We start from the raw sequence: 203,328 nt of genomic DNA, 5'->3' as shown, positions 1-203,328 counted from the left end.
TGGTTCTGACAAACCCGTAAAAGTGCCCACGAGAGAAAGTGTCAGCTGGAAACATCTGCCATGGCCAGGGGAAGCAATGGCAGCTGGAGCCCCCCAGGCCTTTCTGCCTGCGCTTCCCCACTGTCGTCCTGGAGGCGCTGGGCAGCCTAGTGAGTGTGGAAGATGGGAGAGGCTCCGGGCTGGGAGAAACACAGAGGAAGCGAGCCATCATTCCCCCTTGACACTGAAGTTTGGAGTTTTGCATTATGACACTGCTCCAGACATATTAACTACTTATATAACACTGTACTTTTTAAACTAAAAGTAGCCAGAGGCTTTTTATTATTTAAGAGTGACCTAAAAAAGTTATAGGGCCTATGAATTAATCCATCCAAGGGCCAGGAAGACAACTGGCCCCTTGGAGCAGGCTTGAACAGGCATGATAGCAGAGAGTAAAGCTGTGTTCTGATTATGCCATGAGTCCCACTGGGTCAATATATCAGCTCTACATTCACATATCATGCATTCCATATGATATCTTAAAACTTCTGAAGTGTCTCATTCTGTCATCATACCTGATTTACAAGTAAGTGATATGTATCAAGAAACCCCCTTCATGTGTATATAGACTATAACTTAAGCTTTCCAATAAGAAAGTTGGAAGTAAGCGTTCTCAATTAAAAGATCCAAATGGACCCTGCAATGAAGGTGATATGATCCCTGTATTACAGGTGATGTAACTGGAGAACAGAAAACAACTTTATAGAGTGTTTGAGTTCATTAACTCTGATAATATTTGGAATGCTTGGCACAGAGCCTGATACATATAAATGCTAAAGATTACTATTAATATAAAAAAAATAAAAATAAAAAGATCCGAATGGATCTAAGTGTTGGTTTAACCTTCTATTAAATAGTTAGCCATCACAGTTCCCTCCCCTCTAAAGGTCTGGAGTTGGATAAAAGGTCTCTTTCAGTCAGAAAATTCTGTTTTGAAAAGACTACAGCTGGCCCCGGTGAGGTCGGGAAGGCCCCGGTGAGGTCGGGAAGGCCCCGGTGAGGTTGAAACGGCCCCGGTGATGCTGAGAGGGCCCCAGTGAGGTCGGGACGGCCCCGGTGAGGTTGAAACAGCCCTGGTGAGGCCGAGACGGCCCCGGTGAGGTCGGGAAGGCCCCGGTGAGGTTGAAACAGCCCCAGTGATGCTGAGAGGGCCCCAGTGAGGTCGGGAAGGCCCCGGTGAGGTCGGGAAGGCCCCGGTGAGGTTGAAACAGCCCTGGTGAGGCCGAGACGGCCCCGGTGAGGTCGGGAAGGCCCCGGTGAGGTTGAAACAGCCCTGGTGAGGCCGAGAGGGCCCCGGTGAGGTCGGGACAACCTCGGTGAGGTTGAAACGGCCCCAGTGAGGTAGGGATAGCCCCGGTGAGGTCAGGACGGCCCCACTGAGGTCAAGACGGCCCTGGTGAGGGCGAAATGGCCCTGGTGAGTTGGGACGGCTCCAGTGAGGTTGGGACAGATAATGGGGACCAGTATAGACTGATGAACAGGGGTAGATGCAGAGGCAGAGCAGCATTGAACAGACTGTCAAACTACAGTGGGAAGCCTGGGGAGGGTTTGGGGCGGGGGAGGTGGTTAAGAGATCAACTGAAGGACTTATATGCATGCATATAAGAATAACCAATGGACACAAGACACTAGGGGGTAGGGGCCGGGGGAATGTCAAGGGGGGGGAAAGGAGACATATGTAATACTCTTTGTAATACTTCAAGAAATAAAAATTATTAAAAAAGAAAAAAAGAAAAGAAAAGACTACAGCCACATAGCACATGTTCTAGACCAGCCGTTCTCAACCTGTGGGTCGCAACCCCTTTGGGGGTCGAACAACCCTTTCACAGGGGTCACCTATGACCATCAGAAAAACACATATATAATTACATATTGTTTTTGTGATTAATCACTATGCTTTAATTATGTTCAATTTGTAACAATGAAAATACATCCTGCATATCAGATATTTACTTGACGATTCATAACAGTAGCAAAATTACAGTTATGAAGTAGCAACGAAAATAATTGTGTGGTTGGGGGTCACCACAACATGAGGAACTGTATTAAAGGGTCATGGCATTAGGAAGGTTGAGAACCACTGTTCTAGGCCAAGGGCCTATGAATCCTTCAGAGTCTGCTCTGCCGGCCTGCAGCCCTCAGACCAGCACACCTGGTGCTAGAGTACTGTGCTTTGGAGTGATGAGGGAGACATGCATATTTCAAACCTGAAGAGTGACAGGTACAGGGGTGCCTTCCTTTGGAGGCCGACATGTGGCTGAAGTTGCTACAATCACCTTGGTGACGGTTTCCATATTATGCACTTGGTAGTTGTGATCTGGGCATCCCCAAGCACTTGCCCATATTCTCTGGAGTGCTAGGTGTGATCAGCACTCTCTTTTCCCCCAGTGGGAGAGCAGAGTTGCAAGGAGGTCTGTGACTGGTGCTCAGATGGAGAGCCTCAAATGAACGCCAGATTCTGTGTTCTGAAATTCCCTGGAACCCCATTTCCCCTATTTGAACCACGAGATTGTTGTTTGCTGCAAGGGAGTCAGCCAAGGGAGTGTGAACAGTTTTGATTTCAATCAATTCCCTCTCTTTGGACCTTTTGCCAACATGCATTAAGTTTATGGAAGGCATCCATTATTTACTTGATAAAAAAAATACCTCTAAATCAGAGAGCTATAGATGAATAATTTTATAGTATCGTATTCTTTTTTGTCACAAATGACTGTTTTTGAGGAATTTAGATCATTCTCATTCAGTCTTTTAAAGTTCTAGCTAGGAGGTGTTGCTGCAGCCCTATAATCTTGTTGCCCCACTCTGCTGGCTGCCTCCTCAGCTGCCCAGTCCTCAGCTGCCACAGGTTGAGAACGGCTGGTCTAGAACATGCGCTATGTGGCTGTAGTCTTTTCAAAACAGAATTTTCTGACTGAAAGAGACGTTTTATCCAACCCCAGTCTCTGAAGCCTTCCCTGTGCTGGTTGTTACGTATCTATAATAATAAAAGCATAATATGCTAATTAGACTGGACAGCCAAACGACCTTCTGGATGTCCTTCCAGACGACCTTTCAGGCGACCTCGCTATGACACCCACTGGTGCCAGGCCAGCCAAGGTGGGTGTGATGCGCTTGGTCGGGGGCCCAGCCATCGCCCCATGATCACCCTGCAGAGGGAGGCCCAGGCCACCAGCCAGCGGGGTGATCAATCAATTGGGGGCTCCACTATCACCCCAAAGAGGGAGGCCCAGGCACCGACCGGAGGGCTGCAGCGGGTGGGCAGGGCCTCCCTCTGTGGGGGCAATCCATTGCAGAGCCCCGGCCGGGTGGGCAGGACCTATCTCTTTGGGGTGATCAGACACGGGACTCCCGGACTGTGAGAGGGCACAGGCCAGGCTGAAGGACCGCCCCCCCCCCCCCCAGTGCACAAATTTTGTGCATCGGGCCTCTAGTTTTAAATATCACCTCTGGATAGAGCTCAACTTCTCTCCGCCAAAATATCTTTTTTTATCTCTTGTAATTCAGATCCTCTCTATCTCTATCACTATCCCTATCTCTATCTCTACTGCTATCACTATTGCTATCTCTCCCTCTTCTCCAACCCCACTCTTACAAGATGAAGGTCCTCATTTTATTTCAGTGGTTCTCAACCTTCTGGCCCATTAAATACAGTTCCTCATGTTGTTACCCAACCATAAAATTATTTTCGTTGCTACTTCATAACTGTAATGTTGCTACTGTTATGAATCGTCATGTAAATATCTGATATGTAGGGTGGTCTTAGGCAAAAGGGTCGTTCGACCGCCAAAGGGGTCGCGACCCACAGGTTGAGAACCGCTGTTTTATTTCTAAGCCTCCTAACTCTACCAGTTGTTATTCTTCCCTCTGTCCTCTCCCAAGACTCTTCCTCTTAAGAGTATCTAATCTCCCCTGTCATGTGTCTCTTCCCCTTAGCCTATAAACATGGGCATATTTCCTCCACCCTAAAAACACCTTTCAGAGCTCCTGCTTTCTCAGGCAAGTTCCTATGTCATTACTTTCCTTCCCTTTGATGAGAAATTTATCAAAACCATAGTTTTCACTTGCTACCTCCTCTTCTTTCTGGTCTTTGATTTACTTTCAGCCCCAGCAATCTGGATTCCACACCTACTCTGTCCAAAATGCTCCCTTGGAGATCGACAAGGAATGACCTTCCAGCACCAAGTTCCACTGACTGCTCTATGGATTCCTAGTCCATCTTTCTGTCCTCCTGGAAACTCGATGACCCTTCCCTTTGTGGGATGTCATCATAACCTCCTGGATTTCCTTCTTTTATTTATTTATTCATTTATTTATTTTTTGATGATGAAAAATACATTTATTTATTTATTTTTTATGGAGATGACAGAAGCACAAGAAAGAGCAAGGCCTCTCGAGTTGTAGACTTAGAAGCACCATACTTGCACTTCTGTTTCATTCTATTACCCAAAGCCAGGCTGCCTCTCTTCTTTCCTCCCTCCTCCCTAGAGGCGAGGGAGGCAGGGGGAGTGCTGCTGGGGGAGGAGGGAGGAAAGGAGGCTCTTTAAAAAAAAATTTCCTTCTTTAAAAAAAATATATATATTTTTATTGATTTCAGACAGGAAGGGAGAGAAAGAGAGAGATAGAAACATCATTGATGAAAAAGCATCATTGATCGGCTGCCTCCTGCATGCTCCTTCCGGGGGATCAGACCCACAACCCAGGCATGTGCCCTGACCGGGAATGAAACCATGACCTCCTGGTTCATAGGTTGACGCTCAAGCACTGAGTCACACCGCCAGGCTGGATTTCCTTCTTCCTCTCTGACTACTTCCTCATGTACACTGAGTGGCCAGATTATTATGACCACCTGACGGTTGTAGGCAAATTAGCTATAATTTCACTCTGAAGTTGCTAGAGGGCCAGACCATTATAAATAGGGAAGCAGGTTGTTTACCACAAAAAGTAGAAGTGATTTTTTTTCTGAAGATATGAGTAAACAATGCGATTTAACAGCCTTTGAACGTGGGATATATTTGAACGTGAGTGGCCAGATTATTATGACCACGTGACATTTGTAGGCAAATTAGCCGTACACTGCATCATATGGGATATGGAAGCCGAAGGCCTGTTCGAATACCTTTGCTGTCTGCAGTTACCAAGATAAAATATCTCCAGTTTGCACAGGAACACAGGATTGGACAGTCAAGCATTGGAAAAAAGTCATGTGGTCCGATGAATCACGTTTCCAGTTGCATCATGCAGATGGCAGAGTGAGAATTTGGCGGAAACAGCATGAAAGCATGCACCCCACATGCATGAGTACAACCCTTCAAGCTGGTGGGGGCAGTGTTATGGTTTGGGGCATGTTTTCCTGGCATGATCTGGGCCCTTTAATTCGTGTGGAACAACATCTGAATGGCACAATATACCTAAGTATTGTTGCTGTTCAAGTTCATCCTATCATGTTGATGGCGTATCCAATGGAGATGGCTTCTTCCAACAAGACAATGCGCCATGCCACGGTGCTCGTATTGTGCAGGAGTGGTTTCAAGAACATGAGGGAGACTTTACCTTGCTTAGGTGGCCCCCACAATCACCAGATCTCAATCCAATTGAGCATGTGTGGGATGAAGTTAAAAGAGCCATCAGGCAGCTGGTTCCACAACCATCAAATCTCACAGAACTGGACAGTGCTATTCATCAGGCATGGTGTCAGATTCCTCACATCACCTTTCAACATCTCGTCGAGTCAATGCCAAGAAGAATCGCCACAGTATTGAGGCAAAAGGTGGCCCAACGAAGTACTGATGGGGTGGTCATAATAATCTGGCCTCTCAGTGTGTTCCTTCACAGGAATACCCTGAACGGGGATGTGATCCTCAGTTTCTTGCTCTTGGTCCTCTCTCTTCAAAAACACTGGTCTTTTGCCCGGCTGCTTTGTTTACCTTAGTAACCCCAGTCACCTTAGATACCACAGTATCTTAGCACAGTTCCTGACACACGAGGCAGGCACCCAATTTTTGCTTACGGAGTTGCAAAAGCACTCAAAAAGCTGGGGCTGCCTTCTTGCTAACAAAAGCCTATTTTACTTCCAGGCTATTTGTTTCCTTTTCCAACATCTTAGTCTGCCCTTTCTCCTTACAGACTGCCTCCACCTTCATTTGAACCACATTGCCCTTGGACAGAAGGTAAGCACAGGGTCTGACCCGTCATGGATTCCAAACCCATCTGGAGCCCATTTCCTAGGACAAAGTTACTAACAAACCTTGGGTTGTTCATTTCTAAAGAACAGGTCCCTGTCCTGGACGGTTGCTCAGTGGTTAGAGCATCAGCCCATGGACTGAAGGGTTGTGGGTTCAATTCCCTGTCAAGGGCACATACCTTGGTTGCAGGTTCCCTAGCACAGTAGGGGCATGTGGGAAGCAACCAATCAATGTATCTCTCTCACATCGATGTTTCTCTCCCTCTCTCTCCCCCACTCCTCCCTCCCTCCCTTCTACACTTCCTAGAAATCAATGGAAAAATATCCTCCGGTGAGGATTTAAAAAAAATTAAAGAGTAGGTCCCTGAGAGCCAGGCCCTGCAGCCTCAGGTCACAGCTGCCACTGCATGAGTTTATCAAATTTTTATATATAGCTCAGCACTACATATGCACACTTAATTATCTCTCTCACCTTTTGCTTCTTCAAATGCACTAATTGAAAGGTAAGCACCCAGCACTACCGCCTGGCGATCTCTGCCCCTGGCCTCCACAGATCCTCTCGCCACAGTGCCAGCCTCCAATCTCCCCTCAGGCAGCCCTTTCCAACTCACAGAGCTCTGAGCCTTGAAGAGGCAGGCTGGCCCCATCCTCTCTCTGGGGGTGCTGACCGGACCTCTCCTTGGCTGTTCTTTGTTAACAGCTTTTGTCACTATAGATACAGCATTTGAAAGTAACAGAGCCATCCTTGTTTTAAAGCATTCTACATTGCTTTCACTGGCTCAGTTTGCTCTCCCAACAATTGTGAGTTAGTGAGGCCAAGTTTTAGGTCAGGACTCCACAGCACAACTTTACAAGAGGCCATTTCACATCATAAATAGGCATGCCAGTCCCCCACATATTGGGCAGGAGGAGGTCCCCGCGGTAGTCAAGCCAAGCCAATTCAATTCAATTCCACCCAACAGCCTGCTGTCAGGCAACTGAGTTAGTCCAAGGTGGTTTTTGGACCACCAACTAGTTGTGTCACCTTGAGCCAGCCAAATTCTCTGGGCCTCAGCCATAAAAGTAAAGTCTGGGACATAAGGTGATCTAGGTCTTATGGGCTATGGTTTTAGATGCAGAGTCACCCATGCAGAATGGACTTGAGGCAAGTCACCATGGGATCCCTTGTCCTTCCCCATGAGCAGGTTTACACAGATGAAACCTGATTAGAAATAATAGTAAGATCAGCTTTGGCTGATTAATTCAGGCTCCTAACACTAAAAGGGGAGGAAGCATCATGGTTGCAGACCACTCGTCACCGTCATTTTGACAGAGGGGTGGGACTGGTTTGGCTCTTTTTTAAGCTGCAGTTGGTGGGTATTGCATCCTGTGGAACTCCACCCGAATCATCCACACAGGAGTGTAGGAACAATCCTACCCCCTGCCCATTCCCAAAGTTTGAAGACTAGAGCAATGAAACCAATGTCTTGTTCTATAACAGCAGCTCTACCCATATTCCTAATATATCTCTATATCTCTATATCTATCTCTATGTCTATATCTATATCTACATATATCTACATATATACGTATATGTACATATATATGCTTAATATTAGAAAATATTAATTAATGTAACCTCCCCCATCTTATGGAATTCTCTCTCATTTGCCCCTGAGTTCTTGTCATCACCCTAGACAGATAGACAAGAGCCACCCATTTCAGAAACAAACAGAAAGAACACCAAGATTTCAAATCCTCAGTTATTAAGTCTACCTGTAAAACAGAGAGATTCAGGTGAATATTTATAGAGCAAGTCTCCCCTCACTACTGTGGGGCTGGAAAAGAGGAGGAAGGGGCAAGACAATGAGGATAGAAGATTTTAAAAAAATATATTTTATTGATTTTTTACAGAGAGGAAGGGAGAGGGATAGAGAGTTAGAAACATTGATGAGAGAGAAACATTGATCAGCTGCCTCCTACACATCTCCTACTGGGGATGTGCCCACAACCAAGGTACATGCCCTTGACCGGAATCGAACCTGGGACCTTTCAGTCTGCAGGCCGACGCTCTATCTACCGAGCCAAACCAGTTAAGGCAAGGATAGAAGATTTTAAGTCTGAGAAATGTCAAGCTTCTTCCAGAGGAAGCCTCATTTCTCATCAACACCAGGTGGCCTCCAAGTCTGTGCCCAGTACCTGAAGTCCATCACTGACAGTGATCGGCACATGCCTGTCCATCCTTCAGCCAGTGATGCTTGCCTTTCCGATGACCTCCTCACGTGGACAACAGCTCTGGACCGAGGTGGGCCTCCAGATACTCTGAGGAGTAATGGTGGAATGAAAGGGCAGCTGGTGCCCCTGACCAACGTGAGAAGACTCAGAGCAGTTTGAAATCCCCCACTGAGCCTCATGGTGGGACGAATGGTTCTTATTAAACACACACACACACACACACACACACACACACACACACACACACGTTCCCTGGACTCCTCTCCATTCCCCTTGTACTACTGTCATTCAACCTATCATTATTTACAACTGGTCTCCCTATACCTACTCCTGCCTCCCTCAATCCACACGGCAGCCAGAGTGGTTACAATAAATACTCTTTACAGACCATTTCTTTCTTCAGTGGCTTCTCGTTAAACTAAGAATAAAACCCTATCACCTCCCCACTGCCTACAAGCCGCTCTGTGGCCTGGGGCTTGGACACCACCTCAGGCTCACCCAGGTCCCACCCCCGGCTCACCTTGTCTCAGCGATCCTGGCCTTCTGCACCCACCAGTCTAGAAGAGGCCAAAGTCTTTCTTCCGCCAGGGCTTTTGCACAAACTGTCCTTACTCCTTGGAAAGTTCTTTCCTTGGCTATTCATATGATTACTCTGTTTCATTGGTCAAGTCTCAGCTTAATTGTTTCCTGCCTGTTCTAAAACAGTTGCTGCTTTTTTTCTCTATCTCATCCCCCTGTTCATTTCCTTCACCGTACTTATGATCTGTAATTATTTTGTTTATATATCTGTTGACTTATTTATTGTTGCTTTCTCCCAACAGAATTCAAGCTCAGCAGGATCAGGAGGCAGTCTAGCTTGTTCATAGTTTTATCCAAATGTCCAGCCCACTGCCTTGTACATATTAAATATTTATTGATTAAAAGAATGATAATGAATAAAGGAGGTACCAATATAACACATTTACATGTAATCACACCCCTGCATCATAACATCATTCAGACAGTGCTTACTATATGCCAGGCATCAACCTAAACACTTTACTTGTGTTAACACATTTAGTTCTCACCTAACTCCATGAAGTAGGTGTTACTATTATCCCCAGTTTACAGTGAAGGAAACAGAGGCATAGAGTGGTTAATTAACTCCCTTAAGGTTACATGGTGAGCTGGCTGGGGCTGGGGTTGAATCCCAGCATTCTCTCCCCACAGCCTGTGCTCTTAACCATTATGCTATAAAATCTCTGAGCAAATAATAACACATTTAGTACATTTTGAATTTCCTGGTGTGGGAGGCACCTTTAGCTGCCTAGTCAATATCCATCTCTGCGCCCCCTCCCTTTTGTCTTGCCAACAGAACCTCACTTTGTTTCGGGAAAGCAATGCAGCCAGCCCTAGCACTAACTCCATCCACTCGCATTTGCTATTTGCTCACATTCTCACCTTTTTGCATATAGGGTGGCATGTGACCTGGTTCTGTCCAATGAGAGACTAGAAAAAGTCAGCAGGTGGACTTCCTCTTATAAGGGAGACTGGCAGGAGCTAAGGTCTCACTGACACCATTTTCCTTCTTGTTGTGTATGTGGACCTGACCCTGGAGCTGCAACAGCCATGTCGGGACCGTGAGAAGATGAGCATGAGGACCGAAGGCCACCGTGCTCAGAATGACAGACTGAAAACACAGTAAGAACATGAGTCTGATGATATTGTGGAGCTGCTGGAGCAAATTTTGTATCACCAACTTCAGATGTCTTGTTATGAGATAATTAAATATCTGTATGCAATCATCTTTTAAAACAATTTTATTGAGATATAATTTAATTCAGGCATCACAAAACTCACCCATTTAAGCGTACAGTTTTAGTAAATTTATAGAGCTGTGCAATCAACCACTACAACTTAATTTTAGAACACTCCCATCACCTCAAAAAGATTCCTGGGGCCAATCTGCAGTCAATCCCCATTCTAATTTTTTTGTCTGTATAGAATATACTATAGATTGTTTTGGGTTTTTTTTTGACATTTCATATAACAGGGTTTTATGTTTAGGGGAGAGCTGAAACTATTCCTAACTGCTTTTCACAGCATATAGGTACTCAACTGGAAGTGGACCCCACACTTGGGTAACAGCAAAATGAAGGGGAAAGGATAGCCAACAATATGGGGTAGTGGAAAGAGCCTGCAAGACTAGGAGACCCTGTCCTGACCGGCATTGCTCAGTGGTTAGACTGTCAGCCCATGCACCAGAGGGTCTCAGATTCAATTCCAAGTCCAGGGCACATACCTGGGTTGCATGTTTGATCGCTGGCCCCAATTGGCATGCGTGCAGGAGGCAACCAATCGATGTGTCTCTTTCACATTGATGTTACTCTCTCTCTCTCTCTCTCTCTCTCTCTCTCTCTCTCTCTCTCCCCCTTCCCTTCCCCCCTTTCTAAAAAGCAATGGAAAAAAATATCCTCCAGTGAGGATTAAAAATAATAATAAAAAATAAAATAAATAATAATCAGCCTAAAATAATCTAAAAAAAAAAAAAGATTAGGAGACCCAATTCTGCTCTCAGCTGTTCTCCTGACCAGCTGTGTGCCTTTGGTAAGTTTTTAAACTTCTCTGAATTGATTTTTCTCATCCATGAGATGAGAGGATCCAAATGAATAGCTTTTTTTAAAACTTTATTTTTATTGTTGACACTATTACAGATGTCCCCATTCATTCCCCTTTGCCTACTTCCACCCAAGTGAATAACGTTTAAGCTGCTTTCTAAATCTAAAATTCTAGACCACTTTCTTAAGAAATAAAGGCAGCATTTGAATTATTTCAGCCGAAACTCTCCATCGTTCAACTAAAAGGGTTTATGACTACTCCACCCTTCTATAAATCTAAACAGTCATGGTAAGGTGGGTAATTCTACTAATTGGGAGAATTGAGGGTGCTTTGGTATACATTCTCCAGGGGTTCATTATGCTCTCTTCTCTATTTCTTTATATGTTTAAAGATTTTCCTTACAAAAAGTTACACATAAAAAGCACTGGTGAGCAAGACATTTATTCCCGCTTGTGTGCTTAAAAGAAGCTTATTTCTGATTTCCAGACTGATGGCTCTCTGAGGGAAGAGTTGTCTACACAGGTGAAGTGATTGATAGGAAAATACATCATCCTACCTAATAATAGACAAACATGGTAATTAACCGTACCTCTGACACACTTCCCATTGGCTAATCAGGGTGATATGCAAATTAACTGCCAACCAAGATGGCGACTGGCAGCCAGGCAGCTGAAGTGAACAGGAGGCTTGCTTGCTCCAGTGATGGAGAAAGCCAAGGTTCCCCACCTGCCGCTGCCCAGCTCTGAGCTGCACTCTAAGCAACTATGTTGCAATTATAGAAGCTAAACAAACCCCAGAAACCTGCTTTCAGCAGCTGAGGTCTCAGAGCTGGAGCCGAGCCTCAGAGCTAAAGCCGGCTCAGCCATAGGAGGTAAATTAATCCCAGAATAATAATAAAAAAAAAAAGAGCCGAAACCGGTTTGGCTCAGTGGATAGAACGTCCGCCTGCGGACTGAAGGGTCCCAGGTTCGATTCCGGTCAAGGGCATGTACCTGGGTTGCAGGCACATCCCCCATGGGGGGCGTGCAGGAGGCAGCTGATCGATGTTTCTCTCTCATCGATGTTTCTAACTATCTCTCTCCTTTCCTCTCTGTAAAAAATCAATAAAATATATTTAAAAAGAAAAAAGAAAAAAAGGAGAGGTTGGGAGCTTCAGTCACCTGCCAGCCTGAAAACGGCCCTCAGCCCCTCACCCAGACTGGCCAGGCACCCTAGTGGGGACCCCCACCCTGAAGGGGGTGTGACCAGCTACAAACAGCCATCACCCCCTCATCCAGGCTGGCCAGGCACCCAAGTGGGACCCCCACCCTGTTCCGGGACACCCTTCAGGGAAAACCAGCCGGCCCCGACCCGTGCACCAGGCCTCTATCCTATATAGTAAAAGGGTAATATGCAAACTGACCTTAACAGCAGAAAGACTGGGAATGACTGGTCACTATGACACACACTGACCACCAAGGGGCAGACGCTCAATGCAGGAGCTGCCCTCTGGTGGTCAGGGAGCTCTCACATGGGAGGAGCTCTGCTCAGCCACAAGCCAGGCTGATGGCTGCCAGTACAGCGGTGGTGGTGGGAGCCTCTCCTGCCTCCTCAGCAGCACTAAGGATGTCCGACTGCAGCTTAGGCCTGCTCCCCGCTGGCAAGTGGACATCCCCCGAGGGCTGCTGGGCTGGCAGAGGGATGTCTGATTGCCAGCTTAGGCTCAATCCCCTGGGGAATGGGCCTAAGCCAGCAGGTGGTCATTCCCTGAGGGGTCTCAGATTGCGAGAGGGCACAGGCAGGGTTGAGGGACCCCCCTCCCCCCCGAGTGCACAAATTTTTGTGCACTGGGCCTCTAGTCCTATCTAATAAAAAGGTAATATGTTAATTGAACCTCATGCTGTTGAAAAGATGGTGGTGCCCACAGCCAATAAGGAGGGAATATGCTAATTGACTGCCCCGTCCTCAAATATAGTGGCACCCACAGCCAATAAGGAGGGAATATGCTAATTGACTGCCCCATCCTCAAATATAGTGGCGCCCACAGCCAATAAGGAGGGAATATGCTAATTGACTGCCACGCTTCAAAGATGGTGGTGCCCACAGCCACAAGATGGCGATGCCCAGTTGCCAAAGAGGTGGGCCCAGACTTGCCATGCACCTGCCTTCAGAGTACCCCAGTCCCCTCAGCCCCCCAGCTGCTCAGGGCTGGCCCAAGGCATAGGCCAACCTCAGATGGTGGCTGCCCAGTGATGCCTGAGGCACAGGCAAGCCTTGGATGGTGGCTGCCCAGCTGCCCAGGGCCACCCGAGGCTCAGGTAACCAGGACTGGCCAAGGCTTGCGCTGCTGGCAGTGGCGGCAGCAGAGGTGTGATGGGGGCATCACCATCCCCTGATCGCCGTGTCGCCTCCCACCCCTGATGGCTCCCGGACTGTGAGAGGCGGCAGGCTGGGCTGAGGGACACCCCCCTCCAGTGCATGAATTTTCATGCACTGGGCCTCTAGTCTTTCTATACAACTGATGCATATTTTGTGATATGAGAAAGGACTTTCTATGTATATGATACAGCTGGGCTCAGTACATTTAAAACATTATCTTTACCTCAAATTAGAACCAATAGCTACCATTTATTGAGCACCTGCTTATTATAGTCATCAAAAAAACCCTTAAAATGAAACATCTTAAGTCTTTACATCTTCCCCAGAAGAGACTGTTCCCATTATAAAATGAAGGGAGACCAAGGCTGGTGAGGGCAGGCTACATATGTAGCACAGTGAAGTCGGGCTCAAAGCCAGATTCCGGAGACGCTGCTCTGCCCGCTGGCAGGAGGACTTTTGGAGCAGACACCGTTCTAAGCAGCAGGCCTTTTACTTGTGCTGTGTGTCCATTCCCCACTTCTTCCAGCGTCTCACAATTGTGACCTCTTCCGAGGACTGCCTTGCCCGAGGCGGGAGAGCCAAAGTGCACGTTTACATCCCAGTCAAGTGGCCCAAGGCCAGCGATTGACTGCGCAGGGGTACCGAAGTTCAACTCCCCGGCTTTCACCCAGACAAACCGTGGAGTAATTAACACCCTAGAGCCCCCCTGGGGACAGGCCGAGGCACACACTCCGCCTGAAATGCACCCTTGAGCAGCGTGCTTCCCACTCCCTGTCCCACTTCCTTCACTCCCTCCCCAGCTTTCTAACACTTGCTCTTGAACCGCTGTCTTTAGGGCTGTTTCTTGGGAGCCCGACCAAAGGCAACCTTTTTTCCGATGTAGATGCAAATTCTTTTCTGATAATTCCTTACCTGGGAGACATTTATGAGAACGTTTACTTGTATGTAGGTAAGTTGATATAGACATATATTTATGTATGCAATTGCTGCAGTGACTGGAAATAGAAATGTTAAAGACGGAGGCACAGTGTTACCTTCCGTGAAGATCATATTGATTTAAAATAAGAAGCCAAAGAACATGCTCTTCTCTGCCACAGCACAGGCACTCTATAGCAGCGTGCATCAGAATGGCTTCCAAATGATTATCCGAATGCGCATACGCTCAACCAGCACCTTTAAGCCATGAACGAATGAGGGCTGGGAAGTGGGCCTGATAGTGTGGGTTGAAGACAAGAAAGAGAATACTTCGAACAGACTTAAAACCAGGTCCTCAAGCCTTCAAAAACAACACAAGGCTTTCCAGTAAGCTCCTTGCTGGAAAGCAGGCATTGCAGTGACAGGGAATAGAGCCCAACGGTGCCGCGTCCCTGGTGAAAAGCAGATTTTCGTTTAGTGCCACAGTGTTGTGTTATCCACAGGAGAGTGTGATTCCGTATCTAACCTGGGTGAATTCATAGTCTGGCTCCTTGACTTTCTAGCTGTATGACTCTGGCAAGTCACTTCACATCTTTGCGTCTCTATTTCCTATTCTGTAAAGTGGAACAATAATAATGATTATGTGGTTGTTGAAGGTATTACATTAGATCCAAGTATTGTATTAGATACCAAGCACTGGAACATGATAAGAATTTAATAAATTATTATTATTATTAAGGGAGCTGCAAATTTCTTTTTCTAAATGTCTTTAGGAATGACATTGGTGCTAGAAGATTCAAGGTATTCTCATGCACTGCTGGGAGCAGGGAACATATGCAACTTTTAGAAAGAAATATGGCAAGTTAAGCACCTTCACCCCACCCCAAACAGTCTGGGCTTCCCCAGCAATTTGTTCTTATTTAAGTTACCAGAGTCCCTAGGCCTGGCAGGCAATCAGGACTGATCAGGGCCTTCTGACTGCTGGCCGAGGCCTTTGTTCATTCTGTGCCACCCCCTGGTGGTTAGCACACATCATAGCAAGCGATCGAACTCCTGGTCTCCCAGTGGAACTCCCAAGGGGACACTTCGTATATTAGCCTTATAGATTATAGATAGATAGATAGATAGATAGATAGATAGATAGATAGATAGATAGATAGCATTTTACGGCGGAATGTTCTGATGTTTCTGTTAATGTCTCTCTCCATCACCAGGAAGAGAACTCTTTGAGGGTCAGGACATCACTGTCATCATTGTGTTTCCAGCATTTAGCAGCTGAAGCAGTAGATGCTCAGTAAATGTTTGCTATTGAACAAAAGCAGAGCCTTATACCAGTAACTGGGCTTTGGACAGAATTATCCTAAAAGAGTCAAACTAAAAGAAGAAAAGAGTTTACATAAATATGTCTAATGCAACTATACTTACAATAGCAAAAAGGAAGGAAGGAAGGAAGGAAGGAAGGAAGGAAGGAAGGAAGGAAGGGAGGAAGGAAGGAAGGAAGGAAGGAAGAAAGGAAGGAAGGAAGGAGAAACAATGTGAATGTCCACAGCAGCAGAATTAAAGTAATTTAATGCATATCTAATCAATTAAGATACTATGGAACCATTAAAGCTTAGAAAGTCTCTGTAGCAACTTGGAAAAATAATTATGATGCATTGTTAAGTGAAAAAGAAACATTTTATCTGAATGATGACTACAATGTTATGTAATGCATACCAACGGGGACTAGCAGTGGAGATGGACTTATGAAAACAGGTTATTTTATTGTGACAACGACATACTAGATGATTTTTTAAAATTTTTAGCTTTTCATTAGTATTGCCACAATATTTGTGTGTGTGTGTGTGTGTGTGTGTATGTGTGTGAAGTTAAATAATGTTTTTAAATAAAAGAGAGCGGCCCATCTTTCACTGCAGAACTGTCTAGGTTTTCATAGAGCAGTTCTATTAAAGGTTGCTTCCAGCCCAGGAGCCTAATATTTCCCAGCTCCTGGTCCACATCCTGAGACTCCCCGCGCAGCCCAGAAGCAGTTGCTTGTGTGGAACAGCTATGCTGTCAAAACCTAGTGGAAAAATTGAGTTACAATAAAGGTAGAATCAATACAATTTGTGAAAGGGTTGACCCCTAACTCGTAAAGTACTTTCTAAAAATTTACTGCCTATCTGCTTTATGCCAGTCACTCTCCCAAGTGCTGAGAATACAAAGGAGGAACAGGACAAAGTTCTTGTCCTCAAGGGAGTTCAAAGCCCAACAAGGAAGGGAAGCAGCAAACTAACAGCTACAGTATAATATGGTAAGTGCTAAGTCAGAGCACAGAGTAGGTGCTGTGGAATGGTTAATTAAGGCATGCTTGCAGCACAGAATGGGAATGGCTTCAAACTGGCTGAAATTAAGGGGGGCTCATTGTAAAGATGTAGGGAAATGTTGAGGAACCCAAGGAGGAAGTGCATCTTGGCCCCTCAAGATCCAGGAATCCTAGTTCTTAGATCTGAAATACATTAGAAACCGGAGTAGCTAGTAATCTATTCTCTCTCTCTCTCTCTCTCTCTCTCTCTCTCTCTCTCTCTCTCTCTCTGTCTGTCTCTCATTCCTCCTGGAGTAATGGGGTCTGCAGTCTTCCTCTTCCCTTGGCACACCTAGTCCTCTTTCTCTCCAGACTAAGTTCATTGCTCTGTCTCTCATGGTTCACTGTGGCTTCCCTCAAACGGTGCCAAGAGTATACACAATCTTCAGATCCAACACTTACAGCTAATTAGAATCACGGTCCCAATTCCAAATTCCTGAGAAGGAGATTATGATAGGTGAGTCCCGAGTCAGATCCAAATGTGGTTGCGGGCAGGGTCACAAAGTTTGCTCTCTATTTACTCAGGCAGGGCCATGGGGACACACTTGCTGGCAAGGAGCATCTTAAAGACAGACAAATTGACTGACATATCCCCTTTGTGGGAAAGCAAGAGACCTAACTCTGACTAAGGATACCATGGTCAGGAAGTGGTGGTTTTTTAAAAATATGTTTTTATTTATTTTAGAGAGAGGAAGGGAGAGAGAAAAACATCGGTGAGAGAGAAACATCAACATTGATTGGTTGCTACCTGCATGTCCCCTACTGAGAATCAAGCCTGAAAACCGAGCAAGGGCCCAGGCCAGGAATTGAACTGGTGACTTCTTGGTGCATGGATTGACACTCAACCACTGAGCCACACCAGCCAGGCAGGAAGTGGCTTTGAGTTGAATTTTGGGGTGGCAGTGAGGCCTTAGACTAGAATAGGGTGCAGATTTCAAATATAATTAAGAGATTGACTTAATAGACTCGATTGGATGATAAAAGGAGGGTTGTAAGTAGAATCTCCGCCTATTACATAATTGCCTTAGCTCATCCTATTTGTTAAGGAAAATTTTAAACTTCACTGCCCTTGGAACGATCGAGGTTTTTTCCCATAGACACACCCTGTAAACTCCCACCTGCTTCAGCAACAATCCCTTGTATTCATCATCAGTTCCCATTGCAGTAAGGGCAGAGTTGAGGGAAAGAGTCTGACTCCTGAGTGCAATTTCAGAGGCCCATCGACAGCCTAGGGTTTTGGCTGCACACTGCATTCCCAGTTCACGCATGAATATGTGTGCATGCACACACACACACACACATGCTTTCAAGGAGTGATGCAGAGCCTTTTTGCCTGGCTGTATTATATTATTTGTTTTTCATAATGTGTGTAATAAATTCACCACTGTATTAGTTGGAGAACATTGCAGCCAGCATATGTGATGTGTTATACTCTGTATGTATGTAAATACAGCCCATTTATAAGCGCAGTGATTGTGTGCATATGCGTGTTTACTTTTTTTTTAAACAGAATTGCTGTCAGTTTACAAACCCTTATTTATGTTTTGCACAGTGGTCCTTTCCATTCCCTCTGGCATCAGTGTAATTCAGGACATTAGCAACTCATCCTGAATTATTGCAGCAGCCTCCTAACTGACCATTCTGTCCACAGCCACCAGCGTCAGTATCTTAGAGCATCACTTGCATGATGAAACTCCCTGCTCACAAACCTGTTTCCCTATTACCTACTGAATAAAGTCCAAAGTCTATGTCCTATCATGAAACACCAGTAGAATCTAGTACCAGCCTCCCAAGCTCCTTCGCGCCTCCTCCACACTTTAGCTATTGTGAACTGCTTTACCACTAGACTCCTAAGCACACGTGGATCTTCTCAATCAGTATATATTTTCCCTTCTCCCTGGAATAAGTACCTTTTTCTTTCCTCTTCTCCAATGATTAAACTGATTCCATTTCTTACACTGCCTCTTTGCTAACCCAGCCGGAAGTGATTGTGCCTTCCTCTGCAACCCCAAAATATTTAGCATGTACTCCTCCCCCACTATACATATGCCTGAGTATGCCCTGTCTCTTTTTCTAGATGATGCAACGCGCACTGTTCCAGGGCTCTCTGTCTGCATGTGCTGTGATTCTTTCACTAGCCCCTCCCCTGCCCAGCCAACTCCATCGTCAGTGGCTTCAAACAACATAACATCAGTGAAGGGCAAAAGCGAAGCATAATAGAGCAAGGTGTGTCTGTACCAAGTTTACCAAGGAAATCCTCCCCAGGAGTGGCCTGAAGTGTGGGCCTGTGCTCTCCACAGGCGATCAGCACTCTTAAAATATTCTTCAAGCACCTACCACCCGCAGCTCAGCCAAAAGTTCGGGCGGGGCGGGGGGTGGGGGGGTGGGGGGAGAAGAGCATAAGAAAGAGGGACAATGCGTGGGATATTGTTGGAGAAATACTATTTATGATGTGTAGGGAGGGAAGGGAGAAAATACTGGTATGTGATAGACTCACCTTTCCCTGGAATGTGATTACTAAACTCACCCGTCCGGGAATGGTGATGACTTACAGTAAATGTGATATGGCCCTAATCCAGAAGGAACACCTTGAATGGATATATACATTGACTAACCAACCAGCTCTCGCCAAGTGCCCCAAGCCCTGGTGCCTTCCTCATTCTCCTTAAAAAGAGTTCTAACCGCTGCACGGGCTGCTGCTCTCCCTTCGCGAGACGGCCCGGCAGGTCTTTCCTCCAATAACGCCTGTGTCACCTGGTTTTCGGCCTCCGACTGCTTTCAGTATGACCAGAGAGGGAAGAAACGCTTCAATGGCATGAAGTAAACACCAGAAGGAGACCCAGAGGATACGTGCTGATGTCAAAGGAACTCCTGGCAGGAGCAGGACAAGTTCGGGAAGCAGGTCTCTCTTGCTTAATTTAATGTCTGTCAGGCTTACACAGCGTTCATTGCACGTGGTGTCACATGATGATTTTCTTCCTGATTCCTAGAAGCTGATCTGTCAAAACTCAGATGTTGCACTGGGCTGCTTTGCCATTTGCAGGGCAGCTTGGCACCTTATGTTTCAAACTTCAACAACTTGGGGAGTCTTCACAGAGGAGAGGATGGGAAGCGAGATGCGCATGAAGCAGAGGTTCCTTTCTCTTGAATCATTTTGGAAATGATGAACTTAGTTCTTTGAAAATGCGTGTGTTGCTCGTCTTCCCCCCACTCCATCCTTTCTTAAAAATCTTTGCTCCAGTCTAAGTTGTTTCTTCGTGTTCTTGGTGTGGGCGTAATGATGTTTGAGAATTCTGAAATCCAGACCGTGAAACAAACTATTCTGTGGTTACACCACAGTGCCAGTAGGATAGTGTCACGGGGGGTACTGCTAACCATACAAGCACATGGCATACCAGTGTTCACTTTCTAATTATACCTTGTTCTGCCATCTCTGGATTCCAGTTTACAGTGGGAATGGCAAACCTGGACAAACAATACAGAGGCGAGATCCAGAGTTAAGCAACTGATACATTCTTGGCAAACACGTACAAATAAACAAGGCTACTCTTGGGTAAAATTACAAAGAGGACCATGTCCCCTTTGACGCCCACCCAGTTCCCTTGTGCATGTCTCTATCCCCTGCTTCCTTTCTTCTATTGATGAGATGGTGACAGTTCTCCACTTGTGGCATCCGGAGTCCTCTCCCCGGCTGCAGCTTTCCCACTCCTTTCTTCCCAGCCCCTGTCCCAAAATTAGCACGAACATTCCCTCCTCCCCACCCCCAACCCACGGCATATTCTATTTCAGCGTGGCTGATCCATGCTGGGTGTTAGGATAAGGTAATTGACTAAATCCATTTACTTTAAGGCATGATGACTGAAGATACTTACTTTTAAGTAAGACACTTCTAGCACAAATGAATCAGTAATTGATGGAATTTTAGGCAGCAACTAAGAGAAGTAAAAGTGAAGATTTGCAGGCAGTGACAAAGAGCACAGAGATACAGAAATCTGGGACGCCTTTGATAAATTACCCACTTAGGCCACAACAAGCGTAATCTCCTTAAGGTCAGCTCTGGAATCACTTCCTCATTTGGGAGAGAAATAGAGAAGAAAACAAGGAGAATTTTTCATCTGAAGTCATGAGGTGCCTTCCTTTTTGCCTTGGATTTTGCCTCCTACCTCCTCTTTTTAGTCAGGGGTCATGGATATCTCTAGTCTGTGTGGATTTATAATTTTACAAACTGTAATAAAGGAAACAGATATCCCAGGGTATCTTTTCCTAAAAGCACTTCTAAGAGGTCAGACTTTAGATGTATCTGTTCTCGAGGTGGTAGTTGTACAGGCAGAGTTTTAAAATAGGCAAACCCAGACAAGACTGGTAAAAAGTGACAATGATACATTCATTCGTGGGCTCTAATTTTCAGGTCCCTGGGGTTTCCCTAATAAAAGAGTCCAAAAGAAGGTATAGGTTCATTAAATTAAGCCCGATGAACCTCTTCTTGTAACAGATACCAAAAGTGGGTAAGGGATTGACAGCGCTGAACAAAACAGGGCTTTAAGAGGTCCTTCTGCTATCTATTCCTCTCATAATAACGTACAAAACTAAAAATCTGTGCTTGACGGCCTGTAATAGCTAAAGATTGGGGGAAATGGAATGTCCATCAATAGGAAACTTGCTAAATAAATGATGGTGCGTCTCTACAATGAAGTACTACTAACAAAACGGCCTGGGTAGCTACTTACTCGCGGGCACCGGAATATCTTCCATAGTGATTGGACATATAAAGGTGCTTTTTTGTGTAAGAAGGGGGAACAGAGAAATGCACTTATTCACATTGACTGTATCTGCATAAATAAATAATAATGAGATGGTTACTTGCACAGAGAAAGTGGATAGGGGAGTGAGATACGCGGGAACAGGATTGGGAGCCAGACTCTTCGCTTTCTATTGCTTGGTTTTTCGAAGCATAACAATGGAGTACCCATTTAAAAGCCTTTATGACGAGTATTAGAAATAATTCCAAAGTGGTTTGTTGAGCCTTTAATTCACTATTCCATAGTGAGCTAGGTTGAACTGGGACGAGGGACTCCATGGGACAGAGGCGGAAACAGAGCCTCGAAGTGACTTGGGTAAGATCCCACCTCTGCCATTCTTTGGTCCTGGGCAAGTGGCTTAACTTTTCTAACCCCACCTGTAAAATGGAAATAGTAATAGCATTGAAATGATGAATGCGGAGCAGCAAGTGAGGACTCTGTAAAAACCATTACCATTCTTCTTATTCTGTAGCTTGTCAGGAGCTGGGGTACTAGCACCCAGGTCTCCTGACTTCTGGCCCAGTTGGCATTTCCCTGGAAGCTGTATAGGGAAGTGATTGTTCTGCTTTTCAAACGCTTAAAGATTTTTTGGAAAGAAGGCATCGCTAAGAGGAAGGAGCAGCTTGGTGTAAATAAAAGCCCCTAAAGTGAACAGATTTTCCCTCTAAAAGTGGTTCTGTCCTCTGTTCATCGTAGCACTTTAAAACTTAGCATTAATGGATGAATTAATATGATGCCTGAGGTTTGATTTAACATAATATAGGGCTAGAGGAAGTGGATGGGGAGTAGAGATGAAACAAATTGGCCATGAATGGAAAACTGTTGAAGTTGGATGATGGGTACATGGAAGTTTATATAGTATTTTGTCTATTTTTATATGTGTTTAACATTTTCCATAATAAAAGTAAAATATATATATACTAGAGGCCCGATGCATGAAGATTCATGCAAGAATCTCCTGGCTGCCAGCACTGCCTTTGCTCCGGCCCAGAGCCGCCTTTCCACCTTCCCAAGCTGCCCAGAGGCCAGGAGTGGCTGGGGTGGTGCGGGACACCTGTGTCATCGCCATGGTGATGATGCAAGTGTCCCACCCCGCTCCCGGCTGCTTGGAGCCTGTGTATGCAAATGAACCTGCCATCTTTGTTGGGTTAATTTGCATACTCACTCCTGATCGGCTGGTGGGTGTCATGAAGGTACAGTCAATTTGAATCTTTCTCTTCTATTAGTGTGGATTATAGTAGATTAAAGATGGCTACAAATTCTCCTATTTGAGAGGTGGGAATCTATGTCACCTTCCCTTAATCTGGTGAGCTCTGTGACTATTTCGATCCATAGTGGAGGTGACCCTGTGCTATTTGGTAGCCTTGGCCTTATGAGATTGGCAGTTTCTAGCCCCTGTCTCCTGGTACATGTGCCTGGAGCCCTGAGCTGCCATGTAGGAAGTCTGGCTGTGCTGCTGGAGAGACCACGAGGAGGGGCCTTGCAACTACCTGGAGAAAGAAGGGGTCCAGCTTTCCAGTCATCCCCACCAAGGAGCCAAGCTTGTGAATAATGCCATCTTGGACCCACCAGCCCAGCCCAGCCATCAGCTGGATATCACTTACTGATTTGTTTGTTATGCCTTAGGCCACAAGCATTGCCCAGTGAAAACTTGTCCAAATTCCTGCCCCACAGGGAGGAAGCATAGTAAAATGCTTTCAGTTTTAAGCCACCAAGTTTTGGGGTTGTTTGTTACACAGCACTAGACTGATAACCAGAATACACACACACACACTTTACAAGTTAAGTGCAGGACATCTGGCTGTCTAAAATGTAGTAGCATGATAAAACTAAGGTATAAAATAGTCAAGAGCTTGGTTCTTGGTGTGACAAAAATATCTAAGTATTTGAAATTCAGGACAGTATTTTAAAGGCAGACTGGGTCTTTTAGTAAGTAAATTGTAATGATAGGCTGTGAAACACTTTCAGAGCCTGAGTAGTTCATCTAGTCTTCATTTGGTTCCAATATCATTGACAAAACTATTGAGGGGCAAAAACTGTCAAATCTCTAAAGACAAATGGACGTGTTACAAGTGGGTCCAGCCATATCTCAACTGAAAGTGACTTGGTGGCCACTTTTTATAGTTTTCAAAGTCATCCTTTCAGTTTGGTAACACACGTATGTCATGGAGTCGATATACTACTAACTGTGTGTTTTCTGAGCAGGTATTCATTTTTCAATCCAGTTTATTTGTGATTTGCTTGTGCAAATTGCACTTATGTTGATGTAAGTGGTAATTTCACTTCATGGCACCATCTCCATTTTATTTGTATTTGCATGCGATATAGTTAGCAAACAGCCAACCAGAAGAAAGATGGCGGCACTTCCTGTGAGTGCTGCTGTGCTTTATAACCAACCTTCTCCAGTTTACCAGCTTGGGCGGGTTGTATCAAACCCCAGCCTCTCCTTCCCGCCCTCCCTCCCACTCATCCACGCGCAACAGCAACCCTGTTACTCTATCATTTCACTCCGCTCTCCTTTTCTTCCTTGTAGCTATGAGGCATTCACTTTTACATTTGCGTTTCCTGTCGTCCTTCTCTGTCACCAAAATGTAAGCTCTTAGCGGGCAAGATTTTGGACACGTGGGCCTAAAGCCTTGACTGGCACCTGGTAGATCCGTAATAAACACTTGTTAAGTGAATGAGGATTGTTCTCCCAGTTAATTCATGATGGGAAACCACCTGAATGTATCCAAATACGGGAACAATGAAATAAGTTATAGTGTAGACCTGTGATGGGATAGTATGCCTATATTGACACGATGCTAAGTTTCGAAGGCAGCGCAGGCTGGGGTGGGGTGGGGGGCTTTTAAATGGTGCAGAGAATACAAGCAAACAAACAAGTAATGCCAGAGACCTCTAGGCCTGTGAGAGACCACCAGCCTCCTGTCGCACACTTTCTGTTTTGTGGGAAGAATTACCTAACAGTCGTTAACTTGTTCTGAAATGTACAAGGCACTCAGGCACCTGCTGCCTGAGGGAAGGACAGTGTATTTCCTGTGGCCGAGCCAAGGCAGCTCTCCCAGTGCTTCTCCGTGTGCCTCTGCTGGGGACTAAGTGCTCTGTTTGCATGAGGAGCCCAGAGGCCTTCCCAGGGGAAAGTGACCGAGGCTCCACTAACTTATCCCTGAAAGGCAAAGTTAGACGACTCTTTGGGGGTGGATTTGGAGGGCCCTAAGTAAGGCTGATGGTCAGGATAAGGCAAAGGGTCTTTTGGAATAAAATTACTTGAGGGTGGAAAGAGATAGAACTGGGAGTCTGCTGCATCCTGAGGCCACAACTGCCAGTGATGGTAGCCCATGAACACGCAAAGGCGTCTATGCTAGGGCAGCGGGTTAGGGGGCAGGCGTGTCCCCTGGGAGGTGGCTGTGTAAACGCTGACCGTACAGAATAGTTCATCCGGTGGCTAACGCTCAGGTCAAGCTTAACATTGTGAAGTGGCTAAAGCCCGCCATAATTCCCATGATCCTAGGGAGATTGGATTTTCTTCCCTGTGTCCTTGGTGATGTCAGAAACACCCCCCTCCCATGGCAGTAAGTAAGCAGACATTCCTGGTGTGTGTGTGTGAAAGCTAGACTGGACTTGCTGTGGTCCTTGGTAAGAGGAAATCCAAATATTTCACTTTGGATAGCGTGGGATAGAGAAATAACATTGTGTCTTACACTGTAAGTGATATTTTCATTACGTGCTGTACTGGGCTAAATGGTGCCCCCCATCACTCAGGTTCACCTAGAGCCTCAGAATGTGGCTTTATTTGGAAATACGGTATTTGCAGATGTAATTTGTTAAAATAATGTCATACTGGACTAAATTGGGTCCTAAATCCAGTGACTGATTCTAATTAGAAGGCATGTGAACATACAGAGATGCACACACGCGGGAAGAGCCCACGTGAAAAAGACAGGCAGAGATCGCAGTGATGCTACCACAAGCCGAGGCATGCCAGGACTGCTGACAACACCCAGAAGCCAGGAGAGGAAAGGAAGGCTCCCCCTCCAGAATCTCCAGAGAGGGCATGCCCTGCCAATATCTCGAGTTCAGGCTTCTAAGCCCAGAACTGTGAGAGAATAAAGTTCTGTTGTTTTAGGACACCCAGTAGTGGTACTTTGCTATGGCAGCCATGGGAAATTAATACACATGCATTTATACACTAATCTTAATTTTGAAAAGATGATAGACAGACACACATATATGTGTGTCCACAGGAGAAAGCATACAGGAAAGTGGCATATTGCATACAACAGCATGTAACAGAATCATAGTGGTGGCTGTTTTTAGTGGCATGAATAGGAATGACTTTAATTTCCTTCTTTATCATCTTCAATTTTCTATAACCAGCAGTTATTACTTTAATAATCAGAACTAAATTGCTTTCATCTGATTGATGCTTTTGAGAGATTTACACACAAATCTGTAAATCAGATTGTTTTAAATTTCATTTTTAAAAGTACTTATAATGCACCCTTACGTTCACTGCAGCATTATTTATGATAGCCAACCTATGGAAGCAGACCAATGCCCATCAATAGATGAGTGGATAAAAAAAGCTCTGGTTCATATATACAATGGAATATTTTATCCTATCTAATAAAAGAGAAAAATGGTAATTGGCGTATGACGATACCCTTTTTATTGGCTAATAAGGGCTATATGCAAATTAACTGCCAACTAAGATTGGCAGTTAACTGCCAACAAGATGGCGGCTAATTTGCATATGTAGGCACAATGCAGGGAGGCGAAAGGGAAAGCAGGAAGAAGCCCGCTGCCACTGGCAGTGATCAGAAACCCAGGGGGGAGCTAAGAGCTGGGGGGCAGGACAAAGGCGGCCTTTGCCCTGCCCCCCAGCCATGATCGGAGAATCAGGCGCCTTTTCCGCCCTGGCCAGTGATAGCAGGAAGTAGGGGTGGAGCCAGTGATGGGAGCTGGGCACGGTCAAAGCTGGCAGTCCCGGGAGCTAGGGGTCCCTTGCCTGGGCCTAAAGCGAAGCCCACGATCGTGGGGCCGCTGCAGCTGCGGGTCCCCGCTGCCCAAGCCGGACGCCTCAGCCAGAGGCATTAGGCCTGGGCAGGGGCGGAGCCTGCAACCGCGGGGAGCTAGGGGTCCCCTGCCCAGGCCTGACACCTTTGCCGGAGGCCTCAGGCCTGGTCAAGGGGCCGATCCGGTGATTGGTGATTGGAGGGTGATGAGGGTCAACTCCTCTGGCCGAGGCACCAGGCCTGGGTGGGGGGCGGAGCCGGGGATTGGGGGGATATGATGGTCCCCTTGCCCAGGCCTGAAGCCTGGGTCAGAGGCGTCAGGCTTGGGCGGGGGGTGGAGCAAGCGATCAGAGGGAGCTGGGGGTCCCCTGCCCAGGCATGATTCCTGGGCCAGAGGCCTCAGGCCTGGGCGGGGGCCAGAGCCAGTGATTGGGGGGAAATGGGGGTCCCCTGTCCAAGCCTGACACCTCTGGCGGAGGCGTCAGGCCTGGGCAAGGGGCCGATCCTGCGATTGGAGGGTGATGGGGGTCAACGCCTGAGGGCTCCCAGTATGTGAGAGGGGGCAGACTGGGTTGAGGGACACCCCGCCCCCCCACACCCAGTGCACGAATTTCGTGCACTGGGCCCCTAGTATATATATATATATATATATATATATATATATATGCCTAAGCAACCGTCTGACCGTTTGACTGTCTGACTGGTAGTTATGATGTGCACTGACCACCAGGGGGCAGACGCTGCTGAGCTGTGATGACTTGGCAGCTGCGGTTCTTGGGTGACGTACCTGGAACCATAGAGGAGAGAGCCCAATTCCAGGTGCATCACCCAAGAACTGCCCTCTCGCAATCCTGGACCCCTCGGGGGATGTTGGAGAGCTGGTTTCGGCCCAATCCCCACAGGCCAGGCCGAGGGACCCCACCGGTTTCACGAATATGTGCACTAGGCCTCTAGTTTGGCCATAAAAAAGAATAAAATACTATCATTTGTGACAGCATGGATGGACCTAGAGGGTATTATGCTAAGTGAAATAAGTCCGTCAGAGAAGGACAAATACCATATGATTTCATTTATATATGAAATCTAAAAAACAGTTTAAAAGAACAAACAAAATTGAAACAGATTCATTGATACACAGAACAGACTGATGGTTTCCAGAGTGGGTAGGGAGGGAGTTGAGGGACTGGATGAAAAAGGTGAAGGGATTGAGACGTCATGGGAGTGTAAAGTACAGCATAGGAAATGTAGTTAATAATATTCTAATAACTATGCATGGTGCCAAGTGGGTACTGGAAATATTGGGGGGAACACTTTAGAAAAGTATATGATTAGCTAACTACTAAGCTGACACGTCAAACTAATACACAATACTACTGAATGTAGAATACAAAAATTTAAAGAAGTACTTACGTTGTATTTAACCAATATTTCCCACCAAAAATATTTGTCTTTCTAAGCATAGCTATGGTTTGCTTTTATTTAGTTTTTAAAAAATACTTCTTGGCTTAGTTTTCTGTCAAAAGATAATCTGCTTCAAGTTACAATACTTTCAAGTCTTCCACACAGGAACCATGGGGTTTTAAATACTTTTCCAATTCTCCCATTTAACCATGTTGACATTTAAAATCAGTTGGTGGTTCTAGTCTTAGGAAGAAATGAAAGCACTTCAATAATGTTAATAACCAGCCTTACTATGTACCAATCACTATTCTAAGTGCTTTACATACATTGACTTTGACTAGCACCCCCTCTTTCCAAAATATCCAGTTTGGATGGTTACCCTGCCTATATGATTCTATTATTATCCCCATTTACAAATGAGGAAACCAAGGTGCAAAGAAATTAGATAACCTGTCCAAGTTCCAGAATCATACTCTTCTACATCCTATACAATTCTTCTGGCATTGAATCTGGTAGGAGAATATGGAAGAGTGTAGATACTGCAAGTGACATAACCTTTTTTCACCCTAGGTAATTGCTGATTAGAATTGTTAAGTGTTATTTAACATCTACTTTATATCCTACAAATAAGTATGATAGAGAGTAAAATGAATTTAATGAGTTTCCTTACAGTCCTGGAAAGCAAGCCTGGCATGGTTCTTACATAACAGCACAACAATTAGGCAAGGATATGGTCCGAAAATCAAAAGGCTACAGAGATCAACTGACTACGGGGCACAGATCAAAGTGATCCCTGACTTAAGACCGTCCCCTGCCTTCCTCTGCCCTTAGGGTCAGGTCTAACTGTCCTCACCTGGACTCCAAGACCGTGGCCACCTTTCCAGTCTTATGGGTTTTCTTTCTGTTTCTGGAATAATTCATCCTATTGAAACTTGGGGGCTTTCACTGCAGACGCTGTTCCCTCTGCCAGAAGCGTCCTCCCTTCTCCACGGCCTTTGCCAAGAGCATTCAGAGTTAAGCCCCATTTCTCACAAAGCTATTTCTTGGCCCCTCCACCCCCGCCCCCACCGCAGGGACCGTCTGCAAGGTTAAGTCGCACGCCACAGACTCTCTCTGCTCTCTTTCGAAATTCGCATGGCTCCAGTCCAACCTCTGTCTTCTCCTTTCTGCTGGAGGTCCTTATCCAGCTTGCCCAATGCATGGCTCCAGCATCAACACACAGGGAGGCATCTGGAAGTGATTGTGGGCTGAATTCCTGACTGCCACACAGACCAAGGGAAATAGAAGACTCAGTCCCCTTCATACACACGCACACAACCTTTGGACTTGAGAAGTTTACAATTAATGAAAGAGATACACAAGAATACGTAAGTCATAATGCTGCAAAAGGAACAGAATGGGGTTAACGCCATGGCTGAAGCTGCTTATCCAGGAAAGACAATGGTAACATTTATTAAACAGGATTTTGAGAAGATGTCTTGCCTGTCTTAATTAATTATAGTATGTTTTAATTTGCACATAAGAATTACATTTCTTGACTAAAAACTGTTTCTATTGATTGCATGTTAAATAATACTATTTTGATAGACTGATTTAAATCAAATGTATTATAAAATAAATTTCGAGAGAACCAAGATGGCGGCATAGGTTAACGCCGGAGTTTGCTGCTTTGAACAACTACTTCAAAAGTGAAACTAAAACACAGAACGGACATCGCCCAGAACCACAGGAACGCTGGCTGAGTGGAAGTCCTACAACTAGGAGGAAAGAGAAACGCATACGGACACTCAGAGGAGGCGCAGTGCTGAAGTCAAATTCTGAGGTGCGGAGTGTGCGGAGCGGGCTGGCGGCGGAGGGCGCGGTTGTTGTTTTCAATCGGGAGGGAGTCGCAGACTCTGAGCTCCAGATACAGGCGAGTCTTTAGGGACCCAGGCTCAAACGGGAGAAGCGGACTGTCTGGCTTCGGTCAGAGCGAGTGCAGCTTTCTCTCCGAGCCTTGCAGCGGGTGCTGGGACTCAGAGAGGCAGAGCCCCTGGGGACAGGACTGAGAGCCGCCATAACTGCTCTCTCCGGCCCACCCTGTTGATCCTGTGCGACCCGCCCTGCCCAAGCCCTGCACAGAGGCATTTACCGGATAGCCTCAGGCAAAGGCTAGATTAGCACCTCCCTAGAGGACAGAAGTTCTCTCACTGCTGACACAGCTGATTCTCATAGCCACTTGGCCTGGAGGTCAAACCCTCCCTGGAATTAGCTACAACAATCAAGATTTATCTATAAGACTGCGAACAAAGACCACTAGGGGGTGCACCAAAGAAGCATAACAAAATGCGGAGACAAAGAAACAGGACAAAATTGTCAATGGAAGAAATAGAGTTCAGAACCACACTTTTAAGGTCTCTCAAGAACTGTTTAGAAGCTGCCGATAGACTTAATGAGATCTACACGAAAACTAATAAGACCCTCGATCTTATATTGGGGAACCAACTAGAAATTAAGCACACACGGTCTGAAATAACGAATATTAAACAGACGCCCGACAGCAGACCAGAGGAGCGCAAGAATCAAGTCAATGATTTGAATTGCGAGGAAGCAAAAAACATCCAACCGGAAAAGCAAAATGAAAAAAGAATCCAAAAATGCGAGGATAGTGTAAGGAGCCTCTGGGACAGCTTCAAGCGTACCAACATCAGAATTATAGGGGTGCCAGAAGATGAGAGAGAACAAGATATTGAAAACCTATTTGAAGAAATAATGACAGAAAACTTCCCCCACCTGGTGAAAGAAATGGACTTACAGGTCCAAGAAGCGCGGAGAACCCCAAACAAAAGGAATCCAGAGAGGACCACACCAAGACACATCATAATTAAAATGCCAAGAGCAAAAGATAAAGAGAGAACCTTAAAAACAGCAAGAGAAAGTAACTCAGTTACCTACAAGGGAATACCCATACGACTGTCAGCTGATTTCTCAACAGAAACTTTGCAGGCCAGAAGGGAGTGGCAAGAAATATTCAAAGTGATGAATACCAAGAAACTACAACCAAGATTACTTTATCCAGCAAAGCTATCATTCAGAATTGAAGGTCAGATAAAGAGCTTCACAGATAAGGAAAAGCTAAAGGAGTTCATCACCACCAAACCAGGATTATATGAAATGCTGAAAGGTATCCTTTAAGAAGAGGAAGAGGAAGAAAAAGGTAAAGATACAAACTATGAACAACAAATATGCATCTATCAACAAGTGAATCTAAGAATCAAGTGAATAAATAATCTGATGAACAGAATGAACTGTTGATTATAATAGAATCAGGGACATAGAAAGGGAATGGACTGACTCTTCTTGGGGGGGAAAGGGGTGTGGAAGATGTGGGAAGAGACTGGACAAAAATCGTGCACCTATGGATGAGGACAGTGGGTGGGGAGTGAGGGCGGAGGGTGGGGCGGGAACTGGGAGGAGGGGAGTTATGGGGGGGGAAAAAAAGGAACAAATGTAATAATCTGAACAATAAAGATTTAATTAAAAAAAAAAAAAGAATTACATTTCTTATATCTCATGTTGTATAGAAAGATCCAGTGTCTGTCTCACACTAAGATATGGTCCCCATCAGTAAGACATAAGAAGACCTTGAACTAAAAAAGGACTATCTTGCCCCACCAGTGTGGCTCAGTGGTTGAGTGTCGACCTATGAACCAGGAGGTCACAGTTCAATTCTAAGTTAGGGCACATGCCTGGGTTGTGGGCAAGATCCCCAGTAGGGGTTATGCAGGAGCAGCTGATCAGTGATTCTCTCTCTCATCATTGATGTTTCTCTCTCTCTCTCCCTCTCTGAAATCAATTTTTTAAAATATATTTTTTAAAAAAGATTATCTTTCATAGTGGCTAATTGTTTTTTTCCTTCTGGAGATATTAGTCATGACATATGTAAATATCAATTATAGCTATTTATAGAGGGGAGTGGAAACTAAAAGAAAGAACATTGACTTTAATGACATTTGTGAATTATTTTATTCATTTATGTAACTCAGAGATCAGCTGCTTGCATACTCCCCAGATATTCCAGACTTATGAGGATATAAATTTAAATATCATTATACACTAGTATATAGGGTATCAGAAAGTGATAAGTCTAGAAATGCTACGGAGAAAAGTTCAACTGCAAAGAGGAATGGGAAACTACAGAACATCGCAATGTTAAATAGAGGGACAAAGAAAGCCTCACGGAGAAGGTGCCTTTTGAGAAAAACTTGAATTTGGTGAAGGAAGAGTGAAGGCAGGACAGAGAGGGTACAAGCTTTCCAGGATAAGGGAACAGCAAGCACAGAGGCCCACAGGCAGAAGCATGCCTGGCAAGTTCAGAAACAGCCCTGGGGGGAATCTGGCTGGAGTGGAACCAGCAAAGAGGAGAGAAGCTAAAGGTGAAGTGTGATGAACTTGGGATAGGATATGGGAGGACAGGCCATTTGGAGCTGTTGTAAGGCTTTTTCCTGATGGGATGGGAAGTCATTGGAGGGTGGGACAGGAGGTGTGGTAGGATCTTAACTGCTTTTTGAGTATAGACTGAAGGATCAGGATGAAGCATAGTGGTCCATCTGGAAGCTTCTGCAGAAAAGCAGACCAGAGATGATGGTGGCCTAGACCAGGGAGGTGGCCATGGGTGATGAGAAATAGTCAGATTCTAGATACATTTTGTCTGATTACTTCCTTTTGAACAACCAGATTTTCTTGCAGAAAGCTTGTATTAATTAACACTTCCCACTGACAACTCAGGCAGAGCATTTCTCCATACCTTCGCAAACAGTGAATTAATGTGTTGCTTAAAAATTTTAAAGCAAAAGTCAATTCAAATCATTTCTCTTTGGAACTCGATCATTTCATGAAATGACCAAACTACAAGAAATACCTTAGAGTTGAGACTCCCTCTCTTGGAAGGCCAGGGTTGTGAGCTGTAACTCTGTGACTAGACATCGTCCTCACATTCAGAAGGAGTAAGAGCTTCTGGCTGAGATGGTGATGACATGATGGATAAACAGCCAGGCTGACCCTGGGCATTTCCTGCAGACACATCTCTGGCCTCTCAAAACACTTTGGAGAAGTGACAGGGTCAAATAACACAACTCAAGTGGCTCACCACCAGGACATTTCCACTCGGCCTTCCCACGAGACAGGACTATGACTTCTTGTTGAGGAAGAAAAGTTACTTGTTCTACTTAAAATGACACAATTCCAAGTGCTTTTTTAAGGCTCCGTGTTTGAAGGGCCTGTTGGATTTTCTGCACTACAGGCCACACAGGTGGCTGGCAACGCCTGCACCTACCACCTGTCCTTCAACCCTCAATTTCTGTGTCTGCCCTCATCCATTGTAATGTGTGTACACTGCAATTTCATTTCTTACTTCACTTTGCTGAGATAATTGCACACTTGGGGAAAGATATCTAAAATATCACCAAGAAAACAAGAGAAGAAAAAGTCGATTTCTTAGGGTACTTCTGTTAATTTACTAGTAAGTCTTTACTGTGGTTTGCTTTCCCTCTGGCTTCTTATTTTATGTATTTCCTCCTCAGGGTTGGAGTAATTGCATTTCTGGCCTCTTACTTGAATGATCACAATTGGCTTAGTAATGCCATTATACCCCCTCAAAGGTTTCTTTTGTTCCAACGTATTGGGTTTCTTTGTATTGTTTATCCTGATTGTCATTCATTGAGTCTCTGTCCCGTTCCTTTCCGAGATTTCTGCTGTTTGCACACAGGGCTTTCTGCACCTGGAACTGCTTGCTGAGATGTCTGCTCGGCAAGCAAATGAGAAAGAGGCTGACACACTAGAACTGTCGCCTTGCCTTGCTTGGAGTGTGCTTGCCTTTTTGTGACAATTTGGGTTATGAAATAATTTCCTGGAGTCTGGAGGTACCCCGGGATTTTTGAAGCTTCCACCACAACCGCACACACACGGAGATATTGGGAGTAGTGGTGAAATTCCTCAGCACCACCTCCCATTTGACTTGCCACTCACTTTTGCCTGACTTCCTGCTGCCCCTTGAGGGAGGGGGAGGGCGATGTTGTTTTTAAATGAGAAATAATTATTTTCTAGGTTAGATTTCACAAGGTAGTAATTTAACTGTGGTTGTTGTCCTTATTTTGGAACTGAGAAAGAAGGGGGAATTCCATGATAAAATAATGGTGAAAGGACAGAAGTGAGATTTAAAACACACACCCACCCACATTTCCATTTAAATTTGGAAATGGTTCACACAATGTCATCAAATCGCAGTGCCGTCTTAGATAGGGGAGTCTGGTCGTCAATTAGTCTTCCTCGGTGCTTTGCTAGAGCCTATCTTTGAACACTGGATCTGTGGGAGCGGTTGTCAAGGAAACCTGGACGGCCAGGCTCTGCTCCAAGTTCATTCCACCATCCCAACTTGGGAGCACGGAGTGTGGTGGTGGTGTTTGTCTGCAGCTTCTTATAGTTTTATCTCAATTAATATTAATGATCACTTGGTGACTCAGGGAAATGTTTTTACATCTTGTGATGAGGCATGGAAAAAATCATGCTGTCATTTTGTTCACCAGCTGGATTTTAATTGATTTGTCACCTAACAATTCACTAATATTGTGTACCAGTCACTACTCTCAAAGACTTTTATATTTCGATTTAAAAATGAAGTCCGAATAAAACTATGAATCATGAAAACTACCCAGATTTTCAATTCTGCAAAGGTGAAAATTGTGGTCTAAATATTATTCATAGTCTTTATTTCCCTATTGATATCAACATAAGACTCATGGATTAAGAGAATCCTCACTTTCTTAGTATGAATCATTAAATGTTTCTTTTAGCACAGCTTTTAGATTTTTCTTTGCTTAGGCCATTGTCTTCTAAGATAAGGGTTTTTAAACAAATAATTTCTCTTTGTTTTGTTTAGGGAAAATCCATAATACTCTATAATTTGGCTCTATTCTGAATTTAGCTATTCCCTAAAGTCATCTTCTAAATGAAAGGAGGAACTTAGAAAAATAATTTTGTTTCCAATACAGTAAGAAATCAGCAGATCATATTTCCTAGCTGTTTTAGTCCATTCTGACTGTTATTACAAAACACCACAGACTGGGAAGCTTATGAACAACAGACATTTATTTCCCACCGTTCTGGAGGCTGGAAGTTCAAGATCAGGGGACCAGCATGGTGGGTGATGGGCCATCTTCCTTGGTTCATAGCGGGTGCCGACTCTCTGTGACCTAACCTGGTGGAAGGGGCAGGGGATCCCATTCATGAGGGCTCCACCCTGGTGACGTAAGCAGCTCCCAAAGGTCCACCTCCTAAAGCCATCATCTTTGGGGGAGGACTCAGGATTTCAAATATGTATTTGTGGGGAACACAAATATTCAGATCATAGCACTACCTCAGTAACTGTGTACGAATACCTGTGAGCTGCTAAGTTTCAAGTCAAAATTAGAGAGCTAATGTTTGTTTATTCATTCACTAGTTCATTCATTCATGTGCTATCCAGGCAACACTGACTTTGAGGAGGCCTCTGTAACAGAAGTGTAACTTTAATGAACGACGGTGTGGTTTAGCAGATTGATGACCCAGCATCCCAAAGTTACATTTCTTTGGATACCTATGCACGCATGTACACACACACACACACACACACACACACACACACACAATTTTCTCCCCTTTGCTAGTAGATATTTACTCAACCATCCACATAAACAGTGTTGTGGGGACAGCTTGAAAAGACCTTTATCAAGTCAGCAGGGTGTCACAAGGAAAGGCTGATTGAGCACCTGTCCACTAAGAGGCCATGATTGTTGGTATTTTGACATCATCATTCAGAGGTCTTGTCCTCAGCTCTTTAGACTCAGAAAGATGACTCTGTCAGTAATCCTTGATGAAAGACTCACTGTAACCTAACTCATAAGAAACTAAGGAGCAAATCAAAAGGCCAGGGTATTCATTACAACGAGAAAGACAATTGACACATGGACTATACTACTCAGTGGGTTCTCATCCTATAGGAGAAATCCGATTATAGTAGGAACAGCATGTACTGAGCATAATCAGAGCAAGGGGAACTTGAGGCCACGTGGCTCAGGCTCGGACAGACCGATCGCCCCTGTCTGTCATGAAGATGTCCTGTCCCCTGGGACTGCACAGTTTAATTATGGTGCCCGCAGACAGTACAGGATCCATGACAGACCCTGTGGTTTATGTTGTCCCCCATCCCTTTGGTGAACTTGTCCCCTTTTCTGTCTTCACGTACTATACGCCTTACGGAATCTATAGCAGCTTTACACACAAATACAGCTTGATTTCACCTGAGGTGATACCATGATACCTTAACAAAGTTCCAGTTCCAGTTGACAGGATGCATTTCTATAGTTTTCTTCTTAAAAGTGTTCCTTATCTCTAAGTTCAGGGGGGAGGACACCTGACTGTGGCCCCTGTTTACTGTTCACCACTGAAGTCTTGATTGTTTTCTAGACAACGCGTTGCGTTTTTCTCTTCAGCGAAGATGTAAGTCTTTGTCTGCCTGGATCTGTACCAATTCCTGCAGCTTCTTTTCGTTGGCACCCAAAGCCCTTGTCTCTGAAAATCAGCAACTGAAGAAAGAGACATTACGATCTGATAGATGCACCTGAGTGGTGTCCAGTTGGTTACAATTAGCCCTGAGAGCAGCACAATGAGTTCACAGGACAGATAACATCGGTTTAAGCCCATGGAGTGTGCACAGGCAGACCTATCAGAGGCACGGAAGTGGTTTAGGCAGATGAATCATCACTTCCTCCTTTCCATGTCCCTTTGTCCAGTGCCTTAGTACACATGTGTTCCCTAGAGAGCAAAAGGTTCATTTCCAATTAATTAAACAGACATTTATTAAACATGTACTGTATGACAGGTTTTATGTTTAGGCATTAAAGAAATGAGGAACTTGGAAAAATAATTTGTTCCCAGACAGGAAGAAATTAGCAGATCAAGTTTCCCAGCTCAGCAACTTTGTACTCCTCCCTGAGAGTTATTAGGGCGAATACAGAGATAAATATGATACAGTCCTTGCCCTCAAAAAGCCCACAAAGGAAGTATTTATTCTCAATGAATATTTATTGAGCATTTATTATGTACCAGAAATTAGGCTAAGTCCTGGTGGTATCATGTTTGAAACAAAATATTCATGATCCCTGCCTTCATGGCATACACACAGTTGGGAAGAATTATAAATACAAGGCACAATAGGCAGAAGTACTAGAAAGACTTTGGAGAGAATCTGACAATGACAGGTTTTTCAGAACGAATAAGAGTGTGCTAGGTTTGCAAGGAAGTGAGGGATGCTAGAGATGGACAGCTGAGTATATGAGGGGAAGGGAGGTATGAAATGGCACTGTGTGTTGGAGAAACTGCACGGTTTTCTATTACTAGAGCACAGCATTGCAGACAAAGAGGGGTGGGACAGAAACTGGAGAGGTATGCTGTAGCCAGATGGTGGGAGGTCTCATATGCAATAATAAAAGGCACATGAAGGTTTTTCTTGTGGCAAATGAAAGCCCCTGGAAGGTTGTAACCAGAGGAAAGACATACAACACACCTTGTTTTACTGCACTTCACTTTATTTTGCTTCACAGATACTGCATTCAAAAAATTTTATTGAAGTTAGCAGGGTGACTTCGGCTAATAAAATTATATAGGTTTCAAGTGTATAAGCAGATACTGCATTTTCATCAACACGACTCACTGAAGGCTCAGAAGACGGTTAGCATTTTTTAGCAATAAGGTATTTTTTTAATTAAGGTATGTACATTGTTCTTTTTTTTGACATAATGCTATTGCAGCCTCAGTAGACCACAGTATCGCATAAACCTAACTTTTATATGTACTGGGAAACCAAAAAAAATAAAATGGTGTGATGTGCTTTACTGGGATATTCGCTTTATTGTGGGGGTCTAGAACCCAAACCGCAGTATCTGAGGTGTGCCTGTAAGTCACCAACAACAACATGAGGGTGAATTGGAGGTGGAAGAGCGGAGGCAGGGAGACCAGTGGGCAGTTGGCTGCAGTGGTCCAGGCAGGCCTGATCTAAGGACATTGCAGGGTGGGGGCTGCGGAACGCGCTGCAGAGATGCTCATCCGGTAGAATTGTAGACCCCAGTGGATTATCCTAGAGGCATGTGGCGGGGTGGAGTTGACTTTGATGCCCAAGCAGCAGAGAACATTAGAAGGGAAATAAAACTATCCATTTGGGAGATGTTGGGTGTGAGCTGCGTAGGGGAAGCAGGGAGAGCTCTGCAAAAGCTGAGCCTGGAGTTCAGGATGTTTATTACACATCCTATTGCCAACTACATAAACACACATCCTATCTAATAAAAGAGAAACATGGTAATTAGTGTACGACCGCTACCCTTCCCATTGGCTAATCAGGGTGATATGCAAATTAACTGCCAGCCAAGATGGCGGCCGGCAGCCAGGCAGCTTAAACTGAACATGAGGTTTGCTTGCTTCAGTGATGGAGGACTGCAACGTTCCCCGCCTGCCTTGCCGGCCTCTGAGCCTGCAGTTTAAGAAACATTGTAACAAATATACAAGCTAAACAAAACCCCAGAAACCAGCTTTCAGCCAGCCGGGATCTCAGAGCTGGAGTCATACATTGTTTCAATTATAGAACCCAAACAAACCAGATACCTGCTTTCAGCAGCTGAAGCTTCAGAGCTGGAGTCAGAGCTAAAGCTGGCCCAGAATGAAAAAAGAAAAAGAAAAAAAGGAGCAGTTGAGAGCTTCAGTCCCAGCCTGAAAACAGCCCTCAGCCCCTCACCCAGCCTGGCCAGGCACCACAGTGGGGACCCCCACCCTGAAGGGTGTGTGACCAGCTGCAAACAGCCATCATCCCCTCATCCAGGCTGGCCAGGCACCCCAGTGGGGACCCCCACCCTGATCCAGGACACCCTTCAGGGCAAACCAGCCAGCCCCCACCCATGCACCAGGCCTCTATTCTATATAGTAAAAGGGTAATATGCCTCCCAGCACTGGGATCAGCGGAGCCGCGAGGCCTCCCGGCACCGGGATCAGCGTGACAGGGGGCAGCGCCCAAACCCCCTGTGGCTCTGTGTGTGACAGGGGGCGGGGCCACAACCTCCCTATCGGCCCTGCTCTGTTCCTGACAGGGGAAGGCGCCCCAACCCCCTGATTGGCCCTGCTCTGTGCCTGATGGGGGGAGCTCCCCAACCCCCTGATCGCCCTGCAGCTCTGTGTGTGACAGGGTGCAGCGCCCCAACCCCCCCACCCCATGGGCCCTGCTCTGTGTGTGACGGGGTAGAGCCATAACCTCCCCATTGGCCCTGCCCTGAGTGTGACAGTGGTGGCGCCCCAACCCCCTGATCGGCCCTGCTCTGTGGGTGATAGAGGGCGGTGCCCCAACCCCCTGATCCGCCCTGCTCTGTGTGTGACAGGGGGCAGTGCCCCAACTCCCCTATCGGCCCTACTCTGTGAGTGACAGAGGGGTGCTCCTCAACCCCCTGATGGGCCCTGCTCTATGCGTGACAGGGGGGAGCTCCCCAACCCCCTGATGGGCCCTGCTCTGTGCATGACAGGGGGCAGCTCCCCAACCCCCTGATTGGCCTTGCTCTGTGTGTGACAGGGGGTGGTGCCACAACCTCCCCATCGACCCTGCCTTGAGTGTGACAGGGGGCGGTGCCCCAACCCCCCAATCGGCCCTACCCTGAGCGTGACTGAGGGTGGCATCACAACCTCCCAATCCGCCCTGCTCTGTGCATGACAGGGGGCGGCGCCCCAACTCCCCAATTGGCCCTGCTCTGAGCCGGACCAGGGGCTGCACCTAGGGATTAGGCCTGCCCTCTGCCACCCGGGAGCAGGCCTAAGCCAGCAGGTCGTTATCTGCCGAGGGGTCCCAGACTGCGAGAGGGCACAGGCCGGGCTGAGGGACCCCCCCTTCCCCCCGAGTGCACAAATTTTTGTGCACCGGGCCTCTAGTATATATATATATCTCTCAGAGAGGAAGAGGGAGGGAGAGAGAGATAGAAACATTAATGATGGGAGAGAATCATTGATCAGCTGCCTCCTGCACGCCCCCTACTGGGGATCCCTGCAACCTGGGCATGTGCCTGACCAGGAATTGAACCGTGACCTCTGGGCTCAATAGGTCGAAGTTCAACCACACCAGCTGGGTGCCAACTTCACATTTTAACTTGCGTTTCCAGGACTCTTTACAGTCTTTCTTCTCATTTTCCCAGAACTGCCACGATCTGTTAACAGGCCTGCTCCAGGCCTTGGCTCCTGTCTTTGTTCTCTGACATTTTCTCCTCATGCTGCCCCCAGTGTGACCCAAATGTCAGTCATTTCCTGGTTAATTCCTTCTTGTGGCCCATACCTCCCTGTCACAGGATAAGGGCCAAGCTATTTGGCATGCCTACACCATGAAGCTTTCCCTTCGTTCCCGCGTTGACCCGGCCCCCACTGTGCTGCTTTACAATCCTGCTGTTACCTCTTGCTGGCAGGGTTGAAGAAGCGGAAGAACATGGACTAATGAATGAGGCCAGGACCTGGAGGAAATCGAAAGCAAGCAATGAAGGACACAGGAAGGAAGCGGAGAGAGCCCCTGCTGGGATTTTAGGAGAGGCGTGGGAATTGTAGGGGTGAAGATAAATGTGTGGGTGCTCAAAGGGGCAGGAAGTGGAACCCAGAGGGAACACTGGATCTGGACTGTTCCTGCCAAACACCGGAGTCCTCTAAGGGACCATTTTGGCTCAGGGACTTTCCGATGACCTGGCCGAGATTCTCTCTGAACGATGCTGCGGTCAGAGGCTCTTCCTCCTCAAGCCTCTTCCCTCCCCCCTTTCACCGGTGTCAGGCCTGCGTCATGCTTCCCAGGCTCTCCCTGATTACTCCGGATCCACCCCCCTTGTCCTCACAGGCCTCTCCCTCTGTAACCTCTTGTACATATAATTATTCCATCTTGGTGTTGGGCTCTTTGAGGACCTAAACTGATGCAACGTTTTGTAAGTGTGGGGAGTAGAAGAAGGATCTAGGGACTAGATTTGATATCCCCATGTGGTGGGAGGACAGATGTGAGAACACAGGAATGACAAGGTAGGTGGTGAGGGTCAGAGAGTAGGATGCTAGAACTTAGTAGATCAGGAAGTGAAGGGGTTGGGGTAGCAAAGTTCAGAGAATGGCCGAAGGAATAGGTCGGTGAAGTTGAGTAGAAATGAAGGGGTCATGATATTGGACAGAAACTACAAGCCAAGAATGTTAGTTGCCTGTCCAATACTAATAGAACCTTGAGTCTCCTCAGAACAGCAATGGAACCAGCTTAAAGACCACAATTCTCAGCTTCCTTTGCAGTTGGGGTGGCCAAGAATATGTGTAAGTTGAAGTCACTGGGTGGGGTGGAAGTATCAAGGGAAATTTTGAACCGAGCCATCACCTGGGAGGTGCACCGTTTGCCATTTCTTTCCTTCACTTCTTCTTTCAGCCTTTCAGCCAGTTGGGACTATGAGGCCATTTTAAGGGTGAACACCTAGGTTAGGAAGGTGGAACAGAAAGACAGAACATATCCCCAATAACAGGGACTCGCCATGCTCGCCCTGGTTTGCATGGCTTCTACACTTATTTTGTGTGAGAGGACAGTATTGTTTCAGCCACTTACCTGGGTATTTTATGTACAGCCAAACTGATTCTAACTAATTCATCTAAGTTGTTCACACAGACATAACAACTTCTGGAAGTTGGCATAGAAAGTACGCAATGAGCAAGAAGGCAAAGTGCTTCATGTTTAGGGGGGAACAACTTGGAGGCTATGAAAGAGAGGGAGGTGGTGCTTATGTGAATGTGTGCACGTCGCCGGAGGAGGATCAGAGTAGAGGCTTTCGCATGAGAGTGGAGAAGGGACGGATTTGAAATATCAGTAGGAGGTGACCCCAATGACTGTTTGGTAACGGAGAGGAGCAGCTTGTACATGAGAAGGCTGAAATGGGAGAGTTTGTTTCCAAAGGGAGTTTTGGAAAATAATCCAAATGCACAGGGGAGCTCTACCAAATGAAGGGAAGAGTCTGAGGCAATAAATCACAAAAGAATATTGAGGGGAGAGCAGGGGTGAGGATGAGGGGAAAGGTGGAGGGTTGCTCTTGGGGAGGTGTCCCAGATTACAGAGAACAGCTTGGAGAGAATGGCTTGCACCAGTGTTTCCACCACTGAGAGTCTCCTGTGGGGTCGGTCCCAGGACCCATGGGAGGGGAATGGGGTGGGAGGGCAGCAGGGCCATTTGGGTTGCACATGGAGCCTGAAAAGATCCTAAATTTTTGCTGTTGTTCAGGGGCAAATTTGTGCAAGGAAGCAAAAATGACTCCTGGTCACAAATGTTTTTCCTGCCCCAGTACAGTGCATGTGGCAGCCTAATCTAGGGGGGAAGCAAGCTCCCAGGCAAAGGGCCTCAGCATCGCTAAGCTGCCTGAGACTGGGATTTGCACCCTGCCATCTGGGGACTAGCAGTTTTTCTCTCTCATGTGGCATTTCCCTAGCCCTCAACCCCCACCCCCCCGGAAGAAAATCAAGAAATAATCACACATCTAAAGATCTAGGAGTGGGGAACACTAGTGGAGAATAATTGGGCTTTGTTATTACATGAAAGAAACAGTCATTGATACGCTAGGACTGGATCTTACCATTTTTGAAGTTCATACTTCCCCTTTCTCCATCTCTTCCCCTCTCCTAAAAATGCTGCGTGAACAATAGGACCAAATTTTATGAACCTCAAAGAAGATATATGGTCTGATCATAAGTGTATTTTTAACCGGACAGAATCCTTGAAATTAGAACTGCCCTAGAAAATGTAGGCTGAATGTTTACTCTCTCTCTGACATACCCACTTTTTACAACTAAGTTAATTTCTGTTTAGGATTTAGTGGCACTCATCCCATCTTGAGAGAATGAAAAAAAATATGTGGAGTGTTGCAAAAATAGGACTAGGGTTTACTAACTAGATGTGTCCCCAAAGCGCATTGGATGCCCCACAGCCCAACCTAAGCGATTCAGAATCATCCTGCTTGCAGAGAACCCCACCTCCTTTTGTTATTGTTAACTTTTTCTTTTTTAAAATTTAATTTTTCAATTACAGTTTATGTTCAATCTTACTTTGTCCTAACTTCAGCATAGTGGTTAGACAATCATAGACTTTACAAAGTGGTCCTGCCGATATTTCTAGTACCCACCTGGTGCCATAGGTAGTTACTACAACATTACTGACTCTGTTCCCTATGCTGCACTTTACATTCCCATGACTATTTTGTAACTATCAACTTGTACTTCTTAAGACCTTCACCTTTTCAACCACCCCCCTCCAAAAAAAAACACACAAAAAACACCCTATTTTTAAACCTTCTCTTCTTTACAACGAAGACCAGGCCTGGAAAGGCTAGCTAGCTCAGCTCCCAGTTAGTAACCAGTTTGGGTTCCAGCGGTAACCAATAGACTGTGGACCTTTCTGAGGCTATTTTGCCTCACTGCTTCAATGACTTGGTACGTTTTCTTCCAGTTGATTAAGATTCAATGCATTTTTCAAAAATTCTATTGAGAAAAGCCAGAGACCTGAGTTCCTTCTTACTGTCACTGCTGGTGCCCATGGCCCAGCAGGTTCTCCCGGTCTCCCCAGCTTTCCCTGGCATCCCCGGACCCCCTGCACAAGCCTGGATGAGCCAGGTTTGGAGTGCGGATGTGGATGGTGAAGGAACCCTGGTGGGGAGGCTGGGAGGACAGGAATTGGGGTCTCGGGGTTTGGCTCTCTTTGTCCACAGTCATGGGCAAGGCAGCCAGGCTCAGGGTTCTGTTCCCAAGTCAGTGTGTGAACCCAAAGCCCCTCAGTCACATCAAGGAATCATGACGGGGCCCAGTAGAATCCCTTGGGGGAGTTATAAAAAGGCAGATGCTAGTTGGGTTCTCCAGGACCAGATGCTGGGGCTGAGTTAGGGATGTAATTGATCTATTGGGGGTCATGCCTGTGGAAGATAAAAGGGGGAGGAAGCAGGAATCAACAGGGAAAGCCTTCACTCTTTATTTTTATAATTATTTTAAAATGTATTTTTATTGGTTTCAGACAGAAAGGGAGAGAGAAAGAGAGAGAGAGAGAGAGAGAGAGAGAGAGAGAGAGAGAGAGAGAGAGAGAGAAACATTAGTGATCAGAGAGAATCATTGATCGGTTGCCTCCTGCACACTCCCTACTGGGATCGAGCCTGCAACCTGGGCAAGTGCCCTGACTGGGAATCGAACCGTGACCTCCTGGTTCATAGGTTGACACTCAACCAGTTAGCCACGCCAGCTGGGCATATTTTATTTTGTTAAGCCTCACCCGAAGACATCCTCTCCATTGATTTTTAGATAGAGTGGAAGGGAGGGAGGGAAAAGAGGAGAGAGAGGGAGATATGGCTAAGATGATGATAGGAGGAGAGGGGAGAGGAGAGAGAAGAGAGGACCACACACCACACATGCATATACACCCTGTTCTGCTTTCCTAGATTTACAGCTGAGTGTGAGAGGCAATGAGGGTACCAGAATCTAAAGTACTGACACTCTCTACAATACTTATAAGCCTTTCTATGCAGTCCAAATTCCCCAGATCTGACCATCTTTCGAAGCTGGGGAGACCGGGAGAACCTGCTGGGCTGTGGGCACCAGCAGTGACAGTAAGAAGGAACTCAGGTCTCTGGCTTTTCTCAATAGAATCTTTGAAAAATGCATTGAATCTTAACCAACTGGAAGAAAACGTACCAAGTCATTGAAGCAGTGAGGCAAAATAGCCTCAGAAAGGTCCACAGTCTATGGGTTACCGCTGGAACCCAAACTTGGTGCTTGTAGAGTGGCCGGCACTTGGCCCCATAGGTCTCTCTTATCACTTCCCACAGAGGGCTCCTCTCAGTTATCAGCCCACTGTCTCCAGCTGCCTGCAGGCATTTATCTTGTGATGTTATTTCACAGACATTCACAGCAGCAGGAAACATTAGTTCTACTTCCGAGGAGTGGACAATGCAAGGCAAATTACTGTTGGCAGTGAGCAGTTAAGATAATTTTTTAATGATACCAACAGGCCTCAGCCAATTGTATTCAAAACAGGTCCTCTGGAGCTGAACCGGGCGCTGACAGATGGGTTCTCTCCTAACTTACCGTAGTTTGATTGGAGTGAGACATTTGATTTGAGCTTCTATTAAAGGGAACTAATGTATTTAATTGTTTCATGATGCTTGGCTTATTTTAAGTGGAAGAATGTAACTTTTTGTCTATATCACTGACCACCTCCCTCTCCCACCCCTTACTTAATATAGAGTGTCCCGCCAAAATGTATGCACATGCTTTGAATAATTATAAAGGCAGTGTTTATTAAAATGCATTGCATTTTCAAAATTGAGCTATCAGCTATTAAAGTGTATATACATTTTTGGGGGGACACCCTGCATTTCCTGGGCCAAAATCTTAAGTGAAGACTCAGGGCTTACTTAAGTCACTTACATTTCTACCACATTTAGAAAAGCAATTGTGAAAAATGTCCCAATGATGTGATCATATTTGGACAATGGGATGGGGGAATGGGGAAGGTTTGATTCCTTTCCTTCCAGGTGAATTCATGTCCTTCTTAAGATTCAGGAACAACACCCACCTATCTATCTAACTGCTATGCTTAGTCCTGTGTCTTCCCCATAGCAGGAGCTAAGTAAATTCCTGTTGATTGTTAAAAATAAAAGCAAAGCATTATCTAGTGCTCTTTCTGTTGGGAAGTTGATGTGAATTAGGCGGCCTTCTTGGTGGAATCACTGCATCACATCTGGAAAGAGTAAAAACAGTGAAAAATGCAGAGAAAGACCCATTTGAAATGATGCTTCGCTAAATTACCCCTTTAAAGACTGTGTCTCCAAATACAGTCACATTCCCATGCCCTGGAGGTTAGGACTTCAATGGCTTTGAAGGGACAAAATTCAACCCAGAAAGAAAGCAGTCTGTGCCAGTCTTACTTCTCAGCACAATCTTATTCTGGTGGTTGGGTGGTGGCCGCTCCGAGGGGGCCTAACACTGGCCATCTCAACGTAGCTCTGTGATCGGACCATCCTCATAGGTTTAGGTGTAGCTTGTGTCTCCCACCACATGGTGCTTCTTACACGTGAGTGAAGATTTTTGTAAGTCGAGGCATGTTTGCAAGGCTTACGTATGAAAGCAAACCTGTAATAAACACTTCTGTAAACTTAAGAATTGTCTCTTAATTTATTTACTTCTGTTAAGTTTGGATTTCTGGGTCAACTGTTCCTGAAAGTGGGGCCTACTCATATTCAAAAGCAGTGACAGCTCAACAGAAGTTATAGAGGCCCTGCTCCACGGACAGCTCTCTGCTGGGATCTAGGATACAACTGTGCACAAGGCAGCCCTGGGTCTGCCTGCCTAGGGTGTCACATGTAACAGGACAAGTAAAGAAAAGAGTTACAAAGATGAGACACAGAAATACTAAATAGCGTTTCTTGCTGCATTGCAGTACCTCGCATCCATCTGTCTCATCCATCCATCCATCCATCCATCCATCCATCCATCCATCCAGTAGCATTCATTGAGCACCTCTAACCTCGCAGGCCCTGTTCTGTGGGGCTGGGAAAACACGTGATGAAGACCAGTGTGGTCTGCTTGGCTATTAAATGGCAGTTGTGAATTCTTTGCCTATGATTTTATAGATGTAGTTATAGATGTAGGTTCAGAAAATTGAGCCAAATGTGGTCAAAGCTTATGGAGTTTGGGAATATAGCTTTCTAATGAAGATTTTTTTCTCTTTTTTTCCCCTTTTTTAGTTATTATTTTTTTCTAAAGGTGGTGTGCTGAGCAAACTCCATGATCTGAGCTGTCATTTGCAGATGGGCTTGCTAAGGTTCTGTGATACCACCAGTGGCCTTTCAAGCCTGATGTGCTTTCATTTGATTTCCTTTTTGATGCAAAGGAAATTTTTAAAAATGCACTACAATCAGTGGCCTAGAAATTGTAAAAAGTATGTTCTCACTTAGAAGTAACACATAAGTGCTATATATTACCAGCAAGGAGCATTCGTTTCTTTAGAGCTAGAAAAAGAAGTGAAATGGGAGTAGCAAAAAAAAAAAAAAAAAAAAGATAAATATGCATACTTTCAAAAGAGTAATTATATTTGTATGCCACCCCAAGCTGTTCTACTTTCTCTTTCGTATGTGGTGGTGATGAATTGAAAGCAAGTGGAAAAACAACAGATTGAATATTACAACAAAAGATCATGTATCAGATTCTTTAAGACAAGTTTGTGGAAGGTTTAAGTGATCTCTCTGAGCTTCATGCACACACAACCTAGTTCTAATGGTGTGTGGAACTTCGATGGCATTTGATGGTTAGTGACCTTATTTTGAAGCATATTATTGCTTCCAAGTATCACAATGCTGTAATTTCCTGCACACAGCAGTGCTCATTTTAAGGACATCTCTTAGCTGGAAACTTAAAAAGCAAAATAATATAAAGCAAAACTAAAACAAAAAATGAGATAGTTTAGAAATATCTAGTCTTCGCAATGAGAGTCCATGAATATCAGTCAACCAGCCTCATGATTCTATCTTCACCTGCAGCTGCTTACATGGATGTCAAAAGAGGTCCGTTTTCTGGCTTGAGCCTCTTTCCTTTTTTCTTTTAGAGGGATGCACAAGCAGCATGGCTTCCAGTCACATCTTTGGGTAAAGCGGAATCTAACCTTTTCTAAGCTTGCTTGCTAGCGATTCCTATAGTTTGTTTATTTTTGTTTTTGTTGTTTTGTTTTGTTTTGAATCTAAGAAGGGACCTAAGCAATCATTTGTTTAAACAAAACCACAATCGAAATGGCGCATCCACTTCAGGGACTTTAAACTGACCTGGATCCCTGGCTTCAGATGGAATAAAAAGGTGTTTAAAATGGGTCCAGTATATCATTGCTTAAAAATGCCCCACACAGAGGCAAAATCGCGTTTAAAATCGTGTTTTGAAACCATCCAGGCCACAGCATCCACTTTGAGATCAGTGTTCATTTTTTGTGCCTCGGATGTGCCTATGTTGCCACTGTGTGCACATCCGACCAGCTGACCGGAAGCATTTGGACGCTGCGTGTTACAAACAACTCAGTCCAGCAGGTGGAGAGAACAGTGCACATAGATGTGCTCCAGGTGGGTACATCTGGGACAAGCACTTTGTGGTTCCCAGAGCCTAAGTGCCTTTTTGTTCACTGAAGGGAGGAGAGGGAGCCCAGTCGGCTCTAGCAGAGCCCTTCCTGTATTCATGGGCGGGAATTTCAGGACCAGGAAGCACCTGGAGTGGGTCTTCCCTACCCATCCTCCTCAGCCATGAGGTGGTTGGGTAGGGAAGACCCACTCCAGTTTGCTGGAGCTGGAAAATCATCTCCTACACTGATCACTTGGTCTTTAAGACACTGGATCTTCCTGTTGGCAGCCCAAGTCATCCATCCTCCACCAATGATCACAGCAATCACCACGCATACCTGATAGAGGGTCCCTGGCTTCCTCCCTGACCCTCGCACAAGTGTTATCGGACAGCCCAGGATAAGGAGCAGTCTCTACATGCAGCTCCTGTGTTGGGGATCCATACACTGTGAGCTCAGGCTTATGTGGAATAAAAATATAACCACACCATGCTCTAGTGCAGCAGTTCTCAACCTATGGGTCGCGACCCCTTTGGGGGTCGAACGACCCTTTCACAGGGGTCGCCGAAGACCATCGGAAAACACATATATAATTACATATTGTTTTTGTGATTAATCACTATGCTTTAATTATGTTCAATTTGTAACAATGAAATTGGGGGTAACCACAACATGAGGAACTGTATTAAAGGGTTGCGGCATTAGGAAGGCTGAGAACCACTGCTCTAGTTCTATAAGTTATAGGGTTAGATAAGTTACCAGTTTTTCTTTTTTCTTTTCTCTTCTCTCCTCTCCTCTCTTTTCTTTTCTTTCCATCCTTCCTTCCTTCCTTCCTTCCTTCCTTCCTTTCTTATCTTTTTAGCTAGGGGTGTAGTGTTATGAACTTCCCTCTCAGGACTGGTTTCACTGTGTCCCATGGATTTTGGATTGCTGTGTTTTCATTTTCATTTGTTTATGGAGAAAGTACTCTTCCTTAGTGTACTAAGCTTGGGTGCTGGCAGCGGTTTTCCTTTTGGATTCTGGGAGAGGTCAGGCAGAACGGTGCTGGCTGGTCTCAGGCATAAGGGAGGGGGAAAGGCAGAGGAAAAGAAAAAGCTGTCAGAGCTGCAGCAGCTGCTAGGACACGGGCGTGCTGCCTTAGAGGTGTGTCGCGCCACACTTTCCTTCCTCTTGCTTCTGATGGTGCAAATTTAGAAGTCAGGAACATTCCCAGGGTGGGGGCAGGAGGTTATGGCCCCTGCGGTCCATAGAGAGAGCAGCAGCGCAGTCTTTTATAGCACTTCCTTGACGTCGAGGAAGGGCAAGGAGGGAACTTAGACTAAAACCCGAACTAAAAATGGGGAAATGTTTAAAAGGACCATGAAGGTTAGGTCATTTCTTTCCTTCCTTGTTTTTCACACGAGGAGCCATTGAGCACAGACTGGCTTTCAGTTTCCTCTGTAACCAGGGATAGGGCTGAAATGATGAAGGAGCCTCACAGGCAACCCCCACAGCTCATTCCTAGCCGTTAGCTTCAACCTCTTCCCTTCACAAGCCTTCCCGCCCCGCTCCTGATGAGGAGAAATATGAGCTGCCGGAAGCCTAAACGACCTTGAGAGCAGACGTGTCGTCCTCTGTTGGCGGGAGGCACGGAAAGAAGCCAGAGGTTCAGAGGGACAGGAAGAGACTACCCGGAGTTGCACGGGGCAAAGGCGCTGCCTGCCTGCGGGGGCTTCTTCACACAGAGAGGAATGACTCCTAACAGGGCAGAGCAGACGGGATAACCCAGTCCTTCAGGTCCCTTTACAGAAGGGGCGCTGAAGCTCTGAGAGGTTAGGGCCATTGAAGGGGCGCAAGACGTTCCTTCTCCCTCCTACAGTCGCTGGCTGGGCCCGAGCATTAAGTTGACCTAAGACATATGAGCAGGAGAGAAGCATGCGCATTTTGTTATTACACATTTGGGAGCCAGAAACTAAAACATATGGGGGAGGAGGGAGGTGCTAAAGGAAGGTAAGGATTTCTCAGCCTTTTCTCGGGTGATGAGAATGCGTCTTCTCTCTCCTGGAAAGAACACGGTTTTCACCTGGGAGCTCCATCGCCTGCTTCCAGGAAGCGGGAGTCAGAGCCCCCTTCCTGCATGTGCTGCTTTTCAAGCGCCTTTCACTCAAAACAATCCTATGTCCAAGTGGCATCTTTTGGGCAAAGTCTGCTACCCTTTACCATCCGGCTAATTAAGTAGCAAAATAAGAACTAGGAGCTGGTCCTCCTCACTCGTCTGCGGTTACGTGACTACATCCATTTCTGTCTTGTGTCCGGCACGTTCTTCACACTCAGCTACCACCTCCTGCATAGCTACGAGGCCCAGGCCCTGTGCCCGGGGCCTCCAGGTTTATCAGCGTTATGTGTATCAGCGTTAGGTGCATCAGCGTTACTGCTCCTATTTCATGGATGAGGATATTGAGGTTCAGAGAGGCTCAGATTAACATGGTACTTTCATGTGGTTCGGCCTAGAAACACAGCTTAGGTCCGTGGTTGGCCAACTGCGGCTCGTGAGACACATGCGGCTTTTTGGCCCCTTGAGTGTGGCTCTTCCTAAACCTTAGGAGCACCCTAATTAAGTTAATAACAATGTACCTACCTATATAGTTTAAATTTAAAAAATTTGGCTCTCAAAAGAAATTTCAATCGTTGTACTATTGATATTTGGCTCTGTTGACTAATGAATTTGCCGACCACTGGCCTATGTTAACAGCAATTTTTTAAAAAAATTCTTTTTAAAAATATATATTTTATTGATTTTTTACAGAGAGGAAGGGAAAGGAATAGAGAGTTAGGAACATCGATGAGAGAGAAACATCGATCAGCTGCCTCCTGCACACCCCCTACTGGGGATGTGCCCGCAACCAAGGTACATGCCCTTGACCGGAACAAACCTGGGACCCTTCAGTCTGCAGGCCGACGCTCTATCCACTGAGCCAAACCGGTCAGGGCGGTAACAGCAATTTTGATCAGGAGTCAGAGAAGTGGATCCAGAAAGACTGATTTTCTCAAGGCCACGCAGCTGGCCAGAAGCGCGGTAGAGTTGCTCCGCCAGCCCAGGCTCGCTCGTGTGGCTGCCATGACTCGCGTGGGATGAGCTACATGAACGGCTTTCCCTCGGCTCTGCTCTCCTAGATGCAGGGATGGGTACTCTTGAAATAAGCCTTGTAGGGCCCCAGAGGCTAAAAACAGGACATTCCCACACTTTAAACTGATGCCTCCTGGGCTACTTTCTTCTCTTCGATGCTGCTGAGACTGACAGGTAAGGTTAATATGGAGAACTTTTTCATCAAAATCACCTCCATCCTTATCTTATTCATGCTACTGCGACAGATGGAGACCTGGCACCCAGGTCAGAGAGTGAGGTTCTGGATTTATTTGCACTAACTGGGGCATGTCCTTTAGTGAGAAGATTCTAAATAACGATTCCAAGCGTAACCTGCTGACTTTCCCTCTGGTTGTGCCTAAGGCCAATGGGACAGGAGAGGCCCTGTCTCAGGGGCTGCTGTTAGCCCAGAGCCCAAATCAAATGTGAACCATGCGGTCAGCATCGGGCACCCTTGAGAGAACATTCCCTAAACAACATTTAAGTATCTGGTCAAGAACACCAATAAATTCACACTCATTTATTGTAAACCACTCATAGTTTATACATTTTTTAATGGCAAAGTAACACTGTTAAACACCTGCTGGATGAAGAACTTCATTATGACAATCTCCTATTGGCATCGCTTCTTTTTCAAAACTTTAAAATTTTAATTTTAAATCCTACATCATCCCTAAAACGAGCTGTCTTTGAAGGGCTCCAACGCCAACACTCTAAGCCTTTCTTTTGCTCTAACACCTAACACAAAGGGCACACTGTCCCATTAATTCAACATGCTCTTTACAAGGCAACTTAACACACGAAAATGTTTAAATCCAGAAGATACATAATGATCACTTTATATTTTGCTGCAAAACCAATGAAGGCCGCATGCAGGTGAAACATTAGTAGACACTGAGTTCTAGATAACTGTCAGTTAGTAAAATCTGATGGCCTGGTGTGGAAAATTAATATGCTTCTTTAGCATATTACTGAAGCAGCCAAAGTACATGCATCAGTGGCTGGGAACAATTGGATATAAATGAGGCATCTAAACACTGAAATGAGAGCTTCATTTGAGCTTCATTTGGTGTCTGGCACGTCGAGTTATATACTTTTAAGATGACGATAGCACAGAGAGCGAAATCAAACATCCAACCAGCCACTGATTTATAGGGTCGGCTGTCCGTACAGCTCGGGACACAAAACTAGCTGGGCCACGAGCAGACCTCGGGGAGCAGAGACAGTAGAGCATTAACAAGCCGTAAATAGGGCAAAAATAAGAGGAGAGCCACTTCATGTAGCCTCCTTTTTTAAAAATGTTCAATTCTCGAAGTTAAACAACAAAAACACACAATAATTACAAAACAGAAACGTTCTTTAGTTACTACTTAGACCCCCTCCTTTGTCTGCCACCTTGCTTCTCTGTTCCTTCAGATAGTGTGTTTAAAAATAATGCTGGGGTAATTGGCAGAAAAGAAAATGCTCTCCTGAATCACACGGAAAGAATATTAACTTCCTTCATCCTGTCAGGGTTAACATTAGGTACTAGCACAAGACCATGTATGTTTGATATGTAGCTACAGCGATTAAATCACATGTCCAAGATCTAAGGTTAACTCATCGCTACACTGACTTACACATTTTTTTCATTGAAAGTTGTATCTTGACTTTGAGACAAATGAAAAATCTCCCAACCACATGGATTCCACTCCCTCCCACCCTCCGCCCCCTCCCATGAACCAATGAGCAAGAGAACTATAGAAACAGAAGGCATGAACCAAAGTGTCAGCGGCGGGCAGGTTGGACGGCAGCTCCGGGTTCAAGCGCTGCCATCGCCAGTCCTGGCTTTCCGGGCCTCGATCATCGGCTTGGTTGCCCTTTTGCGGTCAGTGGCCAGCCCCAGCCAGCACATGATGTCAATGAACCAGGTGGTCGGGTTGAAATTTAAGCCAAATTCACTCGCAGAATAGTCAAAGGGAAAGGTGTGATGGTAATTGTGGAAGCCTTCGCCTGGGAGAGAAAGGAGCATTGAAATAAACCATCCACCACCTCTCTGCACGGATATGTTAATCACTCATCTACTGAGGATCTACCATGTGCCAGGCACTGTGGCAGGCTCTTTAGAGAGCAAAAGACTTGGTTCCTGCCCTTAGGAAGCTTTACTTAGTTGGCTAGAACAACTCAGTGTAAACAAAATAACAACAAAGTTATCAGCATAACGTCACTAGATAATTTCCTCTATGAATGGAGACACGCCACCATGACTTCAGAGCTGTACTTCTTAAGCTAAGTGCTGAGAGGCTGGTAACAGACCATCGTTTTGATATCCTAAATAATAAAGAGTAATATGCAAATTGACCGTCACTCCAACACACAAGATGGCCGCCCCCATGTGGTCAAAGATGGCCAGCAGGGGAGGGCAGTTGGGGGTGATCAGGCCTGCAAGGGAGGGCAGTTGGGGGTGACCAGCCTGGCAGGGGAGCAGTTAGGCATTGATCAGGCTGGTAGGGGAGTGGTTAGGGGGTGATCAGGCTGGCAGGCAGGAGAGCAGTTGGGAGCCAGCAGTCCTGGCTTGTGAGAGGGTGCAGGCTGGACTGTGGGAGGGGACCCCCCCCACTCCACCCCCCCCGTCGCTGTGCACGAATTTCATGCACCGGGCCTCTAGTATGTTCATAAAAGGAAAACAGCCTCTGTGGACTAGGGTGAGTAGAGTGAGACCTTGGGAGAGCATGGGAGAAATAAATGAGAATTGTTCCAATAGGTAAGTAAATCAAGGGTTGGATCGTTAAATATATGAAATCTGTCTATATAGTAGTCTATCCTTCCCAGTGAATAGCAGCTTTTCCTCCTTTTTGTTAAAGTATTTTCAGAAGGGGTGGGAGATTCTTTCAGAGCTTCGTTCATTTGATTTTTTAAAAACAACTTTATTGAGATATAACTCACTATACAATTCACTTGTTTAAAGTATAAGATTTCATGGTTTTTAGAATGCTCAGACTGTGCATCCATCATCATAATGAATTGTAATATTTTCATTGGCTAAACCCCAGAGCTGTCATCTCCCAACCATCTTTCACACCTCCCAGCCTTACTTTCTGTCTGTGTAATGCTTAATTCTAATTTTTTTTAATCCTCACCTGAGGACATTTTCCCCCCATTGATTTCTAGAGAGAATGAAAAGGAGGGAGAAGGGGGAGAGACAGAAAAACATCAACATGAGAGAGACACATCGATTGGTTGCCTCCTACCAGTGCTGGGGAACCTGCAACTGAGGTATGAACCTTGACTGGGAATCGAACCTGCGAGCCTTTGGTCTGAGGGCCAATGCTCTAACCACTGAGCAACCAGCCAGGGCTGTGATGGTTAATTCTGTCAACCTGACGAGGCCAAGGGTTACCTATTAAACATTATTCTGGATGTGTCTATGAAAGTATTTCTGGATGAGATTAACATTGGAATCAATGGACTCAGTAAAGTAGATCACTTTCCCCAGTGTGGGTGTGTTTCATCCAATCCATTGAGGGCCTGAATAGAACAAATGGAAGGAGGAATTTGCCCCTTTTTTCCTGACTCTCTGGTTGAACTGGGGCATCTATCTCATCTTCTCCTGCCTTCGGGCTGGAATTTACACGATTGGCTCTCTTGGTTCTCAGCTCCTTGGATTTAATTACATCACCGGCTTCCCTGGGTCTCCAGCTTGCAGATGGCAGATCCTGGCTTCTCAGCGTCCACAATAGCATGAGCTAAATCATGATAAATCAATCGATCTTTCTATCTATACACAGAAACAATAGGATATATCTATGTTTACGTAAACATCCTACTGTGTCTATGTATAGGGAAATTTATTATGAGGAACATTACGCGCACGCACACACAGAAAGAGAGTTTCTGTTTCTCTGGAGAACCCTGATACAATTTCTATAGATTTGCCTATTTTGAACATTTCACATAAATGAAATCGTATTATGTAATCCTCTGAGACTGGTTTCTTTCACTCAGCATCATGTTTTCAAGGTGTGGCAGGTATCAGCATTTCATTTCTTTTTATATGGATATACCACATATCGTGCCACTGTATTTATGCAGTTGTATTTATCCATTCATCAGTTGATGGACATTTGGATTATTTCCACTTTTTAGCAATTATGAATAATGTTGCTATTAGCATTCATATACAACTTTTTGTGTGCACGTATGTTTTCATTCCTCTTAGGTATAAATCGAGGAACAGAGTTGCTGGGTTATATAGGCACTGTTTTTTACTATTTAAAGAACTGCACGATTCTTCCATCACTAGTTAAGTGGCTATCGGTCATCACATAGTTCTTCTGTTGACCACATCTGAAGGATTCTGCTCTATAACGAGTGCAGCAGATGGATTGATCTGTAGTCTGCAACTTTCTTCCTGTGGTCTTCTCTGCTCTGCCCCTCCACCTTGGTCATTTTTAGTTTTTTTCCTGGTCTAGAGTATGGTATAGAGAAGTTTAGGTCCCCCTCCCCCGTATTTTCAGAAATAGTCAGTGGTCTGTACAGCTGGGTATAATAAGAGCCTTCCAAGGACTGGGAGCCCCATGTGGACCTGGGTAAACATAAAACCAGTACCCAGCTCTTCACAGCGTGTGCCATGGCCACTTTCTGTGGGTTTCTTGGGCCTCCTTCTCTATGTAAAATGGTAACAGTCTCTCTTGTCCCCACCCACGTCCACTCTCAGGGTCAACGCTGGACGCGGCTCCCCTCGTCAGAGTCCTTCCAGAAGATGGAGGGTGACAAGAGGAGAAAGCAATAGGAGGGACAGGAAACTCTTCCTCCAGCTTCCCAGGGCACCTTTCTCTCTGCTTATCCGTCATCCCATAGCTAAATCTGGTGTCATTCCACCTTAGATATGCTCTTGTCAACAAAAGATCCCCAGGGTCTTAAATGGAAAACCCTAGCAAAGTGGCAGTGGAAGCTCGCTGCTGAGTGATGCGGGGATCACCCCTATTCCTCAGCAGGGACTTCTCCCCCTGGGTTTGAGCTCTGTGCTCAAGGCTCAGCTCACCAAGAAGCCTGACTACTTCTACAGAGCTAGCGCGACACTTATCAGCCCCTTGCCGGGTGCCAGCCCCGGTGCGAAGCACTCTAATGAGAATGAACTCCTGTAACCCTCACACCTCCAAGCGACGATCATCCCCATTTTAAAAGGAGGATGTAAATGCACAGAAGGGGCACGTCAGTTGCTCAAGACCATATGGTGAGTAATAAAAACAACATCACTAGAGGCTTATTTTGTGCTAAGTCCTGCTGCAAACGCTATGTTTAATTTATCTAACCCCCGACAACCCCAGGAGGAGGTAAGTGCTACCATTATTCCCGCTTTACAGAGGAGAACGTGAGGTGTGGAGGAACCAGATAACTTGCCCAGACAGTGTGTGAAGGACCCAGGACTCTACCAAACGTGTTGGACTCCCGAAGCCTCGCTCTTAACCGTGTTGTGGTGCCCAGAGATGCCACAGTCTCATTTCTTCCCATCTCCTTATCTGAAGCCTGTTTTTTTGTGATCAGCCAAATGGACAGCTGAGGCTAGAGTGGTCCAGGCAGTTGCAGAGAGAAGTTAACTGCTGCCCTCCCGTAAGTAAATTTCCACGGCAAAACAAATCCCTACTAATGACTGATCACTGCTATGTGCCAGGTGCTGTACCAAGCAATTTACATAAAAAAGTATCTTACTTAATCCTTGCGACATCCCTATCAAGAAGGCATTGCTATTCCCATTTCACAGGTCAGAAGACCGTAAATCAGAGATTAAGTAACTTGTCCATGAGCCAGGATTCTAACATCAAGGCCCAAGTTCATTCCATTCCACTCCACTGCCACTCTTTACAGATTCCGCAAAACCAGGAGATGCCAAGAAAATCGAGCTGCCTTTCTCCCCATTGGCTCTCACACCCTACTCACCAATGGCGCCCAGTGTGACCAGCGGGTTCTGCCGTGGGCTGATGTACTTGTCGTAGGGCCGGTTTCCATACATGTGGGCGGCACTGTTGACCAGCCAGGTGACGTTGAGTGAGATGGCATAGCGAAGGATGGAGGCCAGGAAGTAGGAATTCCACAGACTCTCTCCCCAGATGTACCAGGGCACCAGTGTGGGGACCACAAAGCACATGAGCACCACGGAGATCTTGTAGTACCTGGAAGGCACGGCATTATGCTATCAGTGGGCAACTGCCGATGGCAGTGGGAAAGGCTGAGCAAGCGATCAGACAAGTCAGGAATTGTGCTGGTCAGCAGCTTCCACTCTTTCTGTATACGGAATACCCTGCTGTGTGTCACTGTGCAGGGACCACAAACCCATATACCTACAAGGTCTATGCAGGTAACACAGATTTGAGAATTAGGACAGGTAGGATGCTATAGGGAGTGGTAGGGCCTGTAGCCTATTTCAAGGGAATTTCAATATAAAATGATAAACATTGTGCTGGCAAAACCCATTTGTCTTAGGGCTACATTTGTCCTATAAGCCACCACTTTGACAGCTCCTAGCTATTTCTTTCATCAATAATTAGGTTTTCTGGAATAATTTCAAGAAGTATTCAGTATATCTGGAATAATTCTCAGACACATGATTCTGTGCTAACTTAGCTTGGTAAAAACGGAAACAACCCTCTCCCCAGGATGTTCTCTGTCCATTAAACTTCACATTCCAAACCAGCATAAAAAATAAACACTAAATAGGAACAGGCATGGGCACATAAAAAGCAATCATTAAAAAGAAACCATCAATAGTTTGATTTCTGAACCTGTGTATCCAGCAAACAGTTACTGAGCACCTACTGTATGCCAGGCCCAAGTGCTGGTGAAATAAAGACAAATGCAGCACAATCCCCGGTCCAGGCTCCCGTCAAGTGGAACCACTGTGCATCGTGCTCTGGCCACGTAGGACCAGCTCTATGTGCGGACAGGAGAGGGGCTGTGACAGGAAAGTGTCCAGAGCCACCTGTTCATAGCTGTTTCCTCCCTGGCCTCCCATTGGCTAATCAAGCTTCCAAGCCTCCGTTAAGATGCACATGTATCAACTGGGAGGTGTGAGGGCATGAGATTCGGCAGGTGGGAGGCTTTGACTTGCGTCAAGATCTGATTCTGGATATTGAACGGGCCTCTTTTTATTCTTTCACGCTCCTCTTGTGCAATTAGATGGTTCCCATAACACAGGACACGAGGCAGGGCTTGTGTAGGGGAGATAGCATGGGTTCCGAGCTCATACACAGGAGTGGGCAACTGGGAAGAATGAGACAGGGAAGGGGGGCAAGCCAAGCCTGGGGTGCCCGCTGCTCTGGGCAATGAAGTTGGACCTTGAGGGGGCAAAAAAGAAGGGACTACAGGGATGCCACACGGGGGTATTAGCTCCATCACGCTTCCACGTTTGCCTGGGTCAGAATGGCTGAATGTGTTCCACAGGCCCCTCAGGTGGAGGTGGCAGGAAGTAAGAAATAAGCAGTACAGAGAAGCAGCCAGGAGCTGCAAGATTGCGGGAACACACATGGTGAACCGCTGTCAACCATGGATTCACGCATTCCCCAAGCAGGCTCTTTTTCTCTTTCTCTTCTAGCACTCTCTTTCCAAGTGTCTTGAGCAGATGCGTGTGCCATCATCTGCATTAGGGAATGAATGATGTGTATGTGACGCGCTGCTATAACTAGGCAGTAGAGTGTAAGGAGATCCTAAGATCTGCTCTCCTGCAAGAAGGACTAGCACACAGCGGATCACTGCAGCCTCGTCAGGGTGCCGGCTCTCAGTGGTCCCCAGGGTCCCCAGAAGGGACAGCTGCACTCCACAGAGGCTAAGTCTCACACCTATTGAATTTTTCATTCAAGGCTAACCTTTATTAGCTATTAGTAAGTTAGAAGCTCTTTCCCCAAAACCAGAAAGAAAAGGAGAGCTTTTTGTAAGGTGCCTGGTTTGAGGTTTTCTTTCCTCCTCAGAGTCTGTTCATTAAAAAAGGAGCTGTTGGCTACAATTTGTCATAGTAGATGCATGTGGAGAATAAATAGGAACAAAAAATATGCAGATTCTCATTCATATACTTTTTTTCCACCCCACTTTTTAAAATAAAACTTTAAGCCACTCCAAAAGAAAAGCAGGAGGGGGAGGAGGAGGAGGAGGAGGAGGAGGAGGAGGAGGAGGAGGAGGAGGAAGCAAAGGAGGAAGAGGAGGAGGAGAAGAATAAGAACAGCTGAGCAAGGTGCTATTGGATTGTACCTGTGCCAGCAGGTGGCTTTAGCGAGGACTGAGTGAAAAAGTGGGCTGGAAGAGTCCAAGGCGGGGTACAAGAGAAGCCTAACCCAGTTACTAATCATAATATCTCACAGAGTTCTTAGGAGGATCAAATACTAATAACTCACATACACTATGTGCTTACTGTGTATCATGACTATTCTGAGACCTTACGACTACTGACTCATTTCATCCTAACAAAAACCCTAGGAGGAATGGACCACTACTATGCCATTTACAGATGGGAAGTGGAGCAATAGAAAGGTTATGTAGCCCAAGTTCACAAGACTAATAAGTAGTAGGACCAAGATTCAAATCCGGACAGACTCACTTTGGAGATCATCGTGCTATTCTGCTTTGGAAATGAAATCATATATGCAAGCATGTTTTGTAGATTGCTAGCTTCACATAAGTATCGGCTCCCACAATAACTTTATTGGACAACATATTAACCCATCAGCACCTGCTTTCTAGTCATTGGGCTAGAAAGAGGTTTTCTGGGAGGTCAGATAAGTGGCTGTGGTTGAGGAGGCAAAGGCAACAAACAACAAAGGGCTGGGCCCTGGAGTGGGCTCCCCACAGTCACAGGCAGAGGCTTTCGGGAGTGCTCTCAGACACCCGTGGGGAAGGGTTGGAAGGCATGACTGGGGACGCTCACCCACAGTGAGTTTCTCCAGGTCCAGTGGGGGCTCTGGCTGGATGACCCTGTAGAGTTGTTTCAAACTGGAAGGTGTCCTGTATCCTGCAGCCACTGGTCTCAGGGCGCTCCTGGGAGGGGCAAGGGCCATTCCCAGAATTCCATGTGGGCAAGGGCCACTCTCAGAAAGGACAGCAGCTGGAGGGTGAGGGCATCAGCTGAGGAGGGATCTGGGTGAAGCGTGCAGGCACCTGTCAGGGGCCTGGGACTGGTGGTGAGCATGTGCACAGGCAGGTGCTCTGAAGGGAACATGGAAGACATGCCCAGAGCCCAAGACTGCTGCTGCGGCAGCTCCTTGTCTGCACCTCTGAGGAGGAGAGCAAGCAGCTAGTCGTTGCCAACAGAAGGCATTTTGCAGCCTAAGTGGCTCTGTTCCTTCCTCTACTCTCTGGGTTACCACTAGGACCTTTGAAAAGAGCCTCTCCCGGTCCTGCTCTGAGCCATTGTCTCAGCCCCTCGTTTTGTTCTGGAAAAGAAAACGTATTGAGGACTGGCTCTGTGCTGGGCACCAGCCTAAGTGTGTCGGGGCCCCCTTGGCTTCGGGAGGTGCCAGGCCCTCGCTCTGCCTGGCCCTATGGAATCCCCCTCCACTCCTGCCCTGGCCCTGCCTCCTCCCTCTGAACTGTTTAGGAAAGCCACCTGCTGCCTGGGCTCTGCTTCCAGAAACTCCGCTCCCCCAGGGGGCTGGTCCCGGTGCAGGGACAGCGCCAGCCGTGTGGCTTCCCAAGCTGGAGGAGGAAAGGCCCGGGTTTCACCTCCTGGCACAGCCACCGTCCACCCAATTTCCTCTTCCTCAAAAAAAGACGCATTTAAAAATCACTGCCCTCATTCTAACAAAGCTTTGGCGGATCTAATTATAGGGTTGTTCTCTGATTGCTCTTCCTGTATTCTGCTAGGGTTCCTCTTTATGTGTTCACTGTAACGGATGGAACAGGAAGGAATGTTTAGGCGAGTCTGGGTGGGATTGCCAGTGACAGCTGTAAAAATCCTCCCCAAGCATTTCAAACACATGCTGCCTCTCTTCCTTCCTGCTGCCTGCCGTGCCCCTCGAGCAGCTGCTCTGCACGTCATACAGTCACTGGCCTTCCTGCCCCGAAACAAGTGCTGAGATGGCTTCCCACCGTCCTTGCTTAAAAGCACTCTGATCTGAACGCCCTCGTCAAGGCTCCACAGGGCAGTGCCACAAAGCCTCCCGCATGGAACCCTTCCTCATGTAAAAGATTTTTCCTCAACTGGTGGGCGGGAGGGAGGCTGGAGAAGGGCCAGTGATATTGCTCTGTCCTTTGACTAAATGGTACTTTCATATCGTAAAGCATTATAGAATATAGGGTGGGGCAAAAGTAGGTTTACAGTTAAGGAAAAAATAATACAATTAATAAATAATAATACAAGAATTAACTCTGTGTTTCGTATACACACAACGGTAAGCCTACTTTTGCCCCACCCTGTAGTAACTACCCAACTCCGCCACTTCCTAGCTGTGGGATGTTGAGTAAATTATGTAATCTCACTGAGCCTCAGATTTCTCCACTGTAAAAAGCAGTACCAATAAATGGATGGAGTGCCTACTATGTGCCAGGTACTGTCCTAGCACTGGGGATATAAAATAAACAAAACAGACAAAAATCCCTGCCTTTAAGGAGTGAGGGTATTCTGGTGGGGAAGTTGTTTTTATACATATTTTCTGGTAGGAAAAACAGCTAATAAAATGAACAATAAATGCAGCATGTTAGTGGTAAATACTAAGATAAAAATAAAGCAGGGGAGAATATGAAGTAAGGGCAGGGTGTCCAGGGAAGGCCTACTGACACCATAGCTTTTGAGGAAAGACTTGAAGGAAGTGAGAAGTTAATCCTATGGATAAATGGGGTAGAGGATTCCAAGCAGAGGGCACCACAAGTACAAAGACCCTGGATCAGGAGTCCCCTGGTCTATGACACTTCCCTAGTCTGGCTGACCTGCCTTTTCCAAATATCGGTAAACATCACCTACTCTTGGAGCATTTCCTTGGCCTCCTTGGACCAGGCAAGGTGCCCAGAACACCGTTCCTACAGCTTGTTGTACTTCTCAACTCTCGGTATTCATACTTGCTGGCATGGGGCCATCTCACCTGTTCCATCATGGATCTCAACCCTGACCGCAAGTTAGAATCAACTGGGCAAACATTGAAAAATGACTGAGGATGGGCACTCACTGCAGACCAACTGAATCAAACTGAATCAGGATGTCTGGTCTGGGCACTGACACTTTTAACGCTTCTCCATGGCCAACATTAATGGTAGCCTCCCTATAATCCACCCACGTCCTTTCTTTCTTGCTGGAATGCACTGACTTTGTTCAGATATGCATCTGTCCTCCTTGTAACATGTCCTTCAGGGAAATGAACACTACACAGGGCATGAGTCCTGACCGATTTGAGACAATCATGGTGATCTCATTCACTTAACCAATAATTAATTCAGGAATTGGTCATGGTGGCCATAAAGCTATGAGAGAAAGGATGGCTACAATTTTTAAAAGGGGAAACAAACATTGGTGAAGATGTAGAGAAACTGGAACCCCGTGCATGGCTGGTGGGAATGTAAAATGGAGCAGCTGCTGCAGAAAACAGTGTGGCACTTTCTCGAAAGGTGAACACCAAATACCACATGATCCAGCAATCCCACCTCTGGGTATTCAAAAGAATGAAAAGCAGAGACTTGAACAGATATTTGTACACCACACCAATGTTCACAGAACCATGTCTATATATAAAAGCCCAAGTGACCATCTGACCAGTAGCTATGACGTGCAATGACCACCAGGGGGCAGACGCTCAACGCAGGAGCTGCCAAGCTGCGGTGCCTTCACCTGAGAACTGCCCTCTCGCAATCCGGGACCCCACGGGGGATGTTGGAGAGCCAGGCCAAGGGACCCCACCCTCTAGTTATTCATAATAGCCAAAAGGCAAAACAACCCAAATGTCCATCAATAGATGAATGGATAAACAAAATGCCGAATATACATACAATGGAATATTATTTAGCCATAAAAAAGAATGAAGTTTTGACATATGCCACAACATAGGTTGACCTGGGAAACATGCTTCGTGAAATAAACCAGACACAGAAGGACAAGTATTGTTAGGATTCCACCTACATGAGGTACCTATAGTAGGCCAATTCATAGAGACAGAAAATAGAATAGAGGTTATTTGGAGCTAGAGGGAAAGGGAAATTATTGTTTAATGGATACAGAAGTTTTGTTGGGAATGATGACAAAGTTTTGGGTATAGATTGGTGGTGATGGTTATAAAATACTGTGAATGTACTTAATGCCACAGACTTGTGTATTTGTGAATCGTTAAAATTATAAATATTATGTTGTATATATTCCACCATAATAAAAAGAGAAAGATGAGGGAATAGTTTCCTCAACACTAGAAAGAGCACAGGGTAGAGCTGGCGTCTCCTTTTTCACAGTGATGCCCAGACCTGCCATAGCCCTCTGGTAACCGTGACGAAAAGAAAGCCAAGATACAAAGCCCACCCCTTGGGTTACCAGAGCATCAAGATGGAAAGGTCCTTGAATATGCCGTGGAGGTGCTGACCTAACCAATTCTAGATCTGCTTTGTCCCTGATGTCTTACTCTGAGACAAGCCAGTTGAGTCAAGGTCTTCTGTGGACATGTTGAAAGTGTCCTAGTATAATGTAGTGGACGCTATGATGTGCCCTGCAGACCGCTCAGTATTGGAGGAGTTGCCTCTGCTAGCGGTCACGCCCTAGTCCTTTGCCTAAACTTAGTCCTATTGTCCCAATTCCACATGACTCTGAATAGTTATCAGTGTCCGCTGTAGGGTTGGATGGGGCCTCCAATGAGACTGATCACAGTCCAACTTCTTCCCTTGCCCAATCCTGTTTCTGTTCTTCCAGGTCAAGTTTCTACATTGTAATATCCATCTCAGAGCCAGCTTCTGGGGTAATCTGACCTGGGACATGGATGTACAACTCGGCCAGCTGAGTCCAGCTAAAAACCATACTCTCCAGCGTCTAGCAGAGACTTTCTCACTATAGGCACTCCTAAATAGTTGCAGAATGATTAAATGAATGATACTTGGGTTAAAAAAAAAGATTAAGGATTCTCAGCTTCTCAGGAAAATAAAAACACTGCAGTGACTTCAGTAGAGCTAAGAATATAAAGAAAAAAATGCCAAGATTTAAACAAAACACAAACCATACAGTAGTGCACAGCCTACTTTTTGGCTCTTTCTTAGATGCTATCTCTTGGATTGATGCCAATGCAGGATTGCAATGCGAAGCCAACAACTTTATTAAAGATTTTCTTGCTCATCCGGAAGCCCGAGGCTTCCCACCTCTAGTTTCAAAGAATGATTTCTGAACATAATCTAGGTCATTCTCAGATGCCAAATATAGCTAAAATTTTGGCAATATTTAAGATTAAGAGCCACTCTAACAGGTTTAGTCTTGGTTTGGAATGTGAGTGGCTTCCTCTCTGTCTCTCTGGAAACACGCACTCTCTGGGTACAGAGAAGACTCCTCAAATCATTCAGGGACACACAAAACAGGGTAAGGACTAGAGAAAAGAGGGCATGAATCCCAGAACGACCAAGGAGGAATAGCGCTCCTGCACAGCTGTGAAACCAGAGACCCACATTGAGCCAAAAACACAAAAGCCAAAGCACTCAAGCTCACTCTATAGGTAACTTGAAAGCAGCTTTCTGTAGCTGCAGGGTGACAGCTTGTGTGAACAGGTCGGCAACCAGTGGGAACCTGTCCACACCCACCACCTCATCATACCAACATTCCAACACCCTACCAAAGCGTTTTTCAGCATTTAGCTTAAGACTGAGTCCTTTTTCATATATTCAAATGCCATCACATACCACACTGCCCCAATCCAAGTAGCTTTGGCCATAGGACACAATTACAGATATGGGCTCAAACCTTTCAACTTCAATGATTTGAGGACTATCCTTATTTCTATAAACCAGGTCATGACCAAGAGAACTGAAACATTAAAAATAGCCTGGAGACCAAATATTTGTTCTATGGAAAAGAAAGGATTTGGGATTTCATATATATTTTTTAAAAGGGCTGAGTGTGATATGCATCCTAAAACTCTAGTTTCTTCCTCAGATGAAAAAGAAATTGCTGTTCTCTGTCAGTAAGCATTTCCTGTTGCTTGACTCACCCTAAGCACAGCAGTCCAGAGCTGGTAGTGTGTGAATGTTGAGAGTGAAATCTATCAAGAGCATGAAGGAAGGGGAAATGACCTGCTGATTTCCAAGGGGGGGGGGGGGGGGACCAGCCTGAGGAAATGTGAAGAGAAGCAAACACCACAATGGGAGAGAAATTACAGCCGCACAAATGTATCGCAATAATGAGTATGAGCTGTCACCGGCATCTTGATTAAACATGTTTGTTTTTGTGCTATCATTTAAAGTCTAGCCAGAAATTAATTTTCCCTACAATTCATTCCTTCCCCCCATCCTGAAGGGGACCAGGCAAAGTCATCTGGATGCTTACTATAAACATTTATTTAGAGGCCAGATGATGACATCCGGGCAACTTGTAAATGCAGGGAACGTTCTTTCCCCACTCCTCTGTCCCCTCCGGCACTGCCCCCAAGGAGGGGAGGATGTGATTTACTCGGATGCAGAGGTGAAGATAGTCCATTGAGGGGGTAGCTCTTTTGAATTTTCTGAAAATCTTTCAAACTCTTTGAATGGTTTAAGTTGAAAGAGGCTTTGCTGCCGTGCTCTTGGTTAACCTCTCTGGTGTTGTGGTGTCTTTAAGTGAAAGCGTTCATGATTGCTGCCTTTGAAGTATTCTCTGAAACTCTTAATTACTCCAGATTGGTCTTGGACCCTCGATTAGTCTTGACACGACTTCCCCTGTGCTACTTTATAATAAGCATTGCCATAGAAGGAAATCTTTTAATTGGACCATCCAGATGCAGAATCCTCAGCTTCTGGATGTTTCTCCTCCCCCACAGAGGGGAGACAGCAAACGGCTGCTCCACTCCACGAAAGCACCTCCTTCGGAAGCTTGCAACGCAGTGGGAAAAAGACATTTTAATTTTCTCTCCAACTTCAACTTTATTTGCTTTCAAGGTCTGCATGCGCAGATTAGTGGCATCCATCCACTTGCATTTAATTTGTCTTCATACAAACATCTTGCATTGATTCACTAAGCAGCAATTCAAGGATAAACACAGTCATTTCAGAATTTCAACACAAAGAGCATTATTTCTACCTCATTAACAATAAAGTGCTTATAGAAAATACCTAGGCATGCTGATGACTAAGCCCGGATAAGAAAGGTTAAAAGGTCTTTTTACTCTTTCAAAGCTTTGATTCCATCAGAGTAAGTGGATGGCAAGTTCTTTGAGGGCGGGATTTGTCTTGATCCAACTTACAGTTCCTTGAACACAAACTGCTGGTTAGCACAGTAGGTGCACAGAAAGCAGCTGAATTGTTGGCATGCACTAGAACAGCGGTTCTCAACCTGTGGATCGCGACCCCTTTGGGGGTTGAATGACCCTTTCACAGGGGTCGCCTAAGACCACCGGAAAACACATATATAATTACATATTGTTTTTGTGATTAATCACTATGCTTTAATTATGTTCAATTTCTAACAATGAAATTGGGGGTCACCACAACATGAGGAACTGTATTAAGGGGTTGAGGCATTAGGAAGGTTGAGAACCACTGCACTAGAAGGAACTGAGGGTGAGGATCCATCTGTCTTTGGCAAAACCATCTAGGCCAGTTAACCCTCGTAACTGTTTGATGCTTAGAGCCTCTCAACAGAAATTAAAGTTGATCAGACTGATGTCATCCTAGGTCTCCCACTAGGATTGTCTATCTCTGTCCTTCCTCCTTCTACACCCCTCCCCCCTCTGACACCCCTCTCTTTCTTCCTGATTCAGTTATTAACTGCTCTGAACAATAACAATCAAAATCATTTATAAAATAATTTTGAAAACAAAGTTGCTGCATTTCCAATTTCTTTCACTCTTAAAACTGCTTTCCACTGTCATCCTTGCTATCCAAAATAAACTAACATTGCAGGAGAAAACAACATTTTTAAAAATCTGAGACCCATGAAATTGTATGCAAACTCTTTTGTGTATTCCCATTTTTCTGGAGTTCAAAGTCCATAGCTTTCATTAAATTCTCAAAGAGCTATTCAATTCCCAAAAGAATGAAAGCCCAATACATTTGGAAGGTAACTAACTTTTTCTTTGGTGTTATTGTTAACTTTGATTTTCTCTGTTTACTTTAGGATCTGGCCTAAGATTTAAGTAAAAAAAAAAAAAAATGAATTCAATTTAAAGAGTGGGTCATTTTAAAACTAAGATCGGCCACCCTACTCTTTTGGCAGTAAAGTTTTTAAAGGAATTACAGTGATAGTAGATAGGTATGTGTGTGGACATGTGTGCCTGACTCACGCACACCACTGGTCATTCTCACTTACATATATGTGCATCTTGTGCTGAAAGGACATTCACCAACTGACAGAGTACAAACCTCCACCCCATGCGAAAGAGCAGGTTGAATTCCCAAACTGTTATCAATGAGAGGCTACTCACCAGCAGCCAGTCTCTGTGTAGGAAAGGAGCCAATGGGGTCATTTAAAGCACCTTCTTGATCAATATCAACTGCTCTAGCTGAATTGATTAGGTAGGTGGAAAATTTTTCTTGTTGAGGGAAAAAACGAACAGGTTGATATCACAGGGTGTCTTCTCTTGCATGTGAAAGGCATGGCCCTTGTGCACAACACATGCTTTCAAGTGCAGGGTTTCAAGCTGCACCCCCTCCAAAGGTCCCCAGACCTCCAAAACTCATCTCAAAATGATTTCCCCCAGAGAGCCCACCCTGATCAATCTCCTCTCGGCTGTGGTTACTGCATTATTCAACATCCCTTCAGTGCAAGTGTGCTGCAGACAAGCATTTTAGAGAGCCGAGCTTTCCTGCCGGCGAGCGTATACATGTTTGATGACTCCAACTTAAAAAAAATTGTATGTGGAAATCACTGCTCACATTTCTGTCTTCTTAATTAGAGTTCACGGAACAAAACTTGACGGTGATGGGTTCATAGCCTGGGTTTCTCGGAAGGCAGGGCTTAAGGAAAAAGCTTCTATGCCACCATTTTATAAAGGCAGCTCCATCCGGGGAAACAATCTGGGAGGCAGGACGGTGTGAGGGCCAACAGGAGAGTGTGTTACTGAGCTGGCCACTGCTTGACACTCAACCTAGTGGCACCATCTTCCAGGAGGCACATGAACAATGACGCTTCAGGACATTCCCTCCAGGAGGAGGATGGGAGATGCAGCTACCGGCTCTCCCCTTCATTGCCTCCCCCCAAACTCTGGGTTGTGCACATGGGTGCTGAGAGGCGTCAGTGTTAATAGAGATGCCCCAAGGCTGGAGGCACACACAGTGCAGGTCACCGGTTCGATTCCCGGCCAGGGCATATGCCCTGGTTACGGACTCAATCCCCACTCGGGGGCGTGCGGGAGACAGCCAATCGATGTTTCTTTCTCTCTATCTCCCTTCCTCTCTCTCTAAAAATCAATAAAAAATTTTTTAAAAAAAGAATAAACCTACCCGCAGCCAGTTGGAGTGCAGAGAGAGATGCACAGAACAAGTGGCCAAAGTCCCAGGACAAAGGAGGCCCGGACAGTCTGCAGTAGTGCCCAACAGGTGTCTGAAACAATGAGCGTGAGTTTGGAAACATCAGTGGGCACTCTTGTGTTTTGCCCACAGTGTCTGCCGAAGTGGGAAGAGCTCTTGGTCCTGACTGAATTCCAATATTTAGTTTATTTAAATTGAGGTAAAATTGGTCTATAGCAGCTGTGGGCAAACTACAGCCCGTTTGAAATGAATAAAACAAAACAAAAAAAAAGACCGTACCATTTTATGTAATGATGTTTACTTTGAATTTATATTAGTTCACACAAACACTCCATCCATGCTTTTGTTCCGGCCCTCCGGTCCAGTTTAAGAACCCATTGTGGCCCTCGAGTCAAAAAGTTTGCCCACCCCTGGTCTATAGCATTATGTAAGTTTCAGGTGCACATTGTTATCATTCGATACCGGTGTACACTGCAAAATGCTCCCCTCATGTTTACTTATTAAATCTCACTGACTCCTCCCTTCTTTTCAGGTGTGCTGATAAGCTGTCACTTCTTTTATATATATATTGATTTCAGAGAGGAAGGGAGAGGGAGAGAGAGAGAATCATTGATTGGCTGCCTCCTGCATGTCCCCCACTGGAAATCAAGCCCACAACCCCGGCATGTGCCCTTGATCGGAATCAAACCCGGGACCCTTTGGTCCGCAGGCCGATGCTCTATCCACTGAACCAAACCAGCCAGGGCAAGCTGTCACTTCTATTTGTCAGTGTTCCCACCTGCAGTAGCTTCTCTGTCCCCTTCTGCCTTGTTTCTCTTAATCTACGAGGGGACTGAAAAGCAGACAGCTTGTTTAGTTTGTGTGCAAACCAAGAACACACAGGCTCTGGGTGAGAGCTGAGGGGAGTCTCCTGTGTCCACATTAAAAATGCAAAATTATTAGGATTATGACATCTATCCCCAAGCCTCCTTCTGTGGAGGTAGAGGGTGGAGCGTGCATTTTGGAGTTTGGAGGGTTCCGTGAAGTAATGTGACTCTGACACTACTGTGATGATTCTCTTTGTGTACAGGTTCTTGGAGTCACTCCAGTGAAGAGAAGTTACTGGGGAATAGCTGAGTTTCAGTTGGGTGAGGTAATATTTAATTTTCACTACACTGTGTGTATTTGAACTTAATGATATTGTTATACTGCCAGAAATTTACTCGGAGATACTTCAGCATAAACCGTGTGATGTAGGGGTGTGTGTGTGTGTGCTGGTTTTATTCTTCACCCCAGGGGCAGTTCATTAACATCTGGAGTACCCTCATCAGGAATCCACACTTCAGGCTCGCTTAGTTAGCATTTAACAAATTCTAATAGTTCATAAACCAGAGGTCTCTTACAGGCTGCGACTATTTTTAACTCTAATCAGCACTAAGAGTTTGCACTTAGGGTAAGGGGAGTGAATTTTCAGTGGTAAAATAAGTGGTTGAATGTGTGGGTTGGCTAGAAATCCTATACGGGCACCTCTCCGCAGCATGTACGGCTCAGCGTGACACCACCGCAGGCTTTGCCCCATCCCGTGCCCACCCCAGGACAGAACTGTGCTGCCGGATTCTGCCCAGAGCAGCTGCTCCTGCAGTGCGCCTTCCAGGCAAGGGGCGGGGGGGGGGGGGGGGGGGGGCGTCCACAGGGACAGGAGGCAGGGCTTCATCGAGTTTGGGGTGGGTTTCATAACTGTTTTTGTCCACAATTGCAAGTTGTGGTGGAACTGTGGTCCGATGCAGGATTCTGTTTTATGGAAGACCCATCACCTTCCTCCTCCTCTCACACTGGGGTTGGCCACGTCAGGTCGCAGCAGACACGAACAAATGGGTCTCTTGTCGCACCATGTCTGTTTCTGCAATCCTCTCACCGCACTTTTGAGGGTCAGAGGCGCCCCGAGGACTGAAGAAGACGGCTGTTGGTGTGATGAGACTGCAGGAATGGGCAGTGGGCTCATGGGACTTCCCCAACTTACCCCAAGAGGTGGGACTCCAGGCTGCTGAAACACACTTTGAGGGAGTGGACCTCCACCAGCGCCGATGGTGTCTGTGCGCTGCCTACTTCAGCAACTGCGGGTCAGAGCTCCATCCACAATGATCACCCCTAACGCTGGTTCTCAGGTATAGGCTGTCTCATGTTCTCTATAAGCTCTCTATTGCAAACACACTCGCCCTCGGTTCCAAAAGCAGTTTGCAAGGTGCTAAGTTTCATTAGTCTCAATCAACAGAAAGATGAGTGGGACATAGCCACAGCCCTCAAGGAGCTTGTGGTCTGATGAGAAAGACATGCGAGTGGATCATTTTAACATAACATGGTAAGCATGAAAACGAGGTATGTCCATGATTCTATAGACCTGCTGAGAGGAGGCACTTAGCTCCCCCCCAGGGCAATGGAATTACACGCTTTGGTCGCAGGATACTTTTACATTTTTAAATATTTTAAAATATTATTGAGAACTTCACAGAGTTCTTGTTTATAAAAATTATATCCATCAATATTTACTGTAAAGGAAATTAAAACTGAGAAATGTTTTATTAACTCATTAAATATTAAATGTTAATGTCTGTTAATAATATTACATATAAGGTATATTACATAGAAATGTATTTGTTAATTATAAAATAAATGTTAAATTGATTGACTTGTTAAAGTAACTGAATCTATTGCATGTTAACATAAATAACACCCTTGTATGAAAACTAAATTTTCCAAAACAAAACAGAAGCTTTGTATGAAGAATGGCATCATTTTACATAATTGCAAATCTCTGTCTGGCTTAATGGAGGCAGCTGGATTGGCACATCTGCTGCGGCAGCCAGTCTGTTGCAATCTCTCTTGTTTTGGTTGGAGACTATGAAGAAAATCTGCCTCACACAGACATGCAGATGGAAAAGGGAGGACCTCACAGACCCCCTAAAAGGAAAAGCTTCTATGCTATTTATACTACATATAAGGCCTACATGCCCGCAGACTCCCAGAGGGACCAGTCCTTGAACTGCTGACTTCAGCTTTCTGGAGGTGCTGAAGAATGAGTAAGAGGTGTGTAGGTGAAAAACACGACGAGAACACTGTAGGTCGGTGCTTCCCCAACAATCACTGTGCATGTGTATCACTTGGTGTGGGGTGGGGCTTGAGTCCTGCATTTCTAACAAGTCCCGGGTGATACTGCTGCTGCTGGTCTCAGAACCGCACTCTGAGCAGCAAGGATCTAGGGGAGAGAACTGATGTGAGGGGAGCAGCATGACTAGAGAGTGAAGTCCAGCGGGAAGTACCAGGAGGAAAGGTGAGCATGCCAGGTCATGGAGAGAAGTCATGGGAAGGTTTAAACAGGAGACAACTCTGGCTCACAGGTAAGTGTCATTTCTTACTCTGAATAACAGCAGCACATAGAAAACATACAAGCAAGGTGAGTAGGCAGTAGGATGATATGGAGGAAGAGCAAAGATAATATTCTCTATGGATATGATTACAGCACAGCTTAGTAGAAAGGGCAGGTGCTATGGATTAGGACAGAGTTTGCTTAAATTCCAGCTCTGCCATTTATAAAATGTTACTGAGTCAACTTCTCAGAGCCTCAGATTCCATCACAGGTAAAGATAGGAGAGATGTCAATTACATGCACAGAGAACAAATGTGGTGCATAGTAGGAACTTAATACACTCAAATCAATATGAAGAAAGTATTATAGGCACAATAAAAATAACAACTGGAAGCTATTATTGTTATTGTAGGGTTAGTTGTAGGCTTGAAACAAGGTAACTGAGCTTATTAGAATTTCGTACTTTCAAGGTCAAAAAGATTCTGAATGAAAACCTAAGGGGAATCACTAAAAGTAAAAGTTTTGCCTATTTTTATGGGAGGCAATACAACCTCATAGTTGTCCACAGTAATAGAGGTGGGACATGTCTGACACAGACAACAACTAGAAGAGAAGGACCTCAGGCCGCAAGGTAACCACCCATTCTTCCAAGACAACTTGGACCCAAAATTGCAATACTCAATCGGAATGGCTTAAGCCTTAGTACCCCACCCACTTCTCTTTTCCTGTATTAAATACAGATAATAATGAGCACACAAGAAGTTATGTTTGTATATTAAATTGAGCCATCACAGTTTTAAAGTCCTCTGCCTGAGCACCTGCACTAGATCTTTCCTAATTCCTATTCTTCTTTCTCTCTGGGATCACTTGGCCTTCAAGAAATCCCCTCCCTACCGCCTGGGATTCTGAGACTTGTAACAACTCATTCTTGCATGAAGTGTTGGTTATTACAGTCACAACTGATGTGCTGCTTTCTCAATCCATAAATATTGGCTCTCTGATTGTCTGTCAATGGAAGTTTGCCTTATCCTCAAAATCCAGCTTCTTAGTTGGGCAGGATTGGAAAGCCTGTTTATCTTGAAAAACAATAATATATATGTGGGGTTTCTCTAAATCTCTTGATCGTTAGGACATCTGAGTAATTGTTTTTCTCTACTTTAAAATGAAAGACAAGATCAGAGTAGGTTTGTAAGAGAAAGCCAGTTTCCAGAGAGATAGCACACTTCAGTTGAGTCAATGAGCGTGTTGTGACAAATCACATTATCTCAGCACTAAGATTCTGTGTATCTGTGTGACAGATCTGCTATTGTTTTATATGAAGATGGGCAGTGTGGGAAGTCTTCCTTTGGACAGGAACACAGTTCAAAGCTGACTTCTGACAAGGATTTCCTCAACCAGTGGGCCAACAGTGATTTTTGTTGTTCTCTCTTTCATCCCTTTTAATATGTGTCACTTCAGTATTTTAGACAAAGGATTTGACTCTTAGGACACTCTTTGCAATATGTCCTTTCCTCAGGAAGAGAGCATTAGTCTATGCTCCCATTCATTCATTCACTTTTAAAATTTTTCTAAATTCATAGAAGCATTTTTTAAGAAACACAAGGAATGAAGAAGGTCAATTTTTCATTTTGAAAGCTCATTAAGTCAGCTATCCTCATGGTGGTTCTGGGTTGGAAGCCCTGTGCTTCCTGCCAGCCTGCCTTTGGGCAACAACCTCGATGAAATCCTCTCCAGGGGTGGCTCACAACGGCATCTGTGAAAGTCTGGGCAACCTGACAGATCCTGCTGTTCACCTGGGACATCTAGGGAGGTGAGACAAGGGTCTGGGCGTCCACTCCCTGTCTCTCTCACTGGGATAAAAATTCAACCATTTGATATAACATAACAAAAAAATCATAGAATGTCTAGGAATAAACCAAACAAGAAACATGCAAGATCTATATTTAGACAACGACAAACATACAAAATAAGTCGTAACAAAGGGATTGACTCTGTTCCTGGAGAATGACAGTATCAGGAGAAAGCCTCCCCCCAGACCCCCTCCACCCCTGCCACCGACAAAGAACTATCACTTCCACGCCGACTTCCAGGATCTGGTTCTACCTTTCTCTCCTTTATTGGGAACTACCCAGTTCTTCATATAATCATCTATCACAGTGTCACTTCTATATATGGACTTGGAGGTCTCTGGCTATTTTATTATTATGTCTTTTCTTCCCAATTACATTATCCTATCTAATAAAAGAGAAAAAATGGTAATTGGCGTACAACGATACCCTTTTCATTGGCTAATCAGGGCTATATGCAAATTAACTGCCAACTAAGATTGGCAGTTAACTGCCAACAAGATGGCGGTTAATTTGCATATGTAGGCACAATGCAGGGAGGCGAAAGGGAAAGCAGGAAGAAGCCCCCTGCCACTGACAGTGATCGGAAACCCAGGGGGGAGCTAAGAGCTGGGAGGGGCCGCCCCAGGGCCGCCTTTGCCCTGCCCCCCAGCCATGATCGGAGAATCAGGCGCCTTTGCCACCCTGGCCAGTGATAGCAGGAAGTAGGGGTGGAGCCAGCGATGGGAGCTGGACCCTGTCGAAGCTGGCAGTCCCGGGAGCTAGGGGTCCCTTGCCTGGGCCTAAAGCGAAGCCCACGATCGTGGGGCCGCTGCAGCTGCGGGTCCCCGCTGCCCGGGCCGGACGCCTAGGCCAGAGGCATTAGGCCTGGGCAGGGGCGGAGCCTGCAACCACGGGGAGCTGGGGGTCCCCTGCCCAGGCCTGACACCTCTGCCGGAGGCCTCAGGCCTGGTCAAGGGGCCGATCCGGTGATTGGTGATCGGAGGGTGATGAGGGTCAACTCCTCTGGCCGAGGCATCAGGCCTGGGCAGGGGGCTGAGCCGGGGATTGGGGGGATATGATGGTCCCCTTGCCCAGGCCTGAAGCCTGGGTCAGAGGCGTCAGGCTTGGGTGGGGGGTGGAGCAAGCGATCAGAGGGAGATGGGGGTCCCCTGCCCAGGCATGATTCCTGAGCCAGAGGCCTCAGGCCTGGGCGGGGGCCAGAGCCAGTGATCAGGGGGAGATGGGGGTCCCCTGTCCAAGCCTGACACCTCTGGCAGAGGCGTCAGGCCTGGGCAAGGGGCCGATCAGGCGATCGGAGGGTGATGGGGGTCTACGCCTCTGGCCGAGGCATCAGGCCTGGGCTGGGGGCAGAACCAGTGATGGGGGGAAATGAGGGTCCCCTGTCCAAGCCTGACACCTCTGTCAGAGGTGTCAGGCCTGGGCAAGGGGCCGATCCTGCGATTGGAGGGTGATGGGGGTCAACGCCTGAGGGCTCCCAGTATGTGAGAGGGGGCAGGCTGGGCTGAGGGACACTCCCCCCCCCCCCACACACACACACCCAGTGCATGAATTTCGTGCACCGGGCCCCTAGTAAAATTAATAAAAGCAAGAACTATCTCTTTTCATCCTTTCATATCTTCCACACCCCTGAGTGCAGAAATGCCTCTACTTGTAAATCTTTCATTTAAGGAAGTTTGTAGGTATGAACAAAGCAGGGTGGGAAAGGGCATCGGCCCAGCCCACCAGCAGCAGATGGTATCAGCAGCCATAAGCAATCAGCCTGCCGCATATGGCTCCTTCGTCAGGGGATGTTAACTGGGTTTGTGCTTGGTTCTAAGATATTTTATGAATATCAGTAACATCATCAATTTGAAAAGTGTAGGTAGCAAGTACCTTTAAAATGCTGACTAAGAGTTTTGCTTATGTACTAGTATATGTGAGGCAATGTAACCTCATAGTTGTCCATAGTAATGGAGGTGGGACATGTCAGATGCTGATGACATGTCCCACCTCACTTCTAACCTTCAAAAAAAGGGCATGATTATGATGGCAATGAAAGTAGAAATAATTTTTCCAACCTGAAAGTGGCCAGAGAATGCCAAATGTTGCGGGGAGTTCACAGCACAGCAGGAAGAATTCTGAAGGCCAAAGATCAAATAATGATCAAAAAGGAAGGAATGGGGAATTGGTGAAATGAAAAAGACAACTTTTTGAGGTTCTGGCTAAATGTTAGCAGCAATGAAGAATGTCCCTTGGCTTAATCTTTGTTAATTCTGGTGAAGGCCAGGAGTCTATGACTGAACTTAAACTTAGCAGGATGGAGAACTATTAGTGAGTCTGCTGTAAGGCAAGGATGGCTCAGGTTCAAAGTTGCTGGATTCAGGGCCCGTCCAAATCAGCAAAGCATCAAATGTCTATGGAAGTAGCAAATGAAGGTACTGTAGACATAAGAGGTCCAAATGACGTTCAATAGAATGTCACTTGGGTTTTAAAGCTTCGAAGGACCCACTTATGTTTTTATTTATGGGAATGCATCTGGATACAGGTGGCTGCACTCTGTCACTTTGGAGTTATGACGAAAGAAATGAACTTATCAACAGGCTTTTAGAACCGAAGGTCTTCAGTGCTGTGTGTGTGGTTAATTACACAAATGTTGATTGCCCAACTCCTCTCTGATGGACACTTCCACATCAATTAATTTTTTCACCCAATAATTTTGTAAGGTACCTATCACCACTATCACCATTTTATGGGTGGGGATATGGAATCTCCAAGAATAACAAAAGCAGGATCTTTCAATTCTCAGACTGTACTTTTCCTCTCCTAACCCTTGTACTGACTGACTGAATGAATAAATAACCCAATGTATACATAGATTATAATTCTGCCTATGGTTCACACAGTTAAAAAGTGGCTTGGTTTCTGAATGCATGCCTGTTACCTTATATAATATCATCAATTTATATAATATATACAGTAGTCACCCCTTATCTGCAGGGGATAAGTTCCAAGACCGCCAATGGATGCTCGAAACCACGAATAGTACTGAATCCTATATAAACTATATATTTTTTACCTATACATACATATCTATAAAGAAGTCTAATTTATAAATTAGGCACAGTAAGAGATTAACAGCAATATCTAATAATAGAATAGAACAATTATAACACTGAAGTAAGGGTTACTTGAACATAAGCAGTGTGTTGGCAGTAGCTACCCACAGTACTCTGGATAACTAAAACCACAGAAAGTGAAAGCACGGGTGGGGGGGATGACTACTGTAAAATACATATAATGCCTCTATGTTGTGCTATATATCAAGTCCCACTATTGTGTCTCTCTTCTAACCTTCAAATTACCCCCCGAGACATAGAAGGGGTATGGGGCATCAAGAAGCACTTTGCAGGGTGGTTCCAGTGAGTACATAACAAAGCCAAACAGTGCGCTCCAGGAAGGGTTACTGTTCAATATGCATCCTTAATGCGATTCACAAAGCATCCTGCACAGTGCAGGCTCCTTCCTTGTCTCTGGACATTCTATCCAATAAAGAACAGAGAAAATGGCTGTGAATTCTACCCGGGTTAGTCCAGCAAGGGTTTAATTTCCCCAGCACTCCTGTGTACATTGTGCCAATACAAAACCTCATATCTCTTACCTTAATCCTTCTATGACACATTCAATAGGATATAACATGGTGAGGTGGGGACTGAGGAATTTGAATAAATTATGTCAAATAAAAGCTCCCTGGTAGCACGGATATGACAGCCTGCACATGACTAATTTAAATATTCATTTTGGATAATGGAACAGCTATCAACAAATTCATTACTGAAGACAATATTTTCACTTCAGCTGTCAATTGACAAGGGGTCTCCGTCATACTCTGCCATCAGCAGTCTGCATCAGTAAGCGAGAATCTGTACTTGAATTTCACAAATATGTATGAATCACAGTCTTTCCATTTTAAGAAGGGACTCAGCCTCATTCACAAAAGCTGCCACAAGGACATTAGCCTCACAAACCATTTCATGGCAAGAACTACATGTTGGGTAGTAAGTAATGGATCTGTTTCTAGGCAATTAGTCTACTTCTTACTTTAAAGATATACATTTGTGGCTTCAGATGCCTCTTGTTTGAACAACTCCGGTATTACTCTCTTTCTAGCTTATTAGTAGTTGAATAAAGCTACAGAATAGCTAGCATAGTAGCTCGAGAGTCTTGCATGAAGCAAAGCAGCACTAAAATGACCGTTTTTACCTATGAAGTAATACATCCCAGCTCAGACCACTTGGGGAGAGTAAGAACAACAAACAGGTAACATGCCCCATGTCTTAATCTGCCTGTTTATACATCAGATTCACGACTGTTCTACCTTCCTGCTGTTCTATGAGTGGCAGGAGGATTCCAGGTAGGGAAGTGGGCTTTGTCATCTCACTTTGTCAGATCTTTCTCTTCAACATAAAAGGAAGAGGAAGACATAGTATCTTTGTTCTTGTCCAATGGTAAATTTAGAGTTGTACGGACAATAACTGTACGTCTCCTTTAAAGGGCAAATGGCGTAAGTTGGTGGTCTAGTTTCATTTTTTTTGCATGTACCTGTCCAATTTTCCCAACACCATTTATTGAAGAGACTGTCTTTACTCCATTCTATGCTCTTGCCTCCTTTGTCAAATATTAATTGACCATAAAGACATGGGCTGATTTCTATTCCATTGATCTATTTGATTGTTCTTATGCCAGTACCAAGCTGTTTTGATGGCTTTGTAGTATAGTTTGATATCAGGTATCATGATCCCTCTAACTTTATTCTTCTTTCTCAAGATTGCTGAGTCTATTCGAGGTCTTTTTTGTTTGTTTGTTTCTATATAAATTTTTGGAATATTTGTTCTAGATCTGTGAAATATGCCATTGGTATTTTAATAGGAATTGCAATGAATCTATAGATTGCTTTGGGTAGTATGAACATTTTAATGATGTTAATTCTTCCAATCCATAAACATGGTATATGCTTCCTTATTTGTATCTTCCTCAATTTCTTTTTTTTGTTTTGTTTTGTTAATCCTCACCTGAGAATATTTTTCTTTCCATTGATTTTTAGAGCGAGTGGAAGGGAGGGAGAGAGACACAGAGAGAGAAAAATCAATGTGAGAGAGACATATCGATTGGTTGCCTCCAGGGCAAGTGCCCTGACCAGGGTTGGGGACTGAGTCTGCAACCAAAGTACAACCCCATGGGCTGACGTTCTAACCACGAGCCAAAGTGCCTAGGGCATCCTCCTCAATTTCTTTCTTCAATGTCCTATAGTTTTCTGAGTATGGATTATTAAAGCAGGTGAAATAAGCCAGCAAGAGAAAGACAAATACCATATGACACACTTATATGAGGAATACACAGAACAGACTGACAGCTGTCAGAGGGGATGGAGGTGGGGAGTACTGGATGAAAAAAGGTGAAGGGATTCGCCAAAGAACATATTTGCATAACCCATAGACACATAACCGTGATGACAGCCAAAGGGAAGAGGGGGGCAGGAGCTGGGTGGCGGTGGGGAAAGGAGGGGGAAATCGGGACATCTGTAATAGTGTCAACAATAAAAAAAAAGTTAAAAAATAAAAACAGATAAAAGCCTGTGTGACCCTCCCCCTACCGCCCCAAAAAAGAACCTTTAAGTCACTGGTAACATTCTCTCTCTTCCGGTGGGTAATGGGCATATACGGATATTTGTTTTATTACTTTTTTCCCAATTGCATGTATATGTTATTCACACTCTTTTGTATATATGAACTATTTCACAATTTAAGAACAAAAGTAGTTTTAAGTGAAAAGAAAAAGGCAAATGCCCAAAACATCTGAACACATGTTTAGCTTCCCTGGTAATCAAAGATCTGCAAATTCATTATGAGGATAAGTATTAAAAGCTGAGAGTTTTATACATTATTATTTGACTCAGTAATTCTCACTTTAGCCCAAGGAAAATACAATAGCTGTGATCAAAGACTTATGCACAAAGTTGTTCATCACAGCATTATTATAATGATTTTTTAAAAATGGTGAAAATCCTTCCATGTTCATTAGAAATAATTATGATACATCCTCAGAATTAAATATTAGCAAGCATTAAAACTTGAAAGATTTCACAATATTCTGTTAGGTGAAAACGGTAGAATATAAAATAGGATGCAGAGTTCTGCTTCTACTCAGGTTGTAAAAAGTCATAAGGGAATGTTGTTCCCATCTGAACAATGAGAAAAATCTCGGTGATATCCTATATAATAAAAGCCTAATATGCTAAGTGTCTGGTCATCTGGTCGTCTGTTCAATCAATCAAAGCGTAATATGCTCATGATATGCTAAGGCCATTCAACTGCTCGCTATGATGTGCACTGACCACCAGGGGGCAGACACTCTGACCAGTAGATTAGCTTGCTGCTGGGGTCCCGCCAATCGGGACTGAGTGAGATGGGTTGGACACGCCCTGGAGCCCTTCCACAGTCCCTCCCCAGCTGGCCAACCTCCCGAGTTCCTCCCCAGCCCTGATAGTGCACCGGTGGGGTCTCTCAGCCTGGCCTGCGCCCTCTCGCAATCCCACAGGCCAGGCCGAGGGACCCCACTGGTGCACGAATTCATGCACTGGGCCTTTGGTATCCAATAATAACTTTTCTTGAGCCATCAGAGAGTTGAGGTCACAAGACAACCAAGTAAATTAATTTCCAAAGAGTGGTCATAAGCCCATCCATGAACTTTTGGCAGAGCACAAAAGAAAGAGGTGGCTGCTGTAACCAGTTTGGCTCAGTGGATAGAGCATTGGCCTGCAGACTGAAAGGTCCCAGGTTCGATTCCGGTCAAGGGCATGTACCTTGGTTGCGGGCACATCCCCAGTAGGAGGTGTGCAAGAGGCAGATGGTGGATGTTTCTCTCTCATCGATGTTTCTAACTCTCTATTCCTCTCCCTTCCTCTCTGTAAAAAAAAAAAAAAAAAAAAAAAAAAAAGGAGGTGGCTGCCATAGAAGTAGATAAGAAGAAATCAGCAAAAATTTAATGAATCTTTAAAAGCCAAGTGTTGGCTAATGTGTCAATATGGAATAACTTAGAGCCCTAAACAAGGAAGTCTGCATGCACCCTCCACCTCTTTTCTACAGACTTCCACTGGGATTTTACAAGAAAGGTTAAAGGCAAAGTAGACTAGAGAGAGCTTCCCCACACTGCATAGTCATGCAGGAGGTGACTAGCTGGGAGGCAAACAGAAAGGCTTGGCTTCTTCCCTAGAGTCTTCTCTTGAAAAGTAACAGTCTTAAGCTGCTGGGGAGGGCAGAAAACTCGCTGGCCTCTAGGAGCAGGAGAAAGTCCATTGCTTCCTGGAGAAGAACAGAGGTAAAAACCTACTTGTCTCTGAGGGAGAGATAGGGAACTCTTGCGCCTCCAGACTTAAAGAACCATTGCTGCTGAAAGAGAGGTGGAAGCAAAAGCCTTCTGGTCCCTGGCTTGTGTCCAGGATCCTGCACTATTCCAAAGCAGAGGTCTCCTACTACTGGGGGGCTGGCAAAAATGCTTAGAAAGCCTTCACCCCAAAGTTCAGGCACATAGGCTTGCTAAGATTGATACAGGATCAGGGCAACAAAGAAGCCGCCAAACCTCTACAACATACAGAGAAACAAGTAATAGGAGCCCCCCACCTCCATTCCCGACCACCTTGGGATAAGGGCAAGAGGAGAGAGAGAGAGATGTATTCTGTGGTAAAGGTGTACAAGGACAGTTGAACGCTGAGGGTAAAGCATTAACACTTAGAAATCCCCTCTAGCACCTCAGACTTAAGCACACAGTAACAGTAGCCATCCACTGAAGTCTATGGTGCACTAACAGTAACCATAGCAACAACAATACCCAAACTCAGCTCACTCCTGATTTGCCAACTCAGCCTCCACCTTCTGCCATTCACACACACATGCTAATGATCTGAAAGAATAGGTATGCCCATTCTGAAGCATTAATCATTTTTACCTTAGTCTCCCGGTTCTTCTAGACATGTCTAGCAAATTGCAAGGGAAAAAACATTATCAAAAGATAAAGTAATTGATAGAACCAGGCTCAAAGATGACCCAGATGTTGCAACTAACAGGGACTTTAAAATAACTATAACTGATATGTTAAAGGGATCTAGTGGAAAAGGTGGACAATATGCATGAACAAATGGGAGATGCCAGGAGAGAGATAAAAAGTATAAAAGTGTTAAATGCAAATGCTGTACATAAAACATACTACCAGAGATGAAGAATCCCTTTGATTTGCTCATTGGCAAACCAGACATAGCTAGGAAAAGAACTTGTGAACTTGAAGACGTATCAATAGGAATTATTCAAACTAAAATGTAGAGAGAAAAAGGAGTGAATGAAACAGAATAGCATTTCCAAGAACTGTGTAATAATATCAAATGGTATATGTGTCATTAAAATCCCAGAAGAAAAAGAGTGAGAAAGCAAGACCAAAAATAATTTGAAAAGCTAATGACCAAGAACTTTCACAAATTAATGAAAGATCCAGTAAGTCACAGATCCAAGAAGCCCAAAAAATCTCAAGTGGAATAACTCCCACCTAACAAAAAAACAACAACAAACAAACCTAGACACATCAGAGTCAAATTGCTGAAACCAAAGATAAAGAAGAAAATCTTTTTTTTTTTACATTTTATTTTTTATTTATATTTCCATCACCATTTATCCCCCATATTCCCTTTTCCACCACCTCCTCCCCCATGAAATCACCACACTGTTGTCCTGTCCATAAGTTCTCTCTCTTTTTTCTTTTTTACTCAATCCCTTCATCCCCCACCCCAACCAGAGTTTCAATTTCACTAGTCGTGATCTAATCACATTCGCTGATTCTGCCTGATTTAGTTTTGAAAGATTATATGTTTCTAGGAATCTATCCATTTCTTCCAGGTTTCCAATTTGTTGGTATATTTCTTACAATTCTTTGTATTTCTGTGGTATCAGTTGTTATTTAAGAAAAAAATCTTGAAGTCAGTGAGAAAAAACAAACATCACATGCAGAGGAGTAATGATAAGAATCACAGAACACTTATTAGAAACTATACAAGGCATAAGTCAAGGAACTGACTTCTTATACTACTGAAAGAAAAAACCCTGCCAATCCAGAATTTTATGTTCAGTAAAAATACCTTTCAAAAATGAAGGTAAACGAAGACCTTTAGACAAACAAAGCTGAGAATTTATTGCCAATAGATCTGTGCTACAAGAAATTTTTAAAGGAAATTCTGCTGTATCAAATGGAAATTAGGATCCTCACCTGCACGGAAAATAGAGAGGCTAGAAATGAAGTACAGAGGTATATATTAAATAAATATTTTCTTATTTTAATCCCTTTAAAATCGTATATAGAGTATGAATTTTTTTGTAAAAAAGAAAGCATAGTGCCCTGGCCAGGTAGCTCAGTTGGTTGGAGCATCGTCCCAGTGCACCAGGATTGTGGGTTTGATCCTCAGTCAGGGCACATGTCGGGGAAGAGGGGACACCCATGGGTGAGTGGAACAACAAATCTATGTTTCTCTCTCTCCCCCCTTTCTCTTTCTCTCTCAAATCAATAAAAAATTTAAAAAAATAATGAAAGAAAGCACAGCATGATTCGTTTAAAAAACCCTAGAAGGATATACAGTAGAATTTTAATTGCTTTTTTCCTAAGTGGAAGAATTGAAAATTATTTTATTTTATCCTTTATAAAACTTATTTGCATTTTCTAAAATTTCTGTAATGACCTTATAACATTTTGTACTGAAAATAGAATTTTATTCTTATGTTCTGTTTAAATATTTTTTTAAAGATAATGTACAGATTTCAAGAAAAATTTTATAAGGTAATTATTGAAAGAAGGAACACCTAGAAAATGAATTTTCTGTTATGAAAAGCTTTCTCTGCTTTTTTGCCCTATTATATGGTAAAGAAGAGATAATAAAAAGGCAAAAGGTGGCCCTTTTCTCTGATGCAAAAGCCAAGGAAAATAGATCTAACTTTTTAGAGAATAAATAAGGATTAAACAGATGCCTCTTATAAGGAGGGTTGCTGATGCTCTCTCTACTAGCGGAAGCCTTGGAGCCAGGGCCATGTACATGACTTGAACGACTGTTTATTCCAAGAAAAGATTAGAAGCCCTACATGGTATGCAAAGATAGCCAGGAATTGATAATATCTAAATATGAGTGATAATGATACCTGCTTGTACCAAAATGTATTTTATAAACTCCAATATGTTTAAATTTTACATTAAAACCAGCTAAGATTTTATCTCAGCTTTGGGTAATAATGTAATATTTTGCTACAGAAAGAATAATTTAGTGCAAACATATGCTATTCTTTTTTGACATGGTTAATTGAGGTCATGAGGAGCAGGAACATTTAGATTCAAGTCCAAAACCCAAGTACCACCATCTACATGACAGAGTTACTGAAAGGATCAGAGATAACATGTGTTAAGACATAATGTAAGTACATAGTAAGCAGTTAATAAATGGCAGTTATTTTTGGCTACTGAAGTGCATCGAAAGATGCATGAAGATGTCTTTATTGCCATCAACAATGACTCTAAGGCAACACTTTACAGACAGCAGGTCCAGAATTCATTGACACCTGCTGATTAACATGTCTAATATGCTAGTGAGAAAAATATTCAGGTTCCAGACATTTGAGAAACTGTCTCCTCATCCTGCCAGGGGAATTTCGCACATAGAAACAGATGGTCAATGTGGGGAAAGAAAAATGACTGCAATGCAGTTGGTATACTTTACACATACACATACACACGGACAAAGACCAATTTTCCCACAGTCCTCCTAGGAAAAGTACCTCTTACATAGGCAAACCAATGACATTTTGACTTGGAAATTTTTAAAAAGTCAAAACAAGCCATTGAATTTTGTCCCGCAATGGTTTCTCCCCTGCCCAGATTTTTAACCACTAAAATGGGGAAATTTGTTCGGTGGTGCTGCAACTTCAATGTGGAATCACCTCTGTCCTATATTCCAGAGCATAATTCAGCTGTTTGGCTGCAGCTGTCAGAGTCTGTTTAGAAAGGCCAAAGGTTAATAAGAGCAGCTAAAGGATGTTTTACCTCTTCCATCTTCCATTGACTTTTAACAAAAGGGATCTGATTAAACATAGTTCACACCGCTTTCATTTTTATCATGTCCTTGGAACTCAGAGATTCACAATTTTAATCTATGACAACAGCTCGACGCAGGGGACATTAATCAAAGAAAAACATGTTTCATTTTCAAAATTTTTATGGAGTCTGGATGAGGTGCAACAGTTTGAGGTGAGGGCAGAGTGAGAGAAAAGATTCCAGGGCTCAAGCTGTTAGCCAAATGTAGAGTGCCCCTCAAAAATGGAAGAGAATTCCAAGGAGAGGGCATATTTACATACACAAGGAACAAGGAACGGATGAAGAGAGTCCATCAGAGCAAGACAGTGAAGTGAGGGGCGAACACCAGAAGACAAAAAGCCCTCTTCTCCCCGCCAAAAAGAGAGTCTGCCTCAGAAATCAGCTAAGTGGCTTTTGTTCTCTAATAAAGCTGGGCCAGAGGACGAACATGTTGGCACTGAGAACACATGTGGCAGATGAGGGAAAATGTCTCCACGCACAGAGAGGGCACAAAGGGAGGAACAAAGCCCTCTGGCAGGTGAAGAGACAAAGAGTCTGGGGACAGAAGGAGACAAACAGACAAGGGGGAGTGAACCAAAAATAGGTTCATGAGACAGGGACTGAGTAACAGGAGAGGCGGAATGGGGTGCAGCAAAGAGAGGGGGCAGGTGCATGGGGGGCTTCCTCCCTGGCACCCTCAAACCTGAGTGGAGGAGCTCCAGTACCTCCAGAATCTGGTTCTCTTACACACTGACCAATCCCCAGCACCTAGAACAATGCCTGGTATATAGTGAGTGCTCAAAACACAGGTGGTGAATGAAAAGTGATATCTGCAGAAAAGAAAAGGAAGCTGAGTCCCCTGAGAAAGGCCGTGTGCCGCATGGCTTCCATCACTCAGGTGTGAGTTGGCAGAGAGGATACCGAAGAGCTGGGCTCTCTTACATCATGACTGAACACGGTGATTTTGCTGTTGCAGGACCATCAAGGACCCAAGTGAAACGGGCATTGGTTAGACCAAGAGTAACTAATGAGCAAGGGAGTCGCAGAGAGTCATTGTGCTTAAAGGCCCTGCCTCCATGTCTGTCCCCAGATCTCACCCACATGTTTAGATGGTTGAATATCCCAGCATCCAGGGCCTCTCCTGTAGTGACTGTTTCTGTGAGTTTTCTACAGAATACATCTAGCCCACCAACGCTATAATGGGCTCACCCATTCAAAGTCACCAATATTTAGACATGAATTGTTCCATTAACTTAGCAACTCATTTGGTAGGGCCCCAAGGAAAATGGACTCAAAACACAGAAACCCCCAAGAGTCCAACATGGAAGACTGATGAAAGGGGTTGGGTCAAGGGAGATGGAGTCAGTGACTCATCCCACTCCCTATGGGATCTCCCAAGTGGAAGACAAGGCTGGGGGTAGTGTGCAGAAAAATGATGAGTCGATTGTAGACTTGTTTGATTGCTCAGCCCTGGCTATATGATGGTGAACAACAGAGAAATAAACCCAGGTCTCAGACAGACAGGAATGACACAAAGTCATAAAAAGGAAGATATCACTGAGAGATGCCATGCTCATTCTTAAAAACAAACAAAAAAACTAATGATAACAGATGAGGGGGAAAATTGAGATGAAACAGTGAAACAGGCCTCAAAAAGATTCTAGCCATTCAAGTGCCTTCCTGGAATGGCAAGATTTATACATATTCATCTCTTCCCAGGACACCAAAACAGAAGCGGTTCACTCTTCTGAATAATTCCACCCATTTTGTCTTTGTTTATCCCATCACCATAGTGATGAGCCAAGGACCTTGTTTTCATGTGTCTGAACTAGATGAGCATCCTCTTTAATGACTTCATAAATGCACATGGCAGTGTCTGCATGCTACTTCTAAAGGAATTTTTTTTTTTAATCTAAGACGGGAATCAATGGGGTAAGCGAAACAATACGAGAAACACAATCTGAATCTTATCTTCATTCTGTCATCTCAGAAAGAGGATTTGAGATTCCAGTTTCTACTTACTAAGGGAGGCAGAGAGGCTACTCACTTGCTTCACTAAAGTGCTCTAGACTGAGAAACATGTAACGGCCAATCATTTTGCTACAGGCAGAACAATTAAAGAACTATGGCAGAGACTGCTAATTGCTGAACCCCTACTGATTCACCCTTCCTTCCAGACAAACAAAACCAAGATTTTACTCAAAGTGCAACTTATCAAGAGACTACACTTCCCAGTTTCCCTTGAGTGCAGATAAAGCCAATCAGGGGTGAATGAATAGGCTATGTGTCTTCTGGGAAAGCTCCTCAGAGGTGACTGACTTAACTGCGTGGTGTCACCTCACTCCCACCCCCACCTTCCTCTGTTTGGAGCATTAACCTTGAACAATAAAGTGAAAGAATGAAAGCCACAGGCAAAGGATGGTGGAGCAGAAAGACAAAAGAATACTGTTCTCTCCTGACCATGTGCTACTGCTACACCCTGGATCATCACAATTCTTTTATATTGGAGAGAAATAAGTGTCCATCTTATTTAACCCAAACAAAATTCCTAATGGATAGACCCATTGTCAGCCATTGGAGTAGCTCCCTTCTAGGCTCACCCCCAACACTGGCAGGGCCCAGGCCAAGAGTCAAGATGTAGACGCCTAGTCTGTGGCTCCCCTTTTCTTTCTGTCCCTGGTTCTGTCCACTTTGTGTGGACATCCGAGCTGACGCTTCTAAGCTCATCCCCAGGCTAACACTGCTCCTGGGCCACTCTTCAGGCCTAGGGTACCCTGCTTTCCACCAGGAGGAAAGCCTGGGAGAGGTTGGGGTAGGCTCTGGTACTGAGTGCAAAGCCATTTGACCAAGGAATTCCAGGATCCTGGGAACCCAAGGCATTGTCTAGAAGTGGAAGGAGGCTCCAGACCTGTGATCTCCTCACCCTGCGAGGGGAAGTGTGGCCCTTGAAGGCACAGGACCTAGGGCAGGGGTTCCAGTTGCCAGGCACTCTCTCTCGCCTCCTAATCCCTGTCTTTTCATCATTCACAACTTGACAGTAGAGCAAAATTTGAAGTAGTCCAGTTAACTACTTGTTATAAGAACCTTGGTAAAAATGACCTTTTGGAGGAAAAGTCTGGAACTATAGCTTGAACTGTGTTGTTTTCCTCTCATCCTTAATGCCACTACTACCTTCTCTCTGTTTTAAAAATATATTTTATTGATTTTTTTACAGAGAGGAAGGGAGAGGGATAGAGTTAGAAACATTGATGAGAGAGAAACATCGATCAGCTGCCTCCTGCACACCCCCTATTGGGGATGTGCCCGCAACCAATGCACATGCCCTTGACCGGAATCGAACCTGGGACCCTTGAGTCCGCAGGCTGACACTCTATCCACCGGTTAGGGCTACCGTCTCTCTTTATGAGACTGTATAATGAAAAGTTGATCAAGCCTGGTTGCTGGCAAGCTTTTCTTTGGTGAGCTGGATGGCTACGCACAAGTTTATCAATCAACTGCAATATTGGTGCTAGTGTACTGAATAAAGGAAGGGTCTCTAAATCCTTGGTCTCTGTCATTTGCACATTTACCTAATTGAGGAAACTATCTGGATCTGTTTGCACAAACATTGCATCTGGGAAGGAACTGGAACCAGTTGCAAACCCTGGCTACCAATATTGGAACAGAGACTGTTGCTCTCAGAGAACCTTATGGGAGCAGGTAGGAACTCTATAAGGTGAGCCACTGAAATGACCCAGGACGGGCCCCAACAAGCTGGGCACCTTTCTCTGTCACTTAGGAAGCCCCTAACTCAGCCTAGAGTAGCAAAGGCTGAGGCCTGACGTGGCAGTGCCACTGACAACGGGATCCAACCTCCAGTTCACACACGAAGCACCAGGTCTCATTCCTTGAGGAATCTGTCTCCTCCACGTGGCCCGACCGGCAGGACCAGTGAAGCTGGCCTCACAAACATGAAAATACCCAAACCGCGGCACTCTCTCTGTGCACCTTGGAAGCTCTTTTCCTTCAGCAGTTCAGTAATTCTCAGCCTGATTTTGCAATTCGGATCTCTATGTTCTCTCGGCTGGATAATTACCAAAGGACATGAGTTCTCACCCACACTTCAGAGAACTGGTGTGGCCCCTTTCAAACAGCAAGACAGAATTAAAAGACCACGGAGCGAATAATCTTGCTACAGATTGAATGTTTGTGTCCCCTCAAAATTCACATACTGAAACCTAACCCCCAATGCAATGGTATTAAGAAGTGGGTTTGTTAGGTGATTAGAATAAGAAGGTGGAGCCATCATAAATGGGATTTGTGCTCTTAAAGAAGAGACCCCAGGGGAACCATGGAAAACACACACACACACACACACACACACACACACACACACAGAGGCCCCAGAGAGCTCCTCTGCCCCTTCAGTCAGGTGAGGACACAATGAGAAGACAATTGCCTATGAGCCAGGAAGAGAGCTCTCACCAGACACAGAATCTAATGATACCTTGATCTTGGACTCACCGGCCTCCAGAACTACACGTGAGAATTAAATGTTCAGTCTTCCAAGCCACCTAGTTTATGTCATTTTTGTTATAGCAGCTCAGAGAGATGAAGATTATATCCCCAGCTTTCTATCTATATTTTGTTGATTAGTTTCCCTATAGGAAAAGTGATTTGAAGGTCCCTCATAGCTCTCGGGTTCAATGGTGCTGTACAGTGCTATGAAATGACAGACATATTAAATATCCTTTCCCCATCCTCATCTAACTTCTTCTTATCTTTCAGGTCTTGGCTTAGAAGAAGCTAGTCCATTCCACAGGCCTTCCCTCACTCTCCCCAGCCTGCAGAATGGGCTAGGAGACTCTTCTCTGTGTTCCCATGGTGTTCTGGACTACCTTATTTAAAGTTGTATCCTCAGCACCAATTCCCAGCAGGAGCTCAAGGACGTATATGAAATGATGAAATGAGGGGATGGTTTCTGATAGCTACCACCCCCTTTGGTCACTGGACTGGTGATGAAAGATGTTCTGAGATAACTATTCATGGAACATGCTGAAATAGTCTTTGTTCTGCTGCCTGCATTTGGACATATGTGCCCTGAGTACACACCTAATGAGTAAGAATTACAGTACCACATTTTTTTCAGGGAAAAAATGAAAACAAATCTTCCATTTTTATGGTCAGAGAAACACAGACTATTATACTTAGTTCAGTTCTCATTAATAAAATAGAAGATCCTTTACCTTCTCTTCTGAGCTCTTCAAATTAATCTAAGGTCTGATTTCACAAAGCATTACTAATTGTATAGCAACATCATTTATATCACAAAATTGCAAAGGATATACAGTGGGGCCTTGACTTACGAGTTTAATTCGTTCCAAGACCAAGCTCGTTAAGGAGCTCATTAACTCAAATTACTCTATCAACTCAATGCAAAAAATCGGCCGAGAGACAGCTGGTATCTCAAAAAACTCGTTAGTCGGGACACTCGTAAGTCAAGGCCCCACTGTACATATCCAGTCAAAGAGTGGTGGTTAGTAAATTATGATACTCAATAAACTGGTGAACACATGCAGCTTCTGAGAATGTGCCCACAATATAACCTGAAGTTAAAGGGAAGACATATATTATCTATGCCATGTGACTGCCATCATGTGAAACATACTAAATATATGCATACCATATAAAAAGATATACTACAGAATATTAAGAATGACTATGTTTATGTGTTAGAACTATGGATGATTTTCTTTCTATGTTTCTGAATTTTTCAGATTTTCTCATGGTGAAAAATGATTTCATTGTTAATTGAAAACATCTTGTTCTTTTCTGCTAGGAAACTTTTGGCTATTGATACTGGGTCCGTCCGCTTGAATGAGCTGAACAGAGGAGCAGAGAGAAGACCCTGTGGCACAACCAAAACAGGGGATGGAAGCATAAGGAATCCTCTGGAGCAGCAACTAACCGCCCGTGTAATAGTCACTGATCTAAGCTCTTACTACATGCCAGGCATTGCCCATGCGTTTTATTTTCTCACTTGTCCTCGTAAACATTGTAGGAGATGGGTACTAGTGTTACTGCCATTTTCTAGCTAAAACTGAGCCTTAGATTGGTCAGTTCTTTTGCTAGTATGAGGAGGAGCTGCAGAGCTGACCCTGGGCAGTCTGTCTCCATGGTCTGACATTTTCTCACTGTGCTCTACTGCCCCCTCCAACGTGACAGCAGCGGCTGAGGGGAAACTGAGCATAATTCCAAGACACACTTCATTTCATGCAATGATCTCTTGTGTCAACAAAGGCACAGCAGCTATTTCCGCCTTGAGGAGGTTCTATTCTGACAAGTCTTCAAAAACTCATGCTCGTCAGTGGAACGGTCTCTAGTAGCCCCTTGTTCACTGTATTATCTCAGGGTGCTAACCAGAGGGTGAGCCATAAACTGTCCTTCTTTGGGACAATATGCTCAGCTTTGAATCTAAGACATAAATCCAATGCTTTGGGGCAACAAGCCCATTTATAAAGGCTCTCATGGCCAACTTTGCAGCCCCAGATCAACATGGATACAGTCCATGCCAGCTTCCCACTTTAAGAGTGGATAATGGTTGCTCTCTCCTTGCCAGCACAATTATAGGCGACCTTTCTCCATGCTCTTGTTGAAAGGAGATTCACCCTGCAGATGACTGATTATGCCCCGCCGACACCATTAGCGCACACAGCACTTGGAGGCTCTCTATTACACAGTCACATTTTCTATGCACAGAAACCCAGTAGCGTAACATTTCTAGAAGTGAGGGGAGGGGAGACTTCACTACGAGAGCGTTCTAGGAGAACAGAGCACAATACCTGGGGAGAGTCCAATCCTATTGGAGTCAGGCGTGTATCACTAAAGCACGGTGTCTTCCGCGCCCTCCCTGCCACCTCAGAGAAACATGAATGGGGGAGTGGGGAACTGCAGAAACAGTCCATGAAGTGAGCCAAGCAGACTGGTCTGAAGAAAGTGACACTGGGCTTAAGGCCGTGGTTCTCAACCTTGGCTGCACGTTAGAATCACCTGGGAATCTTTTTAAAATCCTGATTTCTGGGCCTCATCCTCCGGAAATTCTGTTTCTTTGTTATGGGGTGGGGCCACAACATTAGTAACAAAGAAACAGAATTTCCAGAAGATGAGGCCCAGAAATCAAGATTTTAAAAAGATTCCCAGGTGATTCTAATGTGCAGCCAAGGTTGAGAACCAACACCTTAAGGGAAATCCATTTCAAACTTTAAATTAAAAACAAATGTGTGAGCAGGGAAACCTTAATGAGCAAAAGGAAACAACTAAACAGAGAAATCCTAACAAGAAGACTGAATGGAATCATCAGAGAAAGTGCCATGAGGGCCACTACTGGAGGATATAATTGCGTCCATTGTGCCCTGTCTCTTGGTCCTGTCCCCCAGGGACAGCCCTGTGGTGTCCATTCACTTACTTTCTCTGGAACCGGACCACAGGATCAGCCAGCAGGTCAGTGACATCAAGGCTTCTCCCCTTCTCGATGACATCGCGATGCTTCCGAACAAACAGCCACCCGATGTGGGAAAAGAAGAAGCCCCGGCGGGCGTTGTGGGGGTCAGCGTCAGTCTCCGAGTACTTGTGGTGGACTCGATGGTCCCTGGACCACTCGAAGATGTCGTTCTGCAGAGAGAATGCAGACCCTAAGTAAAGAGACAATGCACTTTCGAGACCCTGGCACTTTCTCGAAAGCATCTCAACCTCCCCCTGCCCCACCTCTCACCATCCTCACCACTGACTTCCACTTTGCTCCTATCCTCAGCCTCACGTTCAATCCCTGGGGTTTTTCTGGGGTGGTTTCCATAAAAACAAGAGTAAATCCTCACTTAAGAGAGGGATCTTAGCTTGTGTTTGGGGTGTGCCCACTGCAGGAGGTTCAGACTTACTGGGTGAACTAGTGGGGAAACCTGAAAGAAAGTTCTGGAGCAGGCTGTTGAAGTCTCCTGGGAGATCATTCATGAAGAAAAGAGAGATCCAGTCTCAGGATGAAGTCTTGGTCGTTGGGGGTTGAGTATGAAAAGGGGTTGGTTCTTGGCCCGGATCTCTCTGCCCTCGCACCCAATCTCTAATGGCCTTGCTGTCCAACTTAATGGAGAGCAGGAAGCCAGCAAGTAAAAACTCAAAGAGCTGCTTCACCAAATCACTGAAAAGTACCAAGGCACGAATAGCATTGCTTACGAACTGCTCTAACAGTGCGTCACAGAAAGGCAGGGGGGGTGACTTTGCCTCCTTGAGGAATCTGGTGTATCTGGCCATACCCGCCAAGGCAAGCAGCAGTGCCCAAGGGGCAGGCTGGATACCAAGAGAGACTCGGCTGCCCACGGAAGGAGAAACATCAGAGTCCAGCAGATTCTGCCAAACTCTCAGGGTGAGGCTCGGGCACACATGGGGACACACCCTGCTGACCCTCTTGTTATGGGAGAATGGGATAGTGCCAGGGGGCTGGAGGTCCTGTGTGAGCTATCAGGGGCAAAACCAAAGGCATTTAGGGTAGTATGACTAATGACACCTTATCTAGCCATGGGCCAGTGAAGTCTATAGATCTCTAATGTGTGCTCAGTTTTGTTTTTATCTGATAATGTTTTTAAAACTTTGAGAAGGCAAATTAGGTTAGAAGTAATACATTTAATAGGAAAATTAACCTGAAAGTAAAACAAAAACTTTATATAGTACGTATATAAGCTCTTTTTTGAAAAATATAAAAATAAGGCAATAATGTTTGATACCATACTATTCAGAACTTGGTCATGTTTTCATTAAGAATCTGCTACTTCACAGATATTGGCTTCATTCTGCTGATGAGGAGAAAGGGAACTATTTTATTCTAAAAGTTCTAACAATTATTTTAATCAAAATGGAGTTCATTGAGTTTTTGATTTCTCTGGCTCACCTAGTGCTACTAAAAGACTACCCAACGTTGTGCATCCTATAACACCATTGAAAACTTTTAAAGTTTGCTTAATCCTTGGGTATAGCAAACTTTACCCAAAGAAGAGGTAGAAAGACCTTAAGAAGTATATGCTCAGCTTAAATATAAAGAGAGAAAATGGGTGCTTAACAGTTTGTAGAAGGCAAAAATTACAGCCTAGCTTATTGTGACAGAAAAAGAGGTCTTTGGATTTTACATATATTTAAACAGAGTGTATTGGAAAGAGTGAATGCATTTATTATTTATAATCTCAGAATGTGTAGTTGGGAAGAAATTTCAAATGTCGGTCAAGACCACTGCAGCCCAGAATAACACTCCTTTTGCATTACTTTATTGCCTTTATTGCAGTGCCCATCTGGACATAGGAAGAAAGAGGAACCTTCTCCCCAGGTCACAAATGGCAAAATTAAGGCTTAAAAGACATTTACTCAAGTTCATCTACTAAGTGCAAACAGTAATGGAACAAAACAGTCCTTCGTTCACGTTCCTTTCAATGAGATGTATCCCTTATTCTCCAAATTCAATGGCAAGGAGGGGGTGTATCTTTTACAAAAATCTTCCTTTTTTTTTCTTGTTAAAAGGTTATGTTGATTCTTTAATCTATCACAGTGCAATTTTTAAAAAACTTTAAGTGATGAGTTCCAAAGTGCTAGAAACATTATTCTCACAAAATTAAGCATAATATAACAACAAAAGAATGATGATGAGGACAAATTGGAACAGAGATATTTATTTATTTTAACTCCTCCTACCTGGATACCTTCCCGACAGAAGCCACTTTGACTGTAACATTGGAATGAAGCTCAGGTTTGGCCACATCCCAAATAATCAAGCACACAATCAAGCCAAAAATACTCTTAGGGTGTGTGGGTTTTTAATCCTTTGTTATTGTTTTGTTTTTAATGCTAAAGCTGACTCCAGTGAAAAAGTGACTCAAAGAACAAGATGTCAGCCAACAATAGGGCAGAAAGGGAACAAAATTCATATGCTCGCTCAGGGGCCTTTTCTTCCAACTCATCTGCACTCCCCTTCTATCCTGGACTGATTTGGAGTGGGAGCCAAGCTGTGAGCAGCATTTGTGTTTGATGAAAAGCTGTGTTTACCTGTTTGGTACAGTCAGTATGTGCAGAAGAGAAAGCTGAGGGCTGATGAGGAGGGAGAGAGGGCTAAGCAAACCTCAGGAGGTGGGAGTGAGAGGAAACAGCCGGCCATCACCATGGCAATATCCTGGACATGTCTCTTCCTCCCAGTGTTTACACAGTGCTAATTACTCTTTTCTGGAACAATGTAGGCTACCCCATCATCCCCGCTTCACAGAAAAGGAAAAAAGAAAAGAGGCACAGAGAGATGGTGAACTCCCATCAATGAGCTGACACTCAAGTATGTGGATTCTGTCTGTTCATGCCCTGCATGCACATTTTGATAACGGCCATGAGATTGAGCTCAGCAACAACTTCTGAAACCTAAAGACTTACATAGTCTAACAAATCAACAAATCATTCAATTTGCAACTTAGAGTTTATACTTAACAGTGGGTTCTGGTAGATCACCGTCTTAATACATAACCCTATTACCTTCAAAAGCAGACATTTCACCACGTTTATTGATCATTCCTGACAAAGAACTGGAGTACAGAATGAAGCTACCCTCGATCTAAGAGCCCTGAGTAAGTATAACTGAGGCACAGGCAGGTGGGGGAGCGGAAGAGGAAGAAGAAGTAGATAAGGATTGCACAGCTCAGGTGGTAGGTTTTATTACATGAGGAGCCATACCATGTCCTACTTTGTGTTGTCCAAGAGAAATATAATACAAGCCATATATGTAATTAAATTTTTCTAGTTGCAACATTAAAAAATGAAAAGAAACAAATAAAATTAATTTTAATAACATATTTTACTTAACATATTTTAAATGTCATTCCAATATATGATTAGCATAACTTATTAATGAGATATTTTACTTTTACTTTTTTTCTGTACCAATTCTTCAAAATTGGGTGTGTCCTTTATACTTCTAGCACACCTCAATTCAGACTAGCCACAGTCCACATTTCTCAGTAGCCAGCAACATGTGGCTAGTGGCTACCATATTGGACAGTGCAGTTCTAACTCATGGCTTGTATGCTTTTCCATGTGTGTGCTATACTTTTTAAAGTTTTTTTAAAACTCCTATATAATAAAAGCCTACTATGCGAAGTGTCCAGTCGACCATTCAACCAATCAAAACGTAATATGCTAATGATATGCTAAAGCCACTCAACCTCCCGCTATGATGTGCACTGACCAGCAGGGAGCAGACGCTCCAACCAGTAGGTTAGCTTGCTGCTGGGGTCCGGCTGATTGGGACTGAATGACACCGGCAGGACATGCCCTGGAGCCCTCCCTCAGTCCCTCCCCAGCTGGCCAACCTCCTGTGTCTCTCCCGGGCCCCAATCATGCACCGGTGGGATCCCTCGGCCTGACATGTGTCCTCTCGCAATCTGGGACCCCTGGGGTAATGTCAAAGAGCCGGTTTCAGCCCAATCCCGCAGGCCAGGCCAAGGGACCCCACTGGTGCACAAATTTGTGCACCAGGCCTCTAGTAAAATAAATAAAGAATTTAAAAGTTTTAAAAATTCAATGTTGCTTACTGATGACAGTGAAATTGGCACAAACCAGGTGAATGGCAAATGGGCTGCACATATCAAAAGTGTTAAAATGGTGCATATGTAAAATCTAACAATTTGTTTTCTTTATCTTAAGGAAATAATCAGGGTGTGTGCAAAGATTTGAACACAAAGATGCTCACTGCCGTGAAAACATGGAAAAGCCCTGAATTTCCACATAAGAGATTATGATTGAGTACCTTGAGATACATTATTTAATTCAATACTTTGTGTGTGTGTGTGTGTGTGTGTGTGTGTGTCTGTACACAGAAAACTTCTGGAGAGAAATATTAAGAAAAAGATCTTAGGGTTACCTCAGGGAGTGAGACTGGGATATAGGAGATGAGGAGAAATACTTTTACATTTTATCTTATACTCTGAAATTTTTAACAAGAGCATCTCTTGGTTTTGTATTAAAAACGAATTTACAAAAAAAGATACTGTATTATTGACACAAAGAGATGACAGGGAAAGAATTTAAGTGAAAAGTAGTTTTCAAAATAGTAGGTATGGAATGGACCCATTTTTAATAAAAATGTGTATATGGGCGTAGGAAAAATAAAGGAATGTAAGTCAACCTTGTTTATAATGGTTTTAGAAAGTGGGGTGGTGGGTGATTTTTAATTTTGTATTTTAGTTTGTCTGTATTTTCTAAATTTTTATAAAAACAAGTTTTTCTTTTGTAAAATGGGGAAACAATTATTTTTAAGTTTCCATACTCCTGAATCAAAGCAACCCAGCCTCTGCCATCAGCCCATTAGGAAAAACTCTATGAAAAAGTAAGAATCATTTAGTAATCCAGTAATACATCTGTACATCAACATTAACACTAACCAACTAATCACACCTCACCTGTGTGACTTTAAGCAACGTGCCCTTGCTTAAACCCGCCCTGTGTTTTGTATCTTTATTACTTCACTCTCCATCCTAGATAATATCCCGAAACAGGGCACCTGCTGAGGCTGTAGAAATTGAAATTGATCACGTGGTGGTTTTTCTCCATAAGCACAGCCTTTGCATATTATCTGGGGCTTGAGCAAAGGTAATCAATCTCAAAAGCTCCACCGAAGCAGATTATGAAGCCACCCTCTCAGTCAGTACTTCTCCCCAACCTCCTTCTATGTTCAGAAGAAATCCGTGAGTCTAGTCCTCTAAATGGCCATAGAGGAAACTGTCTTTTAAAGCTCACATAGCCCTACCCAGTTTTGCTCAGTGGATGGAGCGTCGGCTCACGGACTGAAGATTGCCAGGGTCTATTCTGGTCAAGGGCACATGCCCGGGTTGTGGGCTCGATCCCTGGTGGGGTGAGTGCAGGAGGCAGTCGGTCAATGATTCTCTCTCATCATTGATGTTTCTATCTCTCTTTCCCTCTCCCTTCATCTCTGAAATCAATAAAAATATGTTTTAAAAAATAAATAAAGCCCACATAATTGCCACTAGTTAGCAAGATAAAGGCTAAATGTAAACAGTATACATCCATATACAGATGATGGATTATAGAATTGTACACCTGAAACCTGTATAATTTGATTAGCCAATGTAACCCCAATAAATTCAATTAAAACAATTTTTTGAAGAATATAATTTGTACTCATAATACATCTTTGTTTCCAATCAATAGTGGAAAAGACTCTAGGAGCACCAACGACAGACAAGTCAGCTTGAACAGGCAGGTTTTAGAGTAGAACGTGTGTGTCTTGTGAGTGGAAGACATCTGGGATAAGAGTCATTCCATCAAGAGGGTCAAAGAGGGAAAGACATCGCTGCCTCTCCTCTCTAGGGACCATAAGGCTCATTTGAAAGTGATGTATCTCAGTCTCTGGGGTCTGAATAGAACCTCCTCCAGTTCAGATGCCAACATTGTACTATTGAAACAGTGAAGAACATTTGGTGCTTTCCCCATTGTCAATACTGGGTCAGCACTGATTTCCCCCCAGATAACACTGACCATCTGTAAGAAGAACCCAGAAAGTCCCCAAAAAGGGCCTGGCAGCAGTCTACACCACCTGGCAGGCAAGTTGGAACTGCGGGAGAACAAGTCCCCACCTGCAGCCTGGCCTTCACATGCCCCTCGGCCCGGGAGGCTTTAGAAACTGGGTAAGTGTTCAAATGCCAACTTTAGTGGTTTAAAAGGTATTTGCTGACAACACTTAAAAATGGCAAAGAACGAAAGTGGTGTTTCGTATTTTTTTTTAAATCATATTTTCTTTTATTAAATCCTTTACAACAAGAATGTATTTGAATAAGATTTTTATACTTAAAAAAAAAACCACATTTTAAAAATGGCTTGGGAGTCCTCTTGGTAGACAAGTTGGCCTTCTGTGAGCCTTCCTAATTTGGGTTTTAAAGGTTTTTTTGGTCAGTGATATTGACCATTGTTCTAGTCTCCTGAGCTACATCTCCTTCGCTCAGTGAGTCAAATTTTCAGGGAAGAAAGAACCTAGAAAACAATGACCACTCAATAGCAATGGATACACCTTTCTCCCAGAACTTGGTTTTAAAATACCCAGTAAAAGGAGTCAGAACTCTGGTGCCAGGACTAGGGCAGGAAAAACACCAGAGGAGCTTGATACATTTTGTTGTACCAGAAAATAAGAAATTGCTCTAAAAATGATAGAAATGTGTCAAAACGGACATAGGAGTCCATTTGTATTGCCTTTCACTGAACATACTGGGGTCATGTGACTATTAATTTGAGGCATTAAGATGAATAATAATTACAGACTAAAATCCATTTAACAAATAAGAATCTACGAGCCCATAGTAAATATATACATGTGTACATACATATGTGAAATGCCAACCAACAAATCTAGAGGTAATTATGGAACTAGAAAATCATCATTCTGCAGGTGTCATGGCAATAACTGATTCAAGCAAGAATCACCAATGTATGCTAAGATACTGGGTGAAAGGTTGATGAAGAAAAAATATTTACATAGGCTCACAGTATCTCAGCATAAGCCATTCACTAATTACAAAAGGGAAAATAGTAATCTTACATTGAGAAACTGGGTAGACACCACTTTAAACAAGTGATCGAAGTTCATACCACCAAAAATATGACAAAGTGATGTCACGGGCCTCTTGTTTGATGCTCAGGACACAAGATCATTGAGGTAACATTTCTGCCCAAACTGCACAGTCTGAGTAGTTAGGAGGAAATGTGAGCAAATAAAAAATGAGGAGCATTCTACAAAATAGCTGGTCTTTACATTATAAAAATAACAACATCATAAAATCAAAGAAAGATTGGGAAACGCTTCCAGATGAAAGGAGACTAAAGAGACATTGCGAATTATAATGCAGGATTCTGAATTGTTTCCTGGACTAGGATCCTGGATATAGTATGATATCAACATTAAATTTTCTGATTTGGTATGTGTATTGTGTTCATGTGAAATGTCTTTCCTATTAGGAAATACACACTGAAGTATTTAGGGATGAAGAGAAGTATTTAGGGATGAAGAGACATGGTATTTATAACTTACACTCAAATTATTCAGAAAAAAAACATAGAAGAATGTATATACACACATATGGAGAGAGAAAGAGAACAAAGCAAATGAAGCAATATGTTAACAATTAGTAAATCTGAGTGACGGTATACAGGAGTTCTTCATGGTATTTTTGCAATGTTTTGTAAGTTTGAAGCTATTTACAAATAAAGAGTAAAAACTAAAAAGAAAAATGTCAAAGGCATTTTTAAAAATATCCAATTTTCACTTTCTACTCCACTTCCACTACCCTTGTTCAGGCTTTTTTCAGTTGACATGCACTCCTGTAATAGCCTTGCAAAGTCTCCTGCCTCTAGTCCTTTCCTCCTCCGCAATACATTTGATATACTGAGACCATACTGCTCATGCACATACTCCCAAACACCTATCATTCTCTTGTTTATTAATCTGAAAACCTCTTTGTGATTACTTTTCTCATCAAGTCTAAACACTCCTTAGCAAAGAGCTTCAACAGGGCTAATCATTCTTATCTTTCCCACTTTATTCTTTAACTTGACAAATATTTCCTGACTGTTCAGATGTGCTAGGAGATGAAGAAGGAACAGGACAATCAAGGTTACATCTTCAATGAATGTGTATTTCATGGAGACAAACATCAAGTAAACAAAGTCAACATCATTTCAGACTGGGATTATTACTATAAAGCCAAAGAGTATGTGGAATAGCAAAGGAGGCACTGAGCAAGGCAAGGACTTTCCAATCAGGAATCTTTAGGTTAAGAAGAGTCAGGTAGGAGTGAGGGAGGAAGAAGGGGATTGTCTCAGGTAGAGCAATAGACCTGACACAGTCTGGGAGCTAAGAGAAGTCCAGCATGTTCTAAAGTAAGAGTGGTGCAAGATGAAGTCTGCGAGGTACCTATATAATGAGAGCCTAAGCGACTGTTACAGCAAAACGACCAGTCGCTATGATGCGCACTGACCACCAGAGGGCAGACACTCAATGCAGGAGCTGCCCCCTGGTGGTCAGTGTGCTCCCACAAGGGGAGCGCCGCTCAGCCAGAAGCCGGGCTCACAGCTGGTGAGCGCAGTGGTGGTGGCGGTAGCCTCTCCTGCCTCCACAGCAGTGCTAAGGAACAGCGAGAAGGCGGGCCCGTAAGGAGCAAGGGGTCCTGGACTATGAGAGGGATGTCCGCCTAAGCCAGCAGGTGGACATCCCCTGAGGAGTCCTGGACTGTGAGAGAGCACAGGCCGGGCTGAAGGTTCCCCCCTCCGCCCCGCCCCCCGCCCCCCCGTAGTGCACAAATTTCATGCACCAGGCCTCTAGTTGTATAATAAAGAACACATCTGGTCTTTATCCCTGTTGGTTCCTGGCACAGATCTTCAGAAAACATTGGAATTTCCTGAGTGATAGGACTGTCTTTATTATGCTAATGAGGCTCCTAGATAGAAAAACCAACCATGTGATTAGAGGGTTGGCACTTTGGGAGGGGAAGGGGAATGAAGACTGAGTTCAATCACATGACCAGTGATTTCATCAATCATACCTGTGCAGTAGAAACTCTCACACTGAGTCTTGGAGGAGCTTCCTGACTGATGAACACACTGATGTTCAGGGAAGATGACGAACCCTGACTCCACAGGGAGAGAGCGAGGAAACTGCATGAGGGACCCTCTCACACCCTACCCTATGTGTTGGTCCTGATTTGTATTCTTTCTAATGAAACTGAAATAGTAAGTATGACTTTCTTGAGTTCTGTGAGTTGTTCTAGCAAATTATTAAACCTCAAGAAATCGTGGAAACCCTCAAATTTGTAGCCAGTCAGTAAGAGGTACAGGTAGCATGGAGCCCCCCCTGCCCCTCCCCCCCGCCCCCATTGGCTGGCATCTGAAGCAAGGACCGTCATGTAAGGACAACAAGGACTGAGGCTTTAACTTGTGGGATCTGACACTCACTTGGCTGGTTAGTGTCAGAACTGAATGGAAGGACACCCACTGGGGTGGAAACTACACTGGTAAGCAAAAGCCTGACCATGCAGGGCCCTCTAGGCCATAGTAACAAGGCCTGATTTCATTCCAAATGCAACGCTAAGCCGCTGAAAGATTTTCTTTTCTTGTTAGTGGCTTGATTTTCAATAAGCTCTGTCTGTCTTCATGGACAGGGGCCCAGTGTTGTAAGAGGAAGACCAGTTGATGAGGCTTTTGCAGTAATCTAGGCAAGAAAGGATCATGGCTTGGATTTGAGGATGGATGAGAAGCGCGCAGGTTCAAGGTACAATTTACAGACTGACAAATCTCAGAGGGAAGGGGGCAGTGGGAAGAGATTAACCAAAAGAACTTACGTGCATACATACATAACTCTTGGACACAAACAACAGTACGGTAGGCCTGCGGGGGGTGGGCAGGTGCAGGGTGGAGGGGGTCAATGGGGGCAAAAGAGGACATAAGTAATACTTTCAACAATAAAGACAATAAAGATAAAAATTTTAAAAAAGAAAATACAGGTTCAAGAAGAAAAAATATATATAATTTAGCAGTAGACGAGACAGGCTAAAAGGTTGGATGAGGGATGATTAGGGAAATGGAGAAATCATGGATGACACCCAGATTTCTGGTGGGGAAAGGAAGGAGAGAAGTAGTTTTGGGGGACAGGGGAGAGTCACAACTCTGGCTTTGGACACACTGAGTTTGAGATGTGTGAGAGACATCTAGTGAGAGCAGTGCAGGTACCTGGATTTGCACACTGCACCCCATCAGTACCCTTCTTCAGTCAGACCATTTCACTCTGGCGCAGGGACCCAAACAGTATGTCATGATCATTCCTCTCTCCCCACCTATGTTCAAGTGTTTCCCTTATCCCCGCCCCCCGCTCCTTCTTCCTTGCCTATGCAAATAAATCCTTTCACCTTTCAAGAGCTAACATCTCTTCCTGTAGGCTTTATCTTAATACCCATGTTCATATCTCTGCGGCACAAGAGCCGTATGAAAGTTTTGAGCAATTGAAGTCCACAGTCTTACGAAGGTCCCTCCTTATAATGCCCAGTCTAACGAGTTCTATCAGATTGTAATGGCTCCTCATGACTAGGGCCATTTTTAAAAAAAATAAATTTTTACTGATTTCAGAGAGGGAGGAAGAGGGAGAGAGTGATAGAAACATCAACGATGGAAGAGAATCATCAACCGGCTGCCTCCTGCACGCCCCCTACTGGGGACCCAGCCCGAAACCTAGGCATATGTCCCTATTGGAATCGAACAGTGCGACCTTTTGGCTCATAGGTCAACACCCAATCACTGAGCCACGCCGGCCAGGCACTAGGGCCATTCCTCACAAGTGGCTTATGCACCTTGACATTCAAAGAGAATGAACCAGCAGACGTACACAAAAAGCTATAGTAGAGTCAGTAGGATGTGAAAATAATCAGGTGTGTCCGTCTTTTTTAAAAAGTTTTTAAAAGCAAGGGTAGAAATTTCCCCCTTTTTTGACATTTTTGCAAATTTTACCTTTAATTAAAATGGTTTATTCAATGGCTCCTGTAGCTATTGTATCTTTGGAGCTTAATAATGGCATGTAACATAGCATTCCTGAAACATTCCTGTGACAAGACCTCTGGTTGGTGCTACAAGGAACTAGACAGGACGATGGAAAAGCCTGAACTCCGATAAACAAGAACCAGAGATTTAAAAAAAAGCAGCTCAATATCTAATGAGGGGAGGGAGGTAGCTAATGGAGGCCCCAATGTATCTGTTAGATCTAATAGTTTTATTAGGCATCTTCATTAATGACTGGGAACAGGGCGTACACATTTTGTTAATAACATTGTTGATTGGTACCAAATTAAGAGATGCTGCAGACATCTTTGAGAACAGAGAAATAATACAGAGGTTAGAAATATTAATAGTAATTATCACAATGAGATTTGATTTAGGAAAAATACAAATAATGGCAACTGGGAGAGAAATCATCCAAAATGCAAAATAACCAGTGGGCTGGAAATCCTAGAAAGCAACAACATAAGCGTGTCTGGCAGGAGAGCAATGGAAAAGAATAAGCAGTGACAACTGCTATCTCGGCCCAAGGGACTGGTGGCAGGTACAGGGAGGCACAGCTTGACAGGGAACTGCATTGCAACACAGGCTCCTTCCACACCCATAAACATTTGTGGAGACAATGTGGGAAAATAAATAAAAATAAGCACAGGCGTTTGGGCCTTAGGTTCTTCAGGTGTCAGAAAAGGGATGAGACTTGACTTCTAAGGTCCCCCAGCTCCAACCTCCTGTGGTTCTAGAAAAGAAAGAGATGGGCAGTGGAGAGAGCAGGGTTAAAGAGGTGTCCTGCCTGAGCACTTCTAAAGATCTTCTTTATGAAACTGTTACCTTGGAAATACGTTTCAGAATAGCTTTCCAATTAACAGGACTGCATGTGGAATTCATCTTAAACAAGCATACCTTTCTTTCAATATAGATGTAGAGCCGGATCAACGTATAAAATCTCGTAGCTATTTGTTTACAAAAATACTCTCCAGCCCTGGCCGATTCCCGGTCAGGCACATACCCAGGTTTGGGGTTTGATCCCTGGTCGGGACACATGCAAGAGGCAACCAATCGATGTATATCTCTCACATCAATGTTTCTCTCTCTCCCTCTCTCCCTTCCTCCCTCCCTCCCTTCCTCTCTCTAAAATCAATAAAAATAAATAAAATACCCTCTACTTTACTAAGTATTTCTTTAAATAAAAACTCTGTGGCTCATATATACTACTATATATATTTGTTTACTAAAATTTAATCACCTTGAAATGCTAAGGGACTTATCGGTGCACAGAGTGTAACATCTGCACAGTTTCTGCTATATTTGTGGAGGGTAACATGAGAGGTAGACTAACCCTGCTCATCCTGTGTCCTCTATGGAACTTCTCTCTTTTCTCAGGCTACCTGGGCTGTCACCTCATCATTCCTTTGAGGTGATTTCATTCATCTCACCTGCTTTCACTGATCTAGATTCAACAAAAAAGGAAGTGAGACATTTGGAGGTGGGGCATTTTAATGGTACATTTTTTTATTGGTAGGAAGTACAGTTAATGCTGCCAGGTAAGCACAGATGGAAAATGCCAAAATACTGTGTGCCTCCTGCAGCAGCCTTGGGAAAGTTTCTTCTTTCTCTTTCTCTCTCTCTCTCTCTCTCTCTCTCTCCCCTCCCCTCTCTGTCTCTCTCTCTCAGACACACACACCTCCCACCTCCACCCCATCATCTGTCAGAGTCTCCGCCAATACCGGAGTTACAAAGCAGCGTGTGTACAACAATAATGCTTTACTGACTCCACAAATCACCATCACCATGAGCACAGGAGTTGCTCAAAGACGGCCAAGCTATTTGTTTTTCCACTTGACTTCCAAATGTGCCAGGAGGCAAAATGCTGTGGAAGGAGACACTGAGGCAGGCATGCCAGCGACCTTCCAGAACCACCCGGGAAGGCTTCTCAGGGCCTTGAGGTCAGGACCACTTCTGCTGCTGCCTGTTTACACGGGAGGAGGAAACGGACAGCATCCGCCCAGCCTGAAAAGAGAAAGGCAAGCCTGTTTCTGACGTGCCCAAGAAAGGCTGTGCATCCGAAGCTAGGCTTGTGGTTAGAAAAGGCGGCAAGTGCTGAAACAGGATGTCTGCAGTGAGCGTTAGAACCTGCACAGAGAGCCACGTAAGGTTCAGGGTTCTCGAGCCGGCAGTAGTGTCCTGCCCAGGTTTTTGTCCTAACCAACTGCTCCCACTGCTGCGAACACCAGCCGTCCTCCAGAGCCTCGCCTCATCATCACCAAGTTTCCCTCCTCGATGTGCACACCCAGAGACCCAGCGTGGGGCTGTCTATGATCCTGGTCTGGCACAAACGTCTGTGGGCTCTCATGACCGTGGTCTGAGTCCTCCTTGTGCCATGGAAATACATTAGGCCATGTCACACCCCTAAAATCTTGCAGTGCTTTTCCATGGCTTTTACAATATCCAACCTCCTTGGTGTGCCCAACAGAGCCCTGCACTGGGGTGGCCTCTGTCCCCCTCTCTGACCTCTTCTAAGACCCTCTCCTGCACTCAAGTGAACCAGCCATACTGGCCATTCTTCTCTTCGTTGGACGCACCGTACTTGTTCCCACTTTGCTTTGGCTCCTCCTTCTGTCTGGAATGCTCTCCCCCTACCTGTTCTCTCCCTCAGGTCTCAGCTCTACTGTCACCTCCTCAGCGAGGTCTTCTCGGACCATCCTCTCTAAAGAAGCTGCCTCCCTGTCACTCTCTGTCACACTGCCGTGTTGAAATTCTTCATATTCTTCTGCTTACTTATTTATTTGCTCCTCTCTCCCACTGTAAGATACACGTTCTGAGGACAGGCACCTCACCCGTCTTGTTCTCCACTGCAGGGAACAATGCTTAGCCCAGGTGTATTTGCAAAATGAAAGGGTACAGGTACACCTGGACCCTGGGAGAGGCCTTAGAGCAGCAGTGAGAAGTGACCTCTGGAGTCAAGCCATCTGCACTTGGATCCCCCTTCTGTCATCAAATCTGTATGTTCTTGGTCAGGTTACATGGCCTCTTTCTTTCTCCATTTTATCTCCTATTGAATGAGGACAATACAATATCTACTTTGTAGGGGTATTGTCAGATGGCTAATGTACTTCATGAAATGTTGGCACATGGTTAGCACTCAAAACGTGTTGTTTTTGTTGTTATATGCCTGCCAAAGTTCACGTCCCATGACCATGTGATTTACTTGACATATTCACAAATCACACTGTAACTTCCACTTTCTGGTCTGACGTGCAGAGAGCTTGGAAGTAGTCACTCCTACCCTTGCAACAAGAAAAAAAAAGCCAAACAAACTGAAAATCAACAATTCTTAGGTCCATCAGAGAATTAAGATCACAGATAAACTGCTGCCCCCAAAACTAGGGAGACAAACAGGCAGCTACAGAGAATCACCGCCTACTGGAAGCAGACGCCCAGGAGCAAAAGCCAGAACTGGCAGGGATACTTCAAGGTGTAATTGATGAACTACTGGAGGCTTATTGTGGACAAGCTTGATCATTTAAAACTCCTAGAGGGCTCAGTCCTAGGGGGCTCCACATGTTCATGAATTTTAGCTCCAAGGGCCCTACCAGGTTCTCACCATGAGTAGCTGGAAAAATTCCCTTGCTCTTCTAGCAGGAAAAGGAGAAAAGTAACCGCTTTGAAATGTCAGCTCTGCACAGAGCTCTCTATTTTCCTTAGTGAGGTCTGTTCTCAAGAGAAACTATTTTACCAGAGCCCACTCCACTGGGCTTTACCAAAGCCTGACTGACCGTGGGGAGGGAAATACTCAACTCGGGCTCACCACCACGACTGAAACCCAATCATAGGGCTATAGAAGGCTTCCCCTTATCTCCACATCAACGGGGCTCCTGTATGACAACGGGATTTCAAATGAAAGGACTGAAGGCTTTAATCTCTATTTAAGAAGAAGTCTCTAGGAAAAGCCAAAGACAACAGTGGAAAGACATCTTTTCAGACTAAAAGTACCTCCACCTTTTTCACTAGAGTCCCCTGCCCAGTACATACATTCTGTACGAAAGAAAGAGAAAAGGGAATTTCAAATGTCTAAGTTCCAATTTTAAGAAGATTGTTTTTGATGATCAAGATCTTGTGTGTAGCGTCTAGAAAAAGCCCTGCTGATCCTCAGAGATGACCATGGCATTTGTCCATTTTGGCCAAAGGCATGACCATTTTGATGGAAGAAAGCAGAAGAGAGCCCTTGAAACTATCTTTAAAAATCCAGGGGGGCATCAAAGGGAAACTAAATCAATGACTCTGCACTAAGTCAGAGCTATAGGTCAATACCCTAGACTGGCAGAACACAGCACATTTTTTAACTTTCCCAGGTGGTTCTGTTCCTATGGTTAAGTGGTGTGGATCGACTGCATTCTTTTCCTCTGACACAGTTATGCATTGTATGGGAGCTGGCCCTTTGCTGATCTTACAAGTACCTCTCACTTGGCCTAAGTGACATTGTTATAAAACCCCAGACCCATGGAGCACTGACATTTCCACCGGGAAACTATGGAAATTCTAATATCCCACTAGATAGAAGGCTCCATGAAGGCAAGGATTGTGTGTTTGCTAATCATTAAACCCACTGTGGCTTAGCTCAGTGGCTGCGACATAGTAGGTGCTCAATAAATATCTGTTAAATGAAAAAAATCAACCACAAATGTGGCCCTGAGACATGCAGGCATAGTTCCAATTTGATGATTTCTAAAAATATTTTTAAAAACTACTCATTCATTTAACAAACAATCATTGAGGGTTTTCCATAGGATAGGCACTAAAATACAGAAATGAATGAGATGGTGTGCCAATTCTAATAAAGAAGAGGGGTAAGGATACTCTCTGAGTGCTACTATAATCTGGGCATTTTTTTGTTCATTATTCCATCCTCCCAACAACTCTGGGAGGTAGGTATTATTACCCTGATCCCTCTGCATTTAAAGAAACAGAGACCTGTACAAAGGCCCACAGATAGCAAATGGCAGAGCCGAGAACTTATTACAGAACCTGGGCTTACAATGAACTTTCTCCCTAAAGTAATTTTAAAATCACCATGTGATGTTCCATTATGGGATGTTTTATTAAGGAAACTTAGATTCTAAAAAACTGAGTTACAAACAAATAGTTTCAGTGGGAAAGAGGTTTAGGCTCTCAACTTCAAGTTATTTATATTGGGGGGAAAATCCAATAACAGAGGTGCTTTATATGAGTGTATAATTGGAGCCTAAAAATAATAAGCTGCTTAAACAAAATAAATGAAAATTACTGAGTTAAGTCCTAAATAGCATCTAAGACCTGAGTCAATGAGTTTCTAAATTATTATTATTATAACTCACTGTTACGATGAAAGAGCACAACATTGAACTAAGATGGTTGAAGTCAAAACAAAGTGCAGCGCAGTTCACGATGCCAGAGGTGAACAAAACATAAAACCAAGAGGCTGCCAACCACTCCTTTGTGCCCAACAGCTTCTACCCGAGAACCACGGTTCTAATTCCCGACGGTGCTTGAATTACAACCAGTAGGTGTTCAGAATACGAATTGTGCTCCCTACGCAATCTATTGTGTTAGATCCTATTTGCTTTACAAATGCTCCAACTGTAGGAGGGAAGCCTTAAATAGGGATTCAGATTCTTAGACACAAGAGCAATGCAGAGAAATGCTGAAGGTCAGGCTGTCTTACAGGGATGGGAGGCCCATTGCAGAGGTGGCCATGCGACGTGCGTGGCTGAAGTCACAGAGCGGCTTCTGGGTCACTTGCTTCCTTGGATCCTAACGCAGTTTGGGGAATTGCCATTTCTTCCCAATGGGTGAAAATTCAACGGGTCTGGAATCACCTGCACTCATATATGGGCAGAGACTTTGAGAACAGGTTGTTCCACCCACCCTGCCTGGATCAGAGGAGGAACTGGAAAACAGAGATCCATGATCCATCCAAACTTCCAGCAGCTCAGAAAGTGACCCCACTGGTGGGAAACAGCCTAGGACTGGAACAGTCCTGAGAATGACGGCCCTAGCCCAGGGCAGTGTAAGTGACGCTCTCTTACATTGTTATAGCTCCTTGAAATTTCCAATGGTTTCATAACAGCTCTGGGAGTGAAGTCACATTCATATTTTTACAGATGAAGAAACTGGAGATGAGTGATACACAACTAGCAACCAGCAGACTCAAATCCTGAGTCTTCCGACTCCATATTGAATGGACTTTCTACTACAAACTTAGAGGGGGACCTCAAAAATATGTTTTGTAGGAGTAATGGCTTTGTGTCAGACCCAAATTTGCTTACTCTAGATATTCCATTTTTTAGTCATATAATTTGGCTACGTTCTTTTTGGTTTTTTAAATAATTCTTTATTGTTGAAAGTATTACATATGTCCCCTTTTACCCCCATTGACCCCGTCCAACCTGCCCTTTGCCCCCCACCCCCACCAACCACCCCAGGCCTTCAGCACCCTATTGTCTGTGTCCATGGGTTCTGCATATATGCATACAAGGTCTTTGGTTGATTACTTCCCACCCATCCACCCTCCCCCACCTTCCCTCTGAGATTCGTTCTTTAACTTTGTTAAGCCTTAGTTTCCTCATCTGTAAAACAGGAACACACAGCACCTAATGCATGGGGTTACTGGGAGGATCAAATGCAATATGTACATAGCATACTCAGCACGGAACTTGGCTCTCATTAGAGCTGGACAAAAATAGAGGGTTTCGGGGCATATGGAGGGCTTGGACTCTGGAGGAAGGTATCTCCTTCCTCCTCTGTGGTTCAGCATGTCTTGAGCCACGCAGACCCCAGGTGACATTTTACAGTATGTAAAGCTCCAAGGAGCTAAAACTCGGGAGAGGCAGGGAGTGCTTGGGGCCAGAGCACTGAGTCTAGAATGTGTGTGGAGCAATGTGCACCATCCCTACCTGGAAAGCCATGGAGTTGGCGGCAGCCAGAAATATTCTCAGAGGCAGCTTGGCCTTGTAGGACCTGTGGCTCCACAAGCGATGGGCACCAGCTGTCACACCCAGAGCAGTCAGGAGGAAGCAGAAGTAGGCTGCAAGGCACAAGCAGGGAGAATGTCAGCAGATGGCACAGAGCTTTCAAACAACCCCATGCTTTTCTTCTGTGCAGTGGTGTCAGGGGAAGAATCTGCGATACGAAGAATGAATAACTTGGGAAAACGCAGACGTTTTATTGATTTGTAGCTTTCCGGTACCAGACAGAAGCGAAGAGAACCTTCCTCAAGAAACTTTGACCTTTGAACATCATTTTTTCTATATCAAACAAATCTTTTCTTTGCTAATGTCTCTTGCCAGTCTTGATGCAAAATCACAACCATATTAGTGTGCATTTGTAGTTCAGTCTTACACATCCACCCTCGGTGGGGCTGAGAGTGATCTCTCTGTTGCCTCTTAATTGGCAATCATGCCAGGATGAGTTATCTGAAGAGCATATTTCCAAGTGTCAGTGCGCATTGTCATGGCTCCAGCGACCTTGGTTTGAAGGAAATCATGCAGGCCAGAACTAAAAGCAATGAAGTCTGGCTCAGGGCTAGTAGGAAAACACTGACATCAGGGACAGCTAAGATTTGTCTTCTAGAGATCCTCATTTAAACCGCCACCATGGCCTGGGCTCACAGAGATGGCCAGATAAGGAATTTTAAAAAAGCCAACTGATTTTTAAAAAGCTCATTATCATCTCTAACCCTCACAACCTGTGTTACTGTCTTACTTTGCAGTTGAGGAACTGGATCTCTGAGAATTGAATCCTGCATGTAAATCCTGCATGTCACCCTGGTTCTAAAGTCTCTGCTGAAGACCTCATGCCCTGCCCTCAGGTGGCAGTGGTGGTTTGCTCTGTGTATGGAGACTTGGGAGAGGTCATAAGTGCATGATGGAAAGACGACACACAGGGACCAAAAAATCATGATTCCTAAGGTTATTACAATTTTCACAGTGATTTTCAAGCAATGTGCCCATACAGTGCTAAATGTCTTCCTTGGATTATCTTATTAAAACACATCAAACAATCCCTTGGGGTTTGTATCAGTCCCATTTTACAGATGAGAAAACAGAGGCTTAAAGAAGGGAACTAATTTCCCAATGTCACAAAGCTAGGGGGTGTCTTTGCTAAGAGTCAAACCCAAGTCTGTCTGAACCAAGAACCAAGTTCCCACCCTCTAGATGCCCCTTGGCTTCTGGGAGATATCAAGTAGGTTTTATCTTCTCTACACTGCCATCCTTAATACTGGATCCCAATCTAAATTTAGAAGTGAGCTGTTTCCTTACTTGGGGCAAAACCCTAAACCAGCTCTAAGTATGTAGGATCAGGCAGATTATCCTACACAATTGCTTCCATCACTTAGCACAGTCAGGGCCCTCCATAAAGAACCACCAAAGAACAAGTGATCAGCTGTAAGTACATCCCCAAGCAACTGTGAAGGGTCCTAGACCGGGAGGAGTTCCCTACAGAGACCCCACTGTAATACTTCCTTGAAAGAATTAGTAGGATTACTCCAGTATCAATATACATATTTAAAGGGAGCACAACATTACTTCTTCTAAAAGTCAAGTCTGACTGATCTTGATCTCAATCCAAGATCGAGATCCAAGATCCCATGGGTCTAAAAACAAGCCTTACCCTGGCACTCAGATTAATGAGTCTCGGAATACATGTGAATTTCATAAACTTGTCAAATATTCCTTACTTGAAAGGTTAAAAACAAAAGTCAACAATATGCCCATAAATCACAGAGGGTAGTAGTAAATAAAAAGTTCTGGCCTCTTTTTAAAATATTTTATGTTGGAAAAAAATTCCAATAATAGAGGTGCTTTATAACTATACAAGAAGGGAGAGGGAGAGAGATAGAAAGGTCAATGATGAGAGAGAGTCATTGATCGGCTGCCTCCTGCATGCGCCCCACTGGGGATTGAGCCCGCAACCCAGGCATGTGCCTGACCAGGAATCGAACCATGACATCCTGGTTCATAAGTCGACCCTCAACCACTGATCAATGCTGGCGAGGCTCTGGCCTCTTTTGTTAATGTAGTTTAACCTTGGTCATAAGCCCATGAAATGGGCAGTTATTTTCTTTCTTTATTTTATTATTTTTTATTTTGTTGTTTAAAGTATTACAAATAGGCCCTAGCCGGTTTGGTTCAGTGGATAGAGCATCGGCCTGCAGACTGAAGGGTCCCAGGTTCAATTCCGGTCAAGGGCATGTACCTTGGTTGCGGGCACATCTCCAGTAGGGGAAGTGCAGGAGGCAGCTGATCGATGTTTCTCTCTCAATGTTTCTAACTCTCTATCCCTCTCCTTTCCCGCTGTAAAAAAAAATCAATAAAATATATTTTAAAAAAATAAAGTATTACAAATATTAGTGCATATGTCTTCTTTCCCCCCCCCCATTGACCTCCCCCTGGCCTCCCCTACCCCCCAGCATATGCCCTCACTTCCCCCACCTTGGAGCAGCTATTTTCCATTCATCCCTGGCCTTCACATCCCCATCAATAACTTTTTTTCAACTGTCAAGTAGTTAGGGAACAAGTACAATCAATACTGGAAAAATTCAGTGTGACTCTATTTTACCAATAGGTAAGACAGTGGACCTTGGGTGCAATGAAATGAATTCTAAGACTCTGTGAAAACCCAAAACAGAATTCCCCCAAGCCACAGTTCCCAGGCAGGGCCTTACCATAGCCTATGGCACTGTCTTCTCCTTTTCGGGGATTTTGAATATTTCAGGGATCACTTACAAGGTTGATCTGTCTATGCCTGGGGTAGGGGGCACTGACAATGGGCTTGAGCCAGAGCCTGTACTGAGCAGTACTTTTTTTTCATGGTCCTTCTGACCACAGGAATATGGTCATGTGGCCCAGGCCTGGCCTAGCATAGTATCCCGTCTTCCTGGCATTGGGACTAAAGACCAGACCCAACCCTTCTTTCTCTTCTGGCTGAAAAACTGAAAGTCACATATGGAAGCATGATTGCAATAGTGAACGATGAGGCCAAGAAAGAGAGACACAAAGATGATGAGATGTTAACAAGAGCTTCAGAGAGAACTGCCCGCACGAAGCCACTGGTTGCACTCCCTGGAGCTCTACAGTTCTTCTGCTCCTGTGAGCCACCCCAGTAGTTCTCCTAGTTATGTGAGACCACAAATTCCCTTTTCTTGTTTAAGCTAGTTGGCACTGGATGTCTGATACTAAAATTCTGCAGAACCTTTAAGAAAGAACGCATACAACCTTCTGGTCATAGCCAAAATGAGGATAAAGTGCAAAAACCCTGGGTTAGATATGAGAATTTATGGGCTGTTTCATTAACAATTTTGATAAGGCTAATTTGAGGGTTCCTAACTTCTCTTCTATGATCTTTGTGGAGATTAACATCTAAACTAGTTTTTGATGTATGCTGGCTAGCTGGCTCTGAGGTAGTAAAGTATTCAGACACAACTTTGAAAAAAAAATGGAGTAATTAGCAGTGCTAATAGCTCACAGACAAAGGAACTAGATCAATAGAAACCAGATTCACAAAATTGCGGAATAGTGGGCAAGTACAGATGGTCTCTGATGATGGTCCTACTTAATAATTTTTAGACTTTATGATGGTGCAAAAGCGATATGCATCCAGTGGAAACTGTACTTCAAATTTTGAATTTTGATCCTTTCTTGGACTAGTGATATACAGAACAATACTCTCTCGTGGTGCTGGGCAGTGGCAGTGAGACGCAGCTCCCAGCCAGCCCCATGACCATAAGGATAAACAATCAATATAGCGTTGCCGGCAGTTTTTGGATTTTGTTTTTGTTTTTGTTTTGTATCTCATTAAGTGTACAAAATGCCTATCTGTGTCCCCTGCTTCTGGTGAGAAGAGAAAGGCAATTACTCTTTAGATGAAACTCAGAATATTTGCCCAACTTCAGGCTAATGTAAGTTCTCTGAGCACATTATGGTAGGCTAGGCTAAGCTACGATGTTCAGTAGATTAAGTGTATGACACTCATTTTCAACTTACAACATTTTCAACTTACGAAGAATTTGTCAGATCCTAACCCCATCGTAAGTCCTAGCAAATGCTCACGTTGGCTAAGGAGCTGAGGGTGGCCTCCACTCAGCAACCAGCAAGGAAATGAGGCCCTCGGCCCAACAATCCTCAAGGAGCCGAGTCCTGCCAGCAACAAGGTGAGAGTGAAAGCAGATCCTTCCCCAACTGAGCCTTCAGGTAAGACCCTTGACCGACACATGATGCCTCATGAGAGGCATCTAAAAGCAGAGGACGCAGTTCAGCTGCACCTGAACTCCTACTCCATAAAAACTGTGAGAAAATAAATGTATGTTGTTTTAAGCTGCTAATTTTGGGGTAGTTTGTTCATTGCAATAGGTAACTAATGCAAGCCTAAATTCCGAATCTTCTCCCAAGGGAAGTCCTGGTTTAGGAACAATTTGCCATCTATAGGAGCAAAAAGTAGATTTGTGTTGCCTGGAGAGAGCAGGGGGAGAGGGGAATGACTGCTAATGGATACAGGGTTTGGGGAGTAAAGGGTAATAAAAATGTTCTATACTTGATTTTGGTAATGATTGCACAATTATGTGAGTATACTAAAAACCAATGAATTGTACACTTGAAATAGATTGGTTGTATGGAATAAGTTATAGCTCTATAAATCAGTTATTTAAAAATTACTGAATTCTGCCCAGCCATTGTGGCTTGGTGGTTGAGCATCAACCTCAACCACCTGGTAAAGGCAAAATAGGAGTTTGACCTTAGTGGTTGACCAGGAGGTCACAGTTCAATTACTAGTCAGGGCACCTGCAGGCTCGATCCCCAGTAGGGGTGTGCAGGAAGTAGCTGATCAATAATTCTCTCTCATCGTTGATGTCTTTCTCTCTCTCTCTCTCTCTCTCTCTCTCTCTCTCTCTCTCTCTCTCTCTCCCCCTCCATTCTTCTCTGAAATCAAAAAATACATTTTTAAAAATTACTTAGTTCCTATTAGATGTTATTATTTTGCGTAATTTCTCTGTGAAATTAAATAGACATGTCACAAAACAAAACAAAAATCAACCATTTGCCTAGGATGCCACCATAGGCATCATCACCCCTGGACTCTTGGGGTGACTGGGTACTTATGTTATACCACAGACCCTGTCAACTTCCACAGCTGCCAAGAGTCTGTGTGGCCTTATGCCTACGTCTGAATCTATAAAGACCCAAGGTTCCAAGGCAGAAGCATCTAAATGCCAATGATTGGATCACAAACCCAAGCTCTAGCTGCCAGCAACAGAAGGAGAATCCACTGCCCCTTTGGCATCCATAGGGGAAAGCAGAACCTCCCATGTATCCTGAGTCCCTGCTGGGACAATGTTCAGAGACTGATTGTAGTGACCCCCTCTGGACCACACAACCAAAGAACACTCCTAGAGAAACGCTAAGGACTGCCAAAAAGCTAAGAACCAAAAATTAAAACTCCCTTACTTCTGGACCTGACCAGAGAGAGAGATGGTCAGTCCCCTTCAAGACCCACCCCTGAGAACTAGACAAAGGAAGCAACTGGCGGAGCTCTTTAGCCCTTGTTTATTGCCTTCGTCTCTCTAGAATCAGAGTGAAAATTAATAGCTACTGTTGACTGAGAGCTTTCTATGCACCAGACCCTGTTTGTTCTAAGCACTTTATGCAGAGTAACTCGTTCAATACTGTACTCACCTCATGTGTAGGGGGGTAGGTAATATTATGATCTCCATTTTACCGATGAAGAAAACTAGACAGAAAGTGAATCTAAGATAGGAAGAGCACATACTCTGAACACCCTGCTGGCTGCGGGACCCTAGAGGCTGTTTTAGTTCTAATGGAAGGAACTTCAATGCATCATGACCTTTCAGTCAACTCAAAACACAAACTGAAGGTCAAACCCCTGTTTTGTATTCAGCCATCACCAGCTAGCAAGTTTACTTATAATAACACGCCCACCATCATCCTGTATTCAGGTCAGCCTCAGCTTGTCATAAACATGAGCATCAGGCAAACCAAGGAAGGCCTCATGAGACCATTTACTGAGCTCCTATTATGGACGGGGCACTGAGCTCAGAACTAGCTTCACAAGGGGGCCCCACAAACACCGCCCCTTACTTTTCAAACAGGAGTTTGAAAAGTAAATTACTTATTATATAAATACAAAGTAAGGCAAGTGCTGTGGAGGAACTAAACCGAATGATATGAGAGATTAAAAGGGTAATAACTTAGTTTGCAGGCACAGAGAAGACTTTGCAGAGGAAGTGAGGATCAAGCTAATCCCTAGAGGATGAGGAGGAGGCAAGATCCAGGCATAAGGACCCCCAAATACAAAGCCTGGGCTGGAGAAGAGGATCTGATAAAAAGCCTGTATCTGCTCATCTCACAGCCACTAAGACAGCTACTGTAACTCAACAAACAGAAAATAACAAGTGTCGGCAAGGATGTGGAGAAACTGGAACCCTTGTGTACTGCTAGTGGGAGTGTAGAATCATGCAGCCACCATGGTAAAGTTTGGTTACTCAAAAAGTTAAATATAGAATTACCATTTTTCCCACCAATTCCACTTCTAGGTATATAGCCTGTGGGGCTTCAGAAGGAGTCTCCCCAGGATGTGCCACGCTGGCATACAGATTAATTTCAGCTGAAGATAGCTGAGGCCCAAAATGATGCCGTTGTAATTAACCTACTTATGAATAACTGGAAAGGAGCAAAGGGAAGGCCAAGTAGTATAGGCATGCCATTTGTGCTGCTTTGCCAGGAAACTGTGGGTTAACACTCCCCAGGAGGCCACAGGAAGGGACTGGACAGGGGGAGAGTAGACTCAAGCCCAGTAAAGTCTGGGTGACAGAGGGAGGGTACTTGTCTGTTAGTCACACCTGGGAACAGGTCATTGGCCAGAGTAGGCAAGGCTAGTGCAAGAACGGGAAGATTTGAGATACTCTTCATAGCAACCATGCAGGTCTAGCAGCCGCCTTGGACCCCTGGCAGACTGTGTGGGCACCAAAGGACTAAGCTTTAACATGGCACGGAATCTCTGGACACTGGCCCTATTTCTGGGTCTGATGAGGGCAAGAGTGGACTTTTTCACGGTGGGATGAAGGAGCTGAGACTTTGGAAACCCAGGGGCACTCCTTTGATTTTGCATCCGGTGCCACAAATAAATCTTACCACGCCACAATCTCCCGTACGTGGATCTCCTGGAATGCTTTCCTTGTGGCACCACAAGAACCCCACTTCCACTACCCGCGCTAACAAAGCCACCCAGACACCAACCTCTGCAGAGCTCCTGGCACCTGAGGGGCTTGGGATCAGAAGAGATCGGGCTGTTCTTTCCTGTGAAGTCTGGGTCCAGTCAGCACTGCTTTCCCAGCAGCTCCCTTTGATGATACGAGCTGCCCTCCAGGCCCTGAAGAGCAGAGCCTTTGATATCCAGGAGCCCGGCGGGTGCGCAGCGGAGCTCTGCGAGAGGACACGATAAGCACACAGAACTGTCTTCCACCGAGGGAAGGGGAGAGGTAGGAGGAGCAGGCAGAGGCTGAAGGCTCCTGGGCACGGGGAAGGAAGGAAAGGGGGGGGGGGCTGCAATGGCAGAAGGCACCTTGTTTGGGTACCTGCTTTTGGTACCAGCTCAAATGTTTTGAAAGTCACAGTTTGGCTCTGGTCCTCTCCAGTCCTTCCCAGATTTGGAAGGTAGATAGGGACAGGCCAACAGACCCATAGATAGAGATACGTATATCCATACAGGTATATGACTGGCAACACAGCATAATGGTGAAAAGGACCTGCCATAACCGGTTTGGCTCAGTGGATAGAGCATCAGCCTGAGGACTGAAAGGTCCCAGGTTCGATTCCGGTCAAGGGCATGTACCTTGGTTGCGGGCACATCCCCAGTAGGAGGTGTGCAGGAGGCAGCTGATCAATGTTTCTCTTTCATCGATGTTTCTGACTATCTCTCTCCCTTCTTCTCTGTAAAAAATCAATAAAATATATATATTAAAAAAAATTGATTGAACCCCTGGCATATCACTTCTCAGTGTGACTTAATCTCTAAACCTTGGCTTCTTCATCCATAAAGTGGGGGAAATAGTACTTGCTTTACAACAAGCATAGGTTTGCTGTAAAGATTGAAAGAGGTATGCAGAACACACACCATGCCTAGTGAGCAGCGAGCACTGGCACCTATTACTATCCCGTTAGGAACGCCGCCCACTGCCTCTGTAAAATATCCCTCCCGACAACCTCCTCTGAGACAATGGCGCTCACTTGCACCACTCTAAGCCTGGGCTCTCCAAGGGGTGGGTGACTCTGCCTCCTTCCCCCTTCCAGGGACATTTAGCAAAGTCTTCAGACAATTGACATTGTCAATTATCACAAACCAAAACTCGAAGGCTGCTACTAGCATCTAGTGGGTAAAGACCGGGGATGGTGCTAAGCCTCCTTCAATGCCCAATGCCAATTCTACAGCAAAGAATGATCATGGTCAAAACCTCAGTAGTGCCGCAGCAGAGAACCCTGCTCTAATTATTTCTCAGGAAAGTTCTTCTTGAAAGCTTCCCTGTTCATTCTCCTGGTGTGACTGCACCGGTGCTTGCTTCTTCAGACCTTTCTGGTTTCATGGGAAGCTGTAGGGGTAATTCACCTCTAAAATTATTTCACAAACAAGTTGAACAAAGGTCTGGGAGGGACCCGTGAATTTTGATCCTAACAAGTTCACAGGCGGTGCTGCTGCTGCAGGTCCAGGGTCCCAGCGTGCTCAGCTGACCAGCCACCCCCAGAGAGAAGGCCTGATAAGGGGCTGCCAGTGGCAGGGCAAGACCCTTTACGGCCACTCATCTCATGAAGTAGTGTTTTAGAGAATTTCAGTTAGACCTTTCATCTTCCCTTTAAAGGTTTGGGTGTAGCCTGGTTGGCGTGGCTCAGTGGTTGAACGTTGACATATGAACAAGAGGGCACAGTTCAATTCTGGGTCAAGGCACATGCCCAGATTTCAGGCTCGATCCCCAGTGTAGGGCGTGCAGGAGGCAGTCACTCAATAATTCTCTCTCATCACTGATATCTCTATCTCTCTCTCTCTCTTCCTCTCCCTTCTACTCTGAAATCAATAAAAATATATATATTAAAAAATAAAATAAAGGTTTGGGTATAAAAAGTTTGAGATTCTGAGGCAACTTCCTCCTAGATACTATTTCAACAATTCTCTTGAAAACAGAACTTTTCCCCAAGGTCTTGGAGCACAGGGCTTCTCTTTCCTAGTAAAGCCTAATTCTACTGAGCTGACAATCACCAACAGCCCCGCGCTGCGAGCCCCACCTCCTCCTGCTAATCCGCCTTCCACCATGCTGCACACGTGCTGCAGGAAAACACGGTCTCTGCTCCCACGGCGTGAATCTTTAAGCAACTGCCCACATCGTCCAGGAAGATTCGGCGGAAAAGGAATGGGAGAGAGAGAGAGAGGGTACATTCCATGGATTTGACATGCACTGCCTATCTTCCTCAAGCATCCTTTCTGCCTTCGGTTAGGTCTACTTAGATTGCGCTGAAGTCCTGGGTTAATGCTACTTTTCCTGGTTGACTTACAGCTTCTATGACAATTAGAATGAAAGTCATAGCAGATCACTAAAAAACACAAAATTATGCATAACTTGTTACTGCTCTGCTATGGCACCACACTATTTGTAACTCAAACAAAAAAGAAGGCTCCCTGGCCAGTGTGGCTCAGGTGGCTGAGCGTTGTCCAGTGCATGGAAAGGTCGCCGGTTCGATTCCTGGTCAGGGCACATGTCCAGGTTGCAGGCTGGATCCACAGTTTGGGTACTTACCGGAGGCAGCGATCGATGTTTCTCTCTCACATCAGTATTTCTCTCTCCCTCTCGCTTCCTCTCTCTCTAAAATCAATAAAACCTTTTTAAAAAAAAAAAAAAAGAAAATGCTGTAGACTAATACTGTTCTGTCATCTACTCAGAGTGGCCACACATGTAACAAGAGCCATATATTTGGGGCTGCCAATCACTTAACATTTTATTTATTAAAAATGCAAAAAAAACACACACAAAAATCAGAATGCAGGCTCCTTATACAGACAAGTGGGGGGGGTGGCACAAGGTACCTGCCATTGCCCACCTGCCATTTCCTAGCCGGTGTGGTGGGGGGGTGAGGAGGTGCCATTTTATTCTTTGTCTCTTTTATCTGTGAAACAAGCAAACCTCAAACAGTTGTTGTGAGACAAATGAAAATGTACATAAGATATTTAGCAAATACTAGTATCTCAAACATTTCTGAAAACATTATTCACATCACTAGGCAACCACTGCCAGGCTGAGGCAGGATCACCAGGAAGCAGGGCCTCAGGGCAAAGGGTGCCCCAGGTCTAAACAATGACTCTTTCCTTACCCTGGGCCCAGCCCTCCCAGGTTCTCTGAGGTGAATTTGGGAAGAGCAAACCTTCTCAGAGTCTGTGATTCAGGATAACCTCCATCATCCACCTCTTTTCTCTCAAACAATCAAACTCAAAACACAACGATCAAAATTAGAATTAGGCATAATTGAGTACAAAGATAATAATTTACTGCACTACGGGTATGCCAAGTTGCCTTTTCCATTAACTATTCGGTTTTTTCTTTTGGGCAACAAGTGTGTGTGTGTGTGTGTGTGTGTGTGTGTGTGTGTGTGTGTGTGTAAGAGAACGATGTGTGTGCACATATATTTTACACTGCAATAGCTATGTACGTGCTCATTAGAGGCCATAAGTGGCAAATTATAGTATCAAAAATGTTGGTCCCTCTGAAGGTAGGCTACGATTAAAAACAGCACCCAAACTGGTCAGTTTGGGGGAAATGGGAGAAAAAAGAGAAAGTTCTAGCATCGTCATCTGAAATACCTGGGTAATTATGGGTGGTGTCATTATTCTCCCCACCCCACACACACACACATCTCTAATGAGCAATTTCTCTGTGGAAGTAAGACAGCTGGTGGCTGCAGTGCAGGACCCAGAGGTTTACGCGGAGTCAGCAGGCACCCCAGCAGCAGGGAAGCATGAAGACTGGGTCGAGATACCCAGACCCTCAGGGGGCTGAGGGCTGAGCCCTGAAGGCTCATCTTAAGGAACAGCCCAAGGCACCGCTGTTGCTTTTATGTCTGAGACAAAAGAGCTGGGAATTATAGTGAAAAATGGAGAGAAAGCCTCTAGGAGGCCCTGCTTTCTCTCCGTCCCCATTTCTCTTCAGGACTCTTTTTACCCTCCTCCCCATCTCGTCTGACCAGACAGGGTCCTCCCTGGGCCTTAACATGAACTCAGTGGATTCTGACCAAACTTCTGCCATCTAGCAACCAAGAAGGCAGAGATGAAAAATGTTCACCAGTGAGGAGTACCTGGTTCCCCCCAAGGAAAAAATGACAAAACAGTCTTTGCAAGATTGTGTGTATTTTTCCACCACAATATTTCTCCCTTAAATTTTTTAGAAAGTCAAAAATATAACAATTCTGCATTCTATCACGAAACCCCCTTTGAGTCTCTGATTAGTGAAAGCATCCTGAGGCAGCCTGACCTATGACCTAGTTCACAAACTGGCTTCAACGGTTTTCACCACACATTTTTATTCCTGCCGCGTCTCTAAGTTGCTGTGAAAAACCCAAGTCAGTTTTGTTTTCTTTGCAGCACAATCTGGTACCTAGTTTTCTGGTCTTCATTGGTTTTGATGCATAAAATCCAACCTAATCTTAATAAGTTGCGTTAGTAAAATGTCGTTATTCATTCATTCGTTCCTCGGCAAGTATGTATGAGCACATTCCATGTGCCCGGCTTTCTGCAAGGTACTGAGTATGGAAATGGTCAGCAGCCCTCCCTAAGGATCCTCACGGCCTCCAGCTCCTCAGACAAGCAGCCCTCGGGCTGCGATTGGCCACAGGTTTTTTTAAAAACTGAGCCAACAATTAAAAATAGATGATTTCAAATTTTAAAATCTCTATTTCTGGTTTCTCCTGAAAAAAGTGAAAACATCTGGCAACACCCAGCCACCTCCCTTTCCTACATAGAAATTTTCTGCTGGACCTAAATGTCCCTTCCCTTTAGATGGTCATCCCATTCAACACACACACACACACACACACACACACACACACACACACACGGGATCAACCCTGTTCGTTTACTACCTGCTGGGCTCCTGATCTGGAGCTAATGGCACAGGCACAGGAGACACAGCACCGAGAGCCCACAGTATGTTACCTTCAGAAGAAAAGTAAATGAATATGATAATAAATCCAGCCTAAGTTACATTTATACCAACACAGCTGTAAAATATAATTTCTAGGCTTTTTTTTATGGTGGAAAAGGCCCTCAATAGCAAAAGTATATGTGACCCTGAGAACAGTTGAATGATATCAACTCCTTACCTGGAAAATTGGTGGAGGGAAAAGATTTAAGCATTCACCTTGTCTTTTTTTTTTTTAATTAAATTTATTTGGGGTGACATTGGTTAATAAAATTATACAGATTTCAGGTGTGCAATTCTATAATACATCATCTGCATAGTGCAGTGATTTTCAACTGATGTGCTGCAAGAAATTTTAAAGCATGTGGTACCTGACTAGTCAGGGGGCGCTGACCTCTTTTCCCTTGGATTGTCAAATAAAAAAATGACAACAGCCAATGCAATGATAGCTTTCTGGTGTGAATGAATCAAAAACATGCCTATTTTTTGTCAGATCAGCAAAAGAATATATTTTGTGTGTACCGCAGAATTTTAGTAGTTGAGATGAAAAAGGTTGAAAACCACTGGTATATTGTATTGTGTGTTCACCACCCCAAGTCAAGTCTCCTTCCATCACTATTTATCCCCTTTCCCCTCCAACGCCCCCCTTCCCCGCCCCCCCGCTACCCCCAGCTTTCCCTCTGGTAATCGCCATACTACTGTCTGTGCCTATGAGTTTGGTTTGTTGTTTTTTCCTGCTTAATCCTTTCACCTTTTTCACCCAGTCCCCTAACCCCCCTCCCCTCTGGCAGCTGTCAGTCTGTTCTCTGTATCTATGAGTCTGTTTCTAGTTTGTTCATTAGGGGTTTTTTGGTTCATCAGATTCCACATGTCAGTGATCATATGGTGCTTGTCTTTCTCTGACTGGCTTATTTCACTTAGCATAATGCAATCCAGCTCCATCCATGCTGTCACAAAGGTAAGATTTCCTTCTTTTTTTTTTTTTTTACAGCTGAATAGTATTCTACTGTGTACCAGAGCTTTTTATAAAAAACTTATAAAAATCAACACCAGAAAAAAACAAACAATCCAACTAAAACTTGGGCAGAGGACCTGAATAGACACTTCCCCAAAGACGACATACAGAAGGCCAAAAGACATGAAAAGATGCTCAACATCTCTAACCATCAGAGAAATGCAAAATAAAGCCACAATGAGCTATCACCTAACACCTGTCAGAATGGCTATTATCAATAAATCAACAAACAACAGTATTAGCAAGGATGTAGAGGAAAGGGAACCCTCGTGCACTGCTGGTGGGAATGCAGACTGGTGCAGCCACTGTGGAAAACAATATGGAGTTTCCTCAAAAAATTAAATATGGAACTCCCATTTGACCCAGTAATCCCACTTCTAGGAATATATCCTAAGAAAACTGAAACACCAATCAGAAAGAATGTATGCACCCCTATATTCATTGCAGCATTAATTACAATAGCCGAGATTTGGAAACAGCCCAAGCGCCCATCAGAAGACAAATGGAGAAACTAAGATGGCGGCATAGGTAAACACCGGGAAATTGCTGCCTCCCACAACAACTTCAAAAATACAACGAAAAGACAAAATGGACATCATCCAGAACTACAGGAAGGCTGGCTGAGTGGAAATTCTACAACTAGAAGGAAAGAAAAGCACACTGAGAGCCAGAGGAGCTGCGAAAGTAAAGTGCAGAGGTATGGAGGCTCATGAGCGCCATAAGGGGCTGGCACCTGAGGACGCGGCTGTCTTTTTGAATCAGGAGGGAGTCACAAGCTCCCGACTGCTCTGAACTCCGGTTCTGGGAAGTCTCTGGGGACCCAGGACTCATACGGGGAGAAATTGGACTGTCTGGCAGCAGGCACAACTCTGAACTTGAGGGCGGCTTTCCCTCAGAGGTGCTTGCAGCAATTATCGGCCCCTTAGGGCAGGGCTGAGGATCTGTCATAGCTGCTTGCTCCACCCTTTGATTCCCTGAGACCCCGCCCCACCCAGGCTGCAGCAGAGGCTTTTGCATATGAATTCCCTGGCCCTTTGCAACCTAAAAATTACCTAACAAATTGCAGCTGGGCCAGACGGACCCAGAACTTCCAAGAGAAGGCCCAAGGCCCCACAGCAGCTTGCATTGCTTCACAGCTGGGCCTCATTGGGGCACCTCCAAACTCCACAAAAGGAAGGGGAATCTGCAGTTCTCTTCGTAGCTCCTGCTGGGTAACCTCAGGCAGAGGCTAAATTAGCACCTCCTTAGATCCAAGAGCCAGTGTACCCAGTTGTCAGAGGGGGACCATCCGGATTACAACTCCTCAGATCCATAAGGGACACACTCAGGGCGCAGACTCAGTGAGCACCAAAGCCCCACTGAAGCAAGTCTTGCCCCAGACGGGTGTCTTCAGCACAGAAGTTCTCCCACTGCAGACGCAGCTGATTCTCACTGCCAATTGGCCTGGAGGTCAATTCCTCCCAGTGATCCTACAACAATCAAGGCATAACTACAACAAAACTGTGCACGAAGACAAATGGATAAAAAACCGTGGTGCACCCACCCTGTCTTTTTAGAAAGAACTATAATTCATTTCCAGTTGATGAGAGAAAGCTTTTCTTTTTGGAAGAGTGACAGCTAATAAATGTAGATTTGGGGAGAAATCACCCCTCTGTAATCCTTAGGTATCCAGATACCTGCCTCAAGCCTCCCTGTAGGACCCACGCACTCATTTCCCCAACTGCTGGCACTGTTGGTACCAAACAGGTCACATCTGAGTCTCCCCAGGCATTGCCCTCCATGGAAGGAGGCTGCCCTGCCCAAGGTTTTGCCCCTCCCTGGGGCACCCTGCATCCAATGCTTATTTGATAAAGAGGTACAAAGACCTAGTCCTTTGCCTCAATTTGCAACATCTCTGGAGGATCATCCCCTTCCAGAGCTGCCTGCAGCGTAGGCCGAGGCCTTTGTTACAACTGCATTGCAGTTCGACTTCTCTCTCAGCCCAACCTGCTGCTCTCGGTCTCTCCCAGGTGTCACCAAGCACAGTCCCTGATACACCAGCACACAAATCTGCATCTCAGAATCTGTGTCCCTGAGAACCCAACCCGAGACCCTCATAAAGAATGGATTATGGCAAGAGTCAGGAATGGATGTTGTTACAGGTTGAATTGTGTCCCCCAAAATCCATATGTTTAAGTCCTAACCCCTGTGCTGCAGAATGCCATTTTATGTGAAGACAGAATAAAGTTAACAGGAAGGTCCTAATCCCATATGAAGAGGAAATTTTGGCACAGGCACACCTAGAGGAGATTATGACACAGAAAGACAGCCATCTACAAGCCACGGAGAGAGGCCCTGGTACAGAATCCTCCCCCAAAAGAAGCCAACCCTGCAGACACCTTGATTTCAGGCTTCTAGTCTCTAAAACTGAAACACAAAAACGCCGAGTTGCTGAAGGCTGTGGTGCATTGTTCTGCAGCCCAAGCACCTAACACGTGCTAAAACCATTAGGTCAGAAGACTGCTGGGAAGCAGGATTTCCGCACAGTGTCAAAGCATCACTCCCTTCCCCCCAGTTGCTTACGAACTGTGAAGAGGAAAACAGAATTTACAATGGAGCACTTAACCAAGAGGTGAAACTCAGCATTAGGAATAGTGAGTGGAGGAACCGGATAGTAGTTGCTTTAGCTGTTGTTGTTAATCCTCACCCAAGGATATCTTTCCATTAATTTTTGGAGACAGTGGAAGGGAGGGAGGAAGAGGGAGAGGAAAACAAGAGAGGGAGAGAGAGATAGAAAGAGAGAGACACATCGATGGGTTACCTCCCACACACATCCCGACTGGGCCTGGGATCAAACCTGCAACCCAGGTATGTACCCTTGACTGGGAATTGGACCCTCAACCCTTTGGTGCACAGGCCGACGCTGTAACCACTGAGAGCACTGGCCAGGCAGTAGTTGCCTTTTGATAGGACAAAAATGAAGTACATGTGAGGCCTTCTTGCCAAATATGCTTAACTTTGAATAAGCTTTTAGACCTAGCTCCCAGTTTATAGAAAATAGAGGAAAAAAGAAACAATCAGACAATCCAAAATGTGGGACACTCTACAGAAAACGGCCCTGATCTCTTCAAAAAGTCATTGTCAAAGGTGAGGGTCTGTTCTCAAGACTGTGAGAACAAATAATCAAACGTAATGCAATAACCTTGATTAAATCCTCATGCCAAAAAAATTATGTGTAAAAGATATTTTGAGGACAACGGGAGAAACTTTGAATATAAACTAGACATTAGATTATTATTGTCATGATAATGTCCTTAATTTTAGGGGATGCATGGAATTATTTAGGGATAAAGGACCACAACATCTGCCACTTACTTTTAAATGACAAAGAAAAAAATTATAAATAGGTAAAGCAAATATGGTAAAATGTTAATAACTGTCAAATCTCATAGTAGATGTGCAGGTGTTCAAATATTATTCTTTAAAATCCTGTGTTTGAAAACGTTCACATTAAAAGTTTGGGGAAAATAAATGTCACTGAGAGCAATACACAAATATTAAATTTCATCTTTCTTCTTTTGCATCACACACGCAGGCACCAATGAAACTTCAGAATCAGAATGCAGAGGGCCAGCACGAGAAAAGAACACCTTGCTTGGCGCTGCCTTTACGACACTGAAGTGATTCAAGCCCTGGCCTGTGAGGCTCAGTGGTTGGGTGTCATCCGTGCACTGAAAGGTTGCCAGTGTTCGATTCCTGGTCAGAGCACATGCCAGGGTTTCTAGCTTGATCCCTAGTAGGGGGCATGCAGGAGGCAACCGATCCATGTTTCACCCTCACAACAACGTTTGTCTCTCTCTTTCTCCCTTTGTCTCTATCTAAAAATCAATAACAAATATTTTTTTAGAATAAAGTGATTAGCCCAGCCAGCATGGCTCAGTGGTTGAAAATCAACCTATGAACCAGAAAGTCACGGTTCGATTCCCACTCAGGACATATGCCCAGGATTCAGGCTTGATCCCCAGTGGGGAGAGTGCAGGAGGCAGCCTATCAATGATTCTCTCTCCTTATCGATGTCTCTGTCTCTCTCTCCCTCAATAAAATATATTTTAAAACAAATAAAAGTGATTCAAAGTAAATACATGCAGAGTTCTTTCTCCTGCCTACCAATAAGTCAGCCCTAAAATAAGTGGTTAAGACAAGATCAGACAAAAAATAAAGTAAAAGATACACGCGCAAGGTTTCTCTGATACTTTCTGAGTCAGTTTCTTCACCTGTAAAATGGGGAGAACAAAACAAACCCAGAAGGATGGGTTTTGACATTAAAGATGAGGCCTGTCAGGGGCCTCACATCTAACAGCTGTTACTGTGACTGTGGGTGGTGGCAGTAGCCAGTGGCAGCAGGAAGATAAGAAGCCAGACTTTCTGGCCCCAGAGCCTGTCCTCCCGGCTGCAGTGGGCCGCACTGCCTCTGAGAGACACCATGCCTGGCGTTTCTTTTCTAATAAGCTTACAGATAATAACCAAGGGGGAATTTTCACCCTCCCCCATACAAGGGAAACCGTGGGCAGATTTTGTTTACATCTCAGATTGTGCGCTCATATTTAGGATAATAATTGGGAAGAATTAATTCAAGTGGGGTTTCTTGAAGGCCAAAGACAAGAAAAAAGAAAAACCCAGCCAGAATAGTTCCACAATCAGGGCAAACTTTTCTTGTAACTTACGCCAAGACCTTAGAATACGTTATTGCTTTAAGAAAATAACTCCCCTGAGCTTTAGAAACAAATCAATCTTCCCGTTTCACGTGCAGTGTGGATGATGTTAGGCTTGCCTCCAAGTTGAAGGGGCTCAAGGGCAAAGGCTTTTGATGTTTAGAATAAAACATTGAATTCATTTCAAACCCCAAGAAAGCTATCACTCCTGTCAGCCAACATGAACTTTCTGAAGGTGAAACCCATACCCGGTTTCCTTTTCACTTCACTATCAACTACTCACAGGACCTCCACGGTACCCTTTGTCTTGTTAAAACACACACACACACACGAAACGACAGCTTTGGATGGCATGGATGTATTTTTTCCCATTTGTTTCTGTGATGCTGTAGCTCATCCATGAAAATTTTGAGACATGATACCTTATGAAAAGAAAGCCCTGGAAAGAAGGTGTGACTAAGGGGAATAGCAATTCAAGTGACAAGGAGAGTCACGGAATAGAAGGGAGGAAAAGGCACCTGGAGGATCTCTGAGCCGAGTCCCTGGACACCCTGTGTGAGCTGAGCACAGAGCATCCTTCCTGAGGCTCTTAAAGAGGCACACGCAACTACTTCCTGCCACCAGCCCACTTGTCACTGAAAAATAACCTTGAATTTTCACAGCGAGGCTAACAGGATTTTCCCATCTGGGCAAATGAGTGACCTGGACCTGGCCATTGAAAAGACTATTTTTACCCCGTTTTTTTGTTTGTTTTTAATAGAGATCTGCAAAATATATTTCACACTGCAGCCCAAACAACAGTATAACACATAACATTTTCATAACACAGTCCTTACTCCTTACTCTACGCAATGCTCTGATATTTTTGTTCTATTCTATTATTTTTTAAGTGTTGGTCATGATCCAAACCACAGTGTTGCACACCGGCTAACAGGGCGCAATCTGCAGTTTGACAGGCGCTGGGCTGGAGGAAGCCTTTGCCTCTTGGCCGGTTCCTGTCACACACATTCTGTTCCTTTCTCCAGGAGCTGCCACAAGATCTATCTTGTTTGGTCAAGATAAGGGGACCAGAGCTCTTCTTTTTCCTCTGCATTGTCAGAGTCCTGGAGGGCACCCATCATTGCTGCCTGGCTCAGCCAGCAGGGTGGAGGCTGTCCCGCCTCTGATAGAGGGGTCTGTTTATCTGCACAGTCACCACAGGGTGAAATACGGTGTGTTAGGGCCACCCCGTCTCACACCTGGAGGCTCTTGGGTGTACATCCAAGTGAGGCGGGATTGCCCCATCAGACAGACCCATCGGATTCTGAACTCCTCCCCCTCGGCGATTCAAGTGAAACCTGAACTAGACTATGGGGCGCGGGGGCTTGGGTACAACAGTGACAGGCAGTGGACAAGGCCACAGCACTGCCCAACTGCAGAGAGTCCAGCCTGCATTGTCCCTGGAATGGTGCACGCAGGGACGCCATCCACACAGAGCAAAGTGAGCACCCTTGCCCACCAGCTGCTGAGTTGAATATATTTCAAATGCTCAGAGAGGCACTCGGCTTCACCCACTGTGAGTGTACAGGCCCCATCCCTGGGTTATGGTCTCCCCAAGTCAGGGGTTAAGGCCCACCCAAGCACCCCAGCCTCTGGGAACATTCTCCCTTCCACCTCCCAGGGAAGGGGCTGCTCCAGGCTTTGGTTTCTTTTAGGTTCTTTTGAGACGTAATGGTCTTTCCCACCTGCCCCTTGGACCCCTCACTGACAGTGAGTCCAAACCGTTCTGACTTCACAGGTAAATCCCTCCGCACCTGGTGTTTCACTGGGTCTGGGCAGGTCCAGCTTCTCTGGGCCTCCCCTCTTTGGCCCTGAGCTTTCCGCTGAGTAAGGCTTCTGTCTCCCTCGTCAACTCTGCATCTTTCTTGTCTTCAGCTAGGCCAGTAGTTTAGGCCATTTAAGAGTCATCCACGTGAGTTTACTTGTTTTTGCGTACCTATCTCCCCCCCGCCCCCTTTAATGAACATATTTTAGTTCTCACAATTCTTCCCTGGCAATGCGTGTCCCCGGAGTTACCAACTAAGGGTCCCCTCCCTCCTGCAGATGGTCACCAGGCAGCCCGTCTGAGCAGTGCTCCCAACCCGGGCCGCACATCAGCATCACCCAGGAAGCTTCAGCAGCCGGAGCCGGGCTGCACCCGGAGCAGTTACATCTGGCCTCTGGGGGTGCGGCCCACCGTTGGTGCTGGAAAGCTCCCCAGGTGATTGAAGTGTAGGCAAGGTTGAGAACCGCTGCTCATTATTCCCATTCACAGCAGTTCCCATGCCTAAGACACTTCCCCAACTCCTGGGAGAGCAGAAGCCCCAGCTTCCCAAGTGAAGACTACTCCCATCCCCAGTGCCCAGGAAGGTCAATGCTAAAGGGCACATCTCAAGCCAAGACTTGCGTCTCTGAGAAACAGTCTTTTAAGTCAAAATGAAGCCAGTTATTTCCCAACAAACTCAAGTATGAGGATCTCCAAGGGGACCGGACTCCAGCACGGCGCTAAAAGCTCTGACCCTGAGAAGACATACTGAGGGGGATTTTATCTCTAAAGGTGACACCCTCGGGGCCGCAAGATTAAGACGCCAAATCACAAGGGAAATGAAGAGCTACGGGCAGCGGTGACTGTGCCTGTCTGGAGGAGCAGGAAAGCTGCAAAGAGGATGTGGTTTCTGACCTGGGTTGTGAAGAAGGAATTGGAGTTTCCCGGGCGGAGGGGAGGGAGAAAGGAGGGTCGTGCTTGGAGAAGGGCCCGAAGTTGTGTGTGGCCAAGGTAACCATGGATGGCTCTTTCTAAGCAAACCTCACCAGTCCGCCTCCTAAGCGAAGGAGCCCCCTGAAGCTGACATTCCACCACCTAAATGGAAGAATCCAAGTCACCCAGAGGGATCTATCCCAAAGGCTTAGATGAATTGCCAAATCTGTGAAGATGAGTAGGTTGATGCTCAGAAGGCAGAGGGATTTGTTTGAGGCTGAAAGAGTGAGGCAGGTTTCCCAGAAGAGAGGAGAAGCTGTACCTCGGATGCTGAGGAGAGCCTAGAGGGCTGGGGGAGGAAGGGAGGCTGGGCCAGTGCTGGAGGTTGGGTGGGTGGCTATTGAGCACCATATTAGGATTACAGGGGATCCCAGTCAGTTATTCTTTCTTGTATTTATACCTCGTCTGATGAGCACAACGGTAAACTCCCTGAGAGCAGCGGTCAGCTCTGGATCCCATCCCACCTCCAAGGGTACCAGCTCACAGCTCTGCACCCAACAGGTCTGAGGAAAGAAAGGCTGGTCAATGGAACAGGGAACATTCTTGGAATGAATGAAAGGGGGGCAAGTGGAAGGGATATGTTTAGGAGAAAGAATTTCAAGTATCCACAAAGAGCTTACTCTCTTGAAATACCGCTTCTCCGAGGGAAGGTTCCTCAAAGCAAGCCTAGCCTTCCTTCTTGGGGTGCAAGGAGGCCCCCAGACCCATCAACTAACGACCAGCCTGGGATGCTCCCCCCGCTTAGGATGTTTTAGGGCTTTTCCATTCCTTTCGTTTCATTGTGATTTTCAACTCTGTGACTGATATGAAGAGGACCAACCAAGTCTGCCACTCTTGAGAGCAGAAGCTGGAGATGGAGGATGTGGAGGATACAGCCAAAGTCTCCCCAGTGACTTCTCCCTGCAGCCAGCTGGTTGTAGCTGGAAGCAGCAATTATTTTGCCTTTTGTCAGGAACCCACGGTGCAGGAGGCAGCTGCTGGGCCAAGGCCTGGCTGACACAGGTGCAGCCTGCCCAGCACCGCTTTGAGAGCCTGCAGGGACTGTGAGCGCAGAGCAGGCCACCTGGCAAGAGCACCAGCGCACGCCTTCTCCCTCCCCCCAGAGGTAACTTTCTCACCGCCTTCCTGCCTCCGTGCAATGAGACTTGCTGTGAGCCACCTCATGACAGCGCCTGGGGCTCTGGGACCCCCAGAAACAGCCACCAGCACAGCTGCAGCAACTAAGAGCTTTGACTGAATCAATCCAGGGGGCACGTGGACCTGGACTTGGAGTCACACGCCAGCTCTGCTCTTGCAGCCTAGAAGCGGAACCTATTGTCAGAGCTTGTCTGCACTGGGCAAGAAGCCTCTCCAGTTACGAGGAGGCGGTGCAGCTCCGAGGAGGGTTTGGAGTCCTGGACGGGGAGCCCTGACACGCTCTCCCCCCTAAGACAGAGAGTGCGCTGGAGAGCATTCAGACGCCCACAGCCACACAAATATAAGGACCCCCAAATAGCCCAATTTACCCCTCACCCCCTTCCCTCCCCAGAGGTAGGAAAATGACTACAATTCCCACTTCTCTTTGTACAATATAACCAGTTCCTTTGAAAAAGATAAGCTGTCATCTCCTTGTATCAGGTCAACTTGCAAACGTGCAGCATCCAGCTTTTGCTTCCTACAAACCCACAATTCCTATCACGAATGCTGTAATTAGGGTCCCTCTCTCTTCTCCTCTCTTTCATCACCTCCATCTCTGCTCAAAGGACATTTTCTTCTGGAGAACAAGATTCTTTTCTCTCCCCTCCTATGACTTCCCCAAATCATCTGCTGTTTTTCATCACGCAGCCACTCTGCCAGGTGGCTCTCTGGGCCTGCCCTGCATACAGCATGTGCTAGTCCAGTCTTCTCACTGGCTTACGTCTTCCTCTGCTGAAACTTCCCTGTCCGACCCTGCTGAAAGCCAGGCTCCTGGCGAGGCTCAGAGGGCATGCTTTCCACTGATTATTGACAGCCCTGCAAGCTGGGTCCCCTCGGTCTAAGTAAAGACAGGAAGTGCAAATATTACAGGGACAGAGCTCAGGGAAAGAAATGGAACGCAAGCTACTAGGAAAGGGGAGCTTCTGGAATCTCCCGCGGTGGTTCTCAAGCTGTGGCTCCCGGGAGCTTGTTGGAAATGCTATTTTCATCACCACCAATTCAGGGGATAGAGGGGGGCAGTGCTTCCCAAATGCCGGCATGAGTGATGGCAATGATGATAATGGCTGGTGTGAAATAACCATGCGCCAGCCGCTGTTCCAAGGACTTTATTAGCTCATTTAATCATCACAACAACCCTCTAGGCAGCTAAGTACTATTAATGTTCTTGCAATTTTAGAAATGAAAGAACTGAGAAATGGAGCCGGTAAGCAAACTGGTGTAATCACAGAGTAAATGACAAACAATAGATCAGACACACACGCACACACACACACACGCACACGCACACACACAGGCACACACACCCCTTCACCTCACTCCTCACTTGGACTTTGATCTCTTCCCAGAGCATGTGAAAGTGCATCTGGTTCACTGTCAGGAGGCAGGATAGCTCAGTGGCCAGGAGCCTGCACCTTGGGCCACCTGCTTGGGCTTGAGGTTGGTTCTATCACGTCATGAACTTGGACAAGCCACTCCGGCTTTCTGTGCCTGTTTCCTCAGCATCAAGTGGGGATCATTACTGTACCATCTACCTCTCAGGGTGGTTGTAAAGAGTAAATACGGTAATATATGTAAGTATGCCTGATGCATAGCATATGCTCAAAAAAACGTTACCTATAAGCTTGAAAGCCTCTAATTTGTGGAGGGGAAAAGAGGGAAGAAAAATATGGGAGAGGGAAGAAAGAATTTGGAAACCCCCCTGAGAATTCTGTACCAACTTCTCAGGTGAAAATTCGGGGAAGTCCCTGCCCATTTCCTCCTCTGCTGACCAGTGCATGCTAATGAAGCATTTTGTGTGCACCTGGGGCGGGGGGGGGGGGGGGGGATGCTGGGTCTGGGGCACATATTTAATCTTCCAATGAAATCAAATGGTGTTGACCCAGGCCCACCACACTGACTTTGAACTGCCTGTTGAAGCAAAATTCTGTGTCTTTGCTGCTTACACAGGCACAAAGACAAAAAGAAAAATGGCCACTGTTAAATAAAATGAAGTCTGTGCCTATACCCTTAAGAACATCTGGCCACGTGGAGGAAATGTGTAACCGTATTTTATCAGGATTACTGTTGCTGTGAGAGGTGGAGAGAAGAGCAAAGTAACTCTCAGAGGGTCCAAGCTTGTGGGACAAGGAGGAGCGGACCAGAGGACAAGGAGGCCTATGGTGCTGAAATCAATGGCTTAATGAAGGGGGAAGGTTCTCAGAAGTAGAAAAAGGAGCTACCACTTCACCTCCCTCCGCCCTCTCACACTGGCCTCCCTCACTTCCCAGCGCCAGATCCACGGAGATAAGCCTCTGGCGTCACGTGAGCCAGCCAGGTAGCTCCTCCGGCATGATTTTCTCCTACAACCACTCGAGACTCTTGGCAATCCCACGTTCCCTCTCTGATAATCTGAGTGTGTGCAGCTCTGAGGCGCTGTTTCTACGCTCCTGCAGATCGTGTTTAACATCTGCGCGGCTGTCAGAAACTGCATGATGGAGGTGTCGCTTGATAAGTTACAATACAGAGTGCAGCCTTTAAAACTGTGTTTTTAAACAATTTTGTAATACGAGAGAAACACAAACACCAAAGCAACAGAAAATCTAATTCACTTTTTGCCCTGCCATATAACAAGACTGAATAATCTCTTCCTAGCTTCATTGCTGCTTAGGGTTTTTAAAAAAAAAACAAACAAAAAAACAAACATACTGATAGTCAATATTCACAAAATTTGAGCCCAGCTATTTCTGACTTATCATTATTTTATATCAACATTTCTACTTGTTTTCATAACACACCCATTTATCATTCTTAATAATATTATATTTCATTTATACCCATAGTATGTTTTTATTTAAACATTTTTAGATATTTTTCTTCTTTTTCCTGTCCACCCTCCAACCCCCATCATATTCTTCTTATGAGTTATTTCTCCAGAATATGGTCTCAAAAATATGTAATGCAGGCCAGAGGATGTGCTACATTATGACTCATTACACTTTGCCATGTTGCTTTCCGGAAGTATTGCACTACTTTATGTCAGTATGAGCATACAGCTTTCTCCAAAGCCCTGCCAGGTTTTGGTTTTGCGATTAGAACTTACTTTTACCAGCTCACTGGCACTGCATGATGTTGTGCTTCTATCGGGGAGGCCGAATCCTTTCTCAAGGTTTGTTTTCTATTTGTGTGGCCTCTTGTGTGAACAACATGTTCTGATTTTTTTGACCATGACGGCAGTGGAAACAGTATTGCCCTTGGATTTGGTTCCATTCCCCAGAGGTTCTGGATGTTCGTTTCTTTCATCCATTCTATTTACAACAAATGATTTCCTCCCTGAGTCACTTTTTTTTTTTTAATCTTTTTTTTAATTAAATCTTTATTGTTCAGATTATTACATTTGTTCCTCTTTTTTTCCCCCCCCATAACTCCCCTCCTCCCAGTTCCCACCCCACCCTCCGCCCTCACTCCCCACCCACTGTCCTCATCCATAGGTGCACGATTTTTGTCCAGTCTCTTCCCACATCTCCCACACCCCTTTCCCCCCCAAGAATAGTCAGTCCATTCCCTTTCTATGTCCCTGATTCTATTATAATCAACAGTTCATTCTGTTCATCAGATTATTTATTCACTTGATTCTTAGATTCACTTGTTGATAGATGCGTATTTGTTGTTCATAATTTGTATCTTTACCTTTTTCTTCCTCTTCCTCTTCTTAAAGGATACCTTTCAGCATTTCATATAATCCTGGTTTGGTGGTGATGAACTCCTTTAGCTTTTCCTTATCTGTGAAGCTCTTTATCTGACCTTCAATTCTGAATGATAGCTTTGCTGGATAAAGTAATCTTGGTTGTAGGTTCTTGCTATTCATCACTTTGAATATTTCTTGCCACTCCCTTCTGGCCTGCAAAGTTTCTGTTGAGAAATCAGCTGACAGTCGTATGGGTATTCCCTTGTAGGTAACTGAGTTTCTTTCTCTTGCTGTTTTTAAGATTCTCTCTTTATCTTTTGCTCTTGGCATTTTAATTATGATGTGTCTTGGTGTGGTCCTCTTTGAATTCCTTTTGTTTGGGGTTCTCCGTGCTTCTTGGACCTGTAAGTCCATTTCTTTCACCAGGTGGGGGAAGTTTTCTGTCATTATTTCTTCAAATAGGTTTTCAATATCTTGCTCTCTCTCATCTTCTGGCACCCCTATAATTCTGATGTTGGTACGCTTGAAGCTGTCCCAGAGGCTCCTTACACTATCCTCACATTTTTGGATTCTTTTTTCATTTTGCTTTTCCGGTTGGATGTTTTTTGCTTCCTCGCATTTCAAATCATTGACTGGATTCTTGCGCTCCTCTGGTCTGCTGTTGGGCGTCTGTATAATATTCGTTATTTCAGTCTGTGTATGCTTAATTTCTAGTTGGTTCCCCAATATAAGATCGAGGGTCTTATTAGTTTTCATGTAGATCTCATTAAGTTTATCGGCAGCTTCTAAACAGTTCTTGAGAGACCTTAAAAGTGTGGTTCTGAACTCTATTTCTTCCATTGACAATTTTGTCCTGTTTCTTTGTCTCCGCATTTTGTTATGCTTCCTTGGTGCACCCCCTAGTGGTCTTTGTTCGCAGTCTTATAGATAAATCTTGATTGTTGTAGCTAATTCCAGGGAGGGTTTGACCTCCAGGCCAAGTGGCTATGAGAATCAGCTGTGTCAGCAGTGAGAGAACTTCTGTCCTCTAGGGAGGTGCTAATCTAGCCTTTGCCTGAGGCTATCCGGCAAATGCCTCTGTGCAGGGCTTGGGCAGGGCGGGTCGCACAGGATCAACAGGGTGGGCCGGAGAGAGCAGTTATGGCGGCTCTCAGTCCTGTCCCCAGGGGCTCTGCCTCTCTGAGTCCCAGCACCCGCTGCAAAGCTCGGAGAGAAAGCTGCACTCGCTCTGACCGAAGCCAGACAGTCCCGCTTCTCCCGTTTGAGTCTGGGTCCCTAAAGACTCGCCCGGATCTGGAGCTCAGAGTCTGCGACTCCCTCCCCGATTGAAAACAACAACCGCGCCCTCCGCCGCCAGCCCGCTCTGTGCACTCCGCACCTCAGAATTTGACTTCAGCACTGCGCCTCCTCTGAGTGTCCGTGTGCGTTTCTCTTTCCTCCTAGTTGTAGGACTTCCACTCAGCCAGCGTTCCTGTGGTTCTGGGTGATGTCCCTTCCGTTTTTTGGTTTCACTTTTGAAGTAGTTGTTCAAAGCAGCAAACTCCGGCGTTAACCTATGCCGCCATCTTGGTTCTCTCTCCCTGAGTCACTTTGACTCGAGGAAGTTCTGCTCAGCTGACACAGGTCCCCCTCATCCATTCAGCCGGGTTCCTGGTGCTCTGTTTACTGCTGGCTGCACACAGTAATCCCCTCATAAATTTTCCTGAAGGCAGCTTGATTTTTAAGTTGCCCAGCTCCCCAATGAACTCTATTCCAGATTTGTCAAATATACCCAGCAATTCATCAATGTTGTATCGTGTGCTACTGGAAAAAAAATCAGGGCACAATTTTCATGCTTGCCTTTCTGGCCATCTCTGATTTATATTGTGCCTTTCTTTTCAGACAGCATTTACATAGTGTTATCTCAAAGCATTTTACAACTCTTGGATCAGACTCTGGAAAGAGGAAGGACCAAAGTCCAGATTACCAATGGCATAATGGGCTAGGAGAGCTGGGTAGGAAAACAAGTGTTGGACGAGACAAGACAGTAAACACACTGAAACAAAACTTAAGTATTTGAGAGTTAAGTTAGTTGTAATTAACAAAACTGTATTGTGCATTTGAGAGTAACTAAAAGAGTAGATCTTAAAAGTTCTCATCACAAGAAAAAAATTGTAAGTATGGGAGGTGATGAATGCTAACTAGAGTGACTGTGGTGATCATTTCGTAATATCCTATATAATAAAAGGCTAATATGCAAATAGACTGAATGGCGGAACAACCAAACAACTGAACAACTGGTTGCTGTGACGTGCGCTGGCCATCAGGGGGTGTGCACGAAACATGGCGGTGTCAGCTGTGGTGGGATGGTGGCGCAGGTGAGCGGGGGCACCAGACCAAGGCAGGGCACTGGTCACTGTCATCGGTGCGAGCCTCTGGTGGTTACTGAAAATTCTTTGCTCCCGTGCACAGGGGTCCCACCCAGTGCTCGCACCTGCTGTCGGCGCCAGCCCCGCCTGCACCTATCGCCAGCGCTCGAGCCACTACTTGCACCCAATCACTCAGCGCCATCTGTGGGTGCGAGCAGTGGTTGCCGGCCTCGATCGCCCCTCAGGGCTTCTCCATCTCCCCCTGCTCCTGAGGGGCAATTGGGGCTGGAAGCCACCTCTCACACCCATTGCCAGTGACGGCCCCACACACACCCACTGCCGGCGCTGGCTGCAGGTGCAAGCAGGGCTAGTGCTGTCAGTGTGTGCGAGTGGCGGTGGCAGGAGTGGGGCTGCCAGCATACAGGATACTGGGGGCAGCAGCAGTAAGGGTTGGGCAGGGGAGTGAAGGATGGGCAGAGACTGGTCTCTGTGCCCACCACAGCCTCTCGGCCCACAGTTCCTTTCAAGGTGCATGAATTCATGCACTGGGGCCCTAGTACACATATATTAAATCGTTGTATACCTAAAACTAACACATTATTATATGTCAAATAGAGGCCCAGTGCACAAAATTTGTGCGCTGGTAGGGTTCCTAGTGGCTGCCAGCTGCCAGCCGGGTACTCCCTCCCTTCCCCCAGCCGCCTGCCAGGGTTGCTGCCACCTCTGGCCAGGGACTCCCTCCCTTCCCCCGGCCAGCCCTGCCCCCTGGTCGAACTCCCAGATGAACTCCTAGTCAAGGAGATAATTTGCATACTACCCTTTTTTTCTTTATTGATTAAGGTATTACATATGTGTCCTTATCCTCCCATTGCCCCCCCCACCCCATCCCACTCATGCCCTCACCCCCCTGGTATCTCTGTCCATTGGTTAGGCTTATATGCATGCATACAAGTTCTTTGGTTGATCTCTCCACTTTACCCCCACCCTCCCTTACTTTCCCTCTGAGGTTTGACGGTCTGATCAATGCTTCTGTATACTACACTTTTATTATATAGGATTATATCTCAATAAAAACTTCAGTATTTGAAACATGTTACAGAATGGACACAAGCATCACCCAAACGTGTAAAACAGCAACGGCAAAAAATAAGAACTGTATAAGAAATGCTAAACATTGCACAAATTACTTGATAAAAATGGCCGTGCCCAACTGGCATGGCTCAGTGTTTGAGTGACAATCTATGAACCAGGAGGTCACAGTTCGATTCCCAGTCAGGGCACATGTACGGGTTGCGGACTCCATCCCCAGTGGGGGGCATGCCGGAGGCAGCCAATCAATGGTTCTCATCATTGATGTCTCTCTCTCTCTCTCTCTCTCTCTCTCTCTCTCTCTCTCCCTTTCCCTTCCTCTCTGAAATCAATAAAAATATACATTTTTTTAAATAGCCAAAATTTTCTCTTTTTTAAAAAAAGTTGTCATCCACATCTTGGCCTTTATTTTTTTACCTATAAGAAGGATCCCCAGTGGGGGAAGAATGCACCCAGCGTGCTTCCTCCCCCACTCAATTCTCTCTTACTCACAAGCTTAGACTACACAGCCACTCACTCACCCCACCCAGCCCTCCACACCCACCCCTATTCCCTAACCCTAGCTAGCTCAACTTTGGTTCTGAAGAGGGTACTGGTAGATGGTAGAAAAGCTACTCCAAAGAGCTACACATCCAATTGGAGAAGAGACACAACTACATTGCAGCTGAAGTTATAGATGCCAAATAGCTGCTACTGTTATTATTGTTGCTGTTTTTGTTGGCACTTATTGAGGCCTTAGAATATGCAAAAACCTAAAGTGAGCACTTAACTCGTCTCATCTCATTAGTCACTAACACTATTACCCCATTTTACAGATGAGGCAAAGTGAAGTTTAGACATTTGGCCAAGATCACCCAGCAAGTGATAACAGAACTGAGGACTGGCACTAACATATTGTCTCTCTTAGTACTGTAACCTTCTGGTGATTTGTAATAAATTGTAACTTCCCCCACAAGTGTGCTATTTTTAGCTATAATAATTTTTAATTTAAAAATGTTAATGTTGACATTAGTGCAAGTGTCCCCCTTTTGCTCCCCTTTGCCCACCTCCATCCCCCTCCCTTGGCCTTCACCAAACTATTGTCCGTGTCCACAGAGTATGCATATATGTTCTTTAGCTAATCCCCTCACCTTCCTTATCTAGTTCTCCCCACCCCCCTCTTCCCTACTAGTTAGGAGTTGACTGTTCCTCTGAGGCCAAATGTAAAAAGCCCCACAATGTGATTTCCCAGGCAAACAGCAGTAGGCACCTTACCATCTTCTGTTCTTTTCTAATAGTTCCCCATGCACTGGTAAGGTATTTGAGATCACAATACGGGGGTGGGGGTGAGGGGAGTTGGAGGAGGATGCGAGGGAAGTCAAGAGGCCTGTGTTTCAGCCCCACTTCCACCACTAACTACCCTCTCTGGACCACAGGCTCCTCGTGGGCAAAGGAAACCAGTGGATGATATGGTTTCTAATATCCCCTCCAGCTTTAAATTTTTAGCAATTTATGAAGCCTGGTAGTGTCATCATAAGGGTGGGTGCCCGGCGGTGTGGACACAACGCCCCCTACCGGCAGCCTCTCCGCAGTGAGGTTGTGGTCACCAGTTCAGCACGGCCTGCGGTCCTGCTGCTGCGCCAGCTGCTGCCAGCTGCGGGGCTGTGGGAAGGGGGGAAGTGATCGCGCATGCTCCACAATCACCCAGCCCTGCTCTACAGGGTCTACTGCCGGGTGTTTCCTGCAAGAAAAGTGCTTAGGATTCAGGTGAACAACGGTTTTTTGTTGTTTTCTTAAAGAAAATTTTCCTTTATTCTTTATTGTTGATGTTAATCCTCACCTGAGGATATTTTCCCATTGATTTTTTAGAGAGAGTGAAGGGAGGGAGGGAGGGAGGAGAAGGGGGGATGAGAGAAAGAAACATCCACTGGTTGCCTTTCCCATGTGCCCGACCAGGGCCAAGGGTCAAACCTGCAACCTGGGTACGTGCCCTTGACCAGGAATCGAACCCTTGACCCTTCTGTGTAGGAGCTGACACTCTAACCACTGAGCAACACAGACCAGGGCTGGACAACGGTTTTTGAAGAGGACAAAAGGATTACAGAGTGATTGATAATAAAAATAAGCACAATTTTAAAAGTGCTTTTATTTTTCAGCATGGAATAGTCTCTTGAAGGCAAGCATATACCTATTCTCTGAAAGTGAAAAATAAATTCTTCTGTAGCTTTTGTGTGTTTGTTTAAAATCTGAGCCAAGTAAAGTCTCTGAGCTTCCCCCCTGAGGGTGCTTCTCCGCTTCAACAACTGGCTGTCTGAGCCTGCTCACCTTTGCCAGCTGAATACAGCAACATGACCTGCCCTTCCACGGCCACCAGCCTCCATCACCTCCCCCCGAGGGCATTTGATGGGAGACACAGGCCCTTTCAACTTCGAGATACACTCACATAAAGCATTCACACTTTTAAAACCCCATTTTAAATCATTTCTAAAGGCTTTAGAAATGGTTTAAAAAGGAAAACCCCTGAGCCGTGAATCTGCAGTCCACAGCAGAGCAGAGCCGCAGAGCCAACAATGGCCTGGGTTCCCTTGCTCTCCCTGCTCTCCTCTTCCTGAAACCTCACACGTGAAGAAGGGGCTGTTTGGCCAGGACCCCACACCTCTCCTTGGGTTGCTCACCTTCCCTGGGAGCTCAGTCAGAGGAGAGAACGGATGCGAGAGGGATGTGTGTCCGGGGGGACAGGGGAAGAACAGGCCATCAGCACTGGGCTTGGGCTTTGAGGAGTCAGTATCCATATAACATCCATAGAGTCCACGTAAGCCAGGCCCAAGGGGAATCTAATCTACGATGGGGTCCATTTTAACAATAAGCTCCAGAAGGTCCCATCCCCCGATTCACACAGACACTGACCTGTCGTACCTTCATGAATGGAAAGCCGGCCTCTTTTCTCCAAATCAAGGGCACCCAGTTCCCAACCTGTGCTCCATTCCAAGGGATGCTTTTCCCAAGCCGCCACGGTTGGCTCTGCTTTTCCTCCCCCTCCTCTCGCCTCTGGAGCTTTTTTCCCCCTTCCTTACTGCCTTTCCACACATAAGCCAGTCAAACCAATAGAGACTTGTTTAATTCCTCTCCTAACTCCACTCTGGTCAGAAAGGAGCTAGAACAGCGGTTCTCAGCCTGTGGGTCGCGACCCCTTTGGGGGTCGAAGGACCCTTTCACAGGGGTCGCCTAAGACCATCGGAAAACACGTATATAATTACATATTGTTTTTGTGATTAATCACTATGCTTTAATTATGTTCAATTTGTAACAATGAAAATACACCCTGCATATCAGATATTTACATTACAACTCATAACAGCAGCAAAATTACAGTTATGAAGTAGCAACGAAAATAATGTTATGGTGGGGGTCACCACAACATGAGGAACTGTATTAAAGGGTCTCGGCATTAGGAAGGTTGAGAACCACTGGTCTAGAGCCAGAGCTGATCCAAGCAGAATTCTCCGTAGGGAACTGGGAGAGCAAGACCATACATGCTAAGGGTAGCTCTTTTTCCCACCTCTCGACTCCGGGCTGGTCCTGTCATTTTGCTTCAGCCAACAGGATATATGCAAGCGAGCCTGTGCGATTTCCAGAGCTTAGGCCTCAAGAGGCCTCAGAGCTTCTGCTTTGGTCCCCGAAACACTGTCTGGATCGCCATGAAAGGAAGCCGGGTCAGCCTCCCAGGAAATGAGAACCGTGAAAATGACAAGCGAGGCACCCAGCCAACAGTCAGCGCCACTGCCAGCCATGTGAGTGACACCCCATGCAGCTGCAGCAGCCAGCCCGGGTGAAGCCAGCGGAGGCGCCGCCTGCCAACCGCAGAACCACGAGCAATGATGTATCGGTGCTGTTTTAAGCCACTCGGTTTCGGGGTGTTAGGCGGCAGTAGATAACTGAAATGCACACCTTTTACCTCTATCTCTGTTGTGCATGGACTAAGATACTAGAATGGGATTTTTTCTGCCTCTATTTCACTGAGGCACCATGTGACAGATATCAGAGTCCCACATGACTGAAACAAACCCCCTTCTACAGAATTCACCAAGGAAATGATCGAGACTGGCTCCACCACTCTTGGGCACCTCATCCTGACCAAAGACATGAAAGGAATCAGGGTGGAGGATGTGGGGGGACAGGTAGAGTGCTCTTTTGGGGGAGCTCTTAATGAGCTGTGAGAGTCCCCCTTAATACCCCCGAGGAAAGGGGCTACAGCTGTATCTTCACCTCAAACACAAGGAAGCAGGTTCAAGCAGACCACTTGGAGAATTTTAAAAAACAGCTAACATAATGGGTCCAGATTTGCACCCCAACACGCAGAGTGGCTGTGACAGGAGGAAGGGGCTTGCAGGCACTGGTGTGCTCGTGCGGGGTTTTGGGGGGAACGTGTGTCCTGTGGACCAAATGTGGTCATCAAGAGAGACTGCTAGTATGGGGTCAGCGTGAGTCCTGTCTCATAGGACACCTAGAGGGGCAGAGACACCACAGCAGTAAGAAGCTAGGGGTGGCCCTATAACCGGTTTGGCTCAGTGGATAGAGCGTCGGCCTGCAGACTGAAGGGCCCCAGGTTCGATTCCGGTCAAGGGCATGTACCTTGGTTGCGGGCACATCCCAGTAGGGGGTGTGCAGGAGGCAGCTGATCGATGTTTCTCTCTCATAGATGTTTCTGACTCTCTATCCCTCTCCCTTCCTCTCTGTAAAAAATCAAATATATATATATATATATATATATATATATATATATATATATATATATATTAAAAGAAGCTAGAGGTGGACACTGGATTACTAAGGTCGTAGAAAGAAATCCAAAGAGGCCTCCTGGAATAAAGATGCATGTTCTTATGCCCAGAGAACTGTAAGAGAGAGAGATGACAACAATGGGGTTTTCTGAAGAACCTAACACAATGTCCAGCAAGGAAAGGTGACCACGTCAAACACTGGCCCAGCTCAGGGAGTGGGAAGCCTTATTCCTACTTCCTACCTGTCACCCAGTCCTGGAGGTTCAGAAACTAGCTAGCAAACAGAATTGCAGGCAGGAAAAAAGCATAAGGCAGAGACCACAGGGAAGCCACCATCTACCCACCAACCTCTCCCAGGTTAGACCCTTAGCCTGATGCAGGCTTGAAATGGGGAAGGGTTGACATTAAATCAAGTTCACAGGTTTGATTTCTCATCTTGGGGTGGTCATTCTAATTTCCAAACTGTGACCCAATACAACTTCGAATGACATGAGGACGTGACTGGAGATGACTTTCCTAAGGAGATGAAAAGTCACAGGGTTCGAACGTGAGCTGGAAAAAATCACAGGCTGAGTTTTCACACCAACCTGCCTCTATTAAAATAAAATTTAAAAGGACAACAGGGGAGAAGTATTTTTTTGATGTATCACTAATTAATTGTTTGTTGGTTGCTAGTTACACTGACTTGGTCTATTTACCATTTCTCTGGAATACACTTTTCAAAAGACCAAAAAAAGTTCTCATTGTGCCGTCTTTTTCTCCAGACAGCCACACATATTTCTTTGTTCACATTCCCTTCCCACTCTTACAAACTAGGTGGGCTTATAACCTATCACATGATCACACTGATCCAGGTCCATAAGGTCCCTAGCTACTCATCATTTAGGACATGGCAGCTACTGAGGCGATAAATTTGGAAACTGGTTTCCCCAGGTGCTTAAAGCCTTGGCAAGCGTTAGCCCCATGACCGTGGGAGGAGGTCAGTACAGGTGTCTATTGGCATAAAGCCAGTCTCACTTGTCTGGAATACAGGACTTCCTCAGCACACCTGCCTAGGAGCTTTTAAAGACTGATATCTGTAGGTGAGTTTTTGGACTTCATATGGGGAAGCTGAAATCTAATAGAGAAGATGGGTTGGCAGAACCTGTGTCTGAACTTTCAGCAAGTAAGCTTTTATAAATAATAGATGCAATCAATTATTTAGCATAACCAAACATGCTTGAAGAATTTTGGTATCACTTGCTAGTTCTCAAGAATTTAATGCATAATCACAGAGATGCATAATGCATAAAGACATGGCCCCACTGGATACCGGCCTAAGAGAGAGACTGGCTGCACTGAGAGGGAAAGGCATCAAAGTTCAATCAATTATTTGCAGGTGATGTGTTGCATTTATTCATGTAGCGTAATAAAGCTGAGGTGGGAAAGCAGCATCAGTGTCTTCTCTGAAAAAATGTGAGTCAATGAGAATATATAGGGGTGAGTGAAAGTAGGTTTATAGTGGCAAGTATGTGAAACAGAGTTTATTATTGTATTATTATTTATTATTTATTATATTGCTTACTAGAGGCCCGGTGCATGAAATTCATGCGGGGGGGGGGGGCGTGTCCTTCAGTGCGGCCTGCTCCCTTGCCCAGTCTGGGAGCCCTGCAATTGATTGCCCCGCTGAGGGAGGCCCCGCCCACCGCCGACATCCAGGTAGCCTGGGCCTCCCTCTTTGGGGTGATTACAGAGTCCCCCAGCCTGTGGCCTGGGCCTCCCTCTGCAGGGCAATCATAGAGTGATGGCGGCCCCCCCAACCCCCCCCAACAATTGCATCACACCCGCCTTGGCGGCAGCAGTCACTGCTGGGTCATTGCGGAGCCCACGACCCAGGAGGGACTGAGAAGTCAGCAGTTCAGCCTGCTCACCAGCCCCCACCCACCCAAGCCTGCTGAGCGCGTGGCCTGGCATTTGGTCATCCGTTCGGTCATTTTGGACATTACAGACCCTGGCTCTTTATATACTGGGATTATTTACTATTTATTATATTATTTATTATGAACAACTGAAAACCTACTTTTGCCCGGCCCTGTCTGTGTATTGGACGAAGAGCCAGGGTGTTGAGCTCTGCTTCTGACTGTGGAACAAATGATGCTAGTTGCCATGGGAGTTTAAATCAGGCTCCCACCGTCGCTCCTCAATGTTGCAATCACCATCCCAGGAAGACATCCTGTAGGCTGTCCTACAAAAGACGTCACAAAGTGGGCCTTGAAGATTTTGTCAAGGTCCAGGGCATGGCCCTCGGCATCGAGGCACTGAAGTCTCATCCGATGACTCCATTTCTCAGGGACCCATTTCCTGGAGGCAGAGTCTCCTGGTCCAGCCTCCCACTCTAAACCAGAGAGACGGCTCACTAATTCAGGGGGTTACTCGAAGTGCACACAACCAGTGCATTCTTTTCCAACAGGAGGCCAAATCCTAAGCACCGGGTTGCTGGGCGAGCATGGCATCAGAGCTAGGGGAGGCGCGAATGGAATGTTCCAGGCGCCAGGCTGAGGCAGCCTGAGGTGTCCATCACACAACAGAGAGGGTGTAGCCCAGTGATGGCGAACCTATGACACGCGTCTCAGAGGTGACACGTGAACTCATTTTTTTGGTTGATTTTTCTTTGTTAAATGGCATTTAAATATATAAAATAAATATCAAAAATATGAGTCTTTGTTTTACTATTGTTGCAAATATCAAAAAATTTCTATATGTGACACGGCACCAGAGTTAAGTTAGGGTTTTTCAAAACGCTGACACGCCGAGCTCAAAAGGTTCGCCATCACTGGTGTAGCCAGTGGTTTTCAAACTTCGTGTCTGTACCCATTAGAGTTGTTAAATCATTTAGCAAGTCACACTCAGACACCACTTAAAACGAAAATATAGAGTAGAATAGAACGTATCAGAGAGTACTGCATGAAACTGAGGTTGGTAAGAGTGGTGGTTAAGAGGACAGACCCTAAGTGCAGGCTCCGTAGGATCCAATGCCAGCCACAGAACCCTGGGCACATGATTGAGTCTAGGCTTCGGTTTCTTTGTTTGCAAAATGGGAATGATGATATTGCCTACCTCTGGAGATTGTCGTCAAAATTAAATGGTTTGATACCTATAAGAGGCATAGAACTGTGCCTGGCTGTAAGTGCTACATGAGTTTTCATTATTAGTAAGAATTGCTTTGTGAAACTATGGCCCACAACCCGAGACACCAGAATCGAGTTCCTATGACAACTAGAGTCAGACACGCTGAGCAGGATATGAGAGAAATCGTAGACTGAGTGGTTTCCATTGTATTTGGTTAGAAAATGATGGAAGCAATATCAGATTGCAGGCAAATAAAAACCAGAGGGATCTATTCAATAGGACGTCCCAGATGACCAGGCTAGAGCTCACTTCAGCTGAGGAGTGCTTTTTAGTGAATTAGATGAAAGTGCTTTTGTTGAGATGAGATGCCATAAATCTCTCTTTTCTGGAGAGAATTCTCATTCTCTGAGGTGCACTTTGCCTTTTTTCTTTTCTTTTTTTTTTTTACTTTCATCTTGAGTCCACGGTGACATATTTTGACCCACTGGAATGGATCGTCAAGTTTAAATTTAAACTTGAACTTAAATTTCCTCTCTTCTATGAGTTCGGTTCTCACCTCAATTTTTTAGAGTAGCAGCCGTACCAATTGATTATTCCACCCCATACCACAAGCCCTTCTTTCATATATTTTCCCATGATCCACAGAAATCTGGAAAAATAGAAAGTGAATGATAAGGTAAAGCAAAGACTAAAATATATTTTCAAGCAAAAAATAGACCTTTGGAGAAGATGACAGAGCAAATGGGGGAGAGTGAGTGATATTCAAGCAGAAGTGAGAATAATTATAATATTCACCATAGATGACCTATTATGTGCCAGGCACGGGGCTAAGCACTTCATAACCATTGATCATACTTTTCACAATGACTTTGAAAGGTATATGATACTATTTACAGATATAAGTAAGGAAGCTGGCCCTTAAAAAGGTAAAAATAAAACAAAAAACTGGCTGAGACTCACTGCTAGTAAACGGTGGAGCCAGACTCAAAGGTGGACTTCCTGAGTCCAGAGCTCATGCCTTTCCTTTACACACGGCTCCACGGGTTTTAGAACTAGACCCACTGGGTCTAAATTCCAGCTGTAACACTTATAAGCTGCGGAACTTCTCCAACCCTCACTTAATTTCCTCTTCCATAAAATGGTGGTGACAACGGTAGCTTCCCCACAGGATTTTGTGAAAATCAAATGAGATGTTTATTCAAGGATTTAACATTGCAGTTGGCACACAGGAACTGTTCAAACAGTTGCCAACTACCGTTATTGTTATGCCAGTCTTTGCAAGGCTGCCCATAACTGCAGACAGTACATATGGGTAATCAGTGGACGAGACCAGCTAACGATGTGCCATTTGGCCAACAGTCTTTGGACCCCCCCTCTCTCATAATGGCATTTCCCATGGCACCTCATTCCTGCCACTGGCACAAGGAGAAAACACGGCACCATTGAAGGCAAAAACGGCATAACGGTCAAATAAGGAAACTGCACCCAACTGAAAGGTTTCGGTTCAGGCCCATGGAATCAGGAAGAAAGGAAAGAGGAGCTGAGGCCTGAGATCGCTGCAGAGCTAATCTCATGAAGGACGCACTCAGTACACTATGGGAGGCAGGAAGAGTGCCGCTGAGGAAAAAATAAATTACTTGGGGATTGGAATGGAAGCTTTTGCTCGCGTTACTGTGCGAAGAAAGATTCCCACAGAAGAGCAAAGCATTTAGGGTGGAGAGGAATTTAATCAGTTTCTCCAGCTCATTTTAACCGAAAAGAGAAGGATTTAATTTCCAAGTCTTAAATGGGCACCAGAATTTAGACAAAGTCAAACTAGGGGAAGAGAAAAGATAAGAAGGACCATCCACTGCCCAGAAACCAGAAGGAAAACACCAGCCTGGGGAAGTGCTGAACAGGTCCAGATTTAAGGGCTGGAATAGCTCAGCAAGCACAGGATGTGCTGGAGGGAGTGGGGTGAGAAGGCGTAAAAATGAACCTTATTTCCACCCTTGGTTTTTTTGTGTGTGTTTTTTAAAATATGTTTTTATTCATTTCAGTGAGAGGAAGGGAGGAGATAGACACATCAATGACGAGAGAGAGTCATTGATCAGCTGCCTCCTGCACACCCCCTACTGGGGATTGAGCCCACAACCATGGCATGTGCCCCGACTGGAAATCGAAACGTGACCTCCTGGTTCGTAGGGCCAACCACTGAGCCACACTGGCTGGGCTTTTATGCTTTGTTTTGGGTTTTGTTTGTTTTCGGGTGTGTGAGTGTGTGTGTGTGTGTGTGTATCAGCTAGATGAAGACATCAAATTCAGCTGTGTTTATTTCTATTTTGCCAGGCCAAGGATTTTAAATTTAACTTGAAATAATCAATAGGCAACAGCCTTTATTTTTAACACCTGCCTGGCTGAGACTGAACACCTCTGCTGCAATTCCTGAGGTACATGGGCAAAATGTTGCAAAGCATCTTTCCTATTTGAGCAAAGTGGAATTTAAAAACATGTTATTAAATCTGAAGATGTTTGGATGTAGTATCTAGTATGGATCCCATTACTGAAAATGCCAGGCACATAACTCTGAGGCCCAAGAAACAGTGCAAGTGAGTTTACAGAAGAATAAAACCAAATGTGAAGAAGCGAAGAGATTTCTGCCGGGAGCCGGTCCATCCTTGCTGTTTCAAGGGACCTGGCATATATGGCATACTTTTCTTAATATGTTTGCTCACCTTCTTGGCGCTGTGTTTTAACCAAAGTCACCTCTCAGAGAAAGGTTGAATCCCCAGGTAGGGATTTTCCCCTGAAGTTAGGGAGGGAATAAAACCCCTCAACTAAGTGCCAGGCGGGTAATTAATCCCTTTAACTACGAACAATCATGCTTAAACTACATAATCTTTTCTCCCTGGAATGGAGATAAGAAACGCCCTAACCTTTGTAATAGAGATTGATAGGATTGAATCAACTGGTATAAATACAGTTGTAACAAGACAGAAAGACTCAGAACTCAGGAGACAGAATTCAGAAGACAGAACCTACACGGAGCCTAGAGACAGAAGAACTTCACTGGCGAGAGCATGCCAGAGGATCCTGGACCGGGACTGGCCTCGGAGCCTAGAGACAGAGCCTAGCGGGAGAACATGGCAAGGGGTCCTGGACTGAACCTGACTACAGAGATTGGCAGGAGAACCTGACTGGAACCTGGACACTGAACCTGACTGGAGAGCCTGGACAGAACCTGGCTGGAGAACCTAGCGAGGGAACATGGCTACAGAACCTCGCTGGAGATCCGAAGCAGAACCTCTCTGGAGATCCGGGCTGGAGATCCTGGCTAGGCTGCTGATCAACTGAACGCTGTCTCCGTGACATTCCTTCTTCGCCGACTCCGTCCACACCTTTGGGGACCCCTGGACCCGCTGGGGTTGGACCCCGGCATATGGCGCCCGAACAGGGACCCCTAGGTAAGCGCCCCACACTCGGGACAGATCGGACTCCACCGTAGGAAGAGGGTGGATAGTCTTCGCCGACTCCGTCCACACCTTTGGGAACCCCTGGAACAGGATTCCCTTAGGTAAGCCCCCCCATTGAGAACCTCCACAGTCGGGACGGATCGGACTCCACCATAGGAATAGGGTGGATAGTCTTCGCCGACTCCGTCCACACCTTTGGGAACCCCTGGAATAGGATTCCCTTAGGTAAGCCCCCCCATTGAGAACCCCCACGCTCGGGACGGATAGGACTCCACCAGGGTGCTACAGACCCCCCTATAGAGGATAAATAGGGTAAGAAGGTGGATAGTACAGAACTTAGATTGAGAAGATGTGCCATACTGAGTCCAAAGAAAGAAGACTCTGTATTGATTCTTAGATTGAGAAGATGTGCCATACTGAGTCCAAAGAAAGAAGACTCTGTATTGATCTTTAGATTAAGAAGATGTGCCATACTGAGTCTAAAGAAAAAAGACTCTGTATTGATCTTTTAACATATATGCTTATTAGCAGAGGAATTAAGGTTACTCCCAGTCAGACAGAACATTTTATACAAGAAATACGTCCATGCTTTTCTGAGGAAGGAAAGGTGCCGGAAAGGTAAATGTAGAGGCATGGGAGAAGGTAGGCCCAAGGAGCCTTATCCTTAACCCCACTGCAGCCTTTCTACCCTGGGAAAGTGCAGGGTTGGCAAGCTCTCCCTGGGGTGATAGATCAGGACTCAGGTAATAGCAGAAAGCGCCAATCCTACTCTTAAAATGGATACAAGAGAGCGTTTCAGGTTTTTCTTTTTAATGCCTGCTTTTAAAAAATAAAAAAGGGGGAATTTGCCGGGAGCCGGTCCATCCTTGCTGTTTCAAGGGACCTGGCATATATGGCATACTTTTCTTAATATGTTTGCTCACCTTCTTGGCGCTGTGTTTTAACCAAAGTCACCTCTCAGAGAAAGGTTGAATCCCCAGGTAGGGATTTTCCCCTGAAGTTAGGGAGGGAATAAAACCCCTCAACTAAGTGCCAGGCGGGTAATTAATCCCTTTAACTACGAACAATCATGCTTAAACTACATAATCTTTTCTCCCTGGAATGGAGATAAGAAACGCCCTAACCTTTGTAATAGAGATTGATAGGATTGAATCAACTGGTATAAATACAGTTGTAACAAGACAGAAAGACTCAGAACTCAGGAGACAGAATTCAGAAGACAGAACCTACACGGAGCCTAGAGACAGAAGAACTTCGCTGGCGAGAGCATGCCAGAGGATCCTGGACCGGGACTGGCCTCGGAGCCTAGAGACAGAGCCTAGCGGGAGAACATGGCAAGGGGTCCTGGACTGAACCTGACTACAGAGATTGGCAGGAGAACCTGACTGGAACCTGGACACTGAACCTGACTGGAGAGCCTGGACAGAACCTGGCTGGAGAACCTAGCGAGGGAACATGGCTACAGAACCTCGCTGGAGATCCGAAGCAGAACCTCTCTGGAGATCCGGGCTGGAGATCCTGGCTAGGCTGCTGATCAACTGAACGCTGTCTCCGTGACATTCCTTCTTCGCCGACTCCGTCCACACCTTTGGGGACCCCTGGACCCGCTGGGGTTGGACCCCGGCAGATTTCGACCTGCTAAGGCTGACATTTGGACTGCACACCTGAGCTGAGTTAGTGGGCAGCTGGTCACACATTCAGTGCACAACACTCTTCGGTAAGACAGGCCAGAGGGAGGAGACAGCAGTCGCTTCTGTTTTCATCACCACTGTCATCAATAAGCATTATTCACTACAATATGGGAGTCATTGGAGGACATTGTTCTCCTGAAGCTTAGTCTATTTAAGGAAACAAAACATGTACATAAACAGAAAAGTAAATAACAATACAAGCTGTGCCAAATGGGAATGTGTCTTTCTTAGAAACTGCTTAGTGTCTTCATATTACAAAAACATATCCATCATGCTGTGCAGAAGCCACACCATGACGCTAGACTCAGAGAAATAACCCCAAATGCCAACGGCAAACAATGTCACTCTAATTCCACTCTAAGTCCTCCAACAATTAAAGGACAGCTGTGACATTCAGATATGCTCTAGCAGTCATTAATGAACTGCCTCATGTGCTGTTTAAAATTGTCGATTTTAACCTGACCCTGGTTTGGGGGCTGTCCATTTGAAACAACTTTAGGTTCTACATCCCTAAGCATATTTCACATTTATTTAGAAAGGCAATATAAGTATAGTGGCCAAGAGTAAGGACTCTGGAATCAGACTTCCTGGGTTCGAATCCTAGTTCTATACATATTAGCTGTGTCACTATGGCAAGTGACTTAACTTCCCTAAGCCTTGGTTTCCTCATGGGTAAGTGGGAATAATAATAGGATTGGCCTCATCCTATATAGTAAGAGCCCAGCGACTGAAACGGCAGACTGACCAGAATGGCCAGAGACCAGAATGATCGAGGGCATGGCAGGCCTGCAAACCCCTGGTGGCCCCTCACCCAGGCCAGCACGCCCCCCAGCGGGGACCGCCACCCCAATCCGGGGTCCCCATCAGGGCAAGCCAGCCGGCCCCCAACTGTGCACGAGGCCTCTATCCTATATAATAAAAGGGTAATATGCAAATTGACCCTAACAGCAGAACAACCAGAACGCCACTGGACCAGTCACTATGAGGCACAATTACAACCTCTGGGTCTTTTTCCCTGGCCGGCAGGCTCCGATCACCTTATGGCAAACAGAGAACCGGGGGTGGGTGGCAGGGGACGCGGGGGGCGCCAGGCCAAGGCCCCTGCCCTGCCAGTCACCCCACACACAGAGGGTGACCTACAGCGGGGGCGGGGCCGGCAAGCAGGTGGGAACAACCAACCTCTCAGTCCCTTTCCCCGGCCATCAGGCACTGATCACCCGATGGCGAAGGGGGAACTGGGGATGGGGGGGGGCGGGGCCAGCTGCAGGCAGCCAGGGAAGATGGCCCTGGTTGTAGGCCAGGCCTAGGGACGTACCCGCGCATGAATTTCGTGTGCCAGGCCTCTAGTATACTCAAAGGGAAGATTATATAAAATAATGCATAAATAGGTGGCACATAGCTCACAAAAATATTTGCTTTCATTACTATTATCACTAAGGTGGCTGGCAGCCTGAGGTGGAGTGAGATGCCATTGGAAGGAGCTGGGGCACTGCATCCAAGGTCTCCCACAGGGATACCTTTGAGACCCACCTCTTTTTTTTTATATATATATATTTTATTGATTTTTTTACAGAGAGGAAGGGAGAGAGATAGAGAGTCAGAAACATCAATGAGAGAGAAACATCGATCAGCTGCCTCCTGCACATCCCCCACTGGAGATGTGCCCGCAATCCAGGCACATGCCCTTGACTGGAATCGAACCTGGGACCTTTCAGTCTGCAGGCCAACGCGCTATCCACTGAGCCAAACTGGTTTTGGCTAGACCCACCTCTTCATGCTCTGTGTTTAACAGCAGGTGAGTGCACAGACTGGAGACAAGGAAGAGGCACCCAGTAGTCTGAGGGAGCAACATGGGAGGATCTATCATATCCGACACATCTGCTTCAAAATTACTGGTTCCCCCTGGCCATATGGCTGTTGTTTGGAGCATAGTCCCAAATGGTTGTGGGTTTGATCCCTGATCAGGGTGCGTACAGGAGGCAACCAATTGATGTTCTCTCTCACATTGATGTTTCTCTCTCTCCCTCTCTCTCTCTCTCAAATCAATAAAAACATATCCTCGGGTGAGGATTTTTAAAAAATTAATGGTCCACATACATAGAAAGGATAAAAATAAATTTGAAATTAGAAGCAAATAAGCACACTTTGTGAAGAACAAGAAGTTGATGGGGACATTGGGTAAGAGTGCTCGTCAAGGCTAATAAAATTCCAGAAAAACATTCTTAAAGGTCCAAGGAAGTCATGAAGAGCTTTTTGGAGAGCATTATGCTAAGCAAAATAAGCCAGTAGAGAAAGATAAATATCACATAATCTCACTCATTGGTGAAATATAATGAACAACATAAACTGATGAACAAAAACAGATCCAGAGACAGAGAAGCATCAATCAAACTGTCAAACCTCAGAGGGAAGGTAGGGGAGGGTGGGGGTAAGGGGGAGAGATCAACCAAAGGACTTATATGCAAGCATATAGGCCTAACCAATGGACACAAACACCAGGAGGGTGAGGGCATGAGTGGGGGGGGGGGGGCAATAGGGGGAGGTCTAAGGACACATATGTAATACCTTAATCAATAAAGAAAGAAAAAAAAAGAAAGTCAATGGAGGGCCGAAACCGGTTTGGTTCAGTGGATAGAGCGTCGGCCTGCGGACTGAAGGGTCCCAGGTTCGATTCCGGTCAGGGGCATGTACCTGGGTTGCGGGCATGTCCCCAGTAGGAGATGTGCAGGAGGCAGCTGATCGATGTTTCTCTCATCGATGTTTCTAACTCTCTGTCTCTCTCCCTTCCTCTCTGTAAGAAAAATCAATAAAAAACATATATATAAAAAAAAGAAAGTCAATGGAGGCACGCGGCTGCGTTTGAATGGCCCTGCGTGGGGCTTGGCCCGGTAGCCCGGGGACTCTCTTAGGCTTCCAGGAGCAGTTGGTCAGCGCCGGGGCTGGACTGAGGCGCTGGGGTACCAGGAGGCACTGGTATTTGGGAGATTATGGCATCTGAAACCCACAATGTTAAAAAACTGAACTTTTATAATAATATTGAGGATCATTCCACTGATTGTCCTAGAAAAAGGATTTCTAATTTCACTAATAGGAACATGAAGGAGGTTAAGAAATCTCCAAAACGGTTGGCTGCTTACATAAATAGAACAGTTGGACACACTGTGAAAAGCCCAGATAAACTACGTAAGGTGATCTACCACAGAAAGTTCATTATCCTTTTCCAAATTCTTGCTTTAAAAAGAAACAGTCCCCTAGAAGTGGGGACTGCGACATGGCAAATGAAGAAAATGAACTGGCTTGCGCAGGCCACCTGCCTGAAAAATTACACCATGATAGTCCAACATATTTGCTTAACGCCAGTGATTCTGGCTCTTCACAGACAGAAAGCGCATCATCACAATACAGTGGGTTTTTCCTGAGGTGTCTGAGGATCATGAAACAATGGCAAAGTTTTGTTCAGCAGGAGTTTGAGATTGAATGTAGCTTTAACTTTCTGGAGAAAGACGTATAAGTGAACTTGATGCTTATCTGGTGAGGATAGAAGACCTTAGAGTGGTGCCTTCCTGTGCTTAGCGGTAGTTTATAGGAAGAAAAACAATACATCTCACTCGGCTACTGTGTAGACTTGTTGCCTCTTGTAAAGTCTCTACTTAAAAGCAAATTTGAAGACTATATAATAGTTGGTTTAAACTGGCTTCAAGCAGTCATAAAAAGGCGGTGGTCAGAACTATCACCCAAAACAGAAATTATAAATGATGGAAATATTCAGACTTTAAAACAATTAAGTGGATTGTGGGAACAAGAAAACCATCTTAGCCCTAGCTGGTCTGGCTCAGTGGATAGAGCATCGGCCTGATGACTTCAGGGTCCCGGGTTCGACTCCAGTCAAGGGCACATGCCTGGGTTGTGGGCTTGATCCGCAGCAGGGGGGTAGGGGGGGTGGGGGGGCATGCAGGAGGCAGCTGATCAATGATTCTCTCTCATCATTGATGTTTCTGTCTCTCCCTCTCCCTTCCTCTCTGAAATCAATGGAAATATTTTTTTTAAAAAAAAAAAAAAAAAGGAAAGAAAACCATCTTACTTTGGTTCCAGGATATACTGATAATACAGCTAAGGATGTAGATGCTCATTTATTACAGTTGCATTGAAAGGCACTGAACCTACTGAAGAGCATTTGGTTATTCAGAACATTCCTGGACTATATGATTTCCAAACAAGTCTCACTGGAGAACTGTGAACTGCGGGAGAAATCAACACCTTTTCTTTTAAAGCCACATATGAAACCACTAACGAAACCCGAATAATCTACTTCACACTGAAGTGGAAAAATATCCGAAAGGAGCAGCTTCAACTTCAGCAAGGTGGCAGTGCACTATGAAGACTGTTCTCCTTTGCTGCATTTGGCATTTATGTGGCTACTTGGCAACATTGTTGAAGAACTACTAGATTTAATGCAGTCCCTCATAAGAATATACTTCATACTATGTGGAAAAAAAATAAGACAAAACTATTACTAGAAAAAGCAGAGACCAACCATCAGTACTTTTTTAAGACTGTGTTTTATAAGAAAACCCTCAAATGTGTGCAGCTATTTTCTTAGGTTGAAAGACTTTGAAAGTTTAAAACATCATAGCAAATAATCAATACTAAAATTTCTTTGTCCAGACTGAGATACTGTGTAAACAAGAGGCCTTAATTATTAATAAGCCAATGTATATGATACCAAGATCTGTTGGTTTTTTTTAAAGTAAAACCAACATGCTTCTGGCATGAAAGTTATGGAATGAAATCAGGGGTTTCCATTCATGTGCAATGTTGTTAAAACTTATTTCAAAAAAATTAAATAAATAAAAATAAAACTTATTCCACACCATCTTTAAAAGTTGAGAATATTTTTAATGTCTCCGAAATAATTTTGCCAGAATCATCATGTCATGTGCCAGTATGTATATGTTATTCTTATATAAAAGAAAGAGGTGAATATGTATTTGTATGAGTGCTTAGCTGGAAACATTCACAGAGTTGGCTAATTTATATTTATTTTCTATTGTATGTAGATTTCTAATATTTTCAGTTCTATATCATTTAAGCTTCATTTGAGTAAATTTACTAAATATTCCAAAAAAAAGTCAATGGAAAAAAATATCGTTGGGTGAGGATTAACCAAAAAACAAAACAAAATACATTGCTAATCCATGCCAGCACTTTCAGAGTCTAGACACCACCTCTGAATCAATGAAATCAATTAAAGTTGAAATACAAGATGCAATGTCTTTGCCTCCTTGGCCTGGGAGTGTACATTCTAAAGTATTTCAAATTCTCTTTTCCATGATCCATAGTAAAAAAGGCATTTGCATGCAGCACACACAAGGTTTCACTATCAGCCCTTATTTGTGTGATGTGTTTTGATTTTTTATTCTCTTCTATTTCATTTTTATATGCTATCTGCAATCTATTGCTTCTATAACCTATATAAAATATGGGTTGCAGCCTGCAATTTGAAAAATCTACACTAATAAAAGAGGAAGATGCAAATTAACCATCACTCTGCTACACCCACCAACCAATCAGGAGCAAGTATGCAAATTAACCCAACTAAGATGGCGGCGGCCACAGAGCTGGAGCGAGCAGGAGGCTTGGGTTGCCCCCAGAGATGGAGGAAGCCAAGCTTCCCGCCTGCCATGGCAAACCCTGGGCTCCGCTCAAGGCTACAAAGTTTCAATTATAGAAGATAAATAAATCCCAGATACCTGCTTCCAGCCCACCCTGGCCTCCGCTCAAGAAGGTGCTGGAAAAAAAAAAAAGAAAACGAAAAAAAAGAGAGGCTGGGAGCTTGGGTCGCCAGAGGGTGTGGCCAGCCTGAAAACAGCCATCAGCCCCTCACCCAGGCTGGCCAGGCACCCAAGTAGGGACCCCCACCCTGAAGGGGGTGTGGCCAGCCTGAAAACAGCCCTCAGCCCCTCACCCAGGTTGGCCACACTCCCATGGGGTGAGGGTCCCCGCTGGGGGGCTTGGCCAGCCTGCAAACAGCCATCAGCCCCTCACCCAGGCTGGCCAGGCACCCCAGTGGGACCCCCATCCTGATCCGGGATACCCTTCAGGGCAAACCAGCTGGCCCCCATCCATGCACCAGGCCTCTATCCTATATAGTAAAAGGGTAATATGTAAATTGACCCTAACAGCAGAACGACTAGGAATGACTGGTCACTATGACACACACTGACCACCAGGGGGCAGATGCTCAATGCAGGAACTGCCCCCTGGTGGTCAGTGCGCTCCCACGGGGGAGCTCTGCTCAGCCACAAGCCAGGCTGATGACTGCTAGCACAGTGGTGGTGGCAGGAGCCTCTCCCGCCTCCTCAGCAGCGCTAAGGATGTCTGACTGCAGCTTAGGCCTGCTCCCCGCTGGCAAGTGGACAACCCCCGAGGGCTGCCAGGCTGCCAGAGGGATGTCTGACTGCCAGCTTAGGCCTAATCCCCCAGGGAAGTGGGCCTAAGCCAGCAGGTGGACATCCCCTGAGGGATCCCAGACTGCGAGAGGGCACAGGTCGGGCTGAGGGACCCCCACCCCCCCACCGAGTGCACAAAGTTTTGTGCACTGGGCCTCTAGTCATTTAATAAAGGAGCGCCTTTACAAACTCCAAATTTTAAGGTCACGGCAAACAACAGGAGGAGCCTGCTCAGTTGGACAGAGCACTGGGCTCATGGAACTATGACCAGAGGCTCACTGAAGCTACAAAGAAAGAACTTTTACTTATGGAGGGGAGGGGATTAAAACCATGGAGAGAGAGAAAATACATATATTTTCTCTAGATTAGAAAATATATTTGCTAGAAAACCATTTTTCTCCCCTTAGCCACAAATCAGCAGAATCCCTGAAAATAGGACAGTGACTAAGTCCTGGATTGTGGATTTTAGCAAGAAATCCTGCTCTGTTGGAAACCTATTCTAAAGCAAAAGAAATCCCCATGATGATGTGGGCAGAAGAATCACCACCACAAGGCTTGAAGTGTTTAATTTTAATTAAATATAACTGAAAAGCAGGAGAATTTTTTCACGTATGGGAATCTGTCATTCTACAAAGATGAGAAAAGACAGTAAGATGTAGGTAGCATCTCTCTACAGCTGACCTTGACTTTAACATTCATATGCAATCGTGCAGCAATCAGGCAGACACTATGACGACAGTGTCTGTGGCTCACAGCAAGGTTGGGGTGGGGAGAGGTGGGAAGAAAAGAGCCTTTTAAAAGCAGCCAGCTGAAATGTTCTGACCAAGAAAGGCATAATTTTACTTCTGCTCCTAAGTTCAGATGATTCGAAACCCTGGGTAAACCAAAAGCTGTCACTATAATTCAAGAATAATTGGAGCAGATGGCTGCTTAGCACGGGAAAAGATGGCACTGAGGACATGAAATTTTCCAGCCTTGGAGCTGCTCTGGGAACAAGATCTTCGCCTTCAATCCCAGCTGAGTAAAATGTGGCCCTCTTCTCATCTCCTCACCAGAACTGGACCTGGGGGAGCCTAGGCATCGATCACTCATTGATCTACCCAAACCTAAGATTCATTTAACATAGAACATTCACCCTATGAGCGCCATACATTTATACATTCTCCTTCATAGTCCTTCCTCCCTCTCTCTCTCCTTCTCCCTCTCTCTCTCTCTCTCTCTCTCTTTCTCTCTCTCTCTCTCTCTCACACACACACACACTCACACACATTTTCTTTGTCCGTCCTAAATATACCTATTTCAATGTTCACAACAAATGCAAATTGAACCCTAACCACCAACTACTGAATCACATTTCCCAAATGATGAAAGGGAGCTCGTCCCCACTACCACCAAACTATGTCTCTTTTGCCCAGCCAGTGTGGCTCATTGGTTGAGCATCGACCTATGAACCAGGAGGTCATGGTTCGATTCCCAGTCAGGGAAGGTGCAGGCTTGATCCCTAGTAGGGGGCGTGCAGGAGGCAGCTGATTAATGATTCTCTCTAATCACTGATGTTTCTCATTGGTATTTTAAAAGCATATATATCTCTTTCACTTATTCCCCGCCCTCTTCCTGCCAAAAATAAATAAATAATTAAGAAACCCTATATACTATCAGGACTGCAAAGACCATCCAGGCCGTTGCTGCTCCGAGCGAGGTCGGAACACCAGCACCAGCCTGGCCAGGAGCCTGCTGGAGGGATAGAACCTCCGCCCCACTGGAACCTGTGGAATTGGATCTGAGTTAAACAAGGTCCCACATGAATCATGTGAAAGCTGCAATTTGAGAGACCCGGGTCTAGGCAGCGCTTCTCAGCCCTGTTTGCATGGGAGACTCACCCAGGGAGCTTTGAAAGCTACCCAAGCCAGGCCTCCCTCACCTGTGAGCAAAGTAATCAGGAAGCTCTGGCTGCTGGCGTGGTTCCAGGCTCCCAGTGACTCTGTCTGGCAGCCAGAGTTGAGTAGCACTGCTCCTGTCCAATTCTTGCCTTTCACAGACAAAGGCATAGGACTGCAGAGCGGCCAAATGACATGCCCAGGGTCACAGAGCAAGCCATGGTAGGGCTGACCCCACAGAGCGAGGTGCCCTGGGCCCCCCAAGAGGATGGACTCCAAGGGAGGGAATGTCTGTTTCCTGCTCCCTCGGGAGCCTGGCTCTTCTTGGGCGGCATGACAGGTGGATGCTATGTTCATAGAGGGTCACCCATCTCACACCTTTTTTTGAGCCTCCTTTACTCTCCAAGAAATCATTTAATTTGGCCTGGAGTATAGCTTTAGAAAACTATGTAACCATTTCTGTTTGAGCCACCAAATGTATTTGCCAGTCTCCTTCTCAGCTGTCTTCCTCTCCCTCTCCCCATTCCTGTTTAGAGGAAAAGCTGCCGGCACACCCCACCCAGAAAGAAACCTCTGAGAAAAACCCAACTCAGAAGGATTAAAAGACAAGACAGATTCATCCCATTTCCTTGAACCCTGGGAAAATGCTTACATTGGAGGCTGGCCTGGGCCTGCCAGCAGGAACAACAAAAAAGCAACGCTGCGGCCAGCTGTTGGAGGAAGGCACACATCGGTTTTGAGATCTGCCCGGGCTTTGCAGAGATGGCTTATGAAAAGCCCAAATGTCAAAGTCTCCTTGATCCTTAGGGTCCCCTCACGACAATGCAGCTCCTGTCAAGCACAGACCAGCCTGAAAAATGAGACCTGAGAATGGGGGTGGGGTGAGGAATCGATATGAAGACTTGAATTCCCAGGGGCTTTTATGTGATGGATAACTTATCTCCTAGTTATGCAGGAGTAGGAAGTGCAAAATGGAATGGAGGCAAAAGGACATAGGCGGGGAAGTCAGAATAAAAGGAGAAGGAGAAGGAAGAGGGGAAATAAGAACGAGGGTGCAGGAGGAAAGAAATGCGCAGTCATTAAAAGGCTCTGCTTTTCACTTCCTGAATTTTAATGACACAGAGAAGGGGCTGAATCTTCTGAGAGAGCTCATATGCAAGGATCAGGACTGAGCAAGATGAGACTGGGAGTCTTTTCATCAAAATGTGGAGGAATTGCACTGCCCGGTCCCGGGGCTGCCACCGGAGAGGCAGGCACGCCGGACGCTCCACAAAGGGAGGGGGCCTCCTCCCAGGCTCCATGCCAGACCCACTTTTACAGAAAACGGGACTGAAGCTCCCAGAAGCCAGCACTCCTCACCCCACAGCTGGAGGGAAACCTGCTCAGTGCATCTACTTACAATTTCCATTCAGGCAACCGTCACGTTTTGGGATGGAGTCTGCCAAGAGAGATCATTTCAGCTCCTCTCCTATTATCAGGTTCCCTCTTCTGTGGAGAGTGGCGTCAGCTAAGCTCCAGGAAGCAATTTAGAAAGTGGGGTTGGTGGAAGGGGAGAACCCATGCCAATCTACAAACCCGCAAAGCCTGGGGAGGAAGCTTTTATTTTTAACACTGGGATCTGTGGGGCTGACCTATATTTCACTTCTGATATTGACAGAAATGACAGGCCTCCAAGGGCAGGACACAGAACTGAGCGGAGGCCCTTCGAAAGCTTTGTCCAGAGGAGCAGTTGCAGTAAGACACCAAACCCCTACCATGGACAGAGTCAGGGACTCAAACAGGGTGCTGGAGGGTCTAAGGGGAGCACTCAGGCAGATGGGGGGGGGGGGTGTTGCGGTTTAGAACCTGAACTTAGCTTTACCTTCAGATCTCAGAAATTAGCCCATAGGCAGACAGAACCCTGCAGCTAATAAGAAAAATATGGGTGGAAGGTCGGGGGCAGATTAAAGGCCCAGGAAAGGAGAAAGTGGGTGTTGAATTTCCAGATTTCAGTGGGAAAACCTGTCCCACACATCATAATCCCTCAAACACACGAAAGAGGAGGCAATATAAACAGTGCGATCAAGTAGGACTTCTTAACACCGTCAGATAGGGTTTTTTTAATGTGCTAGCTCTACTGCTATTTTATTTCTCCTACTCATTTCTCAAAGACTAACACTGTAAATCATATTTGTCTGGCCAGCCCTATGATGACAAGTCTTCAAATGTGTAATACAACGTTAAATTTAATTTTATGCCTGAGGCACTGGAGATTGGCACAGCTATGTATTTTTGTGTTGTTGGTGTATGGTGTTGTGTTGGTTTTTTTTCCAAACCTTCACATTTTAATCTGCCATCCAGTCAGTGAACTGGAAACAGAGAGGAATCGCTTCAGATTATGAGTGATTTTAGACCCTGCACCACCAACCTTTTTTTCTTTTTTTACCTATCTGCTATCCACAGGTAAAGCAGTGTAATGATTTATGCGGGTGCAGAAGCCCGCGGCTAAGTGACAGGAGGTTCCGGGAGGACACAGGCCCGAGCTGGATTCCTCCACTGGGTTGCCACAACCCCTCGCACTGCACACTGTAACACAGAGCCAACATCTTTCTTCGCTCCTGTCCAGAATCCATGGTCAAGAGCACCACCATCCACTTGGTCATGGGCACTGGAGGCAGAGGTGGTGGTGGGCTCATTCCACGCCCTCCCCGGTCCTGGGCTCACTCAGAGGTGCAGCTCGGTGATGAAGAGAGGAGGCCACAGAGCCAGGCTACCTGAGGGGAGTCCCAGACTGTCACCTGCTGGCCATGAGCGTGCCCTTGGGCCAACTCACTGAGCTCCTCATCTAGAAAACCTCTTACGGTTTCTGTGGACGTAAATGAGTCATTATAAGCCATACATTTAGAACTATACCTGGAACATATTAAGTGCTCAGTGTTGGCTAAGATTTCCTGTTCGTCAACCCCACATCCACTCGGCTGTCAGGACCTTCAAATTCAAAATCCTCTCCAACTCCATCTCTTTCCTACGTTGTAGCCCTCACCATCTCTCGCCTGGACTAACACAGCATCTCCCTCCTTGGTCTCCTCATCTGTACTGGTCTGTATTCTCTGCACCTTCATTTTCAGCCACTCCTGTCCTCTCCTTCCCTTTCACCGGGGTTACCAGTACACCAAGCGGCTGTTCATCCCCCCAGCTTGATGTCTCAGCCTCCATGCCCTTGTCTGTGTGATTCCTCCGTGCAAAAGATCCCAATTTAGTCATTAATTCCTTCAGACAGCCCTCCCAGAACCCAGTTCCAGACAAACTCCTCATTCTGAGCTCCCAGGGCCCTGTGCATTTCTCTCTTGTCCCACATCACCAAGTCATAGCAGTTCTCTGGGGCCTGAGGGCGGGACTCATTCCAAGCACCTTCATACCCCCAGCATGGGTATGAAGTCCAAATCGGTGACTATGGTGCCACACTGAAGAGCGTGGACTCTGGAGTCACAATCCTGGGCACACAGCCTGGCCCTAGTGCCTACTGGCCAGCGGATCTGCATCAAGCCACTGGCCTTGTAGAGCCTCGTCTGTAAAATGGGGATGGCTGCAGCACCCCACCAGAGGTACTGTGAGGAAGGAACAAAATTAACACGTCATCTTTAGCTTGACGCCTGGCACATAAATAAACGTCAGGGCCTGAGGAAAGTCCTGACAAGTGAAAAATACAAACAAAATGGAAATTAAAAAAAGAAAGTATGGGCATGAGATTCAAACACTTTGGTGGAAGGAACTCGTTCATGGATATGCCAAAGTAAGTCTTGAGTATAATGTTCATTTGCCTGCTTCTGAGACTTCAAAAAAGTAACAAGAAAATAGCTGAATTGGCTGGTCCTTGTGCCCCCTTCCTGAGGAGCAAGTGCAGGCATTCTGGAGGCTTTTGGGGGATGAGGGTGAGTCCAGAGCATGCTGTTCACCCCGCAGAAGCCAAGGAGTGGAGGGAGAGGGGCCAACAGAACCCCGGATCCTCTGCCAGTCGCTACAGGAGCCCAACTCCCCAGAAGTAAGCTCTGCCAGAACTCTTTCTAACAACAGGTACTGCTCCACCCCTGGCCAGAGGACCTGCTTGACTAACGCCTGCTTCCACGCCTTTCTTGCCCCTCAGCCCAGCAGAATCAACAGCTGGTGACGGCAACTAGAAACGATTCTCTGCCCTTCATGCCCAGAGTTTGAATGAAAACCCTCTTGGCTCATTAAAATTCTCTATAAGCTTGTAAATCTGGCCAAACATCACCACAAACACATACTGAATTTTTATTCTTTAACTGACCTCCTTGTCCAGTAGGGCCTATCCAGAGGCACTACTACTTTTATTTATCTATTTATTTTAATGTCATTTTTGAGAGAGAAAGAAAGAAGAAGAAAGAGGAGGAGGAGGAAGAGGAAGAGGAGGAGGAGGAGGAGAAGGAGGAGGAGGAGGAGGAGGAGGAGGAGGAGAAGGAAGAGGAGGAGGAGAAGGCGATGACAGAGAGAGATGTGAGAGAGAAACATCGATTGTTTGCCTTCTGTATACTCCCCCACTGGGAATCCAACCCACAACCCAGGCGTGTGCCCCGATTGGGAACCGAACCCACCACCTCTCAGTGCATGGGACAGTGCTCAGCCAACTGAGCCACTCTGGCTGAGACTCCACACTTTCAGTAATGAGAATCCTCTGAAAAACAAATGAGCTGGGAAAGATGGACACACACACATATGCGGCTGCTTCTCGGATGGAGCTGAGAGCCAGTCAGCCACAATGCAACCTCTGACTGAGGCCCCGTATCAGAAACACTGATTTCGACAGCATCCAAGGGAGGGATATGACTATGACAGTGTGGCCTAGAGCAGTGGGGGGATGGGCCCCATAGGCTCCCGATTTGAAAGACTTCAGAGTCACTGACCCGCTGCATTAGTTTGCCCTGTCGGCCATAACAAAGGACTACAGGCTGCGTGGCTTAAACAGAAGTTTACTGTTTCAGTTGTGGAGGCGGGAGGCCTGACATTCAGGCGTCAGCAGGGTTGGTTCCTGCTGGGGACTGAGGGAGGCTGTTCCAGGCCTGTCCCTGGCTTCAGGTTTGCAGGCAATCTCTGCCACTCTTTAGCTCACAGAAGCATCACTCCCCATCCCCACCTGCATCTCCACATGGCGTTCTCCCTGTGTGCGCACCTATGTCCACATTTCCTCTTTACAAGGACACCGTTATGCTTGACTAGGGTCCACCCTAATACTTCATTTTAACTTTATTATCTGGTAAAGGCCCTGTCTCAAATGCAGTCATATTCTGACATACTGAGGGTTAGGACTTCAACATGCGAATTTGTGGGGGATGCAAATCAACCTATGATAACCGCTCTCTCTTCAGAGATGCTCTGACACCAGTAAATAAGCCTTGGATCAGTGTGGCAGGGTTTGGGTGTTGCTGGCTGGGACACGGGCCCTCTGAATGTAGGCCTGGAGCAGCAAATGAACTCCTGCTCGTTGGGTCGGCATCCGAGCAAACGCGGTGAGAAGAACCAGCAAGTGCAGAGCCCAGAAAAGGAGGCTGACAGGCTGGCTCCCCGGAGAGGGAGTCCTGGCGAGCACAATCCACACAGGGTCGGCATGCCTGGCGTCAGCTGTCACCGCTACAGAGCTGCCTGCCCGGTGAGACACAGCACATCCCCTCACGATCATGAGGCACACGCTGAAGTGTGGGCTCATTATGCAGTCTGACCCGACCCTACGCCCAGCTCCCCACCGACATCTCCAACTGCTGTCTAATGAGACTGCCCGTCGGTCACCTCATGCTTCCTGACAGCACAGGCCTCCCGGGGGGTCCACTCGGCAGTCAGAACTCCCTCCTCCTTTTTTCTACACCCCCACCCCCAGCACTTTCCTCAAACTGTCTTTTACCACTTAGTCCAATTCTGCTTCCATGAGGAGGGGATTTCGTCCATTCTGTTCACTCCTGCATCCCCAGGGTAGCACCTGGTGAGGTGGGGAGGGTCTCCACACAGACCTTTGAATGCTGGAATGAACGCTATCCTCCCCCCCACCCCCACCTCTCACTAGACAGGCAGTTCGAGAGCAGGGAGTGAGCCTTATTCATTTCTGTTGAGCTCCTGCCCTAGGACTGGGGTCCCTCCATAGGAATGAACTGAATAAATGAATGCTTTCCACTTAGATGTCCTGCCTGCCTCATACTGAACTCTGAGGTCAGACACCCCTTAACGTATCATATTACTTCTCAAACAAGCCCCCTTCCAACAGTCAGCTCAAGATGATCTCTATGAAGATACCACCTCTCTCGCCCCGTGCCCTGAATTGGCCCCTCCTTCCTGTGAGCCCGACTGTACTTCTATCCCAGCATCTACAATCACCCTTGTCTTCGCCTACTAGGCTGTGAGCTACTTAAGGGCAAGGATTTTCCTCTTATCTTCCTGATTAACATAGGGCTTGGTAAGCATCATTTCTTTTAAAGGTATCAACTCCTTTCCTACTGACCCAAGTTCAAACCTTACACTCTCCCTTGCCACCTCTGTTAGATCCAATCGGTTACAGTCTATGCTTCTTAGTATCTCTAAGGTCCGTCCATCCATTCATCCATTCCATCCACTCATCCTTTTCTTTCCATTCCCTCAACCTCCATCCCAACCCCGTCCAGTCTCCCTGGCTCTTTCTTCCCTCCTTCAAGCCATCCTTACAAGGCTGCCAGATTAAGAACCCTACAGCATTACTTTGCAAAAAAAATAAATAAAACAAACAAACAGCAGCTCTCTTGCTCTAAAACCTTTGACAGTCCTTCACTGTCTACATGATGAAGTCTAACCTCCCTGCATGCCCTTCCGAACCCTGATAGCGTGGGCCCCCGACTCTCCCTAGTCCATTTTATTTTTCACTCTCCGTGTCATTAACCCTTCTTCTCAAATATGTCTACTCCTTTCCTCTGGGCAACTGCCCACACTCACCCCTGTCTTGGTACTTCTGCCACTTTCCTCAATTATTGGTTTTCAAGATCCTCCCAGTTACCCAAGCCCAGCCCTCATTCACGCCCAGTTCAATTCCCACCCCCTCCAAGACCCTCTCCCTGATCACCCCAGCCCTGGAAGAAAGGCTGCCCTTCTGAATTCCTATGGAGCTTGTTGCCTGCACCATTAATTTGTATTAGCATTTATTCTTGCCATGCCAATGCTTATCGCTCCACCTGGACTATACGCCTCCGAGGGCAGAACCTGTGCCTGGGTTTGGTCCTTTTCATAACCTCAACACCTAACACAGTGCGCTAAGCACTCACACACACTCAACAAGGGTGTGGATGAAAAGAAGCCCCTGGCCATTTGGACGATTTGCAATATGAGCCTCTATTGCTGCAGATCTATCACAGAAATGTAAGCAATTGACATTCATGGTGGCCTGCACGCATTTCCCCAGCATGATGGATGCTTCTGGCAGAATTCAGTGCTAGGTGCTCTATGAATATTTTATCAAATGAATGAATTACAGGTTAGCAAATGTCCTCTGGTTATCAAAGCCTAGAGGCAGGAAGGAAAGTGCCTCCACCGTTCCCTAAAAATCATGAGACAGGTGACTCTTGACATCGCCCCTAGTGGCGTGAGGTCTGACTCTCAGGAGAATCCTCCTAAGGATTCCAAAGTCTGTCTTCTTCCTTCTCAGGTTGGTCTGACTGATTCTGTCCTGAGTCCTCTCCCTCTAGTTGACACCGAGATTCTGTCCATACAGAGGGGACAACACTTTATAGCAACTAACAGAGTCAGCTGAGGTGTTTCCATGGAAACACAGTGGTGATTTCAGGAAGCCCATCTGTTTTTAAATTGCTCTATAGACTTGCTCTAACTTTGTTACAGATCATGTAGCTCAGGGCCCCTAAAACCTTTTCTCCCACAGGACCTTTCAGTAGCCTCCTTTTTCTTCTCTCCCCAATTTCAAACCTCACACCTTAGGGGCTAAATTGATGAACTAGCGCCACAGTCTCCTAACATTCAACAAAGTGGAGCCATAGCTAGCACCTCCCCGTTAAGCTGAAAACCAATATCGCCATGGCAACAAGAGGCAGCTTGTGGGTGGGGAGAGCTGGTGGGCTTCTGGAAGGGTCAGCGTTTTCAATTGGTTCTTCTCCTGATGTCAGAATAAACAACATTGTTTACATGAAGTTTTCCTTTCATTAATTCAGGGAGGGGCAAATGTAGATTTACAGTTGTGAGTACAGAGTTTATTCCTGTATTATTGTTACTGTATTATTTTCGATATGAACACCTGTAAACCTACTTTTGCTCCACCCTGTATTTAGTGATACTTCAGTTAACAAAAAAGATCTAGCAAGAGGCACAATTTGTTGTCAGAACCTTCAACGGAAACAACAGAGGCAACATAAGATTCTGGGTAGGTATGATTCCCTTCCTCCCCATTCTATCTTCCTCTACAACTCTTGAGAGGTGAACCATAGCCCCACTACCTTGGCCCTGCCTCTTGCCTTACAGCAGCGGTTCTCTTGCCTTTGGCGGTTGAACGACCCTTTCACAGGGGTCGCCTAAGACCATCCTGCATATCAGATATTTACATGACGATTCATAGCAGTAGCAACATTACAGTTACGAAGTAGCAACGAAAATAATTTTATGGTTGGGTCACAACAGGAGGAACTGTATTTAAAGGGCCAGAAGGTTGAGAACCACTGCTACAGTCTTCATAAGCCAGGGAAAACACTGTGTGCTTCAGACAATTATACTGCACCATGGAAGCCCAAAGACACGTTCTTGGGAGCACAGCCGTGATCAACAATGCCCCGGCTATTCTGGGTTAAACTGTGTGTCTCCCCAACAAATTCCTATGTTGAAGCCCTAACTAACCCTGAATTGTGGCCTCCAATTTCAGAGGTTGAAGCCCTAACCTCAAGCGCTTCAAAGTACAACTGTATTTGGAGATAGAGCCTTTAAAGTGGTGGCTAAGTTGAATGAGGCTGTTACAATGGGTCCTAATACAATCTGGCCAGTATCTATATAAGAGGAAATTTAGACACACAGAGAATTACCAGGGGTGCATGTACATAGACCATGAAAAGATAAGCAAAACAGGTGGCCATCTGCAAGCCAAGCAGAGGCCTCAGGGAAAACCAGCCCTGCAGCACCCAGATCTAGGACTTCCAGCCTCCAGAACTGTGAGAAAATAAATTCATTAAGCCACCCAGTCTGTGGTGTTTTCCTATGGCAGCCCTAGCAAACTAACACACTGCCCCACCAGCAACAACGTAATACCAAGGATGACTAAATAAAAATGTTTGTCTTCAGAGTTGTTATATCTTCTTGATATCTACTTTGATATTAATGTATCAATCTTTATTAATGTTTGCATGATATTTCTTTTTCCAAACTCTTTAAAAAAATATTTATCTTTATAGTTATGGAGTTTCTTTTGCCAGTATATAGTCAGGCCTTGACTTTTAGACAATCTGATAATATCTGCCTTTTAATCCATGTATCTAGAATTGCACCAACAGGCCACTAGCTACATGTGGCTATTTTAATTTAATCAAAATTTAAAATTTGGTTCACAAGTTACATTTCAAGTGCTCAATGACCACATGTGACTAGGTATTAGAGAGCACCGATAAAAAAATGTTGCCAAAAGTTCTATTGGACATCCTGATTAGACCATTTTACATTTGCTGATATCAATATGGCTGGTTGCCTCTACCATTTTGCTATTTATTTTTTATTTGTCTAACTGTTCTTCATTCTCATTTTAACCCTTCTCTGTCTGCTTTGAATTAATTGAACATTTTTCTTATTCCATTTTATCTCTTCGTTTGGCTTATTAGTGATAACTGGGGTTTTTTAGTGGTTGTTTTAGTTTTCACAGTATACATCTTTAACTTATTATTATCTACTCTCAAGTAATATTATCCTACTTCACATGTCACATAAGACCCTTAGAACACCCTATTTCATTTCCCCTCTATGGCTTTTGTGCAATGACTTCCATATATTTTACTTCTACTTAATATTTTAAACCCCAAAATACATTATAATTTTTGCTTTAAACAGCCATTATCTTTTAAAGATATTTTTAAAATGAAAATAAAAGTTTTTATATTTATCCATGTATTTACCATTTTGGATGCCATTTACTCCTTTATGTTGATCAAGACCTCCAGTTGGTATATTTTTCCATCTAACCAAAGAACTTCCTTAACATTTATTGTAGTGCAGGTCTGCGGGCAATGAATTCTCTTGTTTTTTTATGTCAGAAAACAATACTTTATCCTCATTTTTGAAAGATATTTTTGTTAAATATAAAATTCTCAATGGATGTTTTTTCTTTCAGTGCTTTGAAGATGTTGTTCCACTGTCTTTCAGTTTTGCATTGTTTCCAACAAGAAGTTTGCTGTCATCTTTGTCTTTGTTTCTCTACAGGTGATATGTGCTTTTTTTCCTCTGGATGCTTTTAGGATCTCATTATTACTTGTTTTAAGAAATTTAATTTTGATTCTTGAGTAGGGTTTTCTTTCATATTTCTTGAGCTTGGGCTGTGTTGAGCTTCTTAACTCAGAGGATTTTTCACCTTGATCAAATTTTGAAGAATTTTTGCCAGTATTTCTTCAAAAATTTTTTGAAGAACTTAGCTCAAGGGCTGGCCCAAAACAGATGTTCAATAAGTATCTGTTGAATGAATTCTTGGGCTACACCATCCATGAATGTATCATTAATTCCCTCCTTGGGTTTTCTGCAGCACTTAGTAGGTAATTTCAGCTATAGTACTTACTATCTTTTATTATAGATACTTGTGTGTGTTTCTCTCCCCAGATAGTTATCTCCTCAAAGTCAAGGACCTATCTTGACTGCCTCTAAGTTCCCAGGTCCTAATATGAACAAAGTGGTTGAATGAAGAAATGAATGGATGACAAATCTGAGTGTTGGGTATAAAATTCATTCATCCAGCAAACATTTATTGAACACCTCCTGTGTCCTAGGCACTCTTCTAGAACTCAACAGTGAACAAAAAAGAAAAATACTTGCCCTTATGGAGCTTATATTCTTAAGGGTGGTGGGAGCAGAAGAGGCAAAAAACAAAGGAAGTAAAATATATGTTCACTGATGGTAAGTGCTATAGAGAAAAATATAGGAAAGATCAAAAATGGAGAGTGCCAGGTACAGATTGGGGTACAGTTTTAAAAATAGTGGTTACAGCCCGGCCAGCATGGCTCAGTGGTTGAGCATCAACCTATGGACCAGAAGGTCACAGTTCAATTCCCTGTCAGGGCACATGCCCGGGTTGCAGGCTGGATCCCCTCGATCTTCAGTGCAGGAGGTGCAGGAGGCAGCCGATCAATGATTCTCTCTAATCATTGATGTTTCTATCTCTCCCTCCCTCTTCCTTCCTCTCTGAAATCAATAAAAATATTATAAACAAATAAAAATAAAAATAAAAATAGTGGTTACATTAGTTTCCTATTTCTGCCACAAACTTAGTGACATAAAACAACACAAATTTATTATGTTACATTTCTGTATGCTAGAAAGTCCAACATGGTCTCACTGGGCTAAAATCAACGTGCTAACAGGACTGTGTTCCTCCTGGAAGCTCTAGGAAAGAATCTATTTTCTGTCCTTTTCCAGCTCCTAGATACTGCCCATATTCCTCATCTTATGGTCCCTTCTTCCATCTCCAAAGCCAGCACCAGCAGGGTGAGTCCTTCTCACATCAGATCTCACTAACTCTGACTCACCTGTCTCCCTCTTCCATTTATTAACCTGCACAATCCAGGAGAGTCTCCCCATCTCAAGATCAACTTGATCACATCTGCAAAGTCCCTTTGCTGTATAAGGGAACATATTCACAGGATCCAGGGATTAGAATGCAGATATTTGGGCCCTTTTTCTGTTTACCACCATGGTCTTCCAGAAAGACCTCACTGAGAAGGCGATAGTTCAGTCAAGATTTCAAAGTGGGGAAAATAAGCAAGCCTTGCGGCTGGCTACCTGGGGAGGTAGTGTCCCAGGCAGAAGAACAGCCTCTAATGGGACTGCACCTGGTGTGTGTGTGAAACTACAAGGAGTCCAGTGGGATGACTCAGAAATGAGTTCAGAGAGGTCACCGGGCAGGGGGTCCATCATATAGGACTAGCACATGGACTGAGACGGGAGCCGTAGGATGGTTTTGAGCAGAGAAGAGACATGTTCAGAGCTACATTTTAACAGGCCCATTCTGGATGCAGTGTTGAGAATGAACTAACAGGGGCAAGGGCAGCAGCCATGAGACTTTGCAGGAGGAGAACCATCCACAGTACCTTGGGCCAGAATGGGAGCAATAATGATGTTTGCTATGTTATTCCAGTCCCTTCCTATATGACGGAAATATTCACAATAATAGAGGGACCTTAATTTTTGAAGACATATTTAGTCCAATTGCCTTCTTTCATGGATGATATTAAAATGGCCTTGGGGGAGACCAGAATGTTTTGTATTTTCAAAGACTTCCAGAAAAAAAAAAATCTGTATTCCTCTGGTTTGGGTGAACTTCAACTATCCTTCAGTTCTTTTTTTTTTTTTTTTTTTTTTAGAGAGAGAGTGGCAGGGAGGGAAAGAGGGGGCGGGGGAGAGAGAGAGGGAGAGAGAGAGAGAGAGAGAGAGAGAGAGAGAGAGAGAGAGAGAAACATCAATGTGAGAGACACACATCTATTGGTTGCCTTCTGCACGTGCCCCGACTGGGACTGGGGATCAAACCTGCAACCCACGTACATGCCCTTGACCAGAAATTGAACCCAAGACCCCTCACTGTGCAAGCCGACACTCTAACCATTGAGGCACACAGGCCATGGCATGTCCTTCAGTTCTTGACTTAGACATCCCTTCCTATGAGAAATTCTCTGACATCAACCCCTGTCTGCCACCCCATTAGGTGGGGTGCTCCTACTCTGTGCTACAAGCACTCTGTATGTCCCTCTTCATAGCACTTATACTGCTTGATGCATTGTTGATTCTGGGTTCCATGAGCATCTACTTTATTTATTGCCGCTCATGGTGCTTGGCATTAGTGGGTGCTTGGTAAATATCCGTGTTGTGAATAAATGGCTATAATACATTCCAATGATAAGTAAATGAAGTAGCCAGTTTCAATGAGTCTCCTGAGGAGGAGACTTCATGGATGGAATAATATTTTGGATCTCAGAGCATTGTAATACATGGCGTGGGAAGTGCTGATGCTTTCTACTCCTGATGGCTAGGCCCTGGCCAGCACCCCAGGACACAGGACTTCACACTCCCTGTGCCGGCTTCACGGGAGACAATAGAGGCTTTCTGACCCACGCTGCCCACTGCACTCTGCAACAGCATGTGCTCTCCCTGTCTGGGCCAACGGTGCCTGGAACTGGCCTTCAGGTCCCTAAAGAATATATACAACCCTCTTTTCATTGCAACAAGAAATGCATTGTCCAGTCCTGCACTACCCCCCTCCCCACTCCTTCCCTCTCTGCCTCTCTTTCCTCTGCACCTTCTCCCAGGGAATCCTGCCCTTCTTTCTCTCCTGAATATAAGGACAGGTCCCAAGTGGCTCACATTAGCCATTTCCCTCCTCCAAAAAGGCTTGGGCACTCAAATCCTTCTGTAAGTGGAAGACAGGATGGGTTTGAGTTGATTTGGGTTGAGTGCCAACTAAACTGAATACCTCTGCCTCGTTTCCTCACCGGCACTCCAGCTTCACAAATCTTACCAGGAACGAAAACACATGTGTGTGGGATGGAACACTATCCAGCCATGAGAAAGAAGGAAGCCCTGCTGTTGGCCACAACTTAGATGAAACTTGAGGGCTCAATGCTAAGTGAAGTCCGAAAGAGAAAGACAAATACTGTATTCTCTCACTTATGTGTGAAATCTTAAAAAGCCAAACTCATACAGAGAGTAGACTGGTAGTTACCTGGGCTGAAGGGCAGAGGAAATGAGGAGTACTGACCAAAGGGTACAAACTTCCAGTTATAAGATTAATAAGATTAACAAATTCTGGGGATCTAATATGCAGCATGATGATGAGAGTTAATACTATTATATCATTCTAGAGGCCTGATGCATGAAATTTGTGCAAGAGTAGACCTTCCTTCCCCCAGCTGCCAGCACCAGCTTCCCTCTGGCACCCGGGACCCAGGCTTCCCTGGCATCCCCGGCTTCGTCCTGAAGGTCATCTGGAAGGACATCTGGTCTAATTAGCATATTATGCTTTTACTAGTATTATTATAAACTAGAGGCCCGGTGCATGAAATTCATGCACTCGGGGGTCCCTCAGCCCTCCTGTGCCCTCTCACAGTCTGGGAGCCCACAGGGGATGTCTGGCTCAGGGCTTCTGGCTGAGTGGTGCTCCCCCTGTGGGAGCACACTGACCACCAGGGGGCAGCTCCTGCATTGAGCATCGGCCCCTGGTGGTCCGTGCGCATCATAGTGACCAGTCATTCTGCCATTCAGTCTATTTGCATATTAGCCTTTTATTATATAGGATACTTGAAAGTTACTAACAAGAGTAGATATTAAATGTTCTCACCACACACAAAAAGAAATGATAACTATGTGATAGGATGGAGGTGTTAGCTATTGGTGGTAATCATTTTGCAATATGTATAAAATCAACATGCTATACACCCTAAACTTACACAATGTTATGTGTCAATTATATCTCAATAAAGCCGGGGGGAGGGGGAATCTATGTGTTTAAGAAGACTTTCTCAACCTTGGCACTAAGCGATGTTTTAGACTTGATAATTCTTTGATTTGGGGACTATGTTGTAATTGTGGAATGTTTAGGGTACCTTGGTTTCTCTACACTTGAACTAGTAGCAGCCTCCCCTCCAGTTAGACATCTAGAAATGTCTCCAGAAATTGCCAAATGCCCTTTCCAGTTGCAAACCACTGGTCTAAAACCTTTAAAATACACATAGAAATATATCCTGTGAAAGCTTTATTCTGAGGAAACAATTAAGGGTGTGCATGAAGATGAAGCCAGTAGGATGTAGTATTGTTGAAAAGAGCAACAACTACAACAAAAGAACCACCTAAATGTCCAATAATAGGAGGTTAAGTATATCCAAACTTTGGCATGCTACCCTGTCATTAAAAAACAATCCACGATTCACATTTATGGGCATGGAAAGATGTCTATGATGTACCAACTAACAAAAAGAGCCGACAACAGGATTATACTATAATTACAGAGTGAGAGTATAGTTATGCATAGAGAAAAAAGTCTAGGAGGGTATAGCCCAAAATAGGTATCTCTCAAATGGGGAGATGCACGTAATCTGTTTTCTTTTGCATGTTTGTTTTTCTAGAATATCTAAAATGAACAAGTATTACTTAACTTATAAGATGTAAAATACTATTACTCAGAAAAGAAAAGAAAGCAGTCCTAGGTCTCAGGACTCCCTCCACTCTGCTTCTCCCAGTAGGTAAAGAAATATATTACCTGAGGGAACGTAACTAGAACACAGGCTTCTCTCTCCACCCACTCTGTCTTCTCCACCCACTGTGTCTTCTCAGAATTCCAATTAAAAGAAAAGATCAGTTTTGAGAAGAAAGGAATTTGCCCTTCAACCATCAGCAAAGCTTTCATGGTGGCACCCAGGGTAGGGCTGGAGCCGTCCCTAAACCCTTAGGCTCAAACTACTACCCTTGGCCTTGCCCAGCTGCCCTGGAGGCCCCACGGGCCCTTCTGGAGCTGCTGCTGTTTCCTCTGGCACATTCCAAAACCTCTAAGCCAAGGAGCTAGCCCCTTGACTCCCTCCCTCCCTCCTGCAGCCTGCCACTGCCACTTCCCTGCTAATTAACACCTCCGGCAGCCGGGGCGGGGTGCACAGAAGAGATGGAACACCAAGTCATTGCTTCTGTCTGCCTGTTGCCAGCAAGGGCAGTAAACTGATTGCTGGGAAAGCACTGGCAAACATCCGTCAGGATGGATTAGCTGCCATCCAGGGGTCACGGGCTATAACCGTCTATCTTTCCTCCCACATGGTTCCCTTGGCCCCCACCTCCAGGCCTTCTCTCCCTCACACCTGGCTGGGAGCTGCCTGAATTCTGGATGGAATCCAGGAAGGCTGGAGCTGTGGAAGCTCAGGTCTCTGGCTCTGGGGTCCTGCAGAGAAAAGCACCTCCACAGGTGTGGGCGTGGGTGTAGTGTGCTGAGGCGGATAATGGCAAGCAGGGGAACAAGAACACTTGGTCAGCCATCCTGAACTGGCTTGGTCCTTGGCAACTGAGCCCACGCTCCTCTGAGGACATCATGACCATTAGTTCTGGCCAGAGACCTGTCGGATGGGTGGAGGCCCCAGGGTCCTCATTTTAACCCCTGCATGCCAGGCACAGTCTTGGCCCTCTCTCGGAGCACCTAACCCAGTGGTCAGCAAACTCATTAGTCAACAGAGCCAAATATCAACAGTACAACGACTGAAATTTCTTTTGAGAGCCAAATTTTTTAAACTTAAACCATATAGGTAGGTACATTGTTATTAACTTAATTAGGGTACTCCTAAGGCTTAGGAAGAGCCACACTTGAGGAGCCAAAGAGCCGCGTGTGGCTCGCGAGCCGCAGTTTGCCAACCACGGACCTAACCCAACAAGCCCCATGATGTCAGGCTGGAGCCAGAAGCACGCTCTCCATGAGACGAGGAACTGGGACGGGCAGGATCAGAATTCTCCGAGTTCACACCCTGGAAGCGAAGGCCAGGCTTCTTCGCCGCCTCTCCACTCCCGCCTCTAGAATGTAGGTTCCCCCGAGATGAAGCAAAGCACCTTTCGAACAGCATCACACATCCAGCGCAATTAAGAAAAGTTCTGGCCCTAGCTGGTTGGGCTCAGTGGATAGGGTGTCGGCCTGCCGACTGAGGGGTCCCAGGTTCAATTCCAGTCAAGGGCATGTACCTGGGTTGCAGGCACATCCCCAGTGGGGGGTGTGCAGGAGGCAGCTGATCGATGTTTCTCTCTCACCGATGTTTCTAACTCTCTATCCCTCTCCCTTCCTCTCTGTAAAAAAAATCAATAAAATACTTTAAAAAAAAAAAAAAAAGGAAAGTTCTGTGATAAGAAAGTGAGTCCTCAGGCCCAGGGCCCACAGTCTTGGCAATTCCCTGGGAAACAGGCCTCAGATATCATCACTCGTGACATCTGAGAACGCCCCAGACACACACAGTACTTTACTCTGGGCAGGCGCGGCTTCATGATGTGTGACATAGGCCACACGTGTAGGAAGGCCCCTGCTTAAATACTCTGCTGTCACCATCATGAAACTCCTAATAACTGATAAACAAGAGCCTCATGTTTTCAAGCTGCACTGGGCGCTGTAAATTCCGTGGCAGGTCCTGCTTCGGGGAAAGTTTCTTGGTCACCTTCTTCCCACCTTCCCTGCCCCGATCTCAGGGCCAAGACTCCACACAATCACAGTAGGGGTGCTTTCCCAACCAGTGATGGAAACCAAATCACAACCAGCAAAAGCCCTAAATCCATGCAATTAACCAAAACAGTCTGCTCAACAAGGCAAAGCCCCACCCCAAAGCTGATGCTGCCCGCTTGAGACCCATTTCTCCCCTCAAGAATCCACCCCCATCTTACTGTCACTTTTATGTGACTCACAGGTCACATGACCAGGGGCTCTTTCCCCTCTGCATTTTCTTACATAGATTTGCACACCTGTTTTTGTTGCTACTGTCATTGGCTGGGTGTTCTGTTTTCCCACCTCTTGTCCTCTCATCTCTGCTCACATGTTGCACACACACATTCATAAGGGATATTCCAGGCAGGCCAAGGATCTCTCCGTACCCCTATCCCAAATAAAATGTAAATCGAATAGTTTCAAGACCCTAAGCTGCCCTCATCCAATTGTTGCTAATAACATATGTCACCCCAATGACTGGCTGGAGGTGAGTGGTCAAACATTAGCATCAGCAAATATCCTTTGGAGGGTCCTCAGGAGCATGGCAGGTCCTGGCCAGTGGGCTGAGCCTATGAAATGGCCGGACCATCCCCCAGGGAGGGGAGGATGAAGTCAGAAAACTTGGATGACCCTTTGAAGTGCCCATCACAAGGACGAGTTCTCCTCAAAAGAAGGTTATACATAACTGAGTGTTTCTGTCCTGGTGGTACCTACAGCCAGAGGAATCAATGCAAACTAGTTTTCTTTGGCAGAATAATGGCCACCCAAAGATATCCAGACCCTGGTCCCTCGTACCTGTGAATATGTTACATTACAGGACAAAGAGGGAGTAAGGTTGCAGACGGAATTAAGGTTGCTCATCACCTGACTTTAAAGATGATAAAACTATCTCTGCTTGTCCAAGTGGGCCCAATGTAATCACAAGGGTCCTTAAAAGTGGATGAGAAGCAGCAGAGGAGGTCAGGGTGATGTTATGTGAGAAGGACTTAACTAGCCCTTGCTGGCTTGAAGATGGAGGAGGGGACCATGAGGCAAGGAATGTAGGCAGCCTCTAGAAGCTGGAAAAGACAAAAAAAAAAAAAAAAAACCAACAAAAAAAAAAAACAGATTCTCCCCTCCAGCCTCCTGAAGGGAATATAGCCCTGTCCACACTGATTTTAACCCAGGGAGACCTGGGCTGGACATCTAGACACAAGATGATAAATTGTGTTGCTGATAAGTCACTAACTTTGTGACAATTTGTTACAGCAGCAACAGAATACTAACACGCTGGGTCCTTAGGATTCTCATCACCAGTATTAACAAGCAGAGCTAAGCAGAGGCAGGGAAAGGTCCTCAGAGGTACCATTACAGCTCCCCTCATGATGAGGAGACCATGAAAAAATTGTAAATTAAGTAAAAAGATGAAAAACACCTTTTGCTTTTTTGTACTGGGTTGTCCCACAATCCAAGGGGGAGCCCTCATTCTGGGGGGGTGGGGAAGGAGGTCCATAAAGGCCTACTGAATCCAGAAACTCCTGAATTTTCCCTTCATCCCATCAAAGCTTAATTATCCTATGCATTCAGTGAGACCTGGAAGTGACTATATTGGCTATAGACACACTCGGGCAGTGGTCGGCAAACTCATTAGTCAACAGAGACAAATAGCCAAAACCGGTTTGGCTCAGTGGATAGAGCATCGGCCTGCGGACTGAAGGGTCCCAGGTTCGATTCCGGTCAAGAGCATGTACCTGGGTTGCGGGCATATCCCCAGTAGGAGATGTGCAGGAGGCAGCTGATCGATGTTTCTAATTCTCTATCTCTCTCCCTTCCTCTCTGTAAAAAATCAATAAAATATATTAAAAAAAAAAAAAAAAAAACAGAGACAAATATCAACAGTACAACGATTGAAATTTCTTCCAAGAGCCAAATTTTTTAAACTTAAACTATATAGGTAGGTACACTGTTATTAACTTAATTAGGGTACTCCTAAGGCTTAGGAAGAGCCACACTTGAGGAGCCAAAGAGCCGCGTGTGGCTCGCGAGCCGCAGTTTGCCAACCACGGCACTAAGGGATAATGGATGGTAACATATAAATGACTACTCATTTACTGTTTGTCCTCTTAGGAAACGCTGGCATGTTTACTGTGATTTCTTCCAGGCCAGCAGTGCTTAACCCTTTTAAAGACAGTCTCCACTGAGAATCCGTTGGAGGGAAAATACCAGCATATGCAAAATCTATTTCAGGGGCTCATGAGCCCCTGAAACACCTACGCCAGCCCAGAAGCCCTGCTGTAAATGCTAGGGCAACTGAGGAAGGTAAATGGAGGGCTGTTGAAGGCCTGTGTCCTTCAAATCACTGCTCACTGTTGGCTACCTACATCCTGCCTACACACAGGCTGACCCGGCTCCAACCTGCACAACTCCAGAATTATTTATAAGCACATCTTTCTCACTGGTATGGGAGACCTTGGGGGTCACAGACCAGAAGTCAGTGAGGAGAAAAAGATGTGAGAAGAATACAGGATTGGGAAATAGAGCAGTGAGAAATGACCGAGGGGGTGGCTTTTGGACAAGATGACAGATCTTGTAGGTGGAGAGACACTAAATCATCACTCCCTCTTAAATTGAACCCGACTACCACCAGAGTGAGGGTGGCTGAGCCCAGGCCCAGGGAAGAGATGGACACCCGATCCCTGTCCACCAAGAGGGTGGATCTCGGCCACCAGGGGTGCATCCACGGGCAATGCTATCCCAGCCCATCCCCACTCCAGAGCTGTCCACACATCTAGTACCCAAATCGCTGCTGTGTAGGGAGAAGTGCTTCTCGAGGTAGTCACCTAAGGAGGCCCACCGGGGCTTAGGAGTTAGAAGGACCTTTGTATAAGCCCTGGCTGCTCTGTGATCTTGGGTGAGTGAGTGAGTCCTCTCTGCACTCCACTTCCTTCAATGCACAATGCGGAAGATACCAGGACAGGTCCTCAGCCCTCATCAAAACCTTAGGGTCAGGCCCTAGCTGATTTGGCTCAGCGGATAGAGCATCAGCCTGCAGACTGAAAGGTCCTGGGTTCGATTCCAGTCAAGGGCACATGCCTGGGTTGTGGGCTTGATCCCCAGTAGGGGGTGTGCAGGAGCAGCCAATCAATGATTCTCTCTCATCACTGATGTTTCTATCTCTCTCTCCCTGTCCCTTCCTCTCTAAAATCAATAAAAATATGGTGTGTGTTTAAAAAAAACACCTTAGGGTCAGCCCAACTGGTGTGGCTCAATTGGTTGCTTAGTCGTCCTGTGCACAGAAAGGTTGCCAGTTCGATTCCCGGTCAGGGCACATGCAGGGGTTGCAGGCTCGATCCCCGGTAGGGGGTGAGCAGGAGACACCTGATTGATGTTTCTCTCCCTTCTTCTCTAAAAATAAAAAATAAAAAACCACATTAAAAAAAAAATAAAGGTAACAGAGTGCCATGCCCTAAAGCAATATTCATAATGGGCCCATCATCAATCACGCACATTCAGGTGGATATTCAGAATAAACAGGAGAAGTAGGTTAGGTCAGATTTGGCCACCAAATGAATTGTTGGATCGAGTTTCCCCTCTAAATTAATTATGAAATAATTCTGTTTTCAAAGTTTTGTTCAGAACTGCAGGTAAGACACAGGGCACTGTAACTGCTCCACAGGGTTACTGTTATGCAGAATTAAAAGAATCACAGCGCCCCCTCCTCCAGCCACCCTGCCCCTCAGGCCTCCTCCTGTCCTGGCATTCATCACACTGGGTTATAACTGGCCACCTTCCAGTAGGAATAACAGCTTGCTCACCTGTGTGTTCCCAGCACCCGGCCCACGTCAGGCACATGTCCCCGAATGTATGGAAAATGGAATTTAATTAGACATCGAAGTCTTCAGCCAGCCTGTCTCCAACCAGGCGGGGACAGCACATCCCAGAAATGCCCTCACTGCGCCTGAACCCAAGCAGAGATGAGAACACCAGTGTGCCTATTCGGCACCAACAGCCAACACCAAGTGCCTGGGGAACTGCTTCTGCACTTTAAAATGTATTTTTTTCATAAACCCAATTAAGATCCACTAGGGAATGGCCCTGGCCAGGGAGAGACTTGGGAGACTAGCACTTCAGCTAATCAGCAAAAATGGGTCTGAGTGCGAAATTGTCCCTCCAGCCCTTGGACGGACGGAGGGACTGAGGAAGCACCTGGCAGCCCCAGGGCCTGAGACCAGCTGGGGGCCTCTGCTTCGCAGGGCAGGCCCCACCTCGGGGCAGTCGGGCACTGGCAAGGGGAGCTCTGCTTCCGTGCTCTGCATTCTTTTCCCTGTGAGGACTCCCACCTGGCTGGGTCTGGAAGCCTCTCGGCCCTGCCCCTTCCTCTCTGCACTCTCCCGAGGCTGAAGGAAGGAAGTGCCCCCCTCCCACCCCGCCCTCAGCTGAAGGCTGAAGGAGCTTCAGATCGAAGCAAGCCCAGCTCTGGCTTGACAACCACCGGAGCTAAACAGAAAAAGAACTTGGAAAGCATGTCTCCTTTCCAAGGAACAAACAGCGGGAAGAACCGAAATATCGTTAGGAGTGGGTGGTCACCCCTCAGGCCGTAGACCTCCTATGTCACAGGGCCACGCTGACAGGGTGCAGCTAGGATCAGCCCTCTGCAGTCCCTGGGAGGCAGTTCATGCCTAGAGCCAGGTGTCTTCCCACCATTATCACTGGTGGGAGGTCAGACACATTCACAAAGGGCCCTCTATCTCCCAGGGCAGAGGAGCCTGGTCCAGGGTGCCCCCAGCACCTGCCTTGTCGCCAGCAGAGCTACATGTCTCCAGCCACCCAAGAAGCAGGGCCATGACTGATCAGAGCAGCGTCTGCTCTTCAGCTAATGAAGGTTATTGTAAAGCCACTCACCTCAGAGAGGAAAGGGGCCTTAGGCAGGACGTCATCACCCTCCACATTTAGAGAAAACAAATCTAAAGGGCCCAACACATCTCCATACAGCAGACTGACAGCACCAAGGTGCTCATCTGTTTAGGGAGTGAGAGTAACGGTCACTCCTCCTCCTGTTGTGCTGGTCCTTCCAGGAGGGTATGTGGGGGGGGGGGGGGTGGCGCGAGGGGGGCAGTTTTGCTGGTGATGAACAAGCAGCTGCTGCACCCAGTCAGTCCTCACACAGTCCTAGGAAAGGAGGTCTCCGGATCCTCTCTGCTGGGTGAAGGTTTCTGCCTACGGCTCACAAGGCTTTCTCCAGAGTTTTTGTTTTTGTTTTCCGCCTCTTCTGAACAGCTTTTCTCTAGGCATCTAAGGGGGTGATCCAGGCACCTCTCCCCACCTGCACCCATGCCCCCAGAGGACAGGCTCACTCCACCTCCCCCCCAAAGCATTCCAGGGCCTTCTGTCTCCTCACCCTCTCCCTCAAGTATCAGCCTGTGTGAGAAGAAAACGTGTGCTGAAAGCAATTCACACAAACAGACGGATCCCTATTAAGGGGAGTCCCCCCAGCTAGTCACAGGCAGAAAATGCTGCCTCTACCGACACTAAGGCAGCTGGGGCTGGTGGAATTGCGGGCAACATAACAAAGCCATGCAACCAATGGGAGCCACCAGCAGGGGGAGGCAATGTGAGGCTGCTGGGGACACCGCCTCGCTCCAGGGCACTGCCCCAGGGGCAGGACTAGGGCCTCCAACCCACAGGGTGTGAGGGCCATCTGCGGTGCCTGTCAAATGCCGGTTCCTGGGCCTGCTTCCAGAGGCTCTCGGTCTCTCGGTCTGGGTACAGCCCCAGTCTGCACCTCAAGGAGCAACCGATGACCCCGGGGCACTGTTTGCAGACCACACCGAGAGGTACTGACTTGCTCATCACCTAGGCCCGTGGTCGGCAAACCGCGGCTCGCGAGCCACACGCGGCTCTTTGGCCCCTTGAGTGTGGCTCTTCCACAAAATACCATGTGCGGGCCCGCACATACAGTGCGAATGAAACTTCATAGCCCATGCGCCAAAGTCGGTATTTTTGTGGAAGAGCCACACTCAAGGGGCCAAAGAGCCGCGTGTGGCTCACGAGCCGCGGTTTGCTGAGCCACAGTTTGCCGACCACTGATCCTAGGCCCGCGGAGTTGAGTTCTCAGGTTTGACCCCTTTCACTTTTGAAAACAGCCTCTCAAAGCCTTTAGCCTAAAGAGCTGAAGGTAGGGGAAAGGTGGATCCTGAGGCTCCCCTCTGAACGATCCCAACTGACACTCCATACTTGGGTATTTACAGATGTCACTGTCTGGAATGTGCTTCAACCTAATCGAAAAGAAAAAAAGCTATATTTTCTTGGGATATAAAGAAACCAGAAACACCAATCAGAAAGGATATATGCACTCCTGTGTTCATAGCAGCACAATTCGCCATAGCCAAGATTTGGAAACAGCCTAAGTGCCCATCAGCAGATGAGTGGATTAGAAAACTGTGGTACATCTACACAATGGAATACTACGCTGCTGTAAAAAAGAAGGGATTCTTACCATTTGCAACAGCATGGATGGACCTGGAGAGCATTATGCTAAGTGAAATAAGCCAGTCAGAGAAAGATAAATATCACGTGATCTCACTCATTTATGGATAATAAAGACCATTATAAACTGATGAACAAAAATAGATACCGAGGCAGAGCAGCATTAAACAGACTGTCAAACTACAGCAGGAAGTCTGGGGAGGGTTGGGGGGGGGGGCAGGTAAGAGATCAACCAAAGGACTTGTATGCATGCATAAAAGCATAACCAATGGACGCAAGACACTGGCGGGGGGGAGGGGGGATTTGAGGGCATGTGCCGGGGGGTAGGGGAGGCTGGGGGAAGGTCAATTGGTGGAAATAAAGGAGACATATGTACTACTATTTGTAATAAAGAAAAAAAGCTATAAAGGACTTAACTGGGATACCTGATGGTATTTGACTATCCACTGTGGAGCAGATAATATCAAGGTTAAATTCCTGGTTTTGATAACTTTATGTGATTCTATTCTTATTCTTAGGAAATACATACTGAAATATTTAGAGATAAAAGGCCATGGTGTCTCCAACTTATTCTCAAATGAGCTCAGAAAAAATAATATACACATGTGTATACATACACGTAGAGAATACAATAAAACAAATGGGACAAGATGTAAATTGTTTAGTCTGGGAAGAGTATATAGGAGTTCCCTATACTAGTCTTACAACTGTCCTATGTTTCTAAAATTATATATCAAAGTAAAAAGTTACAAACAAAAAGAATTCCAGGCGAGTAGAGGATGTAGGCGAGTACAGACTACAATCTTTACTTCTGTGTATGTTTGAAATTTCCTTCCACTGAAACAACTCCCTGTACCAAGCCTCGAGTGTGGGTTGGGTGGCGCTGACCCTGCGAGCCTAGACACCATTTACAACATTAGGGGCCGGGAAGTTTGAGCTAAGAGATTCACCTGAATTTGTGGTGCCCTGCTCCACATCTTGTCCTCCCAGCTATCACCAAAAGGAAATAACTACAATCTTATTTTTACAGTCTTTTTTTCCTGATGATAAAATTAATACCAATTCTTTCAGGGGGAAATCTCATATAAAGGCAATTATAAACCAGAACATTAAAATTACCTTTCAGACACACACTGCCTCTATCACAAAAGGAGTTTTTATTAGGACAGATGAGTTACCTAAAACCTCAGAATTTAGATTAGACTCTAATACCTTTCATTGCATGGTTTTGAGTATACGTATAAATTTAAGCCAGAATGGTAGATTGCTAAAAAAAAAAAAAAAAAAAAAAAGTTCTCACTCAATTAGAATAGAATTGTGAGAGAAGCCAAAGATTATATGGCTCAGATGATAGCAAGAGGATGCATATGCAGAGGTGATATTAAAAATATTTGACAACCCACAGGGCACCAGCCAATTAAAACTAATCAGAACCAATGAAGGTTTAAGCCTTGCAGCTGATTGACCCTTTAGCCCCTGGGGTGTTGGGAATTCCAGGAGTATTTTGAAAGGCACCAGCTATTTTAACAAGTGATAGAGCAACAGTGGTGCATGAGATGTCAGCTCTAATAACTGCGGTTGATCCAGCCCTCAGGGGGGCTATGCCAAGGTTAGGTTCATATCCAGCCTATACTCTACTGAGAGGATAGTGACTTAATTCTCTCCAGAGCGCCAGATGGAGTCAAGACCCTGAGTAATATGAATAAAGCTCAAAAATGTTCATGACTCACCCACTTTTCAAGAGAGACCGAGCCAAACACAATGGGTTTGATCGGGGAGGCGGGTGGGTGTAAGGGGGAAACATATGTGGGCATTATTCACACTGGCTAATAAGTATCTCCCGGTGCTTATAGAGACTCCAGGGCAAAACAAATGCTTTCGGGGACACTCAACTGAGTCATAGGCTGAGAACAGAGACGAGCTTCATTATAACCATGTGCAAAAGCTTCTACCAGACATATTTTTTAGAGGAATGGATTGAAAAACTGCTCCATGAGACAGTTAAATTTTAGAAATTCATTTCTAATTCCACGCAGGGAACTTTTAAAGAAGAGTAGATTCCCTTATCTACCCATGCCACGAGAACACTGTTGGTTATGGTACTAGGGCGCATCACAGACTGGGTCTTGGGTTTTTTTACACAGAACCTGGCTCAGGACCATCAGGAACTAGTTGTTGGCTTAATAAATGCTTTCCGATGAGGAGGAAGAGGATGCTATTGGAGATGACCTTGCCCACTGGGTCACAGGTTGCATGTGTAAGCCACTGTCTCTGCAGGGAACCAGGCTGAAACCAACACAGTCAAATTTAAGTGTATGATGATATTCATATAACAGGCAGTGATATAGGTAGAAAATAAATTTAAAACTGAGTTCTAAATATTGTCTAGCTTCATTTCCAAGTCCGTTGGTATTAGGTTCCCAACCCCCCCAAACACACCCCATTTCAAGGAAATTTCACTCTCAGAAAATCACCACATCAATGTCACCTACAAATATGGAGAGTAGTGACCAGCTCCTGATAAAGCCACCCAACCACCACCCACAGGGACATCGCTTAAGCACTGACCTTAGGGGGCACTTTACATGCCATCTTTGACTTGAAGATTTTCCACAAATGGCTCCACTACAGTCCTGCTATACATTTTCCCCTGTCTGCACGTTAACATACAGTTTCCAAACTCTCTAGCCAAAAGCGATTGTTTTGTTTACCTGATCACATGGACAGCAACTTCCTAAGTAAAAATGCTTCTTTCTAGGTTGTCTGTGCAAATAGAAAGTACTTGCTGGGTGAGTTACGTGGACTTTTAAATGCCCCACAAAGTGGAATTTGAGGCAAGAGAACAGAAATCTGGCTGTGACTTCATCTCTGAGGCTCTGTGTCACCTGAAAGATGAAGAAAATGAGCCACCAAGAAAACTATCAGTCTGGGAAAACGGTGTCGCCATGGAAAACCTTGGGAGAGAATGCATTCTAAGTCACTCGTTTTCCCATTCTCTGTGCCCAGAGCCACCTTCTCCAGCCCACCTCAGCCCAAGAAAACCCAGGAGAGCAGCAGAGAGCTCTGGGGGTCAGGGTGATGCACCGGGAGGACACAGGTGCAGAAGGACATGCCAATTTCTGGGGCATTGACAGAGCCTCTCACTCCCCAATCTTTCCCCCAACATAACATGGAAAGTTCTCTACCAGGGAAAAAACATTTTTGACATTAAGAGATAATATGCAAACTTCCCTTAGGACAGTGATTTTTCAACCTTTGTCATCTCATGACACACATAAACTAATTACTAAAATTCTGCGGCACACCAAAAAATATTTTGCTGATCTGACAAAAAAAAAAAAAAAGTATAATTTTGAAAAAAAAAGTATAATTTTGATTCATTCACACCAGACAGCTACTGTGTTGGCTGATGTCATTTTTCTATTTGACAATCTAAGGGAAAAGAGGTCAGTGCCCTGACTAAGTAGTCAGGAATACATGCTTTAAACATGCTTGCAGCACACTGGTTGAAAATTGCTGCCTTAGGAAGAAAGGCCCCACAGTTATTAAATTCACTCATTCATTTATTCCTTCATTCATTCACCCAACATTGTGTATGTTGAGCAGAGGCTGTGTGCTGGGTCCCAGGGAGGCAGAAATGCCATCAAACAGCTCAGAGCTTTGTGGGAAAGGCAGACATTGACAACTCACTGCAATGACAGCAAGATCGGAGACAAGCATAGGGGGTAGCAAGTAGAGGGGAAGAGTACACTAAAATATAAAACCAGGCCCCTGGCCAGGTTAGAGCGTCGGCCCGCACACTGAAGGGTTGCGGGTTCGATTCCCGGGCAAGGGCACATACCTGGGTTGCAGGTTCGATCTCTGGTACCAGTCGGGGTGCGTGGGGAAAGGCAACCAATTGGTGTCTCTTTCTCAGTGGACGTTTCTCTCTCTCTCTCTCTCTCTCTCTCTCTCTCTCTCTCTCTCTCTCTCTTCCATTCTCTCAAAAATCAATGGGAAAATATATATATGAAACCAGAGTCGTTCCAGGGAATGGAGGTGACACTGAAGAGTGAAGGTCATGAGAAGGTCCTGAGAGGGGGCAAAGGAAGCCCCTGGAGCAGAGGTGCTGGCTGCCCCAGCTGCCATGCCCTCTTCTTCCTTGAGCAAAGCCTGGGTTTTGTGTGGCTCTTCACCACCATCACCCCAACCCAATGTAACTCACTGGCCGGTCCACACGAGGCTGAATCCCTGGCCAATGGCTGGTTTAACAAGGGACTTGGGACACCATCCTGCAGGTGAGACTTGGAGACATCAGCTGGGAGGCAACCAGGAAAGATATTTTTTTTTCTCCCTGAGAAAGTGAGACTAAAGGGCAGCCCCTTCTTCTGTATGACACTGCAGTGACTCCCATTGCTGCCTGGAACTCTGGCAGCCATCTCGTAACTATGGGGGAAACTAAATTCACTAAGGGCACCGCGGCAGACATGAAACCTGCTCTCTGGTGACACTGAGTCATCCCCGAAGTGGCCAGCCTACGTCCTCTTATCAGTGACATTAGAAAATTCCCCTATCAATGAAGCCATTTGTGCTACATGCAGCCGAAAGCATCCTAACTGACACAACTCGCTTCACAATTCTGTGGAAGGTGGGCCTCCCCCAGGCCTCCTCACCTTTACCAGTTCCTCTGTTAAACAGGCTGACTTCCCCAGGGCCATGCACAGAGCTTCCCTGTTATTTTCCTCCAGCTCTATTTATGAGGACAAAATTAATTTTCTAGCCCATGAATTAAACATTGCTGCTCCGGCTGAAAGGTTTTAGCAATAGCCTTTGGTTGGCAAGAGAAGCAGATTCCCAACATGTTCTAAACACACTACAAGGAGGCAGAGGGTCGGAGGCAATCAGAGGGGAGGCAGAAGGGAGGCGGCCATGAAGGGAAACAGGACGAGTTGACCAATCCCACTCACATCCAGCTTCTCTGAATTGTCAGCCTGTGGCTGGGCTGCGGGCTGGGGAGCGTCTCTAACTTTGGCATGTGGATAAATCACCTGGAGATCTTACTAAATTCAGAAGGTCCGGGATGGGGTCTGAAAGTCTTTCCTTCTAAAGAGCTCCCAGATGGTGCTGATGCTGCTGGTCCCCGGACCACAGCCTGCCTGACCCACAGAGCCCTCCAACCTTTCCTACGAAGCACCAGGCCCTGCAGTGACCCCAACAACTGTGGAAACGGGAAGCAGAACTGACCATCCCTGAAATGTGGGTTAGTGAGAACCAGCTGCTCAAACTCAGGCTCAAGGAAGGAAATGAAGTGAGAGCACCCAACACCCCTACACACACACACACACACACACACACACACACACACACCTTTTAGAAACACAGGAAAGAGTCAAGAACAGAGGAAGAAGGGGACCAGAAGGGGGGCACACTGGGTGTGGTATTCGGGTACTGTTATACCCTTTGGGGCATTTTACTATTTTAGAGCCGGGAAGAACCTGAGTCCGTGGCATCAAATGCCCAGCTGACACAGTATTCCTGCCCTCACCTCAGCTGCAGGCAGCCTGAGGGGCCCAGCTCCAATGTATATGCCCCAAGGTCTTCCCTGAAAAACTTCAGGCTCCCTCATCCCTCCGAGTGTCTGGTCTAGAAATCTGGCTGCCGGCCATTCTATCATAGCAGACATCAGTGGTGTGTGGGAGGGCTGAGGGGAGGAGGCGAGAGGCAGGCAGAGGTTGAAGGGCAGCCTGACCTCCTCCCGGTCCTGCTGGCCCCACTGAATCCTCCCGGCCCTGGTCACCGCAGACTTGCCGAACCATCCGTCCTTGAGCCTCCCTGTCTGTCTCTCTCCCCACAAGAGCTGCTCAGGGAACAGCTCTGCTCACGCTGTTCCCTGTGGCGACAATGCCACCTCTCCCACACCCCGGGGCCGGCCAGCCAAGGGCCTCCTGCCCGGCTCCATGGCTGCCGCCTCCTCGGGAGCCTCCCAGCCCCCTGAGCTGGCGCTGTGTAACCAATGCTGCCTTCGCAGTCACACCACCTGTGCACCTGTCTGTCTCTCTAGCTGGCCCGAGTGCCACGAAGTCAGGGATGGTGCCAGTTCCCAGCAGGTAATGGGTGAGTAATAAATATTATTGAGCAAAACAATTAAATCATGATTCTTACCAGCTGTACATCAGAAATACCTAAATGACTTAAAAAAAAAAAAAAAGCCAGAACATCACTCCGAGAGACTCCAATCCAGTACATCCCGATGAGACCGAGGCTTCCTAAAAGTGTAAAGGCTCCCCAAGCGATACTGCTGTGCGGCCACTTTTGACGGTCATTGGAATGGAAGAAATGAATGAACTGTGGATGAATGAATGTGGCTGCCTGTTCACATACAAAATGGACAAACAACAGGCTTTTATGAGGGAGGACGGCTGTTGTTGTGGCCACCAATCCATTTCCAGGAGAAATAAACCAGAGACAAACTGCTGTTAGCCCTGGCCAGGGCTTTCTGATGACCAGGGGGCAATCTGGAGCAAACATCAGCCTTCAAAGGATGAGGCAAATGCGAGAAGGCAGGACAGGAGCAGTGAGGACACGCGTGACTGAGGCGCGAAAGCTAACAGACTCTTGCCGGCATCCTGACCAACTTCTTTTCTGGATTATTTCATTTCCCTCCAGCTGCTGGCTGTACTGTTATTGTCCTTGTAGTGCAGTCGGGGGCACTGAGGCTAAGGAGGGAGAGTTTTCTGCTGAAGGCTGAATTTGAGGGGTTGGGCTTGGAACTCAGACCCTCTGACTCCAAAGCCCATACTCTCAGTCCCAGGGCTGTGGCACTTCCATAGAAACATGGCACGTCTCAGCAAAGGGACACATGGACTGCATCCATGCCAGAGACTACAGAATGTCCAAATAAATGCTCAGCGCCTTGGCCAGGTGGCTCAGCTCGTTTGAGTGTCATCCCTGTACCAAAAAGCTGCAGGTTCAATCCTCAGTTGGGGTGCGTACTGGGCAAGGGTATGGGGTAACCAAAAGATGTTTCTCTCTCACATCAATGTTTCTCTCTCTCTCTCTCTCTCTCTCTCTCTCTCTCTCTCTCAAAAAAAAAAAAAAAAAAGCCAATGGAAACATATCCTCAGGTGAGGATTAAAAAAATAAAAATAAATGCTCAACAAGAATAATGCCACCCAAAGATGATGCTGTCTTTTGAAAAACCTTAAAGAAACCACCATGGCTGTGTCTTTTTATAAATCCATCCATGGCTTTTCCAAGCAATTACTACAATTTTATACAACACACAAAACTAGGTAAGGTGAGAACTAAAGCGTTATGATCAAATATTTGGGCTTAAGGGCTGCGCCTTCCATTTGAGCCACAAGTGCTACGGTCTCAGCCAGCCAGTGGGGTCAGTGCAGGCTTCATGGCCGAGGCCTCCATCGTGGGAGGTGGGATAGTACAGAGCATCGAGTGTCTGCTCTCTGGCAGACCCTTTAGTATATGCCTGTTCTTAAAACAACTTTCACTCAATGTTACTGTCCCCACTTCTCAGACGAGAATACTGAGTTGGACAAACTGGAAAGGGACATGTATGAAGTTGAACTAAGTGGTCATGCCGGGATTCCAGCCCCGGTTTCTACTCTGCTGCACTGTTTCTCACTTCATGATCACAGCGTAGTGTGCAGTGACCTTGACCACTTTTAGAAAAAGAGTGAGCTGATAATATTAACCTCAACCTATATTTATAATGTTGGGACGACAAAGCCAGCAGAAGCACACTCTATTCTGTAGGTTTTGCTGCGCTCCAGCCTTGGGTAAGGCTTTTAGTGCTTAACCATTTATTAAAAGTGCAAAAGTGGCAACAACAATGGGCTGACAATTACAGGGTTTAAAAGGAATAGTCGTTTACATTTTTCAGTTTTTTAGTAGTTTAATTGAGCATTTAAAAAATTTTTTAAAGAGGACTCAAGGAGACGGTGGAGGGGGGGGTGTCAAAACTGAGATCCTAAAAGATTTAGAAAAATGATTTGGCCCTGTCTCTACTGCAACAGTCCCCAAAGAAAAACACGATAGACCTTTTTCCCTTCCACTAAAGAAAAACAGCCAGAATTAGGTCCAATAATAATAATTGCAGCTGACAATCACTATACACCAGCCAAGGGCCAGGCACTGTGCTAAGTAATTTATATATATTATCTAATTTATGATTTCAATCCTCTTGAATTTGTAGAGACTTAGTCTATGTCCTAACATGTGGTTTATCTTTGACAGTGTCCAATGTGTACTTGAGAAGAATGTATATTCTATACCTTTGGGGTGAAATGTTCTGAAGATGTCAATTAGTTCCATCTGATCTAGTGAGTCAGTAGGATTGCTGTTTCCTTGTTGACTTTTTTGTTTAGAAGATTTATCCAATGATGTCAATGGGGTATTAAAGTCTCCTACTATGATTGTATTGCTGTCATATATTATCTAATTTAATTCTCACCACTTTGTGAGCAAGCAGTGTTACTATAACCATTTTATAGATGAAAAAGCTGAGGTTTAAGGCCATGATCGCTCCAAGGCCATGAAGCTGGTAAGTTAAGTAGGAGAGAGGAATTCACATTCAGATCTGTCTCTCTCAAGGCCTTCCTCACTCTAAAAATCTGGAGGCAAGACAGACGTCCATTGTGGTCGGCCAGCTCAGCCAAGGGTTTGGTGAGCCTGAGGGGGGTCTGCGAAGGATTTAAGAAAAGACAGACAAAGAGAATAAGCTTGGTCTAGATCAGTGATGGCAAACCTATGACACGTGTGTCATAGGTGACATGTGAACTCATTTTTTTGGTTGATTTTTCTTTGTTAAATGGCATTTAAATATATAAAATAAATATCAAAAATATAAGTCTTTGTTTTACTATGGTTGCAAATATCAAAACATTTCTATATGTGACACGGCACCAGAGTTAAGTTAGGGTTTTTCAAAATGCTGACATGCCGAGCTCAAAAGGTTCGCCATCACTGGTCTAGATGGATCTTCCTGTGCCTGGCTAAGGCCACAGAGAGAGAGATCCACACAGCAAGCTGAGCCTTTATTTTATAGCCAGAGGTAAACAAGGTAGTGGTCACCATAGTTACATGTTCTTGTGAGTTTCACTTGTTTTGGCAGCACTTGCTGCACCTCCCACAGCCCATTAGTTACCCAGGAAGGATCTAGGGAGCAGCATAAGGTCAAGCTTAATTGTGCTAAGAGGGCTTTGCCCTCTAAGCTGGAACTTGTTTGTGGCTTTGCCAACAGGTCAGTCCAAGGCTTAACCCTATAGCCGCTCCCTACAGTCCATGCCCACACATTCTTGGTCTCCTTAACCTTAGGAACTTGATAGAAAAAGTACCACAACCCAGCAGACATCAGGACCATCCCAGGTGTGGATGCAGGTCACCCAATGCCTGGCAAAAGACAGTTCATCTTTGGGCAACTCTCAGCATTGGCCAGAATTTGACTGATCAACCAGCACTTTCCAAACCCCAGCCTCTCCTGACCTCCCTGGCCCCAGGCTGCTTTGTTAATTCCTGCTACCTCTCGGCTTCCTCCCCATAGGCTGAATGCCACCGGGACTGGCCAGCTGCTCCAGCACCAGGGAGGCCAAAGAATCCTATACTGGCCTAGAAATGGCCATGTTTGCCCTGGGCAGGATGAAAGAAGGGAGCAAATCGCTGTTTTGCATGCCTGGTACCGTCACTGAAGTTGTCCTGTGAAGGGACAAAACCCATGAGGTCACCATGAGACGCTGCCTTTACCCCTGATCAGGACGTGGGTGATATTTCCAGAGAAAGCAGAAAAGTCCCTGACATTTCTGGAAACCAAGAATCGGAAGGCCTGGACACAAGTCGGGGCAAACCTCCCTGGGAAGGAGTCCCAGGAATTCTATTTTGATACCATGACTGCTGCTCCTTACTCCTGGTTCTACTCCTCTTGGGATTCAGGGCACGTAGCTGCTCCTTGGGCCCAAACCCTCAAAGCAGACACTTTTGTGAGCTCAAGCCTTCAGGTTAAAATCTCCCTCCAATTGAAATTTGCATTCCGGTCTCGAAACTCATAAACTCACCCTTCAGGACCTGTGGGCACCAAGAGCATTCCGTTCTAAGCTTGCCCACTCAGAACACTTCGACGATAAGGAAAATAACCTGCTCTAGCCCCAAGAACAGCCATGAAAAGGGGGGGGTTAGGCACTGGAGGAGGTTGGACTGAACGACTTGATGGATCTCTCATGGATGACATTTTACCACCATGCAAATTACTCTCCGCACACTGCGCACCTAACATCCTCTGCTGGATGCACTGCATGGATGCCTGTTTCCAGGGCAACCTCACCTGGGTTGGGGAGGCAGCAAGCAGTGGATAGGGCTAAGCCTATTTCCTCAACAACTTAGGTCCCTGAAGTGGATAAACAGCCTACTGGTGCAGGAATTCAGCTAGATAGAGCCAGTGAGGGAGGGGGTGAAAGAGAATCCAGGGAGGGGAGGGGTTTGTGGGTCAAGGAAACAGAGCTTTCTCTGAAAATAACCTTGAGTGGATGGTGCCCCTGGCCTTCCAGCTGCCCTAAATATCCTAGCCACAGCACAACCCATCTTAGCAGGTCTTTGTCCCTCATTTCTTCTCCCACAAGATATCCATCAGATAAGATTCATTTGTTTGGAATGTTCCTAAGTCACAATTTTGAAACTAGAAACTATAACATCCACCATTGCCTGCTATTTTTATTTTTTCTTTCTTTCTTTTTGAAAGGATGCACTGAAGCACAGGTAGGGAGTTAATCAAATTAAGAGAATGGAGCCAGGGCAGTGTGGCTCAGTGGTTGAGCATCGACCTATGAGGTCACAGTTCGATTCCCCATCAAGGCACCAGCCTGGGTTGCAGGCTCAATCCCCAGTGGGAAGCATGCAGGAGGCAGCTGATCAATGAGTCTCTCTCATCATTGATGTTTCTATCTCTCTCCTCTCCCTTCCTCTCTCTGAAATCAATATAAAAACATTTTTTAAAACAGAGAGAGAATGGAGCTGATGAAAAGTGGCTAAGGCAGAAGACTATGCAGGGAGGTACAAGGATGGGATTTGAGGAAACCAGATTCCTTCAGTGTGTTGACTTCTCCCAGGAAGCTGGAGGAATTTGGGGCCAAGGGATGGTGTCCTCTGGCCAAGGTCTTTCAAAACAAAGATTCTGCCTTCACCACAGAGAGCAACCAAGACAGGGCAGAGATAACTTAGCAAACCTGAAGAAGAGGCCTTAGCCTTGTGGCTCCTGGTGGAATGCCAGAGTCACTGGGGTTCAGTGGCTGCAGGGAGTGGAGCCGGTGGCCCTGTGGAGCCCCAGACATGTAAGATAATATTTTAAGTGCTCACGTCTCCCTGAGCTCTCTCTGACACATCAGCTATTAGGCCAAGCCCCAATCCCCCCTCCGCCAGGCAAATGGGCCCTGAAGTCCAACAGTACTGCCCCTGGAGGGGGAGGGAAGAGCACCAGGGAGGCTCTGGGGCACTAAAGGCTTTGGCTGGCAGGGTATACGTGTGTTCACCAATAAATGGCTGGACATCTTACAACTTAGTCATTTAGAGATAAGACAGCAGACAGACCAAAATTAAACCAAAGCAAAACAAAGACCCTGGCGAAAAGGACACAGAAGTGAGGAGCTGCATTAAGTGGGGGAGGGCGGAGCAGGGGGTTACCCAAAGCTTTTAGGGGACTTTAAGTTTTCATGATTCTCAAAGGCCTATGCCCCTCTCACCATTTTTCGACTCTGCATCCCCCCTCTGCCACACCCCCTAAGAGGTACCCAGGGTCTACAAGAGCAGGGTCTGCAGGATTTCAAGGAAATCATTATCAACCTAGCATTGAAGTTGGCAGAAAAAGGTCTTACTTCTTCCTTCCTCTTCCCCTCTAGAAATAAAAGGTTGTTATTTCTCCTGGCACTGTTCCCTGATGATCTCAAAAAACGACGCTGGAAGAGCTCCTTGGAGTACTTGGTCTGTGTCTCGGCCCAGGATGTAAATGCCTGCGCCTTTAGCCCTGGCTACTGCCAGGATGGTGATGGAGGCCAAAACCAGTTGGGCCTGGGGCGTCTTTCAGGTGGTTCATAGGTCAGCAACTGGAATCACATAGGGCAAGCAGAGAGGCCCTGGGGCGGAGAGAAGGGGGAGGAGCTGGGGGGGCGGGGGGAGGAGGGTCGACTCCTGAGCTCCCTCACTGCCGCAGCCAGCAGGTGCTAGGAAGGAGGGTGGCGGGAGAGCCACAGGTGTGAGAAGAGCCCTGCCCGCACGGATCAGAGGGGTACCGGGCCTGGAGGGGTCTCTGCGTGGCCACAACCCGAGCTTAGTACTGGGGGCAGAGCTCTCTCAACGTGAGCTCCTTGTGTTCGCCAAGAAACTTCCGGGGCCACAGAAGTGCAATGGGCATAGAAGATCACGGAGGAGGCAGGGAAGAGGGGCCTTGCAGGGGCGAGGAAGAAGGCTGGTTTCTTCCATCTCGTGCGCGAAATCGAGACTGTCCCTGGGTCAGGTCTCTCCACCCCCCTCCACTTCCTTTCTTGTCCTTAACTCGGCACCAAGGTCCGTGGCCCGCGGAGGACATTGAGGAGCCGAAAGGCTGCAGATAGGAGAGCCCCTGGGACCCGCTCGGGCAACCCCTTCGGGCCGCCTGTCCTCCAGCGCTCAAAGCGGAGTTCAGGGGCGCCCAGCGTCCCCCCTCGCGCGCCTCTCCGCGCACAGCGGCAGCGCCGCAGGACTCTGGGTCCCTCCCGCTCTCCTTCGGGGAGCGGACCAATGCGCCCACTCGAGCAGACCCGCAGGGGAGGGAGAAGTTGAAAATATCTGGGCAGAAAGACCTGCCCGTCCCGAAGGGAGGGCAACTGCAGGCCAAGGGGGCCGGGGCGCCCGGGGCCGGCGAGAGGAGAGCGGAGGGGGCTCCGCACCGCGGACAGCAGACCCGCGACTCCGCGCGCTCCGGCGCGGCCTCGCCACCGTCCGCGGGGCGCAGGGGGCGTCCGCGGGACTTACCCCAGAGCAGGGTGAGCGGCTTCGCTTTGGGGATCAGCACCAGGGAGTACACAGCGGCCAAGTGGAGCAGGCTCATCAGGACGACGTTCCGCCAAACGATGTCCTGCCGCTGCTTGCGTGCGCCCGGCCTCTCCTGACCGCCGCCGCCCTCCGAGTCCTCGACCCCCGCGCGGCTTTCCTCCGCGGCGCTGCAGAAGGGGACCTGGCCCCGATCGGCGGCCCGGCCCGGCATGGCTGGAGAGAGGTGGGCGCCGGCGACAGGGCTGCCAGCAGCAGAGCTCTGCGGGCGGGGATCTCTCCGGTGGGGGCGGGGGCTTCTGCCTTATAGGGGGGATCTCCACACCTCCCGTCCCCGCCTTCCCGGACCTTCTCCGGTTCCTTCTCTCTTCTTCGGGCGCTCAGCGTGGCCTAAGGATGCAAACCTGGGAGCCTGGCATCTGTTGCTGGCGCCTCCCCCATGCCGCTGCCGGGGCTGAACTCGGCTGCGAGGAAGAGGGGCGCGCTGGGGCGGGAGGGGGCGCGAGGGGGCTGGGGGGAGGCAGGCGCGCGCGGAGGGCGGTGGGGGAGGCAGCTCTCGGAGGAAAGACCTGCATAGCTACAGCCAATCACGGTCGCCCTTGGGGCTCTTAAAGAGAAAGGCGCCCCCTCGGCCCCGGCGCCCTGGCTCCGCTGGGCCGGAGGTCGGCAGCCTGGACCCCGGGCGGGGGGCGGGGTGAGGGGTGGTTTGAGGTTCCCGGGACAGGGAGCCTGTTGAGCGGCTCACAAGAAAATTATCTTTCCGTTTTGAAAAACCTTTTTTTTTTTTTTTACTTTTGAGGCCACAGACAGGCCACCATGTTGACGAATTTAAAATACCTCGACACAAGTTCAAGGCCAGATCCGAGATGAGAATCAGAACTCCCGGTGTCTGCAGGTTCGTAGGGCTTTGGGCCTGTGAAAGGATAGAAGGCAGCAGCTCAGCTCTTAGACACACAGTAGGTGCTCCATTAGTGCCTTTTAGAGGATACCTACCTTATTTGGGGGCTCGTTAGTAACCAACAGTGCCCTGACCACCGCGCAGCCCATCAGCTGCGCAACTCTGTTTATGGCAAATTTTCAGCAAGGCGCCGTGCTCGTGGGCTGTCTCCCCAGCCCTCAGTTAATGGAACAGTACCTTAAAGTCAGCACCATTGAGAAAAGGGCTTTAGAAAAAAAATCACCCAGGACGTCTTAAAGAAATTCACCTGTGAAAACGTCGTGCCTGCTCATTCCTCTCCTCCTAATGCAGGTAATTTAGAGCTGTCCAGAGAGAACCCTGCTTGCACAGAAATGCGGAGAGGGGTGCGCTGCGCATGCAGGCAGGCAGCAGAAGAAAGGGGCTCATCGCTGGAAGCCAGGGTCTCTGAGTTCTAGTTCTAACTCGCCCTGACCCAACTTGGCTCGGAAGCAGAGCTAATCACTCTTCCTTTCAGCTTGCAAATTCTATAATGTGAACGTGAAGGGGTGCCATTACTTTGAAGGGGCGACAAGCAAAGCTGATTATTTTTTAGCTAGCGATGGACATTACTTTGAATAAAGCACTTTTGATGTTTCTCTTGAAATTACCATGTTTTCTTTTATTACAAAATCCACAGTATTAACCGGTTAATGGTTGATCCGAATTATTAACCGGTTAAGGGTTGATCCGTATTAACTGGTTAATAATGCAATTAACTGGTTAATACAGATCAACCCTTAACCGGTTAATAAGTCAAGTCGGATCAACCATTACCAGTGGTTCTCAACCTGTGGGTCGCGACCCCTTTGGCGGTTGAATGGCCCTTTCACAGGGGTCGCCTAAGACCATCCTGCATATCAGATATTTACATTATGATTCATAACAGTAGCAACATTACAGTTATGAAGTAGCAACGAAAATAATTTTATGGTTGGGTCACAACATGAGGAACTGTATTTAAAGGGCCAGAAGATTGAGAACCACTACAACCGGTTAAAAATGCAGATCAACCATTAACAAGTTAATGCGGATTAACCATTAACCGGTTAATAGTATGGATTTTGTAATCAAAGAAAACATGGTAATGTCAAGAAAAATATCAAACGTGCTTTATTCAAAGTAATGTCTATTGCTAGCTACACATTTCCCCCATCTTTCAGGTAATTTGTGGATACTGTCCCAATAGAACTTTTCTTGTTTTGAGGCAGACCATTCAGAGACCCAATTTCCACTTCTTCGTACATTTTGAAGTGCTGCTCAGCAGAACAAGTGGTAATCTGAAGGGGCAAGGTCTAGTGAATACGGGTGAGTTAATACTTCCCAGGCAAGATCTTATCACGTGTCTTTAACTGGTTTTGAAGTGTGTGATGGTGCGTTATCATGAAGCAAAATTACTTTGCCGGGTCTTCTGGAACATTCTGGTCATTTCACGATCAAAGCGTGGTTCAAATTAATTATTTGTCAGTAGCGATCAGTATTAATGGTTTCACCTGGTTTTAGAAGCTCATAATACACCACACCTTCCTGATCCCACCGAAGGCAGAGCATTGGCTTCTTTCCGAAGCAATTTGGCCTTGCAGTCGATGTTGATGGTTGACCTGGATCAACCCATGATTCTGTGCGTTTGGAATTCTCAAAATAAATCCACTTTTCATCACCGGCCACAATCCGATGCAAAAAAGACTTTCTTTCATGCCGTTGAAGCAACATTTTACTGATGACTTTTCAGTTTTCCATTTGTCTTTCGTTCAGTTGATGTGGCACCCATTTTCCTTCCTTTAAAATCTTTCCCATTGCTTGTAAATGATCAGAAATTGTTTACTGAGCAACGTTTAATCTTCCTGCAAGTTGTTTTTGAGTTTGACACACATCTTCATCCAATAATGCTTGTAATTGTTGGTCTTCAAACTTTTTCGGTTGACCTGGACATTTGTCTTTCAGATTGAAATCATCACTTTTAAAGCATTTAAACCAGCGTTCACAAGTATCTTGAGATGGAGCATGTTCACCATAAGCTTCCCAACGTATATGATAACTTTCAGCAGCATTTTTCTTCAAAATAAAGAATTAAAACTTCCCGCAAATGCTCTTATTTTGGCACAGAATTCAACATTTTTAAGTGTAAAAATATCTATGATGTTAATACCTTCAGAAAATTTGACATATGAAACTTTGAAGCTTGTTGTCAATACAACAAAATAGCATAATAGCATACATATCAAATCATATATATCAACATATATGTAACTCCCATCTATTGAAAAAAATCCACATTATTAACCGGTACACCTAGTATGTGCCCTGACCGGGGATCAAACCTGCAACCTTGGTGCATCAGGACGATGCTCTAGCCAACTGCCAGGGCGAGCATGGTAGCTTTATAGTAAGTTTTGAAATCAAGATGTATGTGACCTCCAACATTGCTTTTCTTTTTCAGGATTGTTTTGGACATTTGGACCCATTGAGATTCCATAAGAATTTTAGGATTGGATTTTTCTATTTCTGCAATAACTTCTCCTGGGATTTTGATAGCGATTGTATTAAATCTGGAGATTACTTTGGTTATTACTGACATCTTAACAATATTAGGTCTCCAATTTATGCACATGGGATATTTTCCCGTTTATTTGTGTCTTCTTTAATTTCTCTTGGCAACATTTTGTAGTTTTCAGTGTACAAGTCTTTTGCCTCCTTGGTTAAGTTTACCAAGTAGGATTGGTCTGAGCTATACTAAGAAAAAAAACCATCATAGCTAGAATGGTTACATTCTGGCCAACAGTATGTGCCTTAGAGAAGAAGTTGCATCTGATAGAGAGAACAGACCCAACGAAGACAGAAGACAGAAAGTATTCAATCGTAATACCACCTACAAAAAGAAAAAGAAAAAAAATACTGTGTGTGTGAGATGTTTGGTGAGGCATGTGGTCTGGCATGGTCAAGAGGGCATCATGGAGTAGGTGGCAGCAACAAGGCACTGGAAAAATGACTTGACAGATTCCCGGTTGGGTAATTGTGTAAGAAAAGGCTCAGAGCCCTAACCGGTTTGGCTCAGTGGATAGAGCCTCAGTCTGTGGACTGAAACGTCCCAGGTTCCATTTCGGTCAAGGGCATGTACCTTAGTTGCAGGCACATCCCCAGTGGGGGGAGTGCAGGAGGCAGCTGATTGATGTTTCTCTCTCATCGATGTTTCTAACTCTCTATCCCTCTCCGTTCCTCTCTGTAAAAAATCAATAAAATATATTTAAGAAAAAAGAAAAAGCTCAGAGATGCGAATGAGGTTGGCAAAGTATCTAGCTAAGGTAGTAGTCCTTCAAAGGGTGAATACCAAGATTTTTAAAAATTGTGCCAAAATATTTGTGAAGAAAATACAGGCTCTAGGGCAGTGGTTCTCAACCTTCCTAATGCCGCGACCCTTTAATACAGTTCCTCATGTTGTGGTGACCCCCAACCATAAAATTATTTTCGTTGCTACTTCATAACTGTAATTTTGCTACTGTTATGAATCGTAATGTAAATATCTGATATGCAGGATGTAGTTTCATTGTTACAAATTGAACATAATTAAAGCATAGTGATTAATCACAAAAACAATATGTAATTATATAGGTGTTTTCCAATGGTCTTAGGCGACCCCTATGAAAGGGTTGAGAACCGCTGCTCTAGGGAGAAAGAAAAGAAAGATCTATTCTTAAAGTTGGAGATTTACAAGGATCCTAACATCTGTGCTTTTCTTAAGGAAATTTAGATTTTGGCTACAGAAGCTACAGTGTTGTGAAACCCAGGTTTGGTATCCAAAAACTTGGGTTTGAATGTGGCCCCGCTACTACGATTTAACACGTCTCTGTGATTTGGAGTCAGTAACAGTCTTTTAGATCTTCAGTTTCATCCTATGTCATCTAAGAATTAAGACAGATCTGTGCTGGGAATTCCTCTCTGTGCAGTTTGCAATGATACTGCCTGTCTCATGGGAATAGAGCTTGCTACAGTATTTGGTCCCTAGTAACTGCTGAATAATGTGGGTATTTAATTGGTTTTTAAATCATCCTAGAGAGATGGACTCAATGCAGTTATGAAACCTGCCTGACCAGGAAGCCAGGGTACACCTGCAAGTCCCAGACTGGAAAAACAAGCATAACTGGGTGGGCTGGAGGGATTCAGACCTTGAAAGAGTGAATTCTAGCAGCACCAGGGAACTGTGAAATAAAATCACCTGCTCTGCTATGAGCTCCTTTGGCAAAGGAAGGGATGTGCTCTGTGGCTCTTAGGTAGTTAAGGGGGGGAGGGAGGATGCCTCTTGGATGATGTGCAGCCAGGACAATTTCAAATATAACCAATCTTTGTGCTCTGAGGGTGAGAAAAACCACTCATAGGCCTTAGATTAGATTGCAGGGGCGCATATAGTTGGGAAGTTAGCCTCTAAGATTGGTTTTGAAATATAGCAACAACATGGTTTAGTAGAACATCCGTCTTTTCAGTTTCCTTCAGTCACAGGAGAGTCGGCTTCCCCTTTTCTGTACTAAACA

The 203,328-nt window shown here is 45.6% G+C and overlaps 1 protein-coding gene and 1 pseudogene across 1 annotated transcript; one reads left to right on the top strand and one right to left on the bottom strand.

Moving 5' to 3' along the window:
- Positions 1 to 51,663: 51,663 nt before the first annotated feature.
- SCD5 (stearoyl-CoA desaturase 5) lies at positions 51,664 to 198,398 on the bottom strand. The gene is made up of 5 exons (XM_059667196.1): positions 197,830 to 198,398; positions 110,585 to 110,715; positions 92,500 to 92,705; positions 57,078 to 57,310; positions 51,664 to 53,150 (listed from the first exon to the last, which is right to left on the bottom strand). Exons 1-5 carry the CDS (start codon positions 198,059 to 198,061, stop codon positions 52,960 to 52,962), a joined length of 993 nt encoding a protein of 330 aa, XP_059523179.1. The 5' UTR covers positions 198,062 to 198,398; the 3' UTR covers positions 51,664 to 52,959.
- On the top strand, positions 155,560 to 156,795 carry LOC132227167 (KATNB1-like protein 1; annotated as a pseudogene).
- Positions 198,399 to 203,328: the final 4,930 nt, after the last annotated feature.

Source organism: Myotis daubentonii, chromosome 1, assembly GCF_963259705.1.
Source record: "Myotis daubentonii chromosome 1, mMyoDau2.1, whole genome shotgun sequence".
Classification (NCBI taxonomy): Eukaryota; Metazoa; Chordata; class Mammalia; order Chiroptera; family Vespertilionidae; genus Myotis; species Myotis daubentonii.
The sequence above is the reverse complement of the archived record's forward strand: the minus strand, read 5'-3'. Positions and strand labels throughout refer to the sequence as shown.

Bases quoted from the DNA above. Each gene is read 5' to 3' on its own strand.
- SCD5 (XM_059667196.1), bottom strand. From the start codon at position 198,061: ATGCCGGGCCGGGCCGCCGATCGGGGCCAGGTCCCCTTCTGCAGCGCC. The intron at 57,311-92,499 runs GTAAGTGAATGG...CGTGCCTTCCAG, and splicing joins GTGGTCCGGTTCCAGAGAAA to GTACTACAAGATCTCCGTGG. The intron at 53,151-57,077 runs GTGAGTAGGGTG...TTTCTCTCCCAG, and splicing joins GGTCACACTGGGCGCCATTG to GCGAAGGCTTCCACAATTAC.